This window comes from Homo sapiens, chromosome 5, assembly GCF_000001405.40.
Source record: "Homo sapiens chromosome 5, GRCh38.p14 Primary Assembly".
In the NCBI taxonomy this organism is placed as follows: Eukaryota; Metazoa; Chordata; class Mammalia; order Primates; family Hominidae; genus Homo; species Homo sapiens.
In genome coordinates, this window is record NC_000005.10 from 92,549,337 (window position 1) to 92,837,694 (window position 288,358).

At 35.0% G+C, this 288,358-nt stretch overlaps 1 long non-coding RNA gene across 3 annotated transcripts, besides 6 other annotated features; it reads right to left on the reverse strand.

The window, feature by feature from the left end:
* Positions 1-3,800: 3,800 nt before the first annotated feature.
* On the reverse strand, positions 3,801-138,890 carry LOC105379082 (uncharacterized). 3 transcript variants are annotated; one of them, NR_188298.1, is made up of 4 exons: positions 138,784-138,890; positions 122,148-122,257; positions 10,463-10,697; positions 3,801-4,135 (listed from the first exon to the last, which is right to left on the reverse strand). It is a non-coding gene; the product is annotated as an uncharacterized LOC105379082 (long non-coding RNA). The 3 variants fall into 3 exon arrangements; NR_188296.1 differs by adding an exon at positions 120,416-120,560 and having other exon boundaries at positions 3,801-10,697; NR_188297.1 differs by having other exon boundaries at positions 3,801-10,697.
* Positions 11,354-12,010: an enhancer, noted in NCBI's record as "OCT4-NANOG hESC enhancer chr5:91896397-91897053 (GRCh37/hg19 assembly coordinates)". NCBI's record gives its function as "activates a minimal SCP1, AML or CMV promoter by ChIP-STARR-seq in naive H9 embryonic stem cells {active_cell/tissue: H9 hESC(naive)}" and the evidence as "EXISTENCE:reporter gene assay evidence [ECO:0000049][PMID:30033119]".
* Positions 42,802-45,981: an enhancer, noted in NCBI's record as "VISTA enhancer hs1577". NCBI's record gives its function as "enhancer in: midbrain (mesencephalon)[6/11] | forebrain[10/11]" and the evidence as "EXISTENCE:transgenic organism evidence [ECO:0001131][PMID:17130149]".
* Positions 55,879-56,999: an enhancer, noted in NCBI's record as "VISTA enhancer hs1109". NCBI's record gives its function as "enhancer in: limb[10/11]" and the evidence as "EXISTENCE:transgenic organism evidence [ECO:0001131][PMID:17130149]".
* Positions 85,119-86,991: an enhancer, noted in NCBI's record as "VISTA enhancer hs971". NCBI's record gives its function as "enhancer in: neural tube[6/8] | forebrain[6/8] | cranial nerve[6/8]" and the evidence as "EXISTENCE:transgenic organism evidence [ECO:0001131][PMID:17130149]".
* Positions 146,045-148,154: an enhancer, noted in NCBI's record as "VISTA enhancer hs1039". NCBI's record gives its function as "enhancer in: limb[3/7] | cranial nerve[7/7]" and the evidence as "EXISTENCE:transgenic organism evidence [ECO:0001131][PMID:17130149]".
* Positions 256,468-258,494: an enhancer, noted in NCBI's record as "VISTA enhancer hs1079". NCBI's record gives its function as "enhancer in: neural tube[6/9] | hindbrain (rhombencephalon)[7/9] | midbrain (mesencephalon)[7/9]" and the evidence as "EXISTENCE:transgenic organism evidence [ECO:0001131][PMID:17130149]".

The following is a 288,358-nucleotide window of genomic DNA, read 5'->3' on the forward strand; positions in this document are numbered from 1 at the left end:
AGAGAGCCAGATTTAAGAAAGACAAAAATCCTATAAAGACACCGAACTGTTCATTCCAAGAACATAGGTTTTGTGTGATTAAGGAATTTGACAGGGAGGAATACACAAAGATAACAGACTGAATCAAACCATACCAAGATCTCTGAATACATGTCAAGAAGTAAAACAAAATAGTTATCTTTTAAAAACCAGTTTTGGATCAGGTACTATTAGGGTCTTTTACGTATGTTCTTCCAGGTATTCCTCAAAATAAAACTGAATCTCATAGCGATTGATTGAATAGAGCCAGACAAGAGCACGTGGAAATCCCACTTGCCTTCGTGTGCACCTTGATGTGCAGCTACTGACACAGAAAAATAGGAAGTGCATTGTGGAAGAGTTAAAGGGGCGCAAAAAGTTTTATTCTGGGAAAAAATGCTAGTTACTAGAGTACAGTCTTAACTGACCAAGAAAAATGTATATTTTGTCACAATTTCCTTTATGTTTCCATTGGGACAAAGCTAGTCTAATATATGAGACTCTTGAATGGCCCTTATCTTTGATATAAGTGGAGAGTATTTGCAAAATGTAATTTCCTTGCAGCCCACTTCATTATATATACCTATTTTCATAACAAAGCCTGTGAAGAAAAATTGATGTTAAAATCAATGCATTCCTTGAATAATTGAGATTTTTAAAATGGATCTGTACAAAAAGCTATCCTTCAGAACAATGTCTCTCAAGTACTGTTTGCATGAATTTACACTGATTTTCCTTTGGAATTTATCTCACTTAAACTATTCATTTTTTTAATCATTCACAATATTTCAAAGCTACTTCTCTGTTTTTAAGCATTCTACTTTAATTTGAAAATAAAAAGAATGTAATAAAATTGAATGATTAAATTGCACTTCTGCTAAGCAGGATTATTTTCTTATATCTTATATCAGAATTTTATTAGGTAATTGTTTTTCATCAGTATGTTCTGCCTACATCCTAGTAGTTAGGAAAATTGGAAAAGCATTGCCAGATTTTCTTTGTACAGACGTAATCTTTACATTTCTTAAATTGTGCTTGACAATTTGAAGTGATGACAAAATTATACCTTTGGTTGTATATTTTTCTTATCATACTAATTTGAATCTAATAGAGGCAATATAGAATTTTTTCTTTTGTCATACATTATAATTTCTATAATTCTTTATAATATTGAAATTCTGTAGTTCAACTATTGCTTCCTAAAATACAACATATGCTCAAATCAAACAAGATTATTAATTTAAACACATAAATATTAGCTTTATTATTGTTCCGAACTTAGTTTCCTTTTGGGTTGTAAAATATAAGATGTGAAACTTATCTTTTAAAAATCAAGTGATCTTTGATTTTGCTACATCATCTACTCATGTGTTCTGGGCCTCAGTGGGGACCAGAAAGCTAAGGACTTAACATGTTTCTATGACAATTTTAGGAAGAAAAAATAGTATCATTTTACATCTCCACCTTCTCTTCATCAGAAAACAGACCTTGAGAATTATTGTAGATAGTCTTACACCATAAAGATAAATGCAATTTTGAGGAACACGTAACATGATTGCTAAGCAGTTGTGTGCATATATGTGTGTATATATATATATCCAATTTTGCACATTTAGTAATAGAATAACATATTTTTAAAATGAGGTCTGCCCTCAGTAATAAACTTTCTTATTTGTTAACAAATACTTTTAAGAATTCTCTAGAGAATTCTTGGATTGAGCCATAGTTACCAGAAGAATACTTCTGACAAAGACACTTAAGCAGATATAAGAGAGCGCAAAGGGAAGGCAGAGAGATGTTTCAACGCTGTCATTTTAAAACTTCAAAAAGCATCTCCACATCAGAAGCGACTTCACAGATCCCGAGTCTCTACATTTCTGAGATATTGTTTGGTTTCATTTTTTTTTCTCTCCAGGTTCCAGGTTCCATAATCTTTTTAAGAGGTATAGGATTTGGGAAACATAGTATGGAGCATGAAATTTCTCTCTCTCTCTCTGTTTCTCTCTCTCTATATATATATGTATATATAAATATATACATATATATTTTTAAATTATCAGATTAGTGATTAAGACAGATATTAGAAGAGAAACAACAAAACTGTTATTTTTCTTTCACCATTCATAGAATTACTGGTACTTCTATATTAAGAAACAAAATAAAAGCAATCATTTAAACATAAGAAGTAGTATGATAGATATATTTTTGATAAAAATCAAGTAAATATTTGTCTCTAAATTCAAACTACCCACAGTGCAATCAGTAAGTATTAGAAAACAGGTAAAGACTTGTTTTATGTGCTCTGGCTATATGTCAGACACAGAAGAAACAAGTAGAGCTGATAACCCCTAACTTTTAAGGTCTATTCTAGACGTAAAGATGCAGTGTAGTTCCAAAATTATAGTTAAAAAATATATATATACAAATAATAAATCATCCACAGTAAATGTTGGAAACAGAAAAAAACAGGCAATATGTACAAATATATAACTTCTCTAATATGAATATTAAAAAGAATTTATAAATAATAGAAGCATGCTGATTGTTTTATAATATTTTCAAATTCAAATTAAGAAAAAGATAATGAAGCTGTATTCAAGAATATTAGAAGTATTGTGAATATATATAGGACTGAAAATGATTTTGTATAACAGCAAAAAGCAAAATTGAATGGCATTCTATTTAAAATGCTTTCTTTTTTATATTTAAATGTATTATTTTAGAGAAAATTCATCATTTAATAGGTGGCTAGCAAACTGTTTCAAAAAGCAAGATAATTTACAATTGAGTATAGTATATCAGCATTTCCATATTTTGCATCATCTTGATTTAATATTTCTGGTGCTTCAGCAACGCTAGTGCCCATTCTTGGTAACCACATCACCACAGAAATGTAATATATGTGTTCCGTATCGTTTCCTGCATTATGTGTGTGGGTTGTGGTTGTTGCTTAAGTTCCCATGACTATTGAGTGAGGAAGTTGGGTATAATTCCTGGCAGCATAGTAGTTTATCCATTACACTAAAGAGCAGATCGTATTTCAAAATGTTTTTCTGAGATCATTACAGCAACAAATGGCAGGGTTATCAGCCTTATTACCAATTGCCCAGAAAATGTGGGGAAAAAAAGCCACTAAAAATAGCCACAGGAAGCAATAATTTCTATGACAAAATGTTCGGCTGTTTACTTAGTACGCTAAGTAATATATTTTTGATCAAAGATAAACAGTTTAAAAAGTTACATTTGTGTTGTGGGGAGGCAAGGCTGAGGGAAGGAGGAAATTGCTGTTCCCTAAAGGCTGATGTACCTTGTAAAATAATCTGTCTTCAAACTCAGAATGAAAGGGAGCCAAAAACAGCTTTGAATTACATGAAGACCCTGGAGAGGCTGTTCATTACACAATTTGCTGTAGTGGTTTGCAGATGTCTCATTTTGTGAGTCAGATTATGCACTTTATTTTTTGTTGTTTAAGTTATGTTGTATAGCGTTGGTTATAAATTCTTTCCTGATTTGTCACAATTTCTCTGTAAACAGCACAATGTCTACTTTGAACAAACTGATACATTGTACCCCTGCTGTTTCAAAACTGTGACTGATGAAAGAGCTGTACTCTGGCTCTGAAGCAAGTAAGGTACTTAGTAGAAAATGGCCCTTTTATATAGTGCATCCAACTATAACATCAGAAGGCTGGACTTGTAACCACTTTATAGAGAAAGTACCCAAGAGTACATGGTGAGGTGATCAGCAAAATGCCAACTCTGAACAGCAATGAGGCAGTGATGTCAAATGACCCGTTTTGGCACATTTTATTTTAAGGATGTAATCCTGTAGCACATACATAGTCCTTGCTAAAGTTAATAAAACTTCCATTATAAGCTAAGAAGTCTTACTAAAAAAATACTTATTCATAGATTTGTTCTAAAGTTGGGTTCCTGGTTTTAACTGAGGTCATATTCAGGCAATAAAGACTCTAACAAGAAAAAACCTTTTTTCCTTAATTTGGGAAAAAAATGTCATTATGCCTTGGGAAGTATTATAATATTGTTGTAATCATCTGCAATCCTCATTAGTCTTCTTATTATATCTGAAGCACTTGTATTTGTTGAAGTAGAAGCAGCTGAGATAAAAGAAATTTGAAAGTGAAATCATTACACATTTGAGTCAGTGCCTTTTTCAAACTGGAAGCCTGCTCTATTACTCTTAATGAGCTGATGCCCCAAATACTGAAAATGGATTCATATTTCTTAACCTCTTTTGAACCTCTAGTTAAAAACTGTGGTGTGAATTCAAAAGGAAAAAAGAATGTCAATGGTGTTTTTAAACTATTCATTTGGGGAACTATTAGTCAACCTTTACAAACTACTTGATAGTAATATTTAGCCAAGTCTAAAATTAATGTTTTTATCGATTAGAATACTAAAAGAAACCTATTTTAGTAGTTATTTTATATTTTTAAGGATCGATTATATGTCATATAATTCATAAACAACAGTTAATAGATACTTAAAATTTAAGAAAATATTTACATGTTAAAATTAAATATTAATAACAATATATGGATAAAAGCATATAGAACTAAATATACATGCACACAAATGAGTAAAAATAAAACTGAAAAAGCTGGATAAAATTGATATCAAAGTCAATATCCTAGGCTAATGTTATACTATAGTTTACCTTTAGCAGAAACTAGGTAAAGTATACACAGTATCTCTTTATTATTTCTTTCAACTGCATGTGAATATAAAATTATCTCAATACAATTTTCATCTAAAAATTAAATGTTACATAATTACAATTTGATCTATCTATAGCCTCTAAATTTACAAAAGGAATAGGCATTTTTAAATAACTGCTCTAGATATTTAATCGATAATAAATACCTAGTAAGAGGAGATACCCTAAATTTAGCATATTAGAAGTCAAGTACACATATAGTATGAGATTTTATAGGTTAATAAAATATAATGTTAATTTAGAAGAAAGGGAAGTGTTTCAATATTTGAAAAGAGCAAATTTCTAATTCCCAGGTATTGTGCATTTTCACTGCATCTAGTGAAATCACTGTTATAAACCACTCAAAGCAACATCACTGGTGTTGATTTTATTTGAAGATAATATAATCCAGTTTTATATTGTACTTTGTAAATCAAAAGCAACATGGGACAGGGAATGTTTGCAGTACAGATCTAAGTTGGAGGAAGACATCACTTTTAATTAAGAAGCACTAAAGTGATATATAGTTCTATAGGAAAAGTGCCAGATCAGAAGAAGTGAAAACACTTAGGTTTTAATAGTTTCCTTTTGGTGACTCTAACTATGCTAATTTGTCTTTGATAAATTGTGACAAGGACTGTCAACTTAAATGGTCAACATACTCATTAAAATTAAGCAATAACATTTCTATAGTAATAATCTTAGATATGTTTAAGACTTAGCCCTTTTTCTGGAAGTTAGAGTCTAATAATCTCTGCTTAGTCCCCCAGGGAGTGGGGTGAGGGGAGGGTGGTGGCGGCATTCAAGTTCTGGCAGCATGTGAAACAACAGGCAACCCTCAGGAATTTCAGGGCCACACAATCTACTTGAGTTACATGATACACTTGTGATTAACACTAATTCATTTAATGTGCTCAAGTATCTATGTACCCAGTTAGAAGATTCAGATCCTATAATATTCCTAGGTATTTTGTATTTCATCACTTTATTACTATTTTAATGTTGACACAAGGACCCAAGATCCAATCTTCATGATAAAGACAAAATTTCTTATTAACAGCTAAGGTGAATCCACAAGTTGACATTCTAATACAGTGTCAGAAGACGGAACCAAGGGATTGCCTTGGGTGGGCATCAACATTGAATCACTGCAGTTGGAAATAACAATCAGTTTTGTTTTTATGATTTCGCATTGATGTTTACTTATATTTAAGCTCCTTTAGAGATTTCAAATGACCAGACCACCAAGCCTGGCTGCATTTTCCTTGAAAACTATTAAGAAAAAATATATAGAGATCAGGAAGACTTTGTTGATTCTTTGCAATTTGCATGTGCACTATACGAAAACTAGGAGAAATCTGAAAAAAAAATCAGATATCCATATGTTATTTAATACCTCATATCCAGATGTTTTGGAGGTCTGGTGTTATAAGGTTTATAGCTTTAAGACTGCATATATTTTCAGAAGTCAAATAAAATATTGCATTTTATTTATTCATTTGTTTCTCATTTTGATTTGTTTCTACTATCTTTTAGAATTACCAAGAAATTTTATGGAAATCATCATTTTGAAGTCAGGTAATAAGCAGAAAAATAAAGAACTGCAATATTATCTATCTTCTTAAGTGTATATTTAGCATTCTCTTGTTCAGTTATCCAGATGATTAAATTTATTTCTTGAAAAGCAAATCACATATCAAATTTGGCCTTACTTTTTGGCACATATGATGGTAATGTGGATTAAATGTTATGAAAACAGCTAAATTTAATTAAAAATATACTTTAGAACTAAAAAACTAAAAATCTCAGGTTAAAATTTTTTCATAATCTGTGTAAATCTGAAAATACGAGTAAAATTATTGAATTGTATTGAAATGAAGGTAGGAAAAATAAATTTTATAAAATGTTTACATATATTTATAAACTATGTATGTTTCCTTTATTACTAGTTTAAATGTCCTTACTCATAAACAGAAGATCTAAATATGGGAAATAATCAAATTCCATCATGTTTAATATTTTTCTTTCTCCAGTCATATAAACATTGATTCATGACTTATTTTCATATTTTGTTGCTCAAAAGCTATAGTTGACAGGGTAGGACATTTGAATATGTTCTGGGTAGCAATTTTGTTACCTTAATTTATAATTGTAAATATTTAGAGACATGAACTCCATTTGTCTTCCTGCCCCAGGCAGGCTACTGTTAGGTGAGACTATACAGATCTTTTTTTTTTAAGTCATATTATCATTATCTGATATAGTTTGGATGTGTGTCCCTGCCCCAATCTCATATTGAATTGTCTAACTGTAATCCTCAATGTTGGAGGTTGGGCCTGGTGAGAGGTGACTGGGTCATGGGTTGGAGTCTCATGAATGGTTTAGCACCATCCCCTTGCTGCTGTTCTCATGATAGTGAGTGAGTTACGGGAGATCTGGTTGTGTAAAAGTGTGCAGCACTTCGCTGCTGGCTCTCGCTTGCTCCTGCTTTCAGCATGTGCCTGTTCCCCCTTTGCCTTCTGCCATGACTAGAAGCTTCCTGTGGTCTCCCCAGAAGCAGATGCCACTATGCTTCCTGTACAGCCTGAAGAACTGTGAGCCAATTAACCCTTTTTTCTTATAAATTGCCCAGCCTCAAGTATTTCTTTATGGCAATGCAAAAACAGAGTAATCTTTTCTTCAAGATCCTTCCTCACAACTAAGAAGTTGACCCTGCCTTTTCTTTCTTCCATGTATATGGGTTTTCTTTACAGTGCCCTCTAAATTTCAATGATTGGTTTATACTTCACTCTTCCTGGCTAAACTGTATTTAGATTTTAAAAATCACTCTGCTTTACTTAGTATTAGAACTCTAATGCTCTATAGCAGTCATGTACCTGGAACCTAGTAGTTGCTCATGAAAATGTATGTTCAGTTTTATGTTGAATTTGTGTTACTGAAAACCATCTATCAGAGTATGGATTACACTTTAGGTCAGGGGTGTCCAATCTTTTGGCTTCCCTGGGTCACATTGGAAGAAGAATTGTCTTGGGTCACACATAAAATACACTAACAACAGCCGATGAGCAAAAAGAAAAATAATCGCAAATAAACCCTCATAATCTTTTAAGAAAGTTTACAAATTTGTGTTGGGTCACATTCAAAGCCATGCTGGGCCGCATGCAGCCCACAGGCCGCAGGTTGGACAAGCTTGCTTTAGATATTCACTTAGCACATGTTAATGATGGAGTAAATAAAATTGATCTTCCAACTTGCAATTTTCTAGCATCCTCATGAAATTAAAATTCCATTTCGCTTACCAATACCTGTCTCTATTATCTAAAAACTATCCATCAGAGGGTAACTAATTAATGCACTAATTTTTCTCTGCTGAGGCATTGGCACTGACGTTTTAGTAATGCCATGTACTTTTCCCATTTGTAATTTGTAAAATATTCTCTTATGATCACCATGTATTTTGTAAATAATAAAATAGTATTTGATTATATACATAATCAATGATAATAATGATTTATATATATATAGTATCATATATACGTCATTTAACAAACCATTGTTATGGTTTAAATTATGTTGCCCAAAAAGTTGTTGAAGTGCTTTCTCTCAGTAAATGTGACCTTAATTGGATATGGTATCCTAGCAGATGAAATCATTTGGGTGGTCCCTAATCAATACGACTGAGTCTTTATAAAAAGGGGAAATTTAGACACAGACATAGACACACACACAGGGAGAATCCTATGTGAGCATGAAGGAAGATACCAGAAAATGCATCTATAATCCAAAAAATGCCAAAATTTCCAGAAAACTACCAGAAATTAGGAAATGGGCATAAACAGATTATCCCTCACATCCCTCAGCAGAAACCAACCTTGCTGACACTTTGATGGTGCATGTCTAGCCTCTAGAACTATGAGAACGTTAATTTCTGCTGTTTAAGCCATCCAGTTTTTGGTGAGCTTTGTAGCGTTTTCATAGAGCTTTGTTACACCAGCTCTACAAAACTAATACACCCATAAATATTGCTAAAGATAAATATTCTCAGAGCCGCCTATCATTTGGACAATATATCAACAACTAGAATGACTGACGTGTGAATAGTATCTTTTGAAAGAAATCCTAAAATTCACCTTCATTGAGAACTTTCAAAGAGAAGAGAAAAGTCCAATTTGGGGTGCAGTCCTATGCAAAAGCAGCCACCCTAGTGGGGATGACGCCAGGTGGGTTTTTATGATTGGCTTAAACATAGATTGGGATGGCACGAAATAAAGGCAGAGAAAAGGGGATAGAAGATCCTAAACCCTCTAATTATGTTCTTTCATCCTCCCTCACTACGCACCATTTGCTTTTTTATAATGTGATACCTGCCAGAGAGATCATATGGGCAAAGTATTTCTGCTTCTAAATTAGCCCAAAAGTTAAAAAAAAAAAAAGATTCCGGGTTTGCTTTCCTGTGAAGGTATAAGATAAAATGTAAAGAACAAGCACAGTGATGATAGAAAGGTTGGACTCAGATTTTATATTTTTACAAAAGGAATTTTTAAAACACATATTGTACGTGAAGAGATGTAGCAGGGTACTAATAGCGTAGGCCTTTTAAAAATCAATAATTGGTGTTAGTAATAAGAGATGTGCTGACAACCAGCTGTGAAAGTGGCCTCATTCCTGCAGTGCAGGAGGGAAAGAAACCAGCCGGTGATTACTAACTCCAAATATTGCTTGCAGTGAAAGCTTCATTAAAAAAAATTAGTAAAATACCCCTTTTACCTTAAAATATGTGTCCCCATATTGAAAGAGGATCTATATAAAGAGTTCAGAAAAGAACTGCTGCAAACTGTTCAAATCAAGAGTATTTCCCAGTTGGGCCACCGGCCTACATTGTGGAACTTACTCTTTAGTAAAAAGCTCTTCTCCTCCCAATTAAAGAAAAAAAGGTTGGGATGCCCACAGGTCCTTGCAGCATGTTTAGCGTGACTTTTAACCCCTCATTTCACCTTCTGTATATGGCTCTTCTTTATACCACCACCTGATACAGCCACAGAATCTAGTCTCCACTGCAAATTAGGCTGTTAGCATCTCTTTCACAATTTTTAAAAGTCAGTGTCGAAATTCACTGTTGGCCCTTGCTGGTCTTCTATGCATGCTGCCTGTGAAAATCCAGCCATTTATTTTTATTCAAATCAAAGGGAGGCATTTTTGTTATTAAATAAGTTACTCAAAAACAAACAGCAACAGAGTCCACTTCTTACCAGCATATTCCTGCAAGCCTGATATTCTACATGAATTATCTTAATGAGGAAATATATCCAAGCACTGAATAAGGAATCTTAGATTTCCAGCTTTGACTTTTAGCTACAGCTCACTCACACACAACCTTACAGAATCCCTTAAATCTCCAAGAGCCCATTTCTCATTTTCCTCTGTGCTCCCATGGAGCTGATCCAATGGTTTTTAAGGGAGCTCTGAGCTTGGACAAGCTCTGAAGGGCATGGGGCAAGACAAGAAACGGGCCCTGCGCTCCCTGCTTATCGTCTTGGAAAATAGGTATGATAATATCAGCCTCACCAGGGTCCCATTGCAATTAATGTTTGGAAAATGTTTTGAAATCCCAGAGTTAAGAAAGGCAATACCAGCGTCAATTATTTAAGGGTCTTATTTCTAAAGCACTATTCAAATTGTTTTAAGCCACTTTTTCTAAAAATATATGATACAAAGGCAATTATACTACCTGCAAGCATAAATTGATGTGGTGGTTTTATGGTCTTTTGAAAATTGCCTTAGTAGAATATCTCTGTGACCTGGAACATCTAGTTAAATGAGGAATCTGAGTTTTGTAGACTCGCCCAAACACTTAAACGCCAAAGAGATGAATCTATGGGAAGGGTGCTTTTCTTTGTTGATCTTGATTGCAGTTTCTGCACTTTCCAGAAGGTGATGTTGCTTTGCTTGGCTTCGTTTCAGATCTGAGGAGGGAAGCCAAACAAACAGTGGAAAATGAAGGATGAATAAAAAAAGAAAAGAAAAGAACCTTGGCTTAGGAAAGAGAAAACTTTTACAACCAAAGGCATTACAGAAGGTCTTTGAGTTTCAATAACTTTGTAATCTTCATATCCAACCAATTTTTGCTGTATGAGTATTTCTGAGTCGAACATCCTGGAATTAAAGATAGATTCCAAAGTATTTCTAAACAATGTGTAAAACTGGCATTATTAGAAGTCTTTGAGTATATAGACAAGACGGAAAGTTTAAAATAGGGAAACTAAATTGAGAACAAAGATGTTTCTAAAGATAAATCTATTGCTTGAATTTATTATATAACAACATTTTTTAACTACACAGGTTTGCATTTTACTTGGTACAAATATATCGTTGAAGAGTTCACTTACACATCCAAGCTATTACATACAACTGGGAATGGATGCTCAATGCTGTGTACAAGGTAAAATAGGTCTTTAAAAATATGTATATCCGTTAATGCTAAGCTATATATTTTTCAGGTGTCCTTGTAACTTAGTGTTCTTTTTCTTTTTGCTTTATTTGCAGTTTATTTAATATTTGAAAATACTTTTGTATCAATTAGCAAATTAGCAATTTATCTGGGCGGAAAAACCCCATCTTAGTTACTGAGTTACAAAGTGAATTGTTCTGCAGCTGCAAAATCAAGTGCCTCAGCTGAGTTAATGCTTTTCATTTCTTTTGCATGTGTCAGCATTAATGGAGGCAAGCTTCTATGAAGCCTTGCGTGTGAAGATGGTGCTGAGCAGACTAGATTCAATTCTGTTATATTCAATTCTGTTAAATGCTTTTTGCATTTTTTTTTTTTTTTTTTTTGGAATAAGGCACAAAAGGAGACTTCAGGCTGAACTTCAAGCAAAAGTTAATGCTATTCTCTTTTGGGTTCAACCACCCACTTTGCTTAAGGTCACTAGTTGAGGCTAATGCAGCTCAGAGGGGCTGCAGTAAACTTGGCATCTCCTTGATTAGGCTCCCTGCTGATCTAATACACATACTAGTTCACTTGCCAAGTCAAATAACACATTTAGTGAATTGGAAATAAGATTTAAGTGGGCCAGCACAATGCGGCTTGCCCTCTCATCTTTTTACCGAATCCTTCTCTTTGTATGCAAGGCTGTGAAAACTGCTCTTGTTAGAGGACTTAATCTTCATTTTTTTCCTGTAGATTATTTGGAAACAGGTCAATTGAATGTTGGAGCTGCTAACTCCTCCCACTAAAGAAAGAACCCGCTTGTGGCATACTGATTGCATCATTTAAATGAAAAGCTCCTATTATTAAAGATAAAATACTACAATATAAGGGTTTGTTAGAATTAATTTAAAAATCCTGATATTAAATGCAGTACTTTTTTAACAGTGTGTTTATTTCTTTGTCTTATAGATTCTTTTCTAAAGCATGCTTTGTATTAACTACTGGTGAGTAATAGGAGGGGATGATCATATCAGTATATATTCATCTCCTGTGGCTATTCTGCTGCAGTTAATTCTTAAATACAGTAGGTTATAATAGGGTGACATTTCTATAGTGCCTTTCATAAGAGCAATCTAAAGCATGTCATATAATGTTTGACTTTGAACTATTCAGTTTCTTAGTGACACAAATCTCAGGGTAAATTTATGCCTTCATGGTTTGTTTCCTTAAAAAATATGAGTCATTGTATTTGTTATAGTTTGAAATTTATCATAGATTCACCATAGATTATCAAGTTATCCATGCCATAATAATCTGTAACTGTCCTTATCTGTGTGTTAGATGTGCAGGGTTATGATGTGTGTGGACTTTTTACGATCTACTTATCTCTTCTGGTCATATAGATTTATGTGTATCTCTTTTCTGACTAAATCTGAAATCAGAGCTTGCATTCTGAAGAAACAAAACATATCTATGTAAAATCCAAGTACTATTCCCTGACATCTAAAAGTTAGAGAAAAATGATTATAATACCCTCCACCAAAATAAGGAGGTACTCAATTTCAATTGCATTTTTTACAAAATAAAATGTTAAATGTGTGAAATGTATAATGTACCCTGAGATTAAGCTAAGTATCCCCAGAATGATTTTTAGAGTTACAATAAATAGACTATTTCAAGGGACAGTGTTTGATTATCTAAAATTTACATATTTGCAACAGTTGTTTCTGAGTGGAAAGGATTTATTTACTTAGCCAAAGCAAATAGCTTTTCTATGAAATGTGAAATAGGTTATACTGTTTATACTGTGTTTAGTCATTACATTTCATTCCTCAAAATGAGTACCAGATCTCTGTACTGTGTAATGAATATCCTCACAGTTTGTAAAACAATGTTAGTAATAATAATAAAGAATTGATCAATTTAATATTCTAATCTGGACTTCAATTTGAGGTTGTTGTTCTATCCAAAAGCACTTTGTAAATTCTAGAGAACTACACAAATGTGAGATCATTGCTATATTTTTCATCTCCTCTACTATATTTTACCTGTTTCTTTTACTTGTTTTGGACACCAGTAATGTTAAAACTCATCTCTAATAGGAAAAAGCAGAAAAATTGAAAAGATTACAAATGGTAAAATTATGATTAAACATAAAATTATTATGAAAAATGGCAGACTCCTACAATAGTCTGAGTTTTGTTTTTTGTATTGGTAAGAATTACACTTTTTTTTTGTTTTTTTGTTTTGTTTTATTTTGTTTTGGATGCCTTAGCTACAGATAGATGGCATCTAACCTCAAGGTAAGATTTTACTGCAGGAAGGCATTTTTACCTCATTACAGTTTGTCAGTAGAGAAAATATTTGTGGCATATTGATGTTCTACTGGTTAGAAAATATGTTTCCCCAAGCTCATGATTTTTATTCTGTGTTCTTGTAACTACTTAGAGCAACTTTGGGACATTAAGACATCAGTAACAAACACAAATATGTGATTACTGGCTTCAAAGTACGTGTAACAACTACCCTTTTTGAATATCTTTATATCTTCTGTTAATGTTCAGAGATGTTCAAAAGGTACATGACATTTTACACCTGTACAATAAGAATGTTTGGAAGAAATAATTGTGAATGAAAAAATTATTTAAGAGAGAATTTTATGTTTTGGGAAGAAATGACAATTAGTATTTTAGCCATTTCTTTCTCACTAACAAATGTATGCCAAAATACCACCTGTTTAATTCTTAGCATCCAAGCAAAACTATTTTTATTAGCTATATTAGACATATTTTTCCCTTCAGTTTCTTAAGTTTTTTGAGGTAATTATCATAATGTAAGTACAAATAAAAACATAATGTTATGATAAACTTAGGGGATAAAATTATATCTTAAAATTTTATTTACATTTGTTGCCATTTCAGACAAACAACTGAAAACTTACCCTTCCTTTTAAATTAATAAACTTGGAGCAATATTAAACCTAAATTTAATTCCTCACAGTCTCTTCCTTTTTTCCATTCCCAAAGAACCACTCTCTTGGTCCTAGATTGGAAAGGGGTATTTCAGTCTTATATAGCTGTATAACTTTTTATTCTCCCCAGGGGCAAAGAATAAAGTCATATTTCATAATTATATATATATATATATATGGTATTGTGTACAAGGGAATATCAGGAGATGGTATGTGACCTACATGTTCCTACAAAGAGCATGACCCAATAAGAGTACACATATTTTTAAATGATTATGTGTTTCTAGTAGCAAAAGAGCCAGAACCTAGAATTGCAATCTCTCAATTGCAAATTCATAAGAGCAATTGAGAATTCCCTGCTACTATTCCCACCCTTAACCAGCTAGTATATGCAAGCATTACAAGAAATTGCTAAAGACAGTGCTGTACAATATATGCAGGTAACTAGTAAAAATAGTAGCCCCCTACCAAACATCAATACAGTTACTAACAATCTAGAAGAAAATGTGCTATTAAAAATAGGTACTGAATCATAGGGTTAATTATTGTTTAAGTATTCTAGCTATGATAATATAATTCATTCAATTTACATAAAGTGAAAAGTGATAATGGTAAAATTCTTATGTCTGGAATAACTTTACAGCTCTATAACTCTTTTGATGACCTTGAAAGTTATATAGAATAAAAATGTATGCAAAAACACTTTAAAGTAATTCTTTTATCTTACCATTAAGTTGGTAATACAGCATGTATTTTGATAAATATAAAATTCCTTTTTCACATTTAACTGACGATCTATTGTACTCCAATTTGGCAAATGGGCATTTTGTTAAGTAAGGAAATGTTTTATTTTTATTGTAAAGATTTGCTTTTATTTCAAATACATGAGTGAGTGACAAACTTTAGAGTCTAATAACAAAAAACAGCAGGTAAGAAATAAAGAATTTTTTAAAGAAATAGATTAAAATTTATTTATAAAGATTGAAAAAAGTTAAATACTGTTTCAAACTTGACTTTCATTTTATTAACTTCTGTGAATACTATTATGATTTAGACACTAAAGTTTTTCTCACATTAAGTTATTCAAGTAAATATGTCTAGAGCAAAAACTGCTTGACTGCAGTGAGCAGGTCTTATTTATTTATTTATTTTTAATCTACACTCATCTATAGTAAGTGTCTAGTCTCTAGTAGATCTTCAATAAGTACCGTTGATAGGATGGAATAAAAGTGCCCTAATTAGATACATGCAGTTTGCTTTAAAACTGTTTACAATTATACACCTGGAAGAAGAAGCACAAAGATAATTGAACTGAACCTTATGCTTGGAAATAAAAGCCCACCAAATAATCAGATTGGTTAAAGAAATTGCTTATAGTCATCTTAGTTTAAAATAAAAAAAAATCTTTTTCACTAATAATTATTAAAATAGATTGAATATATTTTTACCAAAATCATTGCATTTTTTTAGGTACACATGGAAAACTTCTGTCCAAAAAGTTTTGCCTCTTTGAGAAGTAAAATTATTTCTTAAAACCCAGAGCTGAGAAATACACATCATGTGTAAAGAGTATTAAATAAAAATAAGAACCCACAAACAATATTCTGTGCAGCAAATAATCATTTTTTTGTCTACTTCTATAACAGAGAACTCCTGAAAGTTCTCTCTTTTCAGGAGAACCCAGGGTGTTTATTTATCAAGCCTTCTAAGAAAGGAAGTCACAGGGATGTTGTGTTTCTGTTTCAGAATATCAGAATAGAAAATTAAGTATGCTTCTTTTTGCATTCAGTTACACTTCTGAAATGAACCTTGACACCTAAAAATGTTCTAACTACTCAGAAATCAGTTTGAAGTGCACATCTCCCATCACTCCCAAGATCCAATTTTACTATCAACTATTTTATGGAAGACGATGCCAAAAATCTTTATTAAATTGATAGGTCTACTTTAAGACAAACTATATACCACATTCATTTTTTCTCAAACAGCACAACTGGCTAAAACATGGTAATAGTTAAAATGAATATGGCATAGACAGCAATAGAATTATAATTCTTTCTATGCAAAGGAATGACCTTCTTTACTCAGTAATGGAAATATTTTATGGGATAACCCTTTACCCTATTATAAATACACTTCTTTCTTTCCTCCCTCTCCATCTATTCATATATGGGTAGTACACATGTTATACACAATATGAACTCTTTTCAATTTATAACACTGTAAACATGTTCCTGCATTTCTTATTATCTGAGTTGATGGACTAATTAGAAACAGTCAAGGTTATATCTCGGTGTGCCAATAAAAAATGTTTCTAATTGGCGCTGAGACTGAAGATAATTCAATTACAAATCTTTTCCATTTGATTCATTCTTTTCTTCCTTAGAAAGGATTATGTTGATGGGATTCAGGTAATGGAACTTGGTGGCTTAGGAGAAGCATTAAAACATCCTTCCAGCTTTCAACTAATGTGATTAAGTTTTATGAAGTTTGTTTTTCTTCTTAAAATCTTACTGAGGTCGAGTGCTCATGTGATTCCCTTAGAGCAGGGTTGAGAAGTTGGGTGAGTTGAAGAGGTGTTACTAATCTCTTAATATGTGCCCATTAAAGTTCTAAAAAGATTGAACTACTCATTTCCCCATATCACAATTCCTAAGTTTATAAATAAAAACACATAGCTCTTCTCAATTAAGTCTTCCTTACAGACCTTGGACTGAAACACTTCTGTATAATACCCACAGAGTACACGTGTAGGGTGGTTAATGAGCAAAAGTTGATTTAAAAAAAAAAAACTTAGTTTAAGTTAAAATAATCTTTGTGTTGTCAATAACCTAAACTTTTTATCTAGTTATTTACTGAGCCCACAAAAATAAAACGTGTTATTTTCTCTTTCTTCTAAAGAAAGGCAAGCAGCAAATACTTAACATTATATTTAATTTCACACTGGCATTTAAATTAGACAAAGATAGTAAGCAATCTACAGTGTCCAGTGTTTTCATTTGTGTGTGCAAAGAGCTTGAATTGCATGGTATCTTCTTTCCCCTTGAAAGATGAAAAAACAATGTATTAGGTTACAACTGGAACATTTTAAGATTTAGTATCCAGAAATTAAATGCATCATGAAACGATAGGTGGAGTTTAATGTACACCCTATCAGTGTGGGTCAGTGACCTGGAACATTTTCAGGATTAGTATGAATAGAAAATATTCCCTTCTATTTTCTCTCCATATAGGAATCTATTTTAATATCTCTCCCAGTAGGTCAAAGGCTCTTTCCAGTGATTCTAAATGGAAAAGAATTTCAGAAATCAAATTATATTAATGAAAACCTCGATACAGAAAGTTATAAGAAATGTGTTGTATTTGCATATAAACATTTATATATAAATCTATCTATAATTATACATATTAATATGTGCCATATCACTTAATAATCTATGGTTATGCTTACACATATTATTTTCCAAAATTAGTAGATTTTTTTAAAAGAAAAGCAATAGCCTATAGCTGGATGTATTTGTAAAATTCTTAACTGAGACATATGTTGTAGATAAATCTGAAAGCAAGCATGGATACATTCCATGACAAGTATTTAAGTACTGGCAGTATTTATAGGAATGTTCAGTCTTCTGATTTATATTACACATACTTTCTATATGATCACTAGAAATTTTATTAAACCAATCATTTCTGGAGCTTGATAATTACCTTTGAGTGGAAGAAGGTACATGCCTCGGTGGAATCTCTCTCTTGCCTTAGAGGAAATATTAATTGCAGTCAATTTTCGATTAGATAAAAAATGTTGTGAAATTTTCTCATCTTAAAATCCCTTATCCCTATAATGCAGAACATTCTAATGGTTTGCCACCATGAGGCAACACATTAACTATCTCAGTGTGGCATCAGCCTGCAAAGTTTGTAAACAGCTTTACACTTGAAAATACAAGAATGGTAAAATAAGAATTTTTATTATATGTTTTAGAAGTTGCCATTTTCTAGTTCTTTAGATCCCCAAAATAAAATAGAAGTTATTTTTCTATTAACTTTGAGAAGATTTTCAGTGATTGGTTCATTTATAATGCTAGTTTTTCAACTTCCAATGATACTTGTAGGAAAAGTAACAATTACTATAACTTTGACTTTGATCTTCCTTAGATTGTGACATATTTAATGCTTTTGTCAAAATGTTATAGTACCTCATTAGCAAAGATAACCATGGAATACACAGGAAGAAGAAATAATAGTTAATATTTTTTAAGTCACATAAACTACCTAAGTATTTAACAAAATTAGTGATTTTTAGATGTCAGTAATTGATAAGCCCAATTCTTGACTCAATGTCCATCATATTATATGAAATAACTGAACTCCTTGTTTTTTCAAATACAAACAAAAAAACTTTGACTTCATGAATCTTCCTCAGTATTTACATAATTTAAGCGAAAGCCTATGGCGGACAAGGGAGATATAGTTCTCACTGACATTTGCTTTGGAATTGGGCACTGTAGGGTTGATGCCCTGGAGGTTTGTCCAGCCTGCTGTAACTGACATAAAACTGACCATTTGACCATGCCTGTGTTTGCTTTAGATTTCATATTAGTCTTGTGGTTTTTGCTTTGCAAAGCTGTAGAACAGCTGCTTTTCAAAAGAACATATGCTAAGGACATGGTAACTAAGTTCAGCCTTCACCAAAAACTTGAGGAATTCTTTGAGAAAAATATACCAATGACAGTATTAATTTTGGAATCACCTCTGGAGTCTTCAGTGTCATATGGATCAAAGAGTTCAGAGTTCAGTGCATGGATGTTTAACTTAGCTTTTGATTTTCTCCAGCGGAAAATTTGTATGTTTTCAATGTGCTGGTGCTAAAGGAAAAAGAAAATTTGAATGGAATATGTTCACTGTCATGTATAACATAAGAAAAAAAACAGTTTATATCATTTTCTGGGGCATGTATTTTGCATTCTTCTCTTTGATTTTGACAATCTATCCTTTAAGATTCTTTGTCTGTTTGGTGATATTTGCACTTTAGTAACATAAGTGGGGAAGAACACACTGCCGTAGGGAATGGTCCTGGAACAAATGTAGTTGGAGTTCCTGAATTGTGCTTCCTGGTACTAATTTTATTATTCACCATGATGTTGTCCTTTGTACACGTAAATCATTACTTTGACATTGTTGTTAAATGAGGAAGGTTGAAATTAAAAGGAATCACATGTTTCCTACAGTAAACTGTTGGAATCTCTTCCCCATTTATTGGATTTTGTTTTTGTGTTTGCAGAGCCTGTCACTGTTGACACATTTACCACCTCATCTCATTGACTAGCTGAGTATCTTTTCATAAACAATGTGTTTCTATTCTCAATAGCATGCTCTTAGACATATAGTAGGTCATTGGACACATGATGTTTTTTCAAGCTAATATCTAGAGTAATTTTCTGATGGTGATTGAATCTTATTTTACATTAACAAGTCAAATAATCTTATCATGCCTGGCATGGTGGCTCACGCCTGTAATCTCAGCCCTTTGGGAGGCCGAGGCGGGTGGATCACCTGAGGTCAGGAGTTCAAGACCAGTCTGATCAACATGGAGAAACCCGTTTCTACTAAAAATACAAAATTAGCCAGGCATGGTGGCACACACCTGTAATCCCAGCTACTCCGGTGGCTGAGGCAGGAAAATCACTTGAACCCAGGAGGTGGAGGTTGTGGTGAGCTGAGATCACGCCACTACACTCCAGCCTGGGCAACAAGAGCAAAAACTCCATCTCAAAAAAAAAAAAAATTATAGATGCCACTTTTCCTTGCTCTGTGAGCTATTAAGTATAGAAACATGAAGGCAGGTGGACTGTATGCAAATACTGAGACAGGAGCTATTATGAATATTCACTGTAGCACAGATGACCTGGATGCTGTCTCTATATGGGAATTCCTTCTCAGGCTTTCTTGGGAAATTTATATTTTTCAAATCTTGAATCCTGAGAATTATTAAATGAGAAATGTTAAAAAATTAAAAACAAGTATTATAATTATCTGCGAGAATTAAAGCTTAAATATCATCACAGAGATGTTATTGGTTTGAAGGAATCCATTGACATCAAGTTAAAAGCAAAAGTGAGACACCTTGACAGTCAGTCAAAAGTTAAAGTTGATATTTCCTGGAAACAGGACAAGAACACATAGGCAAGAAGAGGTCACAATCTAATTAGTCAATCTTGCTTGTGGTTATTGCCATGATAAAAATGTTCATGGGCTGTTGGCGGCTTACAATAAGTCATTTTTAAAACATAAATAAATATTAATAAGTTAATACATATCATATACTTTATGCAAATACTATGAATAGTGTTCCAAGAAACAATTTGACTTGAAAGTAAAATAAATCATTAAATTGAAATCTACACCTGTACTGCTGTTAACCTTGATAGGAGATACAAATGTTTAATTTTTTTAAAATACTACCTGATATGGTTCAGCTCTATGCCCTCACCTAAATCTCATCTTGAATTGTAGCTCCCATGATCCCCATATGTTGTGGGAGGGACCTGGTGGGAGGTAACTGAATCATGGGTGCGGGTTCTTCCCATGCTGTTCTCATGAGAGTGAATAAGTTTCATGAGATCTGATGGTTTTATAAAGAGCAGTTCCCCTGCACATGCTCTCTTGCCTGTCACATATAAGAGGTGTCTTTGCTCCTACTTTGCCTTCTGCCATGATTGTGAGGCCTCCCCAGCCATGTGGAACTGTGAGTTCATTAAACCTCTTTGTCTTTATAAATTACCCAGTCTTGGGTATGTCTTTATTAGCAGCATGAGAACAGACTAATATACTACCCAATAATGCACAGTGGTAATTTTCAGTGTTTCAGTATTTGCTATAGGTTGTGTTTCTTTGAAATATTTTAACAAAATAACTACAAAGAAAAGAAGATAACAATGGTATAGAATCTCCAAGGTGAAATCCAAAACTGATCTAAAATCTAAGTTGGTAAAAGTGTATTTATTTTAATACTAAAATCAAATCAGAGCATGTTTTCATCATTAAAAAAAGAGATTATATTAAATAACATATACCCTAATGCCCAAGTTGTAAACGCTTTTGGAAGCGCTTATAACAGTTTGATCAGTGTCAATAACAAAATACAAACTATTTCTACATCTAGAATATTTATCATGTAACAAATATTAAGTCTTTTAGATAGGAAAATGAGTACTTGTGTGTTTTACTCCCACTTTGTGTATTTTGAAATTACTTTTAAGTATTATAACTCAGAAATATTAAATATTTGGATTATTTTCAATGTTTTAAATAATTTTTATTTGGCATTGATTTTATATTAATATTTCCTTCATTATTCTTTATCAAATATCTATTGCAGATATATATAATTTTAACATTATTGGAATATCTAAACTTGTCACAACATAGTGATACATAATAATAAAATGTGCATTTATTATTCATTGCTTTACATTAAAAACTTCTGCAACTTCTAGTATAATTTTGGCATGTAAAAAGGTTTCACTATTATTTTATTCAATCATTAATACTTAGAAACATGTAAAAAAAAGTGTTGTGGAAAACAAAGAATAACTCATGATCTCATTATTCCCAATAATTTTTAAGAATTCCAATTTCTTGTTCCCAAATACTAAAGGTTAATATTAGTTGGAAATTAGAAACACTAGGCCTGTAGCAGTTCTAGAATTTTGTTTGTGACCTTGTCATGTTCTTTAAGGTAAAACATAACTCAAAGCCGTTGCTAGTCAAACAAGGCCAGAGGCTGCTGTGCACAGTGACCATAGGTGATTCTTTCTGCTCTCTAGTTGTAAGGCTGTGAGTGTACAAGTTGGTTTCCAGTTTAATTCTGCTTTAAGATATTTCCTTCAGTTACCTTTGTGTGGGACCCCTCTTTACTTCAGTCATGTATTTCTTTATTATTGGTGTACTGTTTGATGTGACCTGTGAAAATATTTCAATCTAATGATAGCCATGACTATCTATTGGGTTTTCTGTTTACAGACAAGCAAACAATGTAAGGTTGTAATCCAAAATCGCATGACATTTATGTAAATGTATACTAAGTTCATATTATTATTCATACAGGCTTGAGTCCCACTTCACACAGAAAATAATTATGAGGGGTTGAAAATCTCTCACTAAGGTTTCTAGATCTACTATTTTAAAGAACTGATTGCAAAATTGCCTATTTCATTAAATGAAAGTGATTTACTATCATCTTGGAAATTTTAAAGCTCCCAAAATGTGTACTTCAATCAGACAGGGCACTGGAGTAACCATTTTATAATAGACCATTTGATAGTACATTTATAATTCTTAATTTAATATTTTTTTAACTGCAAAATTTGGCTAGTTTGTCTAGTTTACTTCAAAGAATCAATCTCCAATTGAACTCTTTTTACTTGCATCACAAAATATTAAATAATATCTCTAGGACAATTTTAATAATGATCTAATGACTTTATGGGAGACTTAAACCTACTTAATAATTTTGAGAAAATTGCACAAGACAATGTATCTGCTTTATATTTCTCATTATACTTTCTCCTATACCAAAATATGTGTTTGGATTTGAATTAAGATAATGCATATTAAAGTTCTTTATAATCCACAAAGTTTACATCACAACAAATGTACCATGATTGCTTTTTCAAGTTGGAATGTGTTCCCCTTGTGTTATGATTGGGATTTACTGGCATTTCAACTTGAAAAATCTGATATTTCACTCTATTCCTGGCTCACACCTTCCACTCCTCATCTCACCCCACTGCCCCAAAAAGCAGTTACATTGCTTTTTGGGGCACAAATAGTTATATTGTGTTGTTTAGCTTATCAGTTTTAAACTTAATATTCAGGACATTTTCTAGACAAAAAAATGCCCATTCCAAAATGGGCCTGTCTTTGGAAAGGCGCACTCCAAAATGCAGAGAATTGAGCATGGTAAGGAAATCTGGAGACCAGTGCAATTCTGGATTCTACCATGCTTTACCTCTTAATGGGTGTATGTTACTTTGTCTACGCAAGAAGACAGAGAAAAGATCTGTCAGATATTACTACACAAGAAGCAACGCCAATATAAGTGGACTTAAAGTAATTCCAAGTTAAGGAATGCCTACATTGCTTCGATAAGTATATTCCAAATCAATATTTAAATTTAAATCTAATAATTCAAAGCATACTTCTAAATAGAAAAAGTATCACTGAGTAATTTATACAATAAATGTGAAATACATCTTATATCCAAGCAAACTATGGTTTTCTATGACCCAGTTGTGATAATCCAATTACTACAGGATTAAATCACACAGCTCTTACCATTATGTCTGTAATACTGCTCACATCAATGCAGGGCTAGTCTTAGGTCAAACCATCATGTATTAAGTCAGCTATCATCTTCCTACAAACTCAAAATACCCACCCCATGTAATCTTTTCCATGAACGTGCCCTCTGTATTTCAAAGCCGTTCCTCAGTTACCTTAGATTTGTAGATATAGTTGGGATACCGGTATAGATGCATTTAGGTTCCAATAAGGAGTCATCTAGCCGATGGCAGAGAACTATTCAAACCCTCACAAAAAAGTTTCTCCAAACCAGGACTTGGCAAGCTACGTCCTGAGGGTCAAATTTAGCCTACCATCTATTTTTGTAAATAACGTTTTTTTTTTTTTTTGTAATATAGGTATGTTCACTTATTTACATATTGTCGATGGCTGCTTTAGAGATAATATGACCTGCAAAGCCTAAAATCTTTATTCTCTAGTCCTTTACAAAGAAGTTTTCAGATACTTATCTAAACCTATGTTTTCAAATGTTAGTGGACATCAGAATAAGATGAAGGGCTTAATAAAAGCAATTGGCATGTCCCAGTCACACAGCTTCTGATTAAGTAGATCTTGATCTAGGTTTAAGAAGTTACAGAGCTAACAAGTTTCCCGGTGGAGCTGATGCTGTTGATCAGGGGACTGCGCTCTGAAAATAAGTGCTCTAAACTGCGGAGGTACTCTAGTGTTGTTAAGAAGCTTTCGCGGTGGTGTCTGCTATACAAGCCAGTAGGAAATTAGCTTTAAGAAGCAGATGGACATGTTCTTGCTCTGGGCAGCATTTTCTCTGCATTCAAGCATGAGTAAATAGCAATACTAAGAGAAACCTGAAACGCAAATTTTAAGAATTAAATGTTCTCCATTCAATGAATCTTTAGTCTTTTAAACTCATACTTAATTTACAATAAATGCAATATCTTACACTGTATAAATTTTAGAATTTATAACATGATTATACATGTTTTAGTACTAAAACCCTTCAAGGTATGTCTGCATCTATTTAATGATGGGAAAAATGAAGAAAATACAATTTGCCATACTGAAGTTAAATGACTTTCCTAGTTATTTAACTGAGGACTTTAATTTGCATCTTTTGACTTTTAGTCCAGCACTCTTTTTAAATAAGATTGTTCTTCCTCTCAAAACAAGTGCCTTTATTTTTAAAACCAGACTTACAAATATATAGGTGTTGCACTTTTCTTAAAAATTACTACATGTGCGTTAAGATAGAGCTGGGCATTCCAACTTTAAGTGCTGAAGATATTAATATGCAACAAATATGAGTCTGGAACAAACTACTGCTCATGCAGAAAAAGAAAGGAAGTCAAAATTTGAGTTTGTGGTGGTTGTGGTCAATGAAAATGTGGTTTCCTATACTATGATATACAGTTGTGACCAATGGTTTATCATTACGATAGAAGCATCCTTTTGCTGGATATTCACCAAGAGTCATTAGGCAAAAGCAATTGTGGAAGTAGTGGTAAGATGCTCACCTTGGTTAATGATTTGGAAAAAAAGCTCTAGAGATTTAAAAGTGGGTGCAGTATATCCGTTTCTTTTATTGACTTTGATGCACTATTGGAAATTGAAACCACTTCAAATGAAGAAAACCAGTCTATTAAAGCATAATGGGGGAAAAAAAGGCTTGGGTGAGATTAATATTTAAAGTATTCACAGCTCATAAGTAGTTTAAAATATAACAGTAGTAGATGGCTCTCAGCATCTTTCTTTAGTTTATTTTTTAGGTTACAAATGTTGGCCTTCATGACGTTATCTTAAGGTAATAAGTGTGGAATAAAATTATATTATGGATTCTCCCATTAATATGTTTTGATTCTTACAGATTTGTTGAGATCATCATTAATAGTAGAGACTTTTGCCTTGTGATAGCTTTCGAGGAAGAATAAAGATAAGAGAAAATTGTATAATTTTTCTAAGCTTTACTTTGTAATGAAGTGAATAATTATAATAAACAACTCGGGAATAAATTATATTTATATTTTGAATTCTTACATATATATGTATTAGTTTTAGAAAAATACAAATTAAGGGATTTTTTTGTTAGATTTATTTGTTCCTGTTAGTACTTTTTATTTGCTTTAAGTACATGATAAAATTATACATTATTATAATAATTTATTTAATATTGGAATACGAGTAAGGCCACAGGATCAAACGGAAAATATCTTAAACAAGAAATCAGAAAGCCTGGGCTCTCCTGGTTTTTCTGTTGTCTGAAAATGTAACCTTAGATATTATTTGATATCTGTAGTTTCCTTTCTGAAACAAAATTCTGTGATTATGTGATATGCTTCTATAAGCAAGTTAATTCTTTATGTGGTGAAATTAAATCTGCAGCAATTTTTGAGGGTTATCTTGTGGTTTATTGTTAATATAATGAGGTAACAGTTAACTTTCCACAGAGTAGCTCACAATTTTGCTACCAACTGCCTGAAGTTAACTTCATACTGTCAATGGGTAATCTTTATGCAGAATTAGAACTGTGAACCTGATGTCGCAGAAGGATCAATATACCAAGATATGCTTAAATATGCATAAAGGTACATTCCAAAGATGCCATGTCATTAGGATAATGGAGACCATCAACAGTTACTTCGTGACCTCCATGATTCTAAAATTTACCATGGAACATTCGGAAATACATGACCTTTCAATCCTTCCTTAGGTTCCTTCTGCAGGTAACGGGTGGCCTTAGGCCTAGAGGCAATCAATTTTGAAGCCTGAACTGCAACTACATAAATATAGCTGTTAATGAAATATGTCATTACTTTTCTCTTCTAAAACCTAGAAACAAATTATTTTGTTTTGGCTCTTAAATATTGATCACTGTTGAAAAAATTACTAATATATTAATTTTTAAGTTCGTGTCATAAAGTATAGAAAATTATTTCTTATTTTTCTTCATTATTTTTACTTTATTTATATATTCCCTAAAAACTAATTAGAAAACATGCTTTGGTTTTGTTTTAGGCCTCAAATATACTCAAAGGTAGGCTGCTTGTATTCCTTGAAATATTCTATCTAGCTTTGTGAAATCTTATATAAATATTAAAAGCCTCTGTATCATAATGTCCACTTACAATGTGTCGTAACCTTAAGGAATTCACTTTTGTCCTATTCCTCTTGGGCTGCATATTTCTACTTCTGCCTCTTGTGGCTGTGTCTTCTCTGTGTTGCCCTGGCGCTAATGTGAGTCTGGGATGCCGTTCCTTTTACATCCCAGAGTAATCATAAGCACAGGCTAATGCATATAGCAGAATTTTAATAAAGGCTTGACAGTAGACAGAAGGATTTCCTTCAGCAAAATAATTCCTAAATAAAATACTGGACAGCCCCATATCTTTTGTAAACTGCGTACCAGTGATCACATCTGATGGACCTGCCCCTCTTCTTCACATTCTCTCTCTTTTCCCTCTTCCCAGACCTCTCCATTATTCTTGGACCTTTCTCACATTACTGCAGATGGTCAAGATTTATGTTAAGGATTGACAGAGAGAAAAGAAATAATGAAAACGGCTTCGGCACTTTATCAATCAGGCTTTATGAAGAACTGCAACATCATTCAGGAAACTGGCAGCTCAATTGGGCAAACTCTCAGGACTGGGCCTCCACTGAGCCCTACTCTGGGGAGGTGAACATACCAGCCACTCACCTACTCCGGATAGTTCCTTCTCCATGGCCCGGTTCAGCTCCTACTCTGCTACCAGCTGCTCTCTCCATTTTCTTTCCTAGCTCTTGACTTCTACCTCACGGCTTCTTCTTCCTCACTTCTCTAAACAGAGTTTTCTTTTTAAAATTTCTACTCCCTCTCTGTGAATCTCAGTTTTATACTCCCATGAAAGAAAGGTCTGATTAACTCAATCATTTACAATGATGTATACTAGAATTTTTTTTTTTTTTTTTTTTTTTTGAGACGGAGTCTAGCTCAGCCGCCCAGGCTGGAGTGCAGTGGCGCGATCTCGGCTCACGGCAAGCTCCGCCTCCCTGGTTCACGCCAGCCATTCTCCTCCTCAGCCTCTGGAGTAGCTGGGACTACAGGCGCCCGCCACTACGCCTGGCTAATTTTTTTGTATTTTCAGTAGAGACAGGGTTTCACCGTGTTAGCCAGGATGGTCTCTACTGATCTCGTGATCCGCCCATCTCGGCTTCCCAAAGTGCTGGGATTACAGGCGTGAGCCACCGCGCCCGGCCAGTAGAATTTTTTTTTTTTTTTTGTGGTTACTTGATATGCTTTTTTCTCCCTCATGTCTGGCATTTGGGCTGCATTTGGATGAGATCTGATACTAGGCCCATTCAGTGACATAGCCACATGATACAAAATGTTACAGTTTGTGCAAATGCCTTTGGATGTTTGGCTAAAGGGGCAGTAACTGAGATGTTACTCAACACTTTATGGCTCTTTTTCCACTGGAGGGTGTTATTGGATTTCAATCGTATGTCAGCTTAACAAACATAGATTTAGACTCTTCACTCTAAAATCGCTAATACTTAGAAGAAATTATACATTCATAGGATGTGATCCTTTTTCATTTTTGAGGAGATAATTTAAAAATTTTATGATTTTTCAAGTAGCAGCATAAGAGATTTTTATACAAATTTACTAACTGTATAATTTGCTATATTTCAGCTTACAGTTACTTATTCCTTCCTTAATATCATTTTCAAAGGCATTGTTTTAGAGTTGTCTTTAGGAAAATAGTTTGTTGTATACAGTGGTCTTAGAAAGAAAAAATGAACTAAGATTTTAAGACAATGATTTAACTAGCAAAGTCTCATAAATAAAAATATTGATCCTCACATTTAGAATAAGTAGTAAGAAAAATTAAGGGATGAATGATATGTATGTGTATTATAATGCCTATAAGTCTCAAAATAGAGCTTTTAGAAAAATTTGTATGAAAATGCAGTAAGTGTAAATATATCACTATAAACCTCTGAGTAAACCAAACAATGGACAATAAATCAATTAGATGACGATGTAACTAAACCAAAAAGGGTTATAGTTAAAAAGTAAAAAAAGAAAAAAACCTATTTGTTAGAAACCATGCCTAATTTGAAAATATTGATGATTCACTGATAACAAAACATCTTTGCAGAGAATTACAGGAATCCCAGAGCCATCTATACATGCAAATTCACAGCATGAGCTTTGCAGTTTTGCCATGTGCTGTAGGCAGCTACACTTAGTAGAATTCAGAATTAACTTCCCAGAAGACTCCATAATTAGACTATTTTTACTTATCAGTACCAAATTTTTATAATTTTGGAGTAATTTATCTAGTAGGTTAGTAGGAAGTAGACTTGAGTCATATTTAGGAATGAAAAGCGAAGGCCCACAAATTGAAGAAATTCTTGCATTTTCCTGTGAACATGGAGTCCACGAATAGGATCCTCATGGCTCAGCAATGAACAGCAGGCTTGAGACTTTCATCTCTAGGTAAACTTTATTAGATCAAGAATGCCTCCCTACAGGACTTCTAATTATGTAGACACGTAGTTTTTTGAAATTGAATATGTTAAGGAATAAACATAGAGAGATTTCTATTTAACATCAAGCTTATATAATCATTTTCAAAAAATTTTTTTACATTTTTAAAATTTATGTTTTTTTCATTGCTTTAACAGTCCTATAAAAAATGTGAGTTTTTTTTTTCAGCTGTAAAGAACATAGTTTACACAATAAAGTGTATTTTTTGTTTCTCTTCTGACTCCCCCTTCCCATTTGGAAAACCAGGCAAGAAATATAACCCTAAGAATTTAATTGATAAAAACCCATGCCATAAATCATTTTAGCAAAAAGATAGAGATGATTTGATACTAAGACCAAAACTAAAAGGCTGGTAAAGCATATTTTTTAAAGATCACTTACAAAAGAAAAGGAAATAAATTCACTTGGGAATGTGGTTCAAAAATGTTGCCAACTGCCTCTGGTGATCTTTTACCAAATTCCTCCTATACTATGAAAAAATCACTTGCAATTGATCATGGTCAGTTGTTTAGAAATGTTCCCTTGATTCCTGAGTTATCCTTGGAAACTTAGTCTTGAACAGATTGCTTGCTCTACTGACCAGACTTTATGCTTTTAATGTTATATTTAATCCAAAAGAAGTACCTTTTACCCTCATTTACCTCCTTGTAATACAGCTTTTCATCAGCCAGCATGAAAGGTATTTTCCTGGTCCTTCATTTGAACGTGGGTTTAGTATCAGAAGGGAAAAGTACTTTGTGTTTTTCATAATGTGCACCTCATTTGTCACACGTAGAGATGATAATTCACTGTTTATTTCTCCAATTGGGGACTTTAAAAGTCAGGATTATGCTTTGTCTCCTTATTCCTTTGTTTCCTGGAATTCTTAAGCACCTCTAGAAGAAAATTGGGTCGCTTGTTAGATTGAGTTGAAGAGCCTTAGGGATCCATTTTTCAAGGAAGTCTATTGGGTCTGCCTCTTCCACCCCTTCAGGCAGTCCAGTAATTCTGACAGTCTAGTTTAAGGCAGTTTCTTAAAACTATTCTCTCTCTCGTAGCACTGTATATCTCTCATTTCAAACTACTGCTTTACCATTAGATTAAATTTAACTGTCTGGGAGCACTATTTGGTGTTCTACATTTCTTGCTTTAAAATCAAGGTTTACTGCTTCCTAATTTTAATTTTAAAAGGAAAAGGAAATGAAACAAACATCAAAATAAAAACCAGCGTAATGTCACAGATCTCATAGGCAATATATTTTTATTATCTCCAAAGATTTCGTCTTTTCTAGAGAAGCTTCCTTGAAAATATTTGACAACGGAGCATTTCTGTCCTTGCCCCTTACACTTGCCTCCTACAGTTTGGAATTATTCATTTACCAAATATTTCCCTTAAATATTGGTATTCATAAACATTTTTTTTCTACAGAATAAATTATACATTATTCATTTGGCCTTTGAGCCTTTCAAGCTCCATATTCAGTAGAAATACTTGGGGTAGCATTAATGTGCTGTAATAGATACGTCTTTTGGCTGGCTCCACCTCTTCTCCTCTTTCACCTCCATTTGCAATTTTTGGATAGATGGTCATAAAGGTCAATTTTCCCAACCATAAGAATCTTTGCTTTATTACATTTTCTTAAAGAATGTATTATCATGATATATTTTTACTTATATGGATTTTTTGCATTAATTAATCTACTTCAAAATAAGGTTATTTTACCTGACAATATAAATGTGCTTTAATTACCTGAACAAAACTATAGTCAGATCTGTGAATCACTATGGATTAAAACATCATTTCACAGCCAAACAGAAACATGTTCCCAATCACTGCTCTTGATTTATTGTTATGTAGCTTGAGGCTTGTATTAAAATCACTGAATAATTGCAATCAGATTATTATAATCAAGTACAGGAACAGTAATTACAGGTTACAGTCACTTTAAGCTGCCCTGGAAGTCCTATATCCTGATCATATGCATATTAAAAGTTTATGTTAGTGATAAAATTAATGAACAGGATTGTAAGCACTTGTCTGTAGGAAAGATGTCACATATCTTACTGTATAGGGAGTTATGCTTTCACATCAAGGACAACGGTGTGCCTACATTATTTTTTTTTCTTAGGTTAGATTATAGAGAAAATAAATCAAATCCAGTTTTCCCAATCTCAGAATGGTTGTTCTAGCATCCAACTTTAATAAATTTACCACATTTTCTTATGGTAATTATTATTTTGAACTCATTATTCATTTTATTGGTTTAAAAATACAACTATGTGAATATTTTATGTGGAAAGAAATTGTGTTACCAATGAACTATACATAATCCATTAAGTCATTAGGAAAAGGGAGAGTTGTTTCTTTCTTTCTTTTTTTTTTTTCAATTCCCTGAGATTAAAACCAGGAAAGAGGAAAAAGAAGAAAAACAATCTTTTTAAAATCAGGTTATCTTGTTTTGAAGAGACATAAAATGAAAAGGTATTCTGTATTTGCTGAAGTAGAGTATTACAGACAGTATATTCTGATGAAAAGACCAACCCTATTTTAACTTTAATAACCTTGTTCTTTGATTCAAACAATGAATATGGTATAAGAGATATGAACTGTATTTTGATAGTTGGGTTCTAAAATTAGAACTTGAAACCAAAAGGAGCCATAGAGCCCTAGGGGTCCAATCACATAAATGCCTCCTGCACACATGTGCCAGCCACTGAATCATTTTATTACACTTTCTGATTCACAGCGGAAATGGGGACAAGAGTATACATACGACCACAGAATGTAAGCAGAAAATACAGAGTATGTGATTGGGCAGGGAAGTCAGAGGGGAAAGACATGAAAAGGGTTAATGTGTAAGGTGACTTCCAAGGAATTTCACTCTGGTTCTTTATCCAGATGTATTGCTGAGGATAACTGTACAACACCAAATGAGAATAAATAGGAAATGACATTTTTTATGGGCAAGTTATTCCCACAGACAAGGAGAAGAATCCTGTGCCAGGTTCACAGACTTTCTACACTCTGACAGACAACATAAGCCAGATAAAAGGCCAACCAAATACCCAGATGCTGTTGCTGGAAAATTACATACTGGAACTCAGCATCTGGGTTTCACAGCTGCCAAGTTCACCCCATGGGTGCCCATGGTGCTTGGCTCAGCTACTGGGCCAGACAGGATGGGGGTGGACATCATGGAACAAGCAGATCACCACAATGAACAAGATAGAAAGCCAAGTACATAATAAAATAGCATGAACCTGCCAATATGGTTTCAAATGCATAAAACCACACTTTTGTGTTCCAAACATAATGCTGAGTACAAGTTTTTCCTCTTTGGGGTACAGATGATTTAAGGGCCATTAATGGTAAGCCTGTGGTTACACTCTCTTACCACGTGAAAGATGTCAGTCATAAAAGAAATTATAATTAGACAATGGATTGCAATGCCCTTCCTTTACATCCAGTTAAAAATACCTAGGAGGATAGCTAACCAGAATGTGGAGAAGCATTTGGTATAAGAAGCCTATATCAACAGGGTAAAAATGCACTAAGTCAATATATAAAACAGCATGAAAAATCCAAGATGGCAACAGGGTAATGAAGTGAGTATTACAGCCTCCTCTGGTTTCACCTCAGGATCGTAAAACCCTTTCGATTTATAGCAAACATGCATTTCACTGTAGATTAAGGAATCTGCAGTAATATAGAGACATGATGAGAGAATATGATGAGAATCTTCTTCTCAGGCTTATGAAGCTTGCTATGTAGATTTTAATTAACAATCAAAGAATGTAAATAAGTGAATTTTTTTCCAGTCAATATATTTGTTTTCATTATATATTCTTTTTTCTTCTCTGATTTAGTGTTTTGTTTTCTACCTTCAGAAATATCTTGGAAATATTTTATATGTTTATTTATTTTAAGACTACCTTTGGCCAAAAAAATCTATTTTGATTCAGTTACAGCTCAGTAGGTAGGCTAGGACATCATGTTATCACATTTGTATTTTTAAATATTCTATTTTTAGGGAACTAAGCTATTATAAGTCAAAAATATGGAGCAATAAATGAGAAGTAATAGTGTATTTGCTTCTATATCTAATGCAGAAAAGGTTTTCATTAAACTTCTAATCATAATGGTAATTTTTGCATATTATTTGTTATTTGTGATTTTCTGAAATATTTTCCTAAAATAATTATGTGCCTTTCCACTTCTACTTATTTTAAGGCATTACATATAAATAATTGCTTTTAAACAGATTCATGTCTCTGATTTTTTAAAAAACTTTAAAAAACATTTGTTTGATTATGTGTAAAGAGAGGAACGTAAACATATATTATGTAAAAGGTATGTTTATCTGTCCAATATTATTCAGTAACTATGTCTTTCCATAACACCAGGAATTCAAAATATAATTTAAACAATATTGGCAAATTAAAACTCTTCTTATTTGATCCCATGGCTATCATACTGCTTTGTAAGGGCTAGCTTAGGCCAATGGTACTCTACAAGGGAAATGATTACATATTTAATTGTCCATTGTATTTCGACTGCTTAGCACCAAGCCACTGAGACTGACACACAGGATGAGCTCTTTAATTTTGGATGAAAGAATAAATATATCAGTGAATCTTTTAAGGATAAGCAGAATTACTTGTATCGATTTTTATGACATCTTATAGACCTCTTTGTATCTATTATTATCTATTAAAAACATGTGTTCCCCAAAAGCAGCAGCTCTCAAACATTTCCATTTTAGGGACTTGTCTATATTCTTTAAAAATATGGAGACTTGCAAAGAGCTTTTGCTTAGGTGAGTCATGTCTACTATTGGGGACATATCTCAAAATAATAAGAGCTATTTATGACAAACCCACAGCCAATATCATACTGAATGGGCAAAAACTGGAAGCATTCCTTTTGAAAACTGACACAAGACAGGGATGCCCTCTCTCACCACTCCTATTCAACATAGTGTTGGAAGTTCTAGCCAGGGCAGTCAGGCAGGAGAAGGAAATAAAGGGTATTCAATTAGGAAAAGAGGAAGTCAAGTTGTCCCTGTTTGCAGATGACATGATTGTATATCTAGAAAACCCCATTGTCTCAGCCCAAAATCTCCTTAAGCTGATAAGCAACTTCAGCAAAGTCTCAGGATACCAAATCAATGTGCAAAAATCACAAGCATTCTTATACACCAATAACAGACAAACAGAGCCAAATCATGAGTGAACTCCCATTCACAATTGCTTCAAAGAGAATAAAATACCTAGGAATCCAATTTACAAGGGATGTGAAGGACCTCTTCAAGGAGAACTACAAACCACTGCTCAACAAAATAAAAGAGGACACAAACAAATGGAAGAACATTCCATGCTCATGGGTAGAAAGAATCAATATCATGAAAATGGCCATACTGCCCAAGGTAATTTATAGATTCAGTGCCATCTCCATCAAGCTACCAACGACTTTCTTCACAGAATTGGAAAAAACTACTTTAAAGTTCATATGGAACCAAAAAAGAGCCCGCATCACCAAGTCAAACCTAAGCCAAAAGAACAAAGCTGGAGGCATCACGCTACCTGACTTCAAACTACAATACAAGGCTACGGTAACCAAAACAGCATGGTACTGGTACCAAAGCAGAGATATAGACCAATGGAACAAAACAGAGCCCTCAGAAATAATGCCACACATCTACAACTATCTGATCTTTGACAAACCTGAGAAAAACAAGAAATGGGGAAAGGATTCCCTATTTAACAAATGGCGCTGGGAAAACTGGCTAGCCATATGTAGAGAGCTGAAACTGGATGCCTTCCTTACACCTTATACAAAAATTAATTCAAGATGGATTAAAGAGTTAAATGTTAGACCTAAAACCATAAAAACCCTAGAAGAAAACCTAGGCAATACCATTCAGGACATAGGCATGGGCAAATACTTCATGTCTAAAACACCAAAGCAATGGCAACAAAAGCCAAAATTGACAAATGGGATCTAATTAAACTAAAGAGCTTCTGCACAGCAAAGGAAAACTACCATCAGAGTGAACAAGCAACCTACAGAATGGGAGAAAAGTTTTGCAATCTACTCCTCTGACAAAGTGCTAATATCCAGAATCTACAAAGAACTCAAACAAATTTACAAGAAAAAAACAAACAACCCCATCAAAAAGTGGGCGAAGGAGATGAATAGACACTTCTCAAAAGAAGACATTTATGCAGCCAAAAGACACATGAAAATATGCTCATCATCACTGGCCATCAGAGAAATGCAAATCAAAACCACAATGAGATACCATCTCACACCAGTTAGAATGGCGATCATTAAAAAGTCAGGAAACAACAGGTGCTGGAGAGGATGTGGAGAAACAGGAACACTTTTACACTGTTGGTGGGACTGTAAACTAGTTCAACCATTGTGGAAGTAAGTGTGGTGATTCCTCAGGGATCTAGAACCAGAAATACCATTTGACCCAGCCATCCCATTACTGGATATATACCCAAAGGATTATAAATCATGCTGCCATAAAGACAAACGCACACGTATGTTTATTGTGGCACTATTCACAATAGCAAAGACTTGGAACCAACCCAAATGCCAACAATGATAGACTGGATTAAGAAAATGTGGCACATATACACCATGGAATGCTATGCAGCCATAAAAAAGGATGAGTTCATGTCCTTTGTAGGGACATGGATGAAACTGGAAACCATTATTCTCAGCAAACTATCACAAGGACAAAAATCCAAACACCACATGTTCTCACTCATAGGTGGGAACTGAACAAGGAGAACACTTGGACACAGGAAGGGGAACATCACACACCAGGGCCTGTTGTGGAGTGGGGGTAGCGGGGAGGTATAGCATTAGGAGATATACCTAATGTAAATGACGAGTTAATGGGTGCAGCACACCAACATGGCACATGTATACATATGTAACAAACCTGCACATTGTGCACATGTACCCTAAAACTTAAAGTATCATAAAAAAATAAAAAAGAAATTAAAACTGAACTGTTTTGAAAATATTTATTAATTTATCTTAAAACAAAAAGAAATCCATTAAAACTTAGCAAAATAAGTTTATACAAATATTTATATTTTCCAAAACAAAAAAATTGAGAAGAGTAGCATCACTTTATATTATTACAAATCTTTTTTATGTCTGGATTATAGAGGATAGTTAAATTCTTAATCTGCTTCAGCATTTAATCTGTTGCAATATGTTACTTTGGATAAAGCATAAGAAAACAACCTGGCCTTACATGGATATATAGTTGGAAGAGGGCAGACCTTGTGAATCTCTAAAAAGGGTATGAAAAATTCTATAGTTCCCCAAACCACACTTTGAAAATCACTGCCTTAGAAAATGTCTTTTCAAATCTCTCACTTAAATTTTCTCAGCAACATTTCATTTAGTATTAACTGAATCAAATATGTAACTAACCTGCACAATGTGCACATGTACCCTAAAACTTAAAGTATAATAATAAAAGAAAAAAAAAGAACTGAAAAGTTATTTTGTAAGAGTTATAAAGAATTAATTATTTTTGATATAAACTTACAGCCACAATGATAAATGAGTGCTGTAAAACTCTGAGATGTCTTTGAATAATTATGTAGGCAAGTATTAAAACAGTTTGTGTTAATGATTGGCAGATATTCTAGGTCTTTGGAGAACCAACCGTAATCTAGTGCCTTCTTTACTGATATTGTGGGTGTGTGTGTTTTGTGGCAACTTTTGAGGATGTATTAGTGGAAATATTTTCTCCTTAGTTTTAGCAGTATCACTAAGCACTTTTAATTTAAATGGTCTCATAGTTTTTCTGTCCAGGGAAATGCACAAAGAAGTTGAGTAAGCAGGCTAAAGATGTTAAAACAATTGACACACATTTATATATATATATATATATATATATATATATATATATATAAATATTTATGAAATTTAAAAAATGGACTGTGATTTCTTTTATCATAAACATTTATTTTTAGGAATTTACTATATGTTTTAATTATATGTATATTTTGTCAAATATAAATATAGAACCAACATCAATTTATAATCAACTATGCATAATTTCATATTAGTTCATTTAAAAATTGATTGAACATGTCTTAGGTATCAGACACTATAATAGGTTCTGAGAATAAAATAACAAAAAAGACAAACTACCAGGATTTATGAGGATTATATTCTAATGGAAGGAAATAAATAATAAATAAATAATGAAATGCCACCAAAAGTAAATACCATTTAATACTCATTTGTTTGGCAAATGTTAAGAAGTCTTACGGAAATATTAGAGATGATAGGCCAACAAGATATCTTGAATATGGCTGGGAGAAGTGAAAGTTGTATGACCATTTGTTTTTGACTTGTAATTTGAACATAACCTGTAACCCAGCATTTCTATTCATAGGTACATAACTCAAGAGAAACCTTTGCACATTTGCACCAGGAAATGTGTACAAAAGTAGACACGACACCACTGCTAATAGTAGAAGATTGGAACCTACTATAGGTAGCAAATAGTAAAAACGAACTTGGGATATTGACCCTATGGGATATTATGCAGTGCAGGAAGCAAATAACTACAACAATAACATGCAACAACATGGATAGATTGGACTTGAGCACAAGAAGTGGGCCTCAGAATATGTCATTCATCATAAAGACTTGTTATAAAGTTAAAAAATAATTTAAAAATCATTGAGCATGTGCATGTGTGTGTGTGTTCAAACAGAAGATAATATACACAGAGTTTAGAATGGTGTTTAGCTGTCTCTGAGGAAAGCAAGAGGATAGAAAGAGAAAGAACACATTAGTGGAGCTTATTTTTATTGTTTTAGATGTAAGGGTTGGATATTGCATTTAGGGGTGTTGATTATGTCTTGATCAAATAATTGAATTAATGCATGAAAATGAGGATCATGCAAGGACCGAAGACGGTAGTATGTTAAGAACCAAGGATTATGATAAATCTAATTCCATGTTCCTGAGATGTATGTGTATGCGTGTGTATGTGTGTGTGTATGCACACGTGTTTTTCAAGGAGTTGTAAGAATGACGTGTCACAAAGAAAAATAAAACAGGATGTAGAGATAGAAATGTGTTGGGTATTCTTTCTTACTGGGTATTTATATGTGAACTTTTGTATATATAAATTCATGCAATTTATATGGTGTGATGGCTCTGTCATGTGTCATTATTCTCATGTTATTGAATAACCAGCATTATGCTGAGTTCCATGCGGCCATATTGGCCAGTATAGTATGGTAAAGTGACAATTATGAACTTAGCCATCAGACAAGTGTGGCACAAAAGTGAGTTATACTATGTGCTATCTGGGTAGCAAAAGCCAAAAGTCTTCTACTGGATTGTGTTCCTGTGCAATATTGTACGTTTATTTTTAAGGTCTTTGCAATGAACAACCCTCAGAAAATCATCCTGTCTCCTATAAGGATGTTATTGAGGCTGTTCTTATATTGTACAGTGTTTTCTTTGTGGGAATGCCAAGGAGAAAAACAAAATCCCCAATAATTTCAGGAACAGGAATAGTTCTATATTCCTGAGCAATTTGTGTTTATCTTAGTGATAAAGTGAACTATGCAACTAAGTTTTTCTTTGTTTGTTTAAGTGTCTTGTGTTAATTGTTAAAATGCACAGACCTACCGGTAGCAAATATGTATCATTGAATTAATTTTTATAGTAAGCATGTTTCCATCTCTCTATATATCTAGTCATATTTCTTTTTTGTCCTCAGTTTTAATGTATTCTGTTTTACTGTTTTCTCTTAAATCATCCTCATTTCTTAATTATAATAAATAAAAATACACGGAAAATAGTCAATAACTTTATTGGTTATTATATCTGGAGTAGAAACCGGTATTTTACACTTTGCTCCATCCAACATTGTACTAAAGAGTCTGTTGTTTTGTATGTGTTTATGTATATGTGTGTGGGTGTGCACCCCCCAAGAGGTGTAATTCAGCTAATCAATTAAGGCAATTAAAATAGGTTAAACAAAAGCTCAGTGTGATGTGAAAATTTATTATTTGTTTAAGAGCATATTTGTTCAATATAGATTGTCAATCTGTATAGAAGAAAGACAAAATTAACTGTAAAAAAACCTTAGCTAACATATAAACTAAGGGACAGGAATAGTAGGCTTCCCAGCACTAAGAAACTAGTATAAAGGCTTAGGAGTTCCAACAATTTTCCCTAAACACAGATAAAAAACAGACTTCTTAGAGATAACAACAACATTTTTTTCATAAATCTGCAAATAATAATCATATTTATGTCCTTTTTCTGAAACAGTAAGATAATATTTTCCTGAACTTCACTAGAAAACACATTCTCAATCTCCAGCTTTTCTTTCACAAATGATAATAGCAATACTTTACATTTTAAGAACACCATTATTTTCCTTTATAGTGCTTTCTTCCAAAGAGCTCAAAGCATTGCAAAGTGCTCCTAAAAAAGTTATATTCATGTTTCCCTTCCTTTGATCCCTATGATGAAATGCAACCACCTCTATGGTGAAATACAGCCACTGCTTATGACAGTGAATAACAATTCCATACAATTCAGAAGAAATAACATACCCAATTAAAACTGTAAAGGGATCTCAGAAAGACAGACTTTAATTAGAGAAACTGGAATGTAGCCAAGCAAAAAAAGTAGCATGAAAAGTGGTCATGACCTCATTTTAACACTCTGCCTTATTCAGAAGACCACATCTAGAGTAGCCCATTGCATCAGGCTGACTTGGGCACTGATTGATTCAGCACCAAATAAATGGGAACAATGTCACATACTTAATCATCATCTGCATTTATCAAAGCAGTAGATTTTCCTTGGTGAACCTCCTCCATCAGTTAACGACCTTGTGTGTGTCCATTCATGGATCATGGAACACCACCAAGTCTACCATCACCTTTCATAACTACTTTTTAAAAATAATATGTGGTTATCAAGTACAAAACCACACAAATTTTTATATAACCTTGTAAGATCAAAGGCTAAAGTTATTTCAATATAAACATTAGGCATTCAAAGACAACCATCTTTAATTCTGAAAAACCTTTGCTAGAAATTTCAGAAGCTAAGTCTCACTAATTTCTCAATTCAGTCATCCAGACTCATTAATTTTATGTTTATAGTAGGTGGAGCAGCAGTGGATAAAGAGTAAAAATAATAACAAAACGAAAAAGAAAGATGGGCATCATATCGTCCCATTTCTTTTGAACATGATTCAATTATAATATTATTTTGGTTAGAGAATGTTTCCTGAGCTTCTTTTCCAAGTAATAAATATATAATAGAATCTAATATAAAGATAAAATTCTGTGTTACTGGATTTTTAATGCCATATGAGGTTTTTATGCCACTTTAATCCTGGAAATTGCTATGGAAGAATCAGTTTTTAAGTTTTCTTTCTTGCATGCTTCCATGACTTGGATCCTAAGGATGGAAGTATAGAAGACTTTTAGCATGTCATTGGAAGCAGTTCCAGTTACCCGTGATCTATTACCCTGGCCCCCAACAATTAGTTCTGAATTTCTGCATTCAGCAACTGCTCTCCTGCCACAAGGGAGAAGTGGGCTGGCGATATCAACGGTTTATGTTCATCTCTACCACCTGCATAAAACCTTTTGTTTAGATTACATAAATGTGGCCTGAGATTTATATTTAAATTTTATTTCTTAAGAAAAATCTTTGAAAGTACTTCCAGCTTATAAAGTCTGAAAGCAACTATACTGTCTTACATAACAGACTTCATTGAAAGTAAATTTTTTCCCTTTCTTTCTAGCATTCCTTTAAAAAAAATCTGTTAACAGCATTGGGTTCCTTGGGTTCAGGGGGTAATAGTCTGCACACTCCCACTCCCACCAAGAATTGTACATGTGACCCAGGATTGGCTAGTGTCAAGTTCTCTATTTCTCTTTGGACAAGCTATGGGGATGTGGTCTCAGGCTTGTCAGCAATCATGGCCTCTGCAACACAACAAGCCTTCAAAAGGTGAAAAGAGGTAAAGAGAAAGAGGGACATCATATGGACACTGTGGGGTCCCTGGATCTAGACTGCAGGGAAGCCTACTATACTCATATTTTTCCATGGTTGGTTGCCCAAGCCAACAGATACTTCTCTTTTGAAAATTGGAACTGGGTGCATGTCACATGAAGCCAAAGAGCATTGACCCAAATATTAATGGTCTATGTAGTATGGCTGGACCCTGTGTTAAGACTGAGTATACAGAGCTGTATGGTGTTGCTGTGCAATGTTGTTACTGCCTGATGGGATTAACACTTTCCCAAAGAAGGTAGCAGATGAACAAATAAATAAACACATATGTAGTTAATGATCAAATGAGACACGTAAAGAAGAAAATGAATCTGATGTTGGGATGAAAAACTAGGGGACACACTTTGAAAAAATGGTCAAGGAAGCTCTTACTAGGGGGAGGTTATGCAGACCTAGATCTAATAGACGTTACACAAAGTAATTTTAAAATTAATGTTTTTAATCAGATCCTTTCCAAGTGTATTTTTAGTCTTTTAAAATGTTTCTGCTTTTCCTGATTAGTAACAAAAATGATATCACTAATAATAAATAATATTCCGGTGAAGGAATATTTACTGAATATTCCTACCTTCCAGTCACCACTGGATAAATTTTATATATTTTATCCCATGTAACCTTCAAAATTCTATAAGGTTAGAATTATTATTATCATCATTTTACAGATGAGGAAACAGAAGCATGCAGATATTAACTACTAACTAGTAATCAGAAGATCCCAAAAAATCCAAACACAGAGTTTGTGCTCTTCACTACTATCTTATTAGAAGTGTAAATCATAGTTGCTGCTGAGTTTCATACATTATAAGTAGGCATTATATAGAAGAAGAACAGGGCCAGGCGCAGTGGCTCATGCCTGTAATCCCAGCACATTGGGAGGCCGAGGTGGGCAGATAATGAGGTCAAGAGATCGAGACCATCCTGGCCAACATGGTGAAACCCCGTCTCTACTAAAAATACAAAAATTAGCTGGGCGTGGTGGCACGCGCCTGTAATCCCAGCTACTCGGGAGGCTGAGGCAGGAGAGTTGCTTGAACCCAGGAGGCAGAGGTTGCAATGAGCCAAGATTGCACCACTATACTCCAGCCTGGTGACAGAGAGAGATTGCATCTCACAAAAGAAAGAAAGAAAGAAAAAGTCCCTCCTCCCTTAGATATCAACTCTTTCCATTGAGATAAACATTATTGAACATTTGGTGCATTCGTTATTTTCCTGTACATATAAAACCATGCTTTCTAATAACCTATGATATTATACACACCATAAATTTTGCAAGAAATGTTCATAATTTGCTTTCACCCAATGGATATTCTTGACATACATAGTTGCTTTTTGTGTTTAAAAAATCAATTTTATTCAACTTGAATGTTTTTTAAATAAATGTACACAGAATTGTATACAACAGGCCATCCATCATCCATTCTTTACTATTGGTTCTTATGCTTTAATTCTTGGTTTTGGAATTTTTCTACAGCCCTTTCTGCCTCCTAAATAATCCTTTCTTAGCCAGTTTTTGCCTATTGCCTAAACATCAGGAGGCAAGTTTACCCAAAAGTCACAAAACTTTGGAATTAGGTAAGCTTTTCAAGTTGAAAGACGGTCTTCCTCCTCTATTCCCAGTCTTTCCTGACCTTCCAGTTATTACACACATGGGAAGCAGATCTACCCTGTATGTTCTTAGATAGAATAAATGAATGAAGTGAACAGAAACCATAAATATTTACAGAGTTCCTACTGTGTGGCACACATACACACTGGACCCTGGAGCCTCCAGGGTAGATGAGGTCCGTGGGGTTTGAAGCCTCAAAAAACTCAACGTGAAGACAGAACGGAGCACCATCTTGCAATTTTTGTTGTTTTGTAAGTACAAGAGTATAATTACTAGAATTAAGAAAAAGAGGTATGAAGGGCAGTGTCACTATTCCTTCTTCCACCTTTATCATTTCAAGACTGGGTTTAAAACAGCTGGCAAAATATCTTTAAACAGTGGTTGAGGAAAATCTCAGTTTTTCTTAGCTACACTTAAATCCATAGAACACTACTTCCTTTGTTAGTAATGAGTTCAATTTAGGAGAAAAGTTGTCTCAGCTTTGGTGGCCAAACCATATGTTTTTGTAAGCTGGTTGGACTGCATGTCATTAAGTGTAAAAATCTATTGCAAAGCTCTCAAGGTTACATTAAGGCAATGCAGAGCCTTGGACTGCCAGGAAGAAAGACAATTCATAGAGGGCTTTTAGATGAGCACATTGTGCCAACCAAAGCAGAAGTCTTCAGTATCGTTTTCCCCACAACCTCAAATCATTATAGGCTTCAAGATTATATTTGTTACTCAGCTTGTGAGATGCAACCTGTAAGGTTAAAAAAAAAAAAACGTCGGTGATGACTTCCATCGCTCTCACTGTGACTATTTGAAATCTTCACAGGTATGAGGTCCTTTCTCAGATTATTTTTTCTCCCATGAACTCTCTGGAACCACTTATTTCATTTTTTAAAGGCAAGGTAACAAGGAACACATCACTTCATATCTATATTGTCACATGCAGCTTCTTTGATAAAACTACCACAAAAGGAAAAGTACCCCCACAAATGTATCCATGGTTTCAGAGGCATCTTATAGTACTTCAATGTTCCATGATATGAGCTGATTTTTCCACTTGGTCCTGACCTTCTTGCCATCTAAATACCTTTTTATCTATTTTAGTACTTTATTAAACTTTTATTATGTGCCCAGTAAGACTATGTATACTATTTCCTTTCAGCCTCACAGTGAGCATCAGGTAAGTATTATTATTATCTACCTTTTTTTCAGATGTGAAAAGAAAACAGCAGGACGACCTTAGCTGCAAGGACACATGGCTATCACATGGAGGATCAAGAACATAAGCCCAGAGTCCATACGTAATCCAATATGCCACCAAGTCCTTATTAAAAGTGTTACACAAAACTGCATCTAGCAAGGAAACATGTTACCTTCTGAACATGTCTATGGAGAAAAAATCTTTAAAAATATTTTACATATATATTCTTAGGAAAATAGTGGTTTACTGCTACTTACATACCCAACTAAATGAAACTAGAATTTTAAACACACAATTACTATCATCTGATCAAATACTCATCACTGAGGAGAGTAGAGAGTATTTCATCAGTATTTCAAAACTGATGTCTATCCATAGCTACTTCTCTGATCTTGGGCCTCAGTTCTTGCATGTGTAAAATAAAGGAGTGGGCAGGAATTTTGGTCACAAAAACTGTTTTTGAGTCTAAATACTAATTTTTAAGTCAGATTAAATTAATCTTATAGAACTTGACATTCTTACAGCCCTATTACTAAATCTGCAGGTAACAGCAGTGATAGAGTAATACTGTAAGGAATTAAGCTGAACCCACTCTTACATTCTATGGGTATGAGTTTATGGACCCATATTTAAGAGCGAGATTATTGTACTTATTAGAATTGGTTTCTATAGGTAAGTAAAATCAGGGAAATAGAGGTTGCCTCTATTCAAGAGAATAAGAAATAAGGAACCCAACCTGGGTTCCATTTCTTTTAGTTTACATTTTTTTCAGGTTTGTTTACTATGTGCCAAACACAACTTAAAATTAAAGTAATATTTTACAAGTTATTGCTCTAAAGCAAAGGAAGAAAAGGGTCTCTGCAGGGAAGTGTTTCCCTAGAGTCTTCCTAATACTGATTAACACTAGTTTTTGAAATGTTAATTAGTTTTGAGCTTAACAGCTAGTCATTGTCTAAAAGGGCATGGAGCAAAACTTTTCAAAGTGTGGACTAAGGAGTATTTAACTCCTTAATGCCAAGGACTGGCCATTTACTCCATTGCTGGCCACTGAACCATGAGAATGCCAGGTCTGATTAGCTGTGGTGATTAGCAGGCTGACATTAGGACTGGAATCACTTGTCATTTGCTTACATTGACAGACTACCTACAGAACTGTATAACTTTTATCAGTGCAATGCATTCCATTTAGTAGTATTATGGAAAGCATATTTTAAAAACTTTTATAGACTAAGTTTAATACAGTGTATACACTTTTTGAAATATTACCTAAAATTACTATATTGTAGTGATTGTCTTTGTCATTTAATTGGTATAATGGTAGAAAATAGAGCTTTTTGTTTCTTAGGCTGTATCTTAGAGACCATATTTATTACTTCTTCTAAATCTGTGCCATCTAAATTTCACATTTTCCTATTGTTCTCAGTAGAGTAGGACCCTTTTAAAAGAACATTCACTAAAAACTTCATAAAAGAGAATTCTTATGGGGAAATATGTCTTTATAGAAGAGGTACAATCTGATTAAGACAATGGAAATCAGAAAAGTAGTAAGAAACAATTGCTCTACTCAAAAATGTTTGTTTATAAAGCAAAAATTCTCGTACATCTAGGGGATCATATGTATGAATTCAGCATTATTTACACCATTTTGCTACTCAGAAACTGTTGAAACATTTGCCCAAAGTCTTAGAACTAGGTACCAGTCCGTATTTTTGAAAATGCTCTTTCTACTGCTACGATCTTCACTTTTTTGCCTTCCTTGGCAATTACTTAAGCACATATTGGTAGGTTTTTCTCCCTTAACATTTGTATATAATTCAATTTCTTTAACCATATTAGGGCCAAGAATCTAGTCTTAAACAAACTGAAAATTCTACATGAAATGCAGTAATCCTATTGTGGAAAATTCTATTTAAGTATCTATTTAAACTATAAAAAGACACTAAAATATAAAAATAAGCTATGTTAAAAAATTGTTTTACAGAGCTGAAAGACAAGCTCACAAGGAAAAATTTGATGAATATCTTAACTACAAAGGCACACAGTGTAATATAAGGACACAGGTAGTAAGAAATAAAGGAATGAGCAGAGTAGATGGTCTTCTAAAGGGGTTGATATTGGTGGACTATTTTGACTGCACCTCTAGCATTTGCTAAAAGATCTATGACTAGAAGAGAAAAAAACAGCAATAGTGCTGTGAAGGAAAAAATTGAAGCAGAACAGTAGTAGAATTGAAAAAAAAAGTCTTAGGGGTACTATAAAAATTTCTTCAAATTTGTTTTTATTTTATTTTATTTATTTATTTTGAGACAGGGTCTCACTGTCACCCATGCTGCAGTGCAATGGTGCGATCTCGGCTCACTGCAACCTCTGCCTCCAGGGCTCAAGTGATTCTCCAGCCTCAGCCTCCCAAGTGGCTGGGACCACAGGCATGCACCACCACACCCGAATAGTGTGTGTGTGTGTGTGTGTGTGTGTGTGTGTGTGTGTGTGTGTGTATTTACAGACGAGGTTTTGCCATGTTGCCCAAGCTGGTCTCGAACTCCTGAGCTCAAAGCAATCCCTCCGCCTCGGCCTCCCAAAGTACTGGGATTATAGGCATGAGCCACCGCACCCAGACAAATTTATTTCTAGCGTTAGCCTTTTTATATAAGTCTTCTTAAAAATGTTGGCTTTTCTTTCCAAATCACATTCAAGTAAATATTTACTTTTTCTATCACTGTCCTTGAGCTTTATTTGTCATTATTATTATTACTGTTTTCCAGATTGCTCAGCAATTTTAAAAATCTATTTGTGGTTCTTTCCTTTTGTCGATATTACTATGCATTATTCTTCACTATAGAATTCTCTCCTGGCATTTCAGCCTACTTGTATTGTTCAGTCTACCTGGATATTTTTAAACGTTCTTTTGACTTTGCAAAGGTTTTTAAAATAAAGTTATCACTATTAAACAAATATTTTAAATTACTTTCTTATCATTAAAGGGAGTTTTTTTTCTGATCAACCTTCTATTTACTATTACTGGAACTATTTTTATACAGTGAGGAGCTTTTGCTATTGGTGAGTGGAGTGTGAATATAGGCTCTGCCACTTATGCTCTTGAGACCTTAGGCAACTTATTTTACTTTCTGATCACCATCTATAAAACAAAGATACTAGCATAAATTCTAAAATTGAAAATGAGCAAAAAGCTCTGCATATGACAGCGTAAATAGATCATATTCTGTCTGCCTAGGATAAGGCTGCCCACTCTCTCCTAAGACAGTTACTTTCATTGTCCAGAAAGTCACCAATCTGTAGTTCAACCTACTTTTCTCAACATCTCCAAAGCAGATTAATAATTTCGGATTTACTTATGTTTAAAGTTCATGTGGCTATGAATAAAGCCTCATATTAATTAGTTAACAAAAAATAACTGACACAGGGAACCAGCATATTCTATGTTTAGATGTCTGCCCAGATAATTTCCCCTTATGGACAGATTTATGAGTCAATTCATCATAATATTACTTTGTGAATTTACAATGAAACTGACAGTCATATATCTGAAGCAAGGGGCCAGACAGTTCTTCCCCTACCTGCAGATAAAAAGTGAAGCAAAACAATCACTGGGAAATTATTTTGTGAATATGGAATCAAAGCAAGTGGGAATTAGATTGATTGAATGTTTTAACATCATCATGCTAGTAGAGCATGATAATGTATCCATCTCTCAATAGACATGAGTTTAATAATATTAGTAGCTAAGACTTATGGAATACTTCCTATGTGCCAACCACTGTTAAAGTACTTTATATGAATTAGTTCATCTAATCTTTATAAAAATCCTTGTAAGAAGTTCTATTATTATCTCTATAATGAAGAAACTAGCCCAGATGAGTTAATTAACTTGCTCAGGATCACAAAGCAAGGAAGTGGCAGAGGGAGAATAAATTTGCCTGGGGCCGATATTCTCAGTCTCGGTTGGCTAGACTGACCTTGTATCCTGGAAAATTTTGGGTGAGGGGAGCATTGCCAATCTGTGCTTATGATTCTCATTTTCAGCATTTCCCAAGGTATTGACTTCTTTTTAAAATAGTTATCTTTTCTTTAAATATGACTTATTTCATTTTTAGCCAATATTTATTGAGTGCCTACTGTGTGTCAAGATCTCTACTAGGTACTATGACTACAATGGATAACAAGAAAGATAAAAAGACCTGCTTTTGTGGAATTTGGAGTGTGTTCACTCTAAATGCTATATGAATGAATAGATGAAATTAATACAGAAGGTAATTGGTGGTGGTAAAAAATGAGGTACTAAGAGAATACATGTGGAAACCCATTTTCTATAATGTAGTCAAAGAAGATGACTAAGAAGGTGACATTTAAGCTCATATCTGAGGACAAAGAAAGCAACCATCAAAAAGCACTTCTGGCAAGAAAGAATAGTTAGTACAAACAGTAAGTGCAAAAGAAAAGAGCAAGGTAAAGAGTGGAATGCATTCTAGGTGTGTTAACCTATTCAAATGTCGCAGGACTGAGAACCACTCTCTTTTCTTGGCTTATTTGTACTCCAATTTCAATATTTTACTATCTGAGGGAAGTCATAAAAATTGTTTGCCAAAATGAGTAAAGTAAATATGTTGATTGAAAAAGACAAATCTAAAACATTAGGCTACAGAAGATAAGAAGCAAAATGGATGGAAAAAAGATATATCAAGCAAATAGCAACTAAAGGAGAGTGAAGATAGCTGTATGTTTAGTGGTGATTTGTGAGATTTTGGTATATCAATCAAAGGCCAAAACAAACTGAGGAAAAAATAAGCATTGGTGGTAAGGACAGCAATAATGCGCTGTCAAGACTTTTTTTTTGGGGGGGACGGAGTCTCGCTCTGTTGCCCAGGCTGCAGTGGTGGGATCTCGGCTCACTGCAAGCTTCACCTCCCGTGTTCACACCTTTCTCCTACCTCAGCATCCGGAGTAGCTGGGACTACAGGTGCCCACCACCACGCCTGGCTAATATTTTGTATTTTTAGTGGAGACGGGGTTTCACTGTGTTAGCCAGGATGGTCTTGATCTCCTGACCTCGTGATCCGCCTGCCTCGGCCTCCCAAAGTGCTGGGATTACAGGAGTGAGCCACTGCGCCTGGCCCAAAACTTTTAATTAACCAGGATGGTACAATAATTCTTAAACTAGGGTTAACCTAAAATTCAGATTCAAAATACATAAAGCAAAAATCAATAAAACTGTTGGGAAAAAACTGCTAAATCCAACGTGATAAAGAGGGATATTAACATATCTCTCTCAGTGATAGATTGAACAGGCAAACACTCAAACAGATCTAAAAGAAACAACACCATACAGATCAATGAACCTAAATATAATAACTTCTTGCAAGAGCAACAACTGGAGAATACACTTCCACCCCCAAGGTATAGGAAAGATTTATAGGAATTGATCATATACTAGGCCAATAGCAGTTCTAAAGAAAATCGAAAAAATTGATACTGTATAGACCGTATTCTCTGACCACTAAAATATTACATAAGAAATCAATGACTCAAAATATGTTAGAAATGAAATAAAAAAACAACTTATGTATCAAAGAAAATTATAATGAAAACTAGAAAATACTCAGAAGTGAAAAAGAAGAAAATTATACCTAACACTTGTTGGAAGCATAAAAACCAGTTCAGATATGGAAATGTATTTGCTTAAGTATTTATGTTAATACAAATGATCGTGAAAATAAAACAGGTAACAAGTTAGAAAAAGTAAGAATAAATGCAAAAAAAGCAAAGGAAAACAAATAATAAAGAAAAGATATTAAGGAAATAGATATCTAATATTAAAGTTAATTAATAAAGCCAAAACCACTTCTTAGAAAAAGAGAATAAAACACAAAAACCTCTGTAATGAAGGGAATAAATATAGGTAAAAATAATTTTCAGAGTGAAACAGGAAATATAATTGCAGGTTCAGTAGAGATTAATAGCATAGAAGAATATCATAAAAATATTTGTCATTAAATTTGGTGAAATAGACACATTCTTAGAAAATTAGACATTATTACATTTGAATCCAAAGAGAACTAGAAATTTTAGCTACTATATAAACAGAATAAGTAGGTTAAAATCTCCCCATTCAGGAGAAATGTGTTTTCAGGAAAAATCTCTCAGTAAGAAGAAGGAACAGGGAAAGGAAAGGGGAAGTGAAGCAAGTTATGGTCTTGGGTAAAGTCTAACAATGGCTTCAACAGCAAGAGGAGCCCAGTATAATGACACAGCAAGCTTATGGGTCCTGAAGTAGAAAGGCCAGGCTTTTCTACCCTAGTATTTATTGGCTTTCCCTGGGTAGAGAGTTTAATTTCCCAGCCATCTCCAGTGAGCTGGCTATGGTGAGGCAAAGGCAAGTCTCCAGGGACCACAGGTGAAAGTGATTAGCTCCAGCACTCCAGTAGTGGGTGGGGAGCCAGCCAGGAAAGGGCATGTGAGCAGAGCACCAAAAATATGTTGAGAGACATTCTGCATTCCCCTTAAGCCTTCCCAAAGCTCATGGACGAAGATCTGGAGCAATATATCACCTGTGTGCTAGAGAAGATCCCCTGATTTTAAGAGTATTATCAGAATATTTGAGGTAAATGTATCTCTAGAGGGAATCAAAACAAATCTGATGCTTCTATTAATTACGGATAGACATACACCAGAAAATCATCTTATTGGTGACTTCTTCAAATGCAGGCAGAAGGACCTCCATGAACCAAAAGTACTTTGTGTGTGACTCTAGCTGATTCCTTTCCTCCTATAACCTGAACTTCACTGTCACATGAGTAACATGGGAACATGTCACATGGCAAAATGGGACTCCTTTATTTCAAGTGAGACCATGAAGTTTCACAACAAAAGAATTGGTGTCATCTCGTCTGCATGCCAGGCCTGTAAAGAAGAGCTCCCTAAATGTGATGAGGGGACCCTTCATGCAACACCTTTGTAAGCAAATAATAAAATGTTGAAATCAAACAGCACCAGGAAGAGAAACATTTTTCCAAAACAAAATCTGAGAATGTTGTAAAAGTTTCCCATCCTCCTCTCTTCTAAATAGTAATCCAAGCCCTTCCCATGAGAAATTTGTAGAGGCTGCATTTTTCTAAATTAAAGACCACAGAGAAGGCTTTAAGGGGGTTACTCAGATAACTGGTGTTGTGAGCACTAGAATTAGGGATATGGTAGTCTAGTCTCTGACTCTCATTTAGGAAATCAAAACAAAAAAGGCAACATGGCTCTTAGCTGACATATGGTGAGATTCACCGGAAGCAAACTGTCCTAGTGTCACATGGCAGAGAAAATGCATGTGGTTCAAGAGCCTTGAAAGTTGACTACAAGCGAAAGCTGCTACGGGTTGGATATTTATTTCCTCCAAATCTCATATTGAAACTTCCAATGTTGGAAGTGGGAGCTAGTGAGAGGTGTTTTGGTTACAGGGGTTGGGCAGATCCCCCATGAAGGACTTGGTTCCCTCCCCATGGTAATAAGGCACTTCTTGCTCTTTTCCTTCACATGCAAATCAGTTGTTTTTTTTAAAAAAGCCTGGCTCCTCCCCCATCTCTCTTGCTCCTGCTCTTGCCATGTGATGCCTTGTCTTCCCCTCTGCCTTCTGCCATGAGTGTAAGCTTCCTGAGGCCCTCACCAGGAACAGATGCCAGCACTATGCTTCACGTGAAGCCTGCAGAACTATGAGCCAATATAAAAGCTCTTTTCATTATAAATTACCGAACCTCAGGTATTCCTTTACAACAACACAAGAATGAACTAACACAAAAGCCTAGAGCCATCTGAGATAGGACTCTGCTCAAGACAGCCATGTAAAGGGGAAATGGCCTTGACAAAAATGGTCTGGATAGAAAGCACATAGGACCTGAGTGCCAGTGTCCTAAGAGAGTAAATCACCCCATTTCCCTTTACCATGGTGTTGCAGTGGGAAGTTCCAATAACTTTGTTTTTTGTTTGTTTGTTTGCTTTTTGAGATGGAGTCTCGCTCTGTCGCCCAGGCTAGAGTACAGTGGCACGATCTCGGCTCACTGCAAGCTTCGCCTCCCGGGTTCACGCCATTCTCCTGCCTCAGCCTCCCACGTAGCTGGGAAGACAGGCGCCCGCCACCACGCCCGGCTATTTTTTTGTATTTTTTAGTAGAGACGGGGTTTCACCGTGTTAGCCAGGATGGTCTCGATCTCCTGACCTCGTGATCCGCCCGCCTCGACCTCCCAAAGTGCTGGGATTACAGGCATGAGCCACCACGCCCGGCCAACTTTGTTTTTTAACCTACAAAAGTAGCCCAAAATATCAAAGCCAGTTTTAAACATCTCCCTAGCCTCGTACACAGTTGTGGTCTCTAATAAGACCCTTTCCCCTAAATCACTCTCTCCACCTTTCGGAAGGGATCAGAAATCAGGCAACCGAACGGGGAGAGTAGGAGTTGGAGCTAGGAAAGTCAGAATGTCTGACTATACCCTCCTTCTCCTAGGAGAGTATAATCAGAGTAAAATCCTCTAGGCTTCCTCAGCTAAAGAGATAATTAGGTAAGAAGGAAGAAATTTTACATTGCACATATAAGAAATTATGCAATTATGCCACGAGGTAGAAGTTTTAATTTTTAAAATAATGCTATTCTTGAGATGAAAAAAATCACATGAACTAGAAAAAAAAAAAAGGCCAGATTAGAGAATCTGATCAAGATTTCATCTATGCAGTAAGGAAGAAATATTCTGCAGAGTAACTTTAAAGGGTTGTTAACATAGAATTGTTTTTTTTTTTTTTTACTACTTGTACTTTAATAATTTCAGCTTGTTTAATAAAACAGTTATTGTTATGAATTGAATTGCATCCCCCCCAAATTCACAGGATGGAGTATTAATCTTCAGTACCTCTGAGTATAGGACCTTATTTGGAAATAAATTTGCTGCAAATGTGATCAGTTAAGATGAGGTCATACTGAAGTGGAGTGAGCCTCAATTCCAATAGGGCTGTTGTCCTACAAAAAAGGGGAAATTTGGATCTAGGCATGTTTACAAAGAGAAGTCCATGTGAAAATAAAGACGGCCTTCTACAAGCCAAGGGGAGAGGCCTGGAACAGATTCTTCCCTTATAGCTCTCAGAAGGAATCAGTTTTAGTCTGCTCTGGCTGCTATAACAAAATACCATATAGAAATGCAATCCTCACAGTTTTGGAGAAGTTCAAGATCAGGGTTCCAGTATGATTAGGTTTTGGCGAGTGCCCTCTTCCTGTCTTACAGACAGGCACCTTTTCACTGTGTCCTACTATGGTGGAGAGAGAGCAAGCTCTGTCTGGTCTCTGACATTTCTCATAAAGACACCAATTCTACCATGGGGGTTTCACCCTTGCAATCTCATCTAAACCTAATTACCTCCCAAAGTCCCACCTCCAATACCATCACATGAGGGGTTATGGCTTCAACTTACGCCTTTTGGGTGGATACAATTTTTCAGTCCATAGCAGAACCAACCCTGCCAACACCCTGATTTCAGACTTCTAACCTTCAGAATTGTACGACAATAACTTTCTGTTATTTAAGACACCTAGTGTATTATGGCAGCACTAGCAAACTAATAGAGTTATTTGTACACAGATGTAGTTGCTTTTTTAAATTATTAAGTAATCTATTATAGTCATTTTCTTTTTCAAACATTAAAACTTTTCACTCAGTAATTTTCAACCTTTTTCTCAACATTGAAAGGCTGTGTATTACTTAACCTTTAGGAGCTTCACGTTTTCTCTAAAAGTAAATTCAGATTGTTTCACTTCCATGCTTAAAATCCTCTAGTGGCTTCCAATTGCAGCCTAACATCAATATAAGATTTCAAGGCCTTAGCATAATCCATAAATACTTTATGATCTGGATATTGCCTATATCTCTAAACTCAAATCCTTTTTCTTGCCTCTTTTTCTTTTCCCTTCAGTGATACTGCCCAGACAATCCAAGTTCATTCTGTTCTCCAGACCTTGGCACATGACTTTCTCTTATAGTTTGGCACCAACTGCCATAGTGAATGAAATATCAACTCCTATCATTGGTAACTACTTCACTATCCTGCTTTATCTTTTTCTTTGCATTTATTTGTGCCTGATATAATCTTATTTATTAATATGCTTATTGTCTCTTCTCTTTCTCTCAGACTTTAATCCTCAGGAGAGGGACTCAGTCATTTTATTTATTCCTGCATCCCATTTATCCCTAAGCACTTGTATTCACAGCACAAAATCCATAGCTCTTGAATTATATATAAAATTTAACAACTGAATATTTATTATGTAAACTTCTCTGTGTTAAATGCTTTCTAAGCCATGGCTACTTGGACCACAATCCTGAAATAGTTGAGAAAACAAAGATAATATTGATACAGTACATATGGTATCAAATAAATTAACATAAAATATTGTGCATACATAAAAATTTAAAAGATAGCAAAGTTTAGATTAGTAAAAATAGTTGGAGTATCTATCTTTTGCTGATCTTTTAAGTGTTTTTAAAATTAATTATCCATACCCTCATCTATTCCAAAAATCACTAATTTTGAAGAAATGCTTTTGACTGTAGTTAAATTTAAGATCTATTTACCAACTGTATTAGTCAGTTCTCACACTGCTATAAAGAACTACCTGAGACTGGATAATTTATGAAGAAAAAAGGTTTAATTGACTCACAGTTCTGCAGGCTTAACAGGAAGCATGACTGAGAGGCCTCCGGAAACTTACAATCATGAAGGTGTAAAGGAACCAAGCACGTATTATCATGATGGAACAGGAGAAAGAGCGAGCCAAGGGGAAAGTGCCACACACTTTTGAACCATCAGATCTTGTGAGAACTCACTCACTATAACAAAAACGGCAAGGGGGAAATTGGCCCCCATGCTTCAGTCACCTCCCACTAGGCCCCTCCTCCAATTCCACATAAGATTTGGGTGGGGACACAAATCCAAACCATATCACCAACATAGACAAATAATTAGAATGCAATAAGCTTGTTGTATTAATGAAAGTATGTGCAAAATACGTGGTATAGGAGAAAAAGAAGCACAGAGTTTTTAAATCATAAACCACCAAGAACACATTAGTTCTGCTAAGATTAAATGCAGTGCCAGAGGAAGGAGAGCTTCTACAAAGAATTGCATCCCACATCTGAGTGGTCTCAAGGTCTCTCTAAACAGTCTCTAGTACTTTTCCTGGCACTCCAATGACCTCATGCCTTTTCAAGCATATCACTATACAGGCAAACATTTCCCTTACTATCTGCAGGGGAAAGTTACTGGGCATCTCAGATTATCCCTCATAAGCAGGAATTCTCAAACAGGATCCAAAGCCTGGACTGGAAATTCCTGAAAACCAAGCTCTTGGGCTATGGTTCTGAATTGAATGGCATGCCCAAATTCTCCCTGTTGCAGTTTGTTTCTCCAAATTAAAGTCATTATAAACTGCCAGGCGCCTCCAGTTAGGCACATGGTGACTTGGAAAATGGTGTGTACCGTATCTGTACTGATGTTCATGAATATTTGGGGAAAAAAAGCAGGAAACAGTAAAGGAATCCATCCTAAGATCAGGCTAAATGTCCAACTGTACATTGCCAGTCTCAAGGTAGCATTTTGGCATGAAACTCAATTTTCTCTTAGAATAATTTGCATTGGGATTATGGGCTAAATGTTCTCAAAGTGTCTAAGCTATAATTCTTTATGAGACTGCACTTTGGCATTTAACTACAGCATATGCAAGCCTAACTTACAGGCTCAGTCTTTACATTTATCCAAATTCTCTACATGATGGCAGCCAACTTTTAATGAAAAGCATTGCTTTATGACGTGATTTACTTGCTCTCTCTGTTTTTTATTCCTAGCAGGATTTTGCTTTACATTAAATATGAACTAAACTTTGCTAAAACTTCTGCTGTCGATTAAAATCTTCTTTGTAAACCTTCAAATTTCCAAAACCCCCAACCCTATGCAAAGAATAAAATGATTATAAATCTCACTTGTTTGATGCTTAAAACTGTTTAGACTATACAGAATTACCTCCTGTTCATATGAAACATATATTTCAAAGTGCATTCATTTTGTGCCCCTTGTAGTGAATCACATAATCTGAAACAAAGCATGGAGAAACAAAACAAAGAAAAAAAGCAAAGCAAAGAAAAAGAGAAATGCTAAAAAGGAAAAAATAATAATTAGATGAAACGAGTGGAGGAATAGAGAAAAGTAAGCCTGGTAGAAAATGCAAAAGCTGCATTATCTGTATATAATGTGGCTATAATACTACATTGGTCAGCAACTGTAATGTAAAAGGTAATGTGTAGGAGTTTTTATATGCTTTTCAGAACTATAAAGGGAGTGTGAGTGGATTTTAAACATTTTGATTAGCACCACAAAGATTTTAATGCTTTATTTAAACAGTTTGCTATAGGGCAAACACATTTGGTAGACAAGTAAAATGAAAGCATGGGCATCCGTTTCTCTGTTTTCTATTAAGTAATGTTGCGAAGTAAGCAGAAGTTGGATTCAGATATCAGATAATTATCTCCACACTGTGTGTCACAGTAAATAATTTTAATTGGTTTAACTTCAGGGACCATTACTGGCCTAATTAGAAACATGAAAAGGCTACAAGTATTAGGAAATATCCTGAAGGAATGAGAACATTAGCAATTCTGTCAAGCCATTTTTAAAATAAGTACACAGTAGCAGCCACATTTCAGTGAAAGGCAGGGGACTTGAAAGGTGCTTTTAGGAAAACAGTGCTTGTGAGCCTGTAATAAGAGAACTGTAATAGGAACCATAGAAATTGGGTAACAGGCTGACATGTATGCTACTTCTGCATTAAAAATATACTAATCTTGTTTTGATTGCTGTTTTTAAAAGATGCAGATTAATTTTTTCAAAGGATAAAACAATAATTGAGATTGGATAAATCCTGATCAAGAATATGTTGACTTATTGAAGGGGAAAGGGATCTTTGAGTAAAATAGCTTCAGCTAAACACCTTCAGCATGCAGAGATGTGCTGAGTGAAGGACTACACTGCGTGTTTATTTTTATTTCTTCGCCTTGGTTTTCCAACATACATGAGAAACAAATAGCTATTATTCTTTGAAGCATGCATATACACTATACATACTGCATTGTATGTCGTAGTTCATATTTGGAAAACAGCTATATTCTGAATATAGAAAAGTGAGGTACTGTGAACATTATTAAGTCAGAGATTAAGCCAGAAATCTATTCCCTCAGTATTTTCAAACATGAAGAGCCCTAGTTCAGAGGGCAAAATGTTTACATCATATAAGATACCTGCAATGCCATAAAATGTTTAAATGAACACATAATATCAACAGCTTCTAATAAGTAGTTGTGGAGTAAAATTTTGTTCTTTCTAATGTAATTTTTTTATAATAGATTTCTATTTTCTAAAACGGTTAATGGTGAAATTTGACTTTTTTTTGAGATATGGAGACTTTAAATGAACCATCCAGACTTAAAATTACAAAAATAAACCATATTTTTAGCCATTTTAATGTATTTATTTTAAAAGCAAAGGTCCGAGAAACGAAATAGGAAAAGGAAGGCATAGTAAACTATGGATCATTTTGAAGAACGCACCCATTACTAGAGAAGGGTAAATTGTGTAATTTTATAACCTATTGATATTTGGATACACTGTCAAATATTACATATTATAAATATAACTGAGCATTTAAAAGGTTAAGAAAATTATTAACTCCACCAAAATTTGTCAAACAAAAAATGTCTGCCTATGAAACAACTCACATCACAGACTCTCTTTACTCTTATACTCATAGATGATACCTCACAGACACATGCTTATTCACACATGCACAAAACCCATTGCTACAGTCTGTGCTTTTACACTGAATGTCTTAAAATAATACTGCCAGTTATCATAATTATTAACATTTGTACGTTTTTAAATTCTGGCAAATTCTTATTCGACTGGTGCATATGCAATAATTTAAACTCAAATCTTCTTAACAAGTTTGTAACATATGATCTCTGCCCTCATGGAAGGACATATAATGTGTTCTCACAAAGAAAATGGGAATAATTCCTAAGGAATAATTTTTAGCTACAGAACACATTAATTGTTTGCAGATTTGTTAAGGGAAACACACACATACACATACACGATTGTGGATCATTATAAAATAATACAACTGCCTGCCCACCAAACACATGTTCCATATTTCAAATATCTTCCAAATGTAGAAGAGGGAGGGAGGATGAGGGGGAGAATAAAAATGTGGTTGCTTATACAAATATACATGCTCATATACGTACACAAACATACATACATATGTTCATATATTTCAGCTTTGCCCATATGTTCCGAAAATAGCAGCCTGGAAAATTGGTACCCAACACATCCCACTCTCAGAGTACAGATACAAATGAAGACAAATTTTCCTAGTACCTAAGTTAGTCAAGTAGAGAAAGTACTTCAGGACACTACACTCTTTTAGGCCATTGAATGTTGCAAAGCAACAAACAAATCTACTTCTCAAAATACCAGCTTTATCCCTCAAAGAAGTTGGAGAATATTTCCCTTATCTCTTCTTCCGCAAAATAAACAATATTCCCCTACATCAGTGATCCAGGTAAATGAGCAGGGGAGGAGATGGTTATATGGACCTTATTTTTAGAAGTTTTTCTCTAAAACGTAGAGGGTTTTTTGGGGCGAAGAAAACAATGATTCCATCATATTTTGTACCCTATTTTCTGATCATTTATTTTATATGTATAGTGACTAATGGTTTTTATTATTGAAATGTTAGCTTGGTTTGGAATGCAGTCTCAAACTCAGAAAATCTAAATCTTGTAGTGGGGTAAGCATGGCTTTTTAGCTCTGCAGACCCGGTTTAGATGCCTAGGTTCATCTCTCATTGCTTATGTAGCACCTGAACATAAATGTTTTAATCTGTAAAATGGGGATGGTCATTCAGTTGCAGGAAACAAATAAAATAGTGTATATAAGGCACCTGGCTTATAGCAGACAAAACAAAAGTTTCCTATTAATAATGTTATGTTGTGCTGTCTTTTAAGGATCTCTTTGTATAATTTAGACAAAATCTATAAATAAGTAAAAAGCCTCTTGTTCATACATCACAGGTCAAGCCACTTTAGATTTTTTATGCTTTCTGGTCATCAGGCTTCTTGATAAATACATCAACTCTGTTATAGGGGCTTCACAACAATTCCTTTTCTTTTGTCATTGCCCCTTTCTCCTAAACCTCAGGATGTCCTGCAATCATGTTTATACAGTGTGATCCTCACTTTCCATCTCCATCCCTCACTCCATTCGCTGTTTGTACCCTCCTAATTACACATCCAAGGATGGTAGTAGAACCAATATTGGCAAGTCTGAGTCCCTCTCCCAAACCTCCAACACCTTAACGGTTATTTACCCCTTGTGTGGGGCTATCACTTATGACAAAATATAGTCTAATTCAGAGAGAAAAAGAAAACAGCCACCAGTTACTTTCCAAATCTGTTACTGACTATAATTGTCACTATGTAAAACTGGACAAGGAGAAAAAGCCAGTCTGCAAAAGGAGAGAAGTAATTGGCCAGGGAGGTGCAAAAATAAAAGATGGAGAGAGTACTGGCTTGGGTTCCCTTAAGCCTTCCTAGTCAACTGTATACCTGTATTTGTCTTCTTACCGTAAGCTCCAATCTTTCACTCCCTTTTGCTGCCGTTGTTTGGTTCTTGAAAAAAAAAAAAGAATTTCTGTTCTGTAACTCTATATTAAACTATAGCATGAGTATTAATAAAATAATTCTAAAAGATGAAAATAATTGAAAAAGTAACTTAGCAGTAGAAGTAATTTCTACTACTTTTAAAAAGAGTTTGTTTTATAATTCACAGCCAAGATAGTGAAATACAATTCTTAGGTTAAAACAATAATTGCTTTATAATGTAATCTAAAGTTATCCATTTACTCTTTCCCATCCCTTGAGATCTGAAAAGTCAGGAATGTTGGCAGCCCTGCAGGTTAAAACTGATAATATTCTGTTATACCTTTAGGGCAGAGCATAGTAGTAGCAAAGTTCTCTGCATGAGGCAATGAAGGCTTTCAATGAAAGATTGTGCTTAGATAATGTATTGATGTGGGAGCCTACAAGCTATTTTCTACTTCTACCATTTTCTGGTACAAAAAGAAAGGCAGGAAGTCATTGGGGTTATTAGATTCTTGGAAGCCTCCTTCTGGTGAGTTCTTTTATTTATAAACAGACATTTTCTCAAGACTCTCCTAAATTCTTAAAATTCACATTTATTTATTTTACATTTTACAACCAGCTTCTGAGATCCTAATTGGGTGCCCTGTAAGAGTACCTTCTTGGGCACTAATTCTCAGACTTGACTGTGGACCATGGGTCATCTGGGAAGCTTGTCAAAGATTCAGATATCTGAGTCCTACAATACAGATTATTTTTCCATTCTTCGGACGTTGCTCAAGAAGCAACAACTTTTTTTAAACAAACACCTGTGTGATTCTGATGTAGTCAATTCAGAAACAACACTTTGCAAAAAAACTGTTCTTAAAAAAACACATTTTTCCTTTGTTCATCAGACATAAACATATAGAGAACCTAAGATGATGCAGTAAGTACTTGAAAGCATTTTTAGCATTAATTTGCTCAAATTACAACCGATTGTACTTAAGATTTTGACTACCGAAAATAATAAAATAAATTATTTGGTTAAAAAAGAAATTTAAGCCTTAGCACATATTTTTATTTGCTAATCAATAAACCTAAGTACTAACAAGACTGTGCCATTTTTCTGATTTATAAAACTGTTGTATTGATAACTATGTAAAGACAATAGTTATCTATGTTACTTAACTGAAAGTAATATAGATATGTTCATCATAAATAATATAAATATTTTTCATTATAAAAAATTAATTGTATTATAAATAACATTAATGGTATTTGTAAATTAATATATACTAATCATAATAAATAATATATTAACACAATACTATTTATCATCAATGTTAATAATAAATAATTGTCAAAAATAATGATATTAGATAAAACATACATTTTTGAATGTATCAAATAGTCTTGATTACAACATTGCCTAGGAAGATGAAAATCAATTCTATTTACTATCAATCAAAATCTTGTAAAATATGGGTTTTTTTACAAGAAAAAAAAACCATTAAAAAGTGGGCAAAGGACATGAACAGACACTTCTCAAAAGAAGACATTTATGTGCCTAACAAACACATGAAAAAAAGCTCAACATTACTGATCATTAGAGAAATGCAAATCAAAACCACAATGAGATACCATCTCATGCTTGTTAGAATAGCACATGTACCCTAAAACTTAAAGTATAATAAAATAAATAAATAAATAAATAAATAAATAAATAAATAAATAAATAGAATGGCAATTATTACAAAGTCAAGAAACAACAGATGCTGGTGAGGCTATGGAGAAATAGGAACACTTTTATACTGTTGGTGGGAATGTGAATTAGTTCAACCATTGTGAAAGAGTGTGGCTATTCCTCAAAGACCTGGAACCAGAAATACTATTTGACCCAGCAATCCCATTATCAGGTATATACAAAAGGAATATAAATCATTCTATTATAAAGATACATGCACACATATCTTCACTGCAGCACTATTAATAATAGTAAAGACATAGAACCAACTCAAATGCCCATCAGTGATAGACTGGATGAAGAAAATGTGGTAAATATATACCATGGAATACTATGCAGCCATAAAAAGGAACGAGATCATATCCTTTGCAGGACATGGATGGAGCTGGAGGCCATTATCCTCAGCAAATTAATGCAGGAAGAGAAAACCAAACACCCCATGTTCTCACTTATAAGTGAGAGCTAAACAATGAGAACACATGGACACAGGGAGGGGAACAACACACACTGGGGCCTGCATAGGGGGAGCACAGTCGGAGGGAGAGTATCAGGATAAATAAATGCATGTGAGGCTTAATACCTAGGTGATGGGTTGATAGGTGCAGCAGACCACCATAGCACATGTTTACCTATGTAACAAATGTGCAGGTCATGCACATGTATCCCAGAACTTAAAATAAAATAAAACTAAATTAAACTAAAATATATATATATATATATATATATATATATATATATATATATATATATATTTATGCATGTGTGTGTGTGTAGATATACATGTACATTTTAATGCAGTGATTACCTTACTAGAAAATAAGGAAATAGTTGACTTTTAATAATTTTACATATAAGGATGTTAATTACAGTACTGTTTATAATAGCCAAAAGCAGGAAACATCATAAATAATATGAATTTTAAAATCATCATAAATAATATTAATTTTTAAAATGAGAATATTTCTATTGAAAGATGATATTTAGCTACATTGTAGTAAGTACAAAATACTGCTACTACTATTACCATAATCATGATAATAATTAACAATTTTACTTGTGTGTACAACTTACGAAATATCAAACCAAAAAAAGATGCTTTTTTTTTTTAATCAATGGATGATTCCTACTCCTAAATAAATTTATTTAAGTAATCTTTTTGGGTAGAGTCAGTGTTGCCACTATGACTTGATAATGTATTTATCTGGGTTACATACAATTAAATTATTTAAATCTTTAATCCCTTGATCCCTAAATGGAATGTAGTGCACCTGCATTATATTCTCTAAGAAGAAATATAATTCCAATTAAAAACATTTATATTGTATTTTATATATTAACCTTACTTTAGAACTTAATGGATGTTCAGCAAATTAGGTATATTTTATAAGGTATTTAATGATTTATAAATAGAAAGTATAAATTGAAATATTATATGTAGGCCAATATTAAAATAAAAATGAAAAGAAATTATTAATTCTTTTCCTTAAACACTTATCAACTGCTATCTCCAAATCATGACATAATTTTTTCCTTGTCTCAGTGTTAGATGGAGTTGATTTTTTAAATTATACAAATAATCCATAATCAGAGTAGAATGACTTTAATATGACATATGATCATATTTCAATTTTGTGCTAATGTATACACATACCTTAACATGTAATGCATTTTCTATCACCAGATATTATGATGTTTCCTTTTTCTGGCTATCATAAACAGTGCTGTAATGAGCATCCTTATATGTATAATTATTTAAAAATCACCTTTCTCTAGTACAGTGATAACTGCATTAAAATATGCCTATATTTTAAAAGCTTTTGATTGATAGTAAACAGAATTGATTTTCATCTTCCTAGGCAATGTTTTAAACGAGATTATTCTATTCCTTCAAAAATGTACATTTTTATCTTACATCTTTGATAAAGTTCTAGGCTTATTATTATTTTTTGTTCAAAATGGCAGGGTCATTTTTCTTTGTGAAATTGCAGTTCTTTTTGTTCAGTTTAAGTAACGTGTGGAGTACTTAAAATACTGTTTCGCTTAAGCATTGGAGTGTTCACACTTCAGGTGGTAGATATAAAAGAGATGAGGAAGGTGGAGTCCCTGTCACCTTACAGTTTGGTCTCAAATAGGTTGAGAATTACCATGCTGTACATGGATTATCATTTTTTAAATGTTTATAATTTATTAAACTATCACTAATACTAAAAGAGTCCTAAATGTTACCTGTCTATGAATTAGCACAAGTCCCTTTGTGACCCAATTTAGGTATCTGCAGACATTTAATATTATTCATCTGTTTAACTGACATTTATTTTATATCTAACATGTGCAGAAGCTTTGGAGAATGCAAATTAATTCTTAAAGTACCATATACACATATGTAAAATGCAAATATCCATACAAGGAAAACACAAATATCCATAAAAGCCCTGTATATTTAATGATGAACAAATGGTATAAGCCATAAATGTTTTAGAATTCATAGAATGAGAGTCCACTGTGGCCTGGAAAAGTCATGGAAGGCTCATGAAGTGGTTGATGCTTGGGCTAAAAATTTAAGAAAAGGTAGGACTAGGCTATTGAACAGGGTCAGTGAGGAGCAAAGGCATAGCAAGGTAGCAATGAGCAAGGCATAGTTGAAGGAGAGTGACTAGATGGAATTAGCTGAAAGGAAGTCTATGGGTAAAGAATAATGATTATACATTTGAAAACTTAGGAGAAAGCCAAATTGCAAAGGGCCCAAGTGCAGGGTTAAAGGCTTTAGTTTTATGTCCCATATCTTTGAAAATGTACAAGGGGGAAAGTGGTATGAGATGTTTAAGATAGATAAATCAAACAATGTGATAAATGATAGAGTAGAATAAAAAGAATGAGTGGGGTAATTATTTAGGCTGTTATTGATATACTACAAATACGAGATAATCAGAATCAAAAATAAGACCATGGCATTGATAATGAGAAGAAAGGTATAATGTGAAGAAAGACAAATTGGGGTCAGATGAACTTGCTTTTGATCTGTTTAACTTGAGGTAAGAATTAGAGCCTGGAGTTGGATCTGGAAACCACAGACTAGAACTGGAAGGGGTGACCAGGCCAGTTCATTATGAATCATCATGATAAACGTACTATCTGCAGCCATGAGACTAAAGAAAATCACTAAAAGAAAGCGTGAGAAGAGTCGAACAAGGAGACCTGAATCTTGGAGAAATGCTATGGGGGTAAATGGGAAGAAAATATCAGAGAGTTAGAAAGAGGATGAAACAGTATGCAAAAACTGGCACTTCCTGTCAGAGAGCCTAAAAACATCCAGCAGGTAATTGTTTTTTAATCCTAACTACTAGATAACCAGGAACAGGAGACATTTTTTTCTGTAACATGTCGGTAGGACACTTAATATCAAAAATAGCTGCCAGAATTGTAGATTAGGGGAAGTTACCTTTGATTGTTTTTATTTCTGAGACATATTATTTCTACCCTTCAGACTAATGTGCATATATTGATCTCTGATTACCGAATCCATTTCTGCAGATCTTCATTAAGTCTTGAGTTTCTGTCAATCCTTCAAAAATGCTAAAATTTATTCTCTTTTTTTCTCTTTCCTCATTCTAGCCAAAGAGGGATATAATCTGGTTCTCAAATTAAAGTTCAGAAAACTGAGAGAAACTGGTAATTTAAATCATCTCCAGAAGATATAGGGATACTTTCATTAATCTAGGAGTATCTCTAATTCATGAATTCTGATGGATGTATCTTTGAGTTGGAAATCTCTCCTCCAAAACCATTATTCAGGCAAGCCAAAGCCAACACTAGAATAACAAATGTCTAATATCTTGCTGAATGCTGTGAAGTTACTATACCAGTAATACCTGGTGCAGTCATGTTGAAATGACCATATCTAGAAGTTTCTTTAAATTATTCTAGAATTAATTTGAGGCCGGAGCAAGTTAAAAATATAGAGTGGCAGAAGAAAGAAGAGTTGAAGGTTAGTCATGAAAAGTTAAGGGAACAATAGCACCCTAGGAGAGAGGATGGGGAGACCTAAAACTACTGATGGTAGAGCTCACCTCTGGCAGCATAGTGAGAAAGACTGAATGCATTGGGCTAGCTAAGAAGAATTGCAAACCCAGGGTTTCTGAAGTACATAAGGTGCTGGCAGTTGTATATTATGAGTGGAGGTATGTCAGGCAAAGGAATCAGAATTGAAGATAAGGAGATTGGGAAATGAAAGTATTATTTTCAGGTAGAGAAGTAAAGGGTGTCGTCATGCTGTTGAGAAAGTTGATGTAGAATGAAAATAAAAATTGAATTAAAGAGAGTGGGATATGGTGAGGCTTAATTACTACATGAGCAACTTGAATATATGTGAAAATTATGGATGATGATGGGACTGCATAGGAAAAAAATAAAAGATGATATATTTCCTAAAGGCATTATTAAAGAGAACATTCACGGTGTAAAACAATAACAGCAATAATTTTAAAATCCATTTCTCCAAATTTTTCTTAGGTATCATATGAAAATAATTTTTATTTTCTAATATATTAGAAAACATTAGGTTAACAAAGAAAATCAGGTTTCTTTTTCTCTGTACTCTCAGCACTTTTAATTAATTAACACTGTGAAACCCTAAGAGAGAGAGGTATATGATATATTTTATTTAAGATATATAATCTTTTTCTTCCCTAGAACCTCTCAAGGAACTGTTAAAATATTGCTCAAGTTGCCCTGGAGAGGTCAAAGTTTGACTGCATCCTCTGTAAAAGAGAATAGAATTAAGGTTTCAATGACTTGGACCATAGGGAGTTTAACACTAAATAAAGTGGAGATATATAGGAAAAGGTGAAGCAACAAAGAAGATTTTGTTCTAGTGGCATGATTTTTGTCACCAGGCAAAGAAGAAAGACATAGTGGAGGGCCTGCTTGACAAGAGAGTCTGAGGAACCCAGGGGGCTGAGCTGGGTTTGACTGAAATGGTATGGAAGAAAGCATTAGATGTGAAAGTTGGTTGAAGTCCATCAGTAATAAAGAAAGGAGATTGGGAAGAAGCTGTATGACAATCAACACACAGGTCTGAAAATGGTGTCATTGAAAGTATGATTGTTTGGAATTTACATAAATGAGACATTATAGAAAACAGATTCATCATAATTAACTTCTCATTAAATAATTCAATAAACCTGCAGATATGCCTATTTCTAAATCATTCCAAAACTTATATTAGGAATAGTACTCAAAATAACAGGGTGGCAACATTTTAAGCCATCATTATCATCCATGGAAGTATAATATAATTTGGGTCCATTTTCATCTAAATATCTATGTTAAAAAAACATTTTTCAGCATTGCAATAACTCTTTAAATAAAAACAATGCTCCATGTAATAAATAATTTCACTATTTGATTTTCTTACTTAATTCTCCATATAAAAAAGAGGAAGAAAACAAAGCAACATTAATTTGGTTTTCACTGCTCCATTTGAGTCCCTGTAGTTAGCCTCTGTAAAGTAATTCACATTTTCATGTAAGACATTTCCAAATGGTCTAGTCGTGTGAATTGGGGTTTATATCTGTGACTATCTCCAAGTTTCTTTATCTGTCCTAAGCAGCAGGTTTCTTATCTGACAGCCTGATAATTATGGAAGAACCTGCATGTTAATGATTCAGTACTTACATAAACAACTGGCCTTGGATAAATCTAATAAACTGACTTTGTAGGATTTGATTTTTCCTAATTAAATGTAAATAATGTTAAATGTTGTATATGCCAGGATTTCTGCAGAACCTTATGAATTTTTTTATGAATGCCAAGCCTTATGAATTCAGAGTTTTTAACAGTTATCTTCTAATTCAGCTATTAGGATAATATGGTTTGACATCAGATATACTCTATGATTGTGAGGTACCAACACACGTGCACACTAAGTGTTTATGTATGCAAGATATAATTCTCAATTGTTGCTTTTTATTTTTTGATTCTTTCCTTTGAAGTTGGCAGCTTGTACATTTTTATCTGAAGGTCCAAATCTGCATCTTACTTTGAAGGAACAAATGGGCTCCATGTGGTGCTTGGCTTTCCTTTGCTCATCTCTATTACCTTCTATCAGTATGAAATGTATTCTGACATAGTTTTTTCACTTAAGTATATGCACCTGATTTTTTCCATTGGTCTTTTGCTAACACATGCCTCCATTTAAGGATATGTACAAGGATTGGCTTTTAAAACAAGAGAATAGTGTCATTTAGGAACAAATGTACATTAAGCATATATATTTGAGTAAATGGTATTTCCATCTTTTCTGGAATAGAGAGAAGAAAAACATTGCTCAATTTTTTTCTAATTTGGAAAAAAATATAAATAAAAAGTTGCCTAGTTTTTGTTTTTTCCTTTCAGACTTTTATTAAAATTTCAGGGGTACATGTGCAGGTTTGTTATATAGGTAAACTACATGCCATGGGTGTTTGGTGTACAGATTATTTCATCACCCAGGTAATAAGCATGGTATCTGATAGGTAGTTTACCAATCCTCACCTTCTTCCCACCTTCTACCCATAAGTAAGCCCTGGTTTCTATTGTTCCCTTCTTTGAGTCCCTGTGTAATCAATGTTTAGCTCCCACTTAAAAATGAGTAGATGTGGTATTTGATTTCTTTTTCTTTTTTTTAACTAAAGTCCTCACTTTATTCAGATGTCTTTGTTTTGTTTTTTTCCTGAAGTTCTTTTTGTTTTTCAATATTCCACATTCCATTAATTGTCATTTATTCTTAGGCTTCCCCTGGCTCTGGCAGTTTCTTAGACTTTCCTTGTATTTGACAACGCTAAGAGTTTGTTTGTTTGTTTTATTTTACTTCATTTTACTTCAAATTCTGGGATACAAGTACATAGGTATACGTGTGCCATGGAGGTTTGCTGCACCTATCAACCTGTTGTCTAAATTTTAAGCCCCACGTGCATTAGCTATTTGTCCTAATGCTCTCCCTCCCCTCACCCCCCAGCCCCCAGTTGGCCCCAGTGTGTCTTCCCTGTGTCCATGTGTTCTCATTCTTCAACTCCCACTTATAAGTAAATACATGTGGTGTTTGGTTTTCTGTTCTTGTGTTAGTTTCGTCAGGATAATGGCTTCCAGCTTCAACCATGTCCCTGCAAAGGACATGATCTCATTCCTTTTTATGAATGCACAGTATTCCATGGTGTATATGTATCACATTTTCCTTATCCAGTCTATCACTGATGGGCATTTGAGTTGGTTCCATATCTTTACTATTGTAAATAGTGCTGCAATAAATATACACGTGCATGTGTCTTTATAGTAAAATGATATATATTCCTTTTGGTATATACCCAGTAATGCGATTGCTGGGTCAAATGGTATTTCTGGTTCTAGGTCTTTGAGGAATCATCACAGTCTTCCACAATGGTTGAACTAATTTACATTCCCACCAATGGTGTAAAAGCATTCCTATTTCTTCACAGCCTCGCCATCACCTATTGTTTCTTGACTTTGTAATAATTGCCATTCAGACTGGTATGAGATGGTATCTCATTGTGGTTATGACTTGCATTGCTCTAATTATCAATGATGTTGAGCTTTTTTCATATGTTTCTTGGCTGCATAAATGTCTTCTTTTTAGAAGTGTCTGTTCATATCCTCTGCCCACTTTCTAATGGGGTTGTTTGTTTCTTGTAAATTTGAGTTCCTTGTATATTCTGGATATTAGACCTTTGTCAGAGGATAGATTGCAAAAGTTTTCTCTCATTCTGTAGGTTGCCTGTTCACTCTTATGATAGTGTCTTTTGCTGTACAGAAGCTCTTTAGTTAAATTAGATTCCATTTGTCAATTTTGGCCTTTGTTGCAATTGCTTTTGGTGTTTTCTTATGAAGTCTTTGCCCATGCCTAGTTCCTGAATGGTATTGCCTAGGTTTTCTTCTAGCATTTTTATGGTTTTGGGTTTTACATTTAAGTCTTCAATCCATCCTGAGCTAGTTTTTGTATAAGGTGTAAGGAAGGGGCCCAGTTTCAGTTTTCTGCATATGGCTAGCCAGTTTTCTCAATACCATTTATTAAATAGGGAATCCTTCCTCCATTGCTTGTTTTTGTCAGGATTGTTGAAGATCAGATGGCTGTAGATGTGTGTTCTTATTTCTGAGTTCTCTGTTCTGTTCCATTTGGTCTATATGTCCGTTTTGCGACCAGTGCCATGCTGTTTTGGTTCCTGTAGCCCTGTAGCATAGTTTAAAGTCAGGTAGTGTAATGCCTCCAGCTTTGTTTTTTGCTTAGGATTGTCTTGGCTATACAGGCTCTTTTTTGGTTCCACATGAACTTTAAAGTAGTTTTTTTCTAATTCTGTGAAGAATGTCAATGGTAGTTTGATGGGAATATCATTGAATCTATAAATTACTTTAAGCAATATGGCCATTTTCATGATATTAATTCTTTCTGTCAATGAGGATGTAATGTTTTTCCATTTGTTTGTGTCCTCTCCTATTTCCTTGAGCAGTGGTTTGTAGTTCTCCTTGAAGAGGTCCTTCACATCCCTTGTTGTCTGTATTCCTAGGTATTTTATTCTCTTTGTAGTGATTGTGAATGGGAGTTCATTTATGATTTGGCTCTTGCTTTGTCTATTGTTGGTGTATAGGAATGCTTGTGATTTTGCACATTGACTTTGTATCCTGAGATTTTGCTGAAGTTGCTTATCAGCTTAAGGAGATTTTGGGCTGAGACAATGGGGTTTTCTAAATATAGAATCATCATCTGCAAACAGGGACCATTTGACTTTCTCTCTTCCCATTTGAATGCCCTTTATTTCTTTCTCTTGCCTGATTGCCCTGGCCAGAACTTCCAAAACCATGTTGAATAGAAGTGGTGAGAGAGGACATCCTTGTCTTATGCTGGTTTTCAAAGGGAATGCTTCCAGCTTTTGCCCATTCCGTATGATATTAGCTGTGGGTCTGTCATAGATAGCTCTTATAATTTTGAGATATGCTCCATCAATACCTAGTTTATTGAGAGTTTTTAACATGAAGGAATGTTGATTTTATCGAAGGCCTTTTCTGCATATATTGAGATAATCATGTGGTTTTTGTCATTGGTTCTGTTTATGTGATGGAGGATGTTTATGGATCTGTGTATTTTGAACCAGCCTTGCATCCCAGGGATGAAGCCGACTTGATAGTAGTGAGTAAGCTTTTTGATGCACTGCTGGATTCAGTTTGCTAGTATTTTACAGAGGATTTTCGCATTGATGTTCATCAGGGAAATTAGCCTGAAGTTTTCTTTTTTGTTGTGTCTCTGCCAGGTTTTGGTATCAGGATGATGCTAGCCTCATAAAATGAGTTAGGGAATATTCCCTCCTTTTCAATTGTTTGGAAAAGTTTCGGAAGAAACGGTACCAGCTCCTCTTTGTACTTATAATAGAATTCATCAGTGAATCCATCTGATCCTGGGCTATTTTTGGTTGGTAGGCTATTAATTACTGCCTCAATTTAAGAACTTGTTATTTGTCTATTCACAGACTCGATTTCTTCCTGGTTTAGTCTTGGGAGGGTGTATGTGTCTAGGAATTTATCCATTTCTTCTAGCTTTTGTAGTTTATTTGCATAGAGTTGTTGATAGCATTCTCTGATGGTAGTTTGCGGTATTTGATTTTCTGTTCCTGTGTTAGTTTGCTTAAGATAATGGTTTCCAGCTCCATCCATATTGCTGCAAAGGACATGATCTCATTCTGTTTTATGGCTGTGTTGTATTCCATGGTGTATATGTACCACATTTTCATTATGCAGTCTACTATTGGTGGACATCTAGGTTGATTCCATGTCTTTGCTGTTGTGAATAATGATGCGTTTAGCATACATGTGCATGTGTCTGTATGGTAGAATGATTTATATTCCCTTGGGTATATATCCAATAATGGGGTCGCTGGTGCAAATGGTAGTTCTATTTTAAGTTCTTGGAGAAATCACCAAATTGCTTTCCATGGTGGCTGTACTAACTTACACTCCCACCAACAGGGTATAAGTGTTCCCTTTTGTCTGAAACCTCACCAACATCTGTTATCTTTTGACTTTTTAATAATAGCCATTATGACTTGTGTGGGATGGTATTTCATTGTGGTTTAGATTTGCATTTCTCTAATGATTAGTGAGTTAAGCATTTTTTCATATGCTTTTGAGAAGTGTTTCTTGATGTCCTTTTCCCACTTTTTGGGGTTGTTTGTTTTATTGTTTGTCAGTTTATTTAATTTTTTAACAGATTCTAGATATTAGATCTTTGTTGGATGCATAGTTTGGAAATATTTTCTCCCATTCTGTAGGTTGTCTATTTACTCTGATAGTGTCTTTTGCTGTGCAGAAGCTCTTTAGTTTAATTAGGTCCCATTTGGCTATTTTTGTTTTTCTTGCAATTGCTTTTGGCATTTTCATTATGAAATCTTTGCCAGGACCTATGTCCAGAATGGTATTTCCTAGGTTTTCTTCAAGGGTTTTTATAGTTTTAGACTTAACATTTAAATCTTTAAATGGTTGTAGGCTTTATATTTAAATCTTTAAATCTTTACATTTAAATCTCTATATGGTGTAAGGAAGGAGTCCTGTTTCAATCTTCTGCATATGGCTGGCCAATTATCTGAGCACCATTTATTGAATAGGAAGTCCTTTCCAATTGCTTGTTATTGTTGACTTTGTCAAAGATCAGATGGTTGTAGGTATATGGCTTTATCTCTGGGCTCTCTAGTCTCTTCCATTGGTCTATGTGTCTGTTTTTGTACCAGCACCATGCTGTTTTGGTTACTGTAGCCTTGTAGTATAGTTTGAAATCAGGTAATGTGACGCTTGTTCTTTTTGGTTAGGGATTGCTTTGGCTATTCAGGGTCTTTTTTAGTTCCATATGAATTTTAGAATAGTTTTTTCCTAATTATGTGAAGAATGTCATTGGTAGTTTGATAGCAATAGCATTAAATCTGTAAATTGCTTTGGGAAGTATGGCCATTTTAATGATATTGATTCTTTCTATCCATGAGAAAATTGCCTAGTTTTTAAAATGGTACTCAGCACAAAGATTTCAAAAGTATTTTGCAAAGGAAGGTGAGGCTGATGACTACCCTTAGAGATCTACAGCTATTCACCATCTCTTACTCAATGTAGTTTGTGGACAGTTGCATATATCAGTGGCATGGTTGCATGGATGCAGTAGGCCATAAGTGAAACAGAAGAAACATTTTGTGTAAAATAATAATGAATAAGAAACATCACTTCCTTCATTCTAGGTCTCTAATCAACACAGTCATCCTGATCTTTGTAGTCCTATATTGGTTCTTCTTAGAAAAAAAAAAAAAAAAGTCAATCCCTGAATAATCTGGTCATGTTATCAGGTAAAATTTTTCTATTGGCCTTTACTGGGAATCATTTTATATTTTGAGTGAATGAGTAAAAGAGAATAAAAAAGAGAAAAAGACAAAGACATAAAAATAGAAGACTGACTAAAGACAACTTATCTTTAAATATGGAGAGCAATATCCAATTAATATTTTTATTATTTCAACTCTCAAAACCTATGAGGTTATAGTGAAAATTTGCTAGGTAAAACTCAGGTCTCATTGACCCCCAAATCTGCCCCAGGTAATTCATACACTTCTCTGTTATAATGGATAAGTTAATTATCTTTTACTTTAAGAGTTGGGTTTCTCTGTCTGTAAAATATAAATGGTAAGAATAAGTAAATACTTATGGTTGTATTTGTGAATAAATGAGATAGCATTAAAAAAAACTAGCCAGTATAAGGCATACATGCAGTACAGAATTCTTCACTGTGGTGGTAAACACATTTCCTGGAGCCTCCATTTTTACCCCACTATGTCATTAGACCATAATCAGGAAATATTAGGATACGATCTCATTATCTGATGCCATAGAGATAAGTAAAAACTGCCTGTGTTTGCTTCTATTTGGGGAATATATTTTTTAAGAAAAATCTCAAGACAGGAAGCCAAACTCTTTTAAAATTGACTAATACCTTAAAATGGAACTATTGAGCATTAAGTATGCTATCCAAATAATATAAAATAGACATTCATTTATTCACTTAACAAGTACATATTTTCTATTTGTTGAGTGCTTACTAGCTCTGAATCTATTCTAGATACTGGGACACCAGCATTGAACAAAATGAATGAAGTCTCTACTCTCATGGAGCTTGCTATCTTGTGGAAGAGATAAAAATAAATAAATAGATAGTAATGAGCTTTGAAGAAGATAATTCTAGTGAGAGTAGAAAGTGACAGGGGATGGTGGTGGTGGCTATTCTAGACAGGAGATAAGGAATGACTTCTCAGTGGAGGTGACATTTCTGCTGAGATATGGATAGTACAATAATTAGCCATGATACAGTACAAAAGTGCTTCTACAGAGAAAAGCAAGTACAAATTTTTAAGGCTATGAAAAACGCAGTGTTTTGTGAAACACAGAATAACCCAGTGTGGCTGGAGCATACTGAGTAAACTCTAGCATGGAGAGGAATGAGTACAGGAAAGTAGGCATAGGCCAAAATTATCTAGGACATCAAAGACCATGGTAAGGAGGCTTAATTTTATTCTAAGATAAGCAGGAAGCTATGAGATGCTCTAAGCAGGGAAGAAACATGATATGATTTACCTTATTAAAAATGATCTCTCTAATTGGCAGTATTGGGACAGAAGAAAAAATAAGGAGACTAGTTAGGAAACCATCATAATCCAAGTGAGAGATAACAAACTATGAAACTAGGGTGCTAGTGCTGGAAACTGAAAAATAATTGTATTTGGGATATATTTGGAAAGTACTGTTGAAATAATTTGAAGAAGGATCAAATTTGACCAAAACAGAGAAATCAAAAATGACTTCTAGGATTTGGCCTGAGCAACTGGATGAAAGGTGATAGTATCATGGAGTCAAAGAACAGGATGACTTTAGGAGTCATAAAGCTAAGAATTTGTTTTGGATTTGTTAGTCTAAACAGATTATTAAATCTCAAAGTTCAATTAATGAGTCTGAAGCTCAGGGAAGAGGTGACAGCTGAAAGTACCCATTTGGGAGTCACCAGCAAATAGATGATGTTTAAAACATTGGGACTGGATGAAATCACTCAGAGAGAGTATAATTAGAATTACGGTTAATATCTACATGTTAGGGAATTGCAACATTTAGAGGTTTAGAAGAAGAAAAGGAGTCAGCAAAAGAGAATGACAAGTTTCAGTGAGGTTGAAGGATAACAAGGGACGCCAACTGAAGAAAGTGTTTCAAGAAGGAAAAGATATTAACTACATTATTAGCTGCTCAGAAATGAATTAGCTTGAAAACACAGAGCTGAACCCTGGATTGGCATGATGGGAACTGATAATGCCCCTAGAAAGTGCTGTGTCAGTGGAGTAGTGGGTGTTAAACTCTGATTCATATGGGCTAGAGAAAGTAAGAAAATGGGGGAAAATAAGAACTCCTTAAGCTGTTTTGTTGAAAAAAAAAAAAAGGAACAACAAAATAGATAGATGTGGGGTCAAAGGGGTTTATTTTATAGTATGGGAGCTATCAGAGAATGTTTGTATGCAAATAGAGTACTTCAGTAGAAAGAGAAAATTGGTGAAATAGAGGAAAAAATTACAAGAATGATTACCTTGATTAGGTGGAGAGGGATAGGTAAACAAATATGAGAGAGTAGCCACAGATAGCAGCAGAGCAGTTCATCCATAGTAAGGGAAGAGTAGACTGAGTATCAGGTAAAGATGCAGGTAGTCTGATTTATTCCATGGTGAAAAGGTGATTTATTTCTCTTATAATTGTTTCTATTTTTTTCCGCAGTTAGTAAGGTATAGTTGGCATATAGTTGGGATACTCTACACATATACTACACTACACACTACATATAAGTGTACTATTTGTTATGTTTTGGCAAATGCATTCCTCAGTGAAGCCATCACGAAAATCAAGACTGTGAATAAATCTATCACTCCCACAAGTTTACTTATGACCCTTTATAATCTCTCCCTGCACTTCTGTGCCTCCATCTTTATTCTCCCCAGTCAGCCACTGATCAAATTTCTGTCACTATAAATTATTTTGTATTTTCTAGAGTTCTGTACAAATAGAACCATACGGTAAATATATGATTTGTCTGGCTTCTTGCTCTCAGCATAGTTCTTCTGAAAAATCATCCATGTTGTTGTATATATCTATAGTTCATTCCTTTATATTGCTTAGTAATATTCCGCTGTATGGATATAACATATTTGTTTACCTAATCACTTGTTGATAGATGTTTGGATTGTTTCCAGTTTTTTACTAGTACAAATAAAGCTACTATAAACGTCCCTATATAAATCTTTGTATACCTGTATACTAATTTTTCTCTCCTGGAAAAATTTATCTCGTCACTTAGAAGTGGACTAGATAAATCAGATGATAGATGTATTTTAACATTTAAAGAAATGAACAAACTGTTTTCCAAAACGGTTATGCCATTTTTATATTTCCATCAGCAGTATATGAGAGTTTCAGTTCCTCAACATTCTCCCCAATGATTGGTATGATCACGTTTGTTGATTTTAGTTATACTAATGGGTTTGTAGTGTTTTTTAATTTTGGTTTTAATTTGCATTTCCCTAATGATTGATAATATTGAGCATATATCTTTTTAATCTACCTATTTGGTAAAGTTCAAATATTTTGCCCATATTTTAAAAAATGAATGATTTCTTTCCTTACTATTGAGTTTTTAGAATTTTTTATATATTCTGGATGCAAGTCCTTCACTGGATATATTACTTGCAATAATGTTCTCTCAGTCTGTGGCTTGTCTTTTCATTGTCTTAACAGTGTTTTTTTAAAAAGCAGATGTTTTAAAATTTAAGTCTAATTCATCAAAGTATTATTTCATGTGTCGTATTTTTAACGTCATATCTATGGAATTTTGGGCTAACAGATGATCAAAAGGATTTTTTTGAGATTACGTAGTGTTAGCCACACAACTTTTTGTTTATCTTTTTCAGTAACTTTGGCAATTCTAGGTCCTTTGCACTTCCATATGATTTTAGAATAATCTTACCAGTTTTACAAAAAAAATCTGCTAGTATTTTTATTGGGATTGCATTGAATCTATAGATAATTTGGAAATAATTTATGTATAAACAATATTGAATCTTCCAATCTATAACAATTTAAATATTTCCATTCTTTTAGGCATTCTTTATAATCTCTCAGAAATGTTTTATAGTTTTATTTTACAAATCTCACAAAATCAATTACATTTCTATATGTGAGCAAAGTATATGGACTGTGTTGTCAAACTCACTAGTACTTGTAGCATTTTTTTTTTTTAGTTTTCATTGAATTTTCTACTTTGATGCTCATGACATCTATAGATAACAGCAATTTTACTTCTATTCCAATCTTAACACCTTCTATTTTTCTTGCCTGACTTCACTGTCTAGCACTTCCAGAAAATGTTGAGTAGAAGGGGTGCATGGAGATACATCTCTTGTTCTTATAAGGAAAGTATTTAGTCTTTCACCATGAAATAAGTTGTTAGCTATAAGTTTAAAGATGCCCTTTGCCGGGTTGAAGAAGTTCCCTTTCAATCCTAGTGTGTGAAGAGTTTGTTTGTTGGTTTGTTTTTTATAAGTGAATATTGAATTTTGTCAACTGCTTTTTCTTCATCTATTGAGATTATTATTACTTTTTCTTGTTAGTTTGTTAATATAGTGAATTGTATTATTTAGTATTTAAATAATAAATCAATTCTATGTTCCTTGGATAAACCCCACTTGATTATGATGTATTATCTTTTTAATATATTGTTGGATGTATGTTGAAATTATGTTTAGAATATTTATATTCATGAGAAATCTTGGTCTATAATTTTCCTTTCTTGTTATGTTTTTGGTTTTTATAGCAGAGCAATTTTGGAAAGCATTCTCTCCTTTTTAATTTTCTATATTATTTTCTGCCTAATTAGTATTTTTTTCTTTCGGGTAGAATTTACCAGTGAAATCATCTGGGTCTTGAGTTTCATTTTTGAAAAATTTTAAGACACAATTTAAATTTCTTTAATAAATAGAGAGCTATTAAAGCTATTTGTTACTAAGTGAGCCTAAGTACTACTTCTTTCATGTAATTTGTCTATTTCATCTATTTTTTTAATTTATAGGAATAAATTTGGTCACTACATTATTTCATTTTCCTTTTAATGCCTTTAAAATCTATAGTGTCATCTTTCTCATTCTTGGCAGTGACAATTTGTTTCTTCTCTATTTTTTACTTTCTCTGAACAACCTAACAAGAGGTTTACTTTTTTCTTAAAATAAACACATTTTGGTTGCACTGATTTTTTCTAATGTCTCTCAGTTTTTTTCTTTCATCTTTATTATCTATTTTTCTAATTACTTTGTGGAGTTTGTTCTTTTTTCTAGTTTTTTAAGTTGGAAGTCTAAGTGACTAATTTGACTTTCTATGTGAAAATTTGTGCTGTAAATTTTCCCTAAGAACTGCTTTAGCTGCTTCCTACAAATTCTGACATGTTGTGTTTTCATTCATTTAAATAATACTTTCTAATCTCCATTTGGATTTCTTCTTTGATTCATACTTTATTTAGAAGTGTGCTATTTAGTTTCCAAATATTTGGAGAGTTTTCTGAAATTGTATTGTCATTGATTTGAAAGGTAATTCCTTTGTGGTTTGAGAACAAACTTTTTATGAATGAAATCCTTCTGAATTTGTTGAGACTTGTTTTATGGTCCAGTATATCATCTGTCTTGATAAGTGTTCTATGGGCACATGAGAAGAAAGTACATACTGTTTTTTCAGATGGGATGTTTTATGAAGTCAATTAGGTCATATTGGTTGATAATATTGTTCAAATTATTATCTCCTTGTCGATTTTCTGTCAGTCTGTCCTATCAGACATTGCAAGAGTGAGACTGAAATCTGACTGTAATTGTGGATTTACTGATTTCACCTTACAGCTACATTTTTAATTCATGTGTTTAATGTTCTGTTATTAAATGCAGAAAATTTTAAGATTCTTCTATCATCTTGATTAATTTTCTTTTATCATTATGAAAGGACCTATTTTATTATCATTAGAATATCATTTGTTCTGAAATCCACTTTGATATTAATATAGTCACTTTAGTTGTATTTATTATGACTAGTAAAATACAGATTTTCCATTCTGCATTATTTTAGATTAATTGAATATTTTTATGACTATTTAATCTCCTTTGTTGGGTTATTTTTCGTGACTTCTTGTTTTTTTATTTTAATGGTTGATTTAGGTTTTAGAGTATACATATTTAATTTATTACAGTTTACCTTCAAATGATATATTGTCACTTTACATATAGTATAAGAACCTTGCAGCAGTGTACTTCCATTTCTCCCCTTCTGACCTTCATACTTTTATTGTTATATATGTTGCACTTAGATGCCATATACCCCAAAATACATTGTTATTTTTGTTTAATCAGTCATTACCTTTAAAATGAGACATGTAAGAAATATAAGAAAAATCTTAAGAGGAAAAAAAACTTACATATTTACTTATGTAGTTAAAATTGTCTATATTCTTCATTCCTTTGTGTAGACCCTTATTTCAATCTGGTATTATTTTCTTACTTCCTGAAGGGCTTCCTTTACTATTTTGGAGTGCAAGTATGTTGCTGACGAATGCTTTTAGCTTTGTTCATCTGAGATTTTTTATTTTACTTTTGTTTTGAAAATGTATTTTCACTGTGTCTAAAATTTTAGGTTGTCAGAATTTTTTTTTCCTTCAGTAATTAGAAAATAGTGCTTTTCTGGCTTCTTGCTTGCATTATTTCCAACAACAACAAAAAATCTGCTGTCATCCTATTCTTTGTTCCTTTGTTGGTAATATGTCTTTTTATCTGACTGCATTTATGATTTTCTCTTTCTCACTGGTTTTGATCAATTTTTTAATGATGTTTGTTGGTATAATTTTCTTTACATTTCTTTTCTTGTGCTCGGGGTTCATTAAACTTTTTAGATCTGTAGGTTTACAGTTTCCATAAAATTGGAAAAATTTTCAGCCACAACATCTTCAAATATCTCCCACCCACTCATCTTTAAGGTTTCAAATTGCATGTTTATTTTCTCACTTAAAGTTGTCTCGCAGCTTTCAGAAGTCATTTTCAGTTTTAAAAACTGTTTTCTTCTGTATGTTTCCTTTTGGATAGTTTCTGTTGCTATTTTTTATTCAATTTCACTAACTCTAACTTCTACAAAGTCTGATCTGCCACTAATCTCATCTACTATAATTTTTATGTCAGATATTTTAGCTTTCATTCATAAAAGTTTGGTTTGGGTGTCTTGTTTGGTTAACGGTCATTTTATACACTTCATGTCTCCCCTTAACTTTCTTAAACTTATAAAATAATCACAATAACTGTTTAAATATTTTTGTCTGCCATTCTAATGTCTATGTCAGTTCTGGGTCAGTTTTGATAAATTGATTATTCATTATTTATTTTGCTTTCCTGCTTCTTTGTATGCCTTGTAATCTTTTACTGGATGCTAGACATTGTTCGTTTTATCTTGTTGCATGCTGAATATTTTGTATTCCTATAAGTATTCATGAGTTTTACATTGGAATAAAATTATGTTACTTGGAAACAATTTGATCCTTTTAGATATTCTATTACAATTTTTAAGGCAGATATAGAACAGTGCTTAGTCTAGGGCTAATTATTCCTCACTACTGAATCGAGACCTTCCTGAGTCATCTTTGGAGTGTCCCATGAATTTTGAGTTTTTCCAGTCTAGCTGGTGGAATCGGGCATTATTCTCAAAGGTGTGTGATCCTTGGCATGGTTTCCTTCAATCCCTTCTGTTTGATTCTTTCTCTGGCCTTGGGTTGTTTCTTCACATGCAAGTTCTCATCATTGATACTGGATATTTTTTGTAGCTCTCTGGGGCTCTCTCTTCATGCAGATCGCTTTTTTTCTGGAACTTCAGCCTGGAAAATCTACCTACCTTAATCTCTCCAGACTCTCAGCTCTGTGTGCTCAATGCAGGGAGTATGCTGGTTTCTGCCTGGATTCCCTTGTGTTTTCTCTCCCTGTAGCAGTCCAGCCATCTCTCAAGGCAGTAAACTGTGTCAATAGTAGGGCTTACCTCACTGATTTCCAGTTTCTCACTGTCCTGTGCTGCTAGATTCATTACATTCTTTTGAAATTTTTTAAAAAATATATTTTGCCTGTTTCTTAGTTATTTGGGTCTGGAAAGTAAAGCTGGTCTCCATTATTTCATCTTGGCCAGAGACAGAAGTCCCATTTTATTTGTTTTGTTTTGTGTTTGTCAGTGGAATAAAAGCCAGGTCATCAGCTGAGAATTAGAGGAAGTGGAGGTCTTGAGGTTTAACAAGAGTAGTAAAGATATGAAATAGTTATCTTGGAGAGTAGTGAATAAATTGACTCCTAAAGCTATTAAAATTTCTAGGCATTTCTTGTAGAATTACTTAGCTTCAAAATAAGGGGTTTTGTGGAAATAATTAAAAGATAAATATATATAGATTACAACAACCTGACTCTCTCATGATACCTATCTTTATTTTTTAATCTGAAGCCCAGTACTCGGCCTTGCATGTCCAATTTCACTCAAAGTTTAAATGAAAACAGACTTAATGACTTCAATTACTTAAAAAACAAATGCTTTTAGATGTCAGTATTTAAAGGAAAAAGTCAAGGGAGGTGATAGTTTTAACAAATATTTTATGATAAAAATAGAACTTCAACTATTTGGGTTACTAACGTAAAGGAAGTATTAAATAAAATGGATGCTAAGTTTATTATAAAAAACTGATGTATATTGTTTTCTATTCAGCTTCTTTGCCTTTCTGTAATGCAGGCTGAATTCTGTAAGAAATATGTTAACTCTTAACTGTCGCACATAATATTGATCTTTTTTTTGCAAGATTTATCTCTATCCTGTCTTTACAATATCTTTTGATCAATTTATTTTGTGATTTCCCTATGAATTGCTTTTATTTTATCCAGACACTAAGTATATTAACACAGCAACCTATATTAGCCCTCGATTTACAGTTTCTTTGTTTTAGTGTCATTTGTAGTATTTGTAGACAACATTTTCACTTTGAGTTATTTATTTTATACCACTGAATTAAAGGAAAAAAATTGAACTTGAGAAAGTGGGTGTAAGACTGTCACATCTTGTTTTTTCGTAATTGTTTTCAACATATGTAATACATATTCACTAATTTTGTATAGGGACTGATACCTTTATTTTTTTCTAAATTTTCTAAACTTCTTATGTATTTATTTTTAACTGACAAATTATTATTGCATGTATTTATGGGTACAACATGGTATTATGATATAGCTACACAATATGGAATAATTAAAGCAAGCTAATTAACATACCCATTACCTCACCTACTTATTTTTTGTGGTGAAAGCATTTGAAATTTACTATCTTAGCCATTTTGAAATATGAGATACCTTAATGAGAGGTGACAGCGTGCTGGCAGTCCTCACAGCCCTCGCTGGCTCTAGGTGCCTCATCTGCCTGGGCTCCCACTTTGGCGGCACTTGAGGAGCCCTTCAGCCCACCGTTGCACCATGGGAACCCCTTTCTGGGCTGGCCAAGGCCAGCCGGAGCGGGCTCCCTCAGCTTGCAGGGAGGTGTGGAGGGAGAGGCGCGAGCGGGAACCGCGGCTGCGCCCGGCGCTTGCGGGCCAGCTGGAGTTCCGGGTGGGCGTGGGCTTGGCGGGTGCCGCACTCGGAGCAGCCGGCCGGCCCTGCCGCCCCGGGCAATGGGGGCTTAGCACCCGGGCCAGTGGCTGCGGAGGGTGTACTGGGTCCCCCAGCAGTGCCAGCCCACCGGCGCTGCGCTCGATTTCTCACCGGTTCTTAGCTGCCTTCCGGCGGGGCAGGGCTCGGGACCTGCAGCCTGCCATGCCTGAGCCTCCCACCCCCTCCATGGGCTCCTGTGCGGCAGGAGCCTCCCCGATGAGCGCCGCCCCCTGCTCCACGGTGCCCAGTCCCATCGACCACCCAAGGGCTGAGGAGTATGGGCCCACGGCGAGGGACTGGCAGGCAGCTCCACCTGCAGCCCCAGTGTGGGATCCACTGGGTGAAGCCAGCTGGGCTCCTGAGTCTGGTGGGGAGGTAGAGAACCTTTATGTCTAGCCCAGGGATTGTAAATACACAAATCGGCACTACGTATCTAGTTCAAGGTTTGTAAACACACCAATCAGCACCCTGTGTCTAGCTCAGGGTTTGTGAATGCACCAATCAACACTCAGTATCTAGCTACTCTGGTGGGGCCTTGGAGAACCTTTATGTCCAGCTCAGGGACTGTAAATACACCAATCGGCACTCTGTATCTAGCTCAAGGTTTGTAAATACACCAATCAGCACCCTGTGTCTAGCTCAGGGTTTGTGAATGCACCAATCGACACTCTGTATCTAGCTAATCTGGTGGGGACCTGGAGAACCTTTGTGTCTAGCTCAGGGATTGTAAATGCACCAATCAGCGCCCTGTCAAAACAGACCACTCGGCTCTACCAATCAGCAGGATGTGGGTGGGGCCAGATAAGAGAATAAAAGCAGGCTGACAGAGCCAGCAGTGGCAACCCGCTGGGGTCCCCTTCCACACTGTGGAGGCTTTATTCTTTTGCTCTTTGCAATAAATCTTGCTACTGCTCACTCTTTGTGTCCACACTGCTTTTATGAGCTGTAACCCTCACCGCGAAGGTCTGCAGCTTCACTCCTGAGCCAGCGAGACCACGAACCCACCAGAAAGAAGAAACTCCGAGCACATAGGAACATCAGAAGGAACAAACTCCAGACGGCGCCACCTTAAGAGGTGTAACACTCACCGCGAGGGTCTGTGGCTTCATTCTTGAAGTCAGTGAGACCAAGAACCCACCAATTCTGGACACATTAACATACATTATTATTAACTATAGTGTGGTCATCATGCTATGCAATAAATCTCAAAAACTTATTCCTCCTGTATAATTCAAATTTTGTTTCCTTTGATGGATGGCTCCTTACTTTCATCCCTTCCAACTCGGGTAACCACCATTCTACTTTCTACTTACATGAGTTCAACTATTTTACATTCCACATGAAAGTGGAATTTTCCAAATTCTATTATGTCAAGGCAGACCAGTGATGAAAGCAACAACAAGTAATATCATAATGTATAATTCCTGACATTATGAAAAAATATTTTTTGTTATTAAAACAAGATTTATGCAAATGAAATAAAAGGAAGATTATCTAAAAACTAAAACAATCTACTTGCTGGATTATTTTAACAGATGATAAAATTTTTAGATATTCAGAAGAAAATAATTGTGAAATGGAAAAGGACAGCTGCATTATAGACATGCTAGTGAGAAAAAATAAGTATAATATAAAAATCATGGAGAGGTAGTAAGCAGAAGAAAAGGCATTGGGGCAATGAGGTGGAAAGACCCATTGTTACCTGGAGGGGCATGGCTTGTGGGAAGGTTAGTTCAGCTGGAATACAGAGTTTGGATTGGGAAAAGGTAAGAGTAAAGGTGAATTTAGATAAGATTGTAAAAATCCTTAAACTCTGGGCTAATGCAAGCTTCAGACTGTTTCAGATGATGTGTGACTGGCCTGCCAAGGGCTCTTCCAAGAATTAGTGGGTGAAAGAAAATTACTTCTTTTTCAAAGTAACAGCAAGTCATTAATTTATGCTCAGGGGCAGCCAGAAGTCCCAGTTTGGTTAGTCTTGCCAACTTAAAAGTATTAGCCCAACTTGGTCCCTCCAAGCTCACCATGTGATATTTACTTCCCTGAATTCCACAAATTATCTATTAAATATATTATTTACAGGCATCTTGATTTAATCTAGGACTAGATGGACCTCAAAGAAAGAATTTTCCTTTCTTCCTAAATGTTCACCTCTATTACACTGAAGAGTTTTATCTGACCATTTTGTTTGTTTTTAAAATATTTCTCTGCTATGATTATTTCTTACATTGTGGCACAATCTAAGAGCTGTGCATATATTGAAGAAGAACAAAGCAACCCAGTGATTGGGGAGCAAGCCCAGTATATGCTATAATTTTCTGCTCTGAAGAGATAAACTGATCAATGACATGCTACGGTGATTTTGCCAGATAGTGTGTTTGTTGTTTTGGCTTTAGCACATTTAAACTAGCAATGGTTCAATAAAAAGGGGTCATGTTAAGAATTTTCTTACCAACTATAAAGTTCCTTGTTGGTTGCCTAGATAGTTTTCCCCCCCGGAAATCTGTGCTCAAAAGGGAAATTTCTGAACTCAAGAGAACACTCTTTCATTTGAAATACTATGAAGCAGCCCACAACACAGTGACTGAAACATCAAGAAAATGTAAACATCTTTATGGTGGTGGAATTCCCTAAATGCAGTGCAAGGCTCTTCTGATACAAAACAGCTGTTTCATCTGTATCTACAACCAGGCACAAGAAGAAAGGCTGCTTCAGACACCTAAGTCATTTCAAATCAGTTTAAAGCATCTTTGGCGCCCTTAAATATTAATGAAAGTCAACAATCAGTGAAGACTTTGCCCTACAGGGACTGTCACTGGTCAGCTTCTTGCTGTTTGTTTCTGAGTTAATCAAATTACTGTATCATTGGTGCAGTTGTACCCTTCATCATTAATGATCAGTGTCTGAAAGAAAGAGGATGTTCTTGGCATAATGGCACATTAATCCTGTGGGAGATTGGAGCGGGATTACTCTTTTGCCCAGATTGCCCTCATGTGTGAGGTAGAGGTATAGATGAAGATCGGTGGCGGAAATCAATTTAATAAGTCTAAAAGACAGTTCGGGTTACGTTATCAGCCAGACAGGAAATACACATGCAAAGAAGAAAAAGAAGCTATGAAAGGAAGAGTGTAATGATGTTAATTTCTTAATTTGTTTCCTCTGATGTAGGATCTAGACATTAGTATCATTGTCAGTACGTGTGCAAGTCACTTCAGAAAAATCACTCCTGCAGTAGAGCTAATTGTTATCAAAATGTAAAATGTGTTCTGGGTGTTACTGATACTACCTATTTGTACTTGGCAAAACATATATTTTTTTCCAGCATCAAAATGGTTAAAATGAAGAAGCCAGGTTATTACACATTTCAATTCCAGAGTCAAATATAAAAATTTCTATTATAGGGACAATTAATTACATCTCAAAATGGCAAATGTGCATCCTTGTCAGGTAGAGTGTACTCTGATGGCCTTTCCTCAAACACTGAATGTGGAGATTTGATCTCTTCTAATGGTGCTGAGAAAAGGGTAATTACGCTATGGTCAAAGCTAATTTGCTTTCTGCCAGATGAACTGTTGTATTTTATTGTACGCTGACATTTTAAAGTAATTACGGCACTGTTGACCTTAGACAATTCCAGTTGTATCGCTGTCTACAGCTGCAGCGCTTGGTCTACCTTTGGCTGGCAGACAGTGGCTGTAACGAGGTAATGACACGGACAAAGAGCACCATATGGGGCTCCTTTGAGATACACAAAGCCCAGTGAAAGGAAACAAGAAAATTTTAACATCATCATTACAGTCACACATCTTTACAGCTATAAAGGGTCCTGTCCACGCGTGCTTGTGCGCGTGCACATACACACACAGGCACACAAATAATCTAAACACTTTGCCTGCTTGTACCTTAGGTGTGTGTGTGGGTGTGTTTGCACATGTTTGAGTGTGTGTGTGTGCATGTGCGTGTGTGTGTGTGTTTCTTTTGTAAATGGCAGCATGCATCAAGAAGAAAAAGAGGTCAGGTAGAACTGAACGTGACGGACTGGTCTTCCACTGACAGGAGTTCAAAGGCTAAAGACTATTGATTGAGATAAAAGCCCAGGTTCTTAACTAATGTTAAAGACACTCCTTGTTGTCTGAAAGCTGTGCACATAATTAGGCAGAAAGAAGAGCACTTCAGCCAGCAAATCACTATAAACCAAGCCTCATTAAAATAGATATTAGTTCATTTAAAGAAAGAAGTTATTATTCATTCATATATTTTAATGAGCTATCAGGCTGTCTTTTCTATGATAAGAAAAAAAAAAAACATGTTCAGAGTTTGGCCTGGTTAATGTATCCTTGCAAAGATAGCAAAATAGATTAATATCACTCAAAAAGAATAATGCTTCATCTTCTTCAAGGAAAAATGCACAGGATATTGAACTATAGAATTATTGTCAAGAAGAGGTGGGAAAAAACTGAGCTTTACCATCATGTTAAATATTTCAATCTATTTGGGTAGGTGGAAATGGACTATGGAAATGTGAGCTCACTTACAATAAGCCATGGAGGTTGCCTCCATCATAGCTTATTGCCTACTTATGTGACAATTACATGAAGCAAAGGAAAGTCAATGTATTTCCTTTTGAATTACATTTCTATCATTCAGGGTTTCCCCCTTAGTAATTATTGGAAGGGTGCATGAGTTATTATTTCATTGAGTAAAAAGATAATAAAAATTACATTACAGAGATGGTAGGGTTTCCTGTAGAGTCCTTAATTTAGTTTAAACTGTGAGGACTGTTTTTCTCCTAAATTTGTTTCCTAGTTTGTTTGTTTGTTTGTTTTTCATGAATATTTGGAGATCTCTATGCCAATAGTTTTTGGCCTTTTTAAAGGCAAAGTTCATTTGACAAAGTTACTTAACATTTCACCTTCAAAATTGGAATTACGTGGAATTGAAATATCTGTGAAAATGATCATTTATGAAATGTTCGTTTGGGTGATATATCATTTAAAATTTACCTTATTTTTAATCCCAGTAAGAAAGAAGTTCTAGAGTAGATGCACTAAACCCTGTTTAAGTTGTGTTTTATTTTACCTTTAAAACTTAGGATAAACTGATTGACCTATACTACATTCATTGTAAAGTGCTGAGGAAAATAGTAATGCTTTACAATATCCTCCTTTAGCTATTAAATTCCATGTGACACTCCTATTATTATTAAAATGACTTAACTATTCTGCACTATAATTTAGAAATAAATACCTCCACTCAAAATCATATATTAAGAAATAGCTAACCAACCCATTTTAGATATGGAGGAGTAACAATAAGAAAGCATTCTAAGTGTATGAAGTGGTACACTAAGAAACTTAAAACTCCAATACTTTTGGTCTTTGTGGATTCAAACCTGAGTCCAACAATAAGAAACATAGCTGGAAATATAAAGAGCCAGGCTATTTGTATTCTAATTTTTGGTTTTTAGATACAGTACCTCACACCTAGTAGCTCTTCATTTTGTCTGTAAATATCATGGATTTAAAACCTTCACTGTATTTATTAATGAGCTAAATAGCATAGAAGCCTACCATTTAATACTTTTGGAAACCACCCCCCCACCCCCGCTAAATATTTATTTCTTCAGGAGTATACATAGTGCTGTAGAATTGGTATTTTTACAGTCTAATTTTATCTGCTCTCCAAGTCCTAAAAGGTAAAGAAAAGATAAAGAGGGAAAAGAAGAGTTTCCTAGAGATGCATTTAAAGAAGAAAAAGCAACAGGAAAGAAAACTCTTGGTCATATTTTTCAAAGAGGAATGGAGTGAGAGAGAAACATGAGGCCAGAGTAATCACAGAAACAGAAAACGAATTCTGATAGATTGAGAGTGAGTGGGAGAAAGAAAGAGAGTGACAAGAAGTAAGAAATCACTTCCTTGAATTAAGAGTGAGCGATGTAGTTGGAGAAGCAGAGAGACAGATAGATGGAGTTTTCTGCACAGATAAGGAGAGAGCTACACCTTGGAAGCAGAGAGACTGTAAAAGCACATTGCATAATAAAGAGGGCACATTGCATGCAAAAAGGAACATTCATGGTGCTATCTGTGACTTGAACCCATAAAAATCTCAGTTATTTTGAAGCTGATAGAATACTAACAAAAATAATTGAATGAAAGAAGCAAAGAAAATAAAAAGAAAAGACATGTAATGGCTCCAAGTTCTAATCCTCACTACTGATTTTTTACTGTTATTTATACAAATCTCAAGATAACATGCCAACATCAATTCTTCTATTCTTTTCTATAAAATGGGATAGGCAAGGAAGCTTTGAAAAATTCTGAAATAGCTGCTAGACTGGCACTTTAATACAACATCTCATTAATTCTGCTGATTATTTAAGAAATCAGAATTTTTTCAAAGGTGACAGAGAGGTATGTCTTGCCTGTGTAATGAAGGTTGTAAAACAAAACCAGAATTGGCAACGAGAAGAACAGCTTTCTGGAAGGTGGACATTTTAGAGCAGGTACTTAAAAGTCTTTGGAAAAGTTTTAGGGATGTGATGGAAGCAAAACGATTCTCCCCACTCTACTGAAAATGAGCTAGTTTTCCATGCAAAGCTATTTTGGGCCATAAAAAGACAGTAACTCTAATCAAGTATATAGATTCATTAAGGACCATACTAGATCGAGGTCAAATATGTGACCCTCCAATCTGGGCACACTTAGCTGAGGCAATACTATCTCATCATTACTATCTTGAATTTATTGTCCATGAAATAGGCTGTTGCCTGCTTTTCTATCAAAACAAATATAAAGACTAATCCAGCACGTAAAAATGTAAGTCAGACTACTGAATCTTTTTAGCTGGGCTGGATATACTGCAGAGCAAAAGAAGTCTGCATAACATTGTTTTAATATTGCCCTTAAAATAACGTATTTTTTCTCCTAAGGACCCACTGCATACAGTGACTTTCATTAATTTCAGGATGTGGAAACCAATCTTTGTGTATCTGCCTTTCCTTAAATGTTGTCTGTGTAGGAAAGTTTTAAAAAGCATCAGTATTTTGCCTATCCAGATCAAAATTGGAGCTAAAAACAAGGACATGGAGTTCTGAGGAAAATATAAACGATCAAAAAAACAATATTTTCGAAGAGAATGAGTGCAAAAGTGGATATAAATGATTTGGAGAAAATTTTTAGCACATCTTAAAAAGAAATATTTATTATTTTTTCATAAAGGTTTAAGATCAACAATCCTCTTATCAAGGAGACTTCTTTAGACCAGTGATGGTTAAAAATTAATTTGACACTGATTTAATTAAAATATTAGGTTTACAGATTTAACATTTTCAGATATAATGTCTTCATAAGGCACTTATATAGGGGTAAAAAAGAGAAGTAATTTAAGATTAGTAGAACATTAATTTAATTAAACCAAATCTTTAATTATTCTTAATTTTCTTTTTTGTAGGAAGTTTGGCCTTTAGTAAAAACTTTTTGCCTTTTGTATCACAGGTAAACATTTCTTGCTATAATTCAGACAGCTGCAATTTGCAATTGTGCCAGAAAACTGTTCTGGTATTACCTAATAGCTGGCTGCTATTAGATAATGTATTTTACATAGATTAGCCTAAATTAAGATCAGGAAGAACATCTTTTTTCCATTTTATTATTTTTTTCATTTTCTGAATGATGAGTAACTGTCAGTGTGTGGACACCTCTTTTCAAGGAATGTGTGAAGCTGTCACCCTGCTATATCGGCAGGACAATCCAGATGTTACACAATATTAAATCTGGGGCTCAGCATCATGATGATTGTCAACTGAGAACAACCTAATCATATGCCTGAGTCTTGGTAAAATGACAATTTTTGGAGAGTTGAAGGATGCCAATAGCTTTTAATATTTCAAACCAATATCTTTCTCGTGTTAAGTTTGCAATATTTTCTCCTAGGATAATATTAAAAATACTTAAAAATCTATTTTGGAAGAGAATTGGCTATAACTTGTGATCAGATTTAATTAGTACTTACAGAAAAAGAATTCTTGTATTTCCGAGGTTTTCTCTTATCATAGCTATCGAGTCTGAGGAATTCTGATCTGAGGACAATGTACGTGCCACACTGGCATCAGAACCTGTTTATGCAGGTAATGGCTGGTTTAGGATACCTCTGAACTGTCACGTACCATTTGAATTAATGAGGCCATACAGGTCTAAGGTCTTGAAAAAGGCCTCTCTAGATTAGGGTCTATTAAACCTGCCACAAGCTGCTTAGTGTTTTAAAAGTGACAACAGAGGCTCTTTGGTTTAGCATTCTTTTCTTTTCTTTTTTTTTTTTTTTTTTAATATTGAAAAAAATAGTTTCCCATTCTATAGTAAACACTCTACTAACTTACAAGAATTTGCATTCTTATAGGATGAAATTCCTACAGATTTATTAGACACTCAACAAATCTTTTAAGAACATCAAAACTCCAAACAAGAAAATATCAAAAATAAAAATTAGGTAGAAAAGCACATTTAAGAAACTGCATGGTAACTTAGTAAATGAGGCAGTTAATATCTTGTTTTATATTAAAAGCAGCTAAATTTTAGCAAATTAAAATAGTAGAAGCCTTAAACAAAGTGGCCTGTTTAATCAGGGATAAGCAGGAGCATTATCCATTATCTCTATTTAGTCAGAATTCAATATTTAGTTGGAAGACTAAAATATCATGGTACATTCATATGAAAAACACAAACATCAACAAATAAAGAAATGATAATTAGCATTCTTTAAAGAGCACTGAAGTTAATATCATTCTCCTGATGATAACTTTATTGTCACAATATTGGCTTTATAGTTTGGTGTGCATTCTTTGTTTGCTTTCTGTATGATTTCAAAACTCTCTTAAATGACTACAGTTTCTCTGAACCATGAATATTATTTCATTAATAGACTTCTGTTTTTGCTTAGGAAAATTTGAGTGTAAAATCAATTTAGTGTTCTCAAACCTATTAGGTGCTTAGCCTTTAATTTGCTGCACATTAACATTAAATGGTCAAAATATGAGGTTATTTTTGGAGTGATTATTATGATGGTGATAAGGCCTGACACTTGCGCCACTTCAAACACGCAACCACCAACAGTTCCATTACAACAAAAGAGCTCCCAGCATAACACATTTTAATAGTCAGAAGAGTTGTGAATTCACAGCTTTGCACAGCAGGTGTGGCTGCACATCTTTGCACCCCTAAATACACTTGCTCATCTAATCTGACAGATTAGACAATGGCACAAAACCCCCATCACCGATGTCTAAACAAAGACTTCATTTCAGAAGAGACAAAGCTTCATGCAGACTGTGTTGCCACTAATAACTTTTCTAAGCGGAAAACAATGTACATTTTACTAATGAAAAACAAATTGCAGCAGGGAAGATGAATGTCTTGGCTTTTCTGACATTTTAAATAATCTGCCCTCCCTTCCCTTTTGTGCCTTTAATATTTACCTTCATATCAATCTTTGTGTAATTTTGTTAATTGGCCATGGTGCTGACATCAGAAAAATGGAAAGCATCACAATCACAGTCCAGGACCTTAAAACCCATGTTGTAAGGGAAAAACAATTTTGCTATTCTTTATAAGCAAAATACATGAGAAAGCAGTACCTTTCATTAGAACCAGAGGTAAGCTGGACTTTGGGGTGCCCACACTACAGTGAAAATACACTCAAAAGGGCTGTAACCTGATTTTCTATGCAATGTCATCACAGCTGAACATTAAAAGTGAGACTGGAGATGTGCATATTTACCATCAGGAACTGGACTGAGCATTAATGGGCTCCGGAGGCTTATTTGGAGGCAGTTGCACTTATCATGAATCAGGAAAAGGAAATAGCAGCCCTGGTGTGCTGTAGGTCAGTCAGAAATGTCGACTTGAGAGATTCATAAATCTCTGGCATGACTTCAGCCACTGACTTTCAGAACCTCCTTCTAGCGTTTTCCTATAATTTAAAGATTATGTAAGGTATATCGTGAGTGTGTTCGATGAAAATATTAATTTAGAGATAAATCCTGTAAGTGCTCTGAAGCCACGGCTTCTGCCGTGCAGTTACACTTCAAACAGGACAGGCTGCTAGTTTTGTCAACAGTAGGAGGTCATGGAAGGCTGCCAAAGAAAACAAACCTTTTTCAGTAAAATACTTTCAGTTCTAAGTAGTCACAGAATATCTCTTGTACTGTTTTATTGCTGATATTTAAACTTTGATAGATTGTCTTTTGCTGACAATTTCTTGAGTCAGAAATCTTAATCATAAAATGAAGTGTGGAACATACACTAGTGAGACAATTAATCACAGCAAAGTCTGTCTGGCAAGTTCAAGTAATTTTCTGGTGTTTTTGCTTTGGCGCCAAGAGGGGAGGGGTATGGCAGGAGGGAGTGGTAAAAGTTATAGGGTAAACTATTTCTCTGTCGTTTTTGTTGTTGTTGTTCCCTGAAAGACTGATGACGTATTTTAGTAAGGAAAATCCTGAGCCTTTGAGAAAAATGACAGAATTTTTCCATTGAAGAAATAGTTTTATTAATAATTATAATAAGGTGCAATGTCATTTTCATTTATCAATATGGTATAATTGATCCTAAAATAAAAGTATTCTGCATCTGCCTCTTTGTGTAATTGGATACAAAATTTAAAATATGAGAGGAAACATGCAATGTATATTCAGATTTGTCATACACTTAATAACCTAAATTGGAAATTAATGCATTTGAAAATATTGCCCAGGTAAAGAATGGTGAAATTTGATGTAATTGATTTCCAAAACCGCCTCTCACATTTAAGGCAAGCATTCTGCTGGATAATCAGTTACTGCAATTTTCATTTGCATTCTCTGACTCTCTTTGATTTGCAAAGATACCTCTTTTGAAAATAAAAATCCATTAATGGCCTTCCATCCTGTGGTTAGAAAATAAAACACATGGTGACTATAGTTATAAACACCAAATTCTATTAAATGGGTACAGGGTACTAGTAAGTACATATTCTGTTTTCATCATTGTTCATAATGAGATATTTGTTTGACTTTTTTTTTTTACCTGTTAGTATTATTCAAGCCCTAAAGATATATAAGAATACATGCAAATTTAAAATAATATAAATGAGGATTTCACATATTCTTAATGATATTCTGGAGTTGTAAAATATAATTAACATCATAGAGTGCCTGGAGTACCCAGGCAGAAACCAAATGAGAATTTAAGTCTCAGTATTACAAGAGTGTTGATGCAAAACTCATAGTTCTCTCTCTCTCTCTCTTTCTCTCTTTCTCTCTCACTCCTTATTTTTTCAGACTACAGTTTAAGTGTTTTAATACTTATCTTGGTATCTTGACTGGTTTTTAAAGTAACCTGTTCATGGAGAACTCTGACACCTCTGTGCAGGCATTATCAGCACAGCGCTATCTGTAAGCTATGCATGGCCACCTTTATTGTTTTACTGTTTTAAAAGCTATGTTCCACTTTCAAATTACATTAAGAATATAAATTTCAACCTCAAAATTATGATTCTGTACAACAGAGGTAGAATGTATGCTTTGTAGCACAGGATCCCTTTTATTTAATATTAAGCATTCATCCTCTCACATTTTTCTATTTTTGAAAACCATTTGAAATGAATAGACATACACCATAGGATTCTAGACCCTGTAGAATCCTAGGGCCTGTGGCAGACTGAAGCCTAGCAGCCTCTTGTACAGACACTGCCAGCAGAATATTTGAAGTTGATGCAGCTTAGGAAGAGGCTGATCTTCACAGAAAAGCCAGAATTTCTATAAAAAAAAAGTTTTTAAAGGTATTTTACCCCTAATCATAGACAAGCATTAAAGATCTTAAAACATGACTGTGATCAGGCATTTTTTTTTTCTGGCATACTTTTTAAGTGAAGACTAGTGTCTGCACAATTTAGGATGAAGGCTTGACGTTCTCATACATCCCATATAGTCTCCTTTTGAAAGCTATCATCTATATGATGTTCCTGAGTACCAGCCTGTTCTATTCATTAATATTGCTAACATTAATGGAAAAGCACAAAGATTATTCTGAATTGATGTGAAAAATGCCTGGTCCTAGCTGTCTTATGGCTTGACTGAGATTGGCCATCATGTATCCAGAATCATCCCTTCATATTAGTCTACTGACAAACCCTCACTCTTTCTTCTACCTTTTTATAAGTATCATTGCTTACTTCTAACCACACGTGGAAAAAAAAAAAGGTTATCACTAGGTATTAAGGAAACAGAAACAATGAGAGATATAACATTCCTAACTATTGGTTTCCTTTAACAGAATTGGTTTAGAATTTTAATTTAAGTTCTAGCTGTGAATTAACTCTACTTAGAATTTCACCATTTGGTCAGCACAAGATATTTAATATAAAGTTCCAATACCATTTATTTAGCATTAAAGATATTGATTTCACAAACCGGAACTGAATTTCTAATTGTTTACTATTAGGAAATATTACATTGATGTGATAGAAAATAGATTTTTTGGATATTTCCCTTAATACAGCTATAATACCAAAAATCTCCACTGTAAAGATTTTGCAGTTGTTAATTTGGTGGATAATTAGCATTCTATGATTGCTATCATGTGACAGAACAAATATTGGGCCAGAAAGAAAGAGATACCAGAAGGGAAAACTACGTGTGAGAATTTGGGGATATGGCTGGCATAATCAGAAAACAAGGAAGTTTATTTATCTGCTCATACCTGCGAATAAAAATCAATAATTTCTGCTGCCATCCTATCACATAGATGAATATTTCTTCATATAGTAAATAGTTGTAGCTCATTAATTAGAGTTCAGGTATTATTTTCTCTGCTGAGGTCAGCAAGCTAAGTAAGATATAGTCCTTGTCCTCAAGAGAAACTTAGAGTTTAACCAGGAAAATTCACAGCAGTTCCTGGAGTCCCACTAAAGCATTTATAACCCTCTGTCGTCATGGTCTGCAATCCCAATCAGGTCCACAAGGCTGCCTGAAAGTTCTTTGATTTTTCTGGTCAGCTCTCTCACCCATTCTTTACAACAAATGTTTCAAACTCAGTCCCCTCTCTCCAAACCATTTACCCTAACCCCAATCCCTCAGCCTCAGGATATAACCTTTACTACCACTCAGTAAGGAAAATAAAGGTCATGAAGAGTCAACTCCTTTCACTCGCTGACATTTGGCAGATACCTATGCCAAGTCCTTTCCCCTCTCTCCTGCCACTTTCATTACTCGACCAAAATTGCTGTCACCAGGGCTGCACATGGATAGGGTTTAGTCTTTCTCTTATTTGACCTCTGTGTAAGTTGTCACTTGCACGGACTCCATTGTTATCAGAACATATTCTTCCCCTTGCCTCCCCCTTTCTCCCAGGCTTTTCTAAGTGCTATACTTTTTCTCAAACTGCTTTGCACATTCCTTCTCTGGGAACTTTGCCTGGTTGCTTTCCTTTGCTTGTCTCTTAAATACAGATTTTTTAAAGTGTTTCTATCTTTAAAATGTATGAAAGAATTATTATAAAGCCTGGCATAGCAAGAGTGATCAAGATTTTTGTTTGTTTGTTTGTTTGTTTGTCAGGGCCTAAACAGATTTTTTAAAAATCCTGTCACTTTTTCCTCGTATTTTTCACTATATTTCAGGCAGCCACAATATTCAGTTAATGACCATTGTGTACAAAGCATCAAATTATGGAAGGACTTTCATCCCTGTCTACAAGATTAACTCTTTTCTGTGCATTAAGTGAGGCTCACATTAACCCTTTGCAATCATTATTAGCATGCAGGAGTTCCCACCTGTTGTGCAACACATCAACTTTTGATTTAGTACCATTATGGATCATAGTCTGTGCTCTCTCTATATACTTTTTCATAAACCTTCCCAAGTATTATGACATGAGTACATCCAAACCCCTCAGTACCAAAGTTACTACCTCAAGAATTTGTGTAGATGCTTTGGAAACCATTGGCCCCTAAAGTTTTCTATAAAAACTTAAATATAATATTACTTATTAAGTTCATTTCATCTGCAAAAGTAGCTTAGTCTGAAAAATATACTGAATATGTGTTAAGTCACCATACTTTAATATATATAGCTTGGCCCTTTTCATTATGTTGAATATTAAAGATGTCACTTTGGTACATGTTGGGGCCACGCTGCGGTGGCAGTTGGACTGGGGCATGACACCCTATAGCACAGAAACTATCATAAAAGCTTTAATGAGAATGTTTGCATAATTGACTGTGAAATATCCTCAGTTGCCATTTTTTTTTACTTTATTTGTGAAGACTGATGTTTCTTAAATAAATAAGTAAAACCCTCATCTATACAATAACTATTAGGACGAGGAAGTACAGATTTTGAGTAACATTAACTTTATGCTCAGGGCGTGCATGGCACCCAGTCAGGTTTGCTAAATTAAATAGGTTTTATTCTTGTATTCTTGGAACTTTCTCGATAGATTCATCATCAGGGTTATTTATGCTGCTTTGTGACAGCAAAACATTGAACTGTAAGCATTAGTGGAAAGAACATACATTGAAGAGATCATGAAAATGATGACTGGTTTCTATGCAAAACTGATGTTCTTGTGAATTATTTTGCTTAAGGAAAGTATTATTTTTCCATTAGCAAATGAAGAGAGGAAAAAATTAAATTAAATTAAATTAAATTAAATTCAAAATTAATTTGGAATTTCATCTTTTGTAAATCTTTAGAAATGGGAGATTTACCCATTTGCACATGGTCCTCACTTGTTGATGAAGAAAGTCTTACAATTACATGCTATGACAATGGAGAGAAAGGGAGACTCAACTAAAATCCCTCTACTCAATCACTCTACACTTTTACAGGCAGTATCTATGTTTTACTCTCCTCATTCACCAGGGCCTGACAGCAGAGACCAGAGCTAGGGAGGTGGGGGACAGTGGAGAAGTAAAGATATAACCTGCTGGAATGGAGGTATAGACATTAGAGAATGTGTTTTCCTGTCTGTAGTGGCATTTGACAGAAAAATTAGAGCAGGCACCATCTTCACTTTTATCCTTCCCCTCAAATAACCTCTTGTTACACTATCTTCACAGGGTATGGGGACAGAATAAAGAGGATGCAGGATGGTAGTGATGGGGGTTGGACAGGGTCTTGCTAGAGCTGCAGATATCAGCTTCACAGATCTTGCTGCTTTGCCCCCTTTGAAGATCTCTATTGTACAAAAGGCTTGTCAGTATCCCTGATAACTACTAGGTTGATCATTTAACCCTCTTATCACTTAAGAGCTAACTCTTCCTTCAATGCTGAATCATCACAGTGTGCAAGAACAAGACATGTCATGTACATGGAAAGGGGACACAATAAATATGATATTTAGAGGAAAGCAGGAAATAGACAGTTTTCATTTATCTTCAGAGTTAGAAATATAGACCTGAAAGGACAAAACAGGGATGTGAGAATTCTATTTTAATAGCTACAAAATTTGAGATGTGGTCAGGTATTGAACAAGCTCCACTGTGAACAGAGAAATCTACTCTATGAGAAATAAATTCCTAGACATAATTTGGCCAATAGTCAGTACTCCAAGTAATTTAGGGGTTTGTAGATTCAAATTTTAGATTGTTAGAAATTATCTATGTTCATTATACAATTAAGAAAATTGACTCAAAGAGACCAAACTCCAAAACTCCTCTAACAATCCAATGCCAGAGCTGAGGACACTTTCTGCATCTATCTTAGAACTCAGTCCAACATGTCACATCACCTGTTTCTAAACCTCAACCAGATGTCATCTGAATTGGATCAAAATTATAACCTTTACCTAGGAATGTGTACTTAACCATGACACATTTTACATAGGGTACCAATAAATCATTTCATATAAATATTACTTTTTTCTACCTTTTGACAAAATTATTGTTGTAAAGTTGAATACCTTCAGAAAGTAGTTTCTTAGAGGCACAAAACCACTAAGCTACCTTTAAAAGTAAAGCAATAACTAGAAATAATTTACCCTTTTGTACAGAGTACTTCTATGTTATGAGAAGCTATGAGAGTTTGGGAAAAATGATAAGGTTCTACTTAATACTCTGTGTACAATGTAAATGTACTAAAGCAATTTAGAAAAACTCTGGCAGGGGGAGATAGGGCAAGGTATCTTATTCCCGGGGTTACAACATAATATTATTATACTAAAAATGTTCAGTTTTCTGCCCCCTCCCCCAAAAAAATTAAAAGGCTTGCAAAGAAACAGAAAAGTGTAGCTTATAGACAGGAAAAAAAGCAATTAATAGAAACTGTCCCTCAAGAAAGTCCATGCATTGGATTTACTAGACAAAGACTTTAAATAAGCTATTTTAAATATTTTCAAAGATCCAAAGGAAACCATGTCTAAGAATTTAATAAAAGTATAAGAACCACATTTCACCAAGTAAAGAATATAAAAGAGATGTAATATATATATATGCATACATATGTATATATATACACATATATAATACATAGAGAAAGAAATTCTAGAGTTAAAAATTACAAAGATTGAAATGAAAAATTGTTTACTGGTGCTCAATAGCAGATTAAAGCCAGCAGAAGAATAAATCAGTGAACTGGAAGATAGGTCAATTGAAATTATCCAGTCTGAAAAATAGAAAAAATAATTTTTAAAAATATGAAAAGAGGTTAAGATACTTGTGGGACATCACCAGGCATAACAACTTATATATAATGTGAGTCCCAGAGATGAAAGAAAAGGGACAGAGTATTTGAAAAAAAATGACTGATGAAAAACATTAATCTGCACATCCAAGAAGCGTAACAAACTCCAAATGGGATAAATTGAAAAAGAATCTCAATATAATAATCAAACTCTTAAAGACAAAAAGAAAGAAAGAATCTTAAGAGCAGTGACAGAAAGGTGATTCAACACATACAAAGGATTATCAATAAGATTAAGAAGTGATTTCTCATCAGAAACCATGGAGGCTAGAAGGCAATGGAGTAACATACTCAAGGAATCAAAAGAAAAAAACCCGTCAATCAAGAATTTTATACATAGCAAAACTCTTCTTCAAAAATTATGAAGAAATTTAAACATTCCCAAATAAACTAAAACTGAGTTTGTTGCTAGTATATGTGCCTTACGAATTGTTCTTCAGGCTTAAATAAAAGGACAATAGACAATAACTTGCATCTATATGAAGAAATGAACACTGGTAAGGAAACCAGCACAGGTAAATATAAAGGAATATAATATATAAAAGACAGTATTAATACATTTTTTAAAATCCTTCAGCAAAATTATGTGATACAATATTCACATTCAAAATTTAGATGTACTTCTATGTGATAGCAATGAACAATTTGAAAATAAAATTAAGAAAACAATTCAATTTATTAATTATTAGTATAATACTTAGAGACAGACTCTCTCGCTCTTGCCCTGGTTAGAGTGCAGTGGCTCAAACATAACTTACTGCAATCTTGAACTTCTGGGCTCAAACAATCCTCCCACCTCAACCTCCTAAATAGCTGGGACTACAGGTGCACACCACCACACCGAGCTAAATTTTAATTTTTGGTAGAACCCAGGTTGATCTTGAACTCCTGGTCTCAAGTGATCCTCCTGCCTTGGCCTCCCAAAATGCTGGTATTACAACTATGAGCCAGCCCAATTCCATTTATAATAGCATCAAAAGGAAAAAATATACTTAGGAAAAACTTAAACCAAGTAAGTGCAAGATCTGTACACTGAAATTTATAAAACATATGGAAAGATGCCCTTTGTCAGTAAATTTCAAGGCTTACTATTATTAAGATGGCAGTATTTCCCAAATGATATACGGATTCCATGCAATCCTTACCAAAATTCCAAGTGCCTTTTTTTCCAGAAAGGACAAGTGATCTGAAAATTTATAATGAAATCCAAGTGATGCTAGATAGCTAAGACAATCTTGAAAAACAAGAACAGTTGGAAGACTCACACTTCCATATTTTGAAACTTACTGCAAATCTACAGTAATCAATACTGTGTGGTGCAGGCATAAGGTTAGACATATAAATCAATGGAATAAAATTGAGATTCAAAAAATGAACCCATTCATCTATATTTAATTAATTTTCGACAAAGGTACCAAGAGTATTCAATGAAGAAAAATAAATTTTCAACAAAAGGTGTTGGAAAAACTGGATACTCTTGTGCAAAAGAATGAATTTGTACGAAAACCTACTATAATAAACAAAAATTACCTCAAAAAAATCACAGACCTAAATGTAAGGCCTAATACTATAAAAATTTTTAGAATTAATAGGTATAAATCTACAGGACTACTGATTTGGCAAAGATTTCTTAGATATGACACCAAAAGCACAACAGACTAAAGAAAAAATAGATAAATTAGACTTCTACCTAAACATAAAATTTTGTGCATCAGAAGACACCATTACTAAAGCAAAATGACCATAGAATTAGTGAAAATATGTGTAAGTCATCTATCAGATAACAGTCTAATATCCAAAATATAAAAATAAGTCTTACAACAGAAAGAGAAATAGCCCAATTATAAAATTGGTGAAGGACTTGAATAGGCCTTGATTCAATGAAGATATGCAAATAGTCAATAACACAAAAGTGCTTAACATCATTAGTCATTTTGGAAATGCAAATCAAAGCCACAGTGAGGTACCACCATACACCTCCAAGGATGATTATTTTAAAAGAGAAAGAAATAAAAATTGTTGGTGAGGATGTAAAGTTGGAACCATCATTGCAGGTGGGAATGTAAAATGGCGCAGCTGTGGAAAACAGTTTGGTAATTCCTCAAAAAGTTAAGCAGAATTACCCTGTGTCACAGCTATTCTTTTTCTCTACGTATATACTCAAGAGAATTAAAAACATATGCACACAAAATATGTATACAAATGCTGGCAGCAGCATTATTTCCAATATGCAAAAAGTGGAAACAATCCAAATCTCCATCAACTAATTATTGAATAAATAAAATGTGGTATATCCATGCAATGGAATATTATTTAGACAAAATTAATGAGTACTGATACATGCTACAACATGAAAGAAACTTGAATGTATTGTACTAAATTAGTCACAAAAGACTACCTACTATATAATTCCATTGATATGAAATGTTCAGAATAAGTAAATCCGTAGAGAAAGAAAGTAAAGAATTGTTTGACAGGGTAGAGGGGAATGGGAATTGGTCGTCATTGTTAATGGATATAGTGCATCTTTTAGGGGTGAAAGAATTAGTGGTAATGGTTGCACAACACTGCAAATACACTAAAATCCACTAAATTGTATAGTTTAAAATGGTGAATTCCATATTATATGAATGTTTTCTCGATAAAAACGATTGAAAAGGAATTATGGAGCCTCCATCCACCTGGATTCCCAAGTGACTATGAAAAGCAGAATCTTCTTGTCAACCACATAGAGAATAAAGGGGAAATTGAATTTGTTTTGAGCCACTGAAATTTGGAGTTGTTGTGTTACCACAGCATAAATCAGTTTACCTTACTAATGCAGCTAATGAGTAGGAAATGTCTACAAATTACTTTAGAAATCCATGCCGTTTGTTGTGTGCGCATGTCATCCCAGCTACTTGGGAGGCTGAAGCAGGAGAATCGCTTGAACCCTGGAGGAAGAGTTTGCAGTGAGCTGAGATCGCTCCACTGCACTCCAGCCTGGGAGACGGAGTGAGATACAAAAGCATCAAAACAAAAAAATAAGTTCATGCTGTGTTAAAATCTCCAAAGTCCAATCACCTGACAGTATATAACTACCAATTTCTTTAGCCTTTTAAAGGGCAATCCTGGTTTGAGATCAACTCTATATGTCATTGAACATATGGAACTATTTAAAAGTGCCATAGAACTTAGTGAAGACTGTAAAACCAAAAAACAATTAGATATTCAGAAAATAAATCTATAAGGAAATATTTGTTAGATGTTTCCAAACTTTTATTTACTTATTTATTTTCCTTTGACATTACTTTTCTCATCATCTTAGAGGACCAAAGCAGGAAGGTTAGAAGGTAACTACCTTCTTATACATCAAATCATTTCCTTTTGCTATTTTGAAAAGTAAACCTTTCAAATAATCCTAATATCCTTAATATTGATGTATGAATATCACTGCATCACATTTAAGGTGAATAAAATTGATGCAAATTGAAATTGCAGCAGGTTGGTGAAAGGCTTACTATATATGCATCTACTGAACTTCATATTTTGCAAATCACTTTATAATTTCAAAAATATATCCTTTTTCCTACTTCCAAAATCTTTACCTGTCACAATAGTACTATTAACACACTATTTGTTTAAATTTTTCTAAGAATTATCAAAGATGTAAGTGTGTTTATGTTAATTATGTGAGATTCACATGAGATTGATTTTGTAGCTTAATTTCCCCCTTAAGGCTCACAGGAAGATTTCTTCTTGGATTGTATATATGTAGATGAGGATTCTATGCCTCAAGACCAAAATTATGTCCCAGGTTTTTCATATATCCTTGAAATGGCTTTGCTAGTGTCACAATTTTTATTCCCAACAAATAAAATTTTCTATATCTGCCATTAGTATCCTAAATTATTGTTGTTGTAGTCATTTGTTTGAAAAAGCAACTGTAATGAGATATTTAAATATAAATTTGCAGATAAATCAGTTTGCATCACTCTTTTGCTTAAAACACTTCCACGTGCTTAGACTAATATCCATAAAACTTAACATGGTCTACACAAATTTGTGTGTTCTGGCTCCTGCCTGTACTTCTGATCTTACTTTCCTCCAGAATCATGAGCTCATTCAAGCTTTAGAGCCATCTCTTTTCTAGTACATTGTTACCTTCACTCCAGATTTCACATGGTTGGGTCTCACCTTTGTGATCTCAGTTCAAGTAACACCTCTTCAGAGAAAGAATTTTCTCTAACAATGCCAGGAAAAATACTCCTATTACTTTAAATAACATTATACTGTTTAATCAGATTAATTTCTTACATAAATTTCCTGAGTTATTTATTAGTTTACTTGTTTATTGTTGGCATTAATATTATGCCTCTAGAATAGAAGTCTATGAGAGCAGATGATGTATACTATGTGCCTTGAAGAATGCTAAAATTGTGGAATGAAGAAAATACATGAATAATGCCTTGGATAACTCTGACATTAGGTGTGATGCTCCCCACCCGACTACCTAACACATGCATATCTTTGCACACAACGTTCTCCAAGTTGTTCAGCAACTCCTTTGTCAAGATTAATCTTGGACATTCTCAGATTAAAGAAACCTCTACAATCCAAGTCACTTCCAAAAATATATTAATAACCATTTATTTGTACCATTCAATATTGTGCAAATAGTCAAAAAAGTCTGATTTCGGACCATGGGTTGTTGCATGGAGTGTGCTTGTTTTCCTGGACCTCAGTGAGCATTCTCTATGCTTGTCTAAGGGCAGGATTTGGCCATGTGTGGTTAGTTGATTACAACAAACATATGGGGAAAATGGCTGAGAATGCTCAAATATTGAAACCATATGTTACTGCATAGGAAACTATGCCTTATTAAAACACAAAACAAAAACTGAGAATCCAGCTAGAAACATACAGTTCAGAGCTTTTGCTTTCAAAGCTTAACAACACTCAATTTATTAGACTAAAGACTTTCTTTTAGATTGAACAGAACCTTTACATCTCAGACCAGCTACTTAAATAAAAATATTTCCTTTGACTACAGAAGGTTACAAAAATCAAACATCTTGCATAATTTTCAAAACTGTTTAAAAGTGCCTTAAATCCTGTGAGATTTTTAATATTCTGTTTTAAATGCCATGAGGACTTCATAGATTTTATATATACTGTTTATATAAATGGGATGTTTTAACTATTTTTCTCAATTACTGTCATACCATCTTCATAGGAAAATGGTGCAGACAAGGAACTTGACTGTCATACTTAGAAAAGACATTAGTCTTGTAATTAAAGACTTAGAAAATTTAGATCAGAATAGCATTTGTACCAGAAGTAATGCTGGGTATCAGTGGAAGACCTTAGACTCACACACATTTTCTTCTGATCCTCAGATGAACCTTATTACTATCCTTCATCAAATCTAACATGCTATTAAATATAAAATACACCACCATTAAGAAATAAAAAATGCTGCCAATTTAAATGAAATAATGCTAAAATATAATATAAACTCTTGATTTCAAAGAGTTTAAAATGTGAAAACATATGCATGTTCAAATCAATAAAGTATGGTGGTTATACAAACTTGAATTTTGGCTTAATGTCTTAAAATAAAATATAAAATATAAAGCACTTAAAGAAATTTAAAAAATGTTGTTTTGGTGCTCTCACATTTTCTTTTTCATTTTGATGTCTGTTCTCTTAGCTAAGGAGCTCAATGTTTCCTCCTTATTTTCACCCCACACCACCACCCAGCCCTCTCCATACTCACACAGCCCTGCCTGCAGACAGTCCTTTCTGAGCTTCCTATTCCAGGTAGGGCCAGTACTCCGGAGTTTTCCATTTAACTTCCTCCCTCTTTATTGCCACTGTTAGATATTGATCTGGTAAATTACTGTGAGCTGGGAGATTTGATAGTCAAAGATAACCATGTTAGCATTTTAACAATGTTTGCATTTTAACTGTGGAATCCTAGATTCACAAATTTTAGCCCAAATAAACCAGTCTTTTACAGTGTGTTTTGAAGTATAATTGCAGGCTACATTTTGAAATATACAGACATTTAATCCATGCAAATTATACCCTCATTTCCATTCATATATATAGGGAGGCAATATATTATAATACAAACAACATGACGTTTATGACTCACTGAGACCTTGTTTTAACATGCACTGTGTAATCTAGAAGTTGCTTAACATCTCTTAATTTTATTTTCCTCATTGTTAAAGTGAAAATCATAATAAACACATTTCATAAATTGTATAAGCATTAAAAAGATACCAATTATGTAAGATATTTTCTAGTATATAAAACTATTCTCCAACAATGTAAAATGATATATAGTGATATAATTATATAACATATAAGCATATATTATATATATATGCATATGTTTTTGACCTATATAATATATGCATATGTGCATTAGTCTGTTCTCAGGCTGCTAATAAAGACATACCCAAGAGTGAGTAATTTATAAAGGAAAGAGGTTTAATTAACTCACAGTTCAGCATGGCTGGGGAGGCCTCAGGAAACTTACAATCATGGTGGAAGGGGAAGCAAACATGTCCTTCATCACATGGTGGCAGCAAGGAGAAGCGTAGAGCAAAGAGGGGAAAAAGCCCCCCACAGAACCATCAGATCTCATGAGAACTCACTCACTATCACAAGAACAGCATGGAGGTAACCGCCCCCGTGCTTTAATTACCTCCCACCAGGTCCCTCTCAAGACATGTGGAGATTATGGGAACTACAATTCAAGATGAGACTTGGTTGGGGACACAGCCAAACTATATAAACATCTAACAGGTAAATATGTATTCATATATACATAGTTTCTCTCTTTTGAAACCTCCATCAAATTGTCAAATTATGCCTAAGTAACATTAAACACCTAACCTCTACTAACTCTACTATAAATCACGAGCTGTCATTCTTGATGGTTTTCTATCTAACTTTGCATGTGCTGTTTGTGCACACATAAAAATCTTCACCTAAGGATCTAGGCAGCTATAGAACTATTTCGTGTCATGTCAATTTTTTGAAATAATTTTATTTGTCCTTACATAAATGAAATCAATTATCTATATCACTAATGTATTTTTGAGTATTTGGTCATTATGCTTTTCTTTCTATGTGATTTTTCTCTTTTATCATAATTCAAAACCGTATTGCTTTAGTAATAGCACAGCCCTACAATGAGATTGTCAGACCTTACGAATCTGTTGATTTATGAATTTCTCTGATAATTCTCCTCTTTCCTAATTTGCTCATTTCCCTCTTCCCTTTATTCTCCATGTCTTCTGTTTAATTTTGCCTTTAAAAAAAAAAATTGGAACTCCCTTCTCACCTTTTCATCATCTCTCTTCAAAATTCCAAGGTTTCTTCTCTTAGTCCAGACTATAAATCCAATGAACATGCATTTATTTCTAACTTGCATTTTTAGATAATTAAGATTAAAACATATTTATGGATTAAAAATTAATTTTTGTTCATCCCATACTTAACTGTATCTTTCCTTATAAAGTTCTATAAATAATTTTTTCAACATGTTTATGTTCTCTGAAATCTGAAACTTTTTAAACAAATATAAATGCTAAACATTTTAAAAGAAACATGTGGTCAACTGTAGCAAACTTCTACTGCATGGAAATCCCACTACCTATGGAGAGGTTATTAGATATTGAAACACAGGGTGGAATTTCCAGAAATGAGGGAGATTGGTTTTGACCAGAGACAATAATCAGAGTTCCCCCAACCAACCTGGCTGCTCAATTGCTCTCTTTGGAATTGGACAGAATAAGAAGAGAGCATAGGACACAGGTTTAGAATGTGATTTGATGGGTGTTCTAGTATATATGGAGGTAATATGATGTTTAGTACAGCTAAAGGAACAAAGAGAAAAATGTGAGTATGGATGTAAATGTGTATATATATCTACAGTTTTACCATCCTGCTTTCTGAAGTATCACTGATACTTTAAGGCTCAAACTGGTAAGAATAAGCTGACTAATAATAAAGGAAAATACCTTGGTATATTTTTATGTATGTTCTTTAAAAAACATACTTTAAAAAACATTTATTTATAAACTTTGTTTATAAATAAATAAAACCTTTCAGCTTTCTCTGTATCTAAAACTATATTTGCCTAATTATCAAATATTTTAAAACAGTTTTTGGAAAGAAGTGTAAGTCAGAGCTTTGTCTGCTAAGTGACATAAAAAGCTGTTTGAGAAGACAGGATATATCATTTTTTAAGTTATATTTTAAATATGGTGAAATTTAAATATCTGCAGTATATTTAAATAAATACACATAATAAGCAGACAGTGATGTATTATCAGAGCTGGAGGAATAAGACAACAAAGCAGGTGATGTAGGTTAGGGAGGCATATATCTAGTGTTGAAATTCAAAGTCATGAGGCTATATGAAGTTTTTAAAGACAAGAGACTATAGAAAGATTGACAGGGAGTTAATAACAGAACTTGGGCAAGTATTCACATTTGATGACAAAAACATAGAGGAAAAAGTCATTAATTAGAGAAAAACTAAGACTATATATGCAATAGGAAGAAAAATGAAACATTGTTAAGTAACATTGGAAAAAAACAAAGCACGAAAAATGCAAAGAGAATGGTAGTGGCCAATGGTCTCAGATTCTACTGTGAAGTCTAGAGGAATGAATATTGAAAAAATATAAATGGACTTGTGATTGGTGACCTTGGGGAATTCAAATTCAATACAATTGTTGAGGTGAGATAATACGCTTAGGAAGTAAAGGAATTAAGGAAAAGAGAAATAAGATGGAGGAAGACTGCATAGTAAAGTGAAATCCTTTTAAAAATGGACAATACTGGAGAACTATGTAGACAATGGTAAATGTTCAGTGGTTGGGGGGACTTCAACATTGTAGAAGGAAGAGGGTAATTGATGGAGGAGAAAGGACAAAATTATGGACTCGACAGTCAGTTTAAATGTTAATGGAGAGTTCCTGAGTGTGTAGGAGCAGCTGCTGACAGGAGCTAAGGATATGTCAGTTTTAACTAGCACCCCTAGGCAGAAGAGTCCCAAATACTGTCTCTTGACTTGACCTCTTCCCTGAACTCCAGTTGAGTGGGTGGGCTTGTCACTCAGGGAAACACCACAAGTGATGCAACCATGTTCCTATCCTCTTCATTCTATTATTAGTCTACAGACACACATCTTTTTCTGTCTGCCAATTTGTCTCTGTTAGCTTCACCATACCCGTACTTTTCTTTTCACACTTGCCTCCCAAAAATACATGACTTAATACATTGACAGTGTCACTGCATGTGATTTGAAACCTAGAACCTAGAAAAGGAAAAATGTTGAATGGATCAATGAACAAATGAATGGATGGATACTATTCTAGTCCTTTCTTACGCAGGAAGGAAAAAGAAATAACTTTTCTGCCTTTACTGCCAGATATATACAAAAAATATATTGTATATTCATTTGTAATAAATGCTAAGAAGATCAATAATGCTCAATGAGACCATCGAGAACTGTAGACTGCAGGAGCTATTTTCTATTGGTTGATCAGGAAAGGCCTCCATGAATAGCTGACATTTGAGCCTAAAACTAAATGAAATGGGAGAACAAACTACACTTGATACTTGGGGGAAGAGTTTTGCAGGTACAGGGAAGACCGACTGTAAAAGTCTAACAGTAAGAATATACTTCGCCTGTCTGAAAACCAATGTTCGCTTGATTAAGAGGCTGGTCTTCATGTGAGGAGGAAAATGAGACCAGAGAGACAATGGAAGCCCAGATCATGGAGTGCCATTTTGACCAAGATGTAGGTTTGCTAGATTTAGGAAATAAAGACACAGAGTATCCAGTTAAATTTGAATTTTAGATAAACAGCAAATATTTTTCATATATCTATGTCCCTCATATTGTATCACACACAGGCATTAAAAAAGTATTTGTTGTTCATTTGAAATTCATATTTAACAAGGTGTCCTGTATTTTATCTGGAAACTTTAACATGGTGACATCTTTGCATTTTACTCTGACAAGGAATTGTGCTGAAGTATTTTGAATGAAGAAGTAGAATAATTGCTTTTATGGCAAATAAATAATAAAGTGGTGAGGATAATCACATGAAGACTTGTGAGGGGGCTATTGTTACAGTCAAGGCAAGCTTGCCAGAGCGGTAGTGGAGAAGAGAGGGTAGCAGTATAAAGTAGTGAGGAAGTTACCAGTAGTCGAAGTGACAGATTAGATTTGTGATGAAAAAGAAAGAACAGAGTCAAAAATTATTCCAAGATTTATTGCCTAAATAACTAGGAAAACAGAGCTGACATTTCCAGAAAGAGAGAAGATTAGAAGAGGAAAAAAATTTATGCATAAGATCAAGAGTTAAAATTTTTTATTGATGTATATTTTCCCTACTATAAATTTCATCCATTTTAAGAATAGCATTTCATGATTTTTAGTAAATTTAGAGTTGTACAACCACCAATACAATCTAACTGCAGAATATTTCCAGCCCCCACTCGAAAAAAAATTCTTCTGGCCCATTTGCAGTGATTCTGTATATCCATGTTAGCCCCTTGGCAGCTACAGAATTACTTTCTATCTTTACAGATTTGTCTTTCCTGAATGTTCCATGTAAATGGAATCTACAATATATTGTCTTTTGTGCCCAGTTTCTTCTACTAAGTATTATGTTTTGAGGTTCATCCATGTTATAGCATATATCAACTCTTGGTACCTTTTTATTGCAGAATTGTATTCCGTTGTATGGATATATCACTAATTGGATTGTTTCCAGTTTACAGCTATTATAAATAATGCAACCTTGAACATTCATGTACAAGTCTGCATATAGATGTATGTATTTACTTCTCCTGGGTAGATTCCTTGGAGGAAAATTTCTGGGTTATAAGGTAAATTTATGTCAATAGTTTGGTTTTGAATTAATCTCCAGTAGAGATTTTGAGTGGGTACCTGCCACATGGATCTGGAGTTCAGAAAAAAATGTAAATGTAAAATTGGAATTTAACATCACAAACATGATTTTAAAGTCATTGGGCTGAGTAAGGTAACATAAGTAGTGAATGTAATTAGAAAAGAGAAAAAGTCTAAAGATTCACTCCTGGCACACACTAATTTAAAGGTTAGGAGAGAAGGAAGTTTGATGAAAAGAGAAAAAAAGGCAAACAGAAAAAGGGTCCAAGCAGGTACTTTTTGTGTCCTATCATATCTCCTTGAGCAAGTTTTAGGCTCAGCTGAGCTGTGGTGGACAGTTTCAGTACATGCTAACAACCTTCCAAGTTTTTCTGCTTCACTGCCTCCAGATTTCTTCCAAAGTAGAAAAGCTCACTCAGCTCTTGTGGTGGTGTATGGAATCAAAGACCACAGAGGTAATTTTTGGTGAAGACAAGATGGGATACAGGGATTATAAAGGCCTCAGTCTCCTATTCTTTGGCAAGATAATTCTGAGATTGGCTTAGCCCATAAACAATCCTGGTGATTTTGCTGTAAGCAGTTTCAGAATAACAAAAAGGCTGACTGGAGTTGATTCAAGGAAAAATAATGGAAAGAAAAGAGAGGAAATTGAGATGCCTCTAGGATCTATTTCTAGGAGTTTTGCTGCAAGGCAGAGGAAAGAAATGGCATGGTAAGTAGACAGAGATAGGCAGTGAAGACAGTTCAAAGGAAGGATTTGTGTTAAAGGCAGAGGACGTTACACTGCATTTGTACAGTTGAAGGGAACAGTAAAGATGCAGGAGATAGAGGGAGAATTGCTGGAGTGATATCTTTGAATAGATGAGAGATATGATGAGGGTGCAAGTGCAGAGTTTTACCTTAGGAATACAGATTTTATCTGTTTTAACAGGGAAAGGCAGAGCTTTTAGATATAGATGTGAATATATTGGTACATTTAATAGTGGAAACGTGTGCTTGCCTCTTGACTTGAAGAATAAATTCCTATCCAGATAGTGGATAGCCACCTTCTACTTGAACCCACCAACAAGAAGGAATTTTTATATTTTAAAAGAACCCATTCTATTTCAGACAGTCCTAGGGTACCACAATTTTTTCTCCATAGTATTGAGCCAATGGGTAGACAATAGAGGTGTAAAGTCTTAGGAATGGATGGTAGAGGCACATTTGTTACAAAATAAGAAACAGCAGTTATAGCAGATGAGGAGGGTAGGGCAAATATTCTAATCCATCAGCCAAGACTAAGATTGGAAAATACTAATGTAGGAAAACAAAATCCCCAGGAGAAATGATAGTTTTGGCAGTCACAAGTGTTAACAGACAAATTTAACCACAAAGCAAGGTACAATGTAACTTCTTCAGCATAGGTAAATCTATTTTATTTTATTTTATTTTATTTCACATTTGAAATTCTCATTCAACCTTATTGAGTTGGGTACTGACATAAAGATCTTGATTCACAAGTCTTATTGGAAAGGTGTCTCAAGTAAAATCACATAGTAAATTGTTACAATAAAGATTGGAAAACTGCTCACTTTAGTTCTATTTCTGCCAGTCTCAGGCTGTATAGTAATTCTTGTCAATTCTAAAGAAAATAATGACTTATGTTAACATTTAATGGGTACCTGCTATGGTCTCGCATTGATAGGTGATAGAGGTAAAAATATCTCTTTCCTGATGGCATCATTTCAGCGAAGTACTCTTTAAAAACTCTGAGAAAAAGTGTATGACAACACGCTAGTATTCAACGACTTTATCTAAGAGGAGTCAGTGAGGTCATGATGGAGCAGGAGTCCCAGAAAAGGAGTGTTAAAGTATAACGAGGTTGAGTAAGGGGGAAAATTTCAGACAAGAAGCCAAAGTCCCTTCACTCCTTGTAAATTTAGTCTTGTGTCTGTACCGTTGGACTATATCAGGGCTTTTCAAACTCTTTTTCATAGATTTCTTTGTAAGCCACATTAGCTGGAGAGAACTTCATGGAGAAAGAAGTCAAGATGAACGATCAGAGCCTTAATACTCTCACTTATATTTCAACCACAGGTATCTTTGGAAAAGTAAAAGGGGTTCCATTAATTTAAAAAATTCTTATGTGGAAAAATCACTGTTTTATATGATCTCTAAAAGTCCTATCAAACAATTCCATGGAACATCTCTAAGGGCCCATTGTACTCATTGGTGTGATCCAAACCAAAAATGTGTCCTGGGGACTGCATCATAGATGCCAATTTTGAAGACAGATAGTGGGAAAAGGGCAAAAGGAAGCAGTGGTCTTTGTAGGGACAAAGTAGACAAAGGCATTGGATAAGAGTAAGATAATTTGCTGAAACATAAAGGCAGAAAGGAAGTGGAAATATATTGCAGACAAGCTGCCTAAGAGCACATTTTGTCTCTGAAATGCCAATTAGAACATCCAAATAAAACACGATGAAGTTATAATTATAAAATATGTCTACATCTATACAGACATATTCATATATTTACGTGCATGTTTTATACAGGCACCCATGACTTATAAAATTATATTAAGAGATAATAGTGAAAACTTATCTAAATGCGTGGCGCATGCCCTCTAAAAGCAGTTCCAGACAAAAGATAAGAAAAATACAGCTTATAATACATAACCAAAAGAATCATGATTGTGGGGGTAATTCTAGTATTCCTTTTATTTATCATTTAATCCAATCTGAAAAGTCAAACCTGTCGACTGAGGTTTGACTTTTCCTCCCCATACACAGTATTAAACTTAATTATAAGTTGGCTTTTCTTGTTAATGAATTCTCCTTTGAACAAGCTAGCATTTTATCTAAAGCAGTTCTCAAAGCTATAAATGATATCTCCAACAAAACAAAGTTACAAAAGTTTTCTCATTTAAAAAAATAGGTAAACTACTTTTTAGACAAGCTTGGAGGTATGATGTAGGTTTTTGCGTTGCATAAGTAAATGCCTTAGTTTTCCATGGTTTTCTTGCTCAGATTCTAATTTTTGATGCCAAGGGCCATACAGTCTGTTTTACATGAATAAGTCAAAAAAAAAGGTGAGATGTTCTATTCTTAGAACCCCTAATTTTCCTACAAGTAATTTTTTTTAGTGGGAAGAGAATCGAATCCATCCTTTCCTTCCTTATCTTACATCATTTTTTTCTGACTAGATAGCAATAAAATAATTACCTTTACAAAAAATACAGATATTTTTATGCCAAATACAAACTAACTTTGGTTTATCTCATGTGTATACAATTAGTGTGTGTTATCTTTGGAATTGTGGTCCAAAACATAAATTTTTAATGTATTTTATAAAAAACATTTACACTTTAGCCTGCTCTGCCTAAATTCAACTGGTGCTACTGTGTTTCACAGCAAGACTAACTTTCTGACTTTGAAAAGTGTTCTTCACGTTGCTTTTTATATGACATCAATTTCATTGTGCACCAGAGGTGACTGAGAAACATATTTTGTTGGTTACGAATATTACAGTAAGTGACTGTCCTCCATGCAATTTTCAAATAAGAATCAATCAAATCTTGTGTGGTGATGTGCAAATTTTCAGTCAATTTTAACTGGCTTGGCTCTTCCAAAGGTTAAGGTAGTTTAATGGTTGAAAGCACATTGCAGTGCAGTTAGCTGCAAAAGTCAAAGGCTAGAGGATGAGGATTTTATTTCCTTTTAGCTTTTGCCATGTCTGTTTTCTGTCCAATCTGCCTCTTGCTGCCGTTTAACCCATGCTTTTAAAGACAAGAGGGGTTGAGAACTTGAGGGCCTCTGGCTTCATTTTAACAAGGCATCGCTAGCACTTGGGTACATAATTTGTCATAAATGTCAGAGGTCACTGGGTGTTCAAAACCTACATCCAGCAGATGGTCATTATGACAGCAGTTACGTTTCAAAGGCAAAGGATGTTTTGTGGTATTTACTTCAGTGTGTTAATGTCACACCTCAGAGTATATCTGAGAAGATTCTACTTTAAATCAAATCATGCTTGTGGTTATCTGCCTAAGAAGCAGTAACAGAAAACAGATGAGCTTTCAAAAGATACTCTATTTGGTTATTCTGAAATAAAGTATACACCAAACAGTTCTTTTTCATTTTTACCTCATGTTCAAGTGCTGACAATGAATTTCCCAGCTTCACATTTCTGAGAAGAGTTATAAAAATAAAATTAAGAAGCAAATTATTAAAATGTACTAATGTGAATTTATTTATCTAGCTTAGATCATTTAAACTGCCTAAAATTATAACAGCTATAGATGAATTTCTATGCTACAGCTAAAGATCATTATCTAATAGCTTCATCAGATGGAACAAATAAAAAGTAATAGATTAGATTTCACTATACCTCTAAATTTACTCTATTTTTTACTTATGCTATTTTATACTAAACATTTTTCAACAGCACCTGACACCTAAAATTGAAAAGCAAGACTCAAATCCAATCATATTTTTATTAGATAATCCCAGCAGAATTGGTGAAGAACTAAGCATTTATGTTAAATGAAGAGGTCCTTCATTTCTCAAAACACACTGAATTCTAAGGCATGAGTTTAGCAACAAGAAGCCCTGGACATAAACTAGTCAGGCACCTATGATAAAAAAGATAAAAATATTCTTAAAACTGATTGAAAATAAAAAGTGAGAGAACTCTAGTGCTACATTGAGAGAAGTGTACTATTGAATGTCTGAGCCTGTAGGGAATGTGAATGATTATTTCCTAATACAGCTGATAAAATGGGCTGGGAAAGATGCTGATACAGCTGTGGGGCCTGGATCTATCCACATAGCTGTGGGAACACCAACTCTGTTAAAACTCAAACAAACTTCCTGTGAGATTCTTCACTAATGTTGCTCATGATTTTATCTTACAAAACATAGAAGGGGTAACAAGAATTGTTACTCTGAACTTCACTTTGAGATATAAGGAAGAATTGCTTAATGATCTAGCAGTGACAGCAATCTTGGGGGAAATTAAGACATCTTATAGGAAGAATTAAGTTTAGCTGCATGCAACAGAAAACCCAAATTAACTAGTTTAGTGCATGAGATTTCATTCTTTGCTAAAAAGGTCCAGAGGTCAGCTCTCCAGGATTCATGTAGCAAGATCACAAATTAGTGCAGGTCCCAGGCTCCTTTCAGCTTTTCATTCAGAACAGAACAGGTTAAGAGCACAGATAGCCCAACTTCACCACTTCCTAGTTATTTAATCTTTGGCAAGTCACTTCATCTCCCTCTGCCTCAATTTCTACATCTGTAAATAGATTTATAATCACTAACTATAAATTACTTTAATGAAAATTGTTAATTGGAACTGTGGATAGTAATTTGCAATAACTACTCAAAAGTAATAGTAGGTAATGTTTAATGAGTGTTTCTCATTTTCAGACTCTATTCTTAACTCCTTACTTGCTAAATAAGGTACCAATTGTATAATGCAGGATCAAAACGCCGGCCCAGTTAATGTGTCTGCATGATTCCTGCTCTTAAGTACTATTTAGGGTGAAGAAATTGAGATCCCTAGTTTATATGATTGTTGTGAAGCATGTATAAATTAATACATATAAACTGTGAAGAATCATTCTTGCTACATAGTAAGTACTAAATATACTGCCTGCTATTAGTCTTTATCTTCTTTATTACTACTGCATTTCTGATGTGTTCCTCTTCAACCTAGTCCAAGATGGCTGCTAAAGCTCCAATCATTTCATCCTCATTAAAGAAGCTTATGTCATCTTCCTTTAAGGACACTTTCTGCATACACATAATCTCTATTTACATTAAATTTGTCAAAATTTAGGCCCAAGAACATGCTTTGCTACAAGAGACTGAAAATATGGTCTTTATTATGTGTTCTGGTAAAATTTGTGGACTTTTTCACTCAGAAAGTAAAGAAAAATATTAAATACTGGGGAGACATAAGCAGCAGTTTCTGCCATGTTACCTAGGAGTTCATAAAAGTATAAAAATTGTCTATTGGAGATTCTCAGACAGACATGTAGGTTTTTAGGAGAGCATTTATTTAAAAAGTAGGCAAAGTATAGGCATGATGTGATGTCTAGAACCTCCTCCTTTGCCTTTCCACCACCAAAAATATTTTTAAGAGAAGAAAGGATAAACAAAACAAAAATGAAACCTATATATAAATAAAGAAGAAATATCTAATGGAATAAATAAAGAAGGAATATCTATAGAAATCATATGGATTTTTTGAAGAGCTCATCTTTATAAATGAAAGATAATTTCATAAGACCTCTAAGACTAACACTAAGGAACGTCAAAGGAGAGATAAGTTTTAGGGATAATATTGAAAACAGGAAAGTCAGCTTTAGCTGTGCTTGATATACAAAGATGAGCAAAAAGAGAGAATCACTTGGTTTGGGAAGATGGAGGTGAAACCCACAACTACCCATCTCTTATTCTTTATCTTTAACCAACAATGTAAAGACTCTTGATATTGAGAAGAGCATAACAAACATCATCAAGACAGTTACATGTACCTATTGTGCCTTTCCTACATGGTGCTTTGCACATGCTGTTTCTCCAGTCTGGAATACCTTTCTTATCTTCTTCACTCAGTTAACTCCCACACAACCTTCAAGAAATAGTTCAAACAATTCTAGAAAGCTCAGAGTGAGTGGGAGGGTTTCAAGATGACACTCCTGTGTGATGAGATCCACGATCACTCTTACACAAGGGTGGGATAGGGTCAGTTGAGCTAAGTTAGCCAGATAGGTCAAACTCAGAATTTTAGTTCCATATGCCAGAGCTCCTCCTAAGCAAGGAGGCCAGAAATAGGTAGATCTAGCACATGAGTAAATGCCAAAATGGGGACAAAATGGGAGACAAATTCACACATCAAGTCCAGTGAGCTGAAAACAGGGGATAAGTGACCCTTCATATTAGGTAGAAACGTCACAAAAAGTAGAGCAATTAAGTAATGAATCTAATTTGAGTTTTAGTGATCTCCACAAATGTCTTTGGATGTCTTCAAATGACTTTGGATATCTTAAGTTGTCTTTTCTATTTGTCAGCTTCAGTTTTCTCAGCTATAAATGAACTTTCAGGACAGGTTATGACAATTAACTAAGATAATACATATAAAGCACCCTGCTTTGTTTTTGGCACAAAGCACTTGTTCAATACTATGTACCTCTAAAAATAATGAATGATTGAACAGCTTGCCTAAAATAAAGAGTGGAAATGAGTCAACAGTTTCCCAGTTTTCAAAAAGAAGATGACATTATCTTCACTTGAATAACATGCATACTCAACGTTGAAGTAACTATGCTTTCTTTCTACTTGACTCCCAAACCAGGTCCTCCTGACCTCTCTCTCAATGTCTTCACCTTTCTGGGTTATACAGGCTCAAATATTTAAAGCCCTATTTGATTCTTTCTGCCTTATCCTTGCACCCATTCACTTGTCAAGGTTTATGTAGATTCTAAATGCTCTGTGTCATTCACATCCATTTCCATTAACGGAGTTTGAGTCCTCATTCCTTTTCTCCTGAACTGTTTAAAACCATCCCACCTGCTCTTTCACCTCTTTACCACCCCCATAATAATGCATCCTCCAGAATTCTTCCTGTCGAATTTCATCTCATTTACTTTAACTCATCATTTCAATCTGTCAGTATCATTGCAAATCCTAATTCTGTCATCTACAACTTATTATCCCTCCCTCACTGTATCCCTTACCATTGCTTTCTATATTGTTTTCCAAAGTATATAATTTAAAAATATGCAATAAGATGGAGTAAACTATTTGTCCCACATAGTTTGAAACCATTTGCAAGATTGATATCAATTCAAACCAACTTAATAAAATAAATATTTATATGTTTCCTTCCTTCTTCAAGGTAGTACAGTGTGACAAAAGTATTTTACAGTCTTGCCAGGATATAGGACTGGTTTAAAATTCTAGATTTTCACTTACTAGTTATTTGAAAAGGTATTTTAAGTTCACTGAGTAGGCAAAATGGTAATATTTGTAACTGGATTATGTTTTAATGTTAACAAAATTATTGGTAAAAGCAATCTAGCTCAGTGTTCAGAATATGATGAGTGCTTAATACAATTCAAAAAAATTAATCATCATGCTAAATCTACAGAATTACAAAGAGTGAGGCACAACTATTGTCAGAAAACTTATAGCCCAGTTGAGAGAGATTATCGACGTGATAAGAAAAATGCACATGTATTAATACAAAAAGCTGAATGTAATAAATCCCAGTGAAATGCAATGGGATTCAAAGCATGGAGAGGTCACACCAGTCTTGAGGATAGGCACTAGTTGATTGTTCTTGAAAGGGACTTCAGGGCAATTGATTTGAGGGGAATTGGTGAAGGTTTTTAAAGAGGGAGTTAAATGATTAGAGCTAGACTTTAATAAAACTCGACAGAGAAACATGGGGGTTATATCATAGGTTTAGGAAGAGAAAGCCAATTAAAAATGCATTCAAATTGCATTTTTCTCTTACTTGACTCCTCAGCTGCATTTGAAGCTATTGACCATTACTTCTTTTTTGATGAAGTTCCCATTCTCTTCTTTTTTCTTCAAGTTACCTCTCTCTCAAGTTCTTGTCAAAAATCTTCGGTTATTTTTCAGTCTTATTTCTGACACCTTTTTCTCTACTCCTGTTTAATTATTGATGTCTCCAAAGTTCTTCATTAGCCTCCTTTTATAACATTCCATTTACACTCCCTTTACATAAACTTATCTGAATCAAGGCTTCAAATCCTGTCTATATCTTGGCAATTCCCAACACTAAATAACTTTGCAGAATGCTCTTTTGACCTAGAGATTTGCCTTCACCCGGCTCTTAAACTTCCACAATTGAATATTCAAACACCTCTAACTCAAGTAGAGTTAGTCACCATCTTTAAAATAAACTCTCATTTATTCACTTATTCCACAAATAGTTTCTGAGCTTCTATTTTGAGCTATGTGCCAGGTGAAGGTATTAGTATTTGGGCTTCACCAGCAAACAGAGAGATCAGTCCTTCTAAAATGACACTGAATTCACACAGCCAATGGATTTTCAGTATGGTAATTCTGATCTTGACTCTCCTCTACTAACTTTCTAATCCTTAATTTGCTCTCCAATGTCTTCAGGATAAAATTCAAACTTCTTAGAACAACCTTTTCAAACCAGGACAAATAAGTGATCTAGCCCATGCTTACCTACTAAGATCTTTTTTTTTTTTTGGCCATATTTTGCAATTTATGTAACTTGCAATTCACATATGAGCAATGCTCTGGCCCAGTCTTAACCTTTGCCTTTCCTGTTTCCTCTATCTGAAAAGCTTTCTCCTCATGATTCCTTTCCCATCTAGCTAATGCCTACTCACTCTTTGAAACTCAGCGTTGGCTCTTCCACAATCATTCTTTTATTTCTTTAACCTGAATTATGTATATCTCTATATTCCTATGAACATTTTGTATACTCCATCATAGCACTTACCTAAATCTATTACAAATATTTACTTTTTAATCTCAGTTCAAGTTGATTCTGAGCTAATGGAAAATGGAGACTTTGCTGTTCTCTCATTTTCTGTGCTACTTATTATGTTATTCTTTCTCAGTTCCAAATCTATTTTTCTTTCCCTGCTTTGTAATACTAAATATAGCCGGACCATGTCAACCTTTCTCCTTTGCCCAGTGACTCAATGTTAGACCTTCTAGTAGAGAGCTCTGCAGGAACATAAGCAAATATTAGAAATAGACTTTCCTCAGGGACCAGCCCACCTATATCCTCCGACCGTTTTCTTGGCCACTTGGTAAGCCTATTGTAGGGAACAGGTCGGCCTGTGCCCTCCAGCAAGTCTCTCAGTCACTAAATGGGACATTCCTAATGCTGAGTGACACACTGCCCCACAGGTTTCTCAACCCCTCTATGGATCACTTTTTTCTTCAGCAAGTTTCTTAACCATCAGCAAGCCATTTGTTTCTGTGGCAGTCATACTTTCTCCCATAAGGTCTGAGTCTTGGCATTAAGAGAGAATTCCTCTTTTAAGTTCATTCTTAGTTTCTTCTTGTTCCCTCTCCCTTAGCCTTAGATATAGTAGCTGCTTTCTGCATTTACTGTTTCACTTGACGTGGAGTCCTTTTTTAATCGCATTTATTAGTTAACAAATTCTTTATTTTATATATACCCTGTTCAAATTACAGGTATGGTTTTCATCTCCTGGCTGGACTCTGACTGATATATTTCTTGGCACAATTCTGAGTATGGATTGAGAGCCAAGTAAATTGGGGTTAGATTTCTGACATAATGATCATTGAAAGGTGCTAAAAGTCTAAACTGCTAAGTCAGCTGGAAGGGCTAGATGTGAGGATCATTGAGAATTCAGGCTTTACTGAAGATGGTAGCTGACTACAGATGAGGGGCAAGATGGAGCCAGTGACAACCAGCACCAAGACTTCGAGGCTGAGACACTGGGAAAATGGCCTTACTTTTAAAAGAAAGAAAGAAGCAACTAAGGAGCAGAATTTCTTTAGAGAAAAAGATGGTAATTTTCAGTGACTTATTTTTTAAATAACATGCTTATTTTTTAAGAGAATAGAGACTTTTTTTGCAGTGGATGGAGAATATGTGATCATATTAATTATGTTATCCAACTGGTAAAACACAATCTAAAAAGCTCAATAAATGTCTTACTGGGCAAGGTGTCTCTTGCTCACGTAGCAGCTCAGCGTCAGCTTTTCGCTGAAGAGCTCCGACATGGTGATTTAGGGACCCAGGCTCCCTTCGTCTCATGGCTCTACTCTTTCTCTCTAGGAATCCTTGGTTAGAGCTTCTGCATCTGCTTGCAGATGGGAGAAGAGAGTGAGAAAGAAAAGTGGCCAAATTCAAATACCTGTGGCACGTTCAAGTGGGAAAATAAAGAAGAAAAAGCCCATACCACTTCAGTCTTTTTTGATTATATTAAATATCCAGGTTTGTGTGACGCAATCCCAAGTAATATTGGTATCACTGTACTATGAGCTATAAGAGAAATGTTTTAAACTTCCTATTTTAAGGAATAGTTTTTTATTATATCATGGCTTATAGTTTGGTTAATTAGCTTGTTTTCAACACAAGGGTTCTATTCAGTGGTTGCCAGGTGTATTCCATGTAATTTAGAAGAGTTCGCCTCTCTAAATAAATGGGTGCTACTGACAAAGACTACTCAACTTGTGAAAGTCCAACTTGCAAGCATCCTTAATATCATTTCAGGAAAAAAGTCACCTAGCTAAATTTTTACATATATAACAATATAACAATAATAACACTTATTGAAACTGCACTATATGACACACCATGTCATGAATGAAGCATATGGATTATTTTACTTAAGCCTTACAACTGCCATGAGAAATACTGTTTTAGTCTTTACTACGACAGTTGGAAATGTACTTTTTTTTCAATGTTGGGAACAAACAGAACTTCAACTCTGTATTCTACTTGAGCCTTTTTCCTTTCTCCACTTAACTCTTCATTCCACTGTAGCTTATAGATACTTCTTTGGAGAGTTACTATTTGGAGACAAGTTGTAAAAAAAGAATGTCACTATTTTTCCTGCTGAGAACATGCTTTTGGTTTTGCAAGTAAAAATTCAAAGTTAATTCCCACAAAGAAATAAAGATTAAAATAAAAGTTAATCTGCTGTATTACTCTCATAAATATAATATTTTAGTAGAACGAGACCTGATGAATATTTTATGTATAAATAGAAATAATAATGACTAATTCCTATAAAATATCTATGTAGTTTCCCTTTGAATTTGGAATTAAATCTAAACTCTTTAAAAGGAATTTTTCTGTTTAATATGGCTCTTGAGCCGTATCTCCAAATTTGCTTTGAGTTGTTCTCTCATTTTCTTATTTTGCTTTAGTTGTAGTGGTTGTTTTGTTTCATTTTCCTATGAATTCTAGAGTTTCCAAGCTCTTTTCATTTGGGGACTTGTCACATATCTGCTCCTTTTTCTTGGAAAGTTCACTCTTTCAATCTTCCCTTGCCTGTTCCTTCCCATCTTTCAGGTCTGGCTTAAATTTCACTTCTGAAGAGAAATCTTCCCTGAGCACTAGATTCTTCTAGTATTTGTGTTTCATAACACTCTTTTAGGTTACTTCATAGTATTTATCAAATTTTATTATAATATATTTATTTTGCTTGCTTATTTAATGTAAAAGCTTGTACTATTAATTCAATCTTATATTCACTCATTCAACAAATCTAGAGAAGGAATGAGAAGGATAAGATTATAATTGGATCTGAAAAGTCAAGCATTTTAATATACGTAAAAAAAAAATTGAACATATTTGTTCTAGTTTTTTTCCAGCTCTGTATTGTTATGTAATAAATTATCTCATAAATTAGTGGCTGAAAACAACAACTACTTTATTATACCTCATGTTCTGTGGGTCGACAATTTGGGCCTGGCCGGGTGAATTCATTTTTCCATGTTCCATGGATGGCTGTTACTTGGCAACATTCAGCAGATGGATGGGCTGCAGCACCTAGATTGGGAATAGAAGATGGAGGACAAGGCTCAGCTGGGCTTGGTCACTGGATCCTCTTTAACACAGAGGCCTCTGGTTGGTCAGGCTTTTTATATGGCAGCTCAAGGATCCAAGAACAAGTGTTCCAGCAAACAGGACAGAAGCATCATGGCCTGTTGTAAACTAGCTTTGGAAGTCCTAAGTGTCATTTCTAGCATACTCAATTGTTCATAGTAGTTGAAAACCCAGCCAGATTGAAACGGAGGGGAATTGACCCTACCTCTCCATTGAAAAGTGTCAAAGAATTTGCAACCAGGTATTAAAACCTCAATAGTATTCACATTCTCAAATGCTATGCTAATTGAGCTCTGGATAAAAGAGAATTGGAAATCATAGCCTTACTCCTAAGGGGTATATAAGAATAATGGGAAATTGTCCCATAACAGTTACAGTTCAAGAAAGAAAAACATATTCCACAGAGTGTAAATACAGCTTTACATGGATATCCAGAACATTCAAGAAAGAGCATCTCTTTCCCTCTCTTGTCTACTCATAAAATCTTATTCATTTTTAGATTCCAGATTAAATGTCAATCTTGTAATCTAAATTAATCATCAATTCAGATTAAATAGTAACACTTTTAATTTGAAGTCTTTCCTAAATCTGTTAGTCAGAACAAATCTACCTTTCCATTCTTCTCCTAGAATACTATGAAAGCATATTTACTATATGATTTATCATCATATATTCAACGATTCCATATTTTTTCTGCTAGACTGTGTGTGCCTAATAATCATAGTGCAAGTTTTTGATGTGGCAGAATACACACTCAATAAATGGATATTCAATAATGAATACTTCTTTTTAAAGTTTTTTTTAAGAACCAAGAGATAAAAGTGAAAATAATGAGTACTTCATAAAACATAAAACACAGCAAATATGATCCATAAGTTTAGCTCAGAAATCTGAACCATCAGTTGAACAGATTTTTGTGAACTACAGAGTATATTTATAACAGCAATACCAGGAGTTTGAGATCAGCCTGTGCAACATAGTGAGATTGTCTCCAGAAAATAAAACAAATTAGCCAGGTGTGGTGGCTTGCACCTGTAGTCTCAGCAACTCAGGAGGCTGAGGTAGGAGAATCACTTGAGCCCAGGCATTTGAGGCCACAGTGAACTATGATCATGCTACTACGAGACCTTGTCTTCAAACAGACTCTTAGAGCAATAACTGGCACATGGTAAGCGTTTATCAAATAAACCTCATGGTTCTTTGTATTTCAATCAGAACAATTGGCACACTTGGATATGAATATGCCTGACTTTTTTCTGTATTTTGAGATCTTAGAAGTCAGCAATCTTGTCTCATGCAACTTACTATCCCCTATAACATTTTAACAATACTTTATAATTACAATTTGCATTTGGTTTACAGAGTTTTTTCATGTTTATCATTTATACCCTTTTTAAAGATGCTTAAAGGAGTGGTCAAATGTTTCCACCTTGTCAGGATGAGATCTGAATATAAAGTTATCCATTCAAAACTAATAACCTTTTGGGAAATCTATATAAATAATTTTCCAAGTAATTTCTGAAATTCTGTGTTTCTGGGAATTCTATACAATTTTGAATAGGACATTCATTAAAATAAAACATACATACTGAAAAAGGCACAAATAATAAATGTCACATAGACTAATTTTTATAATTTGAACACAGTTGTGTAATCAGAATCCATATTATATATTGATAAAATTATTTTATAATTAAAATATTTATTTGTATTAACACATCTTTCCAAGTGTAAAATTACCTTTGTTTTGGCAATTATATTTTAAAGTCAAAAGCAAATGCTCTTCAAAGGCAAAATAATTAAATTGCTAAAATATAGTAAGTATACCTGCACTTTCATAGTCTTGCCAAATGCATAATTGGGAAAGGTGCTTTGTGTCAGAGTTAAGTGTTTGCTTTAGAAGTCAATGACTAAAATCTTTTTAAGATTTATCACTTGTTATCTCAGAAGAAAAATCTACCATTTCTATAAGGCCTTATCAAATAAGCTGTAAGCTATATAACACATGTATTAACATATAGTAATATAAATAATGATAAAAATATGCTTATATTCTACACTTGGATTTTCAGTAATTAAATCTACTCATTGTATTAATAGCGTTTCCCTAAGAGGCTAATCACCACTCACAACACTGAAAAAGTTAATAATGGAATTTAAATGACACTTTGAAACTGTGGTTGAATCCCTCATGGACATTCAAGTTTTATTTCCCATCAAGACATCTACCTAGAGAATCTTGAAGATTATAAAACACACATACCTTGATATTTAGTGGGGAAAAAAATTATGGTTTTTTACTTCTTTTTTTTTAATAGTTCCTCTTTCCAACCCGCATTTGGTAAAGTTTTTTCTCCTCCTGTAGTGTATAGATTCTGAACGATACCTCTTCAGACCTGGGTTTTCTTTTTCCACATAAGAGCAAGGAAAACAAAATGATACGCAAAAAAGATATTCTGCCTAGAATCTTAAAGTCGGAGTAAACTGTGTTTGAGTTTGCATCTCACGTGATGCACATGTTCTCTATACAGCGTGAGTCTTATAAAATAAACAGTTTTTCTTCAGACTTAATTAAACAGAATCAAGTTTCAGCCATAGTATTTAGTCTTGGATTTCAGAATGCTTCTTGTAGAAAGCACTAGGGAAAGGGAATGTACAGAAAAATCAAGGAATGGTAGGTAGGTAGCCACTAATTAATGAAAAAAGAGCCCTAAATAACTCTAAATATTTAGGCTTGATAGTTTAAATGTGCTTACAGGGGTGGCTATTAGGCTGTTTGAGAGATGGTCAGTTCATTCAGGGGACAATGCATGTCCCTCAGAGCCACCGCTGTGAAGAGGAACAAAGAACCGGGGCAGCCTCACCCTAACCCATTCTCTACTGCAACACCCCTTGTTCACAAAGCCCCTTTCAACTGTCCTTTATTCTAGATGTTTACTTTTTCTGATTCAGGCCTCTTTTTGCTATCTCATGCATTGCATTTCTATCCCTCCAGCAGGCTGGACCCCAAACACAAGCTATCCACAAAGGCTGCCATAGAAGAAAACAAATCTCAAGACACAGATTCAATAATTTTGTATAAATGCTTTATGAATTTTTCACTTTTTATAAAACAATAACCAAATGCACCTTTGTGCAAGCTAAAATAAAGCTCTTGGAGAGAAATATACTGTAATAACAAGTTAAAGTTATAGTATAAGCATTTAGAGGATTCTTTCATCTTAACGTTCCAAATAATCACATATGGGCAAATATTACCACCTGAGTAATATTAAGAATGGTAGAGTCAATATTTATTGTGTTATAAAATTGCTATGTTTGGTTTTGAGCTTGATTTTTAGGTTTTTGTTTTTGTAATTTCAAAATTTTTAAATCTTTGAATGTGAAATAAATGAATGTGTGTATATGATATTACCCTATAGAATTATTTGTACATATGATATTTTCCTAGAATATGTGGTTTATATATAAAGTTATATCTGAAAATGAGTGGGGTGTGGCTTTTAAATTAAAGCTTCTTCTAAGTTATTAATTAAAAAAGAACCAATAAAACAATGAACTTCTAATTTTTTGAAAAATATCATCATAATCTGGTCAAAAAAATATTTACAATGCTATTGCCATTTACAGTTGGAAATGTCAACATTTGCAAAGATTTATTACACAATTATCTGAGACATTTATATAAACGAATAGATTCTATTCACTCTCAACATTTGAGAAGAAACTACAGTATAATTTAAAATACATATTAAATAATAAGAAAACTAAATAGTGGTAAAACCTATAAGAAAACTTTATTTTTAATTTGGATTAAATTACAGGTCATTGAATCTAGTAAAAATTACTGACTTACTATTCCATATTTTTATTTTATAAAAAACTTGCTAGTTTAAATTTGTTTTAATAAAAGGCATATTTCAAGCCTTATAGGAATCCATATCATAGTAATCAAGATTTATAACAGCATTATACAAATTTAATGCTGTGGATTTTTTTCAGGCCCTTTGATGTAAAAAGTTAAAATAATTTTTTCATATCAAGGGGAAATGTTACTGTTTCCCAGACTACCACCTTCACTTTAGAAGGGAACATGACACACCGGGGCCTGTCGTGGGGTTGGGGGAGGGATAGCATTAGGATATATACCTCATATAAATGACGAGTTAATGGGTGCAGCACACCAACATGGCACATGTATACATATGTAACAAACCTGCACATTGTGCACATGTACCCTAGAACTTAAAGTATAATTAAAAACAAGAAATAATAAATCATTATTAAAGATTTTCTAAAAAAAAAGAAACATGCTCATGTTCAATCTACTATTTACACTTTTAAAATTACTAAAAGAGTTACATAAACACATTTTTAAATTTCCCCATTTTCTTTAAACATGTAGCTCATGTATGTATTTTTAATTGGGACAACCCTGCTTTTCCAAAATCTCAAATACTTTAAATAAAGTGCAAGTGCATGCAAGCGATGATGACCCTTAAAAGCAGTCATAAATTTAGTCGCTGGGAAATGAGAAGGCTTCACAGATGACTTAATTTGCTGTGGGAACCTGTGCTTCCTCCATGTGTAACCTCTGCATTTTGCTGTCTGTGACCTTCAGCAACATCCACCTGCTGGAAGCCATGTTTGATTCTCTGACCAGGGAAACGCCTGCTTGACAGCAGAATGGTATCATAGGACAGTGTGATGGAATTTTTCTTTCTCTGTCATCATTAAGGGGGTTCCCCCTATGGTGAGGGGAATGAAAAGTACGATTTAATGTTCTCTGGAGAGTGGCGGAGGGAAGAAAGACTCAAAGCTTCACATGCTGCTTTCGGAGTGGGTCATTTCAGTCCTTGTGGCGAATGGGATGTCCCAGTGGAATTTGCCATAGACTGGTCTGAAAAGAAAGGGATTAAGACCCTTTTAAGGATGGAAATGTAACAAAAGGACCACTTTTATGATGTAGCAGCATAAAATAAGGGCTCTATTGTACAACTGATTGCTAAAGATCTTTGAATTGGGTAGCCTAGCCTGGTAAGCCCTGTTTCCTGAGGGTTTAGAGGCTTGTACAAATGATATGTCTATACTAGAATCAGAGTTCTGCTCTCATTTAGGGGCAAGTAAGAGATTATCAGTTTGTTCCTACATGATTTTTTTCTACACCTACCGAAAAGTGGCCTGTAGGGAGATTATACTCTAGTGAAAGTTGCTGCTAATTAAAACAAGTAATTAGTGTTCCTCCAGGCTTTGCGGTTTCACTCACTTTTGCCCGCCAGACAGCATTAGTTTAAAAGCAATCCAATTTCTAGCAATAACAGACTGTAAAAAAAAGTCATTTAACAAGTATATAAGTGTAAGGTTACAGTTCAGGCATTGATTTATCTTTTCTGGGCTACTTAGAAATACTGTAGCAAAGTTGAAGAGAAAGAAAGTTAAATAGCTTTAAAAAAATTAATGTTAAGGAAAGAAAAAAGACCACATGCCTCAGTCCATTCACAAAAAGAAAAAAAAGACAAGCAAAAACTGGGAGCATATAAGACTTCCTAAATTGCATTAGGAAACCAAAATTGGATTTAATGCTGTTTTCTCATAGAACCCTCACTTAGCATTTTGTAAACAGATCATTTCATTAAGTCCTTTTGTTTCTTCTCCCGCCTTTGCTGAAACAGGGACTTTTTATTGACTGATTCTCATTGAAATGAATTGGAGCAGTAGAGTTGAACACAACACGCTATTACCTCCTTTTTTTTTCACAATTCCAAAATGACTAGCATGGTTTTATTTTGCATATCTGGTGGGAGGATTTAGTTAAACTAGAGAGATCTTGAGAGAGATTAAAATATTTTATTATAAAAAGATATAACAGAAATTAATATTAAAAAAACCATACCTACATTGAATCATGCCCTGATAAATTCTTGTCTAATTACTCAGTTTTTGTAACCTGACATACTTCTATAATTGCTGCCTTTGCTGCTTAAAATGATCTATTTCTGAGGTTGGTATCATCAAAGACATGTGTGCTATTGTGCAAGCAATTCAATATAGCTCATCATTAAAATCAGCTGTAACTCTACTTTCCCTTTAACAAATGAATTCATAATACTTTAATTAATGCAAAATTTTCAGATTTATAGTTTCTCCAGTGCTTGTTTTTTTAAATGCTGACTATTCCCCTACAAGATAAAAACTTTGCTATGCATTTCAAAGAGCGCTATTCATATAAATAATATTATATGTGTGAAAGTCATTTATTATAAACTGTTAATGCCACAAAAATGTTTGCTGTTATCCCCTTTTCAACTGGTGGATTCCAAATTTAGTGATCTTTTTCAATTGATTACAATTAATTATTAAGTAGCCTGAATGTTATCATTGCAGGTTAATATAAGACTGTATATTTATTATATTTTAGAAATCAATTTTTAGAATATAAATATGTTTTCCATAAAGACTAGCAGCTTTTTAAAATTAATAAAATAAATTTTCATCATGTGACTTATAAACTCTTAACTGTATTTTAAAGTTTTAGTATATGCTTTTCCTTTCCTCAAATGTATTTCCAATCTTATTTATAGAAGATTTTGGGACACCAAACTTAAAAAAGAAATGTTGCATGTAAGGGTCAGTAAGTAGACTTTATCTGAATCTCTGCTTAACTTTTAAAGATACTGTGAGAAGAAAAAATAACTTGGTGATAACTTATTTTCCTAGAAAGGAATATGTGAAATAATGAAGATGACTTTCATTAATAACTGCATTCCACGTATAGATCATTTTCCCAATAGAAACTTATAGTTTCCAAAAATCTAAAATCAATTTATAATCCTTGCAGAATGTCAACCATAGTATGCTGAAAATGTTTCCTTCATATTATACCTTTTTCCTGATAATTAGAGCTATGCTCAACTGGCATTTTAAGAGAGTTTTTTGTTTTGTTTTGTTTTTTGCTTCTTGTTTAATGGTAGAAAACCTTCTTTCAAAATCAGTCTTTGACAGTATTTGATTTTCTGAAATTGAATTCAGGCTACTTCTATCAAGTCTCCTTTTGAGCTAAGAACTTGCTTTTTATTTCAGAGTTGATGAGCTGGAGAATGCGACTGGCAGCACAGGCCTAGGGCACCAGAGGGCAGACTGTACAGAGACCTGTGAGAATGGTCAGAACTCCATGGATCATGATGGAATGATCAGGGACACTATAATAGCGTTCATTTTATGTATTAAGCCAGATTTGCACAACAATTCCATTGTAATACAAATGTAATCTTTAGAAGTAATTTTAAAGCAGCAAATGTAGAAATGCCAACTCTCAAGTAAAAGAAAACAATTTTCCTAAGCCAAATGTCTTTTGTAAGAGATTTCAATGGTCATTTGATTTTAGTTTAAAGATCATCTGACCTTATGATTCACCCGATTCTTAAATGCACATCTCAAATATAATTGTCTTCATTTGGAGTTAATGTATAAAAAATAAAAACAGTGAAATAACCCTTTGTGCTTTGTTCTACTGCTGTGCAGTGCTTTTGTCTAACTACAAGAAACTCTAAGTATACAATTATTAGTATTAAAACTGATGTCTCCAAGAGTTCAATGTTAATTTTACTTAAAAAATTTATACTGAAAAAATGGTTTCTCCATATTCCTTGTAATATGGCTATTTAATCTAAGTTCACTCAGCTCAGTCATATAGTCTTTTGAAAACAGAGATGATATGATATTTATATAATATAATAAAGATCAATAGTGTTTATGAAATTTCATAAAATTAAATTTCTTTGAATTTTATTAATATTTTACTAGATATGGGGTAAGCATAAACTTTCATTGTACCAATAATTTAGGAGTTTCTGTAAGAGATAAAATATGTAAAAGATTGGACAATCTGTTGAAGCATGCTATCTAAAGATCAGTCTTGTGTCATTCCATACCAGGAAACACCTCTACCATCTGTGGAATTTATCCTCTACACAGAAGAACTGAGCAGGAAGAGTAGAATTAACATTTATGAAAAGCTGCAAAATGCCAGGCATCAGGCCAAGCACTTTACATATATTGTCTCATTAATTATAACAATTTTGAAGATAAGCACTCAGCAGCTAAGACAGATTAACTAATATACTCCACAAAAGTTAACTAAAGGGGATTTATTTTAAAAATCAACATATTTGCTGAAAAATATGTATGGAGTAACTGCAATGTACCAGCCATCGTGAGAATCACATTGTGGGAAGCTGTGGACAAGACACATGAGCTCCCTGCTATATAGAAACGTACATCCGAGTAAGGGAAGAGATGCCATACACATGTAGATAAATAGGTAAATAAATATACAATATACTGATAATTATATAAAGGAGTTTAAGATATTTTATAATTAACTATTAAATAAATTTGTTCACAAACTAATGCTGAATTTTTCCAGATTATTTTGACTTTTTGAGCCTAAATTTGGACTTTTACATTTTGTTCTATTTAATTCTGTACATTTTAGTCAGTTTTTCTCATACTTTAACTTCTTTTTGATTCCTGATATTTTCTTTCACTGAAAAGGTATGGCCAGGCAGACCATACCACTTATGTTATGCAGACCCATGCCAAATTGTACTCACCTTTTCCAGGTAAACTTTATTCTGAAGAGATTTTGAACGCTACTTCAACCCTCACCTTAAAGAGAATTTTTGGTGCCAATTGGGTCTACTGGCCTTTGGCCCATGCTGTCTTGACTTGCCCCTTTTTCTCCTATGTTACTCGACTGATTCTTTTTTATGAAGGAACCCTTTGGTTCCTTGCATTTCTTCATCTTCAGTATTATAGCTACCATTCACTAAATGTTTCCTGTGTGTCTACCACTATTCTAAATATGCATTTCTTTACAATTGCATCTCACGTAATCCTCCAGTTGACATACAAGAAAAAGTATTGCTGTTATCACCATTTTACAAATGAGAAAAATGAGGTACAGAGAGATCATGTCCCCAAGATCATACCTTCAGTAAGTGATAAAGCCAGGATATTTAGAAGAAGCCAGTTCAGTGATGTTACTCTTAATTTCATATTTCAGAGTCTTTATAGCACTGAATCCATCTTCCATTTTAAAATGAATGGCCATGGAATCAAGACTCTTTTTCTCTCAACATTTTTAAAGTGTTACCCTAAAGTCTAGAGTACAGGTTAAATTATGTTCAGTGTTTGTTGCCATAGTTGTTACAAATTCTGTGTTAATAATATCACAACATCTTGCATTTCCAAACACCACTTTTCCAAATCATGCTTCAATAGCAGGAAGAATGGTAGAGTAGAAAGGGCATGGGCTCTGCAGTCAGCTAGGGTTGCATTCAAATCTAGCTCTTTTGTTTTAGCTATGTCACTTTGGGCAATTTATTTAATTTCCCCTAGGCTCAGTTACTTTTTCTTCTCATTAAGGATAATATCTGTTTTGGGGGATTGTTATGGGAATCAACTTAACACAAGTAAAACGGTTTGGTACATGCTTTGCATTCAATAATTTTGACTTTATGTTTACTTAGAATTGAGATTGAACTTGTGATTCTTTTTATTTTTCCATAGACGTTTGAGAGAGATTTTTTTTCCCAAAAGTTGAGTCGTTTTGTCAGATGCTCTGTGTTTAGTTCCATGACTTACCATAGTCTGCATAGAGTCTGCCATATATTCATTCATCATTCATTCACTCATTTATTTAGCAAGTAAGGCAGCAAGCAAGCATACGTAATAGAATTATTATGCCAGACTCTGTGCTAAACAGTGATTCAGAGGTATGTGAGAGCAACCTAGAAGTTCACATTCATATAGTGATAGAGGTATGAGAGAAATAAACAAGGGAGCTAAGTTTATATTAAAATCTGAATAGAGAAAATATTATCCAGATCTTCTCTCTGCCAAGGTGATCTGTACTCAACAGCCCCTTACATTTGGTTTCATCTGTAAAGTTACCTAAATGTCCTTATAAGATTCATTTCTTCTCTGAAATGCCATGCGTCTATAATTGTGTCATGGTTGGTTCTCTTTTTTAATTCTTACTTAAATGACATTGACTACATTTCCTCATTAAGGTTTATAGAATTTATTGGAAATAGAATGCCTAATTTGCAACCAGTATCGCTTTGCATCCTTTACAATAGGTCAGGTTTGTACATAATATAATGTTTTCAGTGTGGCCAGTTTACCTGATACCTAGCGGGAAACGTAAATTTTGTAACAGATCATTTGCCCTATTTTTTTCTAATAATTTTTGGGGACCTCCTATAACCCCTTTTATTTTTTCTTCATCATATCCTTTGTTAATCAAAGTATCTAATAGTATTATCTGGGCATTCCCCCACAAAAACCTTATATTACAGTAATATTTTTAATACATATCACATTGACCTGAATATGTTTGGATACATACAGCAGAATACTCAAGCAGCTTCAATGTGAGACACATTAACACACACTTGAAGACACACTGGAACTTTAACCATGATATCCTTGGGTTGAACCTCTGTAAAGAATTAAGGTAGAAAATTTGGCACACTGTTGCCTGTTGGGAATAACTTTACATAAGCAAAGACAGAGCTTTGGTGGCAAACTACCACAGTCAAACTTACAGATGACATAAAGAAGTCTTCAAGGGTTGACCTTTTCTAGCATTCTCTACTTCCAATATTCTGTTATTCTTTTCTTTCAGTGCATTTATACCACATTCTTTTTATTATCACCTGCCTCTATCCTAGTATGTAAGTTTGATGAAGAGAAGAAAGTTTGGCAACTATTGCGTTATCATGATGTTCCTCAAATAGGAATGAATGACATGAACTGGTAATACAGCACAGAAAATATAGTAAGATTTAGATGCTTTAGTTAGTATCATATAGTATTTGGAGAGACACTTTTTTTTTTTTTGAGAGAGAGTCTCGCACTGTTGCCCAGGCTGGAGTGCAGTGGCGCCATCTCAGCTCACTGCAAACTCCATCTCCCGGGTTCAAGGAATTCTCCTGCCTCAGCGTCCTGAGTAGCTGGGATTACAGGAGCACGCCACCATGCCCAGCTAATTTTTGTATTTTTAGTAGAGACGGGGTTTCACTATGTTGGCCAGGCTGATCTTGAACTCCTGACCTTGTGATCTGCCCTCCTTGGCCTCCCAAGCTGCTGTGATTACAGGCATGAGCCTCCGCGCCCGGCTGGAGAGATAATTTTTTCAAGGCGAAAAGATGTATTCTAAATTAGAGCCACATATGGAAATTAGGATTCTTGCCTCCTCCAACTCTAAACTTATGCAATTGTAAAACTGCTTTGCTAGAAAATGCCAATATCATATCTCTTTTGGAGAGACACTTTCTAAAACAGATATGATACTGGCATTCTAGACCAAAGGGATTTTACAATTGCATGAGTTTAGAGTTGCAGGCAAGAGTCCTCATTTCCATATGTGGCTCTAATTTAGAATACATCTTTTCGCCTTGAAAAAATGTTTACTATCATGGAAAATTTATTGCTATATCTGTAAAATAATGATCAAGCTGTAGAATGAAGACTAGGAAGCTCAAGTTTTCTTTCATTCCATCTTTACAACAATGATTTTATTTATTCATGAGTGGAAGGTTATGGCACTGAGAATAGAGATGTAGATGCAGAAAAGAAAAAGGTGTAATCATTGCTCTTCAGCATTCTCTGGCAAAATAGGATAAGAAAACTTACAATTGAATCAGAATGTGTGAAGGACTAGCATCTAACTAAATGTAGCACAGAATTATGCTCCTAACAGAGATTGGAGCAAGGGAAGAAAAAGAATCAAAGTAAGTCTCCAAATGGAGACAATTAATGAATTGAATTTTTAAAAAGTAAAGAGAAGTAAGGCAGGATGTTCAAAATGATGAAATTCCAACATGCTTACAATAATGCTTTTATCATGTGGACTAATACTTTCCATGAATTAATGTTGATTCAAGCAATTTAATTCACGATTAACGTATGTATTCTTTGCTCCTATACTAAAGAACTACCTGCAACTCCCGAACTTTAAGTGTAAATGCAAATAATACTCTTGTTTCGTATTTAGTTCACGTAAATATTTCAGCAGCACAATGAGATCAATGAACCATATTTTGAAGCCTCTGCTCCCTACAGGTAAGGATTTTCCTCTTTATTTCCTTAACGATTTCAAACCCGCAAAAGTGTCATCTGTATTCCTTATGACCAGTTTCCTTGGGCTAAATTCAGACTTTTTCCTATATAAACTGTTATCAACGTAGCCACCAAAATTGTACTCAAAGGAGATTCAATATTCCTCCACATTTTCCTATTTTTATGACTTCCCTTGCTGCCACACACAATTGACCACAATCTCCTCATGGACAAATTTTATAGCCTTACCTTTATAAACTTCATTGTTTTCCTAATGTTTTCTAATTGATTCTCACTAGAATTTAAGCTCTAAGAAAGCAGTGTTCTCACTTGTTTTGTTCACTGACATATCCTAAACTCTGCAACAGTGCCAGATGCATATAGGCACTCAATACATACTTGAAAACAATACATTGTTAACTTCCCACTTTGTGGGAAAACAGGTAGAGACTACTAAAAACATGAACAATGTATTTTTAGTTCTTTCTGTCCTTTTCACTAGATGTCAGTTTCTTTTTTCGATGACATTATATGAGAAAGATTATTTAACATTAGGATATAAATACATGTTTATTGCAAAAAAATTAGAAATAAAACACGTATAATTTCACTCTACCAAGGTAAAACTACTGTTTATATGTGAATATATATAGTTTCAGGGTTTTTATCTATGTGTATAGATTGGATTAATATTTAATTAGATCACAGATATACAGTTAGGAACATGATAGAATAAATGGTGAATACAGAAAATTTCAACTGAGATCAAAGAAAGAGACGTACATTTTCACATGCTAAGTGAGATTAATAAAAGATCAATTTTAACCTTGTTAATTAAGCTTGTAAAGACATTAAAATCTGGTTACTTTACCTAACTTTCCTGGTAGGATGTATGACCTCATTAATCACTTTAGAAATCTGAAAATTGATTTGAGAGGCTGTCTCAGAAAGGCTGTCTTAGTTAGTTCAGGTTACTATAACTAATTACCCTAGGCTGAGTAGTTTAAACAACAAACATTTATTTCTCACACTTCTGGAAGCTGAAAATCTGAGATCAGGGTGCCAGCATCATCTGGCAGTGAGGGCCATCTTCCACGCTGCAGAAAGCCAACTGCACCTTAAATTCTTCCGCTAATTCTCTGGCCTCTTTTTTTAAGGGCACTAATCCCATTCATGAGGGCTCCACCCTCATGACCTAATCACCTCCCATAGGCCCTACCTCCAAAAAGCATCACTTTGGGGATTATATTTCAAGATATGAAATTTGGGTGGGGTGGGCACAAACAGTCCGTAACAAAGATAAAGCAAGACATTAATTTATCCTTCCCACTTAGGATGATAGGGTTAACAAAGAAAATGGTGCACCTACTTTAAAAAAAATTTTTTTAACTTGCTGTTATAATTTAAAAGCCATTAACCACCTACTCTTGTCTCATAATCATTGGAATTGTTGTTAATTAATCAATGAATGCATAATTTCTTCTGAAAAATAAGTAAGCCCACATGACCACTTTTCAACATGTATATAAAAATTGTGTTTATTAATTTGGGCTGGGCGTGGTGGTTCACACCTGTAATCGCAGCACTTTGGGAGGCTGAGGATCACGAGGTCAAGCGTTTGAGACAAGCCTGGCCAACAGAGTGAAACTCCGGTGGTGGGTGCCTGTAATCCCAGCTACTCAGGAGGCTGAGGCAGGAGAATCGCTTGAACCTGGGAGGCAGAGGTTGCAGTGAGCTGAGATCGCGCCACTGCACTCCAGCCCGGGCGACAGTGCAAGACTCCGCCTCAAAAAAAAAAAAAAAAGTGCTATCTCCTAAAATAACTCATGTCTCCTCCAAACTTCCCAAAGATGTATTTTTCTTCCTATTTCTATGAAAGCACTCATACTTAACTCGAAAGCATGACTGAAGCTCGCTTGGCATAAAGTGCACTGCAATTGAAACCCACAGGCCAAGATCCAATGCCTTGTTCTCTATTTTTTCGCCATATGACATTAAACAGACAACCCATTTTTCCAAGTTTTCCTGGGCCTGGGGCTTGACCAATGAGAAAAGTAGGTGAGATCATCTCTAAAGACCCTATCATTCTTATATTTTATAATCCTATAATAAATCACTTTATATTACAAAGATCTTAAGGGTTCTGTGTAGTTAAATGTATTTTGTGCTTTAAATTTTTGTTGTTGTCATTTTTTTCTGTGTGTTTTTCTATAACCACTTTGATTGACAGAAGCCTCTTTACCTGTCCTTTGCAATGCTGCATAATCTTTAGCAATTAAGTTAGTCAAACTGATATAAATCATGACTTCCTTCCTACTAGAAAGTTTTATGTGAAATTTGTACAACTAGAAACGTGGGCTATGAAAGTTTCATACAATTCAATTTTTCCATTATAAATGGCAGTCTATTTACTTTAGAATTTTTCTAGTGGTTTAGACTTTGCCTGAACCAGCAATTTAGAGCAGCCTCTAAAAAAATAAAATTAAAGAAGGTGACATTCATATTTGTGCTGGCCTCCAACTCAAACTGTGTGTCTCACAGTGAGTCTTAGCATAAGACATGTGATTGAAGGATACTTCTGTGAAACAACTGCTCAGGGGGAAGTATGTATCATCTGAGTCCAGTTCAGAAAAGACAGCTGTCCACCTGGAAATCTCTCAGCCTAGTAGAAATGGCCATCCTATGTGTTGTTGTGTCATCCAAGAAGCTCAAAACTGAATGGACATGCAGGCAATATTAATCCTTTGAACCTTCAAAGGGGCCACTGCTTTGTGATTAAAGATAGGTCCTAGTCACCTGGTCCCATTAGTTCATGAATGATGACCTTTTTAACAACACCCTGAAGTCAGCTTTAAAGTAGGGCACTAAAATGGAATTTAATAAAACACAGAACCTAGAAAATTGAAAACAGGAAAAAGTTAAGGTATTCTAACATTACAGGACTTGAAAGCATTGTTTTTCTTCTGCCATATCAAGCAACCTAGTTTTAACCCAGTAAAGAGAAAAATAATGATAAGGTAATGAATATTTTTATGGAATGGGTTACTGTACTTTAGAAAACGTTTTGAGGTCTTTATTAGACCAAAACAGAATAATTCAGTTTTAATGCCATAACAAACTTTACATTTAATAATGTAAGTTGAGTTCTGACAGGGTGTCGGTTTGTATAATTTGTAGGTACTTAATACATGCTTAGTGAGAATGATGAGACTAGTGATCATTTTGATTATTAAAGAATATGAAAACAATACGGCAAAAGGAAGTTCTTCCCTTCTGTTTATGTGGTCATACTTATTTACCACATTTTAAAAATGCTAGTATTTTAATTAAGAAAGACATGTTAGCTTAGAATACCAGAATAAAACTAACCTAATTTTCAGAATCATCAATATGAAGAAAAACTTTGTTGAGGGCTTATTTTATTCCCCAAAATTCAGAAGATTAAAACCAATTGAAATTTAATGTGGTCATATTATTTCCAACCTGAATTTCAAATAAATTATATGACCTATTTCAAGACATACACAATTGTTTCAAACACACTTTGAAACAATTAAATAGAAAGTTTATCTGTGCCTTCTTTGTAGAATCTGGTGTACACTTTTTTTTAGTTTAAAATTATGCCCATGATTGAAAATTAATAAATAAAACTTCTAGATTTTAGTTTAGTAACCATCTGTGAAGATTAACCTCTCAGAACTATATCAGCTTTTTGTTTTATTTTTTTCCTTCTTTTGCTCTTTCTTTCTTTTTTCTTTCTCTTACTTTCAATTGCATGATAAATTCTGGATTATGCCTCACTAAGGCTTCAACACTACATTTAATGAAGTTGTTGAACTTTTAACCTTTGAGTTCAACACACTTGAAAACTACCACCAATATATATTGCGCTTTTTTCTGTAGTTCTGTGTCAAATATAGTGAGGGTCTTTTAGTGTAGAGGACTGTTTACCCAGGCTCTTTGTAAAAACAAATGGAAGGCATTTCATTTTTTACTGGTCTTTTTTAAAATTCTGGAAGAAAAATATGCTGGGGTTCCCTAGAACAACCCCCTCCCTATCCTGCTCCTCTGCTGGTAATTGGTCTACAAATAAAGAGCTCCTGAGTGTCAGCTTCCAATGAAAAGTCATTTATTCATAACCAGACATCCAGCTTCCCAACAGAAAGGATTGTTTTTTCCAAGATCATCTTATATCTTTCAAACTCATCCTGTCTATTCAGCCATGCATACTGCCTGCAAGGCAGCACAAGCAACATTTCTTAGTTTCATAACCAAACAGTAGCAATGCTTTCAAAGGAATCAAAAGGAAGGAACTTTTTTTTTAATGTAGGATTTATACTTACCTTTTACTCTTTGTGTCATTAAACCGTTATAAATGTTGTTCCAAGCTCCGTCCTTCGATAGGGAACCAAAAAAACAGGCAGTTCTCTGTCTTATTTGTTGGAGGAATAATCTGATGAGCAGTGAACACTAGAGGGGGAGCTTACCCGTTCAGGAGCATGAGTGAAAGCTTCAGACCCTCTGGGAGAGGATCAGAGTGATAATAGAGCTACTGACTTAAACAAGGCAAGCTAGGATTTGGTCAGCAGTGGTTCCGAAGTCAAAAGGTCAAGAATGGTACGTAGCCAACTTATTGTCACTTTCCAAAACGGCAAGAAATCACAGTGAAATTGAGAAATTTAGCTGCTGCTTATACCATGATATGGAATATTTTAAAAATCTCTCTGGAGGCAGCTATACTATGAGGAGTAAGATTACAGAGGCTTTCCCCCCCTTGACTAGGGCTCTCTGTCATTTAAATGTCTAAGGAATGATGGAATGAATTATCATAAAATTTTGACAAATTTGATGGCTCAAGCAAAAGGGGGAAATAAGCACTCCGATTATCAGGTTGTAATAAGACATGACATTTAAAATGAGTTTACATGGCAGTTAGACAGACCTTTGCTTTTTTCCCCTTGGTTTAAAAACACTGGGATCCTTTTCTTTGGAAAGGAATTAACTTATTTCAGTTTCTCTTCTCCCTAGCTTAACAAGTATGAATCCTATTACACCAATTATACGTTTCCATCCCTTGTAACCATAGTCCAATTGCTTTCCACAATTTGCCTAAATTTAAAAAAAAAAAAGAACATAACTTGAAAGCAGCAGAATATTTAAGTAGAGATATTTAGTATAAATTTGGTAGAAAAAATATAAGAAATATAAGTTGTTCTTTCATTTGTTATTAGGCTATTTTTTTCTGTATCATCTTACAACACAGTAGATAGGATGTATTGATTTAGAAGAACAAACTATACTTTTCAAAAAGAAATAAAGCAATAAAAGTGATTAACCAAAAAACTGAAAAACAACATTGATTTTCTCTGATGCCACTCACCCCTACTTCTTTACCAAATATAAACTTTTCTTTCAAATAATCTATCTCTTTAAGCCACATGAAAAATCCAAATTATTATGTTTATATTATTTACTAGAAATGTTTGGTTTAAAAAAGATAATTCAATCACAATTAATCTGCTCTTTGGAAACATCCTGCACTTCTAGTTAAAAATTAATAGAGTCTGTGGCATTTTAAAACTATGTACTATTAGTACTATTAGAAAACATATTTCTGTAAAAAAAAAAAAAGAAGAGGAAATAAAGACTTTTTTAAGAAATATGTTTAGGGTGATTTTAACTTTGTCAGGCTCCAACTACTAAAAGTGGAAAGAAGTCACCTGACTTTAGAAAGTGAGCTCTGTATAGATGGCCTGATAACTGACCACCTGACTTTACCTACAATTACTTGAATTATACGAACAAAATAATGTGGTTTGATGAAAATTTTCCCCAGCAATACATAAAAATGTGGATTTGTCTTTGCTTTCCAAGAGATTTTTTAGAACTGTGATGACCAGATCTTTAGAATTTTCTTCGGATTCTAGTAGTGCAATCCCCAGAGGTTAGTCAAAAGCTAGTAGTCATTTCCCACAGACCTGGATAGCAACAATTACTTAGACAGTTTTTACTTACTTAACTAAATAAGAGAGCAGAGGAAGTATGAATTAAATGTAGTTATTCTAAGTTTCTAGGGTTTATATCATGGAAGCCAACTGTTGAACTACTAATAAAAATCTATTTTGAAGCTGCTGATCTGGCCCTCGAATGCATCCTTCATGCTCTGCCCACAGGTACCTGCAAATTGTGTAGGTGGCCAAGCAATGGAGACATACCTTGAGCCTTGAGTAAGCAGTTTTGGGGTTAAGCAATTTGGAGGAAGCAGGAGCTGGCCAAGTAAATGTAACGTTTCCTTTGTATCATTGGAACTAGAGCCATTTTGCTCACCCAATAAAAATGTCTAGCTAGGCAGGGCGCTGTGGCTCACGCCTGTCATCCCAGCACTTTGGGAGGCCGAAGCGGGCGGATCACGAGGTCAGGATATCAAGACCATCCTGGCTAACACGGTGAAACCCCATCTCTACTAAAAATACAAAAAATTAGCCGGGCGTGGTGGCGGGCGCCGCCACGCGGGGGGACGCTGAGGCAGGAGAATGGCGTGAACCCTGGAGGCGGAGCTTGCAGTGAGACGAGATGGCGCCACTGGACTCCAGCCTGTGCGACAGAGCAAGACTCCATCTCAAAAAAATAAATAAATAAATAATAAATAAATAAAATAAATAAATTAAAAATGTCTAGCTAATAATTTTGGTCCCATCAAAGATAAAAAAGGCTGCCTGAAAAAAAAGAAAAAAGTAACTTCTAAATCACCTGTGAATATTAATTAAACTGTACTGGAACATTTCAATTCCTTAAGTCAGATCCAGAAATAGAAGAGAAAGAGAAAGGGGACAGGGCCTATGAGTAAACATAATATGCTTAGAAATTATATCTAACATTAATCACATTTTTCCTGTGTCCCTTGGCCTGTGCAGTGCTTGAACTCTTTCAGACCAATTATTTCCTTTAATACATGAAATTCTTTTAATTTTTAAAATTAAATGTACCTAAATTTAGAATTGTTCTCTTATTCTAACTTTATGCTTAGTAAGATAAGATTTTTTTCTTATTCAATTTCAATTTCTCCATTTTCATTTTATTTTTGGAAGGTGAAAATAAAATTAATATAGAAAACACGATATCTCCTGGGCATGGTAGCTCATGCCTGTAATCCCAGCATTTTGGGAGATTGAGGCTGGTGGATCACTTGAGGTCAGGAGTTCGAGACTGGCCTTGCCAACATGGTGAAACCCTGTCTCTACTAAATATACAAAAATTAGTTGAGCATGGTGGTATGGGCCAGCAATCCCAGCTACTCGGGAGACTGAGGGAGGAAAATCGCTTGAACCCGGGAGGTGGAGGTTGCAGTGAGCTGTGTTTCTCCCATTAATTTTATTGTGCCAAAATTGCGGACATGAAAATACTACAACCAAATCATTAGTTAAGTCTGTAAACATCATTTTAGACACAGAAGTAAGTTTGACACCTACAAGTATGAAACAGAGAAAACACAAAATGATTGTTGTTCTTATAAATTGTTTAATAGAAAATTAGCTAAGTATTATGCTTACTTGACAAAGAAAAAGTAATATATTTTCCTACAGTTTTTATTTAGAAGAATAGATTAATGTAAATGTCTCTGATAATGACTACCAATCCAGAATGAGAATTTATGTCAACGTTCTTTCTTTAAGGTTTTTGAAATATCATTCCCAAACATTTCATAAAAACAGCCTTCTGGGTTTTTCTTCTGCGGCCTACTTATGGCATATTTTACTTTGAAACATAAAATGAAAGAGAGAGAGAGGTGAGCATGTATTTATAAAGAAAAGTAATGAAAATATCCAGAATCTACAAATAACTTAAACAAATTTATAAGAAAAAACAAACAATACCATCAAAAAGTAGGTGAAGGATATGAGCATACACTTCTCAAAAGAAGACACTTATGTGGCCAACAAATATATGAAAAAAAGCTCATCATCACTGGTCATTAGAGAAATGCAAATCAAAATCACAATGAGATACCATCTCGCACCAGTTAGAATGGCAATTATTAAAAAGTCAAGAAACAACAGATGCTGGAGAGCATGTCGAGAAATAGGAACATTTTTACACTGTTGGTGGAAGTGTAAATTAGTTCAACCATTCTGGAAGACAGTGTGGCGATTCCTCAAGGATCTAGAACCAGAAATACCATTTGACCCAGCCATCCCATTACTGGGTATATACCCAAAGGATTATAAATCATGCTGCTATAAAGACACATGCACGTGTATGTTTATTGCGGCACTATTCACAATAGCAAAGACTTGGAACCAACCCAAATGCCCATGAATGATAGACTGGATAAAGAAAATGTGGCACATATACACCGTGGAATACTATGCAGCCATAAAAAAGGATGAGTTCATGTCCTTTGTAGTGACATGAATGAAGCTGGAAACCATCATTCTCAGCAAACTAAAACAGCAACAAAAATCCAAACACCACATGTTCTCACCCATAAGTGGGAGTTGAACAATGAGAACACGTGGACACAGGGAGGGGAACATCACACATTAGGGTCTGTCGGGGTGGGGGCTAGAGAAGGGATAGCATTAGGAGAAATACCTACTGTAGATGATGGGTTGATGGGTGCAGCAAACCACCATGGCACATGTATACCTGTGTAACAAAGCTGCACGTTCTGCACATGTATCCCAGAATTTAAAGTATATAAAAAAGGAATATAAATATTTTTTAAAAATTTACTAAAGATTTGAAATCAAATGACGAGTTTGTTTCTTTACATAGAATTGTGTTAGGAAATGTGGTTGACAAAGTGGAAATGCATATGTCTTTAATAGCAAATTGTTCTCACAGAGGTCAATACGTATTTCATTGATTGATTGATTCAATAAATAAATAAATAAATGTTGAACAACTACTATGTAGCAAGTGCTGTATTCAAGTCTGGCTTATTTTTGTGAACATGGCAAGAAAAGTGAGCAATTTTATGAAGCTTATACCATAGTAGAGATTTAGGTAAACAAATCCACAAGTATGATAAAGCAAGAGAAGGTTACTATTGCATATAGTAGGAACCCCTTCACCCAGATTCATTAATCTTGGAAGATGGTCAGGATAAGTGGTAAAACTGGCCTGAATGAGTGAAAAAATAATTATATAGAAAGGAAGAGGAGGGGATTTGAAAAAAAAAAGACTATTATTAAAGGAAAAATGAATGTGAGAATGCAATAGAGGAAAGAAGAAGGAATGAGGTGAAAGTAATAGGTTCCCAAAGGCCATAATATAAAAGGAAGTTGTTAGTCATGTTATGAGTTTGACTTTATCCAGAAGTAATGGAGAGCTATCAAATGGTTTTAAACAGCAGAATGATCAAACCAGATTTGCATTTCAGAAATTTTCTTCTTACAACCATGTGGGGAATGAAGAGGGACAAAATTTAAGGTAAGGAGTTCATACAGGAGAGATTATTGTAGTCTAAACTAACACAGTGACAGTGATTATAGATAGAAGCAGCCCTATCTGACAGCTATTTAGAAGGTAGAATGGGTAGAGGTTAGTCTTGGCTTGGATGTGAGAGAAAAGGGAGAAGTGGTAGTCAAAGATATAAGCAGTATATAAATCATACCAAATTATTTCAATGCTACATTTAATTTACTTACATGTGCTAATCCACTATGTACCCAAATATAAGGAAATGATAGCATAAAGAAGAAGGTGTCATAAACAGAAGTTTATTTATCTAAATATTTTCCATAATCTCAAACACCATGATGATACTTTGACATTCAATCACTTTTTCTCATTTTTCTGGGAGCATAATTTTTTCTTAACTGTTTTACTTTTTACTAATAATTTTCAAGTTTAAAGAAAATTGCTGTTTTCTATAAAATTACATAAAACAAAAATGTCCAAAAATAAGAAAAATTATGGCCTGTGTAGCATCATCAATACTTGCCAAATGATCAATTACATAGAAAATACCCAATAACTTACAAATAAACTTTTTCCCCAGTCTTAATAATGACAGGGTCAAACCAAAAACAGCACTTTATGGAGAGATATTATAATATTTAGAAATGTTGTTTGTATAATTATTAATAAGTATACATTAAAATGAGTGCATTAATCTTTTAATTTGGTTCTATTTATCTACTGACTCATTCAACAAACTATCATTTTATGAAATATAAACATTTATGCAAATTTTATATGAAATTATAAAAATCAAGGGAATTACAGGCTTACAACATTCCCTCATTCTAGGTTTATTATTTTAACACATTTTTGGAGAGAGAAAAAGAGAGACAGAGACAGAGAAACAATTTAGTTAGCATCAAATAATTCACCTCCATTCTGAAAAACTAACCTGGGGAAAAGATGAGAATAACCAGGCAATAGTGAATGTAGATATTTGCCTAGAACATTTGATCCCAACATTTACAGTTTTGGTAGCAGTGTGCTTTTGGTTCCGTGAGAAGAAAAGTGAGGTCAGAATCCACTGATCTGGCAGTTTCTTTGGTTTCATAATAAACATCCCAGTGGTTTAAGCAAAAAGTAGGAGTAGAGCATAGGGCAGGATGAGAGTGTGGAATTTTGTTAATTTCCTGCTCTCGATTTGGGTGTCTAATAGATACTTTTCTGAATTAAAAAATGTTTTCAGTGCTCTAAAGTCAGAGCAAAATCAATATGCTTTGAATCACTTGTGTCACCCTAGATCTTCCAGGAATCAAGATGAATATGGGCAGGTGGGGTGTACCATGGACTTGCTAGTTGGCCAGTTGTTGACATTTTTTAAGTCTCTCAAATACAATTACATCTGAAATTGTAATTGATAAATATTTCTAAAATATAGAGCCAAGTATCTCTAGAGTGCTGGTAGGAAAAAAGTTAACTGGAGACTACTGGCTATGAAAAATATAATACAGAAAATTTGTCTTGTGGAGGAATTATCATTCTAACATTTATTAGGACAACTTAAATATTATAAAGAAAGTTCCCTGTAAGTAAGATACCATATGTCCTCACTTTTCTAGTATGTTTCACAACATTATTCCTGTTTCTTGGTTTTATTAATAATAGTACCATTTTGTTCATAAGCAGTCTAAGTTTGGATGATAAAACACATGGTTACCCCACTAATAGGACTTTAGGATCATAGATGCTTGGGCAATATGGGCATAGAGTATTCTAAGGTGAACCTCCTATTTTCAGACATGATAAAATGACATAGGGCTCAATATCAAATGGTGACATGATATATTTTGATATTCAACTGCTTCTAAAAATGATATTAATAAAGATAAGAAAATCCTAAGGTAATGAAATTATGTAAAAATTGTGTGAACAAGGCACTAAGTATGTATGCATTGTGTAACTGGTGAAAATAAACCTTTGGCTACATAACCTTTACTGGTTATTTTCATGATTGCATTACATTTTTAAAATTATGAAAAAGTAAGATCCAAAAGTTTCTCTGACTCAGGTCTCCATGAATGGTGAGTATTAGGGATTTCTAGTCTTATAAAAGGTAAGATTAATGTTTGACTATCAGCACACTATCTTTTGTCATTCTGCACAAAACTTTTAACTTTGGAATATCGTTTTGCACTAGTAAACCATTGGGAGCTTGTACTCACATTATCCTCAGCTCCAAATGAGCTCACTTGGTTAAATGGTGCAAATTAGGAAGCAAGTTTTATGAAATTTGAAAATCTTAAGTGAAAATGATAAAGAAAGAAATGAAGGTGCCCAGCAAAAGACCCAGTGAAATCAGTGGCTTGCAAAGTGTTAAATGTGTTTATTTGCACTTTCAAAGTTCAAATTTCCTCATACATTTTCATACTGATGGAGATAAAATGCTAAAGTCTTAAATCCCTCTATGCCATGCTGAGTTGCTAAGGGCTGTTGAGTTTTTGTTATTTCTCCTCTCGAGTTAGCTCTGATTATGCCTGCTGAGTGAAAAATTTGTATTTGCCGACAGAAATAGGAACCACCCCACGTGCACTTGCACTCAGCAAATGTTCCAATACATCACAAAGATTTGCTCAACCCACCTTCAGAGGCCAAATCGAGCATGTTATTTTCTGTTTAGATCTGATTCTGGAGCCTATCAGTCAGGAGTGTTTTCCAATCTCTGATTAAAGCAAGGCCTACAAAGCTGGAAGTGTTCACACACAGTCTCATTAGAGCACTGGATAGAGTGACCCAGGCCTTCTAGCACAAAGCTCTGAGTGAACTTCAAATATGAGAGTGCATCAATCAAATCCAAGCAACGCTTTTATGTCATTTTTCTACTTTGCCTTTAAAGTCCTATAGGAATGCCCTTTCCAGCTGTACAGCCGAAATGCATTCAATAGAAACAAAAAAGCAAAGACCCCCCCCAACCCCCTGACCCCTCCAAATGGGTATAATTTTTACCTCCCCCACAAAGCATTAGAGAGTCTTCTGGCATTTTAAATTATTTAGCATGTTTAACAATACAACGGAGAATATATTCGCATCACTCAATGCCTCTGTATTAATTATTAGTGCCCATTTGAAAGGGAAACCAATAAGGTCAAAGGCAATGAGATTGCGTATTGTATGTTTTAAATAGAGGTAGCTGAGAGATTGGGGGAAAAATAAAGCAATGCTGCTGGAGCTTTTTTATGCCCTGCCCCCAATTTTTGCTTTTTTGGTGTTGTCTTAGATCATTAAGAAAACAAAAAAGCAAAAGAATAAAATGAAAAAGGATCACCAAAAATCGTGGCAAGAAAGATGATAAGGCGTAAGTCTGAGAAAGAGGAGTGAGGCATTTAATGTTTGTTTTACATGCTGCTCAGGGCACTAGAGTCATTTTCAAAGACACATTTTTAAAAGATACGCATAAAGGCAAACAATATAAATTTGTCCGCTAATATCATTAGAGGAAAATGCATGGGTGCAGTTAGTAGTGATTATTAAATTTAAGAACTTTTCCTCCAAACATTGCGCCAAAAAACATTATACCACAACATCAGTATGAATTGAATAAAATGAGCTTTCGAATTCTGAAAAACAAAATAATTTAAAAGAAGAAAATAAATCTTCACTACAGAGTAGATAAAGTTTCCTGAATTTTATACCTCTTTGTGAATAAGTGAATAGTTCAACTATGGAAGATAATCTATCTTGATCCAATTAGGAAAAGCAATGTACCAAAAGTATAGTGCACGTTGTAATATAGGGCAAATAAATCGTTTATTCAAGGGAATTCCCTGTGTGTATACATTTGTTTCCATTTCTAGTTTTTTAGGCAAATACTAACCACAAATAGCACTTCACCCACTCAAATATATTGCAGCATGTAAAAGAGTGCTTGAATTTAGAGCAATATATATATATTTTTTAATTCAGCATGTGTTTCTTTACAGGGCTTCAGATGTTTGGAAGAATTATGCAGATTTTATAAATGAGTACTAGAGCATTATGCTACTTGATAGTGTCCCATCTGTGCTTCCCCTGTAGTGTTTGATGGGGCATCTGTGTAAATTGCTTTCTTTTTTTAGTTAATTAGTTTATTGCATAAAACTTAATGCGCTACCTGATAAAAACTTTTGTTCATTTCAGCACTTTTCCCCTCTGGAGCTGATGTTCATCTTTAGTTCTTATCAGGCCTAACTTCTTCCTTTGTAGCTTCCTAGACTGAAATAACAAAATAATGCTGTTTTCCTCTCTATTTTACCAGGCATATTGGATTCTGTTTCTGTGATAATAAATATTAAGATTGTAACTAATAATTTAAGTTGATTACCTCAATATTTCATATATTTTAACATAGCTTCCCAACAAAAATATTTTCTAATATATTTTTAAAGGACATTTTAAGATTTTTTTTAAAGGAAACCAACTTCCCAGAGAACAAATATACACAGTCAAGAAGTGTGTACAACCAATCCTTTTCTCTTGAAGGTATTCCTGCCTCCATTTAAACTGTTTAAGTTATGTTGGTATAGGACCACAAATCTTGTTGAAATGCAATAAAAAAAACAAAACACATTATAAAATCAGCTTCTCATTTTAATCTTGTTTAGTAAAAAAAATCAGAACTCTTAAATTATAAACTACATTTTTCACTTACATCTCAATATTTGTCCTCTGGAGAAGCAATGTGAGCTGAGGGAAGGAGGCATCCAAGACAGGAAAGAAAAATATCAAAAAATTTTATAGGCAATATCAATCACTGGGTAAAGGAATAGGTTCTGAATCAACATATATGAGCTGTGTAACACTGGGAATTTTTTTTCACACCTCTATACTCCACTTTCCTTATCTTTGAAATGATCTCATAGTGATATTTACCACATAGAGCACTTGTGAGTATGAAATGAGTTTATATTTGTCAGTGCATAAAACAGTATCTGGCATGTAACAATTGCTCAAAAAAAAAAAAATTGGCTATTACCGGGTTAATTTTGGTGAGAACAGCTATTTTGCTACAAATATAGGTAACAATAGTTAACTTCATATATCTGAAAGAAGTCACTGTTATTTTTCCAAAAATTAAAACACCTATTTTTATGTAAGATAGAATATTTAATTCAGAAGACTAATCTTAGCTATTTTGTAAGATATATCACCTTTTAAGAATAACCAAGAGGACAATGCTTTAGAAATAAATCCTATTTTATAAATCTTTTAAATTGAAGACTTGGCACACAGTCTGCCAGTTTCGAATTACACAAAAGCTTTGATTTAGTGCTGTTTATTTATTTTTCTATCATGATGGTCATTGTATATGTGAGATCCTTATGTCTTAAATACCATATAGGTAGACATTTTTGCACTTATAAGACCAGAAAAATTATTTATCCAGTGATACTATTTATTTAGTGGACCCTGACATTATAATTCATCTATAATATGATGTGCTAGTATTTGTGCTCCATTGTGCTCTCAGTCCAATAGATTATATATCTAGATTATATATATTACAGATATAGATTATATATAATCTATTGGACTGAGATTATAATAACATAAATTTGAGTTTCATCTTGAATTTACCTTACCTAAAGTCTTGGAAAGCCTGTCAATGAAGTGTGCTCTTGTTCATCTAAAAAAGTCAATGCAAGTGAACCAGCTAGAAAGTAGAATCTGGAACAACTTTTCAATATGTGAAAGTCAAAATCAAAATGTCAACTACTCTGACTTGGAGAAAATTGAGTTATCAACTAAACCCTCACACTATATAAATGGATAAGAATTCAGTAAACTCCAAGAGGGTTCTTAAACTCATATATTATATCTATTCTGTCCAATAGCATAAAAAGTTTAAAAGTTGTTCCATAGGATGGAAATACTTGTAAGCATCTTGCCTCAAGGTTTAAAATATAAAAGTTTCTAACAGTTACTTAACACATAAGAAAAAGAAAATACAATTTGACACCAGTCATAAAATCTATTGAAGAAAGAATATTTGTAGTCATAGCTTGCCTTTCCTGTGTGAAAAATGATGCATAATACAATCTTAATTGAGAAGCAATAGTGATAATTCACATTAAGTGTACCAGATATTCTAAAATTTGGTCTCTACATTTTCTCTTCTTTTCTTGGTAATATCATCTTAACAAACACCAGAAATTGAAAATCACACACACACACACACACACACACACACACACACACACACCCCATAGTGAAATGTTAACATCAAATTAAAAATTTCTAAAGTTTGGAGAGATTTAAGTAATAAGAAATATTTTATGGAAATCAAATCTATATATGACTTCCCAGCCATTGATGATTCTTAATGGCATGTGAGATTGACAATTACTTAGTTTTCCCTTGATAGAATAAGCAGTTATTAATCACATACCTTTGCTTGGTATTCCACATTGTGCTATAAGAGCTACTTGAAGATTTCTGGATTCCATCCTTACAATTTATGTATTACAAACAAATACTGCTTTGGAAAAGTTGGACCAACTTATTTTTTCTAAGCTTTATTCTATCTATTTGGCAAGATGTTCAAGATCCTTGGTAAATATGTTAAAATTAAGGGCCTCTTCTCTAAAAGCAAAATAAGTCATAATCACAGGTCTGAGATCATCTCCACGTTTTAGCCAACCTGGTTAACTTCTCTTTCTTTAATAAAATTCCACCATAGTTTAATTTTTAAGATGGCATACCTTTTCTAAAGTAACACTCCTTAATTTTATATTTGTGAAAACATATAATTCTGTTTCTCTCTCCAGTATTGTCACTATGAATTTTTGTATCCAAAAGAGAAGAAAAGAGACTAGTTTTTCAAAAACAGAAACTGTTATAGAGTAATTGGAATTGGTCAAATGAGAAATCAAATATACACACCGCCAGTAGCACTGACAAAGCAAAAAGTATCCAGCCAAAGTTAAAGAATTTCCTAAATTTGCTAATCATTATTTTTTAGACCAAGTTTCCACCCACCTACCCCCACCATTATATCAGGTTGAAGAGTCTAAAAGAAGATAGACCCAAAAGAGCAGTTTAAAATGCTTTAATTTTTTTAAATGTGATACTGTTCTTTTTAAGGGTTCTTTCATATGTGATCAGTCAGAGATACTGACTTTTGTGAGTTAACACAAAAGTGAAATCGCACTTTTAAGTGCTGTCTCTCTTTGGAGATTTAATGTGCTTTGTAATATCTCTGAGATCAGTCAGGGAGAGACGAGAAGAAAGAAATTTGATTTTGAGTCTGGACCAAAGCTCGGTGACTTGAGAGGCACCTAAACATAATGAAAAGGAAGAAGTTTCAAAGAGAAAGTTGGCAGCTATGACCAGAATCCACAGGGCTAGCAGGACTGACATCAACCAGAGGCAGATTTAGAGGGGTACCCTATGATCTCTCTTGATACCATTGACACTTCAAGCCCAGTTTCATTGGGGAGCAGTCCAGTAAAAGAACATCTCCAAAGAACACAGCATGGTTGCAGTATTGAGAAAGACATGAAAATGCAGGCACCAAGGGCCTAACGCTGTCCTTTTCTCCTCCAAAGATCACATACATCTGGGGAAAGCAAAAGTCAACATCTGAAACGTGCTTTTTTCAAGCTTGACTTAAGTGATATAAAGTTGGCCGTATAATAGCTAGATGCTTACCTTTGTGACCTAGGTTCAGTCTAATCTAAGAACAAGTTATTAGCTGATTCCTGGTAGTCTTCACTTATCTCCTGGTGAATAACTTTCTACCTCATTTTTTTTTAATTAAATTAACCATCAGCTAAATGTGTGTCAAATATTGAAAATCAGCACAGAGCACCCCCATTGCTTTGTTTGCTTCCAATGTTTTCAATGATCTATGGATTTCTGACGTTTCTGAAGGTTGCAATTTATGCCCAAATAGCTACGTATGAAATGTAAATTCTAAACTTGGTATAGAAATACCTAAACAAAAAATAATAACAATAGTGATCAGTAAAGTAAAGAAATCATACAAATATTTTAAGCTAGAATGTGTTTGTTGACAAAAGAGGTGGGTGCTTAAGTTCCACAGGTAATGACTTAGATACCCATTCCGCTTACACAGTATAAGAAAATAAAATATTTAGAACAGTGGATTTTAACCACATGTGAGATTTGAAAATTACAGACCAAATAGATTTATCATGATGATGTCTATGATAAGATGGCATCTCACTCCAGTGATGTGGGCTAAATTAATTGAACTGTAACTACAGAAAGTTTTATACATTTGCTTACATTAGATTTATGTTCAAAATAAATAAAATAATTGAGTTACCTGTCAAAATAACTAAGGTAAAAAAAATACCACTTTTAGCCTAGATACTCAGACAATAATTACAAAGACCTAATAATTACCATTTCGATTTTACTTATACTTCTTCATAAAAATTACTGATTTAGGATATATCTTCATGACATCAAAATATCTGATCAATTTGACATAAAGACTCATTTAAATTTAGTAAAATAATAGTCAAATCTTTCATAGAACATTAAATGAAATATTTTGTTTTAGGGGATTATGAAAGCATTTTGTGTGTACTTTCAAAGTTCTTTAACTAGAGCAGAATTTTAAGAAACTGAAAACTTCCATACAGAAAAGTCAATATTGTAATTTTACTATTATCTAATGTATCTTTTTGGTGAAACCAATCCTAGAGAAATTCTTGAGAATTCATATTTTTTGAGGTAACAAAAATTTGTCTTTTTTAAATTATGAAATAAGGTGATATAACAATATGTGATTTTAATCTAGCAAGAAGCTGAATTTATGGAGTTTCTTTCCCTATTGTAAAAAGTCAAATAAGATTATCTGATGGTGTTCTAAATATCGGCAGGAACACATGATTATACCATATAATGTAAGAAATTCAGATATTAGAAAGGTATTTTTTAGTACATAGGTTAAATATCAATGATATGGTTAGTAAATTAAGTTATAAAAGTGTTCTTTTGTGTATTACAAGTATTAAAATAAAACAAAATTTTTATTTTTTAGTGTTCCAACCTTTTCTATCCCTTTTAGAAATGTGCTTTTAGGCATTTCTTTTTCTTCTTCAAATCTAAAAAAGTATTTTATGCTAACCTGGAGTACCTAAACTAAATGTAATCCTTGGTTATATTTTGAAAAGGCTATATTTTGTTCTGTACAGAACTAGCACTCTCAGGAACCACATACCCTAGATATGAGTTTATAATTTTGGGCATGCACTATTATTAGCCAACTCAAATTCTATCCAAAATAAATATGTTCCTGTTAGTGTTGAGTATGCCTTTTCTATCCCTTACTCTAGATTTCAAATAGCTAGTTATAATTTTAATATTCTGTGAGCTTCCTATAAATAATGTCTGTGATTTCTTTGTAAAGTATCTGTATATACCAATCATGTATATATACTCATAAAAGTAAACTAACAGGAGGAAACATGATCCTATGGCAAACATTGAGAGTAATAAATGTTTTTCCTCTATTCTTATAAGAGAATAGCTGTTTTTATAAATGTATCCATATGAATTTGATGTTAATTATTTAATCCCACAAACATTTATTCAATATTTACATACCAGGTTCTGAGGATCCAGAAATGAACAAAACAGATGAAGTTCCTATTCCCATAGAGCTTACATTCTAGTGAGAGGAGATATATATTAAATAGATAAACAAATGATTATTATATATCTGTTATTGATAAATTATATGAATAAGAGGAAGGCAGGGCACAAGAATAGAAGGAGAATGTAGTGCAACCATGATTAATTTTATGATCCAACAAATATTAATATAATGGTCTTTCTCCAGTTGGGTTTGCTCTCATAACAAGTCTCCAGCTCAGTAAGAGTGAATTTTGTTTTGCCTAGAATATAAAGTGGAAGGAAATAACAAGGGAATTTTAGCCAGGGAAAGTGATTGATGTTCTATGGCCTAAAATAGTTCCTAATGATAAAACATTAAGACTCCAATTCAACTAACACATATTGGACATAATTATATGAAGGAATTTAATTTACGTGTACATTTCCCGTTATATAAATGGTCATTTTGGTGCCTGCTATTCTTTAAGTAATTGTGATTTATACTCCACAAAACATTATGTGATCAAACAAGTTAACATTCTTATCTTTGAGTCTCTTTTATTGCTATATTGTTGAATACACCATTACAAGGCAATGAATTTATTAGAGTAGTATTGATCCATGTGCTCTGTTTAGTTTGGTGATTACTAAAATCACTGTTAACATATGGGTGAGTCTTAGTTTCCAAAAAGGCCCAGTGAGGAATTTATTTCTAAATTTTAGTTACTTTATTATTAGTAGCTTTATCTTTACATTCAAACCTTTAAAATGACCCATTGTTTCAAATTAAACATTATTCTCAAAATAGTATTGCACTTCTTGATTTCACAAAATTTGTTTCGTTTTTTGTTTTATTTTGTTTTGTTTTGTTTTACTAATATATGGATGAGGGTGATAAAAATATTCTGGGTATTAAATCGTATCAAATTGTCTTCAACATAATCCACCAAAAGGAAAATGATTAATAAAGAGATTTATTAACTGTCACCAATTTTTTAACTCATACTCCTTAAGTAGCTTATGTAGTTAAATAAAAAGTATGATTGTCATGATTTGTAATTACTGCTTTCAAAGTACACCAATTTATTTTCATGAGCTAAGTTAGTAAGCCTATAACTTCTCAAGATTCTCTTTGAAACAATTCAGTTATGACTACTGGAAAAAGAAGCAAATGTATCAAGAACAGCTGCTTTTTAAGGGCTAGTTTTTCTAGGTAAATATCTAATTTAAAGGGAACACATTCCTAAAATATTTATTTCCTACCCAATAATTCTGCATTCAGGAGCTCCATATTCTATAAGCTTTGGTTGCCAAAAAAAAACTCATTTGAAATTTTAGTAACTATATTTAGTACAGGATTCCATGATTGCAAAGCAAGCATACCACACATACCATCTCATTAGTTCTCCATATAATCCTTAAAACTATTTTAAATGTATTTTTTGAAGAGCTTAATTTGCCCCTGAATCTTCAGCTACTTAAGAGGACATTTGAAAAGGTGTGAAAGAGAATTTTTTCATTCTGTAACTGCAATATTCCTGTTGCACGATATAGAAAATAAATTAATATAATTTTCAAATGATAGTTGTAAAAACATGAAATATGGGCTTAATTTAATTATTTAATTGATGTCTTAAACATCAGTTTTTATTATGGAAAAAAACATGTTTATAGACATGTTTTAATTGTTGTCTTTCTGTATTTTTACTGTCCCAGAGGACAACAGAAATACCCCACAACTTTGTTTAGAGGATGGCATGAACCAAGACTCACATAGCAGAAATTATGCATATCTAAAACACATTGAATGCAGAAATTTCTAGACTATTTATTTTTGTTTTCCAGAAACATTTACATTGAATAAAATGAGCCATAGATGGTGACAAATTTTGTGTCACTCTTAATAGATGTATCATCTACTGTTTGAGGCCAAGAAATGAGTAGTTTCCATAATTAGTAAGGGAAATTGAATAATTGGACTGTGGTTTGTGAGGAGGTTTTTTTCCTCTAAGAAGGAAAACCATGTAATCTGTAAGTCACAGTCAAGTGGGTTTACTTGATTCATTCTTTTTAAGCACACAATTATCTCATGCTCATTTAACATAAGCTACAAAATAAATGTTCAAGCATGGAAGTTTTTCTCTTTCACCAGGAAATCTGAGTTTTTTTTTTTTAAATTTGACTTCAGAGTTTTCTTATAAAATATACTCCGTATTTAATTTTAACATAAATTTGGAGAAAGGTTAAGTAAAATAAAATTGTCCCCCTAATAAATGAAAACATTTGAGAGTCTATAAATGCATTATAACATTGTGAAAAGATAAAAATAATTTGATTCATATTTTCCCCTGAAGCAAAGATTTTATTTTGAATGAACACCATACAAAAATATTACATTCACAATATTATGACCTTATCCATTTTATTCCCACAATTTGTTGTATAATGGAATGTGTTCTGGCTGGGCAAAACTTTCAAGTGTTTACAACTTGAAGATGAACTAAGCAAGTATATCAATTGCTTTTCAATCATTCATTCATTCATCATTTCAGCTGATATCAGCTGAATATTGTGTCTCAGATGCAAGGGATATAATCATTAAAAAGACAAAGTTCCTGCAAAAAAGGAACTTGTAGACTAATTCCAAGAAGGAAATGGGCAATTATCACACTTAATTTGAACTTGAAGAAATTTTTCTAGTCAAAATTTTTTCTTATGATTTTCAATAATTGGGGGGAAGAAGAGAGACTGGTCAATGGGTACAAACAGTGAGATAGAAGGTATAAATCTTAATATTATAGCAGAGTAGAATGACTATAGTTAGCAATAATGTATTGTGTATTTCAAAGTAGCTAGAAGAGGGAGCTTGAAATGTTCTCAACTTGTAATGATCAAGTCAGGTTATTTGGGATATCATTCTAACATAGAAATGATAAATACTGAAGGTCACGGATATCCCAAATAATCTGACTTGAAATATCCATAACTTAAGTATTTATATGAGTATTGAGTATTTGCATAAGTATCTTGAGTATTTGTATGAGTATCCAAATAACCCAATTTGATCATTACATATTCATGCATGACAAAATATCACACGTACCCCATAAATATGTACAATATTATGTATCAATACAAAATTGAAAAAAATAAATATTTTAATTCATCTGGATGTTTTTATTAACTCAATAAATTGGTATTAGTTTCCTCTGTCTAGTGAATGACATCCCTCAAAAATACCCAAATATCCATTGTATCTGTTACTTTTTCAAATTTCTGACCCAAGGCTGGTTATGAAAAATGTTGAGTAGATCAATTTCTTCTTCAGATTCTAAGTGACTCATCAACTTTTAAGATATTGTTGTAATCATCCATGAGCTTAAAGGAAGGGGAATTCAAAAGGACCTGTGGAGCCCTTTAGAAATCAGAAACTAGGAAAAATATATATAAGGATATCCTATAACACCAACTTTGGTGGATTATCATTGGTGTTAAATTTTTAGAGAATTTACAGAGTTCTGAGTACCATGAGGCACATAAAATGCATAAAACACTTTTTATATAGGAATCATTTAATGAATTGTATTTCCATGTATATGATATAGTACTTGACCTCTGGAAGTTTATTTTCTTTGAGTCACATATGTAGCTATATATGTTTGTGTTTATGTATATGTGTACATACCCAAGTATATAAAAAATAGAGAAGTAAAAGTTCTAGGGTCTCCAGATTTTAACATTTCCAATAGTTTTGCCCGGCTTCTACAATAAAGTTGTAGCCCTTTCTCGATGCACTATTACCAAGAGTTGGCAGCAATAATATGTCTGATAGTATTATAAGTTCATTCCCAGAAATACTATCTCAGAGAAGCACTAGCCTTGGACACATTGTTTGAGCATGGTAGATTATAAGATTATAAGAATAAAAGTGGGGCAAGGCAAATTGGGTGTTAAGTATGATTTCACTTCTAGAAATATCCTAGTAGTTTTATGTTACAGCTATATAATTCTTAAATTTAGAATTTTTTTCACAATTTTTGATTTTTTAATGCATATTTTTGTTAATTTCACTGAAAAGTTTTTGTATAACATTGCGACTTCCTATATTATTTTATCATTACACATGATATTATTATTTCCAATATTTTAAGAATGCACTCACACTTTGGGGAAAACACCACCTAAATTTGCTTTGCATCTGCATTGCTATATAATTTGTATTTTTGAGTAGAGTTTTACTTTAGCAATACTATAAGCAAAGAAAAGAGTACTTTTTAGCAATCCCTATATTTTTCATGGCTACAATCACTGCTTTCATAGCTATCTTTCTACTGTGTCGGTTAATATTAACCCCTCTATACACCTCCCTACAATAGCATAATGCAGATATTAATTTTCTCAGGATGAACATTGAAGTTTGAAATCATTGATTGTAGTCACTATCTAGTCTTTAAATGAGAACATTAATAATGCAGACCAAAAGTGAGAAATAAGTTAAGTTTCCCTTTGATGTCACCAGTTTCTGCATTTTAAAAAATTATTTTCTTATCTTGGTGACACACCTTCCATCTCCAGATGCTTAGTAACTTAATGGTCTCATTACTGACCTTCTTACATTTATTCTTATAATGTTCAGGGAAACGATCTATGGCATAGGTAACATCTATGTTAACTCTCTGCCAGGTATTTGCATTTTATTACATTATCATGTTTTAAGCCAATAGACTATGTTACTAAAGATGGTATATATTTAGGTACTAACCTAAAATCTTTCAGAAATCAATAATTTGTGGGCAGTTATGTGTATAGGGAGAAACGGTTTTCTTCAGTGGTTCAGCAAGCATTTATTTGGTATTCACTATGTGCAAAGTATTAAAATGGCTAGAAACATGGTATATTCCACATCACATGCAGTAACAGTACTTTGGCAACAGGGTCTCCATTATACATTCCAAATTACCTTGATTGTTCTACTCATAGAAAAGAGTTGATTTAGCTATGCATACAAATTTTAACAATCTCATAATACTACACATCACAACTTGAATTTTTGAAAAGACATTGCAATTTTTCCCGCTTCAGGCCTACATGCAAGACTTACCTGATTTAATAGGAATGCTTGGCTTGTGTTCATTGTGAAGATATTTTAGCCATATTACTTGATCTTTTGCTTATGGCATATTACTAAATAGCAGATTTGCCTGCTGCCATTTTCTCTGTTTTTGCTCCTAACTAAATAACTGAACATTTAAAGGGGTGGTATTATAAACGGAAACTCAACACCTATGTATTTATATTTTGTTTGGAAAGGAAAAATAATGAAAATGACTAACAAGGACATAAGTTTATTACTTTCTGTCTTACTCTGCAGACTGAGGATGATTTTATGAAAAGGGAAACATGAATGTTTCCCAAGAAGATACATGTCTACTAAATCATAGTTGTGCCTACTAAATCTGGCTACCATCAGAAATGATACCCCTAAAAAACTATAGGAAAATTAGGGAAACTATTTTTCTCTGGACTGCGGGAAACCTGGTTCTTCAGCAAGTTGTAACTCTTTACTCTTCTGAGTTGGTTTATTCACTTTGAAATCATCTCTTGCTAATATTTACTCTTCAAGGGGATACTGTGATAGATTGCAGAGAGGGCTGCCTTTTTTTTTTCTGCTCCCATTACCTTCTACAGAAAGAGATGTGTTTCCTCTGCTTCCAACTGAAGTAATTGTCCCATTTATCACATATTTCACTGTGGGGTAACAAATTATCTTACTGATAACTCACCTTACTAGCTACTTGGCTATATAAATATGCCCACTTTATAACAGTATTTTCTGAAAATTTTGATGGCATCCTGAGAGATTATTACAAGTATTGTAAGTACTTTCAGTAACTGTATTCTAGATGTCTGTTTCACAAACAGATTCTAGTGTCCTGCTCCTTATAGGAGTGATAAGAGAAGAGGAAGGCAGAGGGAAAAGTGTGTTGACATGGGCATAGAAAAATCAAAGGACAAAGAGGATTGGTGCTCACTGCTTGCATTTAATATAGTGATGAGAACAACTACATCATCCTGGTGTTATGCTCTCATCCAGTATAGATAGTCCAGGAGAGGGAGATTAAAGATGGCTAAGTGGCATGTCTTATCAGAAGGTTCTGACTGACACGAACTCAAAAGCTTCATGATCCAGAAAGTCATAGGGACAGGTGGAAGTTTCCTGTGGCCTCAACAAGAGGCAAAAATATTACAGTGTTCTGTGCAACAAAGAGGGTAAAGTATCTGGTAGAAAAAGGTGGTCATTTGGACATTAAGAAAGGCCAAGTAATGCAGAGGGGAATAATACAGGAGATAAGTGCTTGATCCAAAAGCCAAAGCCCATTAGGTAAATAGATGTCCCAGCAGGTGCCAGGTTAGGTGACAGCAGTGGTGGTGAGCAACACTCCCATACTCCAAAACCTTACCATTGCATAACACCCAGAAATGTAGATAAAACACAGAGATGGGTAGAGGACACCCTGACTGACTGTATCTTCCAAATGAAGGCTTGAATTAAAACTTAAGTTCTGTTATAGAAAATTAAAATATTACACTTTTTTTTTTTTTTGAAACAGAGTCTTGCTCTGTCACCCAGGCTGGAGTGCAATGGTGTGATCTCGGCTCACTGCAACCTCTGCATCCAGGGTTCAAATGATTCTCCCTGCCTCAGCCTCCCGAATATGCTGGGATTACAGGCGCCTGCCACCACACCTGGCTACTTTTTGTATTTTTAGTAGAGATGGGGTTTCGCCATGCTGGCCAGGCTGGTCTTGAACTCCTGACTTCAGGTGATCTGCCCGCCTCGGCCTCCCAAAGTGCTGGGATTATAGGCATGAGCCACCACAACTGGCCTAAAATACTACATTTTTTACATAACTCTGATTAAGGACTGAGATTCATTCCTGCTACAGCATTGTCATTCTTCACTAAGTGATAACTTCTGCTAAATGGATAGACAAAGGATTGGGTTACAAAGAAGAACAGTCCCCAAAGTTATATTTAAATGACATGCTCAGAACGTGGTGTAGAAAAGCTGCCATGAATTATGTATGGGGCCTTTGCTTTCAGACCTTCACACAAATATGGGAAAAATGGTTTAATCAGACATTGTAGCATTAACCATGGTCTGTTCATAAAATTGCATTATGAAAGAATCTATATGTTATTTTTTATGAATTGTGATTTCCTAATCATAATTTTGCATCCACATCCCTGATGCCAACATGATGCCATAAAACACAACTCAGCCCTCTCCTGTGTTAAAAGGTAAAAATTTTTCTTTGCTTTCCTTCACAAATACAAAAATGTTTTCCCAAGTAAGTTCTAAACCCAGTCTTCAGTCACTTCAAAGAACTGTTTGTACTTTAGGAAGAGATGTCTTGTTTTAATAAGAAAATGTAATTTATTGCTCATTCAACATATTAAGAATTCTAACTTGCCTCTCCTGAAAAAGTGTGGGAGTTCACATGCCTGGTAGCCCCTCCCCAGTTACTGGTAAGGCTATTTCCAATTTGTTTAAATGAACCATAGACAGGATTGCCATTATATGTATGAGGAGGAAATGGAAATTTACATTATATGAATTGAAAACAAGACAAAAAAAAAAGTGTGTGCTCAACCAAAATGAAAAAAATAAAGACTCCATCTAATTTAATTATTCTTACTGAAAATTTCCTTAATAGAGAACAACTCTTTAAACTGTGCAATATCAGATAATGCAATTGCATTTTATGGAACAAATTGAAATGGATGATATTAGACTTCTACTGAGAGCAAGCTTTAATTTTAATAAAAGCAGTGTCAGGGAGAGTCTGAAGGCAACGGATGCCCTAAAGTAACATATAAGGGGAAAAGATGGGGTGGAGGGTAAGGTGATGCCACAGAAAGAGAGTGTTCTCTTGGATGAATGTCCTTATTAGACTCATTAGTAAGGCATGCTAGGACCAGAGTGATTAGATTGAACTCAAATAATTCTAGACACCTCAGATTTACTACCATGATTCATTTATTCAACATCATTTATTGAGCTTCTACTATCTCTCTTTGTATTCAAGATAAAGCAGTGAACAAAATCAACATAACTCTCTGTTCTCAAAGAACGTACAACCTGGACAATAAATATATCAGCTAAAAATATATTATGTCAGAATTAAAAGAGCTTCAGAGATAAAGAAAGCAAGGAAAGAAAGCTAGGAGAATGTTGGCGGGTTTCTAATTTTAAATTGGGCATTGGTGGAAGGTATAGAAAGATGAAGGAGTGAGCCACACAGCTTTGCTGGGGAAGGGCTTGTTGAAATATCTGAAAAGCATGACGCTGAATCCAATTTCACTCCAGCTACATACGTTGGCCCCCATTCATATTATGTATAGTTCAGTTGAATGCTGGGATTTATAACTCTGTTCGTATAAATTCATGTGTCTATATGTAATACATATATGCATGTATATATATATGTGTATATAATTATAAAGAAATATATATTCATATTTATTTTGTAAATTTTGTCACAAAAATTTTTTTCATGACAAAAATTTCAATTTATCTAATAGACAGGAATGAGGCATAATGCATTATACCAGAAAAAAAATCTCCTTTTCTTTCTACAGTATTATTCAAAATAAAAGTTATAAAGCTTATTAGAATGTTTTTTAGTGAGGGGTGTAATTTAGAGACAAAAAGAGAACACCAATTGTTTTATCTCATTAAATCATTTTAAAAATAAACTCTCTAATTTACGAAGACCTACCAAATTTTATAATTGAGAACTATCTTGGTCTTTTAAACTTATCTTTATTTTAATTCTTCAGATGAAATGTATGACAATTCTGCAATATCTTCCTAGTTAAACAAAAAGCATGATATATATTTGTGAAATTCAAAGGACATTGTCAACCCCAATGGAGTTAGATTGGCCCACATTTGCAACGTCGTTTGTCTTCATAAAGACAGTCTGTCTGTTACACCTCATCTTGCACTCTGCAGAAATGCTACATGTAATATTAAGAGATTTTTATAGAAAAAAAACATGCAGCTTAAGAAAAAATCCTTTCAGTAACAAATCAATGTATCCCAATACATCTACTCAGTAGCTGTAGCTTAACTACGGTTTGGGAGGTTTCATGAAAGAGAGAGAAGGAAATGAAGGCAAGAGGAGTGGGAAGGAAAATTAAAAAAAAAAAATGATACTGCCTAGCTACAAGCTGCAGAGGGAAATTAATATTCAAAAGGTTAAGGTGTCTGTGAAATGTATGTAATGAGTAACACTCATAGTTTGTTACTATAGGTTCATTGCCTCTAATGTTGAGGACGGCACATGGATAATTTACGATTCCCATTGTCCCCTCTGCAGGGATTAATTCTGAATTATTTATGTACCTATATACGCACAGAACTGAAACATTTTAGTTAAAGTCAGCCACTCACTCATAGTCTTGAAATTATGCAGCCCTTGTTGCTAAAAATGATGTTAGCCTCTTGTGATTTAAGTCATAACATTTTATTTTCGGTCCCACTGAGAGAGAAGGCATGCAGGAGGGGGGAAAGATATATTTTTCTAGGATAAATCTCAGAATGCATTTTTTAAAGATGTAAACAGATAATGGTAATTTCGTTGAGTCAAATTATTGTTGTAGAGAGTATGTAAATAAACCTTTATTTAATTCGTGATTTGTGATTTTGTATTGGTTCACTCTAAGACTTGTTTTTACGTGGGTATCTTTAAATATAAAGCCTCTGCATTTCAATAAAGGGAACTCCACCTACGTACTGATTAATCAAAGAATAAAATTTTATTTTTGGAAAAGTGTTCTAATCCATTCAGATTTCATACCCAACCATTTCATTTAGTCAACGGAATTCAGAAAAAGTACTGTTTCCACTTAAACTCCGGTGATTACTCACTGCTATTAAAGACTCCTTTGATTATATCAGAATTAATTTTTTAAAATGCAGGTATTACCCCCCTTTCTCAAAAATAACAGATTGTATTCTGGACTGACAATGTGTTTCATAGGGGCTAACCTTATCAGCATAAGAATATCTTACAATTTTTAATGCATTGAATTTTAAACATTTCATTCAATATGCTTTTTTTGCAATTTTGGTATAAATTATAGGTCCCCATATATTTAATCAAATTTCTTTAAGTGAAAAAATCAAAATGTCCCATATGCAATTATTTTAAGAGAAAAATCTGAATGGAAAAAAAAAAGTCTCCAAACAACTGACCCCAGCCCTTTGGAATTTAGACTGTCTAGTCTCTTCTGATCTTAGAATTTATGTCTCCCTAATAATTAAGGTGCATCTCAAGTAGACACGCTGTCACATACGGTATTGAGTATGAAAATAGATACGGAATTAGAAGTATTCAAAGAGCAAAAGAAAATATATATATATATGCACACATATAAGACATCAATTTCTCTTTTAGCCTCCACCTCATACAATTCAACAATTGCTAATAAATTAGGAGGAGGGGCATATTGATGTACTGCTTGACTATAACACAAAGAAGTGTAGTTAGCAAAAAGCTGCAGTGGGTAATGAACAGTATTTTAACTCGGCAGTTTAACCTCCGTGTCTGTCAGCTGTGACCTTTTACCAACCCCAATGAGAGTCTGATTTCTCACTTTTGCTACTCACTGCTGGATGAGTGAATGTAGAATTTGACAGCGAGAGGTTTTACATGAAAAGGAAAGGTACTTAAAAAGCATGTTTTGTGATGATAGGCTACATTTATTCACTGTTCATTACGCTTGGTGCAGCAGCCGCGTTGGTGGATTGATTGGGTGTGAGCAGCTTGTCTGCTATGGAAGTGAAGAGGCGTTATTGACCTGCATGGGAGCTGAAGTGACCTCTAGATGACCCCCCTTTCACCTGAAATTGACCTTGAAAACAACGTAGGGTTCACTCCCATTTAAAAAGGAGGGAAATTCTTCTAACAGCATGTGAATTATTAGAATTGATATATTGAGCATTTCCTTTCCTTCCCCCGCCTTTTTTTTTTTTTTTTTTAACTTTTACAAAGGTAAATGCTTGTAGGGGGTAAGGCAAGTGTTGGCTTTTAAATTTCTGGACTCTGCAGCTGCTCTGTTTGGTGTTTGTACAGATTTATGGAGAGGGCCAACCAGACTTTGGACTGCTTGATGTAAAATTTTACCATTCATCATTATTGATTAGAGTCCACACTCTATGACAGAGCCCAAACCTTACTATGACAATTGCTATTTCAGTTGTTATGAGCCATAATGGGCCATAGGGATGATTTAAAGGAGCACAATAGCTATCTGTAATTACACATGAATAATCCATGAATTCTACACCACAATGCTTATGATCAGACCCTAACAACCAAGGCTTGAGACATTAATTCTTGTTCTCTTTTTGGCACCTGTGCCAAAAGTCACCAATTTATGAAAATATAAGCACAACAAGCTTACCCTCTCGCATGTTCAAAGTTAAGTTTTAATTCTTGGTTAAAAATAGATAACACCCTTGGAAAGTGATAAAATATTGCATTTTCACAGATGGTTTTATCAGTAATTTAACTTGCTTCTTATTAGAAAAGAATGCCAATTATTATTTCATCAATTAGTATCAAGAAAATGTATTAGAAACTAGGTATAATGGTGGACAGAATCAGATTTTACTTTAGTCTTTATTCTCATATTTGGCCAAATAAATAATTTGAGGAAAAAAATCAAGATCATAGATTAGGTCCTATGATACAATGGAAATTTGATAGCTCTCATAGAAGCTTTACACTAACCTAGAAATATGTATGACATGCCTCAACAGTAAATTATTCTCTAATTTTATGTTAAATGAGGAGATGGAGAAACTATTTGCCCACTGAGCTTATGCATATGTGCAGCCCCTGAGGCTCAGAGTGCTGGCACAAACATATAACACAAACTAATAAAAGATCACATTTATTAGTGGCTTCTCAAGATAGTCCCATATCCAGAACATATCTCGGAGAGCAGACCACCCTGTGGATATAATAATTTTAAGGGTATTTTTAGGAATGGCCAATTTTTCCGTTGGTACTTTCAGAAGACTCCAACACTTACAGATCCCAAACTGGGAAATCTATGCTAAGTTTTTGTAAGCTTGCTTTTTCTAGTTCTTAGAATTTTTGTAACCAACTGCTTGATTTACTCTACTTGGAGATTTTAATTTCCTGACAATTTATAAAGCAACTTTTGGCAGTGGTTTTGGTCTATCTAGCACATATTCCAGAAAAGTGTCCCTTCTGCCTGGTTTATGACAATATTTCAGTAGTTCAACCTATTTGGAGCATAATAGTGTTGTTTAACTCAGATGCATTTTTCATACGGTTCAAATATTTACATGCACGGTTACAGGCTTATTAGCAATCTGGTGAAGTATTTGTAAATCTGGATCAAAATTTTGACAGGATATTTATTGCGTTAACTTGACCTATTTTCTATCTAAAGCTCTATTCCATAATTCTTGTTTCATTTGATGTTAATCCTATGCATAAAAGACAGTAACGAGGATATTTGAACACAAAAATATTCTAGCATCCACACAGGAGGATTCTACTAATCTGATTTTGTTCCTACCTCCCCCAGTGTGTGAGGTGCTTACACCTATGACTGTTCAAAACTCCATGAAGCCCCAACTTAACCAATGCAAGTTATCTATTACATTTTATTTTCCTCCTCTCTCATTATGGTGATGAACCCCTGCAAGGATCCTCAGCAGGTTAGGGGACTTGCAAATTGCAATTATTCTAATTTAGGATCATACCATGCTTTTTTTTTAATCCTTGGGAACATTTTTTCTCCATTCAAATGCTTCTAATATTGAACTATGTTTTGAATATTCTGCTAAATGGGCTTCATGGCAAGACTGAATATAAATTTTAAAAAGTAACTGATGTAGAATTAAATAAAGGATGACACAAGCTTTTTACCTGTCATGTAAACAATTTTTTCCAAATATTATTTATTCTTAACCATTCACATTTATCTGTACATCAAACAAACACAAAGCAGGAATGTGTTTTCTTCAACAGCAAATTCTTTACAGAATGTCACAAAAATAAAGACTTGTAATTGGTATGACATTAGAAATCCATGTACTTATCTAGTCAGCCTCCATCTCATCTTTGTTCCTACCTCTCTATAAAGGATAAGGCAGTTTTGCCCAAAGGAAGAAATAAAAGGGAATCCTCGTTAAAAGGTACATTAACGAAAAAAGAACAGCTTTATTGGGGTATGTGCAGAAAGGGATGTTTGAGTAGTAAATGATAATTTACTTTTGAGGTATATTAAAAAAGGTTTAATCTTACTGATCATGAGTTAAATTGGATGTTTTAATCAGTTAGCGAGTGCCAAAAATAATTATGCCAGAGTGCTTAGTCTGCAGAACGTGTACACAAAGCATATAAATGCTTTGCTTCCCCAGGGATTTCTCAGAATAACACACAACTAAAAGACAAAAGCGATATCAAACTCATATAAATTAACATTGCAAATGATCTGAAAAATACAATAAATAACATGATCCCATCACTTTGAATATGTAGCACAAGGAAGGGTGTCCAACACAAATATAGGCATTAATCTCTTGTATCCTTCCTAAACTTTTTTCAGTAAACTTTTCTTCCATTTACTTTCTGTAGTTCAACTCAAGGTCATTCCTTTTATTGAGAGAGCTAGGCTGAGTGACCAAGCATAGAAATGTGTGTTCCTTTTACAAATAAATGTGAAAAATCAGATTATTTTCTTAATGAGCTTTTATTAGGAATGTAAAATAAAGCAGTTGGAACCAAGAAACTTGAGAGGCCTTTGAAGTTCTAAAAATTCTATGATTTTAAAATTAATATTTACCAAAATTCAAAGTAGTTTTGCAAGATGAAAACCAGTATAGTAGATAAGCCAATGTTTAAAACCAACATTTAAAACTAATGTTTTAAAACTATCGGCATTAACACCTCTTGCAAATATCTTTTAAAAATGTATATTCTTTACAAAAAGGTTATTATTTTTAAAGTATATTTTCATAATCAGCTTTTAAAATTTTGTTTGTTGTGTGACTACTTTCTGAAATTTTGATATTATCTGAACAAAAGAAAGAAAAAATTGTAAAGATGAATTAAAAAGCTGTGGATAGTTAAGATTATTTCAGCTCTTACAAAGTGAGCTTAGATCTGAATTATTTCTAAAATACTAATAGCTAAAAAGGCTGAGATAGAACATGTGCTTTATTCCATTTGTATGAAAAATATAAACAATATGTATAATTGTGTTAAATTTGACACACCTCTTAAATTCAAATTTAGATTTCTTTTTGACATATATGAATTAAGCACATTTTGGTAGCTTGAGTCAATTATAATAATATAATTTAAAAATAATATCTCCACCATTTTTGCCTGTTTATACCTTTAAAGTGCAAACAGATATCCTAACATAAATAATAAAATCTTTAGCCATAGGTTACCTTCAATCACTGATATAAAATATTTTTTTCAGTGTTAAAAATGATTAAAGTTCAGGTAGCCACAAAAAATTAAATTTATTTTAAATGCATGTTTCTCTTTAAATGATAGAATTCACCATAGTGTGTCTGTGTGTGTGTGTGTGTGTGTGTGTGTGTATATATATATATATATATATATACACAGACACATATATATTCAAGTTTGATGTAAAAGCTTATCATTTTTCTGGAGGTTGATGATTATTGAGAAAGCTGAAGGAAGAGTGGGCTGAGGTTAAGTGAATCATCAGTTATACATCTCATGCTTCTTCCATCATGTAACTTAATTGGTTTACACTGATTTTGTACTGGAGTATTTAGGGACAACATAGGGGCTTTTCTGAAGATCAGAACAGCTGCTTGATTTGTTAATGAACAAAATTATCAGTAGCCAATTGCTCACAGCTGAAAAACTGCATCCTCCTGGTTAGTCCACTGGAGAGGGAATTTTTCAAATGTGGCTTTTGTGTTTAACACAGTTGCCTATTGGGTGACTTGGGTAAATCTGCTTGTTCCTTTAGTAACCTAGTTTCATTATATGCAAATTAGAATAGTCCAGACAATTTTTTACCCTTTCTGTAATAGATTTAGGATGAAATAAGATTAATTCTCTTTAGATCATAGGAACATGTGGCTCTGTTATCAATGATAACATGTGGCTCTGTTATCATTAACTTATGAGTTGTCAGTACTATTTAGGAGGGTCGAAGAGGCCTTGGAGCAGCTTGTAAAAGTAGGGATCTCTAACATCAAGTGTGTACATAAGTACCCACATACACACAACACTTTTGCAAACAATATGAGGGAGTTCATATACTTCAGGTTAAGAGACCCTGCAATATAATTATATTGAAATAAACTTCCTTTAATACTCATAAGAATGCTAAGTTAGAGAGAAATGAGTCTTCTAACTAATCATATGGGAAATAACCAATTAGGTACCATGTTAAAGATCAATTAAATATTTTTCTCCAACTAATGGGCCAAATCAAATAGACAATATTGCAAAAGAAATATACACATTCATTTGCATTGCTTCTTCTAGTATCAGGATCATTGAAAGTCTATTTTGTAATTATTTGCAAGATGTATTAATTTCATCTGATATGCAGTTTTCTTTTTTCCAGATTTTCAGCATAATTTCAATGGTCAGCTAAATCATGGAGATATATATATGTATATGTTCTAATGTTAATTCTGGAAATGAGATTTAGAAGTGAATTCAATGCTCTTCAATGTGTTATCTATTATCTTATCCTATTCCAGTTTTTCCTTAAACATTACCTGATGCAAAAGACTCTTCGAATGGCTGGAAAGTCAGAGAGTTTGTTTTTAAACTTCACTTGCTATGCAGTTAATATACTTCCATTCAGAGAATAGATACAAAATAATCAATTGCTGAAATATGAAAGGTGATATCCCACTGAAGTTCTGAAAACAGATGATGATACTTCAGACAAAACATTTAAATGTAATAAAATTAAATTTTCAATTTCAAAAAATTTAATGTTATGATTAATGAACACATTATTGTTTTCCCATTTCCAGGAAATATTATCTTTGTTTATACAAAATAAGAATTCTGTTTGATTTCTTTGTATTTAACCTGAAATTTAAAAACATACAGAAAACAATCTCCATGGTGGTCAAGCATTATAATCATTACCTTGCATATAACCCTTAATTTTCTTGCCCCTATCTTTATTCTGATTAAATCCAAATCTCTTCCTCCTCTGTCCCCACACTCATACTATTGAATCTGGCTAGTGAAAAACACTCCATCGTATGGACTGGTCTCATTTTATATTCATGTTCATGGCCTGCAGTGGGCCCTTAATGATGTCATGTGATAGTTAAATATGTCTTTAGTGCATTCACATTTCTATTCTCCTAGACAAGTAGTTCACATCTTCTTACTCCTCAAGTCTCCACACCCTCTTTCTGTCTTGACTTTCAGCTAACGACATTTTTTCCCTTTCACTGAAAAAGCTGAAGCAATCAGAAGAGAACTTCCAAAGAATCTACCCTTCACATTTACCAGAACATGAATGCATATACTCTGCTTTCCTGCCTGATGTCATTTTCAAGGCCATTTCCAAGTTCTTTTCTAAATAAAACTCTGACTTTCACACAAGTTCCCATCATTCCCCTCTACTCAAGGACATAGATCCAGCAATTCTACCCATCCTTCACATCCATCGTTCACTCTTTGGTGGACCTTTCCCATCAGAACACAAATATGCTGTTACTTCTCACATCTTAAGATGACTTTTTTTCATCTTTTGTTCCCTTTTATGCAAAACTCCTCAACAGACTTTATTCTGTGTCCTCTCTTCTCATTCTCTATTATATTCACTCTAGTCTGCATTCTCACCACCACAACCTCTACCACCAAATTCATCTCTTTTATTGCAACTCCCTGATACTCAATGCAATGATCACTTCCCAGTTTTTGTCCTATTTAACTTACCAGAAATCAACACAGTTGATTATTTATTTCCTCTTCTTTGGTGCACTTTCTTCACCAGGTTTCTAGTTCGTGGTCTCTTAGTTTTCCTCTTACCTGACTGGTACCTCCTTTGCCATCTCCCTTACTTCTTCTTCCTCCTTTCTCAAGCTTTTAATTTGGATCTTCCCTAGAACTCATTCTTTGATCTTCTCTTTTCCATATCTATGCCCCCTTCCTTGGGATCTCATATAATCCCATGGCTTTTAAGTAGCATATGCACGCTTACAACTGTCAGTGTATATTTCTAGCTTAAATAACTCTCCTAAACAGATGACCTGACATAGTCATGTAAATATCTACTAGGCAAATTCAATATATAACCTAATATGATCTCTACAAAAGCCAGTCTACCTACAGCCTTTTACTCCCTACCTTTTGACAGTTTTCATCCTTCAGTTATTCAGGACAAAAGCCATCCTTAAGTAATCTGCCAATCCCATCAGTTTCACCTTAAAACATTCAGAATCTAACCACCTCTTACTACCTCTGCTGTTACCATCCTGATCAGAACCATCATCTTCTCCCACCACCACTGCAATACCCTTCTAGCAGATCTACCTGATTTTTTTCTTCACCCCTGCAGTATTATTACTACAGCAACCAGAGTGATCCTATAACATGTACTTGTGATCATGTCATATCACTATCCAAACTCAGCAATGACACTGTATTTCTCTTAGCATAAAGCCAAGATTCTTCGAATGACCTCAGAATCCTGATGTTAACTGGAGCTTATTTCATCTCATTTTCCATTACTTTTCCTTTTCGTCTTTATTCCATTCCAGTCACACTGAACCACTTGGTTTTCTTCATTGGAGTCTGTATTAGTCTGTTTTCACATTGCTATGAAGAAATACCTGAGACTGGGTACTTTACAAAGAAAAAAGGTTTAATTGACTCACAGTTCTGCATAGCTAGGGAGGACTCAGGAAATTTACAATCATGGTGGAAGGCGAAAGGGAAAGCAAGGACCTTCTTTACGGGAGTATAGCAGGGGGAAATGCCATACCTTTAAAGCATCAGATCTCATGAGAACTCACTCACTATCATGAGAACAGCATGAGGGAAACTGCCCCATTATCCATTCACTTCTGACCAGTTCCCTTTCTCAACATGTGGGGATTACAATTCGAGATAGATTTTGGTGGGGACACAGAGCCAAACCATATCAGAGTCATTGCTCTAGTTATTTCCTCTATCTAAAACATTCTCCCTGTCAATATTTATTTAACTAATACATTTTCTCCAAGTCTTTGCTCAAATCACATCTTATCAATGAGGCCTAAAAAACACATATAATGCTACATACTGAACTTCTTCCCCAACACTCTCAATCCTCTTCACCCTTTTCTAATTTGCCTTCATGTTCATAGCATTTATTATCTTCTGCCTCATTATATAATGTATTTATTTATTACATTTATGTTTAATGTTTGTTTTCTATTATCAGTTCAGAAGTTACAGGTCGTTTTTTGGTCGGTTGGCTTGTTGATGTATAACTGCTTCTTAAATCCATGTGTAACACTTACTCAATAAAAATTTGTTAATTTAATGAAATGTGGTTGTAAAAAAGCATGAACCTAAAAATACATATATATATATATTTTTTTAATATCCTTTTGAAAAAGTTCTTATTAAAAGTCTCAAAAACTGTATGTTTTGCTTGGCAAACCTTTATTTTAAACCTAAACATTTCAGTTAACTAACCCAACTGTTTCAATTCTTTAAATATTTATTAAATACTATCACTGTGATTGTAGTGTCTAGTTTCAGGGAATTCATAGGCAGAAAGCAGAGATATCTGCCATGGTAAAATATACTACAACATATGTTGTGGTAGAGTTACACACAGAATCTTCTGGGAGCATGGACCACCTAAACTATGGACTTCTCCACTGACTGGAAATGCTAGTTAGTTGCCTGATTTTAACCTGACTGAAGCTTGGAGATTTATTCTTTGGAGAAATTCAACTGGAGAGCTGATAGATTAGGAACATAACGAATGCCAAAAGGTAAATCTGACTTACTATACAGAAATCTGCAATACTAAAAAAAAGTTCATGTACTTACTAGTGAACTCACCCCATCACCACCACCGCACCCCCCCACCCCCCACACACACACGGAGAGAGAGAGAGAGAAGAGAATAAAGATCCTAAAACATATTCCATCAAGTCTATAGTTCTATAGCTCCCAGAAAGAAGTCCTAAGTATTCTTTTCTGATTGAACTGAATAACCCTTGAGGAAAAACTGGGTGACATTTGAGGGTTTCTCCAACATAAATGACATGTCTTTTCCCAATCATACTGGTATGAAATCAATTACTCAATAAGCTCTCACAATAGACACTGAGCTTCCAGATAGATTTTTGTGCTTTATTCTTAAATAGATATAGGAAGACAAATTCTTCTAGAAATTTGAGGAAAATCTCTTATTGAAAAGGAGAGACAATTTTTACAATGAGAAATAAAAAGTAATATTTGGAGCCTAGGATAATTTCAAGGGGGTGGTGTCTCCCTTGTGTTAACCAAGATAAGGAATAGAGATTAGGGTTTAAAATCAGAGCAGGTTCAGGGGTGTCATTCAATAAGTCAGTGAGTTGATATAAATTATATGTTTCCTTCATGTTCAGTGCAGTTGCAAGTCATGGGTTATAGATGAAGAATTAGCAAGTTAAGTCTGAAGTTTCTATGTGATATTTAAATCACAATACATTTTCCTATGCATAGATCTTGGGTGCAAAGGAGTAGTCTAGGGTGGGAATGTGTATAGCTGGTGGTTGAACTAATAGGCATAGATGAGCATCCTCAAGAGAAAAAGATAGGGGGCGCGGTGGCTCACACCTGTAATCCTAGCATTTTGGGAGGCTGAGGTGGGCGGATCACCTGAGGTCTGGAGTTCAAGACCAGCATGACCAACATGTAGAAACCCAGTCTCTACTAAAAATACAAAATTAGCTGGGCATGGTGGCACATGCCTGTAATCCCAGCTACTCAGGAGGCTGAGGCAGGAGAATTGCTTGAACCCAGGACGCAGAGGTTGCAGTGAGCCGAAATCATGCCATTGTACTCCAGCCTGGGCAACAAGTGTGAAACTCCATCTCCAAAAAACAAAAAGAGAGAGAGAAAAAAAGATAAAACTGTAAATAGAAATTAGAAAATATGAGATACACCATAATTTTCAAAAAATCTATTTTACATCCAAGTATAAAGATAACATATGTTAATCAGAAAAGCACTCAAAAATAAAATTGGGGATTGGGAAACAAATGTACACATTTGTTCCTCCAGTACCGCCAGATAAAGATTTCTGAGACCTTGAAAAGTTTTTCTCTCTATATATTTATTTTAAAGTTAAATTCTACTTTTAAAGACTTTATATAACACAAAGCTTTAATAAATTTTAGAAAGTTTAAATTATTTAATTAGTATATACACTTATTGATGAAATTCACTCTTTTCTATATGTTTTAATTCATGAAATGATATACCTCTTGTATTAGTTTTTTTCACAATACTACAAAGAAATACCTGAGACCGGGTAATTTATAAAGAAAAGAGGTTTGATCGGCTCATGGTTCTTCATGCTGTGCAGAAAGCATGATGCTAGAATCTGCTAGGCTTCTGGGAAAGTGTCAGGAACCTTACCATTATGGTGGAAGTTGATGGAGAAGCAGGCACATCTTATGTGGCAAGAGCAGGAGCAAGATGGCAGGGGGAGGTGCTACACACTTTTAAACAACCAGATCTCACAAGAAATCATTATCACCATGACAGTACCAAGGGAGCTGGTGTTAAACTATAAGAAAATGCCCCTAGGATGCAATCACCTTCCACCAGGCCCCACCTCCAACACTGGGGATTACAATTCGACATGAGATTTGAGTGGGGACACAGATCCAAACCATATCACCTCTATAGATATACTCTAAGTATACATTCAGACCCTTGATATTTAAAGCTTGCCAATGGCAGACTACAAAGATAGAGGGACAAATTTCTAACAAATAAAATATACTATTTAAACTAAAATTTAAAAATTATGAGTTAAAATGTATATCATACCAGGTGGAATTGAGTAGCTTTCAGTAATCCAGTGTTCCCACAGAGAACAGCTAGGGAGAATATGACAAAATACTCAAAACATCTGTTTGAAGGCACTGGAAAACTGATAAGTCACCAAGATTGGAGAGTCGAAGACACTAGAGAAGTGAGAATCTTGAGTGAGCCAGCTGACTTTTATAGTTGATTTTTATCATGGGACACTTGCCAGTTCTAAGGTTGGGCAGGAGTCTCAGAATTGGGCTTTGGACTAAAAGAGTGCTACTCCTAGGAAACAGAAAAATCAAAAGAACTAGTAATCCTTAGGGCTCCTTTCCGGTAAGATTTCAAAGGTGGGTTCAAGTATATTACTGGGTTTTACCTTAGAAGAATGACTAAGTTACGGGACTGTGCAGAGCAGAAGACTAAAAGCTAACATTAAATCTCTAAAAAGTAGGTTGAGATTTTCACCAGGCTTTAAAAGTAAACGTAGAATATGAGATCTTCAAAAAAAATGAGACCCCGAAGGTCTCTCCATCTACTCAGTTGAAAACTCTCTAAGATCCAGGGTGAACCAGAGGTAGGCTAAGCCATATGAGGGCTGCAATGCAGCATCAAAGTAGCACAGTCTTTGATTTGTTTAAGGAGATTAGTTTTTCCCCCTTTTGTCTATCGAAGATAAATTCATCTGCAGGCTCCACAATTTTTATTAAAAATTTCCAGCACTCAATCAAAAATTACTTAGCACATCAAAGACAAAACCACATGCCTGAAAACCAAAAGAAAACAGAATTTAAAAAAAAAGATCCACAGATTTTCCAATTTTCAGTGCTAACAGGCAGGAATTCTGAAATAATTATGATAAATATATTCACAAATATAAGTGAAGTGAAGATATATGAAAATGTTAACAGTGAACTAAAACCTTCAAAGAAAATCAAATGGAAATTCTAAAACTGTAAAATAAAATATCTGGAATCAGGAACATAGTAAATGGAAATAACAATATATTAGACACAGAAGAAGACAGTTCAACAGAATAGAATAGCTCTAGGTCGATAGAGTATATCAAAATTGATAAACAAAGAAAAGGGGGGAATGGAAAGACACATTCACAGAAAAGTATTAAAAATGCGGGACAAATGAAAAAGCCTAACGTGTAAACTGGACTTGCAGAAGGAAAGGAGAGAGAGAGAGAATGGGTGCAAAACAATATTTGAAGAGATATTGACTGCAAATTTTCAAAAACGTATAAAATACACCAACTCATAGATTCAAGAAATATTGCAAATTCCATGCAGAATAATTACAATGAATATGATACCAAAGCACACCATAGCAAAACTGCTAAAAAGCAAAGCAAACTAAAAATGAATCTTCAGAAAATGAATGAATGAATTACAACCACATACAAAACATCTATGAATATAAAAACATATTGTTAAATGAGAGAAGCCAGACACAAAATCATATTACTGCATAATCATATTAATGTAATGTTCAACAATAGGTAACACTAATTATTTTGCTACAAGTCAGGGAGTGGACACTGTCTAGAAAAAGGTGACTATGAGTGGCATCTGGAATCTAATAATGTTCTTTTTTTTTCTTCTTTGAGATGGAGTCTTTCTGTCTCCAGGCTAGAGTGCAGTGGCGCAATCTTAGGTCACTGCAACCTCTGCCTCCTGTGTTCAAGCAATTCTCCTGCATCAGCCTCCCGAGTAGCTGGGACTACAGACTCGTGCCACCACTCCCAGGTAATTTTTGTATTTTTAGTAGAGATGGGTTTTCACCATGTTTCACCATGTTGGCCAGGATGGTGATCCACACGAGGTTGACCTCGTGATCCACCCGCCTCAGCCTCCCAGAGTGCTGGGATTAAAGGCGTGAGCCAGTGCACCCATCCTGTTCTTGTTTTTTATCTTTCTGGTAAAACAGGTGTGTTCATTCTGCACAAATTCATCAATATATACATTTAGAATAATTAGTTTTTCTCTATGTATTTTATACTTCACTCAAAGTTTACATCTTAAAAAATACATCCAGTTGAGAATTAAGTCCTAGGTCAATGGGTTGGATGGAAAATAGTAGTTAACTAAGAATCAGTTAGAAAAGTAAGATTCAACCCATTGGGCCTGTCTACCTAAGTACAAGTCTCAAAAGCATAACAAAGCAATGAAATAATTATAATTATTAAATAGTCTTGGGAAGTTATTAAATCAATACTACGGCCAGTGCAGGAGATTGGTTTAAAAAAAAATTGTTTTAAACCTCGTAAGATTCTGGCTTTGGGGTATTGACAATGCTTTACCTAAAGGTAGTGAAGGATAAGTTAGGCAAGAATTTTAAGATTTAATGTGCTGTCTAAGAAACCAAAAAAGGGAAATATTATAATCATCTTTTGTTTTTAAAGTAATAAGCATATACAGTTTTATCATTCTTTAGCACAATGCTGCCAACTGCATAATTTTCTAGTTGATTTCCTTCTTTTCAGTCTTTCTAGAGTGTTTGACAGTTTTTAAATAATGGTATCAGAATTTGAGTGAAAATAGAAAACAAAATGTGAAATGCACAAGTCAATGGGTGTGTATATGTTTAGGGATAGAATTAAGATTTGCATTTTTTATTAAAGCATATAATTCTATCCTATTTATAGGGGTTATAGATATGTTACATGATAAGAGATGTGACAGAAAAGCTGGTGCAGCAGCAATAATAGTAGGTGACATATTAGCAATATAACCAAGTGCCAACCAAAGTCTTTCACAGTTACTATGCCAAGACTAAAATAGAAATCAGACACATGTTTCTATCAGATGGGGTTCATTGGTAAGATGCAGCTGTTGCCTTCAGCACAGAAATTGAAGATAAATAGATTCATATTTTAAGAGGTTACAGTATCTTCTGATAATCTAAATGCAGGTTACATTTTTGAATAACAGGAAGCAACAAATAATATGAAGTTAGGTGATTTCAAATACCTTGTCGAGTTTTAGTGATTCTCAAAGCACACATCAGACATCTCTACACAATGATTTCTATTCAATTCAATTAACTCTTACTAAGTACGGTAGAAGAGACTGATAGTTGCCTCCAAATATCCATTCTCTCCTTCTTCTTTAACAATAGAATCTCAATTTTTAATAAGCTGACACGCTCCCAGCTAAAAGACTACATTTCTCAGCTTCTGAAGCAGATGTAGATATGTGACCAAGATTGGGTCAAAAGGTTATAATGGCCTGGGCGCGGTGGCTCACGCCTATAATCTCAGCACTTTGGGAGGCAGAGGTAGGCAGATCACTTGAACCCAGGAGTTCGAGACTAGCTTGAACAACATGGCTAAACCCTGTCTCTACCAAAAATACAAATATTAGCTGGGTGTGGTGGCGCTGCCTGTAATCCCAGCTACTTGGGAGGCTGAGGCAGGAGGATCACTTGAACTCGGGAGGCGGAGGTTGCAATGAGCCAAGATCACATCACTGGACACCAGCCTTGGCAACAGAGCGAGATCCTGTCTCAAAAAAAAATAGTTATAATGAAGTATTATTTACTTGAAGAAGAGTAAATCCCTCCTCCTCCTGCTGCCTGGAATGCACATGTGACATCTGGAGTTCCACTAGTCATCTAGGATTACAGGGGCACATCCTAGAAGTGACAGAGGGATGAGCTAAAAGGAAGCTGTTACCTGAAGCAACTAGTGGAGCTGTCAAAACAGCCCTGTTCTGCCTACCTCAGGGCATTTTAAACATGAGAGAAAAATCAACTTACTAGCTCACTATCATTTAGGATGGAGAGATGCAATATGCAGCCACACCTAAGCCTGATACAAGTAGATGTTAAATATAGAAAGTGGTGTGTACTTGCTGTTGTATGAAATACAAAAGAGAAATAAAATTCACCTTTGCAAAGTGGAAATAAACTTAGAATTTAATGTGATGAGTGGAGGCATAGTCATCTTCGTTCACACTTTTCTTAGTAAGTGAAAAATGATGCTTTGGTCATAGGTATAATCCAATCACACCCCTCTGATCTAATTTAAAGAAGGCAATTTAGATTTAGTGTCTGTGATAATTAAGATCTCAAATGAAGACTAAGACTAAAATAAGTCAAGATCTCATTGGTTAAAATATCTGGACCACCATATGAATACAGTAGATACGTGAAGAATAAACTCAGATCATCATGTTTATTCATTGAATTTATTCAGGACACTGTGCTATGTGGGAATACATGATCCATTAGATTGTACAGTAATCAAATGATCACATAAAGATAAGCCTAGGTCAGTTGTAGACAGCACAAAATACCACACTAACCATTCTTCAATTCACACAGTTATGTAAATCTGTTATAAGATTCCTTTAAAAATAAGATGTGCTAAGGACCATGATTCCTTCATTGAAATCACCACCAATATTGCAACAATATTGGTTCTTTAATTTGTGTTCCATTGACTAGCAACAAAAAACCAGAAATTCCATATTTACAACTCCATTATATCAGAAAATATGCCTGGAGTTTTAAGATTCATGCATAATTGTCTTCTCCTCCTGTAAGAACAATCCTTCTCTGAGTTTTTCAACAAAAAGTAAATTAACAGTAGAACACATCCTTTGTTCATGCAGGTTTAGAATTAATAAGTTCAGTTTGAGTGGAAATTTTGTAACCAAAGCATTTAAAAGCTTATTATAGTGAAAGAAATGCAGAAATACCTGTTCCAGCCAAATATTATGTACAGTATACGGAAAAAAAATTACCATTCTGCCATGGAAAAAATTTATATTTAGGTCACATTCTATAGGAGTTCCCTCCTCTAGACACGTTTAAACATACCCAAATCATATATCAAAGTAGGTATAGGAATTACACTTCAAATATCTACTATGGGCACCCCCATTTTGCCTTGAAAATTATGCTATGTTTCCTCATGCTCTAGCTCTGATGAACGTTTTTGTGATATCCTCGTTTTCATGCCCACTATTGGCTCAATGCCTCTGGTCTAATATTTAAGGATGCAGATTTTTTGCAACTCTCCCTATTCAAGAATTGGAGTCTATTTCCCCACACAATGCATCAAGACTAGTTTTGTGACTAGTAACAAATGTAATAAACTTGAAGTTCTGCAAGTTCTGGACACTAGACCTCAAAACATCTAGCAACTTCTGCCTTCACCCCCACTGACAATGTTGCCCTGAGACTGCCATGTGAAGAGGAGTCCATTAGACTCCTGGAGGATGAGCAGCCATATGGAAAATGGAGGCTGCCCAGCCAACAGTCCGCGCCATATGCCAGATATCTGACTTAGACTATTTTGGCTGTTGTAGCCTAGCAGATTCTCCAGTGCAGAGGTCCCCAACCTCTGGGCACCAGACCCATACTGGTCCATGGCCTGTTAGGAACCACGCTCCACAGCAGGAGGTGACCAGTGGGCGAGAGCATTACAGCCTAAGCTCTGCCTCCTGTCAGATCAGCAGTGGCATTAGATTCTCATAGAAGCAGGAACCCTACTGTGAACTGCGCATGTGAGGGATCTAGGTTGTGTGCTCCTTATGAGAATCTAACTAATGCCTGATGATCTGAAATGAAACAGTTTCATCTCAAAACCATCTCCCACCCCCACCCCATGGCCTTGGAAAAATTGTCTTCTATGAAACTGGTTCCTAGTGCCAAAAAATTTGGGGACTGCTGCTCTAGTGGAATACAATTGCTTGAGAAACCAGCAGACAAAATCAGCAAATGAACTGTCCAAAATCGTAATAGATGATAATCATAACAGTAAATTTAGTGTTTTAAGCCCCTAAATTTTGAATTGGCTTCTTAGGCAGCAATAGATAATAGATAAGGTGCTTAATCATTCTCTTTCCCAACAGACCCTTGGATTAATGACCTGGGTTTGGACCATCTAGAATAAAATCTTTAGATGGCAGTCAGATCCACCTGGAAAGATATCTCTTTAATTCTTAAACAAAAACTATGTTAATTCTGTAATTGAAAATGGCCATAGAAAGATGAATAGACAGGGACAAAATTTATACCTTAAAGTGAACTACAGAGAATTTATTCAATAGATACTTTGAGAATAAATATAATGTACAATGTAAACTATATGGGCAAACATACCAGAAAGTATACAATGTTGACATATAAAGTCTTGCGGTTCAGCAGCTACCCAGCTTTCTTCATTTGGGAATTGGTGAGATCTTTAACCAGAAGACCTCAAATAGTTTCTCCTTACTCATACTGCTTTGAATTCCACTCTTTTATCACAAAGGTTTGGTTTTAACCTATAAACACATTTTAATCTAATTTTCAGACTGACTTGCTGATTGCAGAGTAAGTTTGGCCTACCTGCAATTGCTAAATACCTAGTCTCAGTTTCATGGATATCATCAATCAAGATACCGTAGTATAAACTATTTCTGATACTGAATACCAGAAGACTAGTGAGTACATCCATGTAACTACAATAAGTGCTTTTATAACATGTAAGGATTTCTGCAAAATGTTTCCTTAAAAATGGCATTTGTGAAGTGACTGATGCAATTATGACCCTAGAGGTATTACAGTGTTTCTGCCTTTCTATAGAAAAAAAAAAAAATTTAATAGACTGAGTGTGACATTGAAGATTTCTTTACTCATAGGTCCTTTCTTTCTTAATTGTCCCTTTTTGTTTAAAATTAAGTGCTCCAAATTTAGATTCAAAGCATTTCACTAACTGCTCTACTTAAATCTTGCTACATAGTCATTTATGTTCACTTACAGATCATTTACAAAGTCTCCCAGCTGCTTCCCCTAACTAATTGTCCATGATTCCATATTAAAAACTATCTTACCACTGTTGGACTTTTGTGAAATTCCAGTGTCTAGCTAAGTAAAAATGAAAACACTTTTAATAGCTCTCCTCTCCCACTTAGTAAATCCTTAAATATTTTCTCCTTTCATGGAATTCCAGGAATATGCTCCTCTATATGTTACTGGAAAATCGTGTAGAAAAATTTACATTTTATATAATTCTTCAGCCAAAATCAAGCTCAAGTAACATAAAAAGTCCAGAAATATAATGAAATTTTCATCAACGTAAACCACATTTTACATGTCCAATAATAGAAAGACAAGACTTCTCTTGCAAACCTTCACCCTGCACATCTGGGCCAATTTATCAATCAATTCTGCCCCACTTGCTAAGTTAATTCAGTTAATTCCTATTTCTCATCAAAAGGAAGATATGGTACTTACTCCAGAGTAATGCCATAGTAATTTTACATAATGTCTGACTTTGATTTTTATGTTGTAATTTGTAACCCAGATTTAATCATTAGTCTCTGGACATTTATCTGAGAGGGCCTAAGAATCCACCTTATTCTCAAGTTCTAGAAATTGGTCCCTTCTTGGACTCCTATGTCCTCTGAGAACTAGGTTCTGCCTTGCTCCTGTCAGACCTTTCGGGGACTAGTGTAGAGGGATCAGTCTAAATTCATCCAGAGGGCAGGCAGAAACAGTAAATGAGACAGGCAAGATGTAAGACACTAGAGAGTTTTGGACTTGCATGTCCCAAATAAAAAGTACAACTGCTTTAGCTGTGACAGATTGTTGCCATATAAGAAAACTAAATCTGTTATTTTTTGGTCTTCCAATTATTCCGAGAGAAACCAGAAATCCATATTTATTCTGAGAAATTTTCCAATTTTTTAAATGTTGGGAACTAATGCAATAATAAGAACTTTGGTCCAAAATCACACAAACACACACACACACACACACAGTCCTGCAGTCAGAACCTTGGCCTAGGGGCTCCATTATGAAAATTCTTATAAGAATAAAAATATGAAAAATGGGGAACTCTTTCTTGGCAGAAATGTAGAGATATTTTTGAGTTAGAAAAGAAATAGACTCCCTTATTGTTTTGGAGGCTGTCCTCTGCATTGTAGGATATTTGGCCCGATCTATGTCTTCTACCCACCAGATACCAGCAGCACCTCCCCATCTAGTTGTTATGAAAAAATGATTCATAACATTCTGGGGCACCAGCATGGCCACTGCTGAGCATGCCCACTATTTGAACTATGTTCAAATTCTAGTAGTCCCATGGCTACTTATTTGCCATGTGACTTTAGGTAATTTATTTAAAATTTCTGTGCCTCAGTTTCTTTGTTTCTAAAGGAGAGTGATTATAAAAAATAGCAGGACTTACCTCCTAAGTACTTCATGAGTTAAATGAGCTAATTTCTATGAATCTCTTAGATCAGTGACTGGTACGTAATAAATGCTATATATATGTTTATTGAATAAATAAATTTCTTATAAAGGCTCTGTCTTTGCATCATCTTTATAGTGAAAAGCTAGAAAGAACACAATTGTCCTTCATTAAGAATCCTAGAAATTCCCATAGGGACCAGGTAAAATATACAAATATATCAGGCCAGGTCACTAGATGAAAATTTACAATGTAAGAGGAGTATCATGCCACAAGAAATTCTGCAAGAAAGCTTAGAATTATTCCACTTTTTTCCACTTTGCTATATGGTAGCTGGGATTGTTCAAAGAGAGATTCGAGCTCTCAGCCAATAATCCCCTTGCCAACTCAAGAAATGTGTATTTATCATGAGAGTGAATGGAATTATGCTGTTAAGACTATCTTTAAAGGAAACCAGAATTTTACCTAAAATAAGAGAAATACATTGTAAAGAAGGTTTTAACTTACTACTTTAGAAGCAGTCAGTCTTTTGATATATGAAGTAGTTGTGTCAATGGGTTAAAAGGAGTAGAAATTATCTCCTTCCCATTGTTTCTCTAGATTTTCAATATAGTCACAAGTGAAAAATAAGATATGTCAGAGATGTGAATTCATAAAAAACAGGGAGGCCACCCATCACCTGCAACATCATCATGAGAAGTTACAACACTAAAATGACTAATTCTTATGGTCAATCTGCATTTCCCAGGATCATCCTTGATAAAATCAAGATGTTAAGTTTTCTAGGAAGTTTGGGAATGGAGATAATACCTGACACTTATTGAATGTTACTGATAAACATTCATTGAAAATCCATTTTACTATCCACAGTTGTTAAGATTTGTCTAAGATTCACTGGCTCTCAACTGGGAGTGATTTTGCTCCCATGGGAACATATTGCTTGTCACAACTGGATAGGGTGGTGCTACTGGCATCTGGTGAGTAGAAGTCAAGGATGAGGCCAAACATCCTACAATGCAGACGACAGCCCCCAAAACAAAAGAGTTATTTGATCCAAAGTATCAATAGTTTTGTGGATGACACGCCCTGCAGTAGAGGGGGATGAAGCATAACCTCTAACTTGGCCTAAATGAGGAAACCAAAAGTTGCATTTAACAGAGTTCCACTACATAATACTGACAATTTGTATTATGCAGCATAATCTGAAGCAAAGAACATAATTTTAGTTTTAGGCAAATCTGGTATAAATCCTACCTCCTCCACCTATTACCTACGTGAGCTTGGGCCCATCTGTACCTTAGTTTTCTCATCTATAAAGCAGAGATATTGGTGGCATCTACTTTTCAGAGTAATTGTGGGAAATAGTAAGTCATTGTATGCAAAGTGCCTAGAATAGTGTCTGGCCCATGGGAAACACTATATATAATTTAAATGTTAAGTAAATGATGAATGACTAAAACAGACATAAAATGCCTATCTTTCTATGTCAATTCCTCCTCTTTTAACCTTAGTGGTGAAACAGGAAATATGACATTGATTGTAGTCCTAGTGAGGAGCATAATTATTTTATAACATTGGATTTGTTCTTCTTCAGTGCATTTCATTGTACTACAGTATGGCTAATCTACAACTGTGTCTGTTTATGAAGTGTGTACTCTTTACAGAATGCTAAGTAATGCAAAGATGGATAACCTGATTCCTATGTCTAATTCCTATGTCTTCCCCCAATTCAGAAATTCCTAATTGTTGAAAATTAAACTCTGTCTCACGTGGAACATGTCCTGCTTTTTTTCCTTTCATTCATGGCTCAAATTCAAATAAAGGTCACATTTGACATCATCATAGCTCTATATAATTGTATGCTGTGTTTGCAAAGAATAAATTTTTAGTGAAAAGATCTCAAAATCTATAATGTACCAAAAAGATATATACATTTGCCAATTGGTTTGCTAAATTGGCTGCTTGCATTTTTCTGAAATCTCTATTTTTCTCTGTCTTTCACCTTTACCAGCAGTCTTCTCAACAAAGCCTTATCAGATACTTCAGAACACTTTCCCTTCTCTGAAGGCTGAAATAAGAATTAAAAATTGTAGTGAAACACTCAGACATTGTGATGTTTATGGTGGAGTCATGTTCTCTATAATCGGGGCTTTAAGATTCATTGGGAATAAAAAATCTGTTTACTCTGCTGGAGGAATTAGGCTCTGTAGAAATTGTTTTAGTTCTCTTTGTTTATAATGATTTGTTAGCTCTTGACTGCAGAAATAATTTTGTTGTTTACATTAATCTATGGTGGCAGTATTAACTTCACATCATACATAAATATAATTATTGATCATTACCAGCTGTAATTCAGTGTTAGAATTACAGATTTACATAATTGTGCTATTAAGTATAAACTTGAACTTCATATCTGGGGTCACAAATAACTGGAGGCAGTAGAAATGGAAAATTCTGATTATATGTCATTCATATTTTAATATACACTGTTGCAATTTTGATCAGTGTTAATGTAAATATTTTTATGTACTTTACAGCAATGAGATGCTAATGGGTGGAAATTACAGCAATATTGATCTAGCTAATAAAATGTAATACATTAGTAAGAAAGGATATTTATTATATGCTTCAACTATTACTATACATCATCTGCCTAAGGAACATGAGCTGCGTCACCAGCAAAAAAAAATGTTTGAACCAGACCCTATGAGCTTCTCCCCATTCACAATCATGGTTTTTCTGCTGAATCTTTTATGCTGATGTGGATTCAACAAGAGCAATGCCATTTCTAAAACATGCAACTATTCTCTCTTTATGTAATTATTGCATGGAAAACATTCTATAATAATCAACAAACAAAGAGTGTCTAAAAATATTCTTTAAGATGCTACACATGTCTGCATTGTTTAAGTCTCAATAAATGTGCCATGTGTAAACTATATAGTAAGTCCTAATTTTTAATCTTAGAACTCAATGAGCTAAAATGCCTTAAAAAAAAAAATCCAATACTTTGCGAACAGAATTTCAAATGTAGCAATTTGGGCTTTGATGTCAAAAACTCAGTAGACTTCTAACTTATTAACACTAAATTGAGATTTACTTTTTGAAGCTATTTTTTAAATTTATAAAATCAAAACTGAAAAGAAATTTAAATATTAGATAAATTACTAATAAATTACTTGTTTTCTATTACTAATTCATGTATTTTATTGAATTTTATGAGATTGCCATTGTCTTGCATCAGAATTGATCAATTTCATTTGATCCAACCCAACTATGTATTTATCTATTGACCTATCTATCCATCTATATCAATCTACCTTCCTAAGTATTTTTTCTTAAAGGTAATACATACTCATGAAAAAAATTCCAAAATACACCAAAAGGTAAAAATAAAGCACAAAATTAGTCCTCCTATTTCTCCCTTATCCTCAACTCTTCTGCCCCAGTTTGATTTTTAGTTTTGATTGTATGAATGGTTCAATATTGTGTACCTTGCTTTTTTGCTTATTAAACATAAAACATTTTTCATCTTAAGCATATACTCATGTGTAGTTCAGTAGTGTTAGGCACAATTTACAGTGTTATATAATCAATTTCTAGAACTCGTTTCATTTTGTAAAATTGAAGATCTATACTCCTTAAACAACAACAAATCATTCCTTCTTAGCCTCTAGCTCCTGACAACCACCATTCCCCTTTCTGTCTTTATAAATTTGACTACTTTAGGTACCTCATATAAGCGCAATCATACAGTATTTGTCTTTTTAGAACTAACTTACTTCACTGAATGTCTTTGAGGTTTATCCATGTTGTAGGATGATGCATCTTTTCCTTCCTTTTTAGGGCTAACTAATATTCCATTGTATGCATACACCGTATTTTCTTTATCCATTCATCAGTTGAGGAGCACTTGGCTTGCTTCCACTTCTTGGCTGTTGTGAATAATGCTGCCAAAAGCTTGGGGGGACAAATGACTCTTCTAAACTCTGCTTTCAAATCTTTTGGGTGCATACTCAGAAGTGGAATTTTTAGATCACATGAGGATACTGCTTTTAATACCTAATTTGTTGAGTGGTTTTATCATAAAAAAGTGCTGAATTTTGTCATGTGTTTTTTCCACTTTAATCGAGATGATCATGTGGTTTTTGCCTTCATTCTGTTATAGTAATGTGGTATATATTAGGTTGTTTTATTTATTTATTTTTATTATACTTTAAGTTCCGGGATACATGTGCAGAACGTGCAGGTTTTATCTGCACGTTTAATATATTTAATCTAGAATTTATCCATTTCTTCTAGATTTTCTAGTTTATTTGCATAGAGGTGTTTATGGTATTCTCTGATGGTAGTTTGTATTTCTATGGGGTCAGTGGTGATATCCCCTTTATCATTTTTTATTGTGTCTATTTGATTCTTCTCTTTTTTCTTCTTTATTAGTCTGGCTAGAAGTCTATCTATTTTGTGAATCTTTTCAAATAACCAGCTGCTGGATTCCTTGATGTTTTCAAGGGATTTTTGTGTCTCTATGTCCTTCAGTTCTGCTCTGATCTTAGTTATTTCTTGCCTTCTGCTAGCTTTTGAATTTGTTTGCTCTTGCTTCTCTACGTTCTTTTAATTGTGACGTTAGAGTGTCAATTTTAGATCTTTCCCGCTTTCTCATGTAGCCATTTAGTGCTATATATTTTCCTCTAAACACTGCTTTAGCTATGTCCCAGAGATTCTGGTAGGTTGTGTGTCTGTTCACATTGGTTTTAAATAACTTATTTATTTCTGCTTTAATTTCATTATTTACCCAGTAGTCATTCAGGAGCAGCTTGTTCAGTTTCCATGTAGTTGTGCGGTTTTGAGTGAGTTTCTTAATCCTGAGTTCTAATTTGATTGCACTGTGGTCTGAGAGACTGTTATGATTTCTGTCCTTTTGCATTTGCTGAGGAGTGTTTTACTTCCAATTATGTGGTCGATTTTAGAATAAGTGCTACGTGATGCTGAGAAGAATGTATATTCTATTGATTTGGGGTGGAGAGTTCTGCAGATGTCTATTAGGTCCACTTGGTCCAGAGCTGAGTTGAAGCCCTGAATGTCCTTAATTTTCTGTCTCGTTGATCTGTCTCATATTGACAGTGGGGTGTTAAAATCTCCCACTATTATTGTGTGAGAGTCTCAGTCTCTTTGTAGGTCTCTAAGAACTTGCTTTATGACTCTGGGTGCTCCTGTACTGGGTGCATATATATTTAGAATAATTAGCTCTTCTTGTTGCATTGATACCTTTACCATTATGTAATGCCCTTCTTTGTCTCTTTTGATCTTTGTTGATTTAAAGTCTGTTTTATCAGAGACTAGGATTGCAACCCCTGCTCTTTTTTTGCTTTCCAGTTGCTTGGTAAATATTCCTCCATCCCTTTATTTTGAGCCTATGTGTGTCTTTGCACGTGAGATGGGTCTCCTGAATACAGCACACCATTGGGTCTTGACTCTTTATCCAATTTGCCAGTCTGAGTCTTTTAATTGGGGCATTTATCTCATTTTGTATGCATATGGCTAGCTAGGTACCCTGAAAAATTGAATGAATATTACATTTTCCCCAAGTAATTTGAATGCCATTCTTATCATATATTTATTCTCCATATTTCTTTCATCTATATTTTTCCAAGGGCCAGAGCTTTATTTATTAAATTTTATTACTTTTTGGTTACTCCTCTTTAATATTCTCACTTATTGAAATTGTCTTATATATTTCTTTATGGTTATTTATATATGTTCTATATAATAGAACATATATTCATATATTATCTAGCAGTTTTCTAATTGCTAAAAAATTTTCATTGATGTTTTCATTCATAAACATTGAATTTGTATACTAATTTAGAGATTATTGCCATTTTTATAGTATTTTAGTCTTGCTATTCTCAAATAAGGTAACATTTCCATCTATTTAAGTTTGCTTATTTTTAAATGTTTATTTCATACACATTCTCTACTAATTTTACTCCTAAGTGTTCTGTATGAGCCTGTTTAGGCTTTCATTAAAAATATCATAAACTGAGTGGCTTAAAGAAAATGTATTTTGTCATATATTTGTCATATTTTTTCATATTTTTGGAGGCTAGAAACTTCAACAGCACGGATTCAGCAAGGTTTGGTTTCTAGTGAGGACTCTCTTCCCAACTTTCAGACAGCTGCTTTCTTGCTGTATCCTCACATGGTAGACAGAGAGAAAGCAAGTTCTCTGTTGTCTCTTCTTATAAGGACACTAATTCTATAGGACTAGGCCCCAATCCTTATGATCCATTTTAATTTCTTTCTTACTCCAAGTAAAGTCACACTGGAGTTAGAGCTTCAACATATGACTTTTGAGGGAAGACAACACAGTCCATAGCATATTCATCTTTCATGTTACTATTATAAATGGGATGGTTTTCCATTTTGTTTATATAAGAAAGCCATAAACTTTTTGTATCGGTTTTGTAATGAGAAACTCTGCTCTGTTGTCTTAATGTTTGTAATAGTTTTGGGGTAAAATATATTGGCTATTCAGGTATAAAGTCCTAAAATCAGACAATAATATTTCTTTCTTATTCAGCATTTTTACCTTATATATTTTTCTTGTCTAATTTCATTGCTTAGTACTCCAAGACCATTATTAAAACATAGCGATGGAAATTGATACATTATTCATTATTCATAATGAACATATTAATTCATTATTTTTTACATGAGAAGAAAATTAGGGCTGGGGGTGGTGGCTCACGCCTGTAATCCCAGCACTTTGGGAGGTCAAGGCAGGTGGATCACTTGAGGTTAGCAGTTTGAGACCAGCCTGGCCAACATGGCGAAACTCCATCTCTACTAAAAATAAAAACATTAGTCGGGTATGATGATGCATGCTGGTAATCCCAGCTACTCAGGAGGCTAAGGCAGGAGAATTGCTTGAACCCAGGAGGTGGAGGTTGCAGTGAGCCAAGATTGCCCCATGGAACTCCAGCCCTGATGACAGAGCAAGATTTTATCTCAAAAAGAAAGGAGAGAAAGAAAGAAAGAAAGAAAGGAGGGAGGGAGGGAGGGAGGGAGGGAGGGAAGGAAGGAAGGAAGGAAGGAAGGAAGGAAGGAAGGAAGGAAGGAAGGAAGGGAAGGAAATTAGATCCAGACAAATTATTCCATGGTAAAGAAAATATATAAGGCTATTTTCAATAAAGAAAAAATACTGTGTTATTGGACACAACTTATTAAATACCTTGTTGTTACTATTATATTATACTTGGAAGAAAAATAATGAGTAGAAAGCAAATACACATAGATTTTGATGATATTTGTAGATGCAGGGTTTTGGACTTTTCGTTTTAAAACCAGATTTTTAGAAGCAAATATACTTTTCATATTAAGAGAATCAGAAATACTAAAACAGTTCTTCCTCACTCATGAGAACAGTAAATATGGAAAATGCTTAGGTTAGACCTCTACTCAAAATCCATTTTATAGAAAGTGTTTTTTTTCCCCCTGTGTAATAATTATCTCTCAATTCTTTCAACAAATAAAAGTTAAGGGGATAAAAATCTCACTGGGGTACTAATTCCCCATCACAGAACAATTCTCCAGGTGGCCTTGTACCAACCCAGTTCTCTCCCCTTTCTCGCTTGTAGTTCTCAAGAATAGCTTTAGATTGTGGTGAGAATGCAACATCCTGAGATGAGGGGAGCTAGTCAGAACAACTCAGGCTCTCTTCCAGTCCCCACCCTGGAATCAGGATGTCCCTCAAGGCTTTAACCCAGCATGTCTTCTGACCCCCAAGGTATAAAACCAGAGTGGACAACTTTCCAGCACCCCTCAGCTTCAGTACCTGTAGAGTATGCACAAATGAAACTCCATCTGCCCTGAGCAGCTTTCCTGAGCCTTGTAAGACTGGTTCGTAATGTATCGTATGATTCTATTGTTCCTTGATGCCTATCTGTAAATAATAAACCTTCTTTAGGTAACTTCTGTATGTGGGTGTTCTGTCTCACTGGATTCAGACAAGTTAATAACCAGTGCACACTAAAACTGCTTAACACTCATTAATCCCTCTATTCAGCATCAGTACTATTCTTTTCAGGCAATATTTTGTAAATCTATCTATAATTCATTCAACAAATAAATGACACTTGAGTCTTGCTATGTACTAGGCACTTGGACTAGGTACTAGATATATCAATAAAAATAAAAAGTGGTCCACAAACAACAAGAGTAGTTGTTTGAGCAGTGGGAGTAGCCATAATGACAGGGAAAAAAAAACAAAAAGTATATTACATTTCTCATAGCCTGAGCCTGTTAGTGGACACTGTGAGTATTTGAAATTGTTAAATCCAAATAAAGAGAGGTCTTCATGTACTGTAGAAATGTGGAAAACAACTCAACCTTTCTATAACTCAAAAACAAAGACACTTGTGAAATAGTCTGTAACATGATTCCTTTTCATGTTTAATCTTTATCCATTGTTGAATCTTATTATTCATTTCATCTTACCCTGTGAATTTCAATGATCTTTGGTTGGCTTGGCTTGGCTTGGCTTTTGGTAATGCTCATTTGATCACTTAATACATATAATTGGAGGAAGAAAAAGAAGTAGTTGAATAATCAAATAAAGGGTTATAGGAGAAAAGTTTTTATTGTTGCTGCTGCAGTTTAGTTTTCTTTGTTTTCTTGTATATATTATTTAGTGCTTCCTTTGTAAAGTCAGATAAAGATGGAAAATGTATTAACCTCATCTATTCCTTCTTTGTCATTCTCCTTTATCCCCCAGGCAACTAGTTGCCAGCACCACCTGTCTCACCTATCTTCTCTGCCAATGTACTGGACAGCCATAATTAAGGTGGTACTAGTTTTCCAGATTGTGTGGGTTTGTAGTTTTTCTACTAATTCTCAAAGCCAATTACCCATATACCCTAAGTTCTAGCTTTGTCAAATACTTGCAGGCCTCCTGACTGTTTTCTATGCCTATTTATCTGCTAGACTTTCTCTGCTTAGTATGTTTTCTCTACACTTAACCTTTTCTCACTTGAATCACCTCACATCCTCCAATCCCTTTGGCTACCCTAAAGTTTTTCTCTTTTGCTGTGAAATAAAAGTTACTCATTATATAATATTAAATTCAAGTGCCACTTCATCATTAAGCCTTTGCTGATGACAATGTCTCTCAGATAACAAATATTGACCACCCTTTCCTTCATGTCTTACCTGTTAGTATTCCACCCCTCTTGTATCACAGTGCCTATATTTTTCATTTACTCACTAGAGTGTATACTACACTAAGGCAGAAATTTTTCTGTTTTGTTTATTGTCGTATTTTCTAAAACCACGCCTGATATTTAGCAAGTGCCTAATAAATATTTGTTGGATATTGCTCTGATTTGTTTACATGTTTATATCTTATTCAACTACAAGTGACCTGAGTCCAGAAGCCTAATCAGAATATAAATAAGTGATTAATTAATGCTTATTGAAGTTGTTTTCTTAAAATAACCTAAAATTATTTCATAATATTTTTGCATTGAGACTATAAGACAAAGAGATTCTGTTACCAAAAAGGAGTCCAGATCCAGACCCCAAGAGAGGGCTTTTGGATCTCATGTAAGAAAGAATTCAGGGTGAGTCCATAGAGTAAAGTGAAAGCAAGTGTATTAAGAAAGTAGAGGAATAAAAGAATGGCTATTCCATAGACAGAGCAGACTCAAGGGCTGCTGGTTGCCCATTTTTATGGTTATTTCTTGATGATATGCTGAACAAGGGATAGATTATTCATGTCTCCCCTTTTTAGACCATATAGGGTAAATTCCTGATGTTGCCATGGCATTTGTAAACTGTCATGGCACTGGTAGGAGGGCAGCAGTGAGGACGACCAGAGGTCACTCTTGTGGCCATCTTGGTTTTAGTGGATTTTAGCTGGGTTCTTTACTGCAAACTGTTTTGACAGCAAGGTCTTTATTACTTGTATCTTGTGTTGACTTCCTATCTCATCCTGTAACTTAGAATCACTAACCGTCTGGGAATGCAGCCCAGCAGGTTTCAGCCTTATTTTACCCAGCTCCTATTCAAGATGGAGTTGCTATGGTTCAAATGCTTCTGACATTTCCAATAAATTTTTAAACTTCATTAGCCTTTAAAATTATTATTTTCCCCTTTTCTGCCAGGAAACACTAGAAATGCTCTAGAAATAGACAGCCTATGCTTCCTTCTGATAAGTTACCAGGAGCCCTTTCAGGAGGCTACTCAATGCTCCATCAAGGTACCATGCTCAACAACTCAGACTCGAGGATACAATGAGAGTTTATTATGGAGACAGACTATAATGAAACTAAAGAACTTTCTCTTTTTTATTTCTTCTTCAATCTACTAGCTCTCTGAAAAAAAAATATACATATATATGTTGTTTTCATCTCATATATACATATATATATATATAGGATGAAATCTCTACCTACCATATGGGGTTATTACCCAGCTATGTTGAGCCAAGAGAATATGACATCAAAATAAATTGTTCTTGATTAAATGCAACATCAGACATACACAAGTCAAGCAAAAGCTTTTTTACTCTTAACCTGATTTACTTGCTATGTGAATTGCTGTGTCCTTTGCATTTAAAGTTTCCTCATTTGTAAAAGGAGATAATGATGCAGACCTCTTCACAAGATCACTGTGTCACTTAACTAATTAATACTGTAATTATAAAGTACTTAGGAAATATAGTGCACTGTACAAATGCCAAGTGTTGTTATTAGAAACATTTGAGTGCTCAGCTCATCTAGATTTACTACTTTAGCAAGGCAAATAATTCTAAACAGTAAGAAAGCCCCAACTATACATACTAATTAATTTAATTTAAACATTTATTATGTACTGTAAATATGCCTTGTTAAAATATGCATTTTAGTAAAGGCCACCATTAAAATCATGCTTCAGAAATTAAGTTGAGTTGCTTGAAGTCTACATAAAATGAATTCTACTTCAGCCTTTTTACAGTGACAGTTTAGATCACATTTATTTTACAATTAATTTCTCTGTTGGTTGTTTGATTAAGTGTTGATTGCCAGGTACTCAGCTATATGAATTTTTAAGTGAGACTAAAAGGAGGGAAATTAACACACTCCCTTTGTCTCTGTATTGAAACATTTGTAAAGAAACAATACATTTAGCTGCTATGCTATTATTTTAGTCTAATATCCATTAGGGGATCTTTTCTGGAAAGGAAATGCCCTAGAGTGGAAGATGGAAGTTCGATGTGTGCTTTAGGGAAAACTTGATTTTGGCAGTGAAAGCTACATTCTCTCTATAGGTTAAATCTGCAGGTCCCCTAGTTGATAGAACATTAGCAAAGCTTAATAGAATCTATGTGTGGATCCTTATTGCAACAGTACATCAAAAGGCAAAACACAATGACTAATTCTCCAGATAAAATAGAGATTCTGTGAGGGTTGTTTTTTTCTTAAATGAATCCACTATTAAGAAAAAAAAAATGATTAGATGGTTCCAGGTAACAACATTTTAGTCACTGCAGTCAAAAGCCGAATTCTTATTTAGCTTTCTCAATTCTTTCCAAAAACTACAAGCTAACTGGTCCATTGGATCAATACCTAAACCTTTTTCCTCATAGAACTCAAAGTAGAATTGCTATTGCTAAGTATAAAATACATTGCCCCCTATGGTAAACTACTTTCCAATCCTTGTAAGAGTCCACTTTTGTCAGAGACCTAAAGACCATATCAACAGCTGTAAATAATAATAATAACAAAATATAAAAAGGAATGACATGAGGCTTTTCTGCCTTACTTTATATTCACAAATACCATCAATGAGAATTTCCTTAAGCCTCTAATTACTCTACATTTCCTAGGGCAGATTAAACAACTGCCTACACATTTTTTTCCATTGAAAACTACAAATAGGCCAATAAATGAAACCATCTCCCCACCTACAGACTCTTTTATAGCAAATACTCTCCTGTCACAAAACAGCTTGCTTTAGCAAATGACCACCCACTAGATATGGCCCACCCCTCTATCACTGTAAAATGAACTTTTGACTAGAGGAATCAGAATACATAGCTGGAAAGCAAACTTTAAGAAAGGAAACTTTGATCATATTTACTTCTTTGTCTCTTAGTCACCAGACCCATCAGGTAACTTCTAGTTTCTGAACAATCACAATGAAAGAAAAGCAATCTCTGTCACCATTTTGATTTACAAATAAAATGCATTTTTGAGATTAAAAGACAATGTACTGGAAAAGGTATTACAAGAAAAAGTACATTTTAGAAATATTAATTGTGGTTCCTAAATAATAGAATAAACATATTGATGTAATTCTTTCTGAATATTTCATAGGCATAGTAATCATAAAATAATCTGAAACACATTTACATATTTCTCTTTTCAGCTCCTCCCTATCATTTTATCTTCCGTTTAAAAGTAAAAGAATAGAATATGTCAAAAGATATTGCTCTTGTGTCATTAAAATGGGCAGAAGCTATGGTCATCCATGCATTGTTAAGTAAATTTTAAAACTTAGCTGCAACAGTGACAATATTAGTTATGAATGCAGTTAAGCCCTAAAATCGTTGAATTTTTTAAATATTTAATTTATTTTTAAAACACAGACTTATATATCAACCTTCCTTACAGTTCCAGCTCATTCTTATGGTCTTTTATACAAGCTTTTAATTTCATACAAGAAGATATTAAATTATTTGTATTTTTTAGTAACCTAGCATCTCCATTAATAGTCACACTCCTTTTATCAAAAGTAGTATCTGAGGCATTTAAGGAAGAATTTATCATCGAATTCAACTGGGAATTTGAAACATATTCTTTAACAAAAAACAGAAATTTTCAGTCAATAATAAATATTACACTTCTATTTTATTTGTCTCTATCAGTATCTGTATTTTATTTCTATTGTGATGGCTTATGATTGGTGATAGAAATTTTAGTGTTACTTTATAGTGATATCTTGATTTACAAATTACCCATAAGAAATCAACAGTGTCAAAAATCAAGAAGCCAAAACAATGATGTTACGTAACACGTTACTATTTGCAATTACAGCTGTATGACAAAAATACTTCTAAGCATAGATTCGTTGAGATAAACAGGGTAGGCCATAAGGAATCATGAAGTCTAATAATTTGTCTCTAGTTCAAAGCATTTTTTACCTGAAGGCTTAACTCATCTAGGAATAATCCTTATTTTATTTTCAAAATCCTATTACTCAATTAAAACAGGAATGATCTGGTCATTTTTCAAGCATTATGTTGATTGGACTCATTACTCAATGATTTTCTTCTACAGTGATTGATTAAACTGAGAACTATGCGGTATGTGACTTCCCATGAGAACTATGTGGTATGTGACTTCCCAAGGTCTTGGAGCTATCAGAGCTGGGCTTGAACCCACAATTTTTTTGATTCCCCCATAATAAAGTTCAGGGCATCCTTAAGTAGAGGGGCAGAAATGCTTTTGTTTGATTGGTTACATTGTTTGACAGTGGTTCTGTGGGCATTTGGAAGAGAACCTAAAGACAAATCTGATTAAAGTTTCAGGATCATTTGCTGTAGTGGAGAACGAGTTTTAATCTTTGATGAACTTCTCCTCTTATCTACTTTACTGTTTCTCAAAACATATGTACATCCACCTCCAATCCTACTCCTCTCTTCCCATGCCAATTCTCTGTTGAAATGACCAGAATGATGGTACTTGGGCTGATTCTGGGGCTAACAGACATCCCCTTTTTCTGGTCCTTCAGCATTTCTGATATCTTGGCAGACATACTCACATTTTTATTTCTGTTAAGTGTCCCCTAGAAAAGAAATTTATCATTAGTAATCCTCTTTGCTGAAAAAAACCATTACTCTACTGGCATTTGTTTCTACCTTCCTAGTTATCCTCCTCAAGATTAATAAAATATATTGTACAACTTTTGTAGCAGTGAGATTGTATTCTACACACTGAAATGGAAAAAAAAATTAGAAAAGGCAGCAGCTATGGACAGATGGGTAATACACTCAAAACATCAAAATGAAAGAAAAAAATCTATAACGTATACTGACAGTATGGATACTAGAATCTAGTTCTGATTTTCATTTCTGACGCATTGCCAAGGCAGCCAAAAATCAACGAATTATAGGCTGGTTGAGTTGGTGCACAGGTGGCTGAGGCAAGAGGATTGCTGGAGCCCAGGAGTTCGAGGCCAGCCTGTGCAGCATGGTAAGACCCAGCCTCTTTAAAGAAACAAAACAAAACAAATTCTAGAGGTTTAACCTCAATTTCCCTAAGCCATTTCTAGGCCTGGTTTAAATTACTCTTAATTAAATCTACCTCATATGCCTCTATAAATCTCAGAAGAGCACATGGCAGGTGATATAACAGGAGAAAAAGACAACATGTGAAAGTGGGCTGGGAAGTAAGGAAGACTGAAAATGTTTCAACCTTCTGGAAACATATTTAGCAAAACTAAGACAACAGTATATTCTGTATAGCATGACCACTCTTCAGAATAGAATATTGTAAAACTATAAGGAAGTGGAAATCATTCTAATGGTTTCTCTTCACCTTTTACACAGAGTCAGCTACAAATATCAAATACTGAACAGAACTTTGATTTTTCAAAAGTACATCAGAAGCCTGTGAAAATCATGGAAGAGATGGCAAAACGTCCTTGGGCAAACACCTTGTAGACTACTGACACAGCCTAATACTACTTAGGATGCAACCAACTCTTAAATTTCAAGGATGTACTTTTCCTCCAGGCGTGTTTTTGTAAAGAGGAGATAACTACTGCCTTTTAGATGGCTTTCGATTTGACTTTGTGGACTTCCTTTTCTCAATGAAAACTTTAATATGTAAAAATATATTTTCTTCCTCCTTGCATGTATTCTTGTATAATCCACTAAATCCAAGTTGTTAGTCTTTCTCCAAAAACCAATAGGAATGATTATATAGTTACTCAGATGTAATAGTCAAGAGCTATAAAGAGTGTAGGATCAGTCAGTCCCATTGCCATAAGAAGTAAACAAGCTGGTTTTGAGAGACTTAATTCAACTTCATCCTGTATGCTTAGTGTACCCAAAGCATAAGCAGATATGTATTCTGCTAAAATCAGATTCCTTGCAAGTAATGAAAAATAGAGTAGTAATAACAACATCAACAATAGTATTAAATATCATTTTGCAGTTCTGTACAATATGCTCATTCAACATAAGTATTTGTCTAATCTTCCAACAGCCCTGTATGTCATTATTATCTTCTTTTTAAATAAAAAATACAATTTTATTTTTAAATAAAAAAAGAAAACTGAGGTTTGGAGAAATTGATAGCCTGAATTAATGTACTAAATGGCAAAACCAGGATTCAAATTTACACCCTGTGTCTTCAATTTTCTAGCTTGTGCTACTCCCTCATTTTCTTCTATACTCCTAGCTTAGTAAAGATTGCTTTGGTGTCTTAGTGATAGATACGCTGCTGTCTCTAGAAGTCAGCATCATTTCCTTTATAAATTTATCTGAGACAAATTCTATGCTAGATATGGACAAAAATATAAACAGTTTATCAATGTTCAATAAATTCAATATTTGTTGAGCACTTGTTGAATTTACATACATTGTCTTGGATTTGAAGTTATATAAAACTGCAGGGAGCATGAAGATGTTCAAGCTCAAGATTCAGACTTAAGAGATATTATTGATAAATGATTATTAAATATAAGCAGGCAGATAACATCTTCAACTGAGGGAATGTAGCAGAAGAGCAAAGAGGCCAAACACTGTGAGGAGCCACAAATAATGGACAAGGGAAGAAGAGGAGCCAAGGATAGGAAGTAGCTAACAAATTAGCCAATTAAACATCATTGGAATTTCTGTGTGTAAGTAACTGATCATGATACTAAGAAGAACACAAAGTAATAGAAGTCATAGTCAGCTTGATTCGTTTCCTAGTAGAAATTATCATCTAAAATAGAAAATGCTATCAAAAACACTAAGTGAAAATTAGCTTTTAATAAGTATTTATAAAATATGAGTGAAGATCAATAAATAAATCTAGTACAGTTGTCACAAACATGCACAAGAATTTTAATAAGCTAGGGTACTTAAATGGTTTCCCAAGCTCCAATCCAGATTTATAGAATCCAAATATCTACTTAAAGATTTTTCTGTCTTTCCTTCTCTTCTTTTTCTCTTTTTCTTTCTTTCTCTCTTTTCCTTTCCTTTCCTTCTTTCCTTTCCTTTTCTTTTCTTTCCTTTCCTTCTTTCCTTTCCTTTTCTTTTCTTTCCTTTCCTTCTTTCCTTTCCTTTTCTTTTCTTTCCTTTCCTTTCTCCTTCTTTCTACTTTCCCATATAATTCTGATGATGAGACAAGCTTGGGAAATGCCAGTTTAGTGACATAAACAGACACATATTTTGACAGGAATGGAATTTAAAATATTTTTAATATTATCTAAAGTATTCATATAGTTTATTGGAAGAAATGGAATTTCACAGTTCTGGAAATTAATCGTTAGGTAAATAGATGAGTGAGCTTAAGTGAAAGGAAAAAAGAAGAAAGTTTTACAAATATAAGTATGCAATTAGGTTTCCAGTTTCCTATGCATTATCGATGGCATGCTATCTAGTGCTTACCTAAAAGAAGAAACACAGATGGTAGACTGGCAGACTGGTAAGTCCTAATGATTATGTATCCAAACATAGAAGATGAGTTCATTGTGTGCTCGTGCTCTGTGTTCTGATACCTGAGGAAGTCTACCATTTTTTAAGTTGAAGTTTCCAGAATACTTCACCTTTATCTGAAAGCACTTAGGGAACACGGTTGTTGTTTTTGTTTAAAATAATTTTACCAGTGGTACAATTTGAGATATTCTAATACCTATTCTGATAAAATTCAATACCTATGTCAGAAAATGTCACTGTGAGACCTATGCAGAACCCCAGAAACTGACTAATTTTGTACAGAAAACTTGACTTGCTGTATGGTTGTCAAATAGTGTCTTATAAAGTATTAGATGAAGCAAAAGACAAACAAATTTCTTTATATATTCTTGCTTTTAGAACTTATATAAATACTGAAAAGAAGGTGTAAATGTTCGTGATACAATTCAGAGAACTGTATCTCAAGGAGATTACTTATTAATTTCAGAAATATATTTATGTGTAAACCATGGTAGAAAGTATCAAGTAAAATCCTGTTGAAATGAAAAAAAAAACAAAGTAAAAGTAGAAGATGTACCAGAACTAATACAAGTAAAATAGATGGAGTAATTTTGGGAAGAACATTCATGAATTGTGGAATGTTTAAGATAAAAATGTTATTTAGCAAGAATCTGGTCCTTTTTAAAAAATCATAAATTATGAGCATTAACAAGGACTATCCTATAAGTCCCTAGTGGTTAATTGGCTGTGCTTCAGGAATCCATTTATTATTTTTTTGGAAAACCCATGTCCAATAATGTTGACAGTATAAAAGAATGGGGGACTTAGGAGGTAGAACACTTATTTAGTAGATAGAGGCAAAATGAGAATATTATCCCATTCTATTCCAATCTTCAAAATATCACCCTCCCCAGAAATTTCTCAACCAAATACTTTTAAATTGGATTAAACAGATTACTATACAGATTTTTTCATTTTTAATTCTAACAATAGCTATGGATCATAAAAATAAAGGCTACTGGTTGCTCTTTCCCCAAAATACTGGAAGTCTGGAAGGAGAAAATGGCGAAGTGGAAAGCTGATTCTTTCTGCCCAGATTTGGGACATGAGTGCCCCATGTTTAATGCTTAAAAAAGAGAAAATAAACCTTCTCTACTATAGCCACTCTCATCTCATATTCTGGTGAAAATAAGCAAATAGCCTTCCTTTGGAGACTAGCTGAAGAAAAACTCTAAAGCTCTCCCCCCACCATTCTTTTGTCCTCCTCAGATTAAGGAGCTCTTTGTGTTTGTTTTAAAGCAAGATGACTCAGAGACTACAAACACCATTTGAGATAAATTCCTGACAGAAACATCCACCCACGGGTCCATTCCCTTGATGCTGCCTTAACCTTGCCTTCTTAGGTGAAAGTCACCTACAACTTTTCTACTACAACTTTATTAGTTGGATGAGAACCAAAAAACTAACTAGTTCAGAAATTATCTGAGTCAAGAAAAAAAAACAAAAAACCTGTTTTAACAAGTATATACTTGAGTACATGATGCTGCATGCAGAGATATAAACAAACAAACAAAAAATTATAATGAGAGAACTCACGGTGGGATACTGCAAATCCTTGTGGTGGATTGTTTTCTAGTCCCATGAAGGAATAATATAATCTCTATTGGTTTTTATTCTTACTTTTGTTCCTGTGTCACACGTATCAAAGTGGAACTTGAAAACAGTATGTTTTTTAATTAAAGCAACCAAAACTCTACACTTTTGTTCCCAGTGGTGATTCTAACATTAAGTCAGTATTTAGCACAGCTGTTCACACTCCATAAAATAAAGTTACCTGTCTGATAGAAACAATGCATTTTAAGCTTACATTTTGGGAGATTTAAATGTGTAACTCACAGCTCAAAAGACTTTAAGACATGAAATTAAATATAGTAACTCATGGTAAAAGGTGAAAAGTCCCTAGAAGCTTAAACCATAGAAAGGAAGCATTAAGCTTTCAACTTGCATATTTAGAAATGAAACATCTAGACATATGTATTAGGAGAAGTATAATTATTTCTTAGAAGTTTTAATTATTGGTCACTAAAACAAATTTGATTTCATAAATTAAAAATGTAACAATTATAAGTAGATACTGCACAAGTGAATCTATGTTATTCTTATAAAACATAAATATAATACTATTTACTTATTCAGAAGTAATTTTCATATAGAATTATACATTGTTAAATTCAATCATCAGAGGTTTTGTGGTTGTTGTTATTTTTGATTATTTGTTTTTATTTTGTTTTGCTTTGCACTAAGTCCAAAACAAGGGTTATATGAAATTAAAAACATCTGGATACATATTATCATTACTTGCAGAAATTTAAATTAACATTTTATATTACTCTAGATAAAATGATACACATTTTTATCTTTTGAATCCAATATTTTTAAGTTTTTGAGCAAATTATAATCCTATTATAAAAGTCAGAACATCTATTTTCTGTAGGATTATCCTAAATGCATTGAAGCAATAGATCTAGAATTTAAAATTTAGAATTAGAATTTACTATATGGATTGCCCATGTAAATTAGATACAAAACAGAGATTAAGTGTCCTTTATCTCTGTTATTCCCATGTTGTACATTATTTTACAAAAACTTAGCTCTCAAAAATATTTGTAAAATTAAATATTTTTCTATTAATATAATATTTCATACTTGATAGGATATAGTTTCTTTCCTAATAAGATCTTTAAATTGAGCTCAAGTGTTTTGTGTTGACTTGTTTCCATGAATTGTGTAGCTATAATTTAGTTTTTTGAAAGGAAACAATTTTAAAAACCAAAAACTGCATGACACATAAATTACCAAATGTTTTCATACAATAATTTAAAGTGTAGAGATCTAATATGGACAATTCATCTACCTATCCCACATAAAAATGACTTAAAAAAAAAGATACAAGCCATTTGTACAATATAAGTTTACAATGACTAAGAAAGCAGTCGACATTTTTTGTAGATTTCCGTCACGGGTACAAACAGTGAATATTGAATGAGAACAATGAGAAATGTAATGATAACTCTGGAGACTCACAATCTTGTAGTTATTTTATCTAACGTATTATCTTGGCTCCTTATAACCAATATATGTTCAAGATACACTACTATGTAGTATATTTCTCAAACAGGCCATGTGCTTACTTTACCCTAGCATCCATCTGAAACCTCATTTTCATTACCTAACACAATAATCTTTATTTTCTTTTCTGTGGAATCCGTTCTTTCTCCAGCAGCAGGAATAAACTTCCTCATACACCATTTACAATATGTCAGTCCCTTATCAAGAAATATGCTGCCCCTCATAGTACAATAATATTACCAGAAAAGCCTAAAATTTATAAGAGGCACTGAAGGGTATATAAACTAAAGTCACAAATATTCTGGCATTGATTGATTCATTCATTTATCAAATATTAACTGAGGTCCTGATATGTGCCTGGCAAAGTGAAAGTTGTGAAAGCTTCTAGCAATGAAGAAGTGAAGAAGAAAGCCTAGGTCTTTCCCTCAGGTAGCTTGCACTTCCAAATAAGCAACCTAGACCACAGTTAACTCAGCCCAAGATTACCAGGAACACCTGCAGGTGAGCACGTTGTGTGTATTACCTGTTGCAGGGAGGGAGAGCATACGCCTTAGGGAAGCGTAGTGCATCTCAGTGAGAGCACATTAGACAAAAACTATTAAGGGATTTGTGCTCTAGTTGGGTAACACTGGGAGGAGGTTAAGGGAACAAGATCACTCTAGATTGAGTTCTGTCATAGAGCAGGGGTGATTTTATACCCTTGAATATCTCAATAAATCTTATCTGCAGGAAGGGCAGATTAGAGCAGGGTTAAAACTGTAACTGGTTTAGAAAAGCAGTAGCCACTCAGTAAGAAAGGGGATTGGTTGTTGTTTTGTGGATTACCCAGTGACCCATTTGCCCAGATGGGAATGTTCAGTGAGAATTTTATGTTCAACAGGAGAACAACATGGCTTAGCTATAAAAGTCAGATCAGTTTGTATTAATAATATTCTAATAATAATATTGAGGCTTAGGTTTGAGTGTCATAGCAGTTCTTAAGCATCAAAAGCTACTGCTTTTTTTCTCTCACAGATTATACAGGAAATGAACAGAAAAAGGTGATAAATATTACTAGGACTAATTTACATTATGTGGCCGAGAAGACCACTTTGTGAAGATAACATTAAGCTAAGACCTGAGGGGAGGTGATATGAAGAGCTTAGAAAAGAACCTGTCTGCCGGGCGCAGTGGCTGATGCCTGCAATCCCAGCACTTTGGGAGGCTGAGGCAGGCGGATCACGAAGTCAAGAGATCCAGACCATCCTGGCCAACATGGTGAAACCCTGTCTCTACTAAAAATACAAAAATTAGCTGGCCGAGGTGGCGCACACCTGTAGTCCCAGCTACTCGGGAGGCTGAGGCAGGAGAATTGCTTGAACCCGGGAGGTGAAGGTTGCAGTGAGCTGAGATCGTGCCACTGCACTCCAGCCTGCTGACTCAGAGTGAGACTCGGTCTTAAAAGAAAAAAGAAAAAACAACGAAAGAAAGAATGAAAAGAAAAGAAAAGAACCTACCTGACAAAGACAATTGCAAAGATCTTGAAAGAAAGGGCTGGATTTGTTTGAGAACTTAAAAGGAGGACAGTGTCTGGAAAAAAAGCGAGTGGAAAGGGATAATGGCACGTGACCAAAGCCAGAGCTACAGGTCCACGTGGGTTGTAGGAAGGGGTTTACATTTTATTCCAAGGATGGGAAGCATTAAAAGGCCATAGTTTGGGTATATAGAATAACTAATAAGCAACATTATGCTAGGCTCAGCCCATGCTTCATGCTAAGCCCTAACCCACGTTAGGCCCAAACCCAGTGCTATGGACTGAATTGCATTGTCACCAAGTTTATATTTTGAAGTTCTAACCCTGAGTACATCAGAATGCCACTGTATTTGGAGATGTGGTCTTTAAATAGGTAATTAGGTTTAAATGAGGTCATTAGGGTGAGCCTTAATCCAACAGGACTGATTTTCCAAAGAAAACTAGGACACAGAGATATAAAGGGAAGATCACATGAAGAAACAGGGAGAAGATGGCCATCTGCAAGCCAAGGAGAGAGGCCTCAGAGAAACCACACGTACTGTTACTTTGATCTCACACTTTTAGTATCTAGAATTGTGAGAAAATAAAGTTCTGCTGTTTAAGCAACGTGGTCTGTGGTATTTTGTTATGACAGCCTTAGCCAGCTAATACATTGAGATGTCAGTACAGCATCTTTAATACCCAAACCTATGAAATCAATGCTAAGTATCCACTGAATCAATGTCCGCTCTTGCTTGAAAAATAAAAGGTATCACAGTGGCATGCAAAAAGATCATTTCTCTAGGCTTCAAGTCCATGGGGAGCAGTTAGGACAAGAAAGTGACTATAACTCTTCTAGCTCAAAAGTGACGGGACTTATCAGAGGGACCATTGGAATCATACTTTCAAAAATGCAACTCTGTATTTATATTATATCTTTCTTCCAAGTAATTCAAAACACTTCAAAGACATTTTCATATCAATTCTCAGAGCACCCTGTGAAGGCAAGTAGGTGGGAAATATTATCATTCCTATTTGACATTTCTATACGCCTACTCACTTGATTATAAGATCATTTTAACTGAATATATAATTTTTTTCAGAGAAAAGAATACATGCCCAAGAAAGAAAAGATGTTCATAAGAAAAAATAGTATAATTTTGGACTACAGTTACTATCATGTGCTGAATGATGTGGAAATTTGGTGATATACACAATGACCATTGAGATTTTAATTTAGATATTATTTCTTCTTCCTTTTTTATATTTCCTGAGAAAAAGGTAGAAATACTAGCAAAATGGCAGCTATATTTTTTAAATAGCACCAAACTGAGGATAATTGGTCTGTTTTAGTCTCATATTCAAAATATAGTGTTTGTTGCACATTTAAGGAGAGTATTAAAATATTCTGAAGTCCAAAAACCTTAAAATATCAATTATTCTTATTTTTTCCTCTATGTAAAGTACCAGGATATATGATGATTTATAATGAAAAATAGGTTTTTATCAGGAAAGGCAGTTTTAAACAAAAATGTAATTTCAAACTTTCTAACATTGAAAAAAAAAATCACTCCAATGTATATCTTCCCTCTTTGAGAGGCTAAGGACAAACAGCCCTTATTTGTGTGTCTTCCTAATTTTGACAGCTTTATCTCATCTCACTCACTCTCATGCTTCCTAGCCTTCAGATTCACTGAACTTCATACATTCATTTACTTAATCAATAAATATTGGCTCATACTGTAAGGCATGGAGACAAAGTAGTGAATAAGACTAAATAAGGTCCTTCCCTTCATGAAGCATACTTACAGCAGAGAAATAAATTTTAAAAAGCAAAATAGTTCAATATTATCCTAGATGTACTAGTGATAATAAGCAATGACATGAATGAAAGTGACTGAGTAGATGGAACTTTAAAAATGGTAGTTGAGTAAAACCTCTCTGAGAAGGTAAAATTTCTAAGATCTTTTAAAAATGCACCACTGTTTGGAGAGTTGAATTAACAATTGTTAATTTTTAATTAACAATTAATTAATTTTTAATTAACAATTGTAGGCCAAAATGAATCCCTCAAATCTCAAGAATCCAATGCATCAGTTACAGGGCAGGTAATTTGGACTTCTAGAAAATTATCAGGGTCCAATGCAAAATGAAAATGTGAGACCCCTTGTTTAAAAATTGTTTAAATTTCAAGAGTAAATTATTTAAAATTTCAAGATGGTGGCAGTGAAGCATTAAACTAAGCATTGACCTGTCTATGCAGGGCAGGTCGTATGTTCATGAAGCTAGGCCTGAAGAGCCTAGACTACTATAGATTGGAAGTCTTTGTGGATCAGAGCATTGTAGAAGTTGAAGACATTAGGCTGGGGGATGGGCACTGCATGGTAGGTCTGATTATCCTGGTAATAAAAGACCTAGAAAACTGGGACTTCCACAAAATGTGTGATGAACAGAAATGTACATTCCAAGGAGGAGTGTGCCCTCAGTGAAAACAGGGAGGTAGGTCAGCCTCAAGACTATGTTCCCTCCTGCACCCGTAGCTGTATCCATGGCCCTGGAAGTAGTTTTGTAAAAGCATCACTTTCTTCCTTGCTTCAGAACTTTTGCAAATCTGTAATAAACCCCATCCACCACCTGACTCCATCCTGACTATGAACTCCAGGAAGGTAAGAGCTGAGTCTGACTTATTTTCTCCAGCTTTTAACCCACAGTAGATTTTCAATTATTCATTAAATCACCAGTGATTTAATTAATAGATAATTTCATCATATGGTAGGTGACATTGTGGAAATTTTTAGAAGAAAATATAGCTGACACTTTTATATTACAAACTTTTGTTTGGAAAATAGATTATTAAAAGATTAAATTCCACCTTCTCACCCTTTTTTGGTTTTGTTTGTTTACCTTGTAATAGTGTGTGAATAAATGTATTTAGCAACCTAAGGACAAATAGCATCAAATATCAAACTTATTGACTAAATACCAAAACTAATTCCTAGTCTTCATTCCCTTAGTTATTTTTCTCCCACAAATAGGGCAGTTAGTAATTAACACAAGATTATAAAAATATAAATGCCTAAGAGCTATTAAAATGTGATGACAGATCACCAATCCGATTTAACATTTTTCATGTAATTTGGTTGATCAGAGAAATGCAAGTCACTCAGAACATCTACTAAAAAGTACATAGTGAGTCCAAAGAAGGACAAATCATTTTTCTCATAAATTGCACAAATAGTTTAGGTTATTCAGAATTTTTGATCTAAATTATGTTAGCATTCAACAACATAATTATTAACATAGATTGTCACTTACTGTCACCTTCGAGGAATCAGCCCCTACATTGCCGTCAGTATAAAACAAGAAGATTAAATATATTTATCCAATATGTGGAATTCTGACCACTCACAGGTATTAGAAAAAGGCAATAATTTGGGACTTTGTTTCCCTAACTTGTCTCAGAATCCCATTTGGGATTTTTATTTTAAAATATACAGATTCCCAGTCGGACCTAGTAGCTCACGCCTGTAATCCCAGCACTTTCAGAGGCTGAGGTGGGTGGATCACCTGAGGTCAGGAGTTCAAGACCAGCCTGGCCAATATGGTGAAACCCTGTCTCTACTAAAAATACAAAAAGTTAGCCGGGAGTGGTGGCATGCACTTGTAGTTCCAGCTACTGGGGAGGCTGAGGCAAGAAAATTGCTTGAACCCGGGAGTTAGAGGTTTCAGTGAGCCAAGATTGGGCATGGCACTCCAGCCTGGGTGACAAAAGCAAATCTCCATCTCAAAAAAAAAAAAAAAACTACAGATTCCCAACGCCCTTCTTGCAGATACAATTTAAACATGTATAAAATGAGAAGGGAATATGGTTTTCAAACACTAATTTAAAGTGTTGCTTATAACTGGATATTTATGGGGAAAATTGAGTTAGGCACTCAAAATGAACAAAACTGTTCACATATTTAAAGGGGGCTGATTTGAATACACAGGTCAATCCGCTTCTGATTGAAAAAAAGAAAAAGAAAGAAAGAGAGAGAGAGAAAGAAAGAAAGAAAAGAAAGAGAGAGACAGAAAGAAAAGAAAGAAAAGAAAGAAAAAGAAAGAAAAAGAAAGAAAGGAAGAAAGAAAGGAAGAAAGAAAGAAAGAAAGAAAGAAAGAAAGAAAGAAAGAAAGAAAGGAAGGAAGGAAAGAAAGAGGAGAGGAGAGGAGAGGAGAGGAGAGGAGAGGACCCACTAAAAAGATTCTAGTCAAAAACTTCTGGTTCTTTGATAGAATGACTATACTAATAGTTATGATTAGTTTCTATTTAGAATGTCTTCTTTTCTTATACATTATAACTTTTCCCTACCTTCAGTCAAGAGTTAACTGGGTTCAAATTTCCATAAATGTCTGTTTCCTGGATGGACTGCGGTGTATATTCAAAAGTAAATTCTCTTGCCATACCAGGCAGTATTTTCTGGACATGGCAGCCTAGGAAGCCTAGGTTGTGCTTTCTAAGCCATATGAGACAATAACTTGCCATTACTCAAAATATGCAGTTGGCATGGATATGCAGGCATAAGTGACTTCTCTCTTCTTTCCATAAATATATTCTAACAACAATGTTTGTTTTCAAACCTTTTCTACCAACTCATATTAACCTATGAAGAAGAATCTGGTTCATTATTTTGTTTGTTTGTTTGTTTGTCTTGAGATGGAGTCTCTCTCTGTCCCCCAGGCTGGAGTGAGGTGGCGCGATCTCGGCCACTGCAACCTCCACTTCCCAGGTTCAAGTGATTCTCCTGCCTCAGCCTGCCGAGTAGCTGGGATTACAGGTGTGTGCCACCACACTTGGCTAATTTTTTGTATTTTTAATAGCGGCGAGGTTTCACCATGTTAGCCAGGATGGTCTCCATCTCCTGACCTTGTGATTTGCCCGCCTCAGCCTCCCAAAGTGCTGGGATTACAGGCGTGAGCCACAGTGCCCGGCCTCATTATGTTTTTATATGTATTTGTGAAAGCTTCTAACAGAATTGTATCCTAATACACTTCTCTCAAACTGTCAGCATCCTGGACATCCCTGTTGGACAACACCTTGAAGGGCTATACGGTAAGAATAATTAATTTTCAATTTATAGGCATCTGTTATCAATGAAAAAGGAGCAAGAACAAACCCCCAAACTATAAGCCTCATTCCTGTAATATCATTCCTAGTGCCAGTTTAGGCACTAATCAAAAGAATTTCATTAGGTAGATTCAACCAATGTCTAATATTTTATAGAAAATGCTGACAGAAATTAAGTGGTTTGCCATGCAACAGTTATTAGTAAATCTGGTATTTATGACTCAGACGTCTCAAGTTTCCAGTATATTACTCAGCAACTATACATTTCTTTCTCTTTTTGTATGTGTCAGTCCCATGCTGATGTTGTTGTGACTGAACTTCTGCAGTGAAATCAATGTATCTAACCTTCAAAGACTGACAATCATATCCTGCTTCCTCCTAGACTTTTCACTTTTGAAAATATACTATGGGCTTCTCTCCCATATTTTCTCTGTACTATAGTAGGCTCTTTTCTGGTAATTTCACTTCTTAGGAATATTAATGGCATAAAATTATGACAATCACTGCCATTTTTTTCTTAAAATGCAGATTGCCAGGTTTAGCAATTGCAGATTGGATTTGAAAGAGAAGAGATTCAAATGCAGTAATCCTGCCAGAAGACATAGCTCCTTCACTGATTTAGAATCAGCGAAATGTGTGACAGGAAAGACTATGTTGGAAATAGGGTTTGATACATGTTTCAAGAGCAAAATTGAAACTACCCTCTCATGGATTGCAGCTATAGATCACTAAAGAGATCTTCGCATAAGCAAAAGGCTGCAGGCCCTGCCTTCTCCTTCATCCTTCTCAGGGTGGAAACATCTATTTCAAAATTAGATGTGTCAAATCTTTCACAATTCATTGCTGAAGTACATGCCTAAAACTGTCTCTTATTGAAAAATATATTAATTATATTTCTGCCTTTTTATCATGTAAATTTAGAGCTCATGAAAGGAACCAGATGGACAGCTTTTGGGAATGAATCCTTCCTTTGATTAAAAGACAAGGAGGAAAGTTTCTACATGCTCCATCTCTGAAAAGCTTCCTCCTAAAACTTTTAGCACTGTTGAATTAGTTGGAAATTGTGAACACCATGTTTTTGTTGTGTGTTTTGAATGCCAAGATTTTGTTGTGTGTGTATATGTGTGTTGGTGGGAGGGGTGGGGACAAAGAGGGAATAATTGTTAGTGCCAACAGCAATCTTAAGTTTTCTTATAAGTATTATCTTGATTGGTCTTTTGGACCTTTAAAGATGAAAGTATTTTAATTAATTAAACAGCATCCCATACATCATGTGGATGTAAAACTATAAAAACTAACAGAATACAACTCTTAACATTTCAAATGTACTTCTTCCTGTTCTGAAATCTCTAACTCATCTTACTAGATTGAATTCACTTTTTCAAAATATTAATCACTAATAACACATCAGACTACTAGGAATATGTATTTGTTGTTTTATTTCTTTTATGAAATAAAGATTTATTGAACACTTATTTTATGTCAGCCCCAGTATAAGAAGATGATGCAATGGTGAATAAAAAGGCACCAGTTATACTCTGAGGACACTGGTATTCTAGTCCAAAATGCAGACAGGCCAATGTCAGGAAACACACAAGATACTGAGATACCAAATTAAGGAGTTAACCTCAGTCATATTTGGGAGACAGAAAACATGAAAATGGTAGATATGAGAATTGAAGATCTTGGAAGCAGTTGACTTAGCTAATCCAGTTTGGATAATGGCTGATGGTGACATTTGGGGGTGTTTTTAAATGAGTTGGTTTTAATATTTCATATTAAAATTCAGAAATTCATAGCTTAACCTTGTTCATTAGATTTTGGTGTTAAGAAGTTACTGCTGGGGTATCTAGAAAAATACATACATTAATATAGAAATGCATATAAATGAACTACAGTAAGGAAGCCCTTGAGGAAATAAGAGGACAGACTCACTACCATGTAGAATATCTCTTAGCAAGGTATTGATATTTAAAAGATTACTAACATCTTGCAATTTGTCTTGGAGTATGGTTTCTACTTAGCTTCCTTCCTTTTCTGGTCACATTGGTTTTGGGGCACTATCTAGCTAAGTCGACAACTATAAAACAAAACCAAAGTCTAGGCTTAGATTAACATTTTGGCTTATTGATCTTGCAGTAAAATAGATCTACTGGTATTACAAATCCTATTTATCTTACTTGATGGAAGTTCTGTTGTTTTTCCTGGCTAATTATTAAGATTAGTTGAATCTAATATTTTGTTCTCAGGTATTGACAAAATGCTTAATTGGCAATTTGGCTAATTCTGTTGCCTGCTTCCTCCGAAACAGGAAACTGAAAGTTTTTACTTGGTTACTGCTATCCTTGGTTTATAGTCAGGCTCAAAATCTTAGTTCTCAAGTATTAGCTTTTAACCCAGCATTAAAATAGAAAAAAATACACACTGATATTACACAGTATTCAGTCTTAGTTTTGTTGTTAAGAATCTTTTTCTAGAGTGACATAACTTTCATCAATAGTGATTTGAGATGTAGCAGCTTTAAAACATTTTTCCACATTACAGAATTACTCTGCTTTCTAACATGATATGGTTTTAATTTTGAAAAGAATTTCACAAAATTTTTCTCCAGTTGAATTGATTTTCATGGTATTAAGTATGGAAAATTATGCTTCTTTTGGATTAATTTAATCAGCATCATCTTGGAACTCTACATTTCTTAAAATGTTGATTATTTTCTGCAAAGCCCTCCTCTCCTACCCAAACTTCTCGAAAGCTCCATGTAAGAAGGGACTTTTACTATCTTGTTCATCACCATATTTTCAACACTTACAAAGACTGACTCCTAATAAGCTCTCCTATTTTATTACTTGAATGAATGATAGATGAGTAAGTGTGGGATGTATATGTAAGTATAAAGTCTACAGCCATTACTCTGGGCTTTCATTATGAACAGCATAAAATGATTAGGAATTTTTTTTTGTAATGCTGATGGAAACTCGTCTTTTGCATTGTGTTTTAACTTGTTAGCAGTATGCTCAACATTTTAATTTGTTTTTTGTATTTATACTGTGAAGAAATCAGTCTGTATATCAACCCTTTTAGTAAAAGCCGAAACTTAAGTCTGCATAAGCAGGTGACATTCCAAGAGCACAAGGCCATTAAGGATACAGAGCTGGGAATCACTGGAGTCTTTAGAGAGAGGCAAAGTAGTGGTTAAGGATGTGGACTTGAGAGCGGACTGCTTGGAGTTAATCTAGGCTCTGCCTTTTATAAGTGTGAGCCCTTGAGCAAGTTACCTAATCTCTTGGTGCTTCAATGGACTCATAATAGAGTTATTGTGAGGATCAAAGGAGTCAACATGTATAAATTGCTTAGAACAGTGCCTACCAACTAGAAAACACTCAATAGATACCAGTGTTTATTCTAGCCACGGGCCCTTTCTACCCTGGGCTAGAAGGCAAGTGGTTTCTTCACATTTTTCTTTATAATTTGTCTTCAAATACATGTACATATTCTATGAAACATCATAAAGCATGGCAACTTGTGCTTGCTCTAAATGCTGTACTTTAAGTACCATATTATTTTATATAAATGTAAAATAAAATCTTTTATATTTAGTTTTATTATATCTATCATAATTCATAGGGATTTGTACATTTTCTTTTAAATTTAAATATCCCCTATCCAGAAAGGAGTGATACACAGAGAGAATTCACTCCAAATCAGTGATGAAGTAGAAGTTTATGTGAAGTAACAAAAGGCATTGCATCTCTCGTATTAGATAACTCGCTGTCAAGTGCCAATCTGCATCTCTAGGGACGAGGTTCCCAGTTCATCTCTGAAATAGAAAACGTTGCCCTAAATTTTTATTGATTTTGGTGACAATAACTAACAGCTGCAAAATTGTCTCCCAGGAATTAGAATACCATGCCAGAGATTTATACTACTTGTACTTTCTCAAAATTAGCTGAAACCCATATGAGGACTTCAAACTAAGTTAGGGAAGAAATAGATTATTTCAGTCACTATTGCTAAAACTGAGTCATAAAGGTAAGAAGTAGAGTTGGATTTTTTGCATAATACTTATACAGAACTAAATTACAAATTTCTTTATTTTTTTGAGACGGAGTCTCACTCTTTTGCCTAGGCTGGAGTGCAGTGGTGCACTCTCAGCTCAATGTAACCTGCACCTCCCAGGTTCAAGTGATTCTCATGCTTCAGCCTCCTGAGTAGCCAGGAGTACAGGTGTGTGCCACCTCGCCCAGCTAATTTTTGTATTTTTAGTAGAGAAAGGGTTTCACCATGTTGGCCAGGCTGGTCTCAAACTTATGGCCTGAAGTGATCTGCCCGCCTCAGCCTCCCAAAATGCTGGGATTAAAGGCATAAGCCACCACACAAACCTTAAGTTAAGAATTATTGAAGTTTAAATTAACATGAAAACCAAAGAAGTACTGAAAAAAAATTAGGTGAATGTTTTTATAACCTTGGAAGAGGGAAGATTTCCTAAGCATAACGTCAAAAAGAAAAACCAATTCAAAAATTTAATAGATTTGATTACATAAAAGTGTAAAACTTTCATATCACAAACAAATATTTAAAATGTTAAATAGAAAAAATTATAAACAATATTTGAAAACTATATGAAGTATGTATTATTAATAATGTTAATCAATAAATAAATCTTACCAAGCAATAAATTAAAAACAAACAACTTAATTGAAAAAATGATAATGGTAAACAAATAGGCAATTCACAAAAGAAGAAATGCAAATGAACATGCAATATGTAAAGAGATGTTTAACCTCTCCATGTAGATACTAGAAATTAATGTAGCACTGTATTAATATTTTAAAGATAGGCTTAGATTTAATAAGATTGACACTATCCATTTCCTTCTAAGGGTAAGGTAAATGTCTATTCCCACTATATAAAGATGAAATAAAAATTGGTACAATGTTTCTGAGGACAATCTGCTAATAGAAAAATAGATATAGATAGGAATAATACATAATTTTATGTATGAATATATACATAATTTTGCTACTTTCAGAATTTCAAATTATAGGATTTTAATTTATGCAAATAAACAATGTGTAAAGATATATAGATATACATATAAGAAAAATTGAGAAAATGATATATCTATATACCTTCACACATTGGTTTGGTTATTCGCATAAATTAAAACATTCTCGTTATTTACAAGTATGTAAAAAATGAAACACTAGAAAAATAATTAATTATTGTATACCTGTACAATAGTGTATTATAGTTCATCAAAAATGGCGATGTAGCACTATGCTAAAGTAGAAAATGTCCATTGTATATGCTCAATAAATATGCATGTTTGTGTGTGTGTGTGTGTGTGTGTGTGTAGTAAACCAGCATATGTATTATGGGCCTTTATATTCATTAGAGAAGGCTGAGAAAGTTTTATATCAACATATATATTCTTAACCACTTTATCGGGTATTTATATCATAAAATTTACTGATTTCAAATATACAATGCAATGGTTTCAGTAACTTTACCAGGTAGTGGTAAAGCCATCAGTATACATCAATTTCAGAACATTTTATTACCCCCAATAACCTTCCTCTTGCCCTCTTAAAGTTAGTTAATCCCCTTTCCCATTACCAGTCTTTAGCAACCAACAATCTACTTTCTGTTTCTATAAATATGGCTTTTCTGGACGTTTTATATAAATTGAATCATGCAGTATGTGATCTCGCATTCTGGCTTTTTTCACTTAGCATGTTACTTTTTAAGTTCGTTTATGATTTAAAATATGTCAGTGTTTGTTCCTTTTAACTGGTGAATAGTATTCCATCATATAGATATTACACACTTTGTCTAATGGACATTTAAGTTGCTTTTGGTTGGGGATCATTATTTACACGCCAACATGTTAATAATAATTATCTCTGGATGTTGGGATTATAAATGCTTTTCACTTTCTTCTACATACATTTCTCTGTGTGTTTATGCCTTAATAATTCAGGAGGGAGAATTAGGATTAAAGCACTATTTTTAACAGGGCTTAATATAAAATGATGAAACAGCAGGTTTGTTTAGAAATTTAGATCCCAATTGAATTGTTTTGCATGGCAATTATTTTCTGCATCCTTACTCCCCTGCATGTTCAAGACATTCTGCTGATTTTCTGTAGAAGGCTAAAGAACTGAAAAATTTGTAAATTTTCCAAAATTTATCTTAAAAATAATACCATAATAGTTAATTTCCTTGTTGAAGAGGAATTGACCCAAACACCATTTTTTAAACTTAGCTGCTACTTTAACTTTTACTTGTAATTATTTTATTAAAAGTTTTAGTGTTTTAAGGAGAATAAGTTGAATGTATATACATAATGAATATATATAACATATATGTACATAAACATATTTATAATGATTTATATCAAATATATAATACATAACACATTATACCCTATAGAAACATGTAACAATAGAAATATGAAATACAGAATTTTTCTTAATAGTGGTAATTTGAAAAGATATCATGATTCAGTTATTCTGAATAGTTTTGATGTATTACAGCATTTTTAAAAAATCAGTTATACTTCTTATCCACAAATACTAATTCATCACATACTTACTGGTTCTTTTATATGACAGAAATTTACTATGGGAGTGAGATCGCACTGTTACTGCTCTCAGAGAACTTTAAAGAGGTAACTTGTAAAAAATTAAATTTCAAAATGATGAGTTAAGGCTAACAATAATAAGAAATAGCAAGATTTACTTGGCTCTCACATATTTTGTGTTGTGCTGAAATCGATTACAAAAATCTAGTTTATACAGAATCTACATGGTAAGTCAATAAATTCCTCACTAAAAATGAGTGGATCTTTTGTGTAGTTATTGTTATATTTTTATTATATCATCATCATCATCATTTTAAAATTTGAAGAATCTGCATAAAGTTTGGAACAAGTGTTTCTTTTGTAAAACCTGCCTTAATTATGCAACACAAATGTTTGAAAGTGTGAGAATTACCAAAATGTGACACAGGGACACAGTGTTGTTGGAAAAATGGTGCCAATAGACTTGCTTGATGCAAGGTTGTCATAAATCTTCAATTTGAAAAACACACAATAATTGTAAAGCACAATACAAAGAGGTATGTCTATGCAAATGGATTTGGGTCAAGGGATTAAGAACCTCAAAAACCCAAGTTCTTATGTCATCATTAATATTTAATGCATTGCATGAGCTTTAAAATATTAAGCATTCAAATATGTGAAAGTTTACTTGGAACAAGAATTCTCTTTTTTCAATGAAAACATCACTGAAAAAATAGTAGGCATTTTTCTAGCTGATGGTGTATGGCCCAAGCATATCTAAAGTGATTGTGCTTGCCTAAAGCCTGGGCCAGGCGCAGTGTCTCACGCCTGTAATCCCAGCACTTTGGGAGGCCTAGGCGGGCGAATCACGAGATCAAGAGTTCAAGACCAGCCTGGCCAACATGGTGAAACCCTGTCTCTACTAAAAATACAAAAATTAGCCGGACATGGTGGCACATGACAGCAGTCCCAGCTATTGGGGAGGCTGAGGCAGAATAATCTCTTGAACCCAGGAGGCGGAGATTGCAGTGAGCTGAGATCACACCACTGCAGTGAGCTGAGATCACGCCACATGGAGCAAGACTCCATCTCAAAAAAAAGAAAAAAAAAAAAAAAGTCTGGATCTGAATTTTCCAGTAGTGAAATAAAAATGAAAAGCATTGTGTCTAAGTCCATTTTATGCTGCTATATATAACCCAAACCTGAGACTGGGTAATTTATAAAATAATAGAAATTTGTTTGTCATGGTTCTGGAAGCTGGGAGGTCCAAGATCAAGGCACGCATCTGGTGTCTAGTGAGGGCCTTCTTGCTGCACCTTCACATGGCAGGAGGTGGAAAGGCAAATGGAGAGGAACATTGTGTCTTTACATAACAAAAGAGTGGAAGAGAGGGAATCCACTCCCAAAAACCTTTTTGTAACAGCATTAACCCATTCATGAGGATGGAGCTTTCCTGACCTAAAGACCTCCCAGTAGGCCCCACCTCCCAACACTGTTGCACTGGAGATTATTTTCAACACATAAATTTTGGGGGACACATTCAGACCATAGCATATAGTTATGTGATCTTATTAGAAAGGAGGAAGAATTTAAATTTATCAGGGAGAGACAAGGTTTATTCTTGAGATTCATGTCCTCAAAATTTGTATGGCCAATTCAAACAGAAATTTTATTATGAGTTTTTTTAAACATCCTCTAAGAAAACTTAGCAACGTAATATTAAAATACAACTTTATGAATGTGATTCCAGGGAACATAGCAAACACAATACTCTCCAAAACGAGTTTATAGCCAGTTCTAGAATCGGTGTGGCCTCAAATAGCAATGTCCTTCTTGACTGGAAGCATGATGAAGCACCCCATATTTATTCTTCCTGACTTGAACTAATTTCACCTAATTAGATACTCTTCGGTGATTTACAGTAATCCAGGTTTTAAGTTAAAAGTATCTTAAGAAGGAGTGACTGAATGCTTCCCTGAACCTAACTTTTGAAAAGAGCCCAACTTCTATGCTTTTGTGTTGCTGTTTAGTTTCAAAATATTTACATCTCTAAAATAGATGCCAAAGCTTTCTACTGTTAAATCATAATGGTCTTAACTAATGTTCTAACCTGATTAGAAGAAACTTCACCACCAAGGAAGGGGCACCTAAGAGCAAAGGCATTAGTTTCTTCCAGATTGGCCACTGAAAATGTCACAATTTTGTGTGTTAAAGTAACCAATTACTTCAGTTTTAATAGCTTACTGTGACAGGAAGATACATGGAAGATAACATAGCATAACTAGAGAGTAACTCATTGGAAATCAAATGAGTTTTCTTTTTCCTTTTAATTCACAACATATTTTATTAGCTTATGATAGACTTAAAAGTTTATAAATTTATTGCTGGACTTCTCTAGTGCAACTCTTCTGTTTACAATGTTAATCACCTTGATAGTTGTGGATTTACATTCTTCTCATGTCATAGATGTCTGGGACAGAAAAGCAACTAATTAATTTATGTCAAGGAAGAAAAATGCATTTATTTATATCTAAATGAAAAAAGAGCAACACCTTTTTTCATAAATAAATGTATCACTTGGTGACAATACAAGATGTTCTTGCTTGAATTAGATACTAGGTCCTGAAAGAAAGTACGGAAAAATAGGTGACTCAGGTTATGTAAGACTATTGAAAACAAAACTTTCTTAAATCTGTTATTGACAGGAAGATGAATTCTCTAAATTTCACTGAAAAGATTCACTATGGTTGAGTGCCAGTAAAGCTTCTGTTTACGGACTCATGAAAACAAAGAATGGAGGTCAGGTAAAGAGCTCAGAGAACCTCCTTAAAAAGTTGTCTGTAATGTAAAAACAAAAAAGGATGAAACCTCAGTATTTTAACAATAGCTTCAATTTGTATTTTATAAGAGCTAATATCAATGCAACTTGCCTATACAGAAACTTGTGATTCCTGGACAGATGTGCAGCCAAAGAGGTTTATTTTAATTAATAAAATGGCTATGAGTAGCATAATTGCAGGTTAACAATCTAACCTTAAGCAAACACTATATTCCTCTGATTAAGTTTATTTCCTTTTACTTTAAATTTTCTCCACATAGCCTAATTTTTCTCAATGCCCCTTTTTCCTCGATTCACCAAAAAAAAGAAGTCACTGTGATATGCTTCAAACAAGTAAAACCATCTGACAATTTTTGCTTGAAATCTTACAAATATCATTTTAAGCTCCTGTTCAACGACAAACTTGCAATTACTTTGAACAAGTTACTTTATTTCTTTGCCCTTAATTTTCTCATCGATTAAAGGAAATTAATACCTATAGGGTAGGATGGTGGTAAAAATTAGACAACATGTGATCAAATTGCCAAGTGCCTAGTAAATGCTAAATAAGTAGTATTATAATTAGTTTTAGTTTTGATTTTTGTTTGTTGTAAATAAACAGACTTCTACTTCTGGTGATTTACCAGCCAATAGTGCTTAAATGAAGTTGCCCTCTGTTAATGGAGTATTTAACTCCTAAGAAAAAGTTTCCATCAGTCTCTCTTGTTCTAGTTTGTTTTTGTTTTTTTTCCTTTTTTTTGAGGCAGAGTCTCGCACTGTCGCCAGGCTGGAGTGCAGTGGCGAGATCTCTGCTCACTGCAACCTCTGCCTCCCGGGTTCAAGCAATTCTCCTGCCTCAGCCTCTCGAGTAACTGGGATTACAGGTGATCGCCACCGCACCCAGCTAATTTTTTCTATTTTTAGTAGAGATAGGGTTTCACCATGTTGGCCAGGCTGGTCTCGAGCTCCTGACCTCGTGATCTGCCAGACTCGGCCTCCCAAAGTGCTGTGATTACAGGCGTGAGCCACCAAGCCCAGCCTCTTGTTCTCTTATAGAACCCATGAGAGAATCAAAAGACATATCTGTGACTTTAGTTCATACCACCTAAGCTCCTTTCCATTAGCGAATTTGAGCCGTAAGATTGAAATAATAGCTAGATACATTGGGAGGCAGGGAGCAGGAACAATAGAGAGCTACAAAGAATGTGAAAGACAATTTAGTGCTTCCCCCTAGCCTGTATTTCATCTTACCCTTTGCTGTCTATGGACTATTCATCAGAATTAACATGAGCTGAAATCTCCTTTGAAATTTTAATCAATTTAACATTGGTGTATCTATAGATTAGATGAAATAACTTTTGCTGTCTCTTCTAAGCACCTTTGTCATATGAATGGCTTATAGCCCTCATATTTCTCAACATGAATTTCTAGATATCCTTCTATTTCAATCTTGTTTTCAAAGGACAAGGTGGAAGATGACAATGGTAATGAAGATTAACTGAAAGACTAATTATTTAGTCACTGGTGGGGGGGACGAGGCATACAGCTAAATCTTTCTGTCAGGAATATTCATAACTAGTTCAGTTTAAATGCCAGATTTATGAGAGCAAGTGACCCATCTCTATCATGTGCCGGATGCTTTATTTAAGGTAGGTTCAGAAGATTCTTAATTTTTTATGCAAAGCTATTCACTGTATATCAATCCTAAAACATTACTCTCTTTCCACTTCTCTATGTGCTATGCCCTACATATATGTAACCACAGACATTTATATTGAGTCTTAAATGATTATTATATGTTACGAATCTATATTTTGGAATACTCACACAGCACTTATTTTTTTCTTTTTAACCTGACAACAAGATTCATTTGATTGGTGATAAGTTGTGTGCCATAAACTCAACATGAATAGATTGCCAGTTAGTAGATTTAGGATAGATAAGGGAGAAAAATCACTAATCTGATATTTAACTATGGCCCAACAAACACAATCCAAAGTTTATAACTGTGCCACTTAATCTTCAATTTTTCCTGGGCCATATGCCTTTTAAGTTTGTGATACTTGGTAGCTACAAAAAGCTGCTGACAGTAGTTTTATCAATGGTAATAATGAGTAAAAAAAACTTATGGTTTTGAACAGTCTGTAAATCTTCTTGAGCCAAAGGGACTCTTATTATGCATGGATTACAGTCAGCTAGAAACCTTGAAGGCTATGGAAGTCTGTTATTCAAATACACAGTGACATGCACATTCTTAAGCAAGTCATGAGGTCCAGGACATACCATTCCAACTAATCTCTAAGAAGAAATATTTGAAATAAGGCAAGATCTTTCCCTTCGGGTGCTTCGCTCACCATTTACTCAATACCTCCAAGATTCTTTATAAACTCTAAAAGTTCCCAATGACTCAATTCTCCTTCATTTCTCTAAAGTGGGCCTTCTCACTCTTTCACCTCTGGTGGTGGCATTGTTTCTGTCCTCCTGGGCTCATGGTAAATATTTACATTGATAATTGACCACAGTGCTTTTTTCTACTGAACCTCATCACAGCCTCAGAATCTTTCTCAAACTTATACTACAAGATTACACTAGCATTTGATCATAATCAGCATGGCAACTGAAATGAAAATCCATCTTTTGCCTTAAATGAACTAACGTTGAGAACATCAGAGATCAGGGTGGGCGGTAGGGGGTTGGGGTGACAGAACGTTGCATGTTTAAAGCATGCAATGCAGTGATTGGTGCTTTGATTATCTCTTAAACAGGGTGGTTGGTAATAAAGTTCAGTGAAGTATGCGTTTCCCAAACATTCCAAGTCTTTTACAGAAAATGGGGCAGGGGAGGAAAAAGGAAGGAAGGAAGGAAGGGGAAGAGAAAGGGGAAGGGAAGGAAGGAGGGAGAGAGGGACAGAGGGAGAGAGACTTTCTGGTAAAGATTTTGCTTTGGCCCTATATATTAGTTTTCTATTGCTGCTGTAACAAATTACCAAAAATTTAATGACTTAAAACAACAAATCAGACTGGGCAGGGTGGCTCACACCTGTAATCCCAGCACTTTGGGAGGCTGAGGCAGGCAGATCACAAGGTCAGGAGTTCAAGACCAGCCTGGCCAATATGGTGAAACCCCATCTCTACTAAAAATACAAAAATTAGCTGGGCGTGGTGGTGGGCGCCTGTAGTCCCAGCTACTTGGGAGGCTGAGGCAGGAGAATCACTTGAACCCAGGAGGTGGAGGTTGCAGTGAGCCAAGATTGTGCCACTGCACTCCAGCCTGAGAAACAGAGGTAGACTCTGTCTCAAAAAAAAAAAAAAAAATTATTCTTTTATAGTTTTAGAGGTCAAGAACCTGAAATGGCTTTCATAAGACTAAAATCAAAATGTTGTCGGGGTTGTGTTCCTTATGGAGACTCTAGGGCACTGTCTATTTCCCTGCCTTTTCTAGCTTCTAGAGTCTGTCTGAATTCCTTGGCTTATAATCTTTTTCCTCCATCTTCAAAGCTGGCAGTGATGGACTGGGTTCTTCCCACATTCCATCATCTGACTCTCTTGCCTCCCTCTTTCACGTGTAAGGATCCTTGTGGTTACATTGGACTCATGAGGATAACCCAGGATAATCTCCTCATCTTAAAATCCTTAATCACATTTTCCAAGTCCCTTTTGCCTTGTAAGGTAACATATTCACAGATTTGGTAATTAGGACAAAGACATCTTTGGGGAGCTGCTACTCTGCCTACCATACTATATCTACACAGCAGCAACAAAAGAAATAAATCAGGGCGAGGAGACCTAATACTCATAGTGGATGAACTATGTTTCAAACCTCTCCTTAATTACTTTTGCTTCTAGTTATGTTTCTAAGAATATAGCTTATTATATTTGAGAACAGGGCTGAGGGTAAAGTATGCTGGGATTCATCCAAATTCCACCATCCGTTTACTAATCATGTGGCCCTAGGGGGCCCGGCAAGTGACTTAAGCTCTCTGTGCCTTCTCGGTGTTTTGCACCTGGAAAGGGGGGTGATAAAAATATGTTTTCTCTAGTACTTCTGAAGATTAAGTGCTTTATTCCATGCAAAGTGCTTAGTACCATCTTTGGTATACGATAAATGTTGCCTCCTATCTTTCCTGGAACTGTTTTTTGTATATAACATATTCCATAAAATGCTGTTAAATGAACATTGTAGGAAAGAAGTTGCCAGTGATATAACTTTTGGATGTAATCATTTCATGATGCAACTTCTTTTGATTCTTCATTGTATGGTGTAAAAAATACCTGAAAATGCTTAAGCTCTAGCACTTTAGCCATCACAATAAATTCTATACAGTGAAGAGAATTACATATTTAACTCTATTCTAGTCCTTACACATCTGATAGACTAAACAGGAGGTTACAGGTACTTTCAGATCAGTCCGACCATCTTAATAATGTTAAATTGTTGATGTTTCAGATGTGATAAAACATTGGTAACTGAGACGCAGCCTTCATATTATTAATTGAGATCCTATAAAGTGCTTTTCATTATATGTAGTATTTGCCAGTCAATATTCATTTAGCTAACCAAAGCTTTTACAGTTCATGTTTCAGTTTCTTTCAGTATGACATTTTTATATGACATCCAGTTCCAGGAGAAATTTTTTGTTTTGACACGTGCAATTAATATTTAAAAACTAGATGGAACAAAATTAATACCTCCATAGCAGCAAAGCAAAGTAAATCAAGAGAGGGAAAAAGGAAGGTATTGCTTGTCCCTAGACATATTAGAGAGACTAGCTCTAGTTTAGTGACTTTTAAAATTGAAATGTACTTCTAATTTTCTTAAGCTAAGTTTTAATGTATCCAATTGCATTAAGGCATTTTAGAACATATAACCAGGTCTAATTTTACTTCATGCTTTACTCTCAGGCCTTAAATGCCAGCCCAACGAACCAAAACAGGCATGATGTAGGAGAAGGTCAGTAAGGGCAGGGTATCAAACAATTATATTGAACTACTCAATGGGATAAAAATAATGGAATTTCTAGAGCAGACCTGGATTCAATCCAAATACATCAATGGTATACATCCTATTGTACTTCACTGTGCTTCATCTCTATCTTTCAGCAAATCAAACCTACATTGCTTTCAGATAATACAGGTTTAGTCCCCTGAATTTAACTGTTTTAAGGTTATTTTAGGGTTGTTAATTTTTGAAAATACTACCAGTAATCTGAATTAATTTTAATTCAAAAAAAATATAAAATTATCAAATAATATAATAATAATAAATATCTCAGTGACAAGAAGCCAGACTACATTGTGTCAAGGCTTTTACAAAGAGAAAAAGTAGCCACCATGTTTCATTCTGCAATTAATGTGTAGTGGAAAAAATTTTCCTAGTACTTTTTAGACTTAAAAATGAAACTTAGAAGCTCTTTGTCCAAATGATTTTACTGATAGTGTTGTACGAATATGAAAAAAGAAAATGTTTAAAATATTCTATTCAACACTTCTCCTGTACAAGATACAAAAACCCACCTTCTTATTTTGGGTTGGATATGCTATCTGGTAGGCTTTCCTAAGGATTTAAGTGATTATATTCATAACTTTAGACTGCCAGTTGTTGAAAATTTTCACCATTTAAAATAAAGATGTTAAATTCCAAACACTTGTCTGAATATGAATTCCCAGAAATCACATCTATCTAAATAGTTTTTAAATTGATTGCATTTGATCCTAGTGAATGTAATATTATAGGGCTAATGAAAATATGATTCAAATGGAAAAATCTAACATATATAAGCTATTTGAGAATACAAGTTAAATGAAGTAAGATGAACTAAGATTAATCATATTTATAGAAAGCTCACTAGTTACTGGAAATTAAAGGTGTTTTCTGAACTGGACAATGTGGCACACACCTGTAGTCCCAGCTACTGCGGGGGCTGAGGTGGATGGATCACTTGAGCTCAGGACATCAAGACCTCTGGGCAACAGAGAGAGAGAGAGAAAGAGAGAGAGACCCTGTCTCAAAAATGATAGTAATAAAATTTTAAAATAAAATAAAAATTAAATAAAAATGTTTTCTTTTGTTGGAAAGAACTAAAATCAAGTTAAAATTATTTGTTTAAATAAGCAATTATATGATATATAATTATATATTAATAGTATTTAATATGTTATTAAAATTATATACACATAGTTGTAGGGATTGACTAATTTAGAAAGTGCACAGCTAAGACAGGCCTACGGAAGCCATGTGCCACCTACTTAAAAATTATTAACTTATGGTTTTGTGCCAGTGGCCAGAGATGGTGCATACAGACCAAGAGAGCCATAACTCTTTCTTCCTATCAAGTAAAACAACAAACCTCACTGACAATGAAATTTCCAATCTGACTTCATAGCACAGCTTTCTAAGCAATTACTACTAATCTAATAGAATTGGTACATGAGATGAAAATTATTTCTCATCTCTGAAATCAATTATTCCAGAAATGGTTGAATTACCTAAACAACCACCATCCAACCAATTGTCTTTTCATGAATGATCAGGCATTCATCTTGGATTGCTGCCAATAAGTAGAATGTTATAGAGACAGAATGGCATATGAAAGAGATATCAAAAGAAGGAAATGAAAAGGAGATTAATTTAAAGTAGGGTTATTTGACAACCTTAGAGTATATATATGTATTTAAAATAACATAAACTAATTAAATCAATAAACATCATTGAGTAATATTATAAAACAGATACTATTCTAAATTTTAATGATACAGCAATAAAAATCTTTTAAAAAGACAGAAAGTCATGCCTGCACTAAACTTTTTACGCCAATTTGTGGGGGAAAAACTATAAACAAGTAAATAAATAGATAAAACCTCTTAGATTGCGATAAATACCTAAGCAAATAAGCAGAGAAGGAATATCCAGTGTCAGCTGTGAAACACTGGTAGTGCTTAGAAGTTGTCACTCTCATCTTTAAAATAAGATAAAATTTGACAAGCTGAAAATCAATCTTCTTTTTTACCCCTTCCCGGAACTGATGTTACAAGGCAAGTGGCCACCTTGAAATCTGGTTGGAAAGTCACATCCAGAGGGACAGAGCAGCTGAAAGGTGCTGATGTGGAGCAGAAGCCAATTAAGCCGTGAGCTGGTAAAAACACTTAAGTGGTAATTTTGATGAATGACTGGAGAATGAAGGTAAAATAGCAAGACAGTGAGAACCCTCCAGGGGCTGCAGTCTCATGAAGAATGCCACACTTTTGTGGGCTTTCCCCTGAGAACCCCACCAGATTTTCAAAATGAGAATCCAGGAAAGAACCCTTATAGCTCTGGCAAAGGAGAAGAAGAGTAACCATTGGGAAATGTGCCTAGAGTCTTCTCTATAATAAAGGCCTTGCATCCAGGGAAAGGACATTGCCAGAGCTCAACTCCAAAGCATTATCCCAGCAGAGAGAAGATAATTCATCCCAACTACAGCTCTCTCTTATCTTTCTGTGTAACCTATGGGGGATGATCACAGGGACCAGAGCTTCGAGGAAAAAGATGGTGAACACTGCAGCCAAGGAAGAGAATAGAGGGCAGGGGAAGGAAACTTTTACCAGTGGAGAAACACGTATGAAGGTTACAGCTCCAAAACACAGACTGCGATTTATTCTGAAGAGTATAGAAGATTCCCTTTTCCCCTACTTTAGGACCATGACAACAAGCTTCCAGCAAAACATCAGTGGGTTACAGCTGAAAGAGCTGCAAGACACAGACAGAATTTGAGGAGCGGAACAAAGGCAAACTCCAAGCAAAGATGGGAGCCAAAAATAAGGATGTTAAGGGAATTTGAAGGTTTTGGCACCTACAGCTACAGCACACATTAAACAGTCAAACTCTTAGCTAGATTACCATAAAATCTGTGTTAGTCCATTCTCACACTGCTATAAAGAACTACCTGAGACTGGGTAATTTATGAAGAAAAGAGGTTTAATTGACTCACAGTTCCACAGACTTAACAGGAAGCAAGTTCCACAGGCTTAACAGGTTAAATTGACTCATAGTTTAAAGTCATGCTTTAAATTGTGAGTCAATTAAAGACTCACAGGCCTTGTGAGGCCACATAAGACCTGAGAAAACTTACAATCATGGCAGAAAGCAATGGGGGAAGCAAGCACCCTCTTCACAAGGCGGCAGGAGAGAAAGACAGCAAAGGCGGAGGTGCTACACACTTTTAAACAGCCAGCTCTCCTGAGAACTCACTCACTACCACAAGAACAGCAAGGGGGACATCTGCTCTCGTGATCCAATCACCTCCCACCAGGTCCCTCCCTCAACACTGGAGATTACAGCGGCAAAGCATATCAAAACTACACACAAAAGGCTTACTTACTTCAGTTCTTATTACACAATTCAACATTCCAACTTTAAAAAAAAATTACAAGCCATGCTAATTCAGCACAGAGAAAACTGTGTCCCCAAATATGGCACTTTCTTTAACATGCTGAGCTAAAGAAGCAACCTCAAGGTCTCTCTAACCTCACCCCTACTCCTGTGTCTCAACGCTTTTGTCTCTCCCATAGCACAAGATAAGGCTGTTAACTAAGGCTTCCTTATCTACCTAAGTAACAGACCCCTAAAGAACACAATTGCCTTCCATGCCTTCCCTGAAATCTCATTATCTATCTCAGAAAATAAGACTGAGGAATGCAACCATACCTGGACAGCCTTTTTCAAGCAATGTTTGCCTCTCAGCTCATTCAAAGTCCAAAAAGAATCAGTTACAAGTTAATTTCTGTCTACTCTGTCTACTGGGTTCCTATTACAATAAGAAAACTGGGTTCCTGGTTTCCTATTACAGTAAGAAAACCCATACCCTTGCTCAGCTCCCTAACAATAGGTGCTGTCAACTGGTTTAAACCCAGACCACTACAACACTGATTGGACAAAGGACTGACCTTACCTTCTTTCCTGATAAGCTATTACAGTTCTTAAATCAGTTTCAGCCAGCTTATGGAGGCTGCATATACAATTATTAACTATTCCTCAAAAGAATTGCTTACATTCACCATCTCCTTCTTCTTCTAAGAAGGTAATATAAGCTTCTGTACTACATCAGGTTAGTGGGTGATCATTCCCCTGCAATTCCCCCAGGCTATGAGTGTTAAAATAAATTTTGTATGGCTTTTGTTCCTGCCTTTTGTTAGTTGATTTTCAGTGAACTTCAGAAGGTAAAGGAGGAAGCTTTCCCTCTTGGTCCCTACAGTTTTGGTCCTGCAAGCAGGGTAACCAAACAGCTCTGCTCTTCTAGAAGCCACAGTCTAGAGAAACTGGGACCTGACAGGTTGGCCAAAAAAACAAAAAAAAGTAAAATTTTCTTACCAGTCAGATTTCTGCATGTATTTTTGTGGAATCCAGTGAAGCAGACAGTAAAAATTACTGATTTTCTCTTTTTCCTTTCCAAATTTAAGACTCATAGTAGAAAAGAATTTCTGTGACTAGTCTTAGGTGTAAAAACTCTGGTGTCTTTTTGGTATAAATATTCACACTGTCTGATCCCTTTTCTCCCAGAAATACCTTTGTTTTGTGATCTGAGAGACCAAAATAGATACCCCTTTATCAAGTAAGATGGGCCCTAAATTTAAGGGAAAAAAAAGCCATCTACAGGTCGAGGGTTCAGGGACTGGCTGGCATGGCAAATTCTAAATTCCTATTACAATAAGAAAACCCACACCCTTGCTCAGCTCCCTAACAATAGGAGCTATCAACTGGTTAAAACCCAGACCACTACAACTCTGACTGGACAAAGGACTGACCTTACATTCTTTCCTGATAAGCTATCACAGTCCTTAAACCAGTTTCAGCCAGCTTATAGAGGCTGCATATACAAACTGTCTTTGTGTCCTACAGTTTGCCTTTTTTTTTTCATTTTTCTTTTTTTTTTGTGATGGAGTTTTGCTCTGTCACCCAGGCTGAAATACAGTGGCGTGATCTCGGCTAACTGCAACCTCCGCCTCCCAGGTTCAAGCAATTCTCTTGCCTCAGCCTCCGGAGTAGCTGGGATTATAGGCGTGTGACACCACGCCCAGTTAATTTTTTGTATTTTTAGTAGAGACGGGGTTTCACTGTGTTAGCCAGGATGGTCTCGATCTCCTGACCTCGTGACCTGCCCGCCTAGGGCTCCCAAAGTGCTGGGATTACAGGCATGAGCCACCAAGCCCGGCCTACAGTTTGCCTTCTAATGTAAGGAGCCAAATTCCACCTCATGTTAATGCTAAAACACTGCCCAAATAAACATGGTGTGTATGTTACACACGTGTTTACCCATTGCACATGCATTCAGCTCCCCTCATATACAAAAAACATGTATAACTTTCCCCCCCAAACCTGCTAAATAAGTATGATACAGGCCCTGAATGGCATAAAACCCAACCTGCTCTTCCCCTCTTCGAGAAGAGAGCGCCTTCAAGTTCATGCTGGAGATTTCCTCTTCCTGGCTTGCAAACCGATATTGCCAGTAATAGACATCTTATAGCACTCTTTTCTATTTAGCTACTCTAGTGGTCTTTTGGAGGACAGATTTTCCTTTGTCTTTGTCTTCTTTTGTCATTTCATCATAAAGAGGATTACCATAGAATAAAATACAGGCCTAAAATCCCTGCCAGTCTGTTGTTTGAGCCAGCCTCTATAGACTGTGAGCTTTACAGTTCTTATCAGATCAGCACTTGTTTAAGACAAACTGTGCTGTGGGTCACTGAAATAAAAACTGGATGAGGTTCTCCTCTTGTCTTGTTTTATGTTCTTGAGGGCTTGACTTGTGACCAAGTGGGAGCACTCTGTCCGTCTCCACCTTAAAATAGAGCTTTTTTAAATAAAAACCTCGGTTAACAAGGTCCCCAAAATATCTTGAGGTCCTTGGGCCACTCAAAAAGTGACAATTTTTGCTTAAATTTTTGCTTAAAATCATGGGGCATGATTTTTGGGTCTCATCCGATGGCCAGTGTGAAAGGACTAAAAACCTCAAGATATGTGCAATTTTAAACAACACTCTCTTTGTTTCCTATATGCCAAGCTCTCAGGGGAGTTTACGTCAATAAAAAGTACCATCCATAAAGGCCTTTTGCTGTCTCAACTCTCATTGCCCGATTAGTACTGGGAAAGTCCAGTTCCAGGAGGACCTGCCCATATCACAGATTAACAGGTCTGTAACTGGCAACCCCCCACAAATTTGTGAGATACTGGAGACACTGTTCCGAAAACACTGTTCTCAACCATCTGTGACTGTAACCATCTTTTTGCTCTCTTAGTCTATTTATAGGCATTAATTTTGGGTGATCATGGGCATTGTCTCTTTGACACCCTTTCCAGGAACTCCTTTTGCTTATATGGTAAAACTTATTCTAAGCCTAACAATTACCTCCTGGTCTTTCCATAAAGAGCCTTATTAGATTGAATCACTATTAAAATAAGTACATCATTAGATATTCATTAGTCATTAGTGGCCAGACAATGGATCTTTAAGTTAAAAAGACTCCTATGTGGGAAAAATATATATATTACAGATGTCTCTTTCTAAACAATTACCTTATTTTTATTTATGGAAAGAAAGATCAAATTAGATAAAAGATACAAAACTAAAGAGCATAAATCTGACCCAGAACAAAAGTTAAAATCCTTTGAAAGCTCAAACTTCCTGTTTTGGATTTTCTGTGGGATTTGCAAGAAAGGCACTGCACTCTGTAGCCTCATGGCTAGGATTGGGCACTTTCACCACTGCAACCCAGGTTTGATTCCAGGTCATGAAATCAGTTCCTTGGAAATGTAAATCCTTTGACTCAGGAAAAGAAAAACATTCATACAAATTAGTTTACATTGTTTTCAATTTATATTTGCATGACTCTTGACCTTTGGGGATATCCATTTGTTTATAATCCTTTCTTCTCCCATAGACAGGTTTTTAATTTCCTGTTGTCAAACTATTTGTCTCCTTTAATTTTCTGTCCATGCAGCACATGGGTTGTCAGGCCTTTGTGTACAGATGGTCAGCTGAGACACTGGGGTCCTGGAAAATGAGACCACACAGAGATGTGGGTTGTATCCCATTTGTTGCTAGCAAAATTTTTCTTCCTTTATACTACCATTGGGAGTTATCTGAATTTTGGAATGGTTACAGCTTTTGCTCCTTCTTTGGAAAACTTGGCTAAGGCCATAAAGGGCTTCTTGATTTTAGTCTCATGTGTGCTTATTTGTTTTGATTTTGATCATTTGTCTAGGTATATCTGGTTTAAAATCGGTTTGTATTCAGGCTGTGATACAAGTGGTTCTTTAGGTTTTTTGGTGTTTTGGTTTCATTTGTCTTTCCCTCTCTATTGAGCTGGAGAGACACACCCTGCAGCACCACTGACAGACAAAGTAGTGAGCAAGTGCGGTAGACCCCACTTCAGGCAGTGCAGGGAAACACACTGCTCCTGCCGCTGCCACCACGTCCTCTTGGGTCCAGCAAAAGGCTGGTGGGTTGTGTGACAGAAAGTTTGCTGCTTGTATATTTAATTATTTATTTATTTATTTTTAATAGAGCTCTAAGGTCAAAAGCTTAATTAAAAGCTTATATTTTTCTCTGTTCTCTTTTAAATCCTTTCTCCCCAGGAAACTTCTTAGAAGATTAGAACCCTTTCTCTTAAACCCTTGCTAACTAGAACTACATTAGCCTTTTGAAATGTTTAAAACTCCCCAAATTGACTTCTAAGACTTGTTCTTCCACTTGCTCTGCCCGTTTCTTTTTGCCACTTTTGATACCACATGAAGGGATCTAGAGGGGACTTCTAGCAACTCTGAGACTCCTTGAAAAACACAAAAATATGCCACTGACCTCCTTATATTGGGACCCCCTGTCTTCTTCATGGAACCCCAGGAGCAGTACTAAGGTTCCTCTTAGCTCTGGTTTATGTTATCCATCATCATTATGATTATTATGCTAAATTGTTGAAGGCCACAGAAAATAACCAAATTTCTTTGTCAATTGCATCTTTAACCATGGCCATTTTAAGCTGTGTTGCCCCCAATCAAATGCATTATTCTGATGCCTTTTTTTTTCTGAAAGCTCTTTGCAAATCCTAAAATGTTGTGTCTTCAAGGAGTTCAGCGAAGGGATTAAAAAAAATGACAAATACAGGTTTCTGACAAATTTGAAACCATACAATTGAACTGGCTAAAAATTCTAAAACTCTTTTTAAAAATCCCCTTGGATTGTCTATAGCTTTACAGCAATTTGGTAAATTATAATTTTTTGAGCAGAACTGAAACATTTACCTTTTTCTCTCCTGATTTCTCCAGAATTCAGAAACTGTTCATGCATCTTTTTGTTTGATGGCAATATAGTATTTTTACATAAGTTCAGTGAGAATCTGCTCTCTTTTGTAATAGGACGCAATTGCAGACACTGTTTATTTCACCAAGGTTATGACTGGAATCATATTTTTAGATATGACCAAACTAGTTTGAGGGATTGAGGTTGTCTTTAATGGGGACAATAAAAATCCCCTTGGAAAAACTGATCTAGCACCTTGTCTACATGGTTCCTTTACAGGGTTCCTGCCCTTGCAGTAAGCAAAAATTGCCACTTTTTGAGCGGCCCAAGGACCTCAAGATATTTTGGGGACCTTGTTAGCAGAGGTTTTTATTTAATTTGTATAAGTTTTACAGACACGATCTGAGAGCGAGGTTAATCCTAGGCAGGCTTCCTAGTCTTAAGAGGCTTTTAATTTCTTATACAAAGTTCCAAAATTGCCACTTATGAAGAGGCTATAGGATAAATCATTATTCTTACTGCACTTTATGTAAATAATCAGGCTTATTTATTTATTATTATTTATGTAAATAATCAGAGTTAATGAAACTGAACTTATTTATGAACAAATTAGTCTTGCTGAAAACATCTTTGGTAGAAATGAAAGACTGGAGAGAGAAAAATTATGTTTCAGAAGACCTATAGTATACATGTTACTCGGTTCTAGTACCATCTATTTTTTAATTAGTTTTTTTAATTATCTGGACTGAATCCCAAATTTTTAGTTTCTTCCCATATCTATCTTAGATTCACCAGACTAACATTTCTAATTTTCGTTCACCCTTTCTCACTTGGAATTACTAAAAATTAAAACTGCCTTTTTTTCTGAGGCCCTAAAAACTGAAGCTAGTCACTCAGGCTTTAAAGAGAAATCAACACAGAGCTTATATTTGAACAAATTTTGTACATGGAGAGAATAAACCAAAAACTCTGTTAGATTGCCATTAATCTTTTCAACTAACTGCCCTCCAAATGCTAAAGAAACTACTCTATAGATTACTCCAGGCATTAACCTTTTCTTCTGTTCCTATGGAAATGCCATTTATTAAAAATCTGTTTGCCTACCTCATATAGAGGCCTAGCTGTGAGAGCCCATCTGCAATGCCATCTCCTTAAATGAGACACAACTATTTAACTGAACTTACTTATTCACAGAAAGGGGAAACTAGTTTAATGGTATCCTTAGCCACTCAGTTGCTAATTTGGTATTTTTCTCTCCAAAGACACCAACTCAGCTTTATGTGTGTGAAACTTCTAGGAAAGCTTCAGACAGGGAAACGTTGGGGCACAGAAAACAATGCCCCAAAATATGACACTCTGACATGTTGTGCTGAAGAAACAGCCTTAAGCTCTCTCTGACCTTCCCCTGACTCAAATCTCAACCCTTCTGTCTCTCCCAAAGCAGAGGATGAGGCTGTTCTCTAAAGTTTCCTTATTTACCTAAAAACTGGACTCCCAAAGAGGAGCACAACTATCTTCCATTCCCTCCTTGAAACCTCATTATTTACTCCAGAAAACAAGACTGAGAAATGTAGCTACATTTGGATGGATTTTTCAAAAACTAAGGTCTGCCTCTCAGCTTATTTAAATTCCAAAGAGAATAATTTTAAAGTTTACTTCTGTCACCTGGGTCCACTCATTGTTCTTAATAATCATTTACTATCCCTCAAAAAATTGTTGAAATTTTTCAACTCCTCCCTCCCCTATGAAGAAAGGAATATAAGATTCTGTATCCCACTGGATTATTTAATTATTCTCCTGTGATTTCCCCATGCTATGTATATTAAAATATATTTTGTATGGCTTTTGTTCCTATTAATCTGCTTTTTGTCAGCTGATTTTCAGTAAACTTCAGAAAGTAAAGAGGGAATGGCAGACACAAAACCACGGATCCAGGAAGCTTAGAGAGCACCAAGTAGAGTAAATACAAAAAGAAAAAAAAATACCTAGATATAATAAATTATATATTCAATCTCCAGAAAACCCAAAAGAAAGAAAACCTTGAAGGAAGCTGAGGGTCAGGAGATAAAGGTAGAATACCTTGCCTGTGGAAGAACAAAGATAAGAATTAAACAATTTCTGATCAGAAACCATGCACACAAGGCAGAAAAGTCAAATATTTAAAATGTTGAAAAAAAGAAAACCTACAATTTTCAGCAAAATTATCTTTCCAAATAGAGAAATAAGGACATCCTCAAACAAACTGGAAAAATTATGTTACCAGATGACCAACCTTATAAGAAAAGTTAAAAGAAGTTCTTCATGCTGAAGGAAAGCTAAATAGGCTAAAAACATGGATCTACATTTAAAGAAAGAAAGAAAAGTGTCAGAGAAAAAATGTATTAAGATAAAACAGGATTGTGTTTTTCTTATTTTTAACTGTATTTTGGTGCTACTGTAAGACAACTGTATGTTTAAAGTAATCATGATAACAATGTATTAGGTAATTATAGGTATGAATAAGTGAAATGTAAAACAGCATTGTCACAGGAATTAATTGAGAATGCTCTGCTGTAAGTTACCTGCACTACTTATAAATGAGTATAGTGTTATGTGAAGGTTAAGTTAGACTAATTAAAATGTATATTGTAAACTCTAGAGCAATAACTAAAATCTTTGTTAAACAAGAATAATTGATACACTCTGAAGGAGATAAAATAGAATCATGTAAAATCCTTAATATCAGAGAAGCCATAAAAAAGGGGTAGGATAAGCAACAATTAGTATGATTAAATATAAGTTATAATTATAATACATATTAATTACTTATTACATATTAATACATATTAATCACTGTATAATCTAAAAGTACTAATTAAAAGATAGAAGTTGAATGAGTAGATGAAAAATAATCTAGAGGCAACTTTATCTCATGTAAAATAAACTCACTTCAAATATAAAGACTCAACACTGTTAAAAATTAAAAGAGGCTGGCACAGTGGCTAACGCCTGTAATCCTAGCACTTTGGGAGGCCAAGGCAGGCAGATCACAAGGTCAGGAGATCGATACCATCCTGGCCAACATGGTGAAACCCCGTCTCTACTAAAAATACAAAAATTAGCTGGGCGTGGTGGCACGCGCCTGTAGTCCCAGCCACTTGGGAGGCTGAGGCAAAAGAATTGCTTGAACGTGGAAGGCTGAGCTTGCAGTGAGCTGAGATCCAGCCACTGCACTCCAGCCTGGCAAAAGAGCGAGACTCTGTCTCAAAAACAACAACAAAAAAAAATTAAAAGAGTCCACACCAGTATAACCCAGGAAAGCTAAACTAAAGAATGCTGGAGTAGCTATATATTAATTTCAGACAGGCCAGGCATGGCAGTTCATGCATAGAATCCCAGCATTTTGGAAGGCAAAGTGGGAAGGGTTGCTTAAGACCAGGAGTTTGAGACCAGCCTGGGCAACACAGTGAGACTCTGTCTCTATTTAAAAAAAAAAAAATGTGACAAAAAACTTCAGACACAGCAGAATTCAGAGCAAGAAAGATTACCAAAGAGAAAAAATAAGTATGTCATAATGATAAAGAGGTCATCTTCAAAAAAGATTTAAGGATCTTATATATGTATGCATATAACATTGTCAAAATGCATGAAGCAAAAACCAATAGAACTAAAAGGATAAATAGACAAATCCAACATTAGAGTTACAGATTTAAACCCTCTCTATCGGTAACTTACATGTCAAGTAGGCAGAATATTAGTAGGGATATGATATCCAGAACAGAATTAACAATCAACTTGATCTAATTGACATTTATAGGTTGTTTTTACCAAACATAAGCAGCATACACATTCTTTTCAAGTTCTCATAGAACGCCCACCAAGATAATCTACATTCTCAGCCATGAAACATACTTAGGCACATTTAAAATAACAGAAATTATTATCTAATAACCTTCAAAAAGCCTATAATTAATAACTTTCCAAAACAGAAATAGATAATAATCTTCAAAAAAGGCTAAGATGGTTTTACTAGTGAATTATATCAAATATTTAAGGAAGAAATAATACTCATTCTTGCTTTTTTTGTTTGTTTGTTTTTTTACTTGAGACGAGTCTCGCTCTGTCGCCCAAGCTGGAGTGCAGTGGCCCAATCTTGGCTCACTGAAAGCTCCGCCTCCTGGGTTCACGCCATTCTCCTGCCTCAGCCTCCGGAGTAGCTGGGACTACGGGAGCCCGCCACCACCCGGCTAATTTTTTGTATTTTTAGTAGAGACGGGGTTTCACCATGTTAGCCAGGATGGTCTCCATCTCCTGACCTCATGATCCGCCCGCCTCGGCCTCCCAAAGTGCTGGGATTACAGGTGTGAGCCACCATGTCCGGCCCTATAATACTAATTCTTGACAATTTTTCCAGAAAATAGAAGCAGAGGAAACACTTCCTAACTCATTTGTAAAGTCAGCATTACCCTACTATCAAACCAGGCTATGACATTATAAGACAAGCAAACCAAAACCAGTATTTTTCATGAACATACATGCAAAAAGCCTCAACAAAATATAAGAAAATAGAATCCAAGATTGTATAAAAAGAATTTCATACTATAACCAAGTGAGATTATTCCAGTTAAGCAAGACTGGTTTAACATTCAAAATCAGTACAATTGCTATGGTTTGGGTGTTTGTCTCCTTCAGATTTCATGTTCAAATATAATCCCCAATGATTAGAGGTGGGGCCTGGTAAAAGGTGTTTGGGCCATAGAGGTGGATCCTTCATGAATAGCTTTGTGCCATTCTTATGGCAATAAGTAAGTTCAGGAGAGATCTGGCTGTATGAAAGAGCCTGGGATCTTCCTTGTCTCTCTCACTCCTCTCACATGTGACTCACTGGCTCCCCTTGACCTTCTGACATGATTGTAAGCCTCTGAGGCCCTCAACAGAAGCAGATGCTTGCACCATGCTTACTGCAGAGTCTGTAGAACTGTGAGTCAAAAGAAATCTCTTTTCTTTATGAATTAACCAGCCTCAGGTACTCCTTTATAACAATACAAATGGGCTGATATGCAATCTACTATATCAACAGGTTACAAAAGAAAAATTATATAATCATATCAGTAGATACAGAAAAAAAGCATTTGACAAAATCCAACATCCACTGATGATAAAAAATCTCAGAAAAATTGATATAGAGTAACTTCCGCAACTTGATTAAAAAAAAATACCTACAGAAAACCTACGGCTGACATTATAACCAATGATGAGATTCAGAAAACTGTCCCCTTAGGATCAGGAACATGGATGACCTCTTTTACCATTCCTATTTAACAATGTAACAGAAATCTTAGCTAATGCAATGAGATAAGAAACAGAAATAAAAGATATACAGGTAGGAAGAAATAAAACTATCATTTTTTTGCATATGGTATGATTTTCAACGTGGAAAAACCCAAAGAATGTACAAATTAATACCTGGACCTAATGCATACATCGAGGTTGTAGGATACAAGGTCAAATTAAAAAGTCAATTGCTTTATTATACATCAGCAATGAGCAATTGGAATTTGCATGGAAAAAAAAGTAAATAACATCCCAAATTTCCAGGTCCATTTGTTGAGAAACTGTTCATTGAATTTGTATTGCCGTTGTCAAGATTCTTGTCTACATATGTGTGTGTTAGTCTATCTCTGAGCTCTTCATTATGTTCTATTAATCCATGTCTATTCTTTCATTAATACAATACCATCTTGATTACTGTTCTTTATAATAAGTTTTCCAATCAGTACTGAACGCCAGCGGTCCTCAACCTTTTTGGCACCAGGGACCAGTTTCGTGAAAGACAATTTTTCAATGGACCGGGGATGGGGTGTGGGTGGGAGTAGAGATGGGGTGGTAGGAGTTTGGTTTTGGGATGACACTGTTCCATCTCAGATCATCAGTCATACTCATAAGGAGTATGCAACCTAAATCCCTTGAATGCACAGTTCACAATAGGGTTCATGCTCCTATGAGAATCGAATGTGGCTGCCAATCTGACAAGAGGGGGAGCTGAATTGGTAGTTGCTCGCTCACCTGCCACTTACCTCCTGCTATGCTGCCCAGTTCCTAACAGGCCACAGACTGTTAATGGTCAGCCACTTGGGTGTTGGGGACCCCTGATGTAAGCCCTCTAACTTTGCTCTTCTTCAGTACCATATTAGCTATGCTACAAAGTTTTGACTTTTCCTATACATTTAAGAATTGGTTTGTTGTTATTTACATAATATCTTGCTGGGAATTTGACTGGGATTATACTGTGTGTCTGTATCAACTTGGGAGGCGTAGCTCTTTTAACAATTTAGAATCTACTAGCCAATGAAGATGGAAAAAATATCTCCATTTATTAGTTCTTCCTTGATTTCATTAATTGGCATTGTGTAGTTTTCCACACACAAACCTTATACATATGTTGTTGATTTATACCTATGAATTACATTTTTGGTGCTATTGTAAATTAATTTTTTCTAAAGGTGCTGCACCATTTAAAATTTCTACCAACAATATATGAGAATGCCAGTTTCTCCAATCTTCACCATAACTTGTTCTGTCTATCTTTTTCATTATAGCTTTCTTAAAGTGTGTGAAGTCGTACCTTACTGAGGTTTAGGTATGCATTTCCCTATGGCCTAATTGTGTTGAGCATCTTTTCATATGCAGATCGACCATTTGTGTATCTTTTTTGGAGTAATAGCCTACTCAAACCCTTTGATTATTTTTAATTGTTATTTTTACTTTTTATTACAGAGTCATAAGGTCTCCTTACATATTGGGTGCAAATTCTACTATGATTTGAATGTTGCCTCCAAGAGTCATGTTGAAAATTAATCTGAAATATGGCAGTATTGAAAAGTAAGGCCTTTAAGAGGTGATTGGATTCACAGATTGATGGACTAAAGGGACTGAGACAGAAAATTGAGACCTGGAAGTGGGGTGTTGCTGATAGTAAATACCTAAAAACATAGAAGAGGCTTTAGAACTGGGTAATGGGCAGAAGCTAAAAGAACTTAGAGAAGCAGGCTAGAAAAAAATCGAGATTCTGGTGCAGACTTAGAATACAAGAAGACTGGGGAAAGTTGGGAACTCTGTAGAGATTGCTTAAGTGGTTATGACCAGCATACTGATAGAAAATATGGACAGGAAAGGCCATTCAGACAAGGTTTTAGATGGAACTGAGAAACAAAATATTAGAAACTGGAGTAAAGACTATCCCTGATATACATGGATAAAGAACTTGGCTGCATTGTATCCAAGTCCAAGGGCTTTGTGAAAGGCCAAACTTGAGAGGGATGAACTAGGATATCTGGTGGAAGAAATTTCTAAGCCACCAAGTTCTCAGGCTGCTGAGTGGTTACTTCTAACTGCTTACAGTGAACCTCTAGAGACAGGAGAAACAGAGGGGGAAAGTCTGTATTTTCCATATAATATTCAGTCTTGCCATGAGGTGGGGAATAAAAGAGCATTTTCAGGAGAGAAATCCAAGAGTGAGGCCCAGCTAGTACTTTCTAAAGAGATTAGCATGGCTAAAAGAGAACCAGGTGCTAAAAGTCAAGACCATGGGGAAAAGGCCCCTGAAGGCATTTCAGAAATCTTTGAGGCTGACCCTCCCCTCACAGACCCAGAGACCTAGGAGGACAGAAGGGTTTTAGGGGACAGGCCCAGGCATGGCTGCCATGTGCCACCTCTGAGCAGTTCTTGCTTCTCCCCACATCACTGTCACTCTGGCTCAAGCAGCCTTAAGTGCAGCTTGTGCCAAAAACTCAGAAGGTACATGTTCTAAAACTTGGTGGCATCCACGTGGTGCTAATTTTGCAGACTTACAGAAAGTGAGAGCTGTGGAGACTTGGCAGATTCTACCTAGATTTCAAAAAATGTCATCAAAAGCCTGAGGGTTCAAGCAGAGACTGGTCACAGGGGCTGACGCCCCCACTAGAGTTATGCTGAGTGGGTATGTGGGGATGGAACTACTGCAGAGAGTCCCCACTAGGGCAATGCCTAGAAAGTCATGGGAGTGAGACTGTCACTAAGACCCCAGAACTGTGGAGCTATCAGTGTGCAACACAAGCATGGTAGAGCTAGGTGGGCTGAGCCAAGAAACCCATTGGGTTGGGGTTGTTTAAGGCCTTGGGGGCTCAACCACCACACCAGTATGCTGAGGATGCCAGACATGAGGTAAAAAGAGATGATTCTGGGGTCTTCAGACCTACTGTCTGTGTCTCTTAGGTTTTAGACTTGCCTAGGGCATGTTACCCCTTTCTTCTTGGCTGTTTTTCCCTTTTGAAATGGGAATGTGTTCCCTATGACTATGCCACATTTGATCCTCAAAGCAGATATCTTGTTCTTATTTCACACGTTTGCAGATGAAACTTTGGACTTTGGATGTGTCAGTTGGTGCTGAAATGAGACAACAGTTTGGAACTATAGAGATACAATGAATGTAATTGTATTTGAGAAGGACATACGTTTGGAAGGAGCAGGAGAAGAATACCGTGGTTTCAGTGTCCCCTCTAAAACTCATGTGAAACTTACTTTTACTTTTATTTTAGGTTCAGGGGTAGGTGTGTAGGTTTGTTATACAGGTAAACTTGTGTCACAGGGGTTTATTGTACAGATTATTTTGTCACCAAGGTATGAAGCCTAGTACCCAATAGTTATTTTTTCTGATTCTGTCCCTCCTCTCACCCTTCACACACAAGTAGGCCCCAGTGTCTATTGTTCCCCTTTTTGTTTCCATGTGTTCTCATCATTTAGTTCCCCCTTATAAGTGAGAACATACAGTATTTGGTTTTCTGTTCCTGCATGAGTTTGCTAAGGACAATGGCCTCCAGCTCCATCAACGTTCCCACAAAGAATGTGATCTCCTTCTTTATTATGGCTGCATAGTATTCCATGGTATGCATGTACCACATTTTCTTCATCCAGTTTTCCACTGATGGGCATTTAGCCTGTCCCATGTTTTTGCAATTATGAATAGTGCTGCAATGAACACATATGTGCATGTGTCTTTGTTGCAATTGCTTTTGGAGTCTTCCTCATGAAATATTTGCCAGTTCCTATGTCCAGAAAGTTACTGCCTAGGTTTTCTTCTGGGGTATTTATAGTTTTGGGTTTTACATTTAAGTCTTTGATCCATCTTGAGTTGATTTTTGTGTATGGTGTAAGGAAGGGTCCAGTTTACATCTTCTGCATATGTCTAGTCAGTTATCACAGCACCAATTATTTCATAGGGAGTCCTTTTCATTGCTTGTTTTTATCAGCTTTGTCAAAGATCAGATTGTTTTAGGTGTGCGGCTTATTTCTGGGCTCTCTATTCTGTTCCATTGATCTATGTATCTGTTTTTGTACCAGTACCATGCTGTTTTGGTTACCATAGCCTTGCAGTAGAGTTTGAAGTGGTAATGTGATGCCTCTAGCTTTGTTCTTTTTGCTTAGGATTGTCTTGGCTGTTTGGGTTTTTGGTTCCATACGAATTCTAAAATAGTTTTTTCTAGTTCTGTGAAGAATGTCATTGGTAGTTTGATAGGAATAGCATTGAATCTGAAATTGCTTTGGGCAGCATGGCCATTTTAACAATATTGGTTATTTATATCCATGAGTATGGAATGTTTTTCCATTTGTTCATGTCATCTCCGATTTCCCTGAACAGCCTTCTGTACTTTTCATTGTAGAGATCTTTCACCTCCCTGGCTAGCTGTATTCCGAAGTATTTTATTCCTTTTATGCTAATTGTGAATGGGATTGAGTTCCTGATTTGGCTCTCGACTTGGCTGTTGTTAGTATATAGAAATATTAGTGATATATGTCCATTAATTTTGTATCCTGAAACTTTGCTGAAGTTGTTTAGCAGGATCTTTTGGGCCGAGACTATGGGTTTTTTAAATACAGAAGCATGTCATCTGCAAACAGGGATATTTTGACTTCCTCTCTTCCTACTTGGATGCCCCTTATTTTCCTCTCTTTCCTGATTGTTCTGTTGAGAACTTCCAATACTATGTTGAATAGGAGTGGTGACAGAGGGAATCCTTGTCTTGTGCTGATTTCCAAGGGGAATGCTTCCAGCTTTTGTCCATTCAGCATGATGTTGGTGGTGGGTTTGTTATAGATGGTGCTTATTATTTTGAGGTATGTTCCTTTAATGTCTAGGTTATAGTGAATTTTTAACATAAAGCGACGTGTAATTTTATCAAAAACCTTTTCTGTATCTATTGAGATAATCGTGGTTTTTGTCTTTCGTTCTGTTTATGTGATGAATCACATTTATTAATTTGCATATGTTGAACCAAACTTGCAAACCAGGATTTAAAGCCTACTTGATCATGGTAGATTAGCTTTTTAATGTGCTGCTAGATTCAGTTTGCTAGTATTTTGTTGAAGATTTTTTGTATCAATGCTCATCAAGGATGTTGGCCTGAAGTTCTCCTTTTTTTTTTTTTTTCTTTTTTTTTGTACCTCTACCAGGTATTGGTATCAGGATGATGCTGGCCTCATAGAATGAGCTGGGGAGGAGTCCTTCCTCCTAAATTTTTTTGGAAATAGTTTCAGTAGACACAGTACCAGCTTTTCTTTGTAGATCTTCTGACAGAATTTGGCTGTGAATCTAACTGGTCCTGGGCTTTTTTTTGGTTGATGGACTATTTATTACTGATTCATTTTCATACCTCGTAATTGGTCATTCTGTCGAGTTTAATTTCTTCCTGGTTCGGTCTTGGAAGGGCATATATGCTTAAGAACTTGTCCATTTGTTCTATATTTTCTACTTTTTGTGCATAGAGGTGTTCATAGTAGTCTCAGACGGTTATTTGTATTTCTGTGGGGTCAGTGGTAACATTCCGTCATTTCTACTTGAGTTTACTTAGGACTTCTCTGTTTTCTTCTTTATTAATTAATCTAGCCAGCAGTCTATCTGTACAACTAATTTTTTCAGAAAAACAAACTCCTGAATTCATTGATCTGTGTAATGGTTTTTCATGTCTCAATCTAATTCAGTTCAGCTCTGATTTTGGTTATTTCTCATCTTCTGCTAACCTTGGGGATGGTTTGCTCCTGCTTCTCTAGTTCTTTTTGTTATGACATTTGGTTGTTAATTTGAGATCTTTCTAACTTTTTGATGTGGACATTCAGTGCTATAAACTTCCCTCTTAACACTGCCTTAGCTGTGTCCCAGAGATTCTGGTATGTTGTATCTTTGTTCTCATTAGTTTCAAAGAATTTCTTGATTGCTGCCTTAATTTCATTATTACCCAAAAAATTCAAAATGAAGTTAATTTCCGTTTAATTGTATGGTTTTGAGCAATTTTCTTAGTCTTGATTTCTATTTTTACTACATTGTAGTCCATGAGAATGGTTGGTATGACTTTGGTTCTTTTGCATTTGCTAAGGATTGTTTCATGAGGATTGTGTGGTCTATCTTAGAGTATGTGCCATGTGGCAATGCAAAGAATGTATATTCTGTTGTTTGGGGATGGAGAGTTCTGTAGATGTCTATCAGGTCCATTTAGTCCAGTGCTGAGTTCAGATTCTGAATATCTTTGTTAATTTTCTGCCTCGTTGATCTGTCTAATACTTTCAGTGGAATGTGAAGTCTACCATTATTATTGTGTGAGAATCTAAGTCTCTTTGATGGTCTCTAACAACTTGCTTTATGAAGCTAGGTGGTCCTGTGTTGGGTGCATGTATATTTAGAATATTTAGGTCTTCTTGTTAAATTGCGCCCTTTACCATTATGTAATGCCCTTCTTTGTCTTTTTTGATCTTTGTTGGTTTAATGTTTGTTTTGTCAGAAACCAGAAACTCCTGTCTTTTTCTGTTTTCCACTTGCTTGGTAGATTTTTCTTCATCGTTTTATTTTGAGCCTTTTGGTGTCATTGCATGTGAGATGGGTCTCTTGAAGACATTATACCATTGGGTCTTCCTTCTTTATCCAGCTTACCACTCTGTACCTTTTAATTGAGGTATTTAGCCCATTTACATTCAAGGTTAGTATCCATATGTGTGGATTTGATCCTGTTATGTTGTTAACTGCTTATTATACAGATTTGTTTCTATGGTTGCTTTGTAATATCATTGATCTGTGTACTTAGGTGGGTTTTTGTAGAGGTTGGTAATGGTCTTTCCCTTCCATATTTAGTGCTTCTTTCAGGAACTCTTGTCAGGCAGGGCTGATGGTAACAAATTCCCTCAGCATTTGCTTGTCTGAGAAGGATATTATTTCTCCTTCACTTATGAAGCTTAGATTGGCCAGATATAAAATTCTTGGTTTGAATTTCATTTCCTTAAGAATGTTGAATATAGGTCCCCAATCTCTTCTGGTTTGTAGGGTGTCTGCTGAGAGCTCTGCTGTTAATGCAATGTGCTTCCTTTTGTAGGTGAGTTGTCCTTTTTCTCTAGCTGCCTTTAACATTTTTTTCTTTTATTTCAACATTGGAGAATCTAACAATTATGTGTCTTAGGGATGATTGTCTTGTGAAATATGCAAGGGTTCTCTACATTTCCTGAATTTGAATGTTGGTCTCTCTAGCTAGTTTGGGGAAATTTTCATGGATGATATCCTGAAATATATTTTCCAAGTTGCTTTCATTCTCCTTATCTCTTTCAGGGACATTTCTACAATAGGCTTGTAGAAAATTTTGAAATTAGAAAGTGAGAGTTCTCCAAATTTGTTCTTTTTTCTAAAGTTTGTTTTATCTACCTCGAGTTCCTTGAATTTTGATATAAACATTAGGATCAGCTTTTCAATTTCTGCAGAAAAAGGCAGCTGGGGTTTTGATAGGCTATAATGAATTTGTAGATCAATTTGGGAACCAATTTATCTTAGCCATGTAAGTCTTTCACTTCACATACACGGGGTTTTTTTTTTTCCATTTATTTAGATATTCTTTAATTTATTTAAGCAACATTTTGTTTTGGTATGCACATCTTACACTTATTTTGTTTAATACATACCTAATTGTTTTATTATTTTTGATGCTATTGCAAATAGAATTGGTTTCTTAATTTTTGGAATGATTTCTTCTAGTGTATAGAAATACAATTGATTTTGCTATTTATGATTTATCCTGTAATCTCTCTGTGTTCATTTATAAATTTTAATATGTTTTTCATTAGACTCCTCAGGAATTTCTGTGTACAAGATCAAGTTATCTATGACTAAATAACAATTTTCCTCTTCCTGTCTAATCTAGATGCCTTTTGTGTTTGTTTGTTTTTTTCTTTATTTCCCTGCCTAAAATCTCAAGTACAATGTAAAATAGAGCGGGTAAGAGCTGACATTCTTGTCTTATTCCTGATTTTGGGGGAAAACAGTCAGTTTTACACCATTAAGTACAATGTTACCTCAGGGTTCTTTAGAGGCCCTTTGGTAGTTTGTGAAAGTTCTCTTTTATTTGTAACTTGTTAAGTGTTCTTATGAGATGGTGTTGAATTTTCTCAAATGTGTTACTTTTATCTGTTGAGATACTTATATTTTTCCCCAAATTTTATGACTGTAGTATAACTAATTAATGGATTTTTGGTTGTTAAACCAACTTCACATTGCTGTGATAAATGCTACTTGATTGTGAATGTTGTGTAATCCTTTTATATAGGTTGTTGGGTTTGGTTTGCTTGTAATTTTGTGGAGAATTTTTGCATCTATACTCATAAGAGATGTTGGTCTGTAGTTTTCTTGTGATATCTTTGTCTAGTTTTGGTATCAGAGTAATATTGGCCTTATGTAATGAGTTAGAATATTTATCCTCCTCTTCTGTTTTTTGGAAGAGTTTATGAAGAATTGATATTAATTATTTTCTAATGTTTGGTAGAATTAAACAGTGAAGCTATCTGGGCCTGGGCATTTCTTTGTGGGGAGTTTTTAAATATCCAGTTCTATTTTTTTCTTATTATTATAGGAATCCAGATTTTCTATTTCTTCTTGAATCATTTTTGGTATGTGTCATGCTAGAAATTGTTCATTTTAAGTTATAATTTGTTGGCATATAATTATTTATATTATTTCCTTATAATAATATTTCATAATATAAGAATATTTTCATAATCATTTTCTAAATTTCTGTAAGGTCAGTAATGATGTGCCTTCCTTCATTTCATTCTAAAATTTAACAATTTTAGTAGTCTCTCTTTTCTTTCTTAGCCATTCTAGCTAAAGATTAGTTAATATTTTTTATCTTTTCTTTTTTTTTTTTTTCAGATACTATCAGAGGAACCATCCCCTAATATTTCAACATAGGTTCTTTTCTATTTTCCCTAAGTGTCGGCCATTCTGAGAAATAAAGAGAAAGAGTACAAAAGAGAGAAATTTTACAGCTGGGCCTCCAGGGGTGACATCACTATTGGTAGGTTCCATGATGCCTCTTAAGCTGCAAAACCAGCAAGTTTTTATTAGGGATTCCAAAAGGGGAGGGGGGTATGAACAGGGAGTAAGTCACAAAGATCACATGCTTCAAAGGGCAATAAAACATCATGAGGGCAGAAGAGCAGAGCAAGATCACAAGGTCAGGGTGAAATAAGAATTACTGATGAGGTTCCATGTCCCACTGGGCATGTATTGTCTTGATAAACATCTTAACAGGAAACAGGATTCCAGAGCAGACAACCAGTCTGACTAGAATTCACCAGGCTGGAATTTCCCAATCCTAGTAAGCCTGAAGGTACTGCAGGAGACCAGGGCTTATTTCATCCCTTAGCTTCAACCACGTAAGACAGACACTCCCAGAGTGGCCATCCATAGACCTACCCCTGGAAATGCATTCCTTCCCCAGGGTTATTCCTTGCTGGGAAAAAAATTCAGCGATACTTCTCCTACTCGCTTTCTGCAAGAAGAAAACTATGGCTTCATTCTGCTGGACCCCACAGGCAGTCAGACCTTAAGGTTATCTTCCTTTGTTCCCCAAACATCGTTGTTGTTCTGTTCTTTTTCTGGGTGCCCTGATTTCATATTTTTCAAACACACATGTTTTACAAACAATTTGTGCAGTTAATGCAATCATCACAGGATTCCAAGGTGACATACATCCTCAGCTTACAAAGATGATGGGATTATGAAATTAAAGTAAAGACAGGCATAGGATATTATAAAAGTATTGACTGGGGAAGTGATAAATGTCCATGAAATCTTCACAATTTATGTTCAGAGATTGCAGTAAAGATAGGTGTAAGAAATTATAAAAGTATTAATTTTGGGAACGGATAAATGTCCATGAAATCTTCACAATTTGTGTTCTTCTGCCATGGCTTCAGCCGGTCCCTCCATTTTGGACAAGAGACAAAAAAAAGGTTGCCCAGGTTGGAGTGCAGTGGCATGATCATGGGTCACTACCGCCTTGAACTCCTGGACTCAAGTGATTCTCCTGCCTCAGCTTCTCAAGTACCTGGGGCTACAGGTGCATAACACTATGCCTGGGTAATTTTTTGATATTTTGAGAAAGAGTCTCCCTATGTTGCCCAGGCTAGTCTCGAACTCCTGGGCTCAAGCAATCTTCCTGCCTCAGCCTCCCAAAGTGTTGGGATTATAGGTATGAGCCACTGTACCTGGCTTGTTGAGATTTTCAAAGTCATCTTTTGTTTTTGTTGCTTTTCTTTATTATTTTTCTATCCTCTATTTTATTTATTTCCTCTAATCATTATTGGTTTCTTTTTTCTTCTTGCTTTGAGTTTAATTTACTCTTCTTTTTCTAGGTTCTTCAGATGAAAGATTAGTTTATTGATTTGAGACTTTTCTTCTTTTTTAATATGCTCGTTTATAACTGTAAATATACCCCTAAGCATTGTTTAACTGTATTCTATAAGTTTTGGTCTGTTGTGTTTTTGTTTTAATTCTTTTCATAGTATTTTTAAATTTCCTTTGAAATTTCTTCTTCAACCCCTAAGTATTTTAGGAGTGTGTTTAATTTCCATATATTTGTGGTTTCCCCAATTTCCTTTTTTAATTGATTTCTAATTTTATTTCATTGTGATTGGAGAAGAGAACATACTTTATATTTCAATCATTTTAAGTGTATTGAGGCTTGTATTACGGTTCAGCATATGGTCCATCTCACAAAACATTCCCTGTGCACTTCAGATTATATGTTCTGCAGCTACAGTTTGGTGAAGTACTCCATAGATATATGCTACATCTAGTTGGTTAAAAATGTTTTTCAAGTCTCTTATTTCCTTATGAGACTTCTGCTTAGTTAACTGAGAGCTTAAAAAGTTGATCTCATGGAGGTAGAGAGTAGAATGATGTTTACTAGAGGCTGGAGAGTAAGGCAGAGTGTGAAGAGAGGTGGGTTAAGGTATAAACATACTGTTAGGCAGAAGGAATAAGTTCTAAAAATTGGTAGCAAAGTAAGGTGACTATAATTAGCAACAATATATTCTATATTTCCAAATAGCTAGAAAGCAAAATTTAAAATGTTTCCAACAGAAAGAAATGATAAATGTTCAAGGTGATGGATATCCTAAATACCCTGATTGGATAATTACACATTGTATGCATGTATCAAAATAGTATATGTACCCCATAAATATGTACAATTATTATGTATCAATAAAAAAATTTTAAAAAAGAAAATGGGCTATTAAAGTCTCCCCTTGTTATTGTTGAATTGTCTGTTCCTCCCTTCAATTCTGTCCGTTTTTTATTCATTTATTTAGGTGCAGGTAATTTAGGTTTATACATGGGCATATGATTTCTTTATGTCTTTTATTACTTGCCAACATTTTCTAGTTTAATATTTAAGTGTGTTTATAGCTGCCTATTGGATCATTTTTATAATACTGCTTGGAAGTCCTTGTCAGTTAATCCAACATTTCTGTCATCTTGTCATGGGTTTCTCTTAATTTCATTATCCCATATGAATTGAGATTACTGTGGCTCCTCATATGCCAAGTGATTTTTGCTTGATTGTGGCCATTTTGAATACTATATTATCATACTTTGGGTTTTACTTATGTCCTGTGGAGAATGTTGATAATTTTCCTTTAGCCTTCTATAGGCCATGGTTCCAATGTCAATTCAGTTTTCAAAGCCATTGCAGTGAATTTTTTTTTTTTTGCTCCTGCATATGCAAGTGGTCAGCCTGAGATCTGACCATAGGTTAGTTCTTCAAGTCTTTCATATGCTAATTAGGATCACATTAATACTCAAATAAGTCAAGGGTTAACCCAGGAGTGCATAAACAGAATCATTGCTTTTCCTAGCTATTTTCTCTATTATCTCACTGGTATTTTTCAGACCACTGGATTTCAGTCCTCTGGTCAGAAACTGTCCTCTTCTGTGATTGCACTGCCTCTAGAATCAAGTGGCAGGAGGAGAGAAAGACAGGAGAAAATCCAACAGAGTCTGCCCCATCCGCTTGGAGACACACACACCTCCACCTGAGGGAAAATAAATTTCTTATTCCTTAAAGTTTTAGCTGCAGGGTCACCTGGGTGTACGGTGCAATAGAACAGAAAAATAAGGTGAGGAAAAAAATCAAGAGATTTCCCTCACTCTCTCTGAGGTTTCGGAGTTGCCATTTTTGCTCCTCAAGCCTGAACTGGAGGGTTTCTCTTTGATCTGTCTGAACCACAATGCTGACTTCCAACTTCCAAATTGCATTGGGTTCAGGTCAAGAGATAAGTAGAAGAAAAAAAAAAGGCAAACTTACGGTCCATTTAGTGGTACAACAAATTCAGATGCTTTTCCCTTTTTTCCCCACTAATACGTTTCAGTATTTTCAAATGCTATTCATGCAATTTGTGCAGCTTTGATAGTTGCATTCATTGAGAAAAGAAGGATTCCTATTTTTACTGGAAATGCAAGATAATTTTTTAATAATTTCTACAGTTGACATTTCAGAACATTTTAAAAGCATCATTAAACTTTAGTCATTTGTTTTCTTACCTTTTGTGAAACTTTTTTGGGGGATGGGTTTCAGATTGACTTTATGTGGACTGGAATAATCAAGAAGGACGAATTTCCACCTGATAATATGCTTGAAATAATACACCAATCTTATGAACGAATTCCAAACTAATATGGAATATTTTCTACAATAAATTATATCTTCTCAATTTCTTGTTTCAATTCCCCAAGACTGCCGTTCCTTCACATAAGCTCATTTTGAGTATAGTCCATAGATCTAGCCTTCAAAAATGTCTGCTGGGAAGAGGAGATTTCATAGGTTTTCATCTCAGAGCATTTCTACTCTTCTTTTTATAAGAATTTAAAAAAAAACAAAACACACATCCATTCTTTCCCTCCACCGCAAATTTGACTATTATTTATTTTTAACTATTTTTCTTTCTTTCAAATTTGAAGTTGAGTTTAGATACATTTATCTCCATAAGAAAGAATTCAGGTAGCCACTAATCAAAAATTCTAACTAGCACCTGATAACTATTTCTACTTATATCTGAAGTCAGATATATAATAAATTTCTCTGAGAAATTCATTAGAAACTTTAATTCCAGAGATTCAACCCATTGTTGTCCTTTTCCACATACAGTCATATGCTGCATAATAATGTTTCAATCAGTGATGGACTGCACATAAAATAGTGGTCCCATAAGCTTATAACATTGTATTTTTATATACTTTTTCTATGTTTAGATACACACTTACCATTGTGTTACAATTGCCTACAGTATTCATTACAGTAACAGGTTTGTAGCCCAGGAGCTGTATCATATAGCCTAGGTGTGTAGTAGGCTATACCATCTAGTTTTTTCTAAGTACCTTGTATGATGTTTGTACAATGAAGAAATCCCATAATGACCATATATCAAGTTCATATATCAGAGTTTTTGGTTTTGACTGTACATATATTTTTTTGATGTCAGACAGTGTCTTACACATTCTATCTAATTTAAACTGAATTTTACAGGAAACTAGATTTTAGAGGGGCACAACAATGTGGCCAAGAGCATATAGATATTAACAAAAGCTGGACTATATTTTAGATCATTTAACATCTGGGACACAAATCTCTCCATGCAACACTGTGTCTTTTAGAAGTTCAGGTTTAAGAAAACTGGCTTATATCATCAGTATATAGTTTCCAGCATCATTTCTTTTGTTCCATGAAGAAAATTATGACAATGTATTTATCTGTACGATTATGGTTAAATGTATGTTTGATTTATGTTAGAATCAAATATATATGTAGAAAAATGATATGGTGAGCCTGACCCAGGGAAAATGCTAATAGCTAAGGTTTAATCAATAAATACATTAAAGCTTCTCCTGATCCTGCTCTTGCAACAAATTCCAAACATAAAGTTGCTTGACAAATTCATTTCATGAGTTAAATGAGAGTATACCTTCTAATTTGTTTTCATATTTAATTATCCATTTATTCTTTTGATTCATAGGCAGTAATTTCATACTGTTGATTCCCTCTTGACCTTGTGCTTGTAACTGAATCCTGAGATCTGGCTTGTGGCCCAGGAATATGTAGAAAATTGTTTATATTAGCAGCAAGCTGCCTTGAGCTGCAATGCTTTGATTTAATGTTATAACTGTACTAAAAGTAGCATAGCTTTCCCATGTACTCTCTACTCTGCTCAAATCCCTTGTCATTATAACAGATGTTTGGATTATTGTTCTGTAAACTATGTCAGAATTTCAATCTCTAGTATCTGTTTATTATTCTCCAAGGGTGATATTACAAATGTTCTCATGCACAGTTAATACTTATAAAACAGGCTGTCTTATTTCCCATTAAAAAAAATCTCAGCAGAAAATATTTTTAAAATCAGAGTAAATATACCAAATTTGGGGAGAGTGTTTAAGTATGTATGAACAAATGATTCCAACTGAAAATGGGCAATATTTCAGAAAGTGTTCCAATCATTTAAAAAGACAAAACTACAGTTTTATCTTAAGCATATGTGATACTGAGTTTTAAAAATTTATTTAAGTACATGTATAATTTATCTATAAATACTATTTATATTTAAATGTTATATTTAAATACTATATTAAATAATTTTATTCTGATATTGAGATATAACAATTTATACTGAAGTCTGTAAAAGCCATATGTACTGATAAAACCTCATGGATTTGAAGTGTTTAATATTAACAAATAAAACAGTTATTGGAATAAAAGAATGTAAGCCCAAATGCTCATGAAGGTACCAGAAATATGTGGTAAGAATACCACTGATTAAAATTTGTACGTGAGTGGAAAATCTCATTACCTTAAAAAAAAAAAAAAGGTCACTGGCAGCTTTTTAACATACATTTTTAAAGCCTGAACTGTTACTTTCCTTCTGTTGTTTGAGTGAGTTATGGCAGCTTTTACAAGGGCATGAAATAAGATTTCCTGAGGTGACTTGGTCCAATTGGATGTTGAGGAAGAGCAAAATCTCTGAAATAGTATTTCTTCTTTACATTTTTATATTTTAATTATTGCCTTAAAAATTAGTATATTCTAAATTGAGCCTCTGTCAGATATAGGAGCATTATGCCTGAGGAATAATCTTACCGTATCTAGAAAACAAGGTTAGTAGCTAGAACTGTTTGTAGTTAGAACTATTTACATAAAAATAATTTGCTTCTCTCATTTACTGCACATATATTTTCAACTTTCTTGTTATTTCTAATTTTTAGCCTTTTTTTCTTTTGAACACAAAAATGTCATAAAAATCAGAAAATGAGGAAAAAGAGGAGACTATTCTTTTGAAATGATTTAGAAGGAGAGTGACAGAATTCTTCTGGGAAATAAAAGGAGAGGGGAAGGGAGAGTTTAAGGAAAAGGGTCAATTAGCTACTCAATCAGCCCCATAGAAAAAAGGTGCTGTAGCTTTTTCTTCATTCATTTTGCTTTAAAGAGTGGATACAGCTACAACAGGGTTCGGCGGCTGCAAGAATACCAACATGCATTACGTTTGCATGTAGGATTTTAAAAAACGAAGGAAAAAAAAAGAAAAAAAAACAAGGTCAGCTTCGGAAATGATGAATGCCTTTTTGCTGAAAGCTGTACCGAAGGTCCTTGAGTTTAATCAAAACTATTTGTTTTTAGTCAGCTTTGCTGTTGTCTCTTTTACTCTTGTCCACTGATAGCTTGACATTAATGACATCATAAATCATGTGAAGTGGCGGCTTGGGTTTGGTAGCATTTCAAGTGTGTGTTGAGATGTCCTGGACTATCTGAAGGGCTGGTGCAAGGTTGGATATCATCCTGGACTGAATCTTTAGTTTATGGCACTATTTGGTTGGTAAAAGTATGGAATGCATTATTAGTGTGATGGGCTTTCATTAAAGAGCATCTGGCTCCTTATTAAATTCAGACTTTAGAAAGATTATTGAATGGGTGGATTTATCTTTAATTCTGCTTCTTAAATGTTTTAAAACCTAATTTTAAAATCCCACTTTAAAATAAAGACCTGCTTTTCTGGGCTTGTCAATTCCTATGGTCATTCAATGGCTATAAAGTAAAATATCAGAGTCCCTTTGCACAGTTCAAGTTTGCACGCTGTACAGCCAATTGAGACTTGAACAGTATGTACAATTTGAGAAAATCTATCACTTACACTTTGTAAAAGGCTCTTGTTAAGTATAAAGCATCATCTGTACATTGGGAAATGTACTCTTTGAAAAATGCCTAGCTTTTATCAGTTTTTTGTTTTAGAATGATTTCACTGAATCATGCTACATTTTATGGCTTGTTATCTGTGCGACTGTGTTCTTAGAACATGCTTTTTATTATCATCGTACTTTACCGTTAAGGGAAGAAAACATTTTTCTTTAACTGTTATTTATTTAATGGCATTTTTTATATTAAAAACTGATATATATGTGTGTGTTATATATATAATAAGAATAATATGTAGATCATTTACTTTCTTAACAGGTCAATACATAAAGAAGTTAAAGAGCTTTCTTTGTTTTATAAGCCAACTGACAAAAAGAGATGTCTTTTCTTCAGTCATGGCAAAGTACAGCATCTTCAAATATGCATTGCATATTGTAATAGAGCAGTTCTCATAGTTTTGAGAAAGTTTAGCCAAAATATATAAACAGTTGTCCAGGTTTTATCACAAAATGCAGATTATCATCTACAAGCAAAGTGGATTCAATTAAATTATTGCTACACAATCCTAGGGCAAAAACTGAATAAAACAACATCAAACAAAACTATTTGACACTTTGGATAATTTAATCCTTTATTTTTAACTGAATTTGAGGGGGAAATGTTGAATATGGGTACAAATAGATTCCTAAAAACTGCATTTACAGATATTTTTTACCTGTTTTAAAATAAAAGCTAAGAGGTTATTTCTCCATATATCAATGAAGTTTTTTTCACAAATTATTTTAGTAAAAATAATCTAACCTGATATAGCATTAGAAGATTTTTTCTTTTCTAAAACAAGATATATTGACAGCATAAATGAATTCAAACAATATTTTATTCTTCCTTCAAATAGAATTGGTTCCTGTTATAAAAAAAGGATTTCTTTTTTTTAATGACTCAAATGTAGGTGTCTCTGACTATATTCTGGAGAATATACTCAAGGACTAGTTATTTATACACCTTTTCTTACCCAAACTTCTCCTCATCTCCTATCTCTTTGTTGCACATCTGTCTCCCCTTTTCTCCCAAAAAACGATTTTTGTTTGCTTTTTCTCATTGTGTATTTACTCATTTTTGCTTTCATCTGATCTATGCATGATAGAATCAGGCAGGATTATTTCTCTTCAGATTCTATGTGCTATGGTGAAAATAACTAAGTATTTCTTGGTCTGTGCTAGTTCTCCTGATTTAGGTACAGCAAATAATTACTTTCCCCACAAAAACAGAAAGACTGAACTTGCTCCAGAAAACAGAATGCACATCCCCAATGACACACAAAATGTTTGGACATGCTGGTGTGCAAAAGGGATCAATTCCATGATTTGTTCCAGAAAAAGTTATCTTAGACTCACAAGTGTGCAAGTTTCATTTTTCTCCATCCATTTATCTTGTAAACATTTATAATGCATCAAATATATATTTGGCAGACCCCCTTTGCCTATTAACAAAAATAACATTAGTCATAAGTGGGCAAATAAGGTTTTTCTAGTAAAATAAACATTTAATAAAGAACAACATCAATGTGATTCATTACTCTTATTTGCTGAAGGGTTGATTCTAAAGAATTTTTCTTTCTAGACCATTAGCAAGAAAAGATTGGCAGAACAACTTGGAGAATCTACCTCGTGCAGAACCACTGTTACTACCCCTCTCTGAAACATGGAAACATATGTTTGCACATTTCTACACATGTATACAGCCTTTATATGTCCAAGTTTATTCACATACAAAATTATACCAAGCTCAGGTAAAATAGCTGGATAAAAAGTTTCATTCTTTCTGCAGATTTTCATTTTAATCTAAGCTCCTGTTAGGAGCCTGATGAAAAACTATAAGCTCTGAGTCTATTCTAAGATGAACCAAACTCCAGGTCATATATAAATAGCGAAAGATGGTAATTACAGTGAAAGATGTGCGGCATTATTTATTTCTAAATAACAGACACCCCTGGCAGTATTGTATATCAAATTATTATTGAAAGCCTCTGTCTGGATGTTACGCTAACTTATTTTACAACTAATTGTCTTTTACCACTAAGCATGAAGTATATATAAAGTTTGGTAAGTAAAATCATCTAATTTGGCAAGGGACATATTAAAATGAAAGCATTTGTGTCATAAAATACACTACAGCAGCTTGTTCACGATTGTCAAATGCAATTTCATAAATACATTGCCATAAAGATATTTTGAGTAACTTTTTTCTATGGTAAGATGGGATTTATAGAAGAATGCATCACTCAAAATTTCAAAAATGTGTTTAGAAATGGAAAAATACCCTTATTCTTCAAGCTATGACTCCACAAGGACAGTGCAGGTTAACAGGAGCTACCATAATGAGGGTCCTTCAAAAGCATTCTTCCTGTACCCACGTGAACCAAGTGCAGATTTCCATTCTCTAAGAGTGACAAAGTCAAGTCTGGCAGATAATCAGCATTTAGACATATTCCATAGAAAAATTCTCCTTTATCAGAATTTTCTCCATATTGCGTTCCTAAATTTTATGTAAATTCAAGTCGACTTTTAAACAGATACTAAATGTGGTCTAATGGTAACTGATGGAAAGCAAGGCAGATTTTCCATACAGCTTTGGATATTCATAGAAAGCAAGTCTGCCGCATATACTGGTACAAGTTGTTCACCATACAAGGATACCCAACCGTGAGCATAAGGAGACATGAAATGCACCCTGGCAAGGTGTTTCTTTGTCTATACCTTGGTAAGATAAAATCTTACCAAGCTGGGCGTGCAGGGTGTTGTGTTTGTCTAAAGGGCATACCTTTTCCTAGTTCACATAATTATACATGGGGATTATCAGAGGCCTTTGTAGAAAGATCTATGTTTCATTTGTTAAAACAAAACAAAATTATAGCCAATCTCAAAAGTGATTTTAAATTTGTTTTAGGTGAGACAAAGCTTGAGCTTTAAGTGGCATGGAATTAGGAAATTTTAGGAAGAGTATCTTGTAGGATACCTAACTTCTGAATGAGGCAATACCACTTCCCCATTACTGAGCACCCTTAACTAAATTGCTTTAAGATTTTGTAATTGCCTTTTCATGATTACTGTAATTCCATTGTATTTAAATCCCTTTCAAATGGTCACATATAAATGTGTCAACAGCTTATTCATACCATATTAGAGCTGTTAAAACAAAGACATGCACTTTTTCTCTCATGTTCACGAAGACTAAAAACAAAAACTGAGCTAAGGCTATCTCTGTGAGAAATGATAACTTCTAGAATATACCAGAATTTTCTAATTGAAGAACTAAAGAACATAATTGGACCTTATTTCCTTAGGCTATTGATATGCTAATGCTAATATTACGTTAGGTCAGGGTTAACCCCAAAGAATAAGTTATTGAGCTTTGCTAATATCTTCATGGTACTTGTCAATAACAGTCTGGCTGTAGCACTGGTCTTCAAGTCTCAATCTCAAATAGTGTTTTGTATAATAATGTAAAATAAATATGAATAGTTTCCCAGGCCTCGTATAAAATACTTTTTATTTATTTAATTAATATTTATTGACCTTCTATGTGAAGCATTTAGAATAAAAAACTGTATATTGAAATTGATTTTATAGATTTACCGATCCTTTCCCCTTATGCAAAGAGATGTCTAGCACCATTTAATAGAAAATATGCTCAGTTTTAGCTATATCTTCTTGAGATAATCTTTTATAGATTCAATGAGATAGTCATAGGACATATTTTTTTCTATGGAAAACATATTGGATATTTTAAAAAGATGTTTTTAAAATATGGAAACCTTTTATATGCTTGCTTGTCTTGAGAGTGCTAGTGAGTAACAGAAAGTCACAAGAGGTATATGACGTATGGACTCCAAAGCAGTATTTTACTATAAAAGCATGGAACCCTGCTGGCATATGTAATTTAATGTGCACCATGCCTCCCCTAATTCAATCAGGTCTCTACATCCCTTCTTTTATATTCCAATTGGATTCCATATGCTAAAGCCATCAAGATTTTCAGGATGAAATGAATGCTTGTATTAATCCTGCAATTTCCATTTAAAACACAGCATCGATTTGATTAATAAGGTTTGATGCTGAATAATTATATGGCAAATATGTAGGCTATAGGAAAACCACAGATGTGACCACCAGCAAAAGCCTTGTGGGAGAAGGGGTCAAAGGAAAGCAATGGCCATGACTGAGGTGATGAATTCTTTGGCTTTTCTTTTATGCAATTAACAAGCAGGGCTTCTATTAATTTGCCACCCCCAGAGCCTTGACTGGTCAGATGCATCTGGGTCAAGGGTCACAGGGGCAGAGTTGAGGTCAGCATCAGAGCAGACTTGAAACAAAATGGGAAAACTAAAGAAATCCAAATAATATAGCTGAATATACATTCTGTAGTATGAAAGGGATGGGGAGGAAGTGCATCTTCTTAATATTAAGATTGCTGTTTTAGAATAATAAAAATGTTCTCTGCACATTTAATTCAAAGTAATCAACCTAAGGTGCAGTGGTTGAGCATCCAATAAAAGAAAATCAATGTGGTCTCTACAAGGGAAGACAAACAATGCTCGCTTTCACTAAAGGGATTATAGGTTAACATTTATTCAGTGTATTGTAATCTGATGTCAAGTGGTATAAAATCAAGCCAACAATCCATTACTACCCGTTATAGGCGAGGTGCTGATCTCATGCAAATTGACTTTTCATAGAACTTATTAAATCATTTCTACGTTCTAGCTAGGAAACATTTTTCTACAGTGGCTGAACCTCAATGAATTTTACTTCACATCTTGAATGAAGGCATGTCAAAAAGACAAATATTGTTTATCTTAAATATTTTTCAAAAGTTTATTATGCTTCTAGTCATTAATTTATTATATAAAATACATATTTTTTGTGTTTCTATTAAAACAAGGAATTTGGTCATGATACTGAATCTCAATATTTTTCCTCCTAAACCCTTTCATTTCACCGCTACAGATGTCATTGTATCAGTTCAATAATAAAATTTAATAATTTTTATAATATATAATATTTTGAAATTTTTATAATACCTTGAGAATAATTGTAATGCATTTTCAAATTTTCATAGAATTTAGATTTCTTTACAATTTAAGAGAAATAATTCTTGCTTTATCAGGAATATGCATGCTCATAATTTTGAGTTTGTTTTATGTAGACTAAAGTCTACGTTTTACACTGTAGATATTGTGAGAATAAGATATTTCTTAATCTGTTTCATACAATAGGTTATAAAGATTCCACAGTTTGGGAATTAATAATTGTCAACATTATAATTATCTTAAATATAGGTAGCCGGGTTCGTTAGCATATTAGCCTAGTATCCCCATTATTTGCTTGGGCAATAAGGTTTTATCATGATTGCAAACACCTCTTCATCAAAATGCAGTGATCTTTTGAAGTATTAGAAAAAGTTAGTGATCTCTCGTTAAGCATAATAGAAAAATTGCTAGCAAACCTGTCAAAGTTAACATTTTTTTCTAAAGAACTGTGCTTATTGTTAGAATTGGGGCCACTTTTAAGTGTGAGAAAAATCATTACCACATGTTTGAAAATATTGGTGATATTTTGCAGATTGCATTACTCCACAGCCTGGTGCTACTTCAAAACATTTCAGAATTAGTTGGTAGTAGAATGGGAAATTGAATTTGTCAGTATTTTTATTATAAAAGCTAAGTTTAGTTTTACCACCCTTGCTTTGATAGAAACCTTTAGCTTTTATTTGTTCTGGAATAGAAGTTTGCCTATTCTGAATGCAAGACATAAAAAAAAGGTTTATTATTTTAAATCTTATCTATAAAATCTAATCTATGTATAAAATATTTATCATTATTGAACTAGTCATGTATTCATATTTTTAGGAATAGTGAAAGTTATGAATTTTATCATGAGAATAACTTCCATTATTATCTTTCTTACATATTGCAAATGTTTTGGTATTTAGATAAAAATAGATTATATACTTTTGCTGATTCTGCATAATGAAACCTTAAAAAATTTTAAGCCATGCTTGTTATATTATGGTAACCAGTTTGGGCTTCTATTATTGTTGCTTTGTTTTGCATTTTACACAGAAAAAAAAAATGAATGTTTCAAAGAATCCAATGAAATCATCCACAAAGCCCTTGGATCAAATGGAAAATAAACGAAAAATGAGTATAAGCCAATTTTGGTGAGTAAGGCAAAGGTAGTTATGTAGGCCACTAGCTTGCCTGCCTATCCAAGATCCTATTTGGGTCAAATGTATCTCATTTGCATGAAGCACACAGAACTGATCAAATTGAAATCTTAAAGTTTAGCAATATAATTTGATATGACCTTATAACAGCTTGAATTGACTAGATGTTCTTGTTCAAATGTTGAATTAACACTGAAACAATAGATTCTTCGTATTTAAAACTAAATTGAAAACCAAATGAAAGCTAGTAAAATAAGGAGATGTAGTTATCCATATTCAGACTGTGAATTCTAAACCTGGATTCTCTCTAGAATGTGGATTTTTACCAGGATTTTTCATGAGCCCTTAATTTCTTGTCTCATTTGCATTAAAACAGTAAATTGGAAACACTTGCTCATTTCTACTGTGCATAAACTGCATTTGTTAATCTGCTTTTTATTCTATAGCAAAAAGAATGCTTTAAGGAAATAAAAAGTAACCATAAACCACAACCCCCCAAAAAAGCAAGTGGGCCTTGAGAAAAAAAAATGGTTTCTTCATTTTTATTTGTAAAAGATTAGTTTGCTTTAGGGCATCTAGATAGCACGAAATCACTTCACAACTAGGACGATGAAAATATGAACTCTAGGCTAACAGTAATGGCAAAAATAATTTCCAACTGAAGGGAAAACCACTTCATTTTGTGCACAATTTCTGAATGTCTTCCACTGGACTTTAAATAAAAAATGGAAAACATTTTAGCAAATATAGGGAAGCACTGAGTATATGGCACTAAGAGGCATTTTTGATGTTTTTGCATTTTTGTGCAGAGAGAGCCATAAAAGGTTGCCAATGGGGTATTGTAAAACCACAGTTAACAGTGAATTTTAGATAGATATAACCAGTTAAAGGTGATTGAATATCAAGGGTTGAGTAGTGCTTATTATACCTGCTGTTGGGAGACTTCAATTCATTATTGTAACAGAATGAAAACAGCACTGCTGCTGTCCAGGACATGCTTGTAGTATTGATTGGGTTTCTCCAAAGTCTTCTCTTAGGATGCAGAGTGCAGTCAAACATGCACAAACATCACTCAGTTCCCCTGATTCTGTCATGTGCTCCTTGTACCTCAAACTAAAGCAGCCTTAAGACACAGGAAAATGCTTTTTTATTTGAAGGCAGACAGGGCTCTAAGCCTGACTCCAGGGGCTATGCAGATGTGGTGACCTTTCTTCCAGAGACCAGATTTTACACTCAAATTATCATTAAAGCTTGTTTTTCCCTAGAGGTTCCCAGTCAACTTGTGTGCTCTCTCCATTAGGGTTAAAAGTCAGAGTGGCACCATGCCCACTACGCATACTAAATGAAATGGAACATAAATAAAAAGGGGACACGACCCTCCCTCCTGGATATATGGCATCATCCACAATCCAGCCTGATGTAATCAGGCTTGATCAGAACTGCACAGATCTAGGGTAAACACTTCAGCCAGAATTTCCTAGGCTCCTAGGTCTCTAGAAATGTATCTCTGAAGTAGGATATCATCCTCTCCTTTTAATTTTCAGAACCAGTAGTAACTACTGACTCAACCGGTGTAATTCTACTGACTCAATTGTGTAATTCTGGAAACCCTTTCTTACGACCTCTGGCAATATCTATAAGCTTAAGATAATTAATCTAATAGTTTAGGAACAAAGAATTTTAAAATAAGAGAAAAGGAAAAATGCATAGTTTATAATGCAAACATGAACTTTTGGAGGGCCTTTAATTATTAGATGATAGAGTAACAGTATACATCACCAGACTGAATGGATAAAACCTTTTTTTTTAATTTTCCCTATGTAGGTTTCCTGAGGACAAAATGACCCTAAAATATGACAAGATCCCTCAATCTCATAATGCAGCTCATTTTAAGGTACCACATAAATGATATTTGGAAACAAGAAATTTCTCTAATGTCCCAAATGAATCCGGTTACTATCTCAAGGATGGGAAATATTCTTGACCTATTGATATGCTATGTTTTCTCCCACAGGTCTATGCCAAAAAAAAAAAAAAATCACCAAAGTAGAAGTCTTTCTCCTAATTAAGTACTTTTTGATTTAAAATGCCAATGCAAAGAGTTCTATTTTCTCCTTAAAAGGGTATGGGTTGGGGTTGCAGGGGGAAGCAGAAGCTGAAATTCTTCATAAAAACATTTATTAGGACTTCAGGAAACTCCTTTATTGGGAAATTGAGAACCAAAGTATATCTAGATCATTACAGACCTGTACATTAAAATATAAAAAAGAGGTCTGAAACTGGGATATACTGCAACGTCTAAATATAAGATCTAATCCTAGTATCTAAATTTAGCCTGATGTGTTTAGTTTTTCTCCATAGATTTTAGGTAATTCTCTTATTTAAAGTCATGTTTTGTATCTGAGTAGAGATGCAAGCCATGTGTTGTATTAGGAAGACTTGGATTGTTTATCAGAAGCCCTGAATTCTAGTCCCCACTTCATTATTTATGATGTGACCTTGTGAGCAAGTCACTGGCTCTCCTTGAACCTTTTATTTTTAACTTGCAAGTTGACTCTAATGACATCTGCTTTATCTACTTCTCAGGATAGTCCTGAGATTAAAATGACATAATTTATATGAAAATTATTAGATAGCTGTGAAGATAGGTAGGTAGATAGAGATAGATGCCATTATTATTATTATTATTCCAGTTTGCTTGTAAAAATCTAATCTGCTCAAGATGCACAAAATTCTTCTTGCTAGCCTTTAGACCAATCATGGCTTCCTAGCTCCCCCTTGCCTTTTCCTATGCTCCAGATTTTTCAGAAACAGATTTTTCTTACAGGGTACAAAAACCATCTTTAATTAGCTGATTCCCAAGAGGGCCAAGTCTCATCCCCCTTGGTCGTTTGATTCAAGCCTGACCCTTCATGGGGCTTCATCTCTACATGCTACCCTTCACAATTACTTAATTGCAGGGGGAAGTCCTATATTGTTCAGTTTGAGTAAACACTCTGCTCATTGGATTTTTTGTGTGTTTGTTTTAGTGACACTATGATCTCTACTCTGTCCCAATCTCACCCTTCTAGCTTGCCTTTGATCTGAACCCTTTCTTTTATTTCATGGTAATAGAACAAAAATTACCCTTTTTCCTTTTAATAATATGAAGAATAATTTAAGGGTTTTTTTGAGTGGTGAGGGGAGTTTTTTTTTTTTTTTAAATTCTGTCCCACTAGATTGTAAGCTTATTCCTGTTCAGGTGCTGAGACTGATCAGATGCCACAGTGAACCATTCAAGCCTTATCATTGTGGAGTCTATGCAGTCCTCGTCCTTACAGCTTGTTTTAAAGATTACTCCATATATTGCCCATGCCTTCCCAAGATACAGAGAGAGGAACTAATTCAGTTCTCCTTCTCCCCAAATGATTGTTTTGATTTTGTCCTCACATGACAATTGCAAAGATGATATACAGTGTTTAATCACTGAACATTACAATCCTGTGACTTACCTCTGTGCACATTCCTGACTTTTCCCACATTTTTATCTACTCCCACCTCTCCACCTGTCTTGTTAAAGTGGTTAACAACCTTTGAGAAGAAAGAAGAAAGGAAAGGAAAAAAGAGGAGCAAAAGGAAGAAGGGAGACAGAGAAGAAAGAAAGATAAAGGAAAAGGAAGGAAGGAAGGAAGGAGAAAAAGAGCAAGCTATCATTTATTGGTGATATGCCCAAGTCCCTTAACACCGGTAATTTCTAATCTTTACCATAAATTAATTTTGTAGATGAGTAAGTTCAGACTTAAAAAGGTTAAATAATTTTATTCTTATTTTGAAGACTAATATATTCACTCACATCTCTGTATATTGACTTCCTTCATTCACTACATATTCACTTCCATACCCCCTTAGGGGAAACTTATTTTGATATAAATCTGCATTCCATGATGCCTCTGAAACTCACCATTGTTCATATTCTAATTCATAATAATTTCCTGTGATCATATTATACTTTGTAGTTTCTCAAAGCACTTTTACATAAACACATTTGATGCTCACAGGAAATCTGAGGTGGGAGTTATAATGCACATCTTACCATTAAAAAAACACAAGTCTTTGGATTAAAGGATTTACTCAAGCTATCACAATTGTAAGCAGCAAAATCATGACTAGACTTCAAGTCTCCTGATGGTACTTTTAGAGCTTCAAAGCTTAAAGTTTCATATGTTATTATGTACGTCGGTAGTAATAGTTTAAAAGTTAATAGTACAAATTTCAGTCAAAAAATTCAGAGGTTCAAAAGTCCAACTTTATTTTGTCATAGTTGAACTTATTTTTTTCCTTGAAACCTAATTCCTGCCTGAGTATAGAAAACGATCTAGTCACATTTAGGAAAATGTAGTCAAATTCCTGATTAGTCAAACAAAACATTTGGAGTAAATACCTTCCAGTTGTCTCATTTTTCTCTGGGCCTTTTTGTCTTTCATCCCTTGGCGTGGTGGCCTATGTGCTCTCACGACAAGTGTGAAAGTGCTTGGCCCAAAGTCATTGGGCCCTGCCTGCATTGCACTGGAGAGATGTGGCTTAGCCAGCCTAGGCTTTGGACACTGACCTTGGTCTTACTATCTTCATGGCTGATTCCTGAGACTCTTCTGTGGCTTCCAGCCACACAGTCCACCCTGTACCTGTTGTGTCCCTTTGGTACCTATTTGACTTTTAACACTTCCTCTGGACGTCTTGGGAGCAAAATAACTATTGGGTGTTCTCTCATGATGCTCATGGCTGCAGGAGACTTGAGAGCTATCTCAGGTCCTCTTCTCAAGACATACTGCATTGTCGTTCCATACTGCTTTACAGGACCATAGCATCAGGTTTGCTGCTACCCCAGAGTTCCTCTAGGAAGCAAACCATGGGTCCCCTATGCTTCTAAACCCAGTAAACTTACCAGGCGTTACTATTATCAGATGTCCCTCTTCCAGCAAGCTTTGTTCAATATCAATTGCATTCATTAATTGTTTACTTCAATAAAAGTTTCTATAGTACTTACTATTTTTCAGGCATTGTTCTAAGATATATGTCATTAACATTATTTTACAGATGAGGATATGAGCCAAAGAGAGGCTGAGTCAGCTGCCCAGAATCATATAACTAGTAACCAGCACAGCTAGAATTTGAACCTTGACAATTAATACTGATGGATGGTGAGAGTGATTCACATGCATTATACTGACCACACCAGACTAATGAGGACCTTAACAAGATGATATTTATAAAATTTACCCAAATGGCCTCCATGCCTCATGTTCCTCTTCCAGTGCTTATCTGGACTATTTGATGTCCCTATAAAGCTGTTCTTATGGGCATGGCTATACCTGTATGTCAAGAGATATAGATGGCTTTTAAATGGTGGATTTGTTCTGTTCAGAATGATGAATACATTCTAAAATATAATAATATATATAATTATATAATATATAATAATAATACAGTATCAAGTCCATGTGTATTTCAATAGCACATATTTTATATTTAAATTAAATGTAGTCATAAAGGTGGTTATAGTATAGATATTTCTTCAATATATTTTACTCATTATTAGTGGGGTTTTGGAAAAAAGAAATAGAATATTCCAGAGAATAGACCAGAAATTTTTATTAATCTGTAATATCTTAGAAAAAATCAATGTTGTATTATTTCTAACACTTTGTGAAATTAAGCTTGGAGTCATAGATACTTCTTGCAATTAAATTCTCTTTCCTCACACATGAAGTAATTTTTCAAGAAAACCAAAATGCTAGAAATATACTTAAATAAGGAAAATCATCCATTATAATATAATTGGAAACTTCATCTTCTCACCAAGATAAAGTAACAGGACCAGATTTACCTTCCCCATGGAATAACAACCACTACCAATGGTTTTTAAGATGAAAAAGGACATTGATCCTTGAGAGACAGGAAACAAATGAGGCAAGCCCTTTGATTGCCCTGACTCACTGCCTTGAGACAGGTTCTAGCCTAGGGTGCAGAAATGGGGAGCCCAGGAGTAACTCAGCAGATGACCTGAGTTGAGATGATGGAGCTGAGAGTCTGCAGTCAATGCAGCCAAAGGTCACAGAAAAGAGTACCACAAAGGAGAGAACTGAACAGAGAGAGAACCTTGGAGATATGCAGAGTCTGCCTCACATACTCACTTGGGTTCTGAGCCACACAGCATCAGAGGAAACTACAGTAGGCCAAGGGAAAAGACATCTAAGAGTAGAGATAATTGTGCCTGGAACGCCCACAAAACCAGGTGATGGAAAATTCAAAATTCACAAGGCATTGAGTAGAATAATTAGAAGGGTTTTGCCTCAGTAGTGGAGCTCCTTAAACTTAGCATTATTTGCGTTCTGCTTTAATAAATCTTAAAAGCTGAACCCAAAAGGATCAAACTATTTTTAAGTAATACAAGGCACAAAAATATTTATAAGAATACAAAAATATGCAGCAGCTAATAAGGTATAATTACCTCTAGCATCTAATTAAAAAATACCAGCCATGCAAAAAAGCAGGAAAATAAGACTCATAAAGAGGAAAAAAAAATATGATTGAAGTCAACCCAGAGCTGACAAAGGTACTAAAATTAGCACATAGGGATATTAAGATAGTTTATTATAACTGTATTACACATGTTTAAAAAGGTAAGTAGAGATATGATGATATAAAAGACCTGAACTAAACTTACTAAGATGAAAGTACTGAAAAAATAATTTAAAAAATAAACAAAACCTCAATAAGCCATGTGACAATGTTAATCCACCTAATATGCATGCAGTTAGAGTTCCCAAGGAGAGGAAAGGAACAGATTATTCCAAGTGTTGGCAATAATATACAGGAACTGAAATTTTCATACATGATTGGTGGGAATCTAAAATGGCACATTGACTTTGGAAACCAATTTGATAATGTAACAAAAATTAAAACATATACCTACCATATGATCAAGCCATTCTACTCCTAGGTATTATTTGTGGCAAATGGAAGTATATGCCCATGTGAAGACTTGTACACAAATGTTTGGAGAGATTTTATTTGTAACAACCCCAAAATGAAAACAACCCAAATATTCATCAACATATAAGTGAATAAAGAAATCATGGTATATCAATGTGGAATACTACTCATCCATAAAAAGGAATTAAATATTCCTTTACATGACATAAATGAATCAAAATAATTATGCCACTGAAAGAAGTTAGACAAAAAATAGTATATACTATATAATTCCATTTAAATAAAATTCAAGGAAATATAAACTAATCTGTAGTGACAGAAAACCGATCAGTGGTTTTCTGGAGACAGTATGGGGGTCAGGGAGAGTTGGAAGGAAAAGATTACCAGAAGGCATGGGAAGAATTTTAGGGGCAATGGAAATGTTCATCATCTTGATTATCATAATAGCTTCATGAGTGGACATATTCATGAGGACTTTTCAAGTTGTTTACCTCAAATACATTCAGTTTATTGTGTGTCAATTCTATATGAATAAAGCTGCTTTAAAAATTGCATATAATTAAAGGACACAAGAGACAATTTCCAATAAGAAAAGATTTTTATAATATGATTTGATAGCACATGATGAGGTCAATTAAATTTGGTTTCACTCTTCACCTCTTTAATTTGCACTTGCTTCTTTAATAATAAAAAATCAAGATTAATTTGAGGGATTTTTGGCAGTGAATATGACACTACTTTCTATTGTATTGGTGCCAAATTTAAATAAACTTTCTCCCCACTTATTTTTTAAGTAAATAATTAACTATGCTCAGAAATAACTCAGGCTCAATATTTCACACTTGAGGCTTTTCATCAGATTGTAGTGACCTAAATTATCATTATTTTAATGTGCATTTAATCATTTAATATGTACATCAAAATTTATTGAAAATAATTTAATTAAATTATACACACATAAAGAAAAAAGAAAACAAATTCAAAAAATTAGATTTAAAATACAATTGTGACATTTATGTGATAATTTTGAGATTTAAATATTGTTGTGACAAATTTTTCTCTAAAATACATTAAAGCAATTTAGAATTGTACATTATCTCAGGACAATTAGCCTAGGCAATTGTAAAATCTTAAGTGTGAGTTGTCCATAGGGACTTTCCCACTCTTTACCAGAAGGTAATAATGTTGTGAAAAATGATCAGCTTTAGGCTGTTTCCAAAGAACAACAGTCACTTCTATAAGATCAGTAAGAATCCATCATGTGAGAAGAGTCTCCTAATACATTTTTCCTTTCTTTGGTCTCTCCTTCCTCCAGTTCATATTTCACATTGCTTCCAGAGTTTCTGAAGTAAAGATCTGATCATACCACTCCTCTTTTCTAAAACTGTCTGTGATTTTTCAGTGTCTAAGTTCTCATTTAGAATGTGTGCATTACTTTCTACCACTACCTCCTATGTACTCCATCTTTTAACTACAAAAACTCAGAAATATTTTTCTTTAATAAACACTTATATGTATACATTATTCTCTACATTTCTTAATCATCACTCCTCTGCTGTGTGGAGCTTGGACTAAAGGAGCATAAGAGGTAATGACGGGAAAATGTAGTGTTAGCTTTTGTGAAAGCTGACAGTGACTTGAGGTAAAGTGATGGCAATGAGTGTTCAGGGGAACTCTCTGTGGACCCTGCTTTTCTACTTTCTAAATATTATGCAGGGCCCTATGGCAGTCACCACACTGGTAAGTCTTTCTTTTTTCTCCCCACTATGTTCCCTTATCACTCTGTACATAGTCCTATCATTGTACCTGTCCCAATTCAGAATAATGATTTATTACTGATGGTGACAGAAGACAGGCAAATTCCTAGGCAGACAGGGGTGGGTTCCTGGTAGAGCTCAACCTTCAACCTGAGGAACAAACTGCCAGTTCCAGAAGAATCCCTGACCAGAGTGAGAACTTCTATCCCCATGTTACCCACTGTCTCTTGATTGGTTCCTTCTGGATGATGCCTTTTAACCAATTGAATGGTCCTTTTTCCAAGATCACCCATGAAACAATCAGCACGCACTCCCCATTCTAAACCCATGAAAACCCTGGACTCAGCCTCACAGACAGCTCCCCACTTCAGGTCTCCTCTTTTTGTCAAAAGGTTTTCTGTCGCTCAGTGAAATTGTACTCTGCCTTGCTCACTCTCTGGTGTGGTGTCAGTGTGCCTCATTCCTCTTGGTCACAGGACAAGAACCTGAAACCCACTGAACAGCAGGAGTGAAAAGAACTGTAACACTCTCTTCTGCTTGCTGAACTATGGGAGTGGAAAAGCCACTGGATGCCACTGCCTCCCACTCATTGAACTACAGGAACAAAAAGCCATGACATTACTATCCTTTATTTTCCAAGGCCTTCTCAGAAGCCACTGTAAGGCTACTCAATATGCTGTTCAGGGTCCCCTCAAGAAAATCATGTCACACTCAAAATGGGTATCTGAAGAGAGCTTAACCCATGAGACCCTTAACAAAATATGGGCAGAGTTACATAAATGGGGGCAGTGCAGCTCCCTGTGTTGACAATTTTAAGAAGTTGTCAGTCACCTTGACCTGAAGAGGCAAGATAAGGAAGCGGTTACCAGAATCCAGCATGCGCTATAGCTATAATGCCTCCTGCAAAGTATTTAGTAGAGGAATTCAGCCACTGACAAACTGTGGCTAAGTTGGATGGGAGCATGGGAAAATAAAAACCCTGACTTCATGCTCCCCTGGCCTTCTGAGGGCAAGGGATGCTAGCCAATGCAGTCCATTCAGGCTGGCCTCCTGCAATCCGTACAAGGCAGGCCAGAGAAGGTGGAGAGTGGATCTGGAGGGCAAATGCAAAGCTTCCAACAATTCAATGCATGGAAAGGAAATGAGTTATGGACTTAACAGATAGAAACATGAATGATAATCCATGCATGGAAAGAGAATGAACAGTTGGAGTTTTCATGTGGACCTTACTGTCTGAATAGAACAGGGCCATGATGGTGACTAAGGCTTAAATTCCAAGTCTCTTTCTAGAAATTTGTATTTCTTGAAGTGTTTTTCCTAAGAACATTTGCATGGGAATCATTACATGTTAAAATGCAGATTTCTAGGCACTGTGTCAAGTCTACTGAGTCAGAATCTCTGAGGGTAAGACCCAGAATTTGAGATACCAACAAGTTTCCTAGTGATTCTGTTTTACTTTTTTTTTAGAACTACTGACCTAGAAGCTTTTTGGAGTCATAAAATTCAGAAAGTTCTAGACAATTTTCTTCAATTTGTCACTGTACACTGGTTTTAACCTTCATGATAAATGCTACTCATAGTTAAGGTGTTAGTTTTCATCTGGAGATAATGTGAGACAAGCAAAATACTCATTGAAAAAAATTGCCAGGCTGTGAGCCCCTTGGGGGTAAACTGTCACTGACACAGAAGGAAATCTGCATTGAGAGGCTTATTTCTTTCCCTCCTCTTTTTCTGTGCAGAGTGTGTCTCGGGGAAGTCTCAACTCCCCAGCCCTTTGTCACAGACAGCTGGTTTGGAACCAAACTTAGTCATTACTATGCACCCTAATCCCAGAGGTTCCACAGCCCTTAGACTAACAAAGCAAGCTCATTTTCAAGAAGCTTAATGTTGGTGATACTTCATCAGGTATTAGCAAATGTTCCCCCTAACAAACACATCCTCAGAAGCAACCCTGCTCAAAGCAGCGCATGCCAACAGGAGGATGGCAGCCCAGTTCCTAACCAAGCAGCACCAGGGACTCATTACAAGGTGTTGGGTACAAGGATGAAAGCACTCATGGTAGGTCGCATGCATGGTTGCTAAAGCAGCCAGCCTCCCAACCACGGCTCTGCAATCCAGCACATGGAGGAAACATCCAGGCTGGGGATTAGAACTGTGTGACTTTGATATCTGAATATTAAGATCTTTCATTTTCCTTTTTGCCATGTAGACGAAAGAAAAAAAGATATAAGGAAATTGTTTAATATGAGGGAAAATAGTCTATATTATCAAGGAATTAGCAACCTGTGGTGAAAACTAAAGCACCAATAAAATATTGTGATTTAAAAAACATACTTTTAATATGTTTAATATTATGAAATATATTTTAGTCAGGAATGTCTTTATTTGCTGTCTCAGTGAAGTATTCTGATGACATGTAAAATTAACTGATGCTTGGAAATATTTAAAACTCTAAAAAATAGAAGAATACAATAATAATTTTAATAGTTATAATATTAATACCTGGTTCATATTGAGTAGTTACTATGTTTTAGATGTGCTAAGCATTTTGCATATATTACTTCATTTAATTATTTTAACAGCAACCTAATGGCAAATGTATGATCTTATTTTTTTCCCATTTTCAAATGAAGAAAACTGAGACTCACCAAAACTTTGGCTTGAATTCCTAAGATCCCATCATTTGTAAGTGGGAGAAGAAACTTTTCAGATGTAGAAAACTGAGACTCACCAAAACTTTGGCTTAAATTCCTAAGATCCCATCATTTGTAAGTGGCAATGTTAAAGTTCTAACTGAACAACTACGAAGCCAGTATTTTTGGTTAAAACACCTATCTAATACTATTTGATATATATATTCAGTTTAAGTTCCCAAAGATTAGTAATGTTCTAGAAATGTTTACACTGTTTTAAAATAAACATTCCAATGGAATGTTATTTATATATAAGAATTATAAGGTAAAATCCCAAGATCTAGAATCAGATCCAGGTGCAAATAATGATTCTGTATTAATTAGCTAGATGATTGTGCATCTCTGAGTCGTAATTTTGTTATCTACAAGCAGTACTACTAGGTGGAGCTGACACAATGTGTATTGAATGCCTATTAATTAAAATGGTGACTGTTATTACACTGTAGGTATTTATTAAACTTCCAGAGCGTTGGCATCTATTAAATAACAGCTATTATTAAAATGGATAATGTAGTCTTCATACTGAAATTCAGAACATTTTTACAAATAACATGCATTCACTTATATTCACCAATCATCATACTTACATATTGTCATTCAGAAAAAAAGGTGTTGGACTTTTAGATGACCTGTATTGCAGAATAATTATTTTTCAGCTTAAAATGTGTGATATCAAATTTCAGTGCCATCTCTTACCCAAAAATTAAAATATATTTTTACTTCTTAATTGTGACTCTTAAATATGAAGCCACAACTCAAGAGTAGGGTAGAGAAGCAGCTATGAAAAATGACAGTGATATGTGAGATGTAGGTGTGTTCATAGGTTGCTTGGGTGGAATGAAGATATAGTTAATTAAAACTGAGGAAGTTAAGGGACTTTGAAGCCAGAGTGTTATTAATATGGATCATGAAACAGTGGGAGGATGAGGTCAAGATGTAAGGAGGGAAAGACTGAAAGACTGTGACCCATGTACTAAAATCACAGAAGCAGATCTGTTGGCATTGGTAGACAAGCACAATAAAGATAAAGAAAATAGTTGAGTTTTTGAAGGTACTGAAAGAAGTTTGGAAGCAGCAATAGGAAGGAAGGCAAATGCTAATTCCCTAACCCAGATAAATATCTCAGGACAGTTTTTCTGCTCTTGGATTCTGGTTATGCTGGAGAGATCTCTATACCAAGACAACTAGTTCGATCAGAAACGCAACAGAAGCCAGCCACTCCCTGGCTGCTACTATCTAATGTTTTCATTTGTCTCTAAGTTGGCTGCATTTGCATAAACTTGTTTATTCCTTTAAGAACAGCCCAATCCACACTTACTATTCTGCAAATAATCTCACCTTCTACTTAAATGAGATCAAGACTGGTGGCAATGAGCTTTCTCAGTGTTTTTCTCAAAATTCCTCAGCTTTTTCATTTATCTTCTCCTCTCTTTTTCCCATCTCAGATGAAGTAACTTCAGGGCTCATTCATGGGTGACCTCATTCCATCACTTCCACATCCTCTGAGAACTTGTCCCAGTAATTACATACTCTGCCTCTTCCCTCACACATCTCTCTCTCTCTCTCAACTACATCCTTTACCTAAGACTGCAAACATGCTAACATGTTTGCTTATGTCCCACCACTCTCTAATCTGTGAGCTCCCTTTTACTGGTAGATTTCTAAACAAACAAACAAACAAAAACTATCATAACAAGAGCAGTTTCCTTGCTTTATCTTTCACCATTTTCTCTACTGATCTAGTGAATCTGTCAGTGGTATAGTAATGATTGGACTCCAATGAGTGGAGGAACACCAGGGTTCTTAGTCCTTGGGCTGGTTTGGATAAAATGACGGGGACACACGTAGAGTGGTTTTAAGGATTGGAGAGTTCAATAGGTAAGAAGGAAGGAAGAAGCACCTTCCTATAGAGACAGAGGGAGTGGGGCTCCAAAGCCGATAGAGGAAACCCCTAGTGCGGCAGGCAGCGGGGGGTGTGGTGGGGAACGTGGCATAAGGCTTAGGGGATTAGTTTGCTCAGGCATGTCACTCACATACCCCAGGAAAAAAATGGCCCTCCCACCCTCACCTTTTAATATGCAAATGAAGTGCTCCACATGCGGAAATGTGTGGGCGGCCATGTTGTCAGGCACATGTTGGAGCAAGGGCAAGGAGAAGAGAGCTGGAATCGCCATGTTTGGGTGGACCCAGTTTCTAATGGCCTGCCTTTGCATATCAAAGTTTGCCAGCCGTGAGAGCCTAGGCTTTACTGCTAGAGGAGAAACGTTTCTGGAGCTGCTTTAAAAGAAATGGAAATTTTCCATGGACCCCTTTTCCTCTCTATCTGCCTAAAATAATTTCTTAATAACACCCATAACAGTAATAAGCACCCAGACTTAAGATTTTTTTTCTTCCATCCTCATCTTCAGCTGCTCAGTAGCATTGTTTTCATTACAGTTCTCCTCCAGTGCTTTCTATGATGCTGCTCTCAAATTGCTCCTTCTAGGATAACTTTGTGGACTATGATTCGTCATCCTGCTTCTTAAACAGAAGTTTCCAAAATTTTGATCTTTGGTTTCCGTATCTCTCTGTTCTTTCCCCAAAAAGTATCCTACAGTAGCCTGGCTTTAGTTACCATTTGTAAGCTAATCTATATATTGACCATCACCTACATCACTAGCTTTCTCTCACTTCAAAACTGCTTTCTGGAAACTAAATCCTGCGTGTGCACACTTATAAGTTGGAGATAAACACTGAGTACACATGGACATAATGATGGCAACAAGAGACACTGGGGAATACAAAAGACAGGAGGGAAGGAGGGGACAAGGGTTGAAAAACTACCTATTGGGTACTATGCTCACCACCTGGGTGACAGATTCATTCATACTCCTAACCTCAACATCACACAATATGTCTTCATAACAAACCTGCACATGTACCTCCTGACTATAGAATAAAAGTTGAAAAAAAAAAATACTGAACCAAAACTACTTTCTGTCCACCTCCACCAAAATGCCCTGCAAGCACCACAAACTAAGCCCAAAATCTTTCTCAGATCACCTCATTTCAACTCTGGGCCACCTTGATTGCAATATCTTCCTTTTTCCTCATATACAAATAGATTTTAAATCCCATGGACTCAACCTCCATAAGATCTCAGACAATAACTACTCTGTTTCTGTCAACACCCTCTTCACTATCTTTCATCGGGTAGTGAACAATACCTTTTTTAAAAAAATTATTATTTTAAGTTCCAGGATACATGTGCAGGATGTGCAGGTTTGTTACATAGGTAAATGTGTACCAAGGTGGTTTGCTGCCCCTGTTAAACTATCACCTAGGTATTAAGCCCAGCATGCATTAGCTATTTATTCTGATGCTGTTGTTCCCACAGCCCCCACTGACAGGCCCCAGTGTGTGTTGTTCCCTTTCCTGTGTCCATGTGTTATCATTGTTCAGCTCTGTCAGGCCTCTGAGCCCAAGCCAAGCCATCGCATCCCCTGTGACTTGCACACATATGCCCAGATGGCCCGAAGTAACTGAAGAATCACAAAAGAAGTGAAAAGGCCCTGCCCCGCCTTAACTGATGACATTCCACCATTGTGATTTGTTCCTGCCCCACCTTAACTGAGTGATTAACCCTGTGAATTTCCTTCTCCTGGCTCAGAAGCTCCTCCACTGAGCACCTTGTGACCCCCGCCCCTGCCCACCAGAGAACAACCCCCTTTGACTGTAATTTTCCATTACCTTCCCAAATCCTATAAAACAGCCCCACCCCTATCTCCCTTCACTGACTCTCTTTTCGGACTCAGTCCGCCTACACCCAGGTGAAATAAACAGCCATGTTGCTCACACAAAGCCTGTTTGGTGGTCTCTTCACACGGATGCACATGAAATTTGGTGCCGTGACTTGGATCGGGGGACCTCCCTTGGGAGATCAATCCCCCATCCTCCTGCTCTTTGCTCCATGAGAAAGATCCACCTATGACCTCAGGTCCTCAGACCGACCAGCCCAAGGAACATCTCACCAATTTCAAATCCGGTAAGTGGCCTCTTTTTACTCTCTTCTCCAACTTCCCTCACTATCCCTCAACCTCTTTCTCCTTTCAATCTTGGCGCTACACTTCAATCTCTCCCTTCTCTTAATTTCAATTCCTTTCATTTTCTGGTAGAGACAAAAGAGACAAGTTTTATCCGTGGACCCAAAACTCCAGAGCCGGTCACGGACTGAGAAGGCAGGCTTCCCTTGGTTTTTAATCATTGCAGGGACACCTCTCTGATTATTCACCCACATTTCAAAGGTGTCAGACCACACAGGGATGCCTGCCTTGGTCCTTCACCCTTAGCAGCAAGTCCCGCTTTTCTGGGGGAGGGATAAGTACCCCAACCCCTTCTCTCCGTGTCTCTACCCCTTCTCTGCTTTTCTGGGGGAGGGGCAAGTACCCCTCAACCCCTTCTCCTTCACCCTTAGCGGCAAGTCCTACTTTTCTGGGGAAGGGGCAAGTAACCCAACCCTTTCTCTCCATGTCTCTACCCCTTCTCTGCTTTTCTGAGGGAGAGGCAAGTACCCCTCAACCCCTTCTCCTTCACCCTTAGCGGCAAGTCCTGCTTTTCTGGGGGAGGGGCAAGTACCCCAACCCTTTCTCTCTGTGTCTCTACCCCTTCTCTGATTTTCTGGGGCAAGGGCAAGAACCCCTCAACCCTTTCTCCTACCCCTCAGCGGCAAGTCCCACTTTTCTAGGGGAGAGGCAAGTATCCCAACCCCTTCTTTCCATGTCTCTACCCCTTCTTTGCTTTTCTGGAGGAGAGGCAAGTACCCCAACCTCGTATCTCTGTGCCCCAATCCCTTATTTCCATGCCCCGAACTCGTATCTCTGCACCCCGACCCCTTCTCTGCTTTTCTGGAGGGCAAGAAACCCCCACCCCTTCTCTGTGTCTCTACTCTTTTCTCTGGGCTTGCCTCCTTCACTATGGGCAAGCTTCCACCTTCCATTCCTCTTTCTCCCTTAGCATGTGTTCTTAAAAACTTAAAACCTCTTCAACTCTCACCTGACCTAAAATCTAAGTGTCTTATTTTCTTCTGCTATGCCGCTTGACCCCAATACAAACTTGACAGTAGTTCCAAATAGCCAGAAAACGGCGCTTTCAATTTTTCCATCCTACAAGATCTAAATAATTCTTGTCGTAAAATGGGCAAATGGTCTGAGGTGCCTGATGTCCAGGCATTCTTTTACACATCAGTCCCTTCCTAGTCTCTGTGCCCAGTGCAACTCGTCCCAAATCTTCCTTCTTTCCCTCCCACCTGTCCCCTCAGTCCCAACCCCAAGCATCGCTGAGTCTTTCTAATCTTCCTTTTCTACAGACCCATCTGACCTCTCCCCTCCTCACCAGGCCAAGCTAGGTCCCAATTCTTCCTCAGCCTCCGCTCCTCCACCCTATAATCTTTTTATTGCCTCCCCTCCTCACACCTGGTCCGGCTTACAGTTTCGTTCAGTGACTAGCCCTCCCCCACCTGCCCAGCAATTTACTCTTAAAAAGGTGACTGGAGCCAAAGGCATAGTCAAGGTTAATGCTCCTTTTTCTTTATCCCAAATCAGAAGCTTTTAGGCTCTTTTTCATCAAATATAAAAATCCAGCCCAGTTCATGGCTCGTTTGGCAGCAACCCTGAGAAGCTTTACAGCCCTAGACCCTAAAAGGTCAAAAGGCCGTCTTATTCTCAATATACATTACCCAATCTGCTCCCGACATTAAATAAAACTCCAAAAATTGGAATCTGGCCCTCAAACCCCACAACAGGACTTAATTAACCTCACCTTCAAGGTGTACAATAATTTAAAAAAGTTGCAATTCCTTGCCTCCACTGTGAGACAAACCCCAGCCACATCTCCAGCACACAAGAACTTCCAAACGCCTGAACCACAGCAGCCAGGCATTCCTCCAGAACCTCCTCCCCCAGGAGCTTGCTACAAGTGCCAGAAATCTGACCACCAGGCCAAGGAATGCCTGCAGCCCAGGATTCCTCCTAAGCTGTGTCCCATCTGTGCAGGACCCCACTGGAAATCAGACTGTTCGACTCACCTGGCAGCCACTCCCAGAGCCCCTGGAACTCTGGCCCAAGGCTCTCTGACTGACTCCTCGGCTTAGCAGCTGAAGACTGATGCTGCCTGATCACCTCAAAAGCCCTGTAGACCACCACAGACGCCGAGCTTCGAGTAACTCTCACAGTGGAAGGTAAGTCCGTCCCCTTAATCAATATGGAGGCTACCCACTCCACATTACCTTCTTTACAAGGGCCTGTTTCCCTTGCCTCTGTAACTGTTGTAGGTATTGACGGCCAGGCTTCTAAACCTCTTAAAACTCCCCAACTCTGGTGCCAACATAGACAATACTCTTTTAAGCACTCCTTTTTAGTTATCCCCACCTGCCCAGCTCCCTTATTAGGCTGAGACACTTTAACTAAATTATCTGCTTCCCTGACTATTCCTGGACTACAGCTATATCTCATTGCCGCCCTTCTTCCCAATCCAAAGCCTCCTTTGCGTCCTCCTCTTTATCCCCCCACCTTAACCCACAAGTATAAGATACCTCTACTCCCTCCTTAGCGACTGATCATGCACACCTTACCATCTCATTAAAACCTAATCACCCTTACCCCACTCAATGCCAATATCCCATCCCGCAGCACGCTTTAAAAAGATTAAAGCCTGTTATCACTCTCCTGCTACAGCATGGCCTTTTAAAGCCTCTAAACTCTCCTTACAATTCCCCCATTTTACCTGTCCTAAAACCAGACAAGCCTTACAAGTTAGTTTGGGATCTGCGCCTTATCAACCAAATTGTTTTGCCTATCCACCCCGTGGTGCCAAACCCATATACTCTCCTATCCTCAATACCTACCTCTACAACCCATTATTCTGTTCTAGATCTCAAACATGCTTTCTTTACTATTCCTTTGCACCCTTAATCCCAGCCTCTCTTCGCTTTCACTTGGACTGACCCTGACACCCATCAAGCTCAGCAAATTACCTAGGCTGTACTGCTGCAAAGCTTCACAGACAGCCCCCATTACTTCAATCAAGCCCAAATTTCTTCCTCATCTGTTACCTATCTCGGCATAATTCTCATAAAAACACAGGTGCTCTCCCTGCTGATCGTGTCTGATTAATCTCCCAAACCTCAATCCCTTACAAAACAACAACTCCTTTCCTTTCTAGGCATGGTTAGCGCGGTCAGAATTCTTACACAAGAGCCGGGACCGCGCCCTGTAGCCTTTCTGTCCAAACAACTTGACCTTACTGTTTTAGCCTAGCACTCATGTCTGCGTGCAGTGGCTGCCACTGCTTTAATACTTTTAGAGGCCCTAAGAATCACAAACTATGCTCAACTCACTCTCTACATTTCTCATAACTTCCAAAATCTATTTTCTTCCTCATACCTGACGCATATACTTTCTGCTCCCCGGCTTCTTCAACTGTACTCACTCTTTGTTAAGTCCCACAATTACCATTGTTCTTGGCCTGGACTTCAATCTGGCCTCCCACATTATTCCTGATACCACACCTGACCCCCATGACTGTATCTCTCTGATCCACCTGACATTCACCCCATTTCCCCATATTTCCTTCTTTCCTGTTCCTCACCCTGATCACGCTTGATTTCTTGATGGCAGTTCCACCAGGCCTAATCGCCACACACCAGCAAAGGCAGGCTATGCTATAGTACAAGCCACTAGCCCGCCTCTTAGAACCTCTTATTTCCTTTCCATTGTAGAAATCTATCCTCAAGGAAATAACTTCTCAGTGTTCCATCTGCTATTCTACTACTCCTCAAGAATTATTCAGGCCCCCTCCCTTCCCTACACATCAAGCTCGAGGATTTGCCCCTGCCCAGGACTGGCAAATTAGCTTTACTCAACATGCCCCGAGTCACAAAAACTAAAATACTTCTTAGTCTAAGTAGACACTTTCACTAGATAGGTAGAGGCCTTTCCTACAGGGTCTGAGAAGGCCACCGCAGTCATTTCTTCCCTTCTGTCAGACATAATTCCTCAGCTTAGCCTTCCCACCTCTATACAGTCTGATAACAGACCAGCCTTTATTAGTCAAATCAGCCAAGCAGTTTTTCAGGCTCTTAGTATTCAGTGAAACCTTTATATCCCTTATAGTCCTCTGTCTTCAAGAAAAGTAGAACGGACTAAAGGTCTTTTAAAAACACACCTCACCAAGCTCAGCCACCAACTTAAAAAGAACTGGACAATAGTTTTACCACTTTCCCTTCTCAGAAGTCAGATCTGTTCTCAGAAGTCAGATCTGTCCTCAGAATGCTACAAGGTACAGCCCATTTAAGTTCCTGTATAGATACTCCTTTTTATTAGGCCCCAGTCTCATTCCAGACACCGGACCAACTTAGACTGTGCCCCCAAAAAAACTTGTCATCCCTACTATTTTCTGTCTAGTCATACTCCTATTCTCCATTCTCAACTACTCATACATGCCCTGCTCTTGTTTACACTGCCAGTTTACACTGTTTCTCCAAGCCATCACAACTGATATCTCCTTGTGCTATCCCCAAACCACCACTCTTAACTCTTGAAGTAAATAAATAATCTTTGCTGGCAGGACTATGCTGAATCTCCTTAGGCACTCTCTAATCAGATGTCCTAGGTCCTCCCAATTCTTAGACCTTTTATACCTGTTTTTCTCCTTCTCTTATTCCATTTAGTTTTCAATTCATACAAAACCGTATCCAGGCCATCACCAATAATTCTAAATGACAAATGTTTCTTCTAACAACCCCACAATATCACCCCTTTCCACAAAATCTTCCTTCAGCTTAATCTCTCCCACTCTAGGTTCCCATGCTGCCCCAATCCCGCTTGAAGCAGCCCTGAGAAACATTGTCCATTCTCTCTCCATACCACCCCCCAAAAATTTTCACCACCCCAAGACTTCAACACTATTTTATTTTTCTAATTAATATAAGAAGGCAGGAATGTCAGGCCTCTGAGCCCAAGCCAAGCCATCGCATCCCCTGTGACTTGCACATATACGCCCAGATGGCCTGAAGTAACTGAAGAATCACAAAAGAAGTGAAAAGGCCCTGCCCCGCCTTAACTGATGACATTCCACCATTGTGATTTGTTTCTGCCCCACCTTAACTGAGTGATTAACCCTGTGAATTTCCTTCTCCTGGCTCAGAAGCTCCCCCACTGAGCACCTTGTGACCCCCGCCCCTGCCCACCAGAGAACAACACCCTTTGACTGTAATTTTCCATTACCTTCCCAAATCCTATAAAATGGCCCCACCCCTATCTCCCTTCACTGACTCTCTTTTCGGACTCAGCCCGCCTGCACCCAGGTGAAATAAACAGCCATGTTGCTCACACAAAGCCTGTTTGGTGGTCTCTTCACACGGACGTGCATGAAAAGCTCCAACTTATAAGGGAGAACACATGGTGTTTGGTTTTCTGTTCCTGCATTAGTTTACTGAGAATAATGGCTTCCAGCTCTATCCATGTCCTTGCAAAGGACATGATCTCATTCCTTTTCATGGTTGCATAGTAACCCATGGTATATATGTACCAGATTTTCTTTATCCAGGCTATCACTGATGGGCATTTAGGTTGATTTCATATCTTTGCTATTGTGAGTAGTGCTGCAATGAACATACATGTCCATGTATCTTTATAATAGTATAATTTATATTCCTTTGGGTATATACCAAGTAATAGGATTGCTGGATCAAATGGTATTTCTGGTTCTAGGTCTTTGAGGAATTGCCACACCATCTTCCACAAAGGTTGAACTAATTTACATTCCCATCAACTGTGTAAAAGTGTTTCTATTTCTCCATAGCCACCAGCAGCTGTTGTTCCTTGACTTTTTAATTGCCATTCTGACTGGCTTGAGATGGTACCTCATTATAGTTTTGATTTGCATTTCTCTAATGATCAGTGATGTTGAGCTACTTTTCATGTGTTTGTTGGCCACATAAATTTCTTCTTTTGAGAAGTGTCTGTTTATGTCCTTTGTCCACTTTTTAATTGATTGTTTTTTTTCTTGTAAATTTGTTTAAGTTCTCTGTAGATTCGGGATATTAGACCTTTGTCAGATGGATAGATTGCAAACATTTTCTCCCACTCTATAGGTTGTTTGTTTGCTCTGATGATAGTTTCTTTTGCTGTACATAAGCTCTTTAGTTTAATTAGATCCCATTTGTCAAGGTTTGCTTTTATTGCAATTGCTTTTGACATTTTCATTGTGAAATCTTTGCCCATGTCTATGTCCTGAATGGTATTGCCTAGATTTTCTTCTGGGGTTTTTATAGTTTGCAGTTTTACATTTAAGTCTTTAATCCATCTTGAGTTAATTTTCATATAAGGTTTAAGGAAGGGATCCAGTTTCAATTTTCTGCATATGGCTAGCCAGTTTTTCCAGCACCATTTGTTAAATAGGGAATCCTTTCCCCATTGCTTATTTTTGTCAGATTTGTCAAAGATCAGATAGTTGTAGATGTGTGGTCTTATTTCTGAGTTCTCTATTCTGTCCCATTGTTCTATGTGTCTGTTTGTGCACCAGTACCATACCATTTTGATTACTGTAGCCTTATAGTATAGTTTGAAGTCTAGTAGCATGATGCCTCCAGCTTTGTTCTTTTTTCATAGGGTTGTCTTGGCTATACGGGCTCTTTTTTGGTTCCATATAAATTTTAAAATAGTTTTTCCTAATTCTGTGAAGAATGCCAATGGTAGTTTGATGGGAATAGCATTGAATCTATAAATTACTTTGGGAAGTATGGCCATTGACATGATATTGATTCTTCCTATCAATGAGCATGGAATGTTTTTCCATGTGTTTGCTTCCTCCCTGATTTCCTTGAGCAGTGGTTTGTAGTTCTCCCTGAAGAGTCTTTCACTTCCCTTGTTATCTGTATTTCTAGGTATTTTATTCTCTTTGTAGCAGTTGTGAATGGGAGTTCATTCATGATTTGACACTTGGCTTGTCTGTTGTTGGTGTATAGGAATGCTTGTGATTTTTGCACATTGACTTTGTACCCTCAGACTTTGCCGAAGTTGCTTATCAGCTTTATTTTTTTTGCTAAGATGATAGGGTTTTCTAGATATAGGTTCATTTCATCTGCAAACAGAGACAGTTTGACTTCCTCTCTTCCTATTTGAATACACTTTATTTCTCTCTCTTCCCTAATTTCTCTGGTCAGAACTTCCAATACTATGCTGAATAGGAGTGGTGTGAGAGGGCATTCTTATCTTGTGCCAGTTTCCAAGAGGAATGCTTCTGGCCTTTGCTCATTTAGTATGATATTGGCTGTGAGACTGTCATAAATGGCTCTTATTATTGTGAGGTATGTTCCATCAATACCTAGTTTATTGAGAGTTTTTAACATGAAGGGATGTTGAATTTTATCAAAGGCTTTTTCTGCATCTATTGAGATAACCATGTGGTTTTTGTCTTTAGTTCTGTTTATGTGATGAATTACATTTATTGATTTGCATATGTTGAACAAGCCTTGCATCCCAGGGATGAAGCCAACTTAATTGTGGTGGATAAGCTTTTAGGTATGCAGCTGGATTTAGTTTTCCAGCATTTTATTGAGGATTTTTGCATTGATGTTCATCAGGGATATTGGCCTGAAGATTTCTTTTTTTGCTGTATCTCTGATAGGTTTTGGTATCAGGATGATGCTGGCCTCATAAATTAGGGAGGAGTTCCTCTTTTTCAATTGTTTGGAATAGTTTCAGAAGAAATAGTACCAGCTCTTCTTTGTACCTCTGGTAAAATTCAGCAGCAAAACCATCTGGTCCATGGCTTTTTTCGGTTAGTAGGCTATTTATTCTTGCTTCAATTTCAGAACTTGTAATTGGTCTGTTCGGGGATTAAACTTCTTTCTTGCTCAGTCTTGGGACACTGTATGTGTCCAGAAATTTATCTATTTCTGCTATATTTTCTAGTTTATTTGGATAGAGCTGTTTATAGCATTCTCTGATAATTGTATTTTTGTGGGGTCATTGGTGATATCCCCTTTATCATCAAGGGATGATAGCCCCTTTTTGTTGTGTCTATTTGATTCTTCTCTCCTTTTTTCTTTATTAGTCTACCTAACAGTCGATTTTATTAATTTTTTTCAGAAAATCAGCTCCTGGATTCATTGATTTTTTAAACTGTTTTTGTGTCTCTGTCTCCTTCAGTTCTGCTCTGATCTTGGTTATTTCTTGTCTTCTGCTAACTTTGGGGTTTGTTTGCTTTTGATTCTCTAGTTCTTTTAGTTGTGATATTAGAATGTCAGTTTGAGATATTTCTAGTGTTTTGATGTGGATATTTAGTGCTATAAATTTCCCTCTTAACACTGCTCTAGCAGCGTCGCAAAGATTCTAGTACATTGTCTCTTTGTTCTCATTGGTTTCAAAACACTTCTTTTTATCTGCCCTAATTTCAGTATTTACTGGAGTCATTCAGGAGCAGGTTGTTCAATTTCCATGTAGTTGTGTTGTTTTAAGTAAGTTTCCTAATCGAGAGTTCTAATTTGATTGCTCTTAGGTCTGAGAGACTCTTTGTTATGATTTAGTTTTTTTGCATTTGCTGATGGGTGTTTTACTTCCAATCATATGATTGATTTTAAAGTGCCATGTGGCACCAAGAGGAATGTATATACTGTTGTTTTGGGGTGTAAAGTTCTATAGATATCTATCAGATCCAATTGATCCAGAGCTGAGTTCAAGTCCTGAATATCCTTATTAATTTTGTCTAGATGATCTAATATTGAAAGTAGGGTGTTAAAGTCTCCCATTATTATATGGGAGTCCAAGTCTCTTTTTAAGTCTCTAAGAACTTGTTTTATGAATCTGGGTGATCCTGTATTGTGTGCATATATTTAGGATGCTTAGCTCTTCTTATTGAATTGATCCCTTTACCATTATGTAATGCCCTTCTTTGTCTTTTTTGATCTTTCTTAAAGTCTGTTTTGTCAGAAACTAAGATTACAACCTCTGCTTTTTTTCTGCTTTCCATTTGCTTGGTAGATTTTTCTTCATCCCTTTATTTTGAGCCTATGTGTGTCTTTGCTTATGATATGGGTCTCCTGAATAGAGCACACCAATGGGTCTTGACTCTTTATCCAGCTTTCCATTCTGTGTCTTCTAATTGGGGCATTTAGCTCATTTACATTTAAGATTAATATTGTTATGTGTGAATTTGATCCTATCATCATGATGCTAGCTGGTTATTTTGCAGACTTGTTGATGTGGTTGCTTCATAGCATCATTGGCCATTGTACTTCAGTGTGGTTTTGTAGTGGCTGGTAACAATTTTTCCTTTCCATATTTAGTGCTTCTTTCAGGAGCTCTTGCAATGCAGGGCTGGTGGTAATGAATTCCCTCAGCATTTGCTTGTCTGAAAAGAATTTTATTTCTCTTTCACTTATGAAGCTTAGTTTGGCCAGATATGAAATTCTAGGTTGGAAATTCTTTTCTTTAAGAATGCTGAATATTGGTCCCCAATCTCTTCTAGCTTGTAGAGTTTCTGTTAGGAGGTCTGCTGTTAGTCTGATGGGCTTCACTTTGTAGGTGACCAAGCTGCTAGGCTGGGGAAGTTCTCCTGGATGATATCCTGAAGTATGTTTTCTAACTTGGTTCCATTCTCTCCGTCTCTTTCAGGTACCCCAGTCAGTCATAGGTTCAGTCTTTTTACATAATCCCATAGTTCTCAGTGGTTTTGTTCATTCCTTTTCATTCTTTTTTCTCTAATCTTGTCTGCCTGTCTTGTTTCAGATATGTAGTCTTTGAGCTCCAAAATTCTTTCCTCTGCTTGGTCTATTTGGCTATTGATACTTGTAGTTGCATTGTGAAGTTCTTGTGTTGTGTTTTTCAGCTCCTTCAGGTCATTTATGTTCCTCTCTAAACTGGTTATTCTGATTAACAGCTCCTGTAATATTTTATCATGGTTCTTAGCTTCTTTGCATTGCGTTAGAACATGCTCCTTTATCTCAGTGCGGTTCGTTATTACCCAACTTCTGAAGTTTACTTCTCTCAGTTCATCCAGCTCAGCCTCAGCCCATTTCTGTGCCCTTGCTGGAGCAGTGTTGTGATCATTTGGAGGAGAAGAGGCACTTGGGCTTTTTGAATTTTCAGCATTTTTTGTTGATTTTTTTCTCATCTTCATGAGTTTCTCTAGCTTCAATCTTTGAGGTTGCTAACCCTTGGATGGGGATTTTGTGAGAAAATTTTTGTTCATGTTGTTGTTGTTGTTGTTGTTGCTTTCTGTGTGTTTGTTTTTCTTTTAATAGTCAGGACCCTCTTCCCTAGGGCTGCTGCTGTTTGCTGGGGGTCCACTCCAAAACCTATTCGCCTGGGTCCCTCTCGCATCTGGTGGTGTCACCAGTGGGAGCTGCAGAACAGCAAAGATGGCTGCCTGCTTCTTCCTCTGGGAGTTCTGTCCCGGAGGGGCACCGACCTGATGCCAACGGAAACACTCCTGCATAAGGTGTCTGGTGACCCCTATTTGGGGGTCTCACCCAGTCAGAAGGCACAGGATCAGACACCTGCTTAACAAAGCACTCTGGCTGCCACTTGGTGGCACCAGGAAATCCCACTCGTCAGGGACTGCCTTGATTCCTCAAAGCCAGCAGGGGGAAAGACTAAATTCTCTGATCTGTGGAGATCACGTCCGCCCCTCCCTCTAGGGGCTCCATCTCAAGGAGATCACAGTTCTGTCCCTAAGCCCCTGGCTAGAGTTGCTGAAATTCCCACAGGGAGGCCTGGTCTGGGTCCAGCCTAAAGAGTCAGTCTGGCCACAATCTGCCACAGCCACTGTGCTGCTCTGTGGGGAATCCTTCCTGACTCCACACCATCCAGTTTCCCCAGCACCACCAGGGGAAAACAGCAGGCTGGAGTTACAGTGATGGCTGCCGCCCCTCGTTCCAGGAGCTCAGTCGTCTTAAGCAGCAGGCAGCTGAAGTGATGGTGGCTGCCTCTCTCTTGGGAAGCCCAGTTGTCTTAAGTAGCTGGCATCTGTAGTGATGGCAGCTGCCCACCCCCGCCCCCGCCCTCCGCCAGGAACTCAGTAACTCAGTAGTCTTAGGCAATCTCCAGCCCAGCGGCCATGGAGAATTTGCACAGCTCTGTTCTTGGGCCCCAAGGCACTGGTGGCGTGGGCTCACCAGGGGATCTCCTGATCCACAGGTTGCACAGATCTGTGGCAAAAGCATGGTTTCCCAGGTGGGGTAGCACACTTACCACCTCTCTTGACTGGAGGTGGGACCTCCCCTTGCCCCTTGCCCCGTGCATCTCCCAGGTGCGCTGTCACTCCACCCTGCTTTTCCTCCTTCTCCATGGGTCGTGCCAATCACCTAGTCAGTCCCAGTGAGAGAATCTGGAGACCTCAGTTTCTGGTGCAGGATTCACTCACAGTTTTCATTCTTCTCAGCGGGAGCCTCCAACTGCAGCTTTTTCTAGTCAGCCATCTTGGCCCCTCCAACAATACCTTTTATACAGTACTTCTTTAAAGCATATCATTTGATATCTGAATATGGCAAGCAAATTTTTAAAGCTGGAGTTTCTTCATTTCAGCATCCACTTTGAACTCCTTTCCAGTCTCACATGCTGGCCTCACATAAACAGCAAGCTTGCATAAACATGGCAAGGAGAGAACATTATGAAATTCCTGGAAACTTTTTATTCTTCATCAGTTTGTCAACATTCAGAGACTCTCTTAGATTTTGTGTTACCTTGTGGCTTGCCAGTCTCTCATCTGGGTCTTCCCCTTCTAAACATTTTTCTTTGTTGCTTCTCCAGTCCCTCCTTAAAACTTATTTTTTTCATCATGGTGGTGTGGGAGGAATTTGGGATTTGGAGTCAGAATACACTAATAGCAAATCCCACCTCTGCAACTTACTCAGCCTAAGACTTGAGAGAAATGTAATATTACTGTTTGGTGTTGTTCTAGCTTTAGTTTAGTTTAGTTTTGCTTTGCTTTGTTTCTAGCCATGTGTAAAGGGATGATAACACCTACCTGAGCATGATTGCTAAGGATTAAATGAAATAATATATACAAGGCACATGCCACCCAATGTGAACACTAAAGAAACAGTAGCTGCTTCCAAGTTGATATCAAATTATATTAATGACTAGTACTATTTAAAGGCATCTGTATAGGACTAACATGGTCCTGCAGACAATATCTAGGTGAAGGTAAATACTTGGTGAACACAGCTGGCAGGTAAGAAGATTCTTCCTACCACCCTTTAAAACAACTCCTACTTTGCTTCATTTTATATGTCACATCATATAACAATATGGAAAACTATCATTATGTTCTAATTTGTTTATCAAAATGCTTTAGTGTGTCATTTTTTCTAACCAGATTAAATGAAGAGTGGGAGCAACTTTGAAAGAATGGCCATGCCATTGAGGTTGACTGAAAGCTGGAGGGCATGGCCATTGGGTGAGAGGTGGCAGTGCTGTGGACAGATAGTAGGGGAAAACTGAGAGGCACAGAGGATGGGCTGGCAGCTCCAGTACCCCTTAGCCAAGATTCAGGGAGATGTGGGGGTGTTAAGAGGAGGGTAAACCCAGGTGGACAGTCTTTCCTAACTAGCACTAATTAGTCAGTCTTGGCTGAAAAACCTCAGTTGTACATGAAAGAACACCACAGATCTTATAGTGTTGTTTGTTCAAAGATTTTGGATTAGGTTTGGCCATTCTGGAACTCCACAGGCACTATATATGCCACTTCATCTCAAAATTTATAAGATATGAGCACATGATTCATAACCTAGGAGTTTATAGCCATCAGTAAAACTCTCTTAGCCTAATGTTGATGTTACTGCATTCCAGATAGGTTACATTTCTGTAATTGTAGCTTTACCACTTAATTTTTCCCCCTCAGGGTCATGTTCTAAATGTTATCTAGAAGAGCAGTCTTTGAATAATCTTTGGCATAGCGGTCAGGATCACGGACCGATGGTCTGAAGCCAATAATGCTAACTCTACCACTTACCAGGTGCATAACCTTGGGCACTTCATTTAACCTCTCCTTGCTTCAGTTTTCTCATATGTAAAATAGGAACAATAATGCCAGCCTCATAGCACTATTGAGAAGAGTAAATAAATTAATCTACATTAAGTGGTTAAATAGTGCCTGGAAAATAGTTTTGAGTTAACTATCAGCCTGGCACATAGTAAATGTTATATAAATGTTAGCTATTGCTGCTGCTAGAAGCTGTTGTGGTAAATTCCACATGCTATAGTATTACTTTAAAACACAGTACACTGATCTATCATCCCAGAAGAATTTATTCAAGTTTGCCAGATAAATGTCTAAATACACTTACTCATCAAACCAAACATGAATTTACCCTGTAAGATGAAGGGAAGCACAGTGAAAACATTTTTAACAGAAAAT